General features: G+C 38.8%; 11 protein-coding genes and 2 long non-coding RNA genes across 24 annotated transcripts; 6 read left to right on the forward strand and 7 right to left on the reverse strand.

Annotated features, from left to right (window-relative positions):
- Positions 1-2,842: 2,842 nt before the first annotated feature.
- Positions 2,843-24,832, reverse strand: mamdc4 (MAM domain containing 4). Of its 2 annotated transcripts, none has more exons than XM_041810102.1 (29): positions 24,707-24,832; positions 22,233-22,322; positions 21,676-21,837; positions 20,217-20,342; positions 19,512-19,745; positions 19,226-19,351; positions 18,618-18,773; positions 16,702-16,805; positions 16,440-16,595; positions 14,696-14,786; positions 14,473-14,589; positions 14,139-14,231; positions 13,901-14,038; positions 13,668-13,807; positions 13,260-13,368; positions 13,067-13,171; positions 11,960-12,094; positions 11,588-11,715; positions 11,124-11,340; positions 10,910-11,047; positions 10,709-10,836; positions 10,316-10,406; positions 9,262-9,411; positions 8,605-8,730; positions 8,364-8,488; positions 8,097-8,202; positions 6,001-6,200; positions 5,493-5,555; positions 2,843-3,566 (listed from the first exon to the last, which is right to left on the reverse strand). In XM_041810102.1, exons 1-29 carry the CDS (start codon positions 24,756-24,758, stop codon positions 3,531-3,533), a joined length of 3,642 nt encoding a protein of 1,213 aa, XP_041666036.1. In that variant the 5' UTR covers positions 24,759-24,832; the 3' UTR covers positions 2,843-3,530. The 2 variants fall into 2 exon arrangements, with proteins under 2 accessions (XP_041666036.1, XP_041666034.1); XM_041810100.1 differs by having other exon boundaries at positions 5,493-5,558.
- Positions 24,833-25,997: 1,165 nt separating this feature from the next.
- Positions 25,998-29,065, reverse strand: phpt1 (phosphohistidine phosphatase 1). Its single transcript, XM_041810265.1, has 3 exons — positions 28,715-29,065; positions 27,331-27,458; positions 25,998-27,201 (listed from the first exon to the last, which is right to left on the reverse strand). The coding sequence occupies exons 1-3, from the start codon at positions 28,878-28,880 to the stop codon at positions 27,109-27,111; spliced, it is 387 nt and encodes a 128-aa protein (XP_041666199.1). The 5' UTR covers positions 28,881-29,065; the 3' UTR covers positions 25,998-27,108.
- A 12,033-nt stretch (positions 29,066-41,098) lies between these two features.
- On the forward strand, positions 41,099-44,402 carry LOC121525656. The gene is made up of 3 exons (XR_005993242.1): positions 41,099-41,304; positions 42,459-42,558; positions 44,286-44,402. It is a non-coding gene; the product is annotated as an uncharacterized LOC121525656 (long non-coding RNA).
- A 1,470-nt stretch (positions 44,403-45,872) lies between these two features.
- Positions 45,873-59,100, reverse strand: anxa4 (annexin A4). Of its 4 annotated transcripts, none has more exons than XM_041811237.1 (14): positions 58,974-59,075; positions 57,775-57,852; positions 56,016-56,069; positions 54,793-54,880; positions 52,523-52,617; positions 51,565-51,678; positions 50,296-50,386; positions 49,199-49,278; positions 48,759-48,815; positions 48,591-48,684; positions 48,309-48,404; positions 46,652-46,710; positions 46,281-46,403; positions 45,873-46,114 (listed from the first exon to the last, which is right to left on the reverse strand). In XM_041811237.1, the coding sequence occupies exons 3-14, from the start codon at positions 56,022-56,024 to the stop codon at positions 46,058-46,060; spliced, it is 963 nt and encodes a 320-aa protein (XP_041667171.1). In that variant the 5' UTR covers positions 56,025-56,069; positions 57,775-57,852; positions 58,974-59,075; the 3' UTR covers positions 45,873-46,057. The 4 variants fall into 4 exon arrangements, with proteins under 4 accessions (XP_041667171.1, XP_041667173.1, XP_041667172.1 ...); XM_041811239.1 differs by having other exon boundaries at positions 58,979-59,051; XM_041811238.1 differs by lacking the exon at positions 57,775-57,852 and having other exon boundaries at positions 58,974-59,100.
- A 1,602-nt stretch (positions 59,101-60,702) lies between these two features.
- Positions 60,703-101,470, forward strand: LOC121524701 (AP2-associated protein kinase 1-like). Of its 2 annotated transcripts, XM_041810173.1 has the most exons (22): positions 60,703-61,724; positions 65,478-65,596; positions 70,302-70,410; positions 70,554-70,696; positions 71,205-71,326; positions 71,686-71,767; positions 75,417-75,549; positions 75,665-75,768; positions 78,473-78,555; positions 78,719-78,879; positions 79,319-79,440; positions 80,683-81,000; positions 81,329-81,462; positions 81,560-81,735; positions 81,810-81,899; positions 82,764-82,859; positions 83,216-83,323; positions 83,740-83,907; positions 86,715-86,822; positions 87,124-87,220; positions 94,814-94,875; positions 97,631-101,470. In XM_041810173.1, the coding sequence occupies exons 1-22, from the start codon at positions 61,565-61,567 to the stop codon at positions 98,323-98,325; spliced, it is 3,390 nt and encodes a 1,129-aa protein (XP_041666107.1). In that variant the 5' UTR covers positions 60,703-61,564; the 3' UTR covers positions 98,326-101,470. The 2 variants fall into 2 exon arrangements, with proteins under 2 accessions (XP_041666107.1, XP_041666108.1); XM_041810174.1 differs by lacking the exons at positions 87,124-87,220; positions 94,814-94,875.
- Positions 101,471-105,339: 3,869 nt separating this feature from the next.
- LOC121525156 (anthrax toxin receptor 1-like) lies at positions 105,340-132,904 on the reverse strand. 3 transcript variants are annotated; one of them, XM_041810995.1, is made up of 20 exons: positions 132,783-132,904; positions 131,766-131,882; positions 129,876-130,018; positions 121,692-121,763; positions 121,532-121,603; positions 121,321-121,402; positions 121,170-121,203; positions 120,329-120,408; positions 119,957-120,025; positions 119,776-119,856; positions 119,624-119,684; positions 118,874-118,972; positions 117,660-117,729; positions 116,209-116,287; positions 114,657-114,752; positions 114,511-114,552; positions 114,330-114,422; positions 109,351-109,515; positions 108,688-108,768; positions 105,340-105,978 (listed from the first exon to the last, which is right to left on the reverse strand). In XM_041810995.1, exons 5-20 carry the CDS (start codon positions 121,588-121,590, stop codon positions 105,601-105,603), a joined length of 1,569 nt encoding a protein of 522 aa, XP_041666929.1. In that variant the 5' UTR covers positions 121,591-121,603; positions 121,692-121,763; positions 129,876-130,018; positions 131,766-131,882; positions 132,783-132,904; the 3' UTR covers positions 105,340-105,600. The 3 variants fall into 3 exon arrangements, with proteins under 3 accessions (XP_041666929.1, XP_041666928.1, XP_041666927.1); XM_041810994.1 differs by having other exon boundaries at positions 131,766-131,983; XM_041810993.1 differs by lacking the exon at positions 131,766-131,882.
- Positions 132,905-135,869: 2,965 nt separating this feature from the next.
- LOC121525241 (bone morphogenetic protein 1-like) lies at positions 135,870-158,125 on the forward strand. 2 transcript variants are annotated; one of them, XM_041811116.1, is made up of 20 exons: positions 135,870-136,199; positions 143,700-143,801; positions 143,903-144,040; positions 144,145-144,262; positions 144,883-145,061; positions 145,160-145,265; positions 149,404-149,528; positions 149,696-149,811; positions 150,197-150,299; positions 150,424-150,540; positions 150,692-150,837; positions 150,999-151,194; positions 151,282-151,407; positions 154,543-154,706; positions 154,799-154,979; positions 156,094-156,219; positions 156,646-156,773; positions 156,860-157,073; positions 157,253-157,503; positions 157,600-158,125. In XM_041811116.1, the coding sequence occupies exons 1-20, from the start codon at positions 136,067-136,069 to the stop codon at positions 157,732-157,734; spliced, it is 2,904 nt and encodes a 967-aa protein (XP_041667050.1). In that variant the 5' UTR covers positions 135,870-136,066; the 3' UTR covers positions 157,735-158,125. The 2 variants fall into 2 exon arrangements, with proteins under 2 accessions (XP_041667050.1, XP_041667051.1); XM_041811117.1 differs by having other exon boundaries at positions 154,546-154,706.
- Positions 158,126-160,350: 2,225 nt separating this feature from the next.
- Positions 160,351-169,571, reverse strand: trim69 (tripartite motif containing 69). The gene is made up of 6 exons (XM_041811449.1): positions 168,582-169,571; positions 165,403-165,498; positions 164,990-165,223; positions 164,314-164,336; positions 164,112-164,227; positions 160,351-161,649 (listed from the first exon to the last, which is right to left on the reverse strand). The coding sequence occupies exons 1-6, from the start codon at positions 169,218-169,220 to the stop codon at positions 161,105-161,107; spliced, it is 1,653 nt and encodes a 550-aa protein (XP_041667383.1). The 5' UTR covers positions 169,221-169,571; the 3' UTR covers positions 160,351-161,104.
- Positions 166,730-206,138, forward strand: LOC121525448 (calsenilin-like). 4 transcript variants are annotated; one of them, XM_041811452.1, is made up of 11 exons: positions 166,730-166,809; positions 180,385-180,472; positions 188,037-188,211; positions 189,053-189,055; positions 198,862-198,986; positions 202,694-202,763; positions 203,058-203,128; positions 203,198-203,305; positions 203,389-203,493; positions 205,480-205,542; positions 205,630-206,138. In XM_041811452.1, the coding sequence occupies exons 2-11, from the start codon at positions 180,467-180,469 to the stop codon at positions 205,675-205,677; spliced, it is 774 nt and encodes a 257-aa protein (XP_041667386.1). In that variant the 5' UTR covers positions 166,730-166,809; positions 180,385-180,466; the 3' UTR covers positions 205,678-206,138. The 4 variants fall into 4 exon arrangements, with proteins under 4 accessions (XP_041667386.1, XP_041667388.1, XP_041667384.1 ...); XM_041811450.1 differs by lacking the exon at positions 166,730-166,809 and adding an exon at positions 180,073-180,265; XM_041811453.1 differs by lacking the exon at positions 166,730-166,809 and adding an exon at positions 180,248-180,265 and having other exon boundaries at positions 180,391-180,472.
- A 14,911-nt stretch (positions 206,139-221,049) lies between these two features.
- On the reverse strand, positions 221,050-226,649 carry LOC121524762 (calcium-binding protein P-like). Its single transcript, XM_041810248.1, has 3 exons — positions 226,316-226,649; positions 225,508-225,800; positions 221,050-222,363 (listed from the first exon to the last, which is right to left on the reverse strand). Exons 2-3 carry the CDS (start codon positions 225,794-225,796, stop codon positions 221,204-221,206), a joined length of 1,449 nt encoding a protein of 482 aa, XP_041666182.1. The 5' UTR covers positions 225,797-225,800; positions 226,316-226,649; the 3' UTR covers positions 221,050-221,203.
- Positions 226,650-229,732: 3,083 nt separating this feature from the next.
- On the forward strand, positions 229,733-241,926 carry LOC121525123 (protein phosphatase PTC7 homolog). The gene is made up of 6 exons (XM_041810937.1): positions 229,733-230,270; positions 233,763-233,942; positions 234,987-235,185; positions 237,429-237,552; positions 237,675-237,804; positions 239,609-241,926. Exons 1-6 carry the CDS (start codon positions 230,069-230,071, stop codon positions 239,665-239,667), a joined length of 894 nt encoding a protein of 297 aa, XP_041666871.1. The 5' UTR covers positions 229,733-230,068; the 3' UTR covers positions 239,668-241,926.
- A 1,777-nt stretch (positions 241,927-243,703) lies between these two features.
- Positions 243,704-254,925, forward strand: LOC121525178 (TBC1 domain family member 10A-like). The gene is made up of 9 exons (XM_041811031.1): positions 243,704-244,305; positions 246,750-246,849; positions 247,176-247,283; positions 247,533-247,639; positions 247,727-247,841; positions 248,024-248,089; positions 249,035-249,224; positions 250,881-251,035; positions 251,207-254,925. Exons 1-9 carry the CDS (start codon positions 244,124-244,126, stop codon positions 251,600-251,602), a joined length of 1,419 nt encoding a protein of 472 aa, XP_041666965.1. The 5' UTR covers positions 243,704-244,123; the 3' UTR covers positions 251,603-254,925.
- A 14,238-nt stretch (positions 254,926-269,163) lies between these two features.
- On the reverse strand, positions 269,164-274,048 carry LOC121524641. Its single transcript, XR_005993159.1, has 3 exons — positions 273,843-274,048; positions 273,611-273,743; positions 269,164-269,263 (listed from the first exon to the last, which is right to left on the reverse strand). It is a non-coding gene; the product is annotated as an uncharacterized LOC121524641 (long non-coding RNA).
- Between the last annotated feature and the right edge of the window lie 3,719 nt (positions 274,049-277,767).

A 277,767-nucleotide genomic window follows, 5' to 3' on the forward strand; every position in this document is an offset into this window, starting at 1 on the left:
GAGATATTTTACCATTTCATGAAAAAATTTGAGCACATCTCAAAAAAGTAGGGACAGGGCCATTGTGTAGCATCCCCTCTTCTTGTAACAAAAGTATGTAAAGGAACAACAGTCTAAAATTTCTGTGATGCTTTTTAACTTAAATCAATTCTGTTGTTCTTTGCTGTAGTTTTATCCTCATGATGTTAAATGTTCTGTTTCATTCCCCTAAAGCACTATGAATGGCTGTGTATGAATGGTACTCTATAAATAAACTTGCTTTATTCAAGAAAGTCTTTTACACTAATAAAACTTTGTTACAGACAATCTGGTGTTTCTGATAAATCCTCTCTTATTTTAGCTATAGATCTGTTGCTTGGATTTTTCAGCAAAGTATCCTGTAGACAGTGAAATATAAATCAATAACTGTAAGTTGTGCAATCTAGCGTCACATCCTCCATCATGCCTTTGATGTTTTAACGCCCACACAGCATCAGACAGACTCACCTGGAGCACAGCAGGGGTCCAGCTGATCGTTTGTGGGGTTTGTTACTCTGTCTCTGGTACTGCATCCAGCCGCTGACCAGCTCGTGCGCGATCATCACGTAGAGAAGGAAGATGAGCACGGCGGGATCCATGAAGCTGCACGCGCCGCTGGATCAGAGCCGGCAGCTGCAGATTAAACCGTCCAGATGTGAAGAAACAACGCCGAGCTGCAGGCTGTCGTCCTTTCTCGATGAAGCCTGGTGAATATTGATGAGGAACAGAGGGTCCTCGTGTCCAAGTTGTTCTTAACTTAAGGCACTTCAGCTCTAACGGTGGCTGCTACGGGCGCTCGTGCTCCAATGATGACAACACGCTCTAAAATCCTCCGTGCATTCAGGAAAACGGTGGTTTTTCTCTCTGTTTCACTGACAACTGCTGAGAGTCGCGGTGACAACAGCAGAGAGGGGACATCGGAGGATGTTGCCGTAGAGACGCCACCGTTGCTAAGGACATGACGTCGTCATCCCCTCTTCCTAAAGATGAACGAGACATCCGACCGAGGAGGGCAGGGAGACACCAACCAATGTGCCCTTTACTGAGCGATAAGGCCACTAATCATTGTATTAGATGTATTATTCAGAGAGATATTGTTTCCAAACCTTCAGCAGTCTTCTATTAGAATAACTTGTATAATGATATAAATTGGAAAAACACATGGGTCTTGCCAAGAAAATTTATTATTACAAATAAGGTAAGAGAGGTTAGTTTTAAAAAACTTTATAGATGCTATCCAGTCAAGACCAATCTTACAAAATATAAAATAAATATTGACACACTTTGCTCTTTTTATGGCATTATAGATGAAACAATATCTCACTTATTTTGGGAATGTACTTACATTCATACTTTTTGGATTGACCATAATAATTTCTGTAATTCCAAAGTTGATTCTTCATTTAAATATTCAACATGTACTATTTGGTTCGTCGGAAAGTGAGAAAATAAACCCAGACAAAATGTTTAATCAACCTTCTTATAATTACAGCCACATTTATATTCACTGTTCCAAATTTGCTAACCAATGACCAAATATTATTGTTTTTCAAACCATATTATTATCTTATTTGGAAAATATTGAAAAAAGTTTAAACCCCAAAGCAACCAAGACAAAAAGTTTGTGTGAAAAATAGCTTTATTCAACCTCGAGCCCTTTTTACTTTGTTTTTCATTATTTGTTGTATTTCTGTTTTATTGCTATAAGGTTTGTAACTGCCTTTTATCCTGAACATTTCTGTACTTGTTTAGTATATATTTTGTTAATTAAAAAAAAGACACCAACCAATGTAAACAGAACTATTTTAAGCTATAATTCATCCACTGACACGTTAATATTTTCTCAAAAACAATTTAAAAAATGTCCAAATGTATGTTATGTCCCCAGATATGTACACAATGCTTTATTATCTCGTAGTCTTTGGGGCCAACCTAAAGTCCTTCTCCATAGCCCCCCGAACTCCACCCACACCCGACTTTTTAAGTTTTCCTTAATTTGCATGTAAATGAAAAAGCAGTTGGACTCAGGTATGTTAATAATTAATGCTTAATTAGATTTATCATTGGAGCTCACTTTGTCCCTCCAACACCAACAGACTTCTTGTACAGTCTTGTTCCAAACAGCAGCATTACATGGTGACTTAATCTATAACCTTTATTTTTCTGTTTGATGTCATGCTTCTTCTAATTCTCTTTCAACTGCTATTTCACTCATTTCAACAGAGTTTAGGACATATCAGGACAAGCTTTTCTGACATACACTATATTGCCAAAAGTATTTGCTCACCTGCCTTGACTCACATATGAACTTAAGTGATATCCCATTTTTAATCCATAGGGTCTAATATGATGTAAGTCCACTTGTGAGGTCACACACTGATGTTGGACGAGAAGGCCTGGCTCCCAGTCTCCTCCTCCGATGCTTTGTATTGCACTTGGTGATGTATGGCTTGGATGCAGCTGCTCGACCATGTAAACTCATTCCATGAAGCTCAGGGCGCACTGTTCTTGAGCTAATCTGAAGGCCACATGAAGTTTGGAGGTCTGTAGTGATTGACTCTGCAGAAAATTGGCGACCTCTGCGCACTATGTGCCTCAGCATCCGCTGACCCCGCTCCATCATTTTATGAGGCCTACCACTTCATGGCTGAGTTGGTGTTGTTCCCAATGGCTTCCACTTTGTTATAATACCACTGACAGTTGACTGTGTAATATTTAGGAGCGAGGAAATTTTGTTGCATCCTTTCACAGTACCACGCTGGAATTCACTGAGCTCCTGAGAGCGACCCATTCTTTCACAAATGTTTGTAGAAACAGTCTGCATACCTAGGTGCTTGATTTTATACACCTGTGGCCATGGAAGTGATTGGAACACCTGATTTCAATTATTTGGATGGGTGAGTGAATACTTTTGGCAATATAGTGTAGCTGTAATTTAAGATATAAATCCTAACAGTGTCTGTCAGTAGAGGTAGCAACTTTCAAGCACTGGAAGTAAATTCTTACTTTCTTATTCATCATGAGCCAGGCCCCAAGGTTTAAAGTGAATCATTTTCTCACACTTCACATGGCTCCTTCATAGCTACAACAAACTTGATCTAGAAGACTAACAAGCTGAGTGGTGCGCATATCATAAATTGACATATAATCAGAAGGGTGCCTCTTCTCTTAGAGATCAAAAATAGATCCTGAAAGTTTCTGCATTTATCTCACCCTTCAAGCCTGGTGGTCAAGTTAAAGATGGTTACACCAGTTCCTCTGTCTCCTGTCTGAGCATTCACAGGCAGAGAGCTTTGACCCTATAGGGTCCCACATGATCTGATGGACCCAGCAGGCCTTCAGCAGTGTTTCAGTGTATGGGCTGTGTTTGTAATTTATGTGTCTGTGTGTGTGTTTGTTTATGTGTGTATGTTTGATATGTACATCATGACAGGGTGACACAAGCAGTTCTTCTGCTGTGATATCCCCTTATTTTCACATAGCCACTCTCTGGTAGCAGAAATACTCCTGCTTCACGCCACCTCCATCTCTCTGACGTCATCATAGATCTGCAGAAACACAAGAAGAAGAGTCAATCTGTCTGGGAACGCTACTGTTATTTGTTCATGAACTGGAAGAGTAGGGCTTATATGAAAAACTTGGGCAAGTATTTTTGTGAGGTACTCTTTTTCGGTTGCTTTCTCATTAGACACGTTTATTTTTGGAACTTTTTGTCCAAAACTAATTGATATAAACATTTTTCTTATAAACATTAATGAGCTGGTTCAAATCCTTCTGGGAATCAACATTGCAATATGAATGAGTGTCTCACAGCTCACTGGATACAGAATGGAAAATCCTAATAGTCAGGGCTTGACATTTACGCCCGCCAACTAGCCAAATGCGGGTGGATTTCAGCTGGGGCAGTAGCAGCATGACTCTAACTAGCCACGATGGTGGGTTGAATTTATTAGTGTCACAACATATGCTTCACTCTAAAAGTACTTGTCTGTTAGCCCTTATGATTTAGGCTTGTTACAGAGAGGCTGTTCGGCACATAAAAGCTCAAATTTCCCTCCAAAATAACAGAAAAGCGGCTGGTCTCTTCATCCATTCATGCGTTTTTATGCAGCACCAAGGGCTTTGATGCTGTATGACACACATAAATGCGACACTCACAGACATATTCGGACACACACTCGCACTGACGTGTTGGTTAGACTGAAGGTTTCTATCTGTTTAGGAGAAATGTTTCAGAATTTGCAGGATAACCTCAGACCTGAACTTTCTCATTCTGCTTTAAAGCGCTTTTCTATCCATGGAGGATCAGCGTGTCAGCGTCATTTATGTGTATGTGTGTGTGTGCTCCAGCTGTGTGTCTCTGTTGCTAGTGCAAGCCAGGGCAGGCGGTGTGTCTAAATATTGTTTGATTTATACTCTATCTATATTCTTTGTTTGTTGAGGGCAATCTAAATGATAAAATCCCCTGCAAAGGTGTGCATACTCTAAATGTCATTGAAACCTTTAAACGTTTGTATATCCAGGGTTAATTATAAATTTGCCATAAATCGATAATTAATGGTTATAAAAGACGAGAGAAACTCTGAAACTTTAAATCAGTTCACTGAGGCAGTGAGAAACAGAGGCAGAAGGATAAAAGTCTGCAACTGATCACTTAGGAGTCAAAGATAATTCAACTAAACTTTCTTCTTATAATATACATCTGTTGTTTAATGTTCTCCAAATGTGAGCTTCACCACCAAATGTAAGCCATCTATTATTTGAAGAGATATTTTAACAAGTATTAGACACATGTATAAAAACATTTCCTCCATACAGTATAAAGCAGAGGACAGGAGAAGCTGGACACTTAATATTCTCTGGTAGAGATTTGTCAGAGAGAAAATTAGAGATGTTCTTGTAAACTGCTGTAGTGTTTTCTAATAAACAGCCGATTAACAGTATTTTAACTTTAGCATAAACTTGAGACCCATTAAGAAAATACAAATCTAAGAGTTTTGTCTCTAACAGTCTGACCCATATCTCAGTAGTGTGCTGTTTCATATGTACAGTGAGAAGTGCTTTATTAAAAGGAGAACTGATATTGATCATAATGGTGAGGGAAAGTAGAGCATGAGTGTAGTATCATACCCTTTGTACCAAATTTGGCATATAGCTCAGAGTTTCCAAGCACCAAAGTTATGGCTAGGAAACTGAAATACTGAGTGGCTAGTAAGTTTGCAGAACCACTAGCCACCGTGGCTGGTGAGCAAAAAAGTTAATGTCAAGCCCTGCTAATAGTGATGATAACATGTTTTAATAGTTGAAGGCATGAGGTTTTACGTCTGCTACAACTGCTGCCTTGTTTTTAGGTGTACTTTTCTGACCTCTAGTGTTCGGTGATGCAGCAGTGCACTGTGCCACCTTTACTCCACAGTACTTTCAGAGTACATGAGATGATAATGATAGTGACACCAACTGTAGAGTATACTCACATGGACATTATTGAAGCCAGCTTCCATTGGATGGTTTTGTGTAGGTGGGACAGCCACATGGTCCTGCTTAAGTAAGAACATAAGTGGTCAGTAACTGTTAGGACAATTGATGCCGTCTTCATCGTAGCTAAAATTAACATTTTTTGGGTTAAACATGATCTGCTGGACTGCAATTATACATTTTGCTGTTCTATTAATTTAGATTAATTTAGATTAAATTATTGAGGGCTTATTTTACAGTAACTGAATTTAGCGACAACCTTTCATGTACAAAATAATGTCTTTTAAATGTTTGATTAGCCTGCTAGTTGTTTATTTAGGGTTATATAAAACAACAATCCTTGTTATAGTATTGATCTCTATTTACAGATTTTACATAGAAGTACAGATTATGTAAATGGGGTCTGTGTTGTCAGCATGGGGAGTGCTTTGTTTTCTATTTATCCGTTGATACTCTCAACATTAATTTGAGAGGACTGTCGAGGGTTTAAATGTTAGCTTTACTCACTGTGAGGTCTGGTTCATATGACTCATTACTGAAACCAGCGCGATCTGATGATGATGGTGATGATGATGGACCATTCCCAGCTTCTGCACTCGGTTTGTTTCGCAGATAAAAAATCAGCAGGGCGATCAAGGTGGCGATCAGCAGCAGGACCACGATCACAGATGCTGCTATCCCTCCTGCGTTGTCTGCCTTTTTTGGAGCTGCAGGTAGGATAGAAAATGTTTCAGTTATAGCAGACTAGGTTTAAGACTGCAGGGTGATAAGACGAAGTCAGAGGAGCGTAAGATACAAAATATGGACAAAAGTATTGAGAAACCTGACCATTACACCAACAAGGACTGCAATGACATTTTATTCAAACTAATGTAGTTTGATTTATAGTTGGCCCCCGTTTTGCAGCCATAACAGCCTCCACTCTTCTGCACAGCAGTGGTTCTCAACTTTGGGGTTGAGACCCCCATTGGGGGTCGTGAGACACTGAGAGGGGGTCTCCAGATTCCTGAAAAAAAAAACTAAGAATATTTTTCAAAATTACACTTGCCACTTTATACCAATTTTGACCAATTTTGACCCCTTTTCATCATTTCCCCCACCAATTTTAACACATTTTTGCCATTTAACACCTATTTTTGTCAATTCTAAACCCTCTCCACCCCTTTTATTCTGCCTGTTTTTGCCACTTGTAAACCAGTTCATACCACTTAAAGCTGAAGTTGCCCCTGCTGACCCATTATTGTCACTATTAACCATTTTTACCACTTTTTACAACCAATTTTTCCCATTGTAACCACATTTCACTATCTGATATACCCATTTTTTGCTGGTTTAACCAATTTCTGCCAATATCTGCCTATTTTCCTTTCTCAGTTAACCCTTTTTTTGCCAGTAAATATCAATTTTCATCCCATTTCACCAAATTTCCACCAATTATTGCCAGTTTAAAGCAACTTCTGCTACTTTTAAAATCCAGGTTCACCACCTTTACCACTTTTTATGCCATTTTTGACCAGTTATAGCGATTTTAACCCATTGTTACTTATTTTTTTTAATGAATTTGCATTTTTTAAGAATGCTATTTATTACACAAATGGTTAAAACAGATGTTTATTTCTTTGCTAAGAGTGGTTATTTTTTCAGGTCAAATATAAAATATGGATATCACAGCTTAGCTTTACAATGGATCATGATTTTGCTGACTTCCATGGTCCCCCCAGTTTGGCTGGTCCCCAGAAAGCTCTCCCATTTAATCCCCCCCTTATGGGTGGCCTTGTCTGCACTATCTATTCTTATTTGTGCATGGCCTTGTTCAGTCACCTTCAGGTACAGTGGGGGTCCCCGGCCTCTGGCACCTTTATTTTGGGGGTCACTGGCTGAAAAGGTTGAGAATCCCTGCTCTACAGGACGTTTCAACTTCTTCACAGTCCAGTGTCAGTGTGCTTTACACTACTCCATCCAACATTTGGCATTGGACTTGGTTAATGTGAGGCTTTAATGAAGCTGCTCAGCCATGGAAACCCATTCCATAAAGCTCCCGCTGCACAGTTTTTGTGCTTACATTAATACCAGTGGGAGTTTAGAGCTCTTCAGCTATGGAATCAGTGTTGGCAACTTTTACAACCATGCATCTTAGCAGTCATTGACCTCATTCTGTGATTTTATGCGGTCTTCCTCTTTGTGGCTGAGTTGCTGTTGTTGCTAAATGCTTTCACTTTCTAATAGTGTCACTTAAAGTTGACTGGGGAATATCCATCAGGGATCAAATTTACAGAACCATCTTAATGTAAAGGTGTTATCCATCACAGTACCACACTTTAGGTCACCCAGCTCTTCAGAATTTTGTATCATAAATGTTTGCAAATGGAGACCGCATGGCTAGGTGCTTTAATTTTTTACACCTGTGGCAACAGGTCTGATTTAAACACATGAATTCAATAATTGTGGCCAAATACTTTTGTCCATATAATGTGCCAGACACACTGGTCACAACAACATACTGCACTAGGACATAGATCTTCATAGAAAACATTTTACATTTTTATTCCTTTTTTTCCTGATATGTAGGCTTAATAGCATCAATAAGCACTTGCACATCTTACTTGTCAGTGGATCTGTGACTTCTTTCGCACAGTTTATTCCAACAGTGTACTCAATGTCATCCAGAGCCACAACGCCTGATGTCCCTTTAATTCCTTCAAACACAATCTGTTTTAGAATAAAACAGAGATCAGGCTCGTTGAAGAAGATGAAATAAAAAAGTATCTGCATTTGTCTGACAATGAATCCCTGAATTAAAATGAAACTGTATGAGAAATAAACAAACAATAATGAAGTATATTTAGTGTCTTCTGACGTTAGAGTCTGACCTGGTACTCCTCAGTCGACGTGATGTTGACATCGAAGCGTCTCCACGGTCCTCCCAGTTCACCCACCACCAGCAGCTGATAAAGACGACCCTCAGAGAGCCTCCACACTTTCAGCTTGCAGTCAGCTGCATTCACACAGAACAGAGGACTGTCAGTAACATTCAAACAATAAAAAACTAACACATCCATGTCATTTTATTTTAAGATTAAGATGTGGTTCATGTAGAGCAGTGATACTTACATGATTGTGGTTTGTAGACCCAGAATTTCAGACAGGTGCCCTTAGTGGGTGGCAGGTGAGGGCTCAGCAACATAGCATTTTGATTGACTGCTGTTCGGTTGCTGCTTGGGAGGAACAAGAAGTGACCTGGAAGATAGTTAAGGATTCTTCATTTAATGAAGCATGTTTAATTATTAAGAAAAACCAAATACTCTTTATGAGTTATTTTTCTTTTTAAATCTATTTAAGTGGGGTTTTGGCACAAGCACTAACGCAAATGAACACCCATACAGAGAATAAACATTTGGATTTGTATGCTTAATTCAGTTAAGCTGTAGAGATACAAATCACAGAGGTTGAGCCCATTGTGTTACTATGGATGGATTGTGTTTATATGAATGTTTTGTTGTTTTTGGACAGTTATGATCTTTTTTGATGCTTTTAAATTCGCTCTTCAACACTTATGTGCATTAAAAATACAATTATTGAAAGTGACATCAGTCCTATACCTATATTTTAAGCCCACATAGAGACGACTAGGTTTTGATGACTCTTTGAGCATGGGGTTTCAGGCAATTGCCCACCTTTACGCAACAGTAAAACCACCACTGACTGCGTGTTATTTCCAAAATTTCTCCACAGCTCTAGCTCTGTCCTTGTTTTTCTTCTCTGGTTTACCTTTCTCTGTGCCCAGAGTGTGGTCTTCATGTGGGACGGTGTAGTGCTTCTCTGCCTCCTGACTCGTCAGCTCCCAGTCAAGTTTGTCCACATTCACGTTCTGAGTGTTGCTCCAGCTGCACATCCCTTTCTCCAAGCTGCACATAGAACCTGAGATATACAACAGGATAAGAAACAGACACCAAATACAAAATGGATAATACTTTGTGATCTTGTTCGAGAAAATCTAATGGTAAAAAACCCAGTTTAATGAAGTAATGGTCAAAACTTAAAGTGGCAGAAAGCCAAAAAAATGTAAGGAAAAGCTTTTGGGTCCCTCCATATATTTTATAATTGTAAATCAAATTGTTTGACCTGAAAGTGAGAGATTTTTAATGGACTATCCTAAAAGTAGCATTAAAAGGTGCTGCCCACTGGTGGATTTAGAAGAAGTGCCTTAATTTGGGAAAAAACATCACATAAGTGCTTTTTTGGATGGTCCTATGTTTGTAAAACATGATAAAGTTCAATCTCCAGTATCCTCCCTGTGGGAAATGCACAATAAAGTGCCCTTGAGGGTGCCCTTCCACTAGACAAAAGGTGATAAAGCACCCTCTAGAGTACCCCTATAATAGACAAAACATGATAAACTGCTATAGGGTGCCCTCCCAGAGGACAGAGTGTAACAAAGGGCCATATAAGGTGCCTCTACAGTGGACAAAACAAGTCCGCTTTAGGATGCGTAATGGGACATCCTAACTTGCAGAATTTTGTTGAATAAACAGCTGCATAGCTCATAATTCCACGTCTGTTTTCTGAAATGTAGGAGGTGTAATTACAGAATAAAGAAAGGTTTTAATTCTACCAAGATTTCTAACTGTTCCTCTATAAATGTCTGATGATTTTAGTGCTATAGTGCCCCACTGCATGCTGCAGATCCCTTTAATTGTTTTTTGCCCTGCCACTCAAACGTTCTGAGACCACCACTGGTGTGACCACTTATTTTTTCTAGACTTGCAGACTAGTATAACCGCCTTCTAGTATTGTCCTCAGTTCTGCTGAGGCTCATACAAACCTTGAACTTCACATGGATAAGCAGAAATGAAGATGTCATCAACTGCAATGTAAGTCTCTTTGCCTCCAGCTCCCACCACCTCAAACTCCAACTGCAGAGAGAGAGAAAAAAAAAGCTTTTCTTTTTCTTTTTTTCTGAAATAGATATTGGATGTTGGTGAATGTTTTAACATGTAAAATCCTACTGAAGTTTAAATCTTCTGATTAATGGAGTTTCAGTAACCTGAACCGAGTTGATCTGTGGTCTATTTTGAAATCCCCGACCATTTTAACCTCCAGGTTTTTCACAGGAGGTTTGAGGAAAGGTTCCAGCAGGGACAGGTCCATATTAGGGTGGCTGCACATAGAAAACCTAAAATTTCCCTTTTGTTCCTCCTCAGCATGTTTACCATACCTGCCAGTCCACCAAGTCACTTGAGATGTTGCCTCTACCGTGGCGCCAGACGTCACCCTGGTCCAGACTGTCAGAGAAGATCTTCACCCTCTCTCCCTTCACCGGCTTCATGTATAATGTCAGAGATCCTTCAGAGAACAACCAATTAGATTGTTAGTTTGATTTATTAATGTTTAGGTTAAGTGTGTGAAAGCATCCCACCTGGATTCTCTCCTCCTGTGTGATACCAGAAATGGACGCACTCAGTCTTTGTGGTTCCTGTACGAACAGGAGAGGTAAGGGCTGTCGTACCATCAGAGGGAAGGATGTCAGCTTCGGTGTTCACCATCATGTAGAAACCTGAGGATAAAAACCACATAAACCCACTGTTATGTTCTGCGTGTGTGTTAAACTATGACTTAAAGGTCTCTCTCACCATCTTCTGTCTCCAGAGTGTGATCTGTTTTGGGTCCGGTCATGCTGATGGTGGATCCACTGCGATGAAGCCACTGAACTTTACCAGAGGTGCTGTAACCACACTGCTGACCTTCAAAGGAGCACATCCTTGGCACGGTGCAGGAGCCTTTCACGAAAGTGACATCATCAATGGCAACACGGCCGTCAAAACCAGAGCGAACGGCTTCAAACATCAGCTGGTGGTGTGTCAAGAGGGGAAAGAATGGAGTATTTAATATAAAAGCATTCTATTTTGCATCATCTCTGTGTCTATCATGGTTTAACTTCTGGAGAAAACTTTCTTATAGCTGTAGTGATAATTTGTTTTACAACAGGAAGGCAGTAATCATATTTAGTTTAAAAGATGCATCAGGTTCTTTAAAGGTTGCATGAATTTGGAGGTGATGTTTGGTGATTTCAGGCTGAGTGCTTTTACATGCCTACCCTAAAGTCTGTGAGCTGATGCGGGACAGGACAATGAGCTTCATGCCACATGTTGCCATGAGCGCCACTGCGGGTCCAGAGGATCTTCTCATAACCATAATCATCCAACACCTTCACATTCAGAGCACCTGCAATAAACCAGTGAGTTTGATTAATCAATATGTAGATGACTTCCAGTAAAAATAAAATATTTTAATTCAAAACTGTCACAAATCATGTGATATTTTATGGTTACATTATATAAAAACAATGATATTTATAGAAAGATATGACTAAATTATAAATATTTGGCATTCTTCCCCATTAAAATGTATAAAGAAACAGAAGCGTCATTATAAATATTAAACTCAAGAGTACTTTATATTCTCTTACCAATGTTGGGCCCATAGAGTTTGTAGAAGAAGGACAGGCAGTAATCTGTAGAACCCGCCTGCTGGTTGTAAGACACTAGACGTCCAAATGCTCCCCGCAGAGACGGACTCCACATGTCAACAGTGAGGCTCCTGCCTGGATGCAAACAGAAGGAAGAGTAGGTATACAGTACCGTATACACAGATTTCATAAACATTTAGACACTTTGCCCTGCCAGTCTGTCACAAAGTTGATAACCCCACTGCATCCTATCAGGAGTGCTCCTTTTACCCAATCATGGTACTATCAGCTACTTCCAATTAACTTATGTACTAACTTAATTGTGGAATATTCCAGGTGTTTTTTTTTTTTTAGCATTCCACAGCTTTCCGAGTCTTTCCATGCCCCTGTCCCAACTTTTTTGAAACAAGTTGCATGTAAGGTGTCCATCTGTATCAACTAATGCCATTCATACAGATTCACAACATCGCAGTGAGAGTGAGAGCAGTGGGTTCAGTGTTTGCCCAAGGACACTTTCCAGTTAACAGGGTATCATCTCTACCACTGATGCACAGTGGTAGAGATGATACCTGCATCACAGTGCAGAATTTGCAGGCTGGGAGAAATGATAAATGATACCTGATGTTTTCTGGACTCTGCATATTATCTGCAATGTGTTTTTTAATCTGTTTCAAAATGTTTTGGTTGCTTGTAAGAAAACTGTCCATATACACAAAAGAGTTAGACTGTGAAGGTTACAACCTAAGGAAGATGGCATTTTATGAATCCCATAAAATCTCATATTGCTTATTAGGCTGTAAACTACTCTGAGCATGGATATCCTTAACTGCTAATCCAAGAAACACTTGCAAAGCTAGTGTCCTCACAGTTGCGTGATTTGGGATTTAATTCCTATTTTTTGTGTCTGGTCCTGAAACAAACCCAAGCTACTTTATAGACTGAAACACTGGAGCAGTGAATCACTAATAGAATCTATAATGTCTTAGATTAGGGGTAAAAAAAAATGGATCTTAAACACATGCCTCAATGTTTATAGACTAGCTTTCATATGAAGTGACTAACAGACATCCAGTAGGTAGCCTGCAGCCTTATCAGTTATGAGCCTACCAATGCTGATGGTGTGGTCCATCCCATCAAGCACTGTCCAGTCAAAGTTATCACTCTTGTCCTGAAACCAGCCACACATCCCATCTTCAAAGTTACAGGACAGTTCTGACCAAAAGAAACAAAAACAATCAAAGCATGAGGACATTCAGAGTTTAAGTAATAGCTTTGGTTCATATCATAAATGGTTTATTACCTGTGGGGGAAGATGGATAATAGTCAGCATGACAGCTGACAAAGCGAACGTTTTTTACTTTAATCTTGGCACATGGACAAAGTTTCACAGCACGAGCTTCAAACGCCAGCTAAGAACACAAACAGGGGCAGAGACAGGACTTTTAAAAACTTCCATATAAACAGAAAAAGGACACCCCCCCCCCCAGTTCTATAAGATGCTAAGATCACAACCTAAAGATGGAGTTGAGTTAATGGAAAATAGTTCTCATCTGTCCCATCTTAAAAAAAAACAATACATCCAAATGAACAAAATTCAAATTTATTGTTTTGAACTAGCAGGATGGAAAATGGAAAATGACCTGATCCACTCTGATCGTCACCTCAGACATTTAAGCAGTCTCTACGGGTCCTGAAAAAAAGAGCTGACCTGGAAGCGATGCCTCCTGGCTCCGATCGACACATTGGTGTGCTTCCATGCCTCCTCATCCGTCCCTGTCTTCCCACTGAATTCCCACAGCTTTGGCTGAATGCCCAGTAAGCTGTCAATCACCCTGACGGACAGCTCACCTGCAGCGCAAAGTCAACAGAATAATGGATAAAGATCTGAGTCAAGCAGACTAAATAACAAGGAAACTCTGAATAACACGGTATTTTAGTTACCAATGTGATCTGGATTTCCTGTTACTGCAAAATCAAAGCTCAGGGTGCAGGCAGGGCCAGAGGGGCCCAAAAGGGGGGTCCGTGTCTGGGCCTCGGTCAGCTGCTGGCCCTGGGCCTTGGCTACATACAGGTGCCTCTCTGGGAAAGTGAAGCGACAGATTGTGTTTTTCCTTTACAGTTTTAAAAGCTGGATATAGAGAATCATTCACTGGGAGTTGTGATGATGGAGAGTTTGTACCATTGGTTGTTGAGTTTTCATACAGCTGCCAACCCTGACTACCTATGCTGGCGTCAGTCCAGCCAGAGCTGCCATCAGTGTAAGAAAAATCCCCTACAAGAAGAAATTATTGAAACTTAGAGAATACAGACAATTTTATTATAAAAGACAGCTTTTCAAAAAAAGATATTCTTCTTGAATTTGGAGTTGCTCTAAAAATACCTCAAGTTTTTATCATTATATATCAGCATTTTCTATAAAGTGCCTCTTTTTGTCTTGATACATCACAGTGCCCCCTAGTGGCTTCAGGGGCCCTAAGCAGCTCTACTTGTGAACATCAGGAAGAAAATCTCACCACATTCAGCCTCATCTTCAGCTTCTGGACAGTCCTGATGAAAGTCACAAATCTTGTCTGGTGTAGTACACGGGTCTTTAGGAGGTTTCGGGAACTCATCTACCCAGGAGTCATTCACTGTTAATGTGGGACAGAACATTATGTATCAGCCCATTAAGTGTATTTACTTTAACTACTTGCAGATGTGGAGTCATTTCTTTAAAAAGAGGGTTAAAAGGAGTACCAGACGATACGCGACATCCAGGAGACAACACAATGCTGTCCACAGCGATGCCTCCATAAGCAAAGTCTCTGATTGCTGCCATAAAAAGAATCTATGAGAGGAAAAATTTAATAGAGTGGAGAAAAAGAGCAGGAAAAGTTTATGATAGTGGAAAATTTCATCCAAACACAAAATTAAAGCCCAACATTTTCTTCAGTTCCAAGCTGCTGTAGACTATCTCTGTGAAAGATGTGCTGTGGTCTGCCAAATCCACATTTTAAACGTTTTTTTTTTTTATATTAGCCTTCGAGTCCTCTTGCTAAAGAAGAAAAGGACCATCCTGATTGTTATCTACACAAAGTCTACACAAAGCCAGCATCTGTGACGGTGAGGGGATGTATTAGTGCCTATGTCCCTGCTTATTGCACCGAGACAACACCAAACAAGATTCTACACAGTTTACAACAGCATGGCTTCACAATGAAAGAATGAGGGTACTAGACTGGCCTGCATGAAGTCCAGATCTGTCTGCCATTGAAAATATTTATATTCTGTACATAAGTAGAAGTACAGACATTTGTGGGAAAAAGATTATAGTAGAAGTAAAACTGCTTGTGCATCTCCTTTACTCAAGCAAAAGTAAAAAAGTTCAGGCTAAGTACACAGGCAAAAATAACTTTTTACCATCAATGATCATTGAAAAATGAAAAAGCTCTAGGTACACAAAAGAGGATAGTTTACCTCTTTTGTTGACAACCTGCACAGTGCTGGGAAAGAGGAAAAAAATTCTCTGGACACAGTCTAGTTTTGCTACCAGGTAGATTTCAAACAGAATGATCAAGAACTGACCATAGGTCCAGCATGAGTACCTGGATCATTTCTAACAGTTTTGGTACTCTCTACGGCACTGGGTTGAAACAAGTGACAAACCTGTTTTGACAATGTAAGGAGTAGGAAGTACACATATTTGTGTTTAAATGTAGGTTAGCAAAAGTTAAAAGTTGTCAAAAAAATCTACTTTCTATTTCATTACTTAGGTAAACATGTAATGCGTTTGCAGTGGTAAACATGCTCCTTGGCCAATTTTTTGGAACATGTTGCAGGCATTAAATTCAGAATATTTGCATATTAAAAAAAAATAAAGGTCATCAATTTGAATATCAAATGTCATATAATTTTGCTTTATTCAATTAAGTTTAAGTTCAAAAGGATTTCCCTGTATTCTTTTTTTAATTCACTTTTACTCAATGTCCCAACATTTTTGGAATTTGACCATGTGCATTAATTTGAATTACAAGCCTTTTGAAAAGTTAATTGGCATGTGTAATAGTTAGAAGGTCATCATTATGCAGTCTTAGTGAATAAGAAAAAGGATGGACCAAGTCCTATCATAAAGTCAACCGTTATTCTTAATAGTTTTAATGTGGTTTATTTCTTATGCTGCAAATGAGAGCCAATCAATGGCTGGAAAAACACATATTTAAAGATTAGCTGACTATAGATAGATTCTAACTGATCAGATTCCATGATGTAATTATTTTACTGGGGACAGCCTGAAACATCCCCAGTAATGGTCTTGTAAATTCAAGTCAGACTGTTATACCAAGGTATGTAGAAACTTTCATGTTTTGTCACTTTGTGGACATAAAACTGTCCTTTCTTATGTCAAGTAATTTTCCACTCTCCCTTTCATTTTGAATCTTAGGTGAGAGCATCTGCGAATAAACAATGTACAAAGTGCAACAAATTGAGAGGAAGCACTCACTTGGAAAGTGTAATTGGTGACAATCTCCACCTCAGCCTTCACCCATACATCTCCAAGAGCTCCGCCCCTTTCCCACACAGGGTAGACTTTCTTATCTGCTACCAGCACGGTCAGACCACCAGACCTCGGCCCAAACTGGTGAGTGTACATCACCATCTACAAGGAAAAGGTATAAAACTTTTTTTTAAGTTTGTATAAATGTGTCTTTTTTTTTAATTATTTAGACATCAAAAGGAAGAATGAGCCTGGTGAAACTACTCACTTTGCATGGATGAGAACTGTTGGTGGGCTCCAGGCGAGGACTTTGGAAAGCAGCCCAGTCCGTTTTGATGCCACCATCAGGGACAGTGACATAGAGAAAGTAACCTGCAATGATCATAATTATGATTCACTGTTGATTTTGTACTTTATATATATACATATATATATATATATATATATATATATATATATATATATATATATATATACACAGTTGCTAGAAAAAGTATGTGAACTCTTTGAGATTTCTTGGATTTCTGCATAAATTGGTCATCAAATGTGTTCCGATCTTCATCTAATTCACAACAATAGACAAACACAGTCCGCTTAAACTAATACAGCACAAAAAATGATATGTTTCCATGTTTTTATTGAACAAAACATGCAAACATTCACAGTGCAGGGTGGAAAAAGTATGTGAACCAAACGTTTCCTGTAGTTACAGATCAGACCTGCACAACGGTCAGGAGGAATTTTGGTCCATTCCTCTTTATAAAACTAACTACAGTTCAGCAATATTGTTGGGATGTCTGGTCTGCATCGTTCTCTTGAGGTCATGCCACAGCATCTCAATTGAGTTGAGGTCAGGACTCTGACTGGATCACTCCAGAAGGTGTATTTTCTTCTGTTGAAGCCATTCTGTTGTTGATTTACTTCTATGCTTTGGGTCATTGTCCTGTTGCATCACCCATCCTCTGTTGAGCTTCAGTTGGTGGACAGATGGTCTTAAGTTTTCCTGCAAAATGTCTTGATAAAATTGGGAATTCATTTTTCCGTCAGTGACAGCAATCCATCCAGGCCCTGAGGCAGCAAAGCAGCCCCAAACCATGATGCCCCCTCCACCATATTTCACAGTTGGGATGAGGTTTTGATGTTGGTGTGCTGTGTCTTTTTTTCTCCACACATAGTGTTGTGTGTTCCTTCCAAACAACTCAATTTTGGTTTCATCTATGGACAGCATATTTTGCCAGTAGTGCTGTGGAACATCCAGGTGCTCTTTTGTAAACTTCAAATGTGCAGCAATGTGTTTTTTGGACAGCAGTGGCTTCCTCCGTGGTGTCCTCCCATGAACTCCATTCTTGTTTAATGTTTTACTTATTGTAGATTTGTCAACACAAATGTTGGCATGTGTCAGAGACTTCTGTAAGTCTTTAGCTGACACTCTAGGATTCTTCTTCACCTCATTGAACATTCTGTGCTGTGTTCTTGCAGTCATCTTTACAGGACGACCACGCCTAGGGAGAGTAGCAACAGTGCTGAACTTTCTCCATTTGTAGACAGTCTGTCTTACCGTGGACACATGAACATCAAGGCTTTTAGAGATACTTTTGTAACCCTTTCCAGCTTCATGCAAGTCAGCAATTCTTGATTGTAGGTCTTCTGAGAGCTCTTTTGTGCCAGGCATGGTTCACATCAGGCAATGCTTCTTGAGAACAGCAAATTCAACACTGGTGTGTGTTTTTTATAGGGCAGGGCAGCTTTTACCAACACATCCAATCTCATCACATTGATTGGACTCCAGGTTGGCTAACTAACTCCTGGCTCCAATTAGCTCTTGGAGAAGTCATTAGCCTAGGGGTTCACATACTTTTTCCACCCTGCACTGTGAGTGTTTAAATAGTTTGATCAATAAAACATGAAAACATATCATTTTTTGCACGGTATTAGTTTAAGCAGACTGTGTTTGTCTATTGTTGTGACTTAGATGGAGATCAGAACACATTTTATGACCAATTTATGCAGAAATCCAAGAAATCTCAAAGGGTTCACATACTTATATATATATATATATATACTTTATATATATATATATATATATATATATATATATATATATTCCCTTTTCCCTGTAAATTATGTTTGATTTGTGTAAATATTAGTAGAAGGTAAGGTCACAGTAAACTCAAAAAAATGTACCTGCTGCACTGTTATTGGAGTGATCTCTACCAGGTCCTTTCATAGGATCAATCATGGAGATGTTTTCCTGATTCATCCTTTTCCATTTCAGCGGAGACAGTGATTTCAGGCTCCAATCACACAGATCGTCCTCAAAGTCGCAGAGCCTGTAATCTCCTGGAAACCAAGTCAGTTCAAACAGCTAACAGTAACTGTTGATCCCTGGATGAATGTGCATGTTGGGCAATGTAGCACTTGAAATGTTTGTAATGTCAAGAATAGGGCTGTCAAAAGGTTACAATTTTTATTCTCACTTGTTGTGATTAATTGCAATTAATCACATTAAACTGGTTTTGTGTCATTTTGGATTTTTCTACTGTCTTATACTAATGGTAATCAACTTCCTGTTTGGATAAAGACCTGCATCAAAGATCAAAGATTATAACATAAACTCGACCATGGAAAAAGGAACTTGTTACGGATTGAAAAGGAAATAAGGGAATGGATTGGATTGTCTTGCCCTGTTGCCAAATGATCTTTTTTCTACATGAGCCAAACAATATCCGACATATTTATTGTAGAGAAGTGTCAGAGGAAGGGTCTCTGCTGTAGTTTAGATAAACTCTCACCACAGTTCTCCTCATCAGTCCCATCGCCACAGTCATCTGTACCATCACAGACCTGTCGCTGCTCCACACAGCCCTCATTCCTGCACTCCAACATCCCAGGAGAACATCCTTCACCAGAGTGTGGTGCTTTTGATGCAATTGGAGGAAACCACAATCAAATAGATTATTATGAACAGGCTTATCATGGAAATGCGATCTTACTTCAGCAGTGTATTGATCTTCAATGATGAACTGATGCAGTAAAAGGAAGGCACTGCACATTAACGGGATACTCTGAGTGACTTACAGGGCAGAGCACAGTCTAAAAACTCCAGCTGGTCTATCGCCACGTCTCCACTCTTTCCCTTAGAGCGCTGTGAGTTCAGACTGATCTGGAAAGTTGTTGGGATTCGGCCCAGAAAGACGGTGGCTTCCTTCCAGCCACGGATGCTGGTGGCCTCAGGACGCCACACTACAGCCTCACCAGAGTCCTGCCGAAGAATGGACGCCCAGAGAGGAGCAGAGCCAAGACCAGCGTGCCCTACAAATAACAGAACAAATATGTCATTATTAGAGCAACACAGGGGAAATCTAATCTTGTATAAAGTTTAATCACAATCATAATCATGATACTATGGATGCACTTCAAAATAAAAACCATGAGAAACAAATCCATGTTGTATTTATATTACTGCTTTGTTCTGGGTGCCAGATAGATAATGCAGATCTTAATGACAACTCTGCCACTGCTTTTCATTAGTTTGAATGGTATGCCCCAGACAGAAAAATGTATGTGAGTAAGGGTGTACACCCATCTAAACTTAAATAAAATGTGGCATTCCCTGGGGTTTAATTTCACACCTGATGCTTTTTAATCTTTGTTACTTCTAGAAAATGTCATCAGCAAACATGGCATTAACTGCACAGCAAGCAAGCAAGACAAACCTTTTACAGCTTAACCAGGCTTAAACTCATGTGCACTCACTGATGTGCCATGACTAGTGGTTGTTACCTGAATCCCATAGGAAATATCTGAGTCGAAGGCGGCAGGTTGGTGATGACTGCTTCATCTCTGGAGAGACTAAAACTGCTTTACTGAGTGAGTCCGACTTGATTTCAGTCACCCCCATAAACCAACCTGTGTGAGAGAAAATTACAGTTACAGTAAAGTTTACAGTTTATAATGGGGCAGGGATGCACAATTTTGGACTTTTGACAATATCCAACATGCTGAAATTTCCAAACATATTTTGGCAGGGAATGATAAATACGCTTGATTTTAATTGTGCAGAACACCAAGTCTCTTCTAATTGACCTGTTCCTCTTTTTGCAAAAGTCTGTTTGTTTTTGACACATACATAAAACAAGACAGACATTTGATTCTGCCATGAATGTCAGACATATTCTTTTTAAGTCATAAAAAACACAAAAGCAATAAAAAACTGTCTTTGGATTATGCAAATGTAAATTACATTTTAACAGTAATAGTCAAACCAAGCTTCATCTGACTTTCTGAGAGCTACAACCAGCACTGTAACAACCTGCTGACTGGCAGACTCCATTTAGACAATGCATTAACACAGATTTATATCTGATTTGGGCATTCAGATGAAAAGATGTAACCCTTCATTGATTGTGGATGCACCTCAGTGCGTACTGAAAACAGTCTGATCTCTGAAAGCTAAGACTGCAGTGTTTACTACAAATCGATAATACTTGGGTGGACCATATAAGTATAGTTAAAGCCACCCAGGTATATATTTGCTGGCTGTTTTTTTCTTTCTTGTTTTTGTTCATACAGTCACCATTGTAAGAGACTTCGGCTTGTACATCTACCCCATAAATGCTGTGGTTGAGGTCTCATTTTAAAGGTTAGGCTTCGTATGCATCTTAACATTTTTCATCATTTTTTCATCTTAATAATCCCATACTCCTGCACTCTAGGATGTTTGATCTGATACGCTACCTCAACTTAAATAAACCTTAAAACACACAGCTCACCTGCAATGATTATGGAGAAACGTGAAATATTTCAAAAAGGCGAGCGAGGTTATTTGAATGTTTTTGCATTACGTGCTCTTGATGGATAAAGTTGAAACAGCAGAAACAAAAAAATATCAACAGAAAGAGGCAGGATGGGATGGCCATCTCTACCACCAAATACAGCATCATTCTGACACCTTCATCCAGACTGGACTGGCTGTGAAGGTGGTATTCTGTGGTACTCCACTTGTGAACAAAATCATGGCTTTATTTATGTTCATCCAGTTTCACTCAGGAGTGATGAGTATTACTCTTTTTTGAGAACTGGCTCTTTTGTCTCGCCCAGGAACAAGAACCAATCTCTCAGCTCCCAGAGGTCTTCTTTGGATCCATTTTACTCTTTTTTATTCTTTTAAAACAAAAAAATAAAGAGAAAACCACCTCTCAAAAAAAGAGTAGCCTCCCTCAAACTATGTATTAAAGTCTACCTGTAGCCGTCCCGGAGGTGAAGTCAGAGGACGGTCCACTGTCGGGTAGTGTGGGTCCTCTCTGACGACGCTTCCAGCTGTACTGTTCATTGATGGACTGGTCGGTCCATCCACACATCCCTGCATCCTCAAAGTCACACTCAAAGCTTTTTCCTCTGTAGCCTGCAAGAGAAAAGTTATTTAACTGTTGGGCTGTGCTATTCACAAAAAATCAACATGCAGAGTCAAACAGGGAAAGGTTTAATGAATAATAACCAACTATTATCTCTGAAGTTCAGCATTTTATCCCAATACATTACTGGCTTTTTAAACTCTTACATGAAAACATTCAGATTACACCACAAATATGTAACTTTTGCTTACTATGTTATAATTTTTCCTACAATTCCCCCTTCATGAAAGCTGGGCTTTGAATATAGACTCAATTCAAGTGGTGAAAAGGTATACTTTAAGGTCAGGTGCAACCTTTTAGATACTTCTAGTATGCAAAGATGAGAACATGTAAAAGTTCTGATTAAAGCATGATCATTACACTTTACAGAGATCTCTAGACTCACCACAGTCCTGTTCATCACTGCATTCCTCACAGTCACACACAAAATCACATTTCAACTGAGTGTCACATCGCTGAGTCAGAGAAGCAGCAGCTGGAATAAGAGGAAAACTTAGAAGGTAATTCAAACTTGCATGCAACATTGATGAAGATAATGAAGACCTTGTGGGACTTAATTTGTGCAGTTAAGTTTATGTGTCAAAAGAGAAAATGCTGTTGGCAAACATAAACCAGGTGGTTTTAGGTGCTTTTGACCAAAAGTACCAAGAACTTTTAGTTCCAGGACCATCTTTTCTATGAACTAAACGGTTCCTGTAGCCCACTATTGTCTGTTTTTCCACCAGTCCTGGGAAGTTTATGCAAATCAGGCATCCTGACACAGCCAGGTTTCAGGGGGAGAAAGTAAATCAGTGAGCCTGTGTACATGGGTGCTGATAAACTGATAAGTGGAATCACTTTGATGCATTTTCATGCACTTCAATAATCCATTTTCTGTAAAAACCTGGAATACATGATTCTGACAATATTCAGCATTGTTTGATACACATAGATGAGATAAAACTCAAACCTGTTTTAAAAACTCTGATGGTGGAAATGAATATACTTGGAAGCTGACGGGGGTTTCTTTATATTCAGGAACACTCTCGCCACATATCGTACCATTTGACTGCAAAATGAATATACAGTTTTACTTGGCAGAGAAAGCTCTGCTCAAAAGATGCTCCCCGAGTTAGTCAAGCAGCATGCCTTAACTGTCCAGGAGCACATGGCTAGAAACCCCCATATGAATAGATACTTTTATGACAATTTGTAATGAATACAATAAAATTAGTTCAAAAGAAACTAACCCATAGGAGCGTGAGTCTGAATATGTGGGTACAAGCTTTATGCTGTAAAGGAGGAGGCTTGGATGGCAGCAGCAGCATGGTGCATCAGCATTAATGTAAGCAGGGATTAGTAATAATAATTAGGATCAACTGGCTGTTAGCTGATCACAGCTGGTTGTATAACTACTGTGTCTTGTGTGATCTAACACCAAGCCAATAAGAAACCAGATAACACTATTAACATGCACTAAATAGTCATATTACTGGGCAAAAGATAGGTTTTGTATACCTGAGTATACCTGATTACTACCTGAGTAATCAGGTTGCTCTACAAATGCCTTGATAATCGGTTTATTGGCGTGCATGTATATGCACTCAGTTTGACTTTGTGATATCATATCATTAACTAATAAAAGTAGATGCCAAGGATCTAATATCTAACTGACCCCATGTTATTGTCAGATTTTTGTTTAGCAAAAAATGCATTTTTAGTTTTAATAAGATTAGATTTTTTGTGATTTACACCTTTTTCTATACATTTTGATATACTGTAATGAAAGGTCTTGGTCCTGGGACAGACACAGTCTCTATGATCTATAATCTTATCAAATGTCTCTGAGGGTGTTCAGTCATCAAGGTAATGCGTATCCAAAGCTTGATCCAAACAGGGCAACATGACTTGGCAAAGGTTCTTGAAGAAGTTTTGTGTCCTCTCTAGGAGGCTCCATCAGATCTAGACCTGACTGGGGTCACAGAAATGTTTGGAACTTTTAAGAAGGTTAAGATCCAGATGGTGGCCTGAGAGGTGTTGGTGGAGCTGTTGACCTAGTAAGCAATCAAAGACATGACACACTGCAATGCCATTCCAAATACGTAGTTCCTGGGTCTTTTTAAAATAGTACCCACTGAGCAGAGACTTTTCAAGGGGTAGATTTTGTTACCCAGAGCAAAATTTAGTCCCTTGTTCCTGTGGTCGAAAAGCACCCTCTATCATTTATTTTGGAATACGAGTAAAACGATTTATCTGTTATCTGTTAATGATGTAAATGGATGGTGCAACACATTACGTCACCAAACAAAGTGAGGTAGTTTAAGTGACATTATTCTAGCTTTATTTTAAGAATATGGGTCAACATTTTTAATAATATAGGAGCACGCTTTATTGAAAAACATATAATCAAGTTTATGGAGTCTTTAAATAGCGGGAAAAGCTTTAAAGCTATAACCACCACACAGCAGGTTTTTTAGAATGTAAATTATTTGCCCACTTTACAAAATCAATTAAATTACCAGTAAAGTTAAACGGTTAAACTTCTGTTTCCTGAGCTTTAGGATCAAAGAGGAGCACAATCGCCACACACAGAGGAGTGTAAACTTTAACTGTTACGTAGCTTGAGTGAAGAAATCCATCCTTGACCTAGACATTTAGCATAATCTGTTTTTTTCACACTGCTAAATGTTGAGGCAAAAAAAAATCAAGACTTTATTTGTTAGTCCTTTGAAGCTCTTCTACTGTTTACATCACCACACCCTTCTGTGCCTTCTTGACAAGCTTGTTATTTCCTGGCTAGCATGAGCAGGATTATTTCCATGAACATTTTCCTTAAAAGCTGACCGCGTTTGAATGTAGTCTGGCTAAATGTGTTCTTACCAAAGTTCAGAGTCAGCAGCAGGATAAGACCTGAGCTCCTCAGGTGTAACATCTTCTTTCCTCTTCCAGCAGATCAGTCTGAAGGTATGAGCACAACCTGAAGAATCCCTGCTAGTCGACTCTGACCTCCTCTCTCTTTCTAAGAGATAAAACATGGACTTTAAGTTCTCCCAGAATGCACCTGCAGCAAACCATCATAAAGCAATTTCCTCCAGATGATTATTTACTGCAACGTGTGTGTATTGCACAATAACAGGAGATGATATAATTGGTGGAGAGTGTACTGGCTGTTTCTCAGAGGTAAAGGACGCTTTGATTAGCTCATGTATGTTCAGGATGGCATCCAATTGTAGTAATGTTATTTTAGATAAATATATTTTTCTTAAAGGCTGGTGTAATGCATTAATAAAAGAAAATCCCTTAAAGTGTTATTGAGATATCCTGTTCACAAGCAAGAGATGCATGAGCTCCATGGCCTTAACCTTTGACCTATGATCTCTAAAATCTAATCAAATCATCCTTGAGCCAGCAAGAACATTTGAGCAAAGTTTTAAGAATATTCCTTACAGTGTTTTAAGGATATTGTGTTCAAATGGAAAGCAAGGAATGAACATAAAGCCCAGGAAACTGACCAAAGTCTGATCAGGTCATCCTTGGGACAGGGTGAACATTTGTGCAAAGTCTGATGAAAATCTTTCAAAGCATTCTTGAGATATCACATTTACAAGTATGGCCCGGATGCACAGAGCTGATAACCCAAAACAGAATACCTCCGGTCTTGGCTGCCCTGGTGTAGAGCCATAATAAACAAATAAACCAAGATTAAATACATTTATATTTATATTTTATGGTTGGTTTTAATTTTCTCAGTGAACTCACTGACTCCTATAATAGCTGTTTGGTCAATGATTATATCACTGAGGCCTTTTGCCATTTCATTTGTCCATGCAAGATAACCCCGACATCTGTAAGAGGCAGCTGTAGCCTCCAAATACACCTGATGGATTCATTTTGATCAGGGGTGGGCGAATTGTGGCTTGGGGATCACATGCCCTTTTACTCTAATGCCATTTTCAAATATCATAAAATTGTAAATATCAAGAAAATACGCTACAATCTGAGAAATATAAACACTAAATAATTATTTTTGGTAACTGGCATACGTTTGGGTAATGTCATAGGGATGCTTTTAGCAGCCAACCCTGGAAGGCCCGTAAAGGTAAAGAGTAAAATTAACACAGCAAAATACTGGGAATCCTGCGAGTCAATCTTAATTGGTCTGCGAGAAAACTACGGCTTTGGAGAAGTTTATTTTCCAGCAAGACCTGAAGCATACAGCAAAAGCTACACAAAAATGATGTAAAGACAACAAGGTGGATGTTCTGGAGTGACCGAGTCAAAGCCCATAATGTATGAGATAGACAGAACAGCTTTGGTCATCCCAATTACCATCTATGGGCTGTTGCCCAGATGGATGTGACACCTGTCCTATACCATGGGTATGACAAAAAGTTGACCTGGCAATACATTAAAACTAAGGCTACAATCTCTCATATTAAAAGTTTTTGTGGCAGAAAGGTTAAAGCTAATATAGGCAAATTAAGATAAGCACTTTAATATTCCTTCCCTGTAGAAGAAGGTTCACAGTTAGTGGCATCAGCATATCAGCATAGTCACTATCATGCATAGTTACTAACAGCATAGTTTTAGGTAGCATGGGGCGGCGTGTATGAACGCAGCGGCCCGGCACTCCATCACTATCATCAAAACAAAGCCCTTCACTTACACCAGCATGCTCACAGAGTTTACATCTTTCCTGATGGCTAAGAGTGGCCCCACAAATATGCCCTACCAAGCATCTTTCTGGATGGATGACGTGAGGCTGCGGATATCTAACTACCACTTGGACCACTGTGTTTTGTTTGCTGCTACAGAGGAGACTGCCAAACATAATTTCGTTGCATTTTTACAATGCAGTGACAATAAACATCTATCTATCTATCTATCTAGTAAGCAAATAGTTTCGAAAAAATAAAGAGTCCAGACCAGGAATTTAATGTTCACCTTTCAACATATTTTAGTAAAAATTATAAATTTTAAAGACTCTAAAACAAGTCAGTAAATTTTTCAAAATATTGTCAGGACCACTTGTTTAATTAGGAGTTAAAGATGAGTAAAAAAAACTTCTGAAATTCCAGTTGTAAAGACAAAGACAGTGTTATAGTGTTCAAGATTAGGTCAAACTTGAATTTAACCCCTAAATAGATTTTTATTTTTTTTTACTAATCAGACTTTTTGCTGTCTATCAGTCTCAGTAAATTAATGTGGTGTCACTGTTGAGGTGTTTCAGATAAGTGTCATATCAGTCCAGGAGAAAGAGGGTCCATTAATGGTAATTCAGTTCAGTATCCTGCATTGTCCCAGGTCACCTCATAGTCTGGATACCGAGCCTTCAGCTTCTCAGTTGATACTGCATGATTTGCTCTTCCAAATCCCTGTTTAAGAAAAAAAACATTGACAACAAACTCATCAACAAGCAGAAGATGTAACCTCTTTTAGCTTGATTTATGTGTTTTTTAACATAATGTTTGAACATCTACATTTTTTTACAGCAGCATTCTCACCATGGAGTATCCATAAATGTGGATCTTCTTTGCCTGGGCATCGTGTTTGATCCTCCCTCCTCCGATACACTCACAATCCAGAACTCCGTCCTTTTCCAGCTCATCAGCGACCTTCTCATAGATATCAGCTATAGGACCAAATACAGAATATGAAAAATTAACCATGCATGGAACAAAAGAAAGTGGCACAAATGTCCCATTTCAACTTGAAGTACAATGGTTCATTTGATTTCTTATTGAAAAGTCTTCTTACAAGGTTCTAATAAGTTTTATTTAGGAACAAAAACTGCTCTGTCAGACAAAGAATGCGTGTTTGGTTTCAGAAACAAACACTAAAAGGTGAGGGTTAAGTAACTCAGTGCTGCCTTTTTATATCACATGGGCCTAGAAACACCAGCCTCCTGGGTAAAAGTCAAACTGTTTGATCCATCTGTGGCATAAACTCACAGACCTGAGAAGGTATTTAGAGAGGTGTGGGTCTAAATTTAAAGTCGTTTTGGAGGGAGTAGATGAAATAACAGACAACTCTGTCACAAATACTGACGATTTATAACCTTTCTGAGTCTTAACCCTATTCATATTTGCAAAAAAAAGCTCCAGTTTACAGAAAATTTCTTCAAAGTCTAGATGATAACAATAATGTGATGATTCTGGGCTAAAATCACATCCTTCCTGATTGCTCTTTCCAGTAAAAAGTAAGGACTTAAATATGAACTTAACCACAGATAAAGAAGCTTGTAATGAATTGAAAAGGAAATAAGTGGGCATTGAAAAGGTAAAATTCTGATAACACCAGGTGCAGATGACTTTTGATTTGTCCACTGAGCTGTCTGTGATTATTTTTCAATGTGAAATAACACATAATGAATAATGTAGCAGTGGTGAACTTCTTGTACATAACTCTCTGGCTACAATAATACACAGCAGTGGCTTTGCCAAAGTGTGTTGAAAGGGACAATAGGCATGTGATTAATTACTATTTAAAAGAGAAAACTAATGAACCGATTATGGACCTTAATTAATCAAAATTAATGCAAATGATATAACAGCCCTAATTTAAGCAATACACTCTCCATGGTTTTAAAGACCAATAGAATCCAAGAGCTGCAAAACCTAACACAATGTCAATTTGTGCTTTGAAGAGGAATACATAAGAAAGTGAAAGCAAACTGTCCATTATGCACAGATCATTTTGAACGTTGTTGTGCAATTTTAGACGTTATGCAGAAACTGTCTTTGATTTATGGCAAATGATTTTCATTAGTCCTCCTGCCATAAGGCCTCATACAGCCCATGTATGTTCAGTACAGGTGTTATGTATGTTAGCGTACTACCTAAAGGAGCTCTGCTACCGCCCTCCATATTTTTTATGCTTCTCACTCACCGTGATACTCAGCCCAGCCGTATCCTCGGACTATATCCACCTCTGAGTCGTCCCCCTCCTCTTTACTGTGAACTCTGATTAAAACATATTTGAACACACCGGACGGGTCGATGTCCGCCTGCGGTATGTTAGCCATCAGAGCAGCAGCTCGAGTCTGTGTGCACATGTCTAAACTTCTCAATAACACCCCACAGAGACACACAAACAGAAAAAATGCTCGTAATTTCTCTACAGACTCCGTGTCTGTCCACACAAATACCTACAGAGTCTTAAAGGATACAAAACACTGAGTTAAACATGAATGAAGGCTCGTGACAACAGAGGACGTATTTCTTCCGCCATGAAATAACAAGAAAGAAACTTCCGCTTTCAAAATAAAAGACGTACAACACGCATAGATACGTCATGAATCATCACGTTAACGTTTCCGTTTTAAAGCAAGCTTAAAAAGTTAAGATTTTCATTAATATACTTTGACCACTGATTTTAATTAAATATAAAATTTTATGTAAAAAATATAAATGCTCTGTGCTAATATTCGAGACAGTACCTTGTTCAGTGTACCTGACACGTTGATTTCTGATTATTTCATATAAACTGATGTATGTAGCATGTGTATTGACCTATTTCTGTAATTTTATTAGGGCCGAGCACCGAGTGGTGCGAGGACCTAATTGTTTTTGCTCGAGACGTGTAATTTTCCGTCATTGCGTGGACTTTTGAGGCCCTTAACATATCTGAATTTGCGGGACATTTTGCATGTACACCCGGTCTCGCGAAAATTTTGATATTTTTTGGGTCTCCAAATTTACGGTGGCCCTGAGAGCTCACAGCACTGCAACTTTTCTCACTCTTTTGCCCTTGCCAAGATGGCGGCCCCAAAGACGTACCATCAGATAGTGAACGCGTCATCTACATCTTGACATCTATGTTGTTGACGTGGATTTTGAGTTACAGTGGTGTTGGAAAATTAGATAGAAAGTGTTTTTGATTAATTTTAACATTGTGGTCGCATGATTCAGATATTAGCCTATTACAGTGATCTGCTGTTAAACTATCGTTAGCCTTTTGCTTTTAATTAGCCTGCCAATTCTCATAACCTGATGAAATAATACCCACGGTTAATTCACTGTAAAACCATAGACTGTATAAAGTGTGAAACCATGTCAGCAAAACCCACCGGTAGTTTAACTTACTTGTCGCCTATTAAGGGTTCTGATAGTAACTATAGCCAGCTAACAGCGTGTTTCACACTATATACTATATACACATATATATTTCATCAGGTTATGAGAATTGGCAGGCTAATTAAAAGCCAAAGGCTAACGATAGTTTAACAGCAGATCACTGCATTAGGCTAATATCTGAATCATACGATCACAATGTTAAAATTAATCAAAAACACTTACTTTTTATCTCATTTTCCAGCACCACTGTGACTTAAAATCCGCGTCGACAACATCAACAAGCGTGTCTGAACGTGTGCATCACTTTTGAGTGTCCTCTGGAAACACTTCCGTTGTGTTGCGGTCTATTTGCAGCGCGTTTTTCTAATGTGTTGGTCTTTGCAGCGCGTTTTCTAAATGCTGCGCATGTGTTGTCAAATTGATGAAAATGTTTGTGTGCATCACTTTTAAGTGTCCTCTGGAAACACTTCCGTTGTGTTGCGGTGTATTTGCAGCGCGTTTTTCTAATGTGTTGCGGTCTATTTGCAGCGCGTTTTTCTAATGTGTTGCGGTGTATTTGCAGCGTGTTTTTCTAATGTGTTGCGGTCTATTTGCAGCGCGTTTTTCTAATGTGTTGCGGTGTATTTGCAGCGCGTTTTTCTAATGTGTTGTGGTCTATTTGCAGCGTGTTTTTCTAATGTGTTGTGGTCTATTTGCAGCGCGTTTTTCTAATGTGTTGTGTTGGTCTTTGCAGCGCGTTTTCTAAATGCTGCGCATGTGTTGTCAAATTGATGAAGATGTTTGTGTGCATCACTTTTAAGTGTCCTCTGGAAACACTTCCGTTGTGTTGCGGTGTATTTGCAGCGCGTTTTTCTAATGTGTTGCGGTCTATTTGCAGCGCATGTTTCTAATGTGTTGCGGTGTATTTGCAGCGTGTTTTTCTAATGTGTTGCGGTCTATTTGCAGCGCGTTTTTCTAATGTGTTGCGGTGTATTTGCAGCGCGTTTTTCTAATGTGTTGTGGTCTATTTGCAGCGTGTTTTTCTAATGTGTTGTGGTCTATTTGCAGCGCGTTTTTCTAATGTGTTGTGTTGGTCTTTGCAGCATGTTTTCTAAATGCTGCGCATGTGTTGTCAAATTGATGAAGATGTTTTCTTAATTTGCTTGTGTTTTGTCTTTTTGCATGTGTTTTCTTAAGTTGCAGTGCTGTGAGCTCTCAGGGCCACCGTATCTCCAACAAAAAAAAAATACAGAAGAGTATTGGGGCAACTGAAAAAAAAAATTTAAGACGAAAATTTTTTTTTCACTTGTGAGAAAAAAGTCAGAATTCTGAGATTAAAGTCAGAATTCTGAGATTAAAGTCAGAATTCTGAGAAAAAAAGTCAGAATTCTGACTTTATTCTTCAAATGAAAAAAAAGTCTCAAAATTTTTTTTCTCAGACTTTTTTCTCAGAATTCTGACTTTAAACTCAGAATTCTGACTTTAATCTCAGAATTCTGACTTTTTTCTCACAAGTGAAAAAAAAAAAAAAAAATCGTCTCAAATTTTTTTTTCAGTGGCCCTAATACTCTTCCGTACCCCAACATGAAAATTCAGAATTGCAAAAACAGCGCCCCCTATCAGTTTTCAAAGTTGAAGCTTCCTCCTTTGACTTTGTTGTAGATTCATCAAATTTTGTGCGCAGAGTCGGCTTGGGGAGATCTACAAAAAAGCCTCTTGGGCCCACACTCTATCTCCAACAGGAAATCCACCATTTTTTATAAATTAGCGAAAATTGGGGTATTTTTGGCCTTTTCCAGGGGTTATATCTGGATTAACTCCGCTAAGGGATTTCATCTGATCGACTTGTACTTTGGCACAGAGGTAGATGAGACATGGATGATGAAAAGTTATTTATGGCGAGCCGTTTTAACATTAAAAAGTTAAGTTTGACTATCTGTAATTCAGTTTCGCCTAGTCAAAAAGAACATTTCGGATATCCGAAAATACATTTTGCCTATCCAAAATTGTCATTTAAGATATCTATAACGTCATTTTGACAAGGTGAAATGACGTCACTTTTGCCATTCATGTGAATGGGTTATGTCATTTCGGATATCCAAAATGTGAATTATGGATATCTGAAAATGAATTGTAGATGTCTGTAATTCTAATTCAAGATATCTTTAATTGCATTTTGACTAGGCAGAATTAGAATTACAGATATCTTTAATTGTATAGAATTGATGCGAATTAAAGATATCTGTAATTCTACTTCTGCCTAGTCAAAATGTAATTAGAGATATCTTGAATTAGAATTACAGATATCTACAATTCATTTGCAGATATCTGTAATTCACATTTTGGATATCCGAAATGACGTGGATATCCGAAATGACATACCCCATTCGTATGGCAAGCCGTTTTAACATTAAAAAGTTAAGTTTGACTATCCGGAATTCAAATTGTAGATATCCACAATGTCTTTTTGACTAGTCGTAATTCAATTTTGACTAGGCGAAATAACAATTAGAGATATCTAGGCGCCAGAAAAGAAGTGACTAAAGTAACACAAGGTAACTTGACTATGGTGAGAAAAGTTGACGGAGCAAGGTAAACAAAGAGAGCTATGGTAGAAAGTGTAGACCTAGCACCCCCTGTGCAGGCACTAAGCTCTTACAATGAATTTTTGTGCTTTTGTGACCTCTGCAACTACAATTCGTTTGATTTTGTCAAGTTAAAATAAACCAAAAAAATCATCAGTACGAGAGTCAACCGTTAATCACTCAGGAGGGATGCTACAGAGCCCCTTCCCACTATAAAAATAGCCATGATAGCCTGTAGGTATTGATTTCCGGTTGAAACAGCAACAGGTACATTAATGTTAAGCTTAAATCTTTACGAGGCCGGTGCATTAGGCCATCAGTAAATTATGCTGCAAATAACTTTACAGTAACTAAGCACGATACGTCAACCCAGCAAAACAAGCAAGGTTAAGTTATTTAATAGCTACCCCAGACTTCTGCTAGCACATTAGCAATGCTGATGTTAAAAAAGAAAACTTACCCTGAAGTCGTTGAACTTGTCAGTGAAATAGTCACCTTGTTGTGGAAAGTAACATTGAATCATCATTTCTAGCTGCCAACTTCTGTCTTGCACGGACCACAGCATTAGAAAGGCGGTTAAAAACTCCGTCAACCCCATGGTCAACCCCCGGCTCCTCAGACATGGTGCTAATCAATAGTTAAAAGTTCACGCATGTAGGCCTAGAACGTGCATGACAAACAGAGTTCCATAGATTTGAAGATTTGAACAACCTGTGCGCTCCCGCCTAAAGTGGGAGGCGGGCCAAATTTGTCGTAATTACAGATATCTGCAACGCCATTTCGCCTAGTCAAAATTCTAATTCAAGATATCTCTAATTACATTTTGACTAGGTGAAATTAAATTGTAGATATCTGTAAATGGAATTTCGCCTAGTCAAAATTCATTTCAAGATATCTATAATTCAATTGTAGATATCTACAATTTAATTTTGCCTTGTCAAAATTCCATTTACAGATATCTACCATTTAATTTCGCCTAGTCAAAATTCCATTTACAGATATCTACAATTTAATTTTGCCTAGTCAAAATTTAATTTTGGATATCCGAAAAGGGACATGTAGATATCTTGAATTGTATAGAATTGATGCGAATTAAAGATATCTGTAATTCTTATTCTGCCTAGTCAAAATGTAATTAGAGATATCTTGAATTAGAATTACAGATATCTACAATTCATTTACAGATATCCGTAATTCACATTTTGGATATCCGAAATCATATTAGTCAAAATGACGTGGTAGACATCTTAAATGACAATTTTGGATTGGCAGAATGTGTTTTTCAGATACCCGAAATGTTCTTTTTTACTCGGGGAAATTGAATTACATACTTCTTCAATTTGAATTCCGGATAGTCAAACTTAACTTTTTAATGTTAAAATGGCTTGCCATACATTCACATGAATGGCAAAAGCAACGTCATTTCGCCTTGTCAAAATGACGTTGTAGATATCTTAAATGACCATTTTGGATAGGCAGAATGTATTTTCGGATATCCAAAATGTTCTTTTTGACTAGGTGAAATTGAATAACATATATCTACAATTTGAATTCCGTAAGTCAAACGTAACTTTTTAATGTTAAAACAGCTTGCCACAGTTATTCGGGGTTTTCTCATTAGTTGAAAGGCGTGGCCATGGCGAACCCTCAAATTTGCATATTTTTTGAAAAACAGGAAATTGTTTATAACTCAGCCATGCATTGTCCGATCTGACTCAAACTTCTTGAATTTATGGACCGTCCCTTTCTGCACACATTCATGTGGTTATATTTTTTTTCTGTCATAGCGCCACCTAGTGCTGATAGGGAGTATCAAGGCTAATAGCAGAAGCAGCTGATTGAAGTCCTTTGAAGATATTTACATGAAATTTGTGTCAGGACAGCCTAGAGAAGTTGATTTATGTCTGTACAAAAATCTGTGACTTTTAGTCCGAGGGCGTGGCCTCTACAGGGCGATATACAAAAAAGTTGTTTTTTTGTCTCGCCATCAATTTTTAAACAGCCATAACTCTGGCATAAATTCTTGTATCTGAGACAAATTTCATGTGCTTGATAACAGTCGCACCCAGAACACATTCATATTTGAAATTTTGAAAAATTGCGCAGCGCCACCCTCTGGCAACAGAAAGTCACTACTCCGGAATTTTGCTTTATGATAGTTGGTCAAATCATGCCGAAATTTGCTCAGGCAGTTTCCAAGGAGTTGCCCTTACACATAATTGAAGGTCAAAGATCTAGGTCAAAAGGCGTGGCCATGCCAATTTTTTGTTCACCATGCAACAGGAAGTAGAATTTTCACGTTCTTAGGACACTTTTAGAGGAATGAAAATTGGCATAAAAATTCCCAGTGTCATTCTGAGATGATCGATATTCATTTTGAAGGTGGGCATGCTTGGCCTATTGGCTCAATGGCACCCCCTACAACCTTTCAAAAATTCAGCCATTTTGAATTCTTTGGTAAAATGAGGCATATTTTAGGGGTTGTATTCAAACGAACTCGTCCTAGGGCGTTCATCCAAACTATTTGATCTTTGGTGTAGAGCAAGAAGAGATGTCTTAGGTCAAAAGGTTTTCGGGGATTTCTCATTAGTCGAAAGGCGTGGCCATGGCAGCCCCTCAAAGTTAGCTATTTTGCCAATAAATCTGATTTTGCTGTCATGGAAACATGCAGGGCCAAAACACACCACATTTTGTCAAACATTACTGTTTTCCACATCTTATCATGTCAGCATGCCAGTATTAAAGATATGCAGATTTTCATCAAAGGGCGGGGGCGTGGCATCCTTGCAAATTTCGATTTTGACGATTAGGTCTCGCCATACAAACGCAATCTGTTATATCTCAGCTGTACATCATCATATCTTAACAAGATTTTGTGTGCTTATTGGAATTACATGGCTGAACAACTTCCGTACACAACATTTTTCTCTAAATCATAGCCTCCCGCTGGCAGCATGAAGTACTGTTTTTGTATAATTGCCTCTAATTCCTCCAAAATTGGAGATATTGCATTCAACTTTTATTAAATTTATGAAGTTTTACTGGGGTAATCAGATTTGTAAAACTCACATGTCTGCTTCTAACTGTTGGACAACAAAGGATCCTTCGCCATGAAACAGGAAGAACTTATTTGAAGAGCTTAAACTTCTTGTAGAGTCCTAAAACTTGGCACAAATATGCTCAGTGGAAAATTGAGATGATCAATATTAATGTTGTGGGTGGGCGTGGCTTTTTGGCTCAGTGGCACCCCCTAAAACATTTCAAAAATTCAGCCCCTGCAGCAGGTTTAACCTAAGATTTCGAAAAGTTTTGAGCTTGTACAACATCTCAAGATGCCGTAAAACAAACAGGAAGTCCACCATTTTAAATTTTGTGGGCAAAAAGCAGCATATTGCAGACATTACAATTTTCAAAATTCCTCTTGGGGAATTCTTCCAAACACCTCCATATTAAAGATATTGTAAGAAGACATGTCAAAGCTGAAAATTTAATTGGAACGCTTTCATTACTCAAAGGGGTGTGGCCATGGTGAATTTTTCTTCACCATGAACAGGAAGTATAATTATCCTGGGCTTAGAAAACTTGTGGAGACTTGAAACCTGGCACAAAAATTCACAGTGGGAATCTGAAATGACTGCCCTTTGTGTTTTGGGTGGGCTTTACTTTACTGGTTCAGTGACACCCCTTACAATATTTTAAAAAATCAGCCCCCAGGCACATATTACCTAGGCCTTCGAAAATGCTTAAGCATTCATGTTGTCGCAGAACCTACAATTAAGCCTCTTGGACGCATATTGTAAAACAACAGCAAGGCTATTTTTTTCCCTTCATTTTGCAAGTTGAAAGCTTCTAAAGTCCCTCTTCTCTTAATGGAACTACAATTAAGGCTATGCTGCTATCTTGTAATAATACAAAATGCTGCAACACTATTTAGGACAGGGTCCAAACAGCAAGCAACACATTAAAATGTTTGTATCTATTTATCCATGAAAATAAGAGAAAATGACGAACAGAGATGAGATAGTAAAGCATTGAAGAAAATAATAAAACATGTACACATCTGTATCTCTGTATTTACTCCTCTGCTCTATCTTCATCACCAATGATTGGAACATTCAGAAGACAATCAGTTAATGCTTTAGCCACTCATTTTTCTCCTGTGTGGTGAGCGTGCACACACAAGGGAGAGGGAGTGAGGCTGCAAGCATGCCAAAAAGAGAGAGAGAGAGCGAGAGAGAGAGAGAGAGCAGCTGAGCCAAGCAGAGCAGAAAGAGGAGCTATGAAGTTGACAATCCTGTGATTTTTTGCCATATTTTAGAGCTGCATTCCAAATTTTCAGGGCTCATACCTCCTGCCCATTTGTTTGACTACCAAATTAACTACAAGCTCTGGATATTAATGAAGGGTGTTATCTTCTGTTTCTGTGAAATTGTGGGTGTTGCAATCCCAATATACCCCATGGGTGCAGCGCACCGTGTTGCTGGCACTCAACGGTTGCCACACATTCGCGGTTGTGACACATCCCGACGTGCAACAGGTTGTGAGGGCCCGTCATCGCTGCTTGCAGCTTTAATTTGTGTTCTTTTTCCTTACTTATATTTGCAAGTTAATCCTTTTTATTCAAGCATGAATGGAGAGGGACCTGGACGCAGCCGAGCATAGACATGATAAATGAATATTCACCTGTCAGTGTATAAAAGCTTTACTGAGTCCTCCTTTCATTTAGGCAGAAACTAATCAAGGATCTGATTTCATATTTTAACAAATGTAATGTTTTATTGCTAGAAAAAAGGCTATCAAATGCTGATGTGGACCCCGGGAAAAAATTGCTGCTGCATTGTAAAAGTGATCTGTACAAACTACAAAGAAATTATTTTTATTATTCAACTTCTGTGTTAAATATTATGCTAAACTGTGGTGCCCATCACCTCCTTAGTTAGCGTTTTAAATTTGAATTAATTGCACATAAAATAGGAAAAGGTCGCTCATGAGTTGAAGTTATTTGTGGTTTTAATTTGAGTTCATAAAGAGTCAAGTAGTTTTGATCACAGGTGAGTCACTCAGACTCTCCCTCTCCTCTCTGTGTAGCTTTTACATCTGAACAGCAAACAACCAGACCTCTGAGGATACTGGGACCAGGAGGACAACAGAATCTAGCTACAGAATTAAGATAAGCTTCAATGTCGATTACAGAATTTCAGCAAAGTACAGGTGAAAATGGCCAGCTACAAGTTCTGATATTAGTTTGAATATTTATATTCTTGATTCTGATAAGGAAGAATAATTCATCAAGATCAATTTAGTCATAAAACTTTTGTCTTAAATTAAAGATAAATATTTATTCTGATGTGTTTTTTACATCTATGTGGTACCCTCTTCGTCTGTATCAAGAAGCTGTTCTCCTTCACTCATCCCCTCATCAGCATGACTCTGCTGCATGGAGAAAAGTTCCTTTTGATATCAGGGGATGCTGCAGCACCTACAGTAAAATTCATTTGGCTGTGCACCCCATGTTAAACAATGGCAAACTTTGAGCTGAACTCTTCTACTTTTCTGCACAATAACCTTCAGAGCATTCTGACAGAAAGGGAGTCTTCATCATCACCACCAAACTCATGATAACAGATGAATCTGTGAGGTGGTCTCTACTCTGGAGACTTTCCTGAGAGACTCACAGCTATCTAAAGGCTCAGGCTCTGTTCTTAATGGAGAACATTTATAAGACATTTCTGGCTTCAATGGGGGAGTCATTTGGAGGTTTGTCTCTCTTAAAGGAGGAAGGATCCCACTACAAACCAACCAAAAATCAGCTGATAGGAATGCATGCAGGATCTCTAAACACATCAGTTCTTGTTTTAGTTTTCGCCAGACTCATTTGTTCAGAACAGCTAAAATGAACTTAGTTTTATTTATTTTTTAAAGTAATTTTGTAAAGGGAATTGATATGATTTATGTATCTTGTTGATTGTATAGCCCATAGATTCAGGTGCTTTGCTGGATATTTTGCTGATCAAGCCTCAGGACAGGAAATCCGAATAAGCTATTAAAACTGAATGAGGGAGAGAGAGGACAGGGGATTGAGGTTGATGTATCTATGGAGCAGAGGAGGATGCAAATTCTTGATGGTAATTTTTTTCTTCCATTTATTTCAGGAAAATGTTCTCTGGTAGCAGATTGAGTTTTATTGGTAATCATATCAAGAGATTTTCTCATGGTGGACTTTAATTGTAGGTATTTCAAGGACTGGTTAATCCCAAAGGCGACCTTCTGGACCAAATGCTGGAAGCTAATACAATATGAATCTTGGATGATGGGGTGGAGGTGTGCAATTCCATGTTTCTTTCAGACGGGGAAGTTAAATTTTTTTTTAAATAGATGGTTAGGTCTTAGTCATTCCAAACTGGGGAGTTGGTGGATGGTGCTACTGTTGAACTTGGGATTCTTTTTACGTATCATGTTTCTTTTTATCAAACAGTAGTAATTGAAGTGGACTTGTCAAACAATCTTTTTTTCTGTGCTGCCTGTGGATCTCCTGCTCTGCTACGCTCATCTGGAATCTCTTTCATAAAATAGCAGGAAGGCCGTCTTACGCCTCTTGCGGCTCACTGCTTGTCTTGTAGTTTCACTGACTACACTGTCGTTGCAGGTCACCCAGGAGGCTCTCTTGTTTGCTGGTCCTTCCCGTCTGTATGCAGCATCGCAGATATAATGGCCGTGCTCTGCTCCTGAGCCCAGATGGCTTACCATGCCTACCAGAGAGTAACTAGCAACTGACTCTTGGTTGACGCATGATTTTGGGCTCACGAGCAGATTCTGCGATATTACAACAGAGCGTTCTACCTTCTCCAGACTGTAAGATTCAGTGAACCTAAATCTCTGCAGCTGCAGAATTAGTATTTTTGGCAACGACTTAAAAGACCACCTCTGGGCTGACTCTTCACTGCCACATTCACAGTGAAAGTCAATAGAGGTGTCTTTCAGGTAGGTTGACAGGCAGCCGCTCACAGAATATTCCTGAGACAGGTCCAGGGAGAGATTAATGAAGTCTTCCTCCCTCATGGATTGGATTCCACAACCCCTGCAGGTTCTTTTGCTCTGCATTTGGAAGACAATGTTAGTTTCTACTGGGCACGTATACTTCATGCCCATTCTCATTGCCTCTGCCTGAAGGTCCAATGCTGGCGACCTCATCTGTTCCAGTACACAGCTGAGGAACTCATGAGCATCCTTTTGTGCATCGTCCTGAAATTCTGAATTCTGCTCAGCCACAAGTGACTTGAACGTAGCCAGAATCTCTCTCTTTTCATCCTCCTTGTCCATAAACCGGCACAAATCCACTTGACTGAACACTCTGTAGAGCTGTGCCTTTGGGTGAGCGCTCCAAACATGTTCCTGTTTGTAGAGCTCATCCATAAAAGGCACCAGCGACCGCAGACCCTGCAGAGTTGAGTTCATATAGCAGGTCTGTGCCAGGTTTGGTAACCCGAGGCGGACTAGCTCCTCATTAGAGATGGGCTCTGTGACTGATTGTGGAGAGTCTGGTGGACTGACGGTGCCAGACTGAAAGCTTCCACCTTGGCCAGCTGGTTTGATATTTGGGGGGAGAGGGTTTATGTTCATCCAGCTGTTTGTTTGTTCATCCCCTTCCTTTTTCTCAGCCTCTTCACCCATGGGGTCCTCAATGATTTTTGGGCTCTGTGATGCCTCCTTGAATTCAATCTCTCCACCCTCAGACTCCAAAACAGGAGTTTTGGTAACTGGAGCTTCTCTGTCCTCAGACTTTGTTTCATCACTGAAGCAGATCAGCTCCCCACCAATGAATTCTACCCTTGATGGTAAACTCACTGATTGTGGTGGAGAGTCCAGCAGACTGAGTGTCTCACGCTGAAGAATTTCACTGGGACCTGCTGGGCTGACTTGTGCAGGCATTGGAGCACCAGATGAAAGAGAATCAATTATAATTTTGTAATTGGTGTGTTCCTGATTTTTCTTTTTCTCAGAGATTGTATCCTCCTTCTCTGAAGTCTTCTTGTCCAGATGTTCTGTTTTCTTAGTGCCCTCAGTGGCATCAGGAGTAGTTGATTTCCTCTCCATACACTCCTTGATGCTTTCATGGCTTTTTTTAGTGGCAGCAGGCGGCGCGGCAGTTTCCTGTGCTTTATTCTCCTGCACAGTGGTCTGTTGCACCTTCCTATTAAACCACTTTTTCCAAAATTTGATCTTTTTGCCCTTTGTTGAATTATTGATTTCCACAGAGGTGTTGGCCGGGTCCTGCTCCTCTGCGGCACTCAGATTTGGGCTGGGGACATAAAAATTTTCTTCCTCCTCCAGTTTTTGTCTTCTTTGATAACCGAAAAAGTTACCCATTGTCCTGATTTTTGTGGCAGTGGAAAGAATTTGAACTTAATTTGCTCTGAATTCTGTGACAAATTTTCCTTTTGCACAGTGAAATCTCCAGACCTTTATAAACCGGTGGAGCACTTTGGCCAGTTGAGATGGTTTTGAATGTTCAATATGGATATACCTTAATTCTTGGTAGGTATATGTGATATGATGCTTTGATCTATGACGTCACCAAGCGAAGTCAAATGACAGCAGTCCCACCTATCATAGAAGAAGGGGGCGGGGCTTCACTCGCGAGACTCGGCTAATGTGGCTAATGCTAACGTTGTCCTGTTTCCTACGCCAGTGCGGGATTTAAGCCTGTTCAGAAACAGGACTGGGAATGTGAAACACTCCTTAGAAAGGGAAGAAACATCACACACACACGGATAAGTCTGTGAAGTCAGCTGCCGAAGAGAAACACCGAGCCTGTCTCTATTAAAGCAGCCATCTGCAGGTAAATGAATTCACCTGTCAGTTAAGAGTAAATGAGCTACATCAGTAATGACAGTGTACAACAGACTTTCCTGAGAGACACACAGCTATCTAAACACTCAGGCTCTGTTCTTAATGGAGATTAAGAATCTCTACATTTAAAAGCTCTTTGATACATGCTATCATCACTTTATTTGTTAGCATTGGTAATAAAACCACATGTGCGTGCCTCTGACTGAATCTTCTCTAGATAATATATCCTGATGAGTTTCTTTTTAAGTGTTTTAACTGTTTCATGCTTTAATAAAATGATGTATATTAAAGTGAAAAGAAGAACAGTTGTTTTTATACTTTGACTTTTTTCACTGTAAATGACAGACTAAGTCAAATGCTGTAAGAATGCTCTCTGTGATAAATGCCTCACCTGTTACTCATATTTGACATAAATAATCTATTTACCATCCCAGTCAGCATCCTTGCAGTCTTTGCCAATCTTGCAACCATATTATCAATGCACACAGACATATACTAGAAATAACACCAACAAGAGCTAGTATATATTTAAATCTTAACTTTTAAACTTTTGTTCATTATTTATTTTTGTATCTAATGCTTAATTCCTGTACACTGAGAGCAAAGCTAACCAGAGTCAAATTCCCGGTTGCATAAGCATACTTGGCTAATAAAGCTGAATCTGATTCTGTAGTTGAATAGATGTAAAACAGCCCCACCTATGACGTTTTTCACTGGCCACCACTGTTAGTAAATGTCAAAGTGGTTCATACAGAAGTACAATTATTAACACCCGTTGAGCATTAGCCTGTAAGGATTGTGTCTGTGCACATAACCCTGACTTTAGCCTTTAGCGTTAAGCATCTTCTTTAGGTCAGTTGGTTTGAAAGCAAGAAAACGATTGTGCTTCAAGCCAAGTGTTTACATTTTAGTCTCTGAGCTGTGTCTGGTTTTGGCTTGAACACATCCCAGTGATCTAAACCTGCAGTGTGATAGAGAATTACTGAAGAGACTCTTTCAGTCTTCACTTTTTCTGGTAATTATCTATGACATGTCTTGTATTATCCTGCAGGTACAAAAACAGTAGAAATGCAGTTGCAGCTGGTATGAACAGGTTTAAACTGTGCTATATATCTCCTGCTTTAATTTCTTTGTTTTCTTTAGGGGAGCCTCTGGTCCAGAGGGATGATGACGCACCAGAGACAGTCACACATAGACTGAAGACCTATGAAACCCAGACAGAGCCAGTCTTAGAGTACTACAGGTACAATACTGCTGGCAAATACAAAATCTCCACTTTTTAATGTGTGTTTAATTCCCCTTTGACAATTAGAGAACTTTAGAGATATAATGGGGTAAGTTTTGCTTCTTACAGTCTTGAAGAGTGCTCATACATAAATGCAATAACATACAGTTAAAAGAGGTAAAAGACTACGACTCAGAGCGTCTGAACCTTGACCCTGTCCTCTCTGCACATCTCTCAGGGTTACTTGCACAACTGCATAACCGGCTAAGAAACACATTCCAATAATGCAAAGTTATGGGGCAAACATCTATTTTGTTCTTTTCACAGAAGCAAATGAAACATGCAGATTGCTTTTAAAAACAATCGTCTTCCGGGTTTACCAGAATTATTGCACCTTAATTTTTTAAATTGTTTTATATCATCATTTTTGGTGTTCTCTCTTCTACTCCTACTGCTATAGTACTGAATTGGAGAACGAAGTACAAAAATAATACATAAGAGAAAATATATTTGCAACCTAGCCATCTTTGTTAACCTCCTGAGACCTGTGCGTTTGTTTGGAATGCATTCTTAGCATCTCTGGGATAAACTGGGAGGGTTTAGAGAAGAGGAAGCTGAGTTGGAGGGACCTCTTGGAGTAAAGAGGATAGTTGAGTTAAATTCCTGTTAGGGGATACCAATGAAGTCCTACAATCAATCCAGAAAAACACTGGGTTGTTGAGGACCAATCATATTCGTGCTCAGAGACAGCAACTTTGAGACACAGTTTGATAGGGTGTAAGATGAGTTTGTCACAAGGTAGATAGACATGAAGACATGACAGGGTTTTGAAAAGTTTAGCAGCAGGAATTGAAAACAGAAGGCGACCAATTGAGCTGCGCAGTTAAATGTGCAGTTCATACTCAAAAACCCTCCAATATGGCTGAGTTAAAACAATCCTGCGAAGAAGAGAGGGCCAAAATTCCTCCACAGCGATGTGAAAGACTCATCACCAGTAATTACAAACACTTGATTTTAGTTATTGCTGCCAAAGGTGGCACAACCAGTTATTAGATTCAGGGGGCAATTACTTTTCACATAGGGCCAGATAGGTTTGGATTTTTCCCCCTTAAAAAATGAAATAATCATTAAAACACTGCATTTTCTATTTATTTGGGTTGTCTTTGGGAAAATATGAAAAATAGTTTGATGATCCAAAACATTTAAGTGTGATAAATATGCAAAAAAGTCAGGAATCAGAAAGGGGGCTAATACTTTTTTACGGCACTCTAAAAGCTTCTTTTCATTCACTAGATTTGGGTGACTTTTTGAGGTATTTGAAAATTAAATCCAAATCATTATATCTGCCATTGAACATGTATTTTTAGCCATTTTTAACCCATTTTCAATTTTACCTTTTAATATTTAAAGGAGCTGTTCCATTAAAATAATGAATTAGTAAACAGATCATTTTCTAGAAATTAGACATTTCTTTTTTCATCAGTTCTACCGAACTGAAATCAAAAGGTTGTTTCTGTTTTATCAAAATTTTTAAAACTAGTGCGCTGTGAAGACACAGTAGCTATATAGCCCATACAAAAACATACAAGAGTGCTTTTACATTGAAACATATATGATTACTGCATATATAAACCATGAAGTGCAACATTGTGACCATTAAGTGTAAAAGGTTTTACTTCGGTTCAAGCCTGACAGCATGAAGTGCAATACAAGACATACAAACACAATTTGTCCTTTCCCACCAGTTTTTTCAGCGATTCTGCAGCAGGCTGTGGACAAGCTCTCATCTTTAATAAAGGACCTCATGGCTAAGAAACAATATTGCAGCAACAGTGGAATTACAACAGTCTGCTGATGCTGAGGTATGCCCCTTCAGTGCTGCATCAGACTAATTATATAAAGGGTTTTTAGTTCCATCTAGTGGTCACTTTGGGTACAGCATATCATTACAGCTCTGAAGGAGCTGGAGTTTGCATGAAGTCAAGGACATCCATGTTTACAATAGACTTCACTGCCTCAAATCAAGCTCTCAGTCCAGTAATGTAATTGAGTTAACGATGGGAGGCTGACTCTACCAATGAGTGCTGCAGCTCATTGAACTAATGGAGCTCAGTGTCTGGACAGTGATGGAAATACTGGGCTGTAAGGAAACAAGGAGCTGTGGGGCAAAAACAATGAGTCTAATTCACTGATATCTTCCTAAGAATTTTCTTTTATCTGTTCGAAAGAAAATATGTAAGAGAAACCTACGTGGTAGTCATGGCCCATTCTTTAAGCGCTGAATAGTTTGCGCCTGTGTTCTGTAATTGATGAATGCCAGGTGCTAGTAAGTTGCAAGTATGCGCACGTTTCTCACAATTTGCAAAGACAAACGCCACTTTAACGCCTATATAAGGGCATACAACTGAAGGGTGGTGTGCAAAAACACAAGGCACACAGGAGTGAGAAGAGAAGAAGCAAGCAACATGTTAGCAATGTCCCAATTAAATAAAATAAATAAATAAAAATCAATAGCAAAACGTTAAAATATGTTAATAGTCCTAAAGTTACTATAGTGCCACTCCAAAGACACCTGAATTTAAAAATAGTTTAAAAATAGTTGGGGGGCTGAAGGGTATAATTTGATAAAAACATGCATGACTAAATCCTGATACTTTAAAATGATGGAACCTCTGTTAGACACATGTAGATGCCCATGTGCAAAGATAGGTTTGTATTATTTCTAAATGATAAAACTCCTACTGGTGCTAAATCTATTTTGAGAATTGTACATTTTTTCAGTTAAGATCAAATGTGCATGTTTAAATTAATGCTTGATCATATTTAAGTCATATATTTACATGTGTTATTTAATTATGCAAAAGTTTAAAATTGATAAAAATACAGTAGAATTGAATAAAACAATATGCCTGCCAACTCGATTCCATACTTGATTACCATTTTTAAATCTGTAAGCGCCACTTGGAAAAAAAGAATCCATTAATTAAAAAAAAAAAAACTCCCTACTTTCAAGTTTATAAATAATACATTTACAAAAAAAGATCCCCCAGGCCTTGTGGTGTAAGGCGCACCCCATATGCATGGACAGAAGGTTCAAATCTGGCCTGTGGATACCTATACGCATGTCTAAGGATCAAGGATATAAACTTTAATGAATGTCCACATCATCTTAAAGATTGTTTTGAGAACATATTTCCTCTTAATAATGGTTGGTGAATGAGGCCTATCTGTCTTTTATTGTTCTCAGAGTTGTTAGGGAGATACAGTCCACTCTCTCTAAATAATACCATTAATCCTTAACAAAGGATCAATAACACAAACACAGACAAGTGTAAAATGTCACTGCTCTTTGGTTTAATTTGTATTACAGTACAAACAGTAAAATAAGGCACCGTTGTTGGTCAGTGAAATATGAAGGCCATAGAAACAGAACAGGAAAAAAACAGGAATTAGTTGACAGAAAATCAATCTGGTAATGTGGTCGCTGCAGTAAAGACAGAGCTGCTGTGATGTCTCTCTACTCGCCTCCACACAGCTCCAGCAGGATTTTGCGGTAGTCACCAGACGTGTCTCCCTGAGCAGCAGAGAAAAAAGATCAGTGAGACTTCAAAAGGTCTGGTGGTCTAAAGAATACTTTAAGGTATAGCTGTAAGGTATTACATAACTTATTTCAGCTGATGTATTTCAAAGCTTTTGCTGACTGCTGCAGTCTTTCCCATCCTTGGTGTTTTCAGACTCACCTTGATAAAGGAGTGCAGAGTCTTGCCGTACATCTTCAGGAACTGAGCTTTGATATCCAACATGTCGATCTCCGCTCGGGCAACCATTATTCTAACGAGGATGGTATCTGTAGTGCCCAGCCCCTGACAGAGGAGAGAAAAAGTGATGTCTGCACTAGTCCGTCCTTGCTTGTTTTTACTTTACTCAGTATAAAACACGTCTATTATAGCACAAACTGTAGACTTGATGTTCATTCAAGATAGAAAGAGTTTCTGTTGACGTCTTAAATGATCATTTTAACTAAGAAGAATTTAACTGCAGATACTGTATCTCATGATACTTTTATCAAATATAGCCTTAAATATTAAAACATGAAGCATGAAAAGTTTACCTTCATTGATTTGTATAATCTCTCTGCAAAGAACGCTGGCTTGTTCCTGATGCATTTCACTGTAAAACAAAACAAGTTTTATTGCATTAGGTTCAAGATTATTGCAATTAATTCAATGAAAGAAACTCACTGTTTTTGAAGTCTCTGCTCTCTTTAAAGCCAGGGATATACTGCTTTTAGCTATGCATACATGGACACATGATGGCTGCCATGCCTCCTGTATTGTTTGAGTATACACATCCGGTAAAGCAATGGTTTTCAAACTTCATTTGCCCAAGGCACACCACATTCATATCCGTGCAAAATAACCTCTCTAACATGTGCTAAAGGACATTTAGCTGTTGTATGGCTGCAGTGATAATGGATGCATGTACAAATTCCCACGCCTCAAAGTACACCTTTGGAAACCAGTGTGGTAGAGGCAGTGCGAAAAAGGAGGAGGTGGGACAGTCAACACAGCTGCAGAGACAATAACGTGTGAAAGTTGTCTGTTTAGCAGACAAACTGATAAACAGAATCCACAATTCTCCACATTTTTATGATGTGTCTTTGTCACTGCACAGAGATGTTTGTCAAACTAGCTGGTGACAGATAAATTCAGATTTAAAAGTCAATGTTAAAACCTGAAAAATAAAGAAAACAAGATGATTTTGGTTTAGTCAGTGAATGTGTAAACATGTGGTTTTAGCTGTGTGCATCCATGACTGTTTATATTGTGGTAGTTTTTCAAAAAATATAGAACTGATGGAATATTGTGTTGCTGGATCAGCATCTAAGAGCATCACAAGTTAACACAGTCAATAAGAAAAAAAAAATTTAATTAATAGACAGAGTGAAATGTGTTGTTGCAGAGAAAATGTAAAAACACAGTGCAGATGGCATCTCCTGATCACCAGTCATTTATCTAGGATGATCTGGTTTTAGCATTGATTACTGATGTTATTATGCAAGTTCTGTTCCCAGAATTAAAATCGTAGTACCTCCCTCAGCTGCGCCATGCCTGTAGTTTACATCCATTAATCAATTTCTGGAAAAACTGCAGAATTTCACATATGTTGCAGTAAAATCAAAATCCCCAATGCATCTGCACTGTTTCTGTTTCCCTCAGAATACTGGGCAGATATCTCTGTCACGGTGGAAGGTACGCTCTTAGCTAGCTAATTCATCTATCAAGAGGTCAGCAAAGGAACTTTCTAATTATTTTGAAAGGGAGAGACAAGAAAAACATCTTGATGAAATCTATGTTTCATTGAAACAGCTGTATCTCGTACTATATTCCTCTGTCTAGTTTGTTGACAGATTGTTATCATATTACAGGGCTGTAAATGTTATACTGTATCCATCATTCCTATTGCTAGACTACAGATAAACAGATCTAGGGCTGTAAACTGGGCTGTAAAATGGCAGTAGAGTCACCACAGTCAAATACAGGCTTACAGTCAGCTACAAACCTTCTGGACAAAATCATCGTGTGAGACAAGCTGCAAAAGGGTGTTAACTTTTGGTAACACATAAGTACTTTGATTGCTTGCTTTTCTCAGTATGTAACTAATTTCTGTGCTTTTTAATGGCAGTAATCTCAACATAAGTTACTTTCAAAAGTAATGTTGCCCAACACTGTAAATATATAAATGAATATATCATGGCAGAGACAGACCTATGGCCAGAAAGACGTCCTCAAGATCGCCGGACATCTCCCTCTTAATGCTCTCTTCAATATCTTTTCCAGAAATCTTCTGATACTCTTCAAACACTGAGAAAATAAAGAAATATTAAAACATTTGTATACAGTGTAAATTTTCAGGGTTATCCAAAAATCTGTCACAGAAGGTCAGTAAAATCCCCTGCACTGTCACATGTCTAATGAGGTGAAGGCAATTGTAAGTAAAGGGAAGTTTCGTCATGTGAAAGATAATGATCAAGTATTCTGTATGAATACCTCTCAGCAGATGTTTACTGTTCCTTACACAAAGCACCGTGAGGAATTTAACCTCGTCTGTACCCCATCGAGCCTCCCCCGCCTCGTAGATTTCCTGTGATCATAAAAATTCAGTAAGGACGGACTTAAATTGAAACGTAATTATTTTTAATGGAGCTAAAGTCTTGCCTTAGCATCTTGAACAGCCTGAGCCTCGTCCACTTTGTCACTTTCATCTCGTCCAGCCTGCATAGAAGAAGACAGAGCCACGTATTATAAGAGTGAGTCGAGGATTGTGCAATGCTTAGGAGAGAAAAAGTCAAGACATGAAAATGTGTTTAAAAGGAAGATGTGTTGTTTCCTTCCTCTTTCCCAAAATAACTTTGACTAAGAAAGAAGTCACTATCTTGAGTTTACAGTGAGAATTTACACTTCTCTCAGGTGTCTACAAGTATTTTAAAACACTTCTGCTCTGACAATTTCTCCCTTAATTGGAGGGGGACATCATTTTTTCTATTTTACTTATTTTGCATTTTCATGAATAATAAATTGAATCAAATTTGTGTTAGTTTCACAAAAGTTTCACTTCTGTTAAAGCTAGAGGAGGTTAGGAGTTTTTAATTCCTTACCGTGAGTAAAGACACCAAAACCCTCTGAAACATGCCAGATGTGTCCCCACAAACAGCATCCTCCAAGCTCTTCCCATATTCTGTCATGAAAAACATAAAGAAATAATAAAAATGTACAGCATTTTATTCATATTTTTTCTGTTTTGGGCACTGATGCATAGAAAACAATACAAAGTGACATAAATACAGTAACCACTTAAAGGCCAGCTTTTTTATTAACAGATGCTTTCAAATCAACTATAATTACATAAATATTTTGGTCTTATTAACATTTTATTGTTTAAATGTTTTTTATTTTCTTCCAAGAAATTATTTACAGCTTTAAACTGTGAAATCAGCCCCAATCACCTTTACTACACTTTTGCACCTTTTAATAGTTTTTAACAGGACAATTGATCCCCAAGTTTTGCAAATTCTTAATTTTACGTTTTAGTAAGCAAAAAAACTCATGTCAAAAGATGACTGCATGTCAGATTACATGATTAGATGGAGAGAAAAAACATCCTTTCTTTAACAAATGGCAGAAAAAGCTACAAGTAATGATGCAATTGGTAGATTATCTGTTGAAATATACATTTTTAGGCCCTTGAACTGCCAGACATCAAATTTAAGCATTAGTAAAAGGCTGATTAAACCACTGTAGAAAAAGAAGTAAGAGTACACAATACAGAGATACAATATGTATTAAATGAAATTATTTAATAAAACGATTAACACGTGTGAGGTCTGATCCTGTAAATGCCCTGGTCAAATGTCCATGCTTTGGTAACAAAGCATGAACACAAAACATGTTTAAAAACCCAGTAAATATGCACAGTAAGCCAATGCTAAATGAAAACACTGGAAATACTTTCCAACCTGCGTTGTTGCTGGCACAGAGCAACAAATAGACAATAAACTGCTACATAAAGAGCAGCAAAGGCTTTATAAATATTTTATAGCACCTCTTGTTTTCTAATGAGGAAGGTCAATGAGCGTCCAAACAAAGAACACAGGGCGAGTAACTGATACACAATATCACATATCATACACAACCTATAGGCACAGAGGCGAACCGCAAGCAGATGTCAAAAAAACAAAACAAAACATTGATGTACCTTTCTTGTAGAAAGCAGTGATGGCTCTAATCTCAGCGTTTGACCTTGAAGCGAGAATATCGATGAGAGCAGCCTCCTCTGTTCCAGCCCCCTGTGATGAACGGACAAGTGTTAAAACTACACTAAAGACAAAAGTATCAGTCATGGCAGGATTCTAAATATTTTAATAGTCAATAATTCCTATAAAGAGAAAAATCAACAAATAAAAAACTCTTTCCTTCTCCTCTAGTCTGTCTTTAGCAATCAGTCAGAAGCAAGTTTTCATTTTAAAAGGCCAGTGATTTTCAAATCAATTTCACTACAGCATGATCCTGTAGCTGCTTGCAAATGTCACAAAAAAACTTAAGATACTGTTGGGAATTAGACCATAAGAATTAGAATTTAAGCAAATGTGTATGTCTGATTTCTTTTAATAATATCTAATTAGTATATTTTTTGTAAGCCTCAGTCACCTAGTAAGTCCTGTTTTTATGATTTGTTTTGGGTTTTTGTGCCTTTTCCCTAGATAGGACTATGGAAAAAGAAGGAACAGTGAGAAGCAGAGAGAGGAGAACAAAATGCTTGATAGAATCCTTGGGCTCCATTTAAACATGAGGTTCCCACTGCAGTCATCACCATTATCATCATGAAATACAACCTTTATTTAAACTTCAAAAATCATTAGGGTTTCTCTAATTTAATCAATGTTGAGTTAAAAAAAGTGCAGTTAAAACAACTCAAGCAAACCAAAATAAAAATACAACTTATGTCAGAAAAATGAGTGTTAAGAGTCTTCAGACTGTGTTGTAAAATATTCCACATATTTGGAGCATAAAAGCTGAAAGTGGATTTTCCTAATTCAGAGCAAACCCGCGAGACTTGAAGCATTAGACAGTCAGTAGAGCGAGTTTGGTAAGGTCCAGTGGACCACTTCAACATGTTATGTAAGACAGTGAATGTCCAATAAGGGATTTTTGGATAAAAAAGATACAGATGTTTATAACGCGTCTGTGCCAGAGAGGTCCAGCCAACTTTGTTATACAGAATAAAGTGATGAGGGTTATAAGGATCTCTAGTTATATAGCCATCATCTATCACTAACATAAGACTGCCTCATTTTCTGTGGTCAACAGGGAAGTTAGATCTGCTGCACAAGAAAGTATCAACAATGGAACATAAATACATAAATAAATTAGAAAGAAGCAGACCATATTTTCTGTGGCATGATTTCATGGTTGTTTGGGGTCTTTTTTCACTTAAATACAGAGCAAGTGAGATCTAAACTCTGACCTTCATTGCATTTTTCAGCTCGTAGGCATCGTAAACCGGCGCCAACATCAGCAGACCTAAAACAACGCTCCTGAAGTTCCCACTCAGCTCTGAAGACAGCTCATCGGCCAGGTCCTGCAGGAGAATGATGGCAGATTAAAAACATCCCGCTATCATCCTCAGTATTTAATAAGTCATTAAAATGGCATCTGTAATTAAAGTCAAGTATCTCTGATGTTTAAATAAGTGAAAGTGTTGCTTCATGCTCTGTTTTTGAGCTGCCAGCGTGGACATGACACATGACTTCACACATTCCTGCAACAGGACTCGGGTCCCCGCTAGAGGGTGTGGTTTCTGGACACAATTTTGTGTTTTCTGTTCCACACAGCTTGCCCTTGTGACCACATGTGGGCGTCGCCATGTGGAGCATGACTCACTCTTTCTACTGTGAGGATCCACACAGACTTTGCTTCTTCTGCTGCTCCCTCTGAGGAAACTTTCAGATAACTTTTTCAGCCATTAATGGAAATTTCTAATGATTATCTGATCATGTCAATACAATAAACACCCCATTAGTTCCCTTTTAGTTAATAATATTGATCCATAGCATCGTGAAACAAAGAGGCAGACTGTGGGATTATAGCTCTTTGTACTTGGGAACATTCCTATTTCCTACAGATAACAGGGCCCTCGCTGTCCTGGTGTTTGTTTACAGGTGGTACTCATTAATGGTTAACTTGGACACTATCAGTGCTTTGTTAGCACAGCACAACCCCACCTAAAGTACAAATGATGAGAGATAGCACAATGGAAAAAAAAAATACAACATCCACTCTTGCTTTTTAAACGTCTCTGGTTCTGCTCTAGCTGTCATTCATTTCCTTCCTTTGCTGTATGCATGCTGATTAATGTTTAAAAAAAACTCAATTCACATATCACACATTGTTTGCTGCCTTTGACAGCCCTATGAAGCCCCCACCTTCCCCACAGCTTGTTTGAAGGCCTCTTTGATGCGCTGCCTTTGGGCAATTGTACGGTGAGCTAGGACCTCGATGACAGCTGCCTCATCAGTGCCTGCAAGAAATAAAACAATAAAGAAGCTTTTAATCTTAAACAAATTATCTTTGTGTAAGGGTAGCACATTTCTATGCTTTGGGAAGAACTTCCTGTTCATTTATGGGCAAAAGGCTTCTCTTTTCTTTTAACCTCATACTTCCTAGCATCTTTATAAAAGGACATTACATTTTGGGTTCCCTGCACTATAACTTTTAATTTTCCTAAACTTAGACCTGTAAACAATCATCAGTGTCCATTCATGATGGCCGCCATTCTAACCAAAATGATCTACAGCCTCAACCCAAAACTGGTCAAGGTAGAAAAAGTTTTCAAATTTTATGATTGAGACTTGTTTGTTTATGCTTGGTTACGTTTGTAGTTTGATATGGCTGCAAGTAAACTAAAAGTAAAAAGCTACAACACTGCTCGACAGGAAGTATTCGTATGAGGACAGTGGGACTTTTTTCTGACGTGAAAAAAGGAAACATAGCTTGGGTAGCTTTTGGAAAGAAACCAACAGTTTACTGGTAAAATTGAGTATAAATGCTTACTGAATGTGGTAATAATTGGTGATTTTTATTAGTATGAAGTACATATCCAGAGCCTATTTCTCCATCAAGAGTAGAAAGATTGATGAATATAACTGAAGGAGGGAACTGAATTGGTAATTCAGGAGATACTTTATTAGGGATGAGTATCAAATTACAACACAGCTATCGATACTTCATTTCATTTCCCTGCCAGCAAAAATGAAAGGCAAGGCATGGAATTTGTGTGATTTCTTCTTTAAGTTACACTGCTTTCCTTTTCTTATCCCATATTCAACTGTCATCTTAAAAAGATACTCCTGTGAATCATTTTTAGTCTTCGGCTGAATTTCAACACACTTCTTTTCTCTCAAAAGCAATTCAGCGGCGTTGAGGCACCGACAATGTACAAAAAGTAAAGACTTGCACGGTTATTAGAAAAAAAATATATATACTCATCCCTATACTCTTGGGTTGTTTGCCATTTTATTTTTGCAGTTATGCTAAAAAAATGTTCCTGCAGACAAAAAGGATATTCAAGACATATGATGCATCATTTACTATTTATTTTGTGACACAGCCTTGTTTTGGTATTTGAATAAAGTTGGATGTGGGCCATTCTAAAGAAATGGTGCAATCCATGCAATCATAATCATAAAAAGTATAAAACAGGTTTAGTCCTGCAAATGTAGCAATATTTAACTATTACCTTGTGAAACAGAAATATATATTTCAGATAGTTACAGATAGCTACATTTAAATTTAGTACTCATGTATATGGTACTGGTAATTTGATCTAATAAGAATAATACTGCCACATTTTTTGCAAAATTTTCTGTTCCATTAAAAAACCTCTGATATATTTTAAAAACAATTAAGACAAAAATGCATTGAACTATTAGATTTTTTTTAAACATAACACTGCTGTCACTACCATAAAATTGCATTATTTCTCAAAAATTTAAAAAGAAAGACGCTCATTTTCAGTCATTACTCATTTCTAACTGAGCTTGAGGATCATTTTTGTGCCTCTTAGTCTCCCTTAACCTTTTTTCCAGCTGTTTTAACTATCAGTGGGGATTTTGCAGAGCACAATAAAGAAACAAGCTAACATAGAAACACTAGCCACCACTGCAGCCCTGGAGATGGTCTAGCTGTTTGTTTGTATTGGCATGGCAACCATCTGTTTAAACCAGGGCTCAAACTAGAGTCAGGAGGAGATGATTATGCTAGCAAATGCTAACAGCATTAAAGCTTTACATCACGAATGTGCTGAGAGAAAGACATGTTTGTTACATGCTCCTGAGTGTGTGCATGGATGCTCTTCTCTGAGAGAGGTAAATACCTGCCAACATAGTTTGAAAACAGTGCAAACCATAATGAGATTAGTTTATGACAGCTTGCTGCCTGCTCAGCAAATTCATGACTATCCTTAGTATAAAAAGAAGACATGAAGCATAGTGGTGAGGCAAAGTACAAGGATGCACTCAGGAGAAAGACTGACGAGGAAAATGAGAGTCTGAGATCATTTTAACTCAACTTTCCAAGAAAGAGGAGGAAGAGAACGGCATTAGAAAAGATTAATTATATTTTTTCCCATAGAGGCCCAGTCTTAATGACACAGCTCAGAATGTCTTTAGCTAATGACGGTTTCAGGATCACTCACCAGCTCCTTTCATGGCTCCTCTGAGTCGCTGGGCATCTGCCTCTGGGTCAAACCCGGCTGCCTCGGTCACTGTTCCTCTGTTTCCAACCTATCAAAGAAATACATAAATAAATAAGACTATAACAATCAATAATGTTCTACACAAAAGAGCAGCCACCATCAGAGTTCCCACTCATTTTCAGGACTTTTTCATTGGCATTTTAGCAGTATGACAGGAATGCATGTTGCTGCCCATACACCAGAACCAGAACTTTCTCCTTATTTTCACTGAAACAAATTGATTTAAAAATAGGGTACGAAGATGGTTAGATCTCAAAATCTTTTATCATGATTATAAAGACCTTACATATCACATTATAAGTATTATCGTGAGAGAAACATGAGAGAAAATGTGGGCGAAGTGATAAAATTATCAACAGTATCCGCTACCAGCTAAACTGTTCCTTTAACCGTCGATATCAGCCTTCATTTTCACTATCAGAGAATCTCCAACTTACTTTTTTATAATTCAAGAAGAAAGCAAGGGACAGAAAAAGCATCTCTGTTGAAGATATTCATAGCAAATTCGTTTATACATGACTTTAAGCAAAGATATTTTCTTATTTGGGTTTTAGTACAAAACAATCACAATGAGAGGGTTTTGGCACTAATTAATAGGCTGAAATGCATGAAATGTTAAAACTTTAAGGGACTATAGTTGGTGGTATCATTTAATGTCATTTAAAGAAATTTCATACCACAATTTGTGTCTCTGATTAGTTTTAAAACATGACAAGAGATATAAAATGCAACTCTGAATTCTAAATATAACCTAACAATTAATCATTATGACACTAATAAAAAAGGAAAATGTCTCTTTGGTGCAGAGACCTTTAAAAACCATGAACAAGTAAACAGATGAGTTCCTTCAGGTCATGCAAATTTATGTAAATTATGCAAATACTAAGAGTGGGAAAATACATTAGTATGAACACTGGACTGAATCAAGGAATTTGTATATTTTTCAATGCATGTCATAATAAAAGTTGGTAACTTAATCTACCTTTTTCAGTCATTTGATATGATTTAAATCAAAATAGTTTTGTTAGATTTTTCTACACACGTTTGTTTTAAGCATTCAATAAAAGAACATTTCTTGTTGACACTTAAACGTACGGCCTTTAAAACACAACTCTTGTGTCTTTTCACTGTGAAATAGTAAAGCAACAGCTACACAGACTTACTGCTGCCATTGTCAGGTGGAGATGAAGAGTGTGGATTTCTGGAGACAAAGAAAGCTGCAAAAGAGAAAGAAACATAATGTTAGGTACACAGCAAATTACACAATTAGCTGTTTTAACACAGAGATGTAATGAACTGCAGGTGATCAGGTTTCGAAACAGTAAGTGTTCTCTATTTTGAGTGTGACGCTCATTAACCTCTGATCTATATTTAATGTATTTCATCATCTCAGAGAGGGTTTCTGTCACACATCCTGGGTTGGGAGCCCTTTTGTGTCCCACACCTGTGCCGGTGTCCCGTGAGCTAATCTCATTACGCTCAAGTTTGTTTGGGAACACCTGTAATTACTCCGCTGAGGAAAGGCAGAGGGGTTTTCCTGTCAGGAAGGATCATGTTACCCATGACTAAGTCTTCATATATGTGTCAAAGTCCAGGAGAAAACCAAACTATTTATTGTGCAAGAATTAGGGATACACTATATCATCAGCATGATTTTTTATCTGCAGTTCTGAAAATTTCTGCTGAAATTTACAACCAAAATTCAATATATCCTCTATGAATATTGGCCGTATGTACAAATACAATTTTTGAGTTTCAGGCTGGACCAACAGATCTACATCAGCTCAAGTCTTTTTGTTCATCCTGAAACTTTAAAGTGTGACGTTTTAGATCCATCCTACATTTACATATGAGCACTGATACTGATATCAGTCAAAATGAATTTGTAAATATTAGCATATTAGATAGTGGCAGAAATCCAATATTGTGCACCACTAGAAGAAGAATTTCAGCCCATATATTCATTAATGCTAGGGATGCACAATATTATCAGAATGATATTGGTATCAGCACAAAAAAAAGACGAACAAGTACATTATTTTTATTGGCAGATTGGTGCACTGATGTGCATCTCAGAGAAATTAACTATTTTAAAGTCACTTACAAGCAAAGTTGAGGCATTTTTTTAAAGATTATTTCAGGCCATCTTGCCTTTAATTGATTGGACAGCTGAAGAGGGATAGGACATATGGAGAGAAAGAATGGGGGAAGACATGCACCAAACATGCAGAGAGACCAGGAATCGAGCCCCTGACCAGTACATTGAGGACTATAGCCTCTGCTTATTGGCGCCTGCTCTATCTTTTGAGCTACACCTGCACCCAAATTTAAGGATTCTAAGACTTGGACCAGGATGTATATCTGCATTTGTTAGCTTGAAGCTAACACATAATGGAAATTGCATTTTACAGGCTGACAGATTTAGCATTGCTTGGTGCTAATCTAAATTAGAGAAATGATCTATACAGTATCCTGTAAAAAATATTGTTTATTGAATTAAGACTAACTGAAGTTAGTTTCTTTGTTTCTTAGCCTGCACAATAAAGGAATAAAATGTGATTTCCTTGTTCAATGATGCAATGATGACACAAAACGTGATAAACACATTTATAGGCTATCTCAGTTTTCGTCTCCATCTCCTAGTCTTCATGCTAAGAGTTCAAATGTTTGCAACATGTTCTCCTAAACCCTAAACAAATCAAACAACATTAGTGACTGAAAGCTTGAGCTTCAGTTTACGACACCAAAATGAGTTTAAAGCACAGCTGTTGCACACAGACTTCTGTGATAAAACTGTAGCCATGCTGGGTGAGAAAAAACTACTTGAAAGGCTACATTCAACATGTTTTAGTACAAATTGCTATGTGTTTATTGCAAATATAAGAAATGATGATGAAGATGTGATTAATTTTGCAGCCCTACTTAGTTTTGTCACTGGACAGCAATGCTTTCTTCTTCTCTAGTTGTTTATTGGCGGTTGGCAAACAGCGTTCAGATGCACTATGGTAAAGAAAATAATGGAAAATATTGATTAGATTTAGGTAAAAGTCACAGGAAACTTTTTACAAGAAATAGTTACAAATTATTTGAAAAACACTGCCAATGTGTTGCTTAACCTTAAAAGAGAAGTATTAAGTTTGTGAAACTTTGGGCAGAACCTTGCATATGATAGTGGCAAAAATGAGTGCGGAAATGTCAGCATACTAGATAATGGGAAATATCCAATATTGTGCATCCCTAATAAATTCACAAGACTTCCTATTTAGACTGTAAAAGAAGAGTCTCATTAACTGATCAGACCAAAATCATGACTGCTGTGTTGGACTCTGACATTGGAGACATTAACTGATTAAAAAGTAGGACCTGTAGCCCCTGAGCTTGTGTGTAGGTCAACAGCCATGCCTGTGTGGTTTGTGATGTAAATACAGGGCAGGAAAGTCCTGCACAAACTTTATATCATCTGTTTGGACCAGAGCAAATACGACCCAGCTGCTAGAGAAAAGAGAAAACTGTATGACAGTCTCATAGCTCCAGGTATGAACCACAGGTGTATCAACAGAGTGAATTTGAATTTTAGTAAATATGTACACTGTGTATTATTGAGGTTAAAGGTCTTTCCCGTGGAATTGTCTTGCATGCATCTGTTAACTATCCTGGATGAATTTTAGTTCATATCAAATGCATTTCTGAGCATACTCATGCTTTTACTTTTTCTTTAGACAGCACGTGATTGGATCAAAATAATACAACGTCAGCAAACATTTGAATTGTGCAATAGTAGTAGGGGTACTCCTCTAAACGAAGCAAACAAAAGTTGAACAAACTGTATGCTAGAATTACATTTCAGCAGATACTGTCCATGTGGAAACTATTCAACAACGCAGCACAAACGTAGTTAGAATACTTTAAAAGAGCTGGAAAAAAGTTAGAAGAAAAATATCTAAAAGTGATTCAGGAAGCAGAGCACCCAGCTACTTAACAGTTCACTTGGCATGTAGTTGCTGGGCACACCCTGAAGACAGACAGACACAGTACCAACCGTTACTGTCAGAGTCCCGCTTTTTAAAAACAGTAAAAATATCTCGGTAAAATGTCTAACCGCTCTCTAAACAGCGTCTTACCTGACCTGGAGACACTTTACTCGGCGAGGATCTCGACAAGACGGCGAGACGTCACAAGACCGGGGAAATACGGCTAATAAGTACCAGCAGCGCAGACGTCCCGTCCCACCCACCGTGATGCAAAAATTATCATCAGGGTCCTCCCTTCGCGTGCGCGCTGCAACGAGCACGCGAGCTGCTGCGTTCAAGGAGTGTCGGTAGATGATGGGGAAACCTCTCTATGCCTTAATCAAATGTAATATATTTGCAAATGTATTGTGCTTATCATTTAAAGTAACTTTTATACAGTACTTAAGTCGGGTAAATGACGTCCCCCTGCTTCCAACTGTGCTACATTTAAGATAATTGTATGTTTTTATTGCACAGGTACCTTTGGATTTCTCATGGACGTCGGAACGTAAAAAGGTGGGTGGGACAATTTATTAGGTCATTAAGGGGTCCTCCCTTAGAAAAAAGAATGTGTCACTTGTATTTTACTACATTCAGGTGCATTTAAACATGTCTTAATGATATATTTTGTATGGAGCAATTACTCTTAAAGGTGTCTCATTTGTGATATTAAAGTATTTAGAGTGTTGTATTTGATTATTCACCATTGATATTAATGATTATATTACTTAATAACACATCTTTTATAATGCATGAGTCTTTCTTTAATGTCACTTGATAGGAATTGAGTTATGGCATTAAAAATTATGTTGCAGACTGGTAAGGTTATTATTTTGAAAGCATTTGTTGGATGACAGGGACCATTTCAGTCATTTATCTTTCTTCCCTCTTCTTTAAAATTACACATGTTCATGTTTCTGGGGAAGCAAACATCTCAGACAAGTCTACTGGTTTATTTGTAATCTAAATGTATTTTCTCACTTATTTTACATTGTACTAGTTTGTTGTAGCCTTCCTCTTCTTTATTCTTATACTGATGTTAGCTAACAGTAGACCTTTGCAGGGTGGAGAGACAGATATGCTGAGTTTGTGACATGAGAAAAGTAAGTGGATCTAAATGAATGATGAATGAAAAGTTTGCAAACAAAATGAGGGTCCTAAAGTAAACTGACCTCCTGTTTGGGTACAGACGCGTTTATTTTGACATTAAATAAAAAAAATATAGCATTAACTTAAATAACTTGTTATGGATTGAAAGGGAAAATAGGGAAACATAAAAAATCGAATTGTTTGATGACTTTTGACTTGTCAGCTGAGCTTTTAGTGATTTTTTTTTTTTTAATAAAATGAGGCATGGAAATGAAGTGGTGTGTTTATTTTACATCACTGTGGTTGAGGGGAGTTATTATTTTGGCTTACCCCAGTGTACTAATAGGGACAATAAAACATGTAATTTATGCAGTTGAAAAATTATGCACCAATAATGGCACTTAATCGTGTAGTGACTGATCAAACAGATGTATAATTTTTTTTATTTACTTCTGTTTTATTTATTAAGTCAGCAATTTCGTCACTATTTCTTGGTGTTTCTTGATTTATCAAAAAATCTGTACAGAGTAGGCTAAGTCATGAATTGGTCTGTCCCAGAGGAATCTAAATATATATATGTGTGTGTCCCGAAAAGGAAACTGGACTTTTGTGAACCAGTCTTTTCTATAATGTGCACTGTTTTTACACAGAAGCATTCTGTGCGGCATCACTTGAACTCATCATGACGATGAGGAAGGGAGGCTGCAGCTGCTCCTTGAACTACAATACCCACAATTCCGTCCGCGCGTCAACAGCAACAGCTAGGATGTTGCGATATCGCTGGCAGCCAAAGATTGCTGTGGTTGCAGAGATTCGGCTGCTTGGTTTTAACCTCTGACTAATGTTTTTCTAGATGTCAAAATCTGTGGTTTCTTATTTGGAGCTACAGTTACAGCATACGGAGGTTGTAGTTCCCTGTCGTCTCTGCGTTTGTTTGTGTTGACGAGGGGCTGGATCGCGCTAAAGCGTTAGCTTACTAAAATCATAGTTTAATCGTAAATGGGAGCAATTAAATAGCTTGACGGGCAGTTATGTGCCATGTAGGAGATGCTTCACTTGACTGAGGATGGAAAGATATTTTCGGGCAACGCTGCTAAACGAGTTACACGTCGGATACAACGCACTCAACACATTATCTACAGAGGATAACCTGGATAACCTTACACGAAATGTCATAGCGCGTAAGTAGCTAGCACTTAGCTAGCTCGGTTACGGCTGGACGAGATGGAGAAGGACCTAATGTTATCATCATCATCAGCCGACCGTGAGCAGCTGGATGGATAGCTTAAGAAATACTTTCTCCGGAGATGCTTTAGCCTCCTGGGTGGTGTAATTCACTTACATAACAGCTAGCCGCTCTAGCTATCACCAACTGGCTTGTGTTGGCAAGCAAATGGGAATATTGCCACCAAAAATCTGGGTTGTCTCAACATCATCATAAGTGGCAAATGCATCAGTGCATGTTTTGAGGCTGCAAATAGACTTAATTGAAGCTTTGGACCTGTAAGGTGTACAATCTGACCTGCGTTATCTCTCAGTGCAATAATTAAGTGCACAGGAAACAGGGAGCTGATCTGCGTGTCTGCGATTGATCCTCCTGTCACAGAGACAACATGAGGAAGTTCTTCGATTCCCGTCGGGAGTTGGTGAGCTCCGGGCCTGGTTCTGGAGGAGGTGGCAGCTCTGGGTCCAGCCATGCAGGCGCAAATTTCGTTGGCAAAACCTTCACCGTTGGGAAGCACCAAGTCACTGTGGAGGAGATCATAGCTGAAGGTGAGGAAGGGTTTGCACAGACCAAATGTTTCCTTGATTAATTTTCATGTATTTAGTTATGCAGGAGTGTGATTGATAATGTGGGATGATAGGTCACATGACAGACTAGGGATGAAACCTTATGCCATCCACCACAGGAATGATGGAGCCCTGCATCAGATTGCAAAATAGAGGCCTACTGCTTTTTTTCTCAGCTGGACTCTGACTAACAACAGTTTCCTGTTAGCTGTTTTATGATTCAGAAGTGTGATTCTGGAGACGTGGAACTACCCAGTTTGTGCAGTTATTTTTTTCCATTTAAAATGAATGAATGAGGCATTTGTGTGTATTTTGTATAGAAACATTTTAAACATGGAAGTACAGTATTTATGTCATTCATACATTTTGATTTCTAATTTTTTGTTTAACCTCTCAGGAGTTTTAGCTGCTTTTAAGACACTCTGAAACCAATACGTATGCCTCTGTACGATCTACAAAAACAAATAAGACCATCATTATAAAGATGACTATCTCTAATTGTTGTTTTAAATGCTTGAAATTGCTGTCTTGGAGTAGATGTCAGACAAATTATTAACAGCATGCTGCCAAAACAATCTTTTCCTACATTTTTCACTATAGTGATTCTCTCCAGAATGAGATTTTTCTCAAATATAGTTTCAGATATACAGGACAAAAGTTGTGAAAACATAGGAAATACAGCTTTGACTACAGGGGGCGCCAAAATTGACACAAACTTAAAGTTCCACACAGAAGCTTTAAGGTAAAAAAGATGTTCCCTAACAGAAGAGGTGACGTTTTTACTAGTGATTCACTTCAGTTCACATTTGTCTGTCATGTCCACAGTAGGGGACAGACTGTCTTTTTTTAGGGCTGGTACTGATACTAATAGTAAGTACTGTAGTTCATGAGACCTATAATCTGTGTTTAGAATCAATATGCATTTATTATGAGAAAATTAGAAAAGATTTATTCTGATCTCTATTGACATTAGGGAAGATATGCAGTAAAACAGTAGCATCATGAAAACAGGAAGAGGTGCCATACACTCACTATGTCAGTGGCACCCAGGGCAAAGGGACAGTGTTGATTTTCAAGTACTTGTGTGACATCTTGCCAATCAGATAGTGTTTTTGGTGGGACATCCTAGGGCATTGAAAATAGCACCAGAGGGTAAGACACACCTCACACTGCCACTTTTTAATGACTAATTTTTGAGATGCATGACATTATCAGTATGAGATCCGTATATTAGCCTAAAATGTTAAATATCTTTACAGTGGATGTATCAGTCATACAGACTGGTGACCAGTCAAGGGTGCACCCCCCCTTGCCCAATGACAGCTGGGATAGGCTCCAGCCCCTTCAACCCCAAACACCAAAGAAAATGGATGGATATGGACTATTAATATCAAAGTATATATTATATATCAGCTTTAAATATCTGCAAAATGTACAAACATACCCTCAGGTATAGGTGGTTTTCTAGGGTGCCATGCACTAGGAAAGAGTATCGAAATCCAGTACCAGTACAGTACCAGTATCGACACATCCAATACCTACTGGACCAAATTACCACACAGATAACGATGCTTAATTTCAATACACCCCACATGAAAGGCAAAAAAAATATGTAATGAATTCTGTATCATTTATTTGTTAAGTTCCACCAGTTCCCTTTTCTTATCCCATGTTCAAGTGGCATCTGGTTAAGAGACAGCTTTTATGCTCCTACTAACTTTCAGCACAATTTTTTTCTCTCAGAAGTATCGATTCAGGCCCCGTTTAGGCACTGGCACTATATAAAAACTATTGAGTTAGCACTGGTATCAGAAAATCCCAAACAATACCCAACCTTATCAAACAGTCAAGGGGGCTGGTGTTAGGGTATGCCGTGAACATCTTGAATGAAGACGCAAAAGAACTACCAGACTGTTTACGTCCCTGTTCCTCTCTCTGCTCTGCTTGACTCAGCCTCTCTTTGCACAGGACTCAGGAGACACTTAGTGTTTTTACAATAAAGAAGATGCGTATATCTGCATCAGCTAGAATGAGGAATATCAGCATTAGAAAACTGCAAAAATGAAGTATTGTGCATCCCTACTAATGTTATCAGCTATCAGTAAAATAAAATGCCAATACTCATAATGGTTAAATGCCAAATAGCAGCCTTGATATTTAACAAGATTAGTGATTGGTTGACCCCTAATACACACGTCACAATTTATTATTTATAATGAAATGTTTTTGGCATCTATTTAACCATGAGAAGTACAAGAGTTCTAAAATGAAACTAATGTTAATGCAAACACTCATTTCAAGATTACAAAAAAAAAAAAAAAAAAAAAACAGGTTGTACATTGAAATGTAAAGAGGTAATATAAAAAAGACAAGTTAAATGTTTTTGGTACTTTTCCAGTCAACAAATAAACAAGTCATGTACAGGGATACAAGAAAACCCCTCATGAATGCAATTTAAGTTTAAAAAATGTGAAGAAATCATTTTAAAAAAGAGTTCTTACATGTTCTTATGTAACTATCGAGTCAAGAGGTATACACAGTACACACATTAAACAAAGTAAAATACAGAAAACATCTCTGTAAAGAGCTTAAAGATAAACAATTTGTTTACAGAAGGTTAATTCAAAAATAGATTTGAAAAAAAGAGAACAAGACAAAAACCTAAAAATATAAAGATATAATGTAAGAAAAGAGGTTACATGTTTGATACCTTTCCAGCCAAGAGATTATACTTGATAAAAATCTTCAAGTTCCTAAAATAGCCCTAAAGAAGAAATGTAAAAGCAAACAGAATATATGAATATGTTAAGATGTTTTAGCAGCATTTACAGCCATGACTTATACACATTTTGAACATGAAATACATTTGAAATAGGGCAAAAACAACCTAAAGTGTAAAACTGAATTAAATAAAACATGCATCTATGATTTAATGTGCATATTTTACAAATTCATATGCAGAAGAAGAGTTACTAGATAATATTGCACTAATTTTCATTCTTTTAGTAAAAAAACACTGTTGTAGACTCTCTCCTGTAACTGTGTTACCACAGACGTTTCTGCTGTAATCATCTCTGCAGCTGAGTATTTTTATGTGTGCAAAGCCACTGGATTGGTGAGATTTACTAATCCAGAGTCTTGTCTGTATATTATAAGGGAAAACAGTCTTGTATATTTGATGAGTTCATTTTTTTGCTCTAGAAGCTGATTTAAACCTTCAGCCTGAACATATACCCATCTCCATTGGTATCTGTTTCAGATTTATAGAGCTACAGTGCAATACAACACCATTTAACACGTGTCACGTTGAGGTTGCAGCACGAGCCGCAGTGTCTGCCTGAAATTGATGATTCTGTCACAACTGAACTCGGCAAAGTGAATTTGCAGCCTGAGCTATACCAGATGGTTAGGCCTCAATGTAGGCCTCCACGTAAACCCTGCAGCAATGACATGACTAATACATGACACTATAAGGCTGCTCCATTTGGTCCCTTTTGATGTAAGACTCATGGAGACAACATTTGATGTAGTAATTTGGGGTAGAAACTAGCATCAACATTTCTGATGTCCCAAGAGAGTGGAGGGATGCTTGCAGGCTCGTTTTCTACATTTGTTGTATTTGTGAATAATCCTGAAATGTGTGTTCTGCCAAACAATCACAGTCAAGATTTTGATGATGTGCCTAGCATGTTTCTGAGGACTGACTGTTTGGACTTTTGTCTCTAATTCCTGCAGGTGGTTTTGCGATCGTGTTCCTTGTGAAAACAAATCAGGGGGTGCGTTGCGCCCTGAAGAGGATGTATGTCAACAATGAGCATGACCTGCAGGTGTGCGAGTGTGAGATTCAAATAATGGTGAGTCACTTGGATTAAATGTTTTTCTAACTGAGTTCATGTGGTTTTCAAAGGGAGCAAACCCCCCAATGCAAAGGCAATTTAAAAACTGTATGTGTGCCTATAAATTAAGAAAAAGAACTAATTCAATACTTCTCTTCTATCCAGGAAGAGCAGTTTGTACACTTACAGCCTGCAGCAGTGTTATGTTGATGCTTGTTCAGTATTTACTCAACTGGTTCTCATGTGCTCTTCTTTTGTTTCTAAAAGTGTCGTCTGGCATGTTTTGCTCTCCTCCTGAGACTTTCAGCAGAGACAGTCAAGAGGCCATCTGTATGAACATCAGCTCCCTTAAGGACTATCACGGTCTTGACAGTTTTTTTTTGTCTGGCATTAGTAATGAAAAGGGAATATATAACATGTAGTTCTAAAACTGTAGTTTTTCACAAAATTGTCTTTAACAAATATATCTTAGGGATGCATGATACCTATCAGCATTATATTAGTATCAGCATCATAATACCTAAAATGGTAAATATTGCTCACAGCAGATGTGAAAATTTCTGCCCATGTTAACAGCTGATATATCAGCTATACATATTGACAGGATAAATCAGGGCTATTCAATTACAAATTCAGCAGGGCCAAATTTTTGAATCAAGAAATGTAGCTGGGTTTGGCGCTGGATTTGTCATTTTAGGAGAACGAGGCAGTAGCTACGGGCAGGGTTAAGTTATACTGGAGCTAGCGTTTAGCTACAATGTAGCTATTGTGCCCGTTTCATCAGAACAGAAGTGCCAAGAGCAGCACTAAAAGCTTGTCATGATGGAAAAAAAATGTTTTCACTCTTCTTTCAACTTGCTTCAGCTTTAGTTTGCGATAGTAACAGGATGAGCCATTTACTCGCCAGTGTATGGTAGCATTTTTATCAGAACTGGGCCAGTCAGAGCCACACTGAAAGTTTGTCTTGGCAGAGAAGATGTTTTTGCTTTTTTCCCGACCAGCTTTGGCATGAGATTTATTCACAGACAAGCTCCACTGTTCATAAACTATGGCAGCGCCTGTCTGTCAAGCTCAGGTTAATAGCTGTGCATGCCTACGACCTCATTTTGTCTTGCTGCTCTGATTGGCCCGTCATGCATGTACCAGACAAAATGTTTGTCGAATCACCCTCTGAGAAGTTTTTGAAAAGTCCTGCCTTTCCAAAACGCTTTTCCAAATGGATATACCCCATACAATGTATATATAAAGCAGTTTATCTGGTGTGTTAGGTTATGTTGAAACAAGAGATGCTCCTGTTGTATAAGGTGGGGCCAATACCGATACCAATGTTGAAATTAACAATGTAGCTGTTTGATTTTAATATCAGTCTTATTTACATGACCTCTTCTAGTGTAAGACTCCAACATTTCCCTTGTGTTTCAACATGAAAACTGATCAGAGTTGGCCCAGCAGGTTATTTCTTCCGCCCAGTAAAGCATCTCTTCTTTGGTCAGCAGTCAGATTTTCCAGATGCCAACATTAAATTGATTAGACACAACAGATAAACATCTGCTGCTGACATCGATTGCCTCATTTTTTGCTGATGGCGGATGTTTGTCAACAAGATTAATATCAGCCAATACATGTTTAGAAATCCAATCAAACTGTTATGCTACAGTCTCTATTATAGTAATGATCAATTATATCTAGAAGTACCAAAGCTTTAAAAAACTTAGACTCTTAGTCATATTTTAAACCAAATAAGGATTGAAGTAGAGCAACAGTTCAAACTCACATATATGCTGTATGTTGGCAATATTTCAGCACTGATCCACAAATAAGTTGGCGTCAACTTGTGAGTTCAATTTAGAAAGTGTGTGGGAGTTTGTCTCAAATGTTTGGTGACTGAAATCACAAAATTACACAAGATTGGGTGCCTGGGGCTTTTTTCCTTAGTAGTATCAAATCAGTATCAATATCATTATTTCTACTAGTATCACATCTAAGTTTATCATTCTGGCAACTGCTGTGTATAACAGAAATGCAGTAATAGTGTTTTAAGGGTAGTTAAGAGTTAATTCTCTGCAATTTGTGGCTTGACTCGCATTCTTTGCATTCACACATGCATCATTTGTTTATTTGCCTCTCAAGGAAAACTCAGGAAGGAAGGATGCAGGGAAATTTCAAAGAATGGCTGATTGTATCACCATGCAGCTTAATTACAGAGTGAACACTTTGTAAAGTCAAGGTTTTCCTAGTATTCCTTCAACAACCACACTGATATACTTCACACTCTTACTGAAGATAAAACATTCTTTTATTTAATCTTCTGATATATGATATACTTTAACCCCTTCATTTTACACAAACAAGGACATGCATACAAATTTAGATAGTGCTTAACCCCCAGTTGCATACTTGATATTTATTATCACCTGCTTCTCATTAGAGCACACCGTGTCAGCTCCCTCTGCAGGTGGTGGCCTCATATTACACCAAAAAATCCTGACCAGATTACAGGGATGCAACAATACAGTTAGCCCATTAACGCACCTTGATTTATGGTTTTCGATCAGATCAATTCAGAAGAATTTCCCCTGGATTCTGAGAAATCAATGTAATACAGTGCTTAACAAATTTATTAGACCACCCTAACCCTAACCAAAGTAAGGTTTATGCCACAGCTGCCTAAATTAACAGCATTGGTAATTACCAAAATCATTTTTTATGTTTCTGCAATGGTTAATACACCAATATGTAGAAGCTCTTTAACCAAAATGATATTTTTAATGCTAAAATATAATTATTATTGTTATCCATGAATTTTTAAATTTACTGATTTACAAAAAAACTGAAAAAATAGTAAAGCACATTATTATTTCTTGATTAATATGTCCAATTATAGTTATTTACATGCATTCCTGAAGAGAAAAATTAGTTTTAGTGGTTGAATGTTATGCTTGATTAATTTCTGACTTCTCAGAGAAGCCCAGTGAGCCGGCTCAAATTTTGGTGAATTCAGTTTGAAATTCCTCATTCCTGTTCAAAATGGTAAAACGTGGAGAGCTCACTGAAAATAAAAGAGTCCGCATTAAAGCACTGCATGATGCTGGATGGTCTTTGAGACAAATATGACAGGTGGTCTAATAAATTTGTCAAGCACTGTATACTTAGAAAACAGAACAAATTTTAATATGCAATACTCTTTATCCAGGATAAAACCACTACACCAGCCACAATTATTGCATTTATCAGGCTAATTGTCAGAATTATTGCTATTTGTCAGGCTTAGCTTCTGATGCTGGGCAACCAGAGCAGTTTGCAGCAGGAAAAATGCATTCTTGAGTAGGGCTGGGTATTGTTAAGAACCTCACGATTCAATTCGTTTTCAATTCTTTAGGTTGCGATTTGATTCGATATCGATTCGATTCGATTTGATAGTGATTTAAATGTCAATTACATAAGAAGTAGAAATACACAAATTACCTGTTGACAATTTTTTAATAATTATTTTCATGCCCATGTGAACATATTTGGTAAGTCACCTCACATTTTTGAGCAATAAAACATCTGAAAATAAAAATGTGCACGGTAATAACTTATTTGTGCATATGGAGTACAAAAGTAAAAAACATGACAGTTCTGTGTAAACACTGAAAAAGTAAAGTACATGTAAACTTAAATAATATTTCTGTCCTCTTGGAAATTGTGATAAACCTCACATAACATGGTTATGGTTGGCTGGAGTGCGGCCTCTGTCCATACAACATGAATCACACGCACAGCGACCCCCACTGGCCAGGAGGTGAATTGATTCAGAGGATTTGCTGAATCGATATTGAATTGGGGTGGAGGGATATTGTGATGCATCGATTAATCGATGTTTTTACCCACCCCCTACTTTTGAGTTATATCTTGAAATTGTAGTGTTATTCGACAGTTAAGTTGACAGCATATGTTGAAATCTATGACAACAAGAAGATTGATCGTCCAGGACACCTTTGAACAAAAGAATGGGAAATTTCTATCAAGAAAAACACGAAAAGGATGAAAAGGAAGAAGTCACTCTCAGCTACAACTCCTGGCTATCTTAAAAGCTAACAACTGCCCGTAACTGCCATGAAACACTGCCTGATCAACAGGAGACTACTGAATGCTACCTGTTGAGGTAGCATGTGGTGATTTTCGATCCATCTACAAGCAAACAACCGATAATAAAAGTGACACTGCTCAGCTTTAGAAGCTCTCCTGTACTTTCCTGATCATAACATACCATCACAAACAGTCCTGCTGCATCAGAAGAGTCCACACAATCTATATCCAGTCAAATTTTTGGTCCAAAAACAGAAATACATGAGAAAGAGCCAAACTAGTGTTGTCTGATTTCAGATTTGCTTTTGTTGTTCTCAATAATTAAGTGGATTAGCTGTAATTAAGCATCTTTTCTAGGCAATTATTAGCAATCCAATCTCTGACCTTTAGACTGACACCTCGACTAGTTAACTGTAGCTGTTGACTGAAATACTGCTGTAGTTGGCTTCTGCATTGCTCCCCTCTCATCATCTGTGCCAGTGCTTGATTTAAAAACTAAGTTTTTGTCCATCACTTTTTCCATGTGGTGGCTAAAAAGGCCTTCTTTACATGCATTTTAGCAAATCTTGTTGCAGTTCATCAGTCATGTGTCTAATAAAAACTCTGCACATTTCGTCAATGCTCTCGAATTCTTGTGTATGTGTTTTTGCAGAAAGACCTCGTCGGTCACAAGAATATTGTCGGTTATTTGGACTCTAGTATCACAGCGATGGGGTCACGGGATGTATGGGAGGTTTTTATTCTTATGGACTACTGCAAGGGTGAGTTCTGACACACACAAGGGATGCTAGCATCTCCTTTCTGTATGTTTTACAGGAAAGGAAACAGTTAAAAGTTTGATTAGTATGGGTGCGTCATGCACCGTGTAAGTTAATTTCCTCTGATGTTCGTGTGTTATTTGCAGGAGGGCAGGTGGTCAACTTGATGAATCAGAGGCTGCAGACGGGCTTCACAGAGGCGGAGGTGCTGCAGATCTTCTGTGACACATGTGATGCTGTTTCTCGCCTGCACCAGCGCAAGACACCTATCATCCACAGAGACCTTAAGGTGACACATTTTGCCACCTTTGCCTGGTGTAATTCTCTTTTGTGCAGTGTGAAAGGAAAGGACAATCTGCTGGTGCTTTGCTAACGCAGAGGAGACACTAGCTGTAGAGAAATAAGCTGTGATGGATATGTGTGTGAGTGGAAGCTGTGTTAAATTATGGATAACTCTGAAATAAAAGGAGAGGAGATTGTCAGTTGTCAAAATACTTCAGAGCCTAGTCGACTGTCGCATTAATTTTAATACACTGTCAGTCATTAGATTTACCCCATGTAGAGATGTGACTCTAATGCAGTGCCGGGATCTTGATTGATAGCAAATGTTAAAAAAATGATGAGTAGGCATCAGAGTGCTTTGGAGCAACTTAAATCTACAATCATGATGTGAAGTTGGTCTCACGTTGATTTTCTTTGTTCATTTTAAAGTGCACATGTTGCAGGAGGCAAGAAACTCCCAGCATCCTACCAGCTCTACACTTTCGTGACTGCTTGTGTTTCGTTTCTGCCCTTAGGTGGAGAACATCCTCCTGCATGACAAGGGTCATTATGTGCTGTGTGACTTCGGCAGCGCAACCAACAAGTTCCAGAGCCCGCAGACTGAAGGAGTGGCCGCCGTGGAGGAGGAGATCAAAAAGTTTGTGTCTCTTCTCATGTACAATGGCGATATTTGCAGTTAAAAGCATCCGCTTTTAGGGAGGCAGTACATTTTCATCCATGAGCAGCTTTGTTATTTTCATGTGACTGATTGAATTCTCACCTCAAGAATTGGACTGGAGGTTTCTGGAGAGCAATAAATATTCTAATATGTGTGCAAGAAGAGATTTCCTCAATGTAATATTTCATTTTAATGGGCAAATAAATCTTGTTAATGCATGTTAACAAGCTCAAAAGGCTGTGTAGGCTGTTAAATTTCCGGGCCACATTCAGATCAGCTTGTTTTCTTTCTAATTCTGTTCTGTTTTTTTTTTTTTAATCATTTCTATTTTCACTCAGGTACACAACTTTATCATATCGTGCCCCTGAGATGGTGAACCTCTACAACAACAAGATTATCACAACAAAAGCAGATATATGGGTGAGTGAAGAGGATAAACAGGTCACACAAACTGCAGATATCTTGCCTAGCCAAAGCAGAGTTCCTCCATTGCTGTAGAAACACTTAAAAGGGAATATCCTCAGTTACAAAAAAGTTGGGACATTGTGTAAAACATTAAAAAATACAGAACACAGTGATTTTTCACCTGTATTCAGCCAAATACACTTCAGCGACATGCTATTTCATGCTAATGTTTTTGAAATGCACATACCCTTTGACTTTTATGCCTGCATCATGTTTCATAAAAGTTGTGACAGGAGCATGTTTACCGCAGTGTTGCATCACCTTTTTGTGTAGAGACTAAAGACACTAATTGTTCAAGTATGAAAGTTGAATTCTTTCGCATTCTTGCCTAATGTCCATCTTAAGTTGCTTAATGCTGCAGATTTTCTGTTGTATTTTGCGCTTCATTAAATGCCAAACATTCTCAATGGGAGACAGGGCTCGACTACATGCAGGCCAGTCTAGTACCTGCCCTTTAATACTGTGAAGCCATGCTGTTGTAACTCATGCAGACTGGAGCTTGGCCTTGTCTCTCTGGAAACAATAGGAAGATCCCCAGGGTTTTTCCTGGTACCTTTCTTATTATGCATACTTCATACTTTCTAGGGGGGGTCCAGGGGCATGTTCCCCTGGGAGACAAAGTTGTACATTTTAAAGGTAATAACATAAATCTGGTGCACTTTGAGAACAAAATGAAGACGTTAAATCTACGAAAAATGTTTTTCTCTTTAATCAACTTTCTGTTCTTGTACTACTTAATTAGGGATGAGTATCAAAAACCGATACCGACACATCTGATACCTGCTGGACCAAATTACAACATTAATATCGATACTTCATTTTATACCATGGTCTTGGAAAATACGTGATTCTGATTGGCTCTGGAAGTTCCATTGGTGTCCATTAACTTCTGATATATGGACACCTATGGAACTTCTCAAGTAGTACCAGTCGAGAAATCTTTACAATTTTTAAAATTGTTACACAGCAGCTGTTAGATGATAGGTGTAACCATAGCAACCTAAGGCAGTCATACTTCCTGAGCAGGGAGTACAGCGTCACCAGCCTAAGGAGCCTACGGGCCGGCATCAACCGTCACATAACTGACATAAATAAAATGTCACACTCCAAGTCTATGACCAGTAACACAAGGCTCTTATCTCCTTTTTCTGATGTATGACTTGTTTCCAGGCTCACCTTAACTGTGAGAAGCCACTATTTCTATGTAGAGCTAAAGGAAATGCTTCTGAATAACCAGCATGATAATATCTGATAAATATTGACATGCATTAACTTACAGGTTTATAGTCTGATCACAGATGGCTCTCTGTCTCCCTCATCTTCATGCCTTTTCATTGATAAATCCATCAAGAAAGTACAGCTGAGTGAACCCTTTTTGTATTCTGTTGTGGCTTCGTATCTATGGCCGTCCTATTTACTGGAGTACTGAATTACATTTTCATTCCCTGAGAACGTTATGAGATTGGAATGATGATTCTAGTTATTAGAGAAAGAAACCCAAGGACGCTTTACAGGAACACATAGACATGGACAAACTATGCTTTACTGGCTTTAGTAAAACTTTCTATTTTGATCGCGAAACGTATGAAATGATAAATTAGTAGTTTTATTAATTCTTTTCTTGGGGAAGTGACCATGGTATAAGCAGGTTAATGCCCTTCGAGGTGTCCAATTATCTGTTATTAATGGAAGTCCATTGATACCTTGCCACCCCATGAAAGGCCACCTGTTTCTTTTGCTCATAACATATTTGACTGGCACCTTATTGGTTTATTTCTGCAAATTATGTATGATACCCAGACCACTTTTATTCTCTTAAATACAAAAAAAATGTCTTAGCAGGGCACAAGGGTCAACACTATCAATACAGACACAGTATGAAAATAACTAACAATACTTTATAGTAATCCAACTCCATTCAAATAATGTCTTTCTCAAGATTTTATTCTTTCAATTTTTTTAATGAAAATTATGTACAAAGTTTGTTTGTTTTTTTTAAGGGGAAACCGGATAACCTAGGGAAAGCCCATACAGACACAGTAGACCATGTGGCAAGCTATTGCCCTCTGTTTATCAGGACTTCACATGGTTCTCTGTGCTGCCCAGGCCAGTTACAGCCAGTGGGAGGAGGCTGAGGGGGGCGACATTCTGCCGATCGTCCCTGGCTGCGTGTCTTCGCCGGAGTCCTCCTCCCTTGTTTTGTGCTGCTCCATCAGGCTCCTGTCAGCTGCCCTGAAAGCAGAAGTCTAACGCGCTTTAGTTCGTTGTACAGGGTGTCAGCCCTAAACCTTTCAGCCTAAAGAAGCATGTCCTAAGATTCATTATGCTCTCTCGCAACTTGCATCTTCTTTTGCAGGGTCTTAAAGGTGTCCTTCTTTATCCTCAGTTTATTTTCTAGCTCACAGCCACTTCTGGGCTGTACCTGCAGCTGATTTGTTAAGGTGTCAATCTGCAGAGTGGTATCAGTGTCTTTCTTGTAGGCTTCTCTCTGGAGGACCCATATCTTTTGCTTTAGAGAGCCTATCTCAGAAGTCAGCCCCTGTTGGACTTCCTGTGCTGCTGTCTGCAAGGAGTAAGTCCTGGACATCTCAGCGCTCAGTCTGTCATTTTGAGAGGAAATGACTTCTATGAGCTCTTGCATTTTCTCTCTTTGAAATGCCTGCTCCTCTTCTGCCTTGACCTCAGGAATTTATGCTTTGAGCTCTTCTATCTGCTTTTCCATCCCCTGTCGTGCCTCTTCCTGAGCACGTAGTTTGGCTGTCTGCTCCTTCAATTGTTTCTTTAAAGCTGCCATCTCCAACGTGGTGCTAGCTTCTTTCTTGGTGGTACTGGCTTCTTTTCTGGAAGCTTCTTCCCGCAGAGCCTTCATTTCCAGCTCCAGGGCTTCTTTTTCAGCTCTCAGGTTGTTGTACTGTTGTGAGCCATCTAAAGCTTTGTCCTTGAGCTTTTTATTTTGGGCTTCAATCCCCCCAATGAGCTCCTCTTTAGTTTTGTAGGGGTACAGGGCGATGTTTGGCTCAGGGTGAGATGGATTAAGATGCTTTAGCTGTTCTTTTATCATCTTAATCTGTTTTTCGCCTTCAATCCTCCTGTGGTTCTCAGTCTTCACCGTCTGAAGGAGCTCCTCGATCTTTGTCTCATTGGTGTCATTTTTGGTCTCGGCTTTTGATCTTAATGCTTTCTCCTCTTCCAGCTTGAGTGAAACATCCTCCATGAATGTTCCAGGTGTTTTAGAGGAACATGTTGCAGGCATGAAATTCAAAATGTGCCCATATTTCCTAACAAACAATGAAGTTTATTAGTTTGAGTATTAAAAATGTTGTCTTAGTATTGGTTTCAGCTGAATAAAGTTTGGAAAGGATTTGCAAACTACTGTATTCTGTTTTTTCAATTCACATTTTACACAATGTACTAACTATTTTATCACTGGGGTTTCTAATAATCTCAGCAAATGTGATAAATCAAAGTTTTTGTTTAAAGTGTGTCTGTATATGTTGTTAGTGTCACTGTGTGTTTTTTGATAATCTTTTCTTTCCTATCTTCCTCCCTCTATCTTTCTCTTTTTGTGCGGTGTGACGGGGCGTGCATACATGGTTTTCTCCAGGCGTTGGGCTGTTTGCTGTACAAGTTGTGCTTCTTCACTCTGCCCTTTGGTGAAAGCCAGGTGGCCATCTGTGATGGCAGTTTCACAATTCCTGACAACTCCCGCTACTCTTACGATCTTCACTGCCTCATTCGTCAGTCCTCCTTCATTTTATCAGACTCTAAAAATCAAATTTCTGTTTGTACTTGTTGAAGAACATCTGTGCTTCTCCATTTTCTGAGAACTATTTATTTTTGGTGATTCTGCAGGGTACATGCTGGAGCCAGACCCCGACAAAAGACCAGATATCTACCAGGTGTCCTACTTTGCTTTTAAACAAGCTCAGCGGACCTGCCCTGTTCAGAATGTGAAGGTCAGTTTCACTCAGCACCAGCATCAGCAGAAATATTTAGATTTTGCTTCGCTTTCTCTCATCAGGGATTGATTTTCACGTCGCATTAAGTAGAATCATGCTGGGTTCTCTGAGCTCTCATCCTGACCCACTAGTTGTCACACTGTGGGAGGAAAATCTGCTGTAGTACATTAGCTACATACAGAAAATGCTGATGAGATTGCCCATAATGAAGGCAAAGTATTGATGCAGCAATGTATTTTTGTTGTTTATATTACCTATAGTAAACAAAGGTAATATGACTTTTTGCCCCTTTTTATTTAACTTAAACTTTTTAGCTCCAATTTATGAATTTTTATCCTGATTATCACTCAACAAATTTGGCAAGCCAAACTGAAACTTATTAAAACCAAAGACAGCTTTGGCTCACTAGCCCCATGTTATAACCATATTAGGTATAATCACTGACATAAGAGATATGCCACACACATGATAATAGTATCGCCTACGACGTAACGTTAAATAATGCTGTGTAAAATCACCTTTGTGGCAGAGTTGCATAGGTGGTTGGACACATGACATCATTTATCACTGACACAACTGTGTCTTTGAACTCTTCAAGTTCAAACAGAGACTTGAACTTATGCGTTTAGCTAACTAGCAGTGCAGCCGTTAGCTTGTTTAACTTACTCACCATAACGTGCTTTCTTAGGTTTGACATGATATTTTTGAAGCTTTAGATTTCCACCGTTTTAGGCAGACACAGTAGGCAACGCATTATGTGGCTGTTGTTCCTCATCGTTTGAAAATCAGAGAGTCTTGATGTTAGACCAGGAATGAACATGCTCCTCTGAAGGAGACGCAGGTATTACATCTTCAGCTATTATCTCCAACTGTTGATACTTAAGGGGGAGGGGTCACTCCTCCGTTTACTCTGTGGTGCTGAGGATTTTACCTCACGCTGCTGCGAAAGCTCAGCTGAGTGTAAGAAGATACATAATGAAAATAAATTATAGACAAGTAAAAGTAGCGACCAGTGCATGGCCAGTGTAACAGAGTAGAAGTATGTTTTTTAATCACAAATGTAACAGAGTTGGACTAAAAAGTACTCTGCTCAAAAACTACTCTCAGAAGATAGAATTTTCAAAAAAAATACTCAAGTATACATAACGGAGAAAATGTAACGTGTTACTACCCACCTCTGAAAAAGACATGTTATCATCAGACAGCAGTGAAAAAATAGAGGATAAAGCTTTATAAGATGTGAAACTGACATCAAATTGCATAAATTTGAACAAATAGACTAATCCTGCAATTTCTCTTGCAAAGGACTTTTTATCCTCTTTAGTTTATCAGATATTGTCATGTATGATTATATAATTGTCTATGTGATTGTCTTTGATTGTATAATCATTGCAATGCTTTTGGCCTTACTGTGTCATATTGCATTGCATCATATGGTATGGTACCATGTCACATTGTGTCGCATCGCATCGTCACTTATCCTCACTTTCATGGTGGCTGCTTGTTAGGCAAGTCAACCCAAACATCCTTCTCCCAAGCGAAGTTTTCCAACTTCTCCTGGGAGGTCCCAAAAGCTCATGACCATACAGTTTGTAAAGGCTGGAACAAATATAGATCGACTGGTAAATTAAAAGCTTTTCCTTTGGGTCAGCACCCCTTTACCATGATGGTTCATTCAGTTTCATGTCTGCACCACTGCTGATGCACCTGTCACCTGTCTACCCTTAAAGACCCCGAAATTCTGGTTAAGTCCTTCCCTTGAGAGCAAAGACCCATTCCCTACCCCAAGAGAGCAATCCAATGTTTTCCAGCAGAGAACCATTACCTTCACCTGGAGATGCTGACTCTCTTCCCAACCACTTTGGGTTGAAAACTGCCCTAATGCCTGCTGGAGGTTAGGTCAGGGACTGATGAAACCAACTGAACCACATTATGTGCAAAAATGCAGAGATGCAGTTCTGAGGCTGTTAAATTAGAAACACTCCTACTCTTCACCCCAAGATCCCATATAAATGCATCACCTGTGTTGCATTTTTTATTGATGGTCCTAATTAAGTTAAAAGCTTTATGCACACACATCTTCATTACTCTTCCCTGTTAGGCCTGTGCTTAGTTTGAATGGTCACAACTATGTTAACCGTTAAACGATTTTGCCAACCTTTATATACAGGACCAATAACTACTACTATTTGCACCACATTAACTATAATATATTTTATTTACAAATTCTGGATTTATACCACACTGTAATGAATTCTGCTATGTCAGGTTGTGTGATTCTGCATGGCAACATATAATATCCTACAGCATCATATATTGTATCAAACACTGTCATACTAAATCCTGTTGTGTTGTGTCCTGTACCGTAGTGTGTCATACTGTATGGTATTGTATCACATCATACCGCATCATATCATACTTTAACATATCATACCGTATCAAATCCCACCATATTGTGTCCATTCACCCACTCTGTTATCCTAAATCCTAATGTGTTAATTCCTATACCATAGTGTATCGTATCATATTGTATCGTGTAATATTGCATCTTATCCTGTGGCATTGCATGATGCAGTATCATACACCTCTATGAATTAAGGCAGAAATTGCCCAAGAAATATATTTTAAAAAGAAAATTCTGTCTTTTGCAAATCCAGTATGCATTTCTATAACAGTCCTGCATATTTTCTCCATGTTGCAGAATTCTCCCATTCCTACTAAACTTCCCGAGCCAATCAAAGCGAGCGAGGCTGCAGCAGCAAAGAAGAGCCAGAATAAGCCCAGGCAAGCATGACCTGCTTACACTGTATTACTGTTGAAGCTGTAGGAGCACTACATTTAGTGGGAATCATTAGGTAGAGCTGGTACTCTGACACTCATTAAATAATTATGCTAACACTATTTGCACTGATTAACAAGAAGGCCAACATGCTCGCTTTGTTGCCAGACTGACAGATCCAATCCCCACCACTGAAACCTCCATCACCCCTCGCCAGAGGCCCAAAGCAGCCCATACTCAGCCTGCGGCTGGCATCCTACCCATCCAGCCTGCTGCTCTCACTCCTCGCAAGCGGGCTAATCTCCCTGGTGGTGCAGTTCAGCCTGTGGGTGAGTACAGAGCGCTGTCCTTACTATGCTATCTGTCACCAGGAAAAGAAAATGAGCTTTAGAATAAAGATGTGCATAAAGACAGGAATCCCTCTAATCCTTTGTGCACACAGCAAACGTGTTACACACTTCTCCACAGGAGCAGATCAAATGTGCAGGTTAAGACTCGAGCAAATTAATGTAATCAAACCAGAGACCCAAAGTGATTATGAAATTATCTACTCAGTCCAGACTTTGTACCTGTTACAGATCGCTTTATGTTTCTTGATTCACAGATTTATCATCTTCTTTGTTACACTGAAGATGTGCCACGTTTTAAGAGCTCTGATAAACATTTTTATGTCATATTTAGAATAATGTGTCTCTAATAATATTAAGATTGAACATTTCCCATGCTTATGAGTCACGTGCAGTGTATGCTCTTTGTGTTGTCCCACAGGAGTGAGCTTAGACCTCTCCCAGCCAGCTGCAGCTCTGCAGTCACAGAAGGCTCAGACTTCAGCTCTGCCTCTCACCCAGCCACAAAACAATCCAAGTCACGTAGCAGTGACGCAGAAGCAGGTATGCACTGACAAAATTCACCAAAATCAAAGCTGTGTTAAAGGTCAAATTTATCCCTGTATTAATGAATTGTGCAAAGACATGCTCGAACAGCATAAAGCATGTTTGACTGTTTTGTTGGCATTCACATTAAGGCAGAGATTGTCTGTTAAAACTATCTTTGGACTTAATAGTTTAAATACAAGTTATTTTCTTTTCAGTAATATTTTAGAAAATATTTTAGACCAGTGGTTACAAGTCTTTTAGAACTAAAGGTCCCCTAAAATGTCAACAGAGAAAGCTCAATCTATGCCCACCTAAATTTACTGAGAAAGTCAACAGATATTTACTTTTTCATTAATATAACTCAATTTTACTCTCACTGTCCACCAATCTGTTGTTACTCTTGAATGCATTGTCCTATATTCTTCAACATTCTCTGGCAACACAACAGGATGACACTGAATATATCTACATACAAAGATCTTATGGCCCCTTAATGGTAACAGGAAGTGACACAAATGGGTCATATCTTTATTCCTCTTGCTGTGCTTAACCTGTTCAGCTTTAAATTTGGATAACAGCCATGTTTCATTAAGGGATGTCTTGGTGGTGAAGGCATTATGATCTGTCACCAGTTACACAGGAAGTTGACATAACTCTCATGGGAATCACAGATTGCCTTCAAATTTCACATGTATGATCATTTGATTTAATGACAGTCCTGGGAGGATCTATATGGCTTTTCTGCTGTGCTTAAGCACACTGAATGGTTTACCAACAAAGGTATGCATTTATAGAAGGAGACAACTTAAGAATTTCAGCAGGAAATGAACACAGTCAAACTTTTTTTTTAAGAATGCCGTAAGTTGAAAGACACTTGGAACATAACACAAAACAAAACTCATGTTTTTCAAATGCTGATACCAGGGATGAAGGTAAATTAGTTTGAAGTTAGATGTAATGCACATTTAGTGTCAAAGATCAACTTGAGATAGCTCAAAGATCAACTAGTAGGTCACAGTCTACAGGTTGGTGACCCCCTGTTTTATAAAAAAATGGGCATGTTTTCAAAAAGATACAAGGAATATCTGTATGTATATTCTCAAAAAAGTTTAACTGTTAAAAATGGATTTGATGAAAATGAAAGAAACTATATCCATCAGTTCTAAAAAAAAAAAAAAAGTATATTTCTGGTTCACTGTTTTTCGACCGTAACCTCTTGTGTGACCACAAATTTGTCATATGATTTCTGTGTGACAGCCGGTGCAGCCAGCAGCAGCTCCTTTAGCAGAAACAGCAGCAGCAGCAGCAGTCGTGTCTCCAGTGGTCAAAGCTGATGTCCAACCACAAGCACAGCCAACTGTCCAGCAGCAGACCACACCTCCTGCTGCCCCCTCTCAGCAGCCTGATCAGACTCCATCAAGTCCCGCCCCCCCTCAGCGCCCAGCTAGACGTAAGCAGCCAGGTCCAGCTCAGGGCTCACCCAGCAAAACGGCCCCGAGTCAGCCACAGGTATCTCAGCAGCAGCAGATAACTCAGCCAACCTCTGCTGAGATCAGCCAAATAACAGCTGAGATGGTGAGTGGCTCTGTGCTTCAAATCCACCTTCAAAGGTGACTGTGTCTTCTTAATCATTGTGGATAAGATTCAGTCGTCTTTCTTCTGTTTTTTTGTCAATGACTGTGTTGTAAATATATTAATCAATTCAATTTTCTATATTTGTTATGAACTTTATCCATCAAATGACCTATAAATCACTTTTTTTCCCTTTAATCTGAGACTTTTTCCCCCAAAATGTGACCACAAGCACATCAAAACTTGCTTATAAAAATGTCATATCGATTTCCTACATTTAAACACATAACAGACTTGATTGAATTTGAAAACTCCATGTCTTTTTCATCAGACTCCACCTGCATCTCCAAAGACAACCCAAGAACGAAGCAACCAATCCACACCGAGTGACACCACACTGAGCAGCGTTTCTGCTGACACTGCACAGCAGCCACAGGGAACTAATGGAGAAGCTGCTCTGAACCAGTAAGTTGTAGAAGTGCACAAAAACTATCCTGAAGGGGAGGGTTAATGCTTCTTCTTTTTGTGTTTAGGATATTTGATCCTTTTTTTCTTCTTTTAGATCACTTACATCTCCACTGAGCACCGCCCAGCCTGCTGTAGGTGACGCAGCCCAGGATCAGAGCAAAGCTGGATCCACTAACACCCCAACACAGCCTGCATGGAACCCATTTGACGATGACAACTTCCCCAGCCTTGCTGGAGAGGAAGCTAGAGCTGATGAAGCAAAGCCTGCTGGTAAACTTTGTATTTGTATGAATAATGTATTTTTTTACATATGACAAAATGTTGACATCTGTCTTTTTTTGCAGAATTACCTGCAGAAGTTCAGACAGAACCGTCCGAGGAGCTGATTCCAGGCCTGCAGGCAGGGGCTGTGGACAGTACAGCCCAAGAAACTGGTATGCTGTAACATTGACCTTGCGTTCATTATTTTACAGGTTTAAACATTAACTCATACTGCTGAACATGCCATTTAAGAACGTGCATCAAACCAATGCAGGGGACATGTGGCAACCATGATGCATCTGCACACACATAGCTGTAAAAAGATTGTGTTAAAACCGGGCACTTGTGAATTTTTTGCTGAACCTTGATGTGGCAGGCACCACTGCAATTTTTGGTGGAGGCAAATCAGGCACAAAGATGGGCTTAAAACCATGTAGTGAGTAGCGATTCTTACTCATGACAGCACAAAATCAGGAAGTACCACTCTGTCCACAGGGGGTGCCAAAGTCAACACAAAGTGACATCTCCCCACAGAAGCTTTAAGATATTATAATTCCAGTTTGATGAAGCTTTAATAAAAGGCAATAGAATAAGGTAGTTTAATTTCAACACACTATTTAAGTCAGCTTTTGGACATATTGCTTACAGACATTTTCTCTAAAAAGCTTCTCTGAAACAGAAATAACAAAGCTGAAATGCACAATGAATTAATTCCTATTGAGGTAGTTCTTATTGACATGTACAGTAAAATGCTTTGATAAGTTGTTGCCATCTTCAATAAACCTCTGATGCTTCCATTCCAAGCAATGCATTATACTGAAGGAGTTTTAAAGGATATAATGAAACATCAGAACAAGAGTAAATGTCGGAAAGCACCTGATCCATTATTCTGATAGCTTTAAGAAGCTTTTAAAGCTCTGCTTACATGCCTCACATCAATAAAACAAAGAGTTTGTTCAGAATTAATAAGATGCTCACACATTGAACAGGATGACTGGATTAGAATTTTTTCTGTATGTCTATGTCCTGAAAAACAGCTGAAAAACCATCGGCTGTTGTTGATGTGGATTCAGGAGCTTCACTTTTGGCTGTGCCGGATACTCTCCGTACCCTTCAGCTGTCTGATACACCAGGTGAATAAATAAGTCTTATGTATCCACATGTTCACATGAAAATACCTTTCTATTGTCTTGTTTTCCTCTGTGATGACATTTAGTATCCAATACCTTAAAAAATCTACAGCAGATTGTCCTCATCTTTTAGGAACTTTTATTTTAATACGAATCAATATTAGTATGAATAAATAATGCTATGGAAATTCTTCTTGGCAGCCTGACTGGCTCCCAGCCAAATCACATCTCTTTAAAGTCTTTAATGATGATTAAGTTTTTAAGTTTGACAAGATTGTCAACCAGTCTGTTCCTCTGCTGTTACCAAAGTTTGATAATGCTTTGCTAATGTTTGTTGTTAATTGTTTATTCCACTTCAGAGAAGCTGATTGAAGGCCTCAAATCTCCAGAACCGTCTTCTCTCATGCTTCCCGACCTTTTGTCACTGTCTGATCCCTTTGGTGGATCAGTGGAAGAGTCGGCAAAAGGTGTGTGTATTTTATTGCTGGAGACTTGTTTTGGTTACCTTGCAAAGCCGGTGGCTTGACCAGATTTCATGTTTAACTTAAGGCTGATCCGTCTTGTAAAGGTTCAAGCTGATATGCTTGTATCCTGTCAGAGTATGGCTGGACTAATCTGCGTCATTTTAGTGTTAGTTTCATGTAACACAATTGTTTTGGTCCTTTAATGTGGTGAATAAACTTTTTATTAACCGAAAACCATAACTGTAGAAAGATTTGTTTCTTAGAGCTAATTTAGTCAATACCACAGCTTTGCAGCTTGCTATGAAGAATCCAAATCAAAGAGTTAGTGCATGGATCCAACAGTCTTTGTTATCGTTGAACCATAGCGGAAGTTTTCTCAATTTTTCTGTCCAATTTTGGCTTTTTTTTATGCTTTTCAGACCCTCTGACAGCAGACGATTCTCTGCTGGGCTGCTCTCTGATCTCTGCTCCGTCCGCTCCTCCAGCAGCAGGAAGCACCACCTCCTCCATCTCCTCTGCTCCCACCTCTGCTGCCTCCGCTTTGGATGATTTTAGTCTGTTGTCTGGAGACTCTGGACAGCCTAAAGGTAAAATGGAAGTATTCAATAAAGCCTTCATACAGTATTTGTGTTTTGAACCACAGTCATTTTTCAATATTTACAAAATGCTGCAATAGCATTCCATGTAACAGTTTACCTTATCTGATTGTATGAAATTTTTTTTAATGCATGGTGGATATGTGGAAGTCAATATTAGGGCATACCTGAGTTCATTTTGTCCTTATACTTTCAATGCGGTGAAATATCTTGTGTTCACTTAAAATGTTAAAGTCCCTGTAAAGTGAAATCCAAGATTTATGTCTAAACTCACTAGATATGTTGGTATAAGGTTGATTTCAACATGTGATAACACTGACATCTATATGTGACTGAATTTTGGATTTACACCATTAGAAAGTTTCTCACCTCTTTCGTAGCTAGGTTTCATTTGCCCCCCCTAATGCTACAACAATATAAAATCACTGAACAGCTTATCTTAATACAGTCCTTTGTTAACTGATGCCATTGCCTTTATTGAAAAATAACAGCCAGCTAAATCCTGTATTTTTGTTCATTGCCAGCTAAGTTTGCTTAATCTATCAGCCACAGTGGCCTACAGGTCATTAAAAGCATCATAACAGGAAGAATGGTGACAAAAAACACTCAGTCTCTGCTCAGGCACAGAGCCAGGCAGCTGAGCTCTGGCCATAGTTCCCCGTAAGGTCACGGGGCAGGCTAATTGCTAGACTGCTTGTCTATTTTTCACTTGAACCAGGCATAGCAGGAACAAACATCTTACCTGCTGAAAGTGTTTTTGAAGTTTTATTTAATTTGTCTTTAGTCCTGGATGATTAAAAGAAGCAGACTGGAGCTTTGTCTCTCTCAAAGCGGCAACAGTTTAATTCCTCATGTCTTTTAGCGTTGTAATAGTAAAGGTCGGTAAAGCACTGGAAAATAGAATGTTCTATTCCTGCCAAGTCTGTCGCAATAGGGTCTCTAATACTAATCATCGTTGAATAATTTTATTTTAAAGAGCAACATCAGGCACATCAGTGTTTCAGCAGCCACTTGACAACAAAAACATCTCATGAATTGGAGAGATTTTACTTCACATCACCCAAAAAATAGGATATTAGGAATCCTTGAAGTGTTAAATACAGGATAACAAAATGAAACTGAGACTTTATAGCTCTAACCCATCTGCCTGTCATGACGTAAAATTTGAGAGGATCATATTTCTCGTGAGTGGGCGTGGCGTTGGTGCATTGAACCGACACACCCAGACCATCCAGAGCAGACATTACTGCCTTATTTTTCATGATTTTGACGCTTTATTTTGCAACATAGAGATGTTTTTCATGACTGAAATTTGACCTGGTGGTTCATAACACACTGGCCTGTCATACAACAAACCTAAAATACAGATTTATTTTATAACTTTACAGGGACTTTAAGCATAGTCAATTATAAAGCATATATTAACCTACATTGGATTGGCTCAGCTAACCTTAATACTAAAGTTGCACTGGTTATAGAAATCAGGACCAACGCCAATGCTGATGTTTATTATTACAATTCAGCTGATGGCCGAAATCTGTACCCTTAATCGGCAGTTGGGTGTGCTAATTGCCAGTATTAAACTGATCAGACACAATATAATGCCCACATTGTTTGCCGATGGCTGATGTTTGTCAAAACAAAACAGCAACAAAACAACAATAACTAACTCTGAGCAAGAGCCCGAATAAGCTGTTGTGTAAAATATACTTGATTATGCTTGATCTCACCACTGTCATAGGGTAGCCACAGGGTGGCAGGAGAAGCACTTCCAGTAACAGCTTCCCATTTTTATCTGAACAAAATTCAGTCTTTAAAGACTGTGATTTGATTACCCTCACACTTCACTCAGTTTGAAAACTAACAGAAGGTAAAAGCAACTTTTATCTATAAAGGGTTTTGGTTTTCCTCAAAGATGATCAGTGTTGGATATTTGCCAATATCTGATATGTTGACATTTCCAAACTCATTTTGGCCAATACCAATACCAGTACACTCTACTTTTTTATTGTAAAGAACAGCAAGTCTCTCCTGTAAAGGAATTGACCTGTTAAGAAATTAATTCTTTTAACCAAACTGCTGTTTTGGATATCGATTCCCTGAACCAGTCATGACAAAGTTCTTGATATAAGACAAAAACACATTTTCTCATGGGCAAAAAAAACCAGACAAGCTAAACTAGACCTAAAACCTCGGTTCTTAGAATACAATTTAGAAGTTTAAGAAATGAGGGTAAAGGAAGGGGTAGATTATCTGTAAATATTGGCAGAAATTTTCGATACCATAAATGGAATTTTGAGCTATAATCTGCAGATACCGATATACCAAAAATATCGTACCTCCCTAATTATCTTTTGTATGAATGGCATTTGGTCTGCTTAAAAATTCTGTCAAATGACAACTGAGTCGAGTCATGATCTGAGAAGTGCTTCTTCTGAATTTGGAAATCTGTATTGTATGATTTGAAAGAAGAGCTCCACAGCTGTCTTTGGTTTTTGATTTCTTGGCTCTGCAGTGAAAGTATTTAACTGTAGCTGACAGCTCCAGCTCTGAATCTCAGCCTGACTGTGTGAGCCAGCTGCAGGATCATAATTACTACTGAGCTGTCCTCATAATATCTTATCTAACACACTTTGTACTGCTGGAGAGCATCAGCTGCACTAACTGATGATTTTTTGGAACATTTTGGATATATTTAGGAGTGGTTTTGTTGAAGAATATCTCCTCTAATTGACCCTGATGCTCTGTTTCTTATCTTTACGTGTTTACAATCCCTCACTTTATTCTCCTCTCTGCAGACTCATCTCTGTTGATCTCAGACTTTGAGCCCCAGCAGGCCACTGTAGAGGCCGGTGAAGAGGACGAGTTTGATCCCATCCCTGTCACAGGCAGAAAGAACTCTCAAGGTAAGCTTCTTGATTACCTAAGGAAGCTCAGGTGGGTCAAATTGGTCTCAAATCATAGGCTGTTTATTGGGTTTTCTTCCAGTTGCATGCTTTGATAACTAATGATTAATAGTTGTGAATGTTTTAAACCAGTAGAAGTAAACAGGTAAATTCTGCCCTCTCTTTCTCTCTCTCTTTCTCGACCTCTCTCCCCACCCTTAACTGCTCGTTGTGACCCCTCGCTCCTCTGCTTCTCCCCCCCTCTGTTTGCCTGTTTTTTTTTTCTTTTTTACCCCTCTTCCACCCTCTCTCTCCCGGCCAGTTTCAGGAGGCCACTCGCGCAGTAACAGTGGCGGCTCTGAATCCAGCCTGCCCAGCTTGGCTCGCTCCCTGATGCTGGTGGACCAGCTCATCGACTTGTAGGCGCCCACCCAGCCCCCTGCCCCCCCTCCCATAGAAGCTGTAACACTGGATTATAGACTGGCATAGCATAACAGCAATCAACACTGTTTGTCAGAGCTAGCTTCCTGCAAACGCTCCCAGCTGTCATCTCCATTCTAGCTGCCACAGTAGAAACAGCCTCTCAGTGCTTCTTCACCCCCCCATCCTCAATGCATTATCCGCTCCTCCTCACCTCTCATCTCTCAGCCTCTCACTCACATTTTCTCTTTGTTGTACTCATCATGTATCATCAGTAAAAGAGCGGCCAGTAGACTAACATCATCCTTTCTAAACATGGCATCTCTCCGTCAATCAGGATATGATATTGCTATCCCGTTTGTTTGAACAATATTGCATCATGTCTAATAGCAAACAATAGAAGATCATTGTTGTAATGTACAATAGGCATAGTTCTAAGTGGTCGTAGTTCTTATGGTGCACAAGTGAATTTGTTGTCTTTGCCTTTTTAAATTCTCCTCCCCCTGATTTATTTGCACATTTTGGAGTTGAACCATGACAAAGTGAAATGACCATTTCTTTAAATGAGATCCGTTTATTTCCTCTGTGAAAGTGAAGCTTTGTCATGTAGCCTGATTTGCACAGTAGCATAAATGTGACCTCTGTCAGGGCTGTTGGATGGCATATATTAAGCTGCTATAGACTAGACTGAAAGATTAAATGAAATGAACCTTATGATTGGAAATGAAACATAAGTATGTTCCTGCAAAATGAATTTAATGTGAGACAAAGAAGAGCAAAACATTAAGGGTGATGTCTTAAACGCACAGCGGCACGCATCGCAGCACAAGAATCTTTGCTAGTGAACAACAGATAGTGTTTTCCTGCCTGGTGCCAACAGTGTTCAAGTAGCAAATTTGTTCACAATCACATTTGCACCCATAGGCGAGTGTGGTCAGATGCACTGCTGGCATTTTGCCAAATACGAGACAGCAGAATGGGCAACAGACAGTTTGTCTAAAGTGGCTCTCAGTGTAATTTCCAGGTATTTAGACAGCGCATTGACAGATAGGTGGGTTCACAACTGGGTCTTTTCTTTCTGAAAATCTGCCATATTTAAAGCAATAGCTCCTGGCTGTTAAAGGAAATAAGTGATTGACACTCATTCCCTTTTGTAACATTAATTCAATGGCTATAAGACAGTGAGGAATAACAAAGGGATTGAATAAACCTGCTTGTGCTTTGCACCATAATTTGCGCTCAGATTGTGTACTGTTTAACTAGCAAAAAATAGTTGGACACACTCTTAATGCAGTTGCACCATGCACATAGTGTATCTATTTAGTAGTGCCCTGAATATTTTGATTAGTCTGATCAGTAGGGTCGTAACGGTTTCAGTGTTTATTCAGCATTCTTACTGTACATACAACACATTTCAGTGCATACAGTCGTAAGACAAATACGTCTGAGTGAAGAAAAAAGGCAGCCACAAATGCCTAATTTTATTTTTTGCCTTCAAAACTTTATTATAGGAGCCAACTTATTCAGCAAATGTCTGGCCCATAAATAAAATTATCAGGACAGGCAGGGTCGGGCTCAGATAGGGTCAGTCTGGATTTTTGGGACTGATCTAAGCCCACACATAGAAAACCACTGATCTAAAGGTACTAGATGGTACAAACTTTAATTTAGATTCACTACTGTCTGTTCAAAATCAATTATAGTAACCTAGAAGTCTGCATTAAAACTAAGGTACCAACTGAACCGTTACACCCCTACTAAGCAGTGATGTGCCATAGATATATTATAGAAAAATACTTGACACAAACTGCTGTGACGCAGAGCTCTTAAACCCTGAGTATATCAACAAAACAAATCATTCCCAAGCGTTCAACAAGGACCTGCTCTCATCTGCTGTCATTCTTAAGCAATAGTTTGTAATGACATTAAATGAGGGACTTAAATGGGTTTTATCAGTGTACAGGAGTGTGCCATATCAATAGAGAATGCATGAAATCATGAGAATGAATTAAATAATAAACAACAATAGGAAATAGAAATACAGTAGCTATTATATAGGGACTATTAGTGACTCTTCAGGTAATTTTTTGGCACAAACAGATTAATATGGCATTCAAAAAATGATTTTCACTCACTTATTTTTTCTTTCATCACCACAAGCATTCATCCCACATTGTGCAATCCTCCCTACATTCCTGTCATTTGTTTACTCCTTATTTATGTAAATAGATATCTGTCTGCGGCCTCTGCAGGCTCTTATGCAGACCATAGAAGTGGTTATTCCTCCCCTGTATATATGAAGTCATTGTCATAAAGCTTTACTTGTGGAAAACATATTGCTTTACTTGTGAAAACTCGTATATATATCTTTATATGTATACTCTGTATATAGATATATATATGACAGATAAATGACATGGTTCTCCTGTTAATAAATGTTAATATGAATAGAGTGTTAGAGAATGAATGTAAGAAATAAATATTAGTCTATAATAGAAAAAAATATCTATGATTCTTAACACCATAATCACATGAATAATATTGAAGAATATATACATATTTCATTCCTCTTTGTGGAATTGTGTGTTGAGAAAGTTTTTTCTTGGTTCTATCTGCTCTGTTATTGTCAGTACATTATAATGTATAGATGATAATCCTGGTCTTTGTTAAACCTGGAGATTAGGCCTGATCCCATGTCTTTCTCCCTGTCCTCTTTCTCTGTGAAAAGAAAAAGTGAGCCTGTGTTATGATGTGGACTAATGAAGGATTATATTTTTATTCTGAACATGTACAAGTTTTCTGGAAAAAGTGGGGGCTGAATCTCTAGTCCTGTTTAATTTCTTCGCTGAACTAGAACTTTATTTTGAAAATTTGTGCTCTGTAAAACTTCTTTTGCTTTACCGGTTGGTTTTAGTGATCACAGAGTTCATATCAAAAAGCATGGCAGTGTTGTTGAATGTTCTGTTCATGTGTGTTGGTATACAGTGTTAAGACGTGTGAGTGTGCGTGGAGTCCGAATCGTTGGGTGTGTTTTTTCCAGTAGCCTACTTGTGTTTGTTGTTTGCTGCAAAACATGACAACGGTCGTGGAACTTGTTGTCATTAAAATCTCTTCTTGAAAGCACAGACCCCTGTTCCCCCCCTCTCTAAATTTCTCTCAGGAAGTCAGAGCTACATCACTCTCTCTGAGATTGGCTTACTGCTCCTTAATGTCCGCCAGGACGTCTGCGCTCCGTGTTACAGTGTAGAGAATTTGTCTAATAGGTGATGTGTGAGGGGCTCTGTAATGTGTGAAAGGGTTAAAGGTGAAACACTGCTGTTGCAGCATCTAGTCAGCTGAACAGGGTTTAAAAAATCAGCTCCAATCAGCAATATAAATGTTTCTGTAGGATCAAACAAAGTTTATTTTCTTCCTATGAATCATAACAGTGGGAAGACTACCTCCATTTACTTCTGTTTAGCATTTTTTTCATGTCACCTTTATCGTACTGTATTCATTAAGGAGATCAACTTAAAGCTCCTGTGAGAAGATTTTGTTTGGTTATGAACCGGACTGGAATGAATGCTAATAATTATTTAAGAGCTACAAAAGCAAACAGTGAACAATTTGAGACAAGATTAAGTGATTCTGTTAAATCAACTTTAATTTCTTTTAAAGCTGCTGGGGGGTAGGTGTCAGACGAAATTCTCCCTTTTTTCTTCTTTTTATTTTGCAGTTTTCTCACCACTATTCAGGCTAGAGTGTTTTATGTTAGATACCACTGTTTACACGTGTACTGAACAAACTGGCAAAGTTGTAAATGGTACAATTTTGTCCACAGGGGCTGCCAAAATCAACACAAACCAAAAAGTCCTCACAGGAGCTTTAAAGTACCCCTTTCTGGGAGGAAAGTGAAAATAATCAGGGTGTTTTTGGCATTATAAATCTGAAATATGTTTGAATGATAAGCAGTAACAGTTTGGTTATATGCTGATAAGTAGACAAATCCTAGCAGGTTTACAGATGCTAGTTAGCTAGTTTAGCTACATCCAATTACTGTACATCAGGGGTTGACCGATATTGTTTTTTCAGTGCTGATACAGATTACCTGGTAGTTATCAGGAGTGATATGCATTTACAGAAAAAATGAGCCAACAGTAAATTGTAGGAGTTTAGATTTAGGACTCACACCAAGTGAAAAGGTGTGAACCTGTCATTAAAAAGCGAGGTTACTTCATAGATTCATATGTATAACAGCAATAAAAGTGATTTTCTATCTTTGAAAACTGTAAGCCAATTACAGTTTATGTTTGCATTAAGCAGTAGTACAAGTGTAGGATTTTTCGCTTAAGTAAAAGTGAAAGAGGTCTGGCTGCAGACTGTAGATCTCAGGCTCAGAGATGCTGCCTCTGTCAGAACAGAAGGGATGTAATTTGCTAGTACAACATATGTCCTGTTTTAAAGATTCTCTTTTTGAATTCAACTTTATTTGTAAACAAATCCATCTTATCAGAGATTGAATTATGGATAGACCTGCTTTAGAATAATTAAGTGAACAGAGGTTTGCTTTAGCTTTGTTTTCGTTTACTAAAGCTAACGTAGTTATGTCGTTAGCATAACAATGTAAGCCAATGTAGCTATGTTAGCTTTAGCAAAGTAAACTAATGCTAACATGGCTAAGCTAGCTATTTCAGTAACATAGCTGTGTAGCTATTGTTGTCTCTTTAGCAAATGTAGCTTATGATAACGTTACACCCCTGGATTATAACTGCAGATGTATTAATGCGTTCATCACTTCATTGTTCCAGACTGAGCTCATTTGGATTGATTCAGATAGAGACTGTGTAGAGTGAGACTGTGAGACACATCTCAAACTTAGCTTATTGGTGGAAAACTAAAATGCTGACACAGATAATGCCCAGGTCAATAATCGGTCGACCCCTTCTGTACATACTTGCAATATGCACAATTACTTCATAAATGACTGAATCAAGGCAGCAGCAAAATAGAAAAAAATCTCTTAAAGTTTAATCCTTAATTAGCATCTGAGTATTGCTGAAAGTTCAGAAAAAAGCTCAAAAGTGTTGTGACAGGTTTGTTTATGCCCAGTTTTTGTTACTGATCTCTGTAAATTCATTTACCACAATATTTTAGAAAAATTAGTACAACTTCAGTAACAGCCTCTAGCATCATAACAGCCTGCAAATGTTATGCAGATATGCAATTTAAATGTAATAATCCCACAGATTACTAAAACATTAGGAATAAATTCCTAAAAATATAATCTGAGAATGAAAAAGTTAAACACTTGTTAACATTTTTGTTTTTCATGTACTTACAAGCATACAAGATCTGTTTCTATAAAGATGCATGTACAGGAATATAAGGCGTGCACAAAATAAAAATTAAATTTGCCTTAAGTTTACTAAATTATAGACTTGTTTCACAAAATGTGCACAAATCATTATAAAGCATGTGGAATTTAAGAAATAGACACAGACTAGAAAGCCCACATGTGTTTGAAAAAAACATATTGATGTAATTTCACAGGCTTTGTAAGATGAGAGGAGAATGAGTTACAGATGTATAATTAAAGTTTTTCGGTCAGGGAAATTTTCAGTGGTTCAAAGGGGGAAGGTAGCAGATCACTACAAAAAACAGCTCTTACATTTGCAGGAAAAAACGTTTTACATGTGTGAGATTATTACAACGAAAACTGCAGATCTGTTTTGCATTTCTGGTTTATTACATTTGTAGGTGTTACAGCTCCTAATTTAAACTGAGAATTATATCATTTTATATTTCAGTAAGTTTAAAAATAAGGGGAGTGGCTAATATAGAAACACTCTCCTGAGTGTATATGTTCTGTAAGGATTGCATGTACTGGGTAAGATTTTTTATCATCCTCTTTTTGATCCTCTCATTAACATCCTCATTTTACAGTCACTGTTTGAACCTATGCAACTCCCGAGCTTTTTCCCTGTAGCTGCCAGTGTGCTGTCGTGACCAGTAAAGCCAAGCAACATGTGAGATTAGTCCTTGATGTGAAACAGAAGCCCTTCGTCTCCTCTGTTGTTTTGCCAAAAATGAACGCTGTCGATTATCTGAAACTATTGAGTGTTTTTGAGACGCCTCTTTGTCTTTATGGCCCAAACCTGCGTCAGAGCTGTGGTATCGTGTGCTCCTTCTATTTTTGTGAGATAATTAAAGAATTATAAAGGGATGGCAAATAAAATACAAATGTGAATGTCAATGTGTGGAGTAGTGATTCTAAGGTTTTAATGTGTCCTCTTACTAATACTGGGTGTTGTAACTGAACGATATCAGTGCAACATTACTGAGTACATTCTTCTCGGCATGCTTTTCAGTAAAATTCACATATTTCACCATTACTTGGGCAAAGTTCACTCATCTAAATGTTGCTATACTGCACCATTTGTAACCCAAGCAAATTTTAACATTATGTTTGTTAAAATGTGACAAAAGGTGTGTAAGTGTATAGCTGTTGATTGCTTTGGAAGGTTAGAACAGCTGTTTTAGAAATTTCTTTAAATGTTGCTGTATTAAAATAATGTCATAGTTTTGTATTTTTGAGGAGAAAAACAATTTCATTGTGATATAAAGATAAAGTTATTATCAGGGCCGTCAAAAAATAACATTTTTAATCACAATTAATCTAAAAAATTCTATTGTCAAACATGATTATGAGCATTCTTATTATCCCATTTGAAAAATTTCACTGTTTTGTATTTAAAACTTTTTGTGTCATTTTGGATTTTTCTACTAATGGTAATTGACTTCCTGTTTGGATACAGACCTTCTTTTATAGGAAGATGTAAGATTTTAGCTTGAACTCAACCACAGATGAAAGGAATTTGTTATAGATTGAAAAGAAGTAAAATGAGACCTTAAGGGACAGCTGTGGACTTATTTTACACACCTGTGGCTGTAGGGAGACGCTGATGTGGCTTAACCAAAGGGACAAAAACCGTGATTAATCGCAGTTAGAAAATATTTAATGCATTGATCTTGGATCTTAGTTAATTGTGATTAATGTAGTTAATCTCGACAGCCCTAGTTATTATGTAAACTGATGAAAACAGACCACCAATTTCCTGAGCTAGTGAGGATTCATCATAGTGTAGTGGCTTCTTTACTGTTCTATGGCTCAGTTCTGATTTTAATTTTACCACAACCCCTCGTTTTTGAGTTCCCCCCTCAGAGCAGGGTTACAAGGGGTAGTGGTGAAATATTCCCTATGAAATGGGACAACCCCTCAACACCCTGTTACATCACAAATGGCAACCTCAGTGGATCAAAAATAGACCAGTGTGAAAGTGCATAAACCTGTAGTTTCTTGAGTGTCCACTAGAGGCTGGCTGTGGAAACACTCGAAGCCACATCGACACCCCATGTTAAAATGCTGATTTTTATAGCAAAATGATCATTCATGTTAAGAATCGGTAGATATCAAGATAATATCAAGATGACTATATATATATATATATATATATATATATATATATATATACACACACACACACACACACTTGCGATGTGCTGTAAGCAAACGTAGAAACTGCTTGTAAGTACATCCATTCTCTGCTTCACAGTAGTGCTGCTTGCCATCCTCTGGATGAGAGAGTAATGGATGGACAAATCATCTGTAAAATAGGTGCGTCTCTTCATTTGTGTAATGCACTAATCCACTTCTTATTCTGATCAGACAGCAGGTTAATCTACTCAGGTAAGACCAAACATCAATTTCATGCCCCATTTAATTTCAATCCATTTTTCTTTTTTCACACCTTCTATTACAGCACAAGTGGATCACTTTAATTTTAGACCACTGAAAGTCAAACTGGAACAGCTAATGTTGCTGAACATGTGAAGATCCCCTAGGAATGTGTAGTCCATTTATGGGCTCAATAATATCTTAATGCAATCCTCTTGCAGAGAGTCTCATTAAAATAAGTTCACTTTTCACCTGTTTAAAGTTTTGTTCACTAAAGGCAATTTTCTAAAGCCAAACTGAGAAAGTTTAAAACCACAAAAAGTTGCCCATGTTTATTAAGAACAAATAAGCTCATATTTACCTTTATTTTATGAAGGACGTCAGTATAGGCCACATGTAAGTAATAGATGTATACCCAACGTGTTGACTGATGTATCATCATGGATTTTTCCTTGAACAGAATATTGATTTGCAGCTGAAATTCAGCATAGTGCAAATCACAAAAGTTGGGACTTCTTATAAAAATTCAACCAGAATACAGTGATTTCTAAATCTTTTTTAACCTATATTCAACTATATATATTCAAGATATTCATGGTTTAATATGATACACTTTTATTTTTAAAGAAATGTGCACACAATATACATTTGGTGCCGAGAACATGTTCCAAAAAAAAGTTGGGACAGGAGCATGTTTCACCACTGTTGTACATCACCGTTCCTTCTAACAACACTCTGTAAACATCGGAGGACTGAAGACGCTAATTGTTAAGGTATTGAAAGTTGAGTTCTATATAATTCTAGCTTGATTTATGTCTAAAGTTCCTCAACAGTGTGGAGTTCTTGTTGTACTTTGTGCTTCATAATGCCCCATATATTTTCAACTTAAGAGTCAGGTTTGGATGATATGCTGGCTATTCTAGTAGGCTCACTCTTACTGTGAAGCCATGCCATTGTAACTCATGCAGAATATGGCTCAGCATTGTCTTGCTGAAATCAGCAGGGATGTCCAAATAAAAGATGTCAGCTGTTTAGAAGCACATGTTGCTCCAAAACATGTATGTACCTCTCAGTATTAATGGTGCCTTCATGGATGTGCAAGTAACCCATGCCTTGGGTGTTAATACACCACCACTTCTTTTTCTCGTTAACCTGTAGGACTTGAAAGCCATTTTTTCCAAAAACAATTTGAAATGTGAATTTGTCAGACCAAGCACACTTTTCCACTTTAGATCTGTCCATCTCAGCTCAGGTTTAGAGAAGTCTGTGTTGCTTCTGGGCGTTTTTGGTATATGGCTTCAGCTTTGCATGGTAGAAATTTCTCCCTTTATTGGCAGTTATTAATTTGCTCTCTTTGCTGTTATTTATGTTTGGTGGTGTGGCTGTTCTGGGATCCCCCTGCCCTTCCACAAGCCTATGTGGAAAGCATCAAGCAGGACCAGCCCACGTTCCGGCGCTTCCTCTGCCTACAAGGAAAGCCTGACACAGGGAGAGAAGCAGCAATTAACCACAAGCAGAGCAGGCATCAGTGACACAGAATAACATTGATTAAGTCAGATGTAGCATAGAGGAGGAGCTGGGGTGGAGGATGGTTTCAGAAAGCAGCTTGCAGAGGGCAAAGCAGAGCATAGCAAGGCTAGAACGGTTTAAATATGGCAGCATGAGTGTGATTAGCCAATAGCGTGCTTAGAGCGAATCAGCTGGCCATCAGCTGATAAGGGCTTGCGAGAGATCAGATGATCTGGAATATATGGCAGCGCTCAACTCTGTGGTCTGCCTGAAGTAATGCTATATGCTTGATTTATAGATTGTAGATGTACTGTGTTAACTGACAATGGTTTGCTAAGGTGTTGCTGAGCCCACACTGTAATATCCATCACATGCTGGTTGTAATTCAGTGTCTGCTGAGGGATCAAAGGTTTTGCCCCTCATGTGCAGAGAGTTCTTAGGGTTCTTTAAATCTTTTGATGATGTTATGGACTATAGATGGTGACACAGTCATCAGCAAAGAGGATAACCTTGCACCATCATGGATTGCAAATGACTGATCCTTTTAAAAGTGCTCCTTTTATACCCAGTCATGACACTATTACCTGTTACCAATTACCCTACTTACCTGTGAAATGTTCCAGGTGTGTTTGGGCATTCTACAACTTTACCACTCTTTTCTTGCTCCTGTCCCAACTTTTTTGGATCATATTGCAGACATTAAATGTATGCATTGTCCACAAGAAAAAAAAGTTAGTTGGAACATGAAATATCTTGTCTTTGCGCTGTATTCTTTTAAATATAGATTGGAAAGGATTTGGAAATCCCTGTTTTCAGATTTTAGACAACATCACAACTTTTTTTGAAATTGGGTTTCTAAAACAGTGGAATAGGTTGCAGTTTACCACCACCATTCTTTATGAGTTAAGCACAGCATTTTCCCTTAGCCAGCCTCTGACATTAGCTTGAAACTGGTAGATACTGCCAGGAAAAAAGAAAAAACTTTTATTTCCTACCAAAGAACAAAAATGGATTTCAAAGGAAATTGCCCATACGACAAAGACCAACCTTGCTCTTTCTTTTTGTTCTGGTTTATTCACTCCTTTTTGCATATATCCATTAGATATTTGAACATGTCTGTGTTACCATAAAAAGTGTGATAAATTCAGACATTGTCTTACTGTCGTCCCTTCTCTCCCACTCACAGACCTGCAGAGGGAGCTCAGCAGTAACACACAGCGATCTGGTCGGACTGAGGTGTCTGTGCCATTCAGTGAAGAGAACAAAAGTCTGATGATCCAGCAGAGGATTCCTTCATGTGTCTATAATAAACACGTGCTGCCATCAGATGAAAGGAGCTTAAAATACCACACGTTACCAGCTGCTTCCACCGGCCTGCAGTTCATACCTGCTAACCCAGTATCCCAGCTCAGCTCTGTCACCTCTGATGTCTTCCAGCTGGCCCCCTTTAAAAAAGAAAGCAAGATGGCATCCTCCTTTTCTTCATCTCATAAACCTGCTGACACATCTGATGTTTTTCTCCAGGCGCCATTTAGAAAGAGGCAGGAAACCACCAAAGCTGTTTCGAGTAACACTCACATATTTAAGTCTGGATCACAGCAGCAGGTCAAACACTGTCACCTGGTCCGAGCGTCTTCTTCTAATGCTGCTGCTCCCCAGCCTCTGGGTGTTCACCCTCCTCATCCTCTGCACCCTGAGGCCCCTCTGCTCCAGCAGCCAGTGGCTGTTCACCGGGTGGTCTCCAGGATCGGCCAGCAGGCTGCCGTAGGTTCAGTGGCTGTGGGGCCGCTGCACGCCTGGACCATCGGGGGAAGAGGTTTGGATGACCCGTTTACTGCTGCACCTTTTCAGCCCAGATGCTCTCAGGGGAAACCCTCCTGATAAAATCATCGTATCAGGCACGCAAAGTCAAAGCTTCTATCAGAGCCAAAGCACATTTCAGGTTTAGTGCTACCCAAATTTCTCTCATAGTTTGTTCCTTTCACAATAATAGCAGTATTAAGACCAGTAAAAAAGTTCTACCTCAGTTATATGATCTGCCTTCAGTCTGAGCACCAGTAATGAGTCACTTTAGAACAATATACACAGTCTGAACTTGACTCTATATAAACTTTATCTAGGGTTTCATCAAATGCCCGATTTCTATCTTTTAAATAGACTTTTTATTTATTCAAGGATTAAAATGTATTGTGTATGGTTAAAAAGTAAGGTCTTTTGTACTCTGACCTTCATAAATGTCACTGTCATAGACAAATATTTATCAGAAATTAATATCTCATGTATTTCTCTCAAAGTCTTTTAAAGTATGTCGAGCAACATGGCAGCCATTGAAGGTCAAAACCATGTGAAATGTTTCAAATGTTTGTTTAAAACTACTGTAAATAACAGATTGTGCCTTAAATTTTGCAGGTTTCTCTACTGATCAGTGTTCACTGTCTATGCAGCAAAAGATCAGAAATATTTTACTGCAAGCCAAAGAAGTATTTTGAAATTTAAAGTAACGGTCAATTATTTTTCATCCAATATTATCACTGAGAATTTGTGGATTTAGGAAGGAGAAACAAGTTGCAATAAAATTCCCAAACCACTGGTTTTTCACTAGTTTTAAATAAAGCAGTTTAACGTAGAGATAATGACTTACAATGGTTATAAAAGTCTGCATATCCCTGTTAGAACGGAGATAGCCCACAACTCTTATATTCACTGCATTGTAAAAGTAGCTTGGATTTTATGTCTATTATTTGTTACACTCGTGAAATTGTCCATCTGTATTTGTCCCTGACATAAACAAGTCAGCTGAAAAACATCAAACCATTTAGGAGGAATTCATAATTGAAAAATACACCTGGTTGCATAAATTGTAGGGCTGTCAAAAGATCCACATTTGTTATTGCAATTAATCTTAGAAATTTGGTTGTTTAATGAAATTTATCTCATCCTTTTCATTACATTATAAAATTCCACTATTTTGCATTCAAATTTTTTTGTGTGTCATTTTTCTACCGTCTTATCTCTCAAATTACAGGTAGTTGACTTCCTGTCTGGATACAGACCTGCATTTATGGGTCAATTAAAGATTTTAACATGAACTTAACTGCAGAAAAAGGAACATGCAATGGATTGAAAAGGAAATAAGGGGACGGTGAAAAGGTAAATGTTTGATAACACAAGGTACAGATGACTTTTGACTTGTCCACTGAGTTGTGAGTACTTAGGGCTTGGGCTTGTCTCTGACGGTGACAGTTCAAAATGTTGATCTTGAAGCCATTCTTTTGTTGCGTTGGATGAGTGCTTTGGGCCATTGTCACACTGAAAGGTGAATTCTCTCTAAGCATGTCCCAAATGACTTTCTTCTGTTAGTATACTGTATTACAGTACACATAAATGCAGTGCAGAGATCTGTATCACAGCAGAGTGGTGTTGCCCCATATAGCACACTGCCGTTATGTATTTACAGGAAATTATGATGTCTGTTTTCTTTCTTTTTTCACAGAAAGATGTAACAGATGTAGGCGATTATTATCAAAATTTAACTGCTTTTTCGCTTAAAGAAAATTAACTTATTTGCCTTAAGTGTGTTTTTTGGGTTTGAAATGTGCTGCAGTTGCAAATTAGCAGCAGATGCTAATGTTAGCTAGCGAGCTAACATGCTAACTGTACAATATCTGCTATATCAGCAATATGGCATGCAAGTGTCCATTGTTCCTCCCTCTATTCATGAATGGTTGAGTGTGTGAGTAGTATATTGTATTTGAGTTTGTTTCTCAGTGTGAATGCACTTTGCACACTTATATACTCAAAGTATTTAGTACAGTAGAATGCACTATAGGACTAGCTAAATGCATCAACTTTCTATCAATTACTAGAGGGTTTTTTTTTTTGACTGGTATATGGAAGTGTTAATGCTTTCCTCCTACGTTAAAACTGCCGTTTCAGATAAAGAAAAGAAGCCTCAAAGCATGAAGCTGCCCTTACCATGCTTCAACAGGGGCATGTACTTCTTTGGCTGATGTGCATTATTATTTTTGTGTCAAACATTCCTTTTAGAATGATGGCCAAAAAGTTCAACTTTGGTCTCATCAGACTATCACACTTTTTCCAACGTGCTCTTGGGAGACTTGACAAAAGTTTTGCAAAGTCAAGATAGGTTGCAAGGATAGACTACTACTAAAAAAATAATCCTGTAATGCAATAAAAGGTACCTTAACACAGTATTAATGAAGGGGTGTGTATATCTATGCAACCAGGTTTTTGTTATTCTATTTTATGACTTTCTCCTAAAATATTTTGGTTGTTTTCCAGTTGATATTTCTGTGTTATTAGTTACATTACAGGTTTGGAAAAGTTCTGTCATTATATTTTGTCTTTATTTTCTACATCATAAAAATGTGGCATTTTAACAGTAGGGTGTAGACTTTATAGAGCCACTGTTAAGATTAATTTTGCTGCTTTAATGCTTCATAATTCTTCCCAGGTGGCTGCTGCAATCACCTAAAAATCTGTACTAGTTCTCTTGAAAGGATGATGTCAAAGTGCTAATGTTGTTTGTTGGAGTTGGTATTTTACATAAAACATATCATGTCTTTCTGTCAGAAGGAAGATTCTGTCAAATACAGAAAAACAAACATCTCCACAGGGTCAGTTTTTTAAAGTGGATATTAAAGTGAGATAAAATCTAATAATGCTTATAATTATCCTTAATACAGTATGATCATTCTGTTAACCATGCTGCCTTAGATAACAGTGTTTGATTATATCTGTATCATCTGGCTATAGAGTGCTGCAGTGATTTTGGAATTGCAGGCCAACCCTGAAGTTAACATCACGCAGGTTCTATCGACAAAAGCCATGTAGGTTTTTGGATTATCGCTGAAATTACACCATGTGGCAAAAACTCTTAAGGCCTTTTCATACTGAGTTACTGGTGACTGGTTACTGCACCACTCTATATAGACTGGACAAGGACAACTTGTAAAGTGATGCTTAAAATAGTATTTTAATAAAAGTTCAAAAATATTATCCTCTATATTGGCCTCTGCTGTCTTTCTTTGCTGAAGATAGTTAAGAAATCAATACCTCAAGGTTCAGGGCCTTTGGACTTCTTTCTACACCCAACATTTTCTTTTTGTTGTTTTTTTGTTTTTGTTTTTTACAGGATGTCTGATAAGCTTTAGTAAGAGTTAGATGCAAACGAACACAAGATATTTGTGCCCTAGAGACAGGATAAGGCTTCAATGAAGACATCTCTAATCTTCCTATCAGTGGCTATAAAAGTTTTCACCCCCTTCGGATGTCAATCAATCACAGTCAATATAGTCTGGCTTTTTTGATTAAAAAAAAATACTAAAATCTATTTCATGTTAAAGTGAAAACAGATTTCTACAAAGTTATGTCAATTAAATAAAAATATGTAAATTCAAATAAGTGACTGCTTAAAAATTCACCTCCTTCAAGTCATTATTTAGTAGATTCACCTTTCACCAACAGCACTGATTCTATGTGGATCTCAATCAGGCTTGCACATCTGGACACTGCAAATTTTAAAGACTTCTTTGCAACACTGCTCAAGCTCTGTCAGGGATTGGGCTATTGGATTGAGGTCTGGGCTTTGACTCAGCCTCTCCAGAACATTCACCTTGTTGTCTCTAAACCATTTCTGTGTAGCTTTTACTGTATGCTTTGGGTCATTGTCTTGCTGGAAAGTATATATTCTCTCAAGCTGTAGTTCTCTTGCATTTTACTGCATTCATCTTACCCTCTACCTTTACAAGCCTTCTAGGGCTGGCTGCTGAGAAGCATCCCCACAGCATAATGCTGCCACCACTGTGCTTCACAGTGAGGATGGTGTGTTTGTTACCTCCGCCAAGGAGGTTATGTGATCTGGTGGGTTTGTTTGTTTGTTTGTTTGTTTGTTTGTTAGCAACATAACTCAAAAAGTTGTGGACGGATTTTGATGAAATTTTCAGGAAATGGTATCTGGAAAAGTATCTGAGATCAAAATGATTGTCGATCAAGAAAAGTTTATATTTTTTCAGTCACAGATGCTTCTTATTAATCGCCTGGTAAAATGGAAAAACCGTGAAGCTCTGATAGACCAGCACTAAAGCTTGCATGTGCAGCAGCTTCAATCTGAACTTCAGCCAGACAAAGGGAGTAAGCTGAGCTGAAAGATGAGCTCCTTGTTCTTATTTGGAAAAAACACATAAAACATGAGTGAGCTATGGATAAGAAAAGACATTAATTTACTTAAAAGATCAAGTAGAAAAGGAGGAGAGGGATCACAGCCATAGGCTGATTTCATCACATGTCAGATTTGTGTACGTAAAAAGAAATAGATAAGTCTGTTGTTTTCCTTTTTATTAATCCAAGGCTTCATGTAAGCTACACCATGGTTCATAAACTTGCTCACACTGGTTCATGCTGTGATGATTGCGATTGTCTTAGTCTCTGCTGCCAAGGTAGACGTCCACAGGCCAAGTTGGGGCCACTGCTGAGAATTGATTTACAAACTTATCCATCAAGTTAAACATGTAAGAGATCAATAAATTACGCTGCCAAGGTAGGTGAACTGCTCTACAACTTCCACGCTCTCACCATTCACAGACAGAATTCAATGGCAGCATCCAAGGTGTCCCCGAATGCCTGAATCTTTGTTTTGGCCTAGGAGATGTGCATTCCCAGCACTCCAGCATCCTCACTCAGCAAGTTATGAGCTTGCACAAGGACATATATGTACAGTCTGCAAAGATCACAGCGTTGTCAGCAACGTCAACAAATAACAAATAACAAATATAGTCTTGCACTAACATGGCTGACCCACAATAAAATAGAATCACCCCTTAGGAGGGCCCTTTAACTGACTCCAGTAAGGAGTTTGTGCCACACAAGAACCGGTCTAAAGGCAATGGGACACCTATAGAAACCAAAAGAGTGGTGCTAGTGCTAGAATAGGCACTGAAGCAGCTCTGGAATTGGCCTGGTGGAAAACAGGTTTAATGGATATAAAAAATCAACGAGTTCCTAAATAAAGACAAACACTGTGCAAAATAACTAAATAAAAAGAATTAAATGACAATGGAGTCAAAAGAACTATAACTTGACTGATTCTTTTACAAAGAGACACAAAATGCCTCAAAACTTCAAATGTGTGACTCTTTGTTTCTTGTAAAATGGGTGTGGGACATTTAATATGTCTGTGCCAGGCGGTCTTTTGTCTAAAATCTGCCTCTTAAAATGACCTGTCTTCATAGATCTAATAATGCATAAATAAATAGGTATATTAGGGTATAGTTAAATAGTTCCCCTCATTATTTTGACTGCTTGCTGAGGATTTGGTAAAGCAGTGTAAAAGCTGTGCCAGATCTCCATGGCATCATAGCTGGATGTTATATTTTATAGTCTGCCTTCTATCCGACTGCCCCTGTTTCTGCCAGCTTTCTCAGACACGCCTCCATGATCTCACTGCCCACAGGACTGCAAGACGTCTGTATGCGTCTGTCTGTGAAATCTTTTCTAAATGAAGAAACAACAGAAACCTAAGCAGGCACATGGAAAAGATATAAAAGAATGTATTTTAGTGGACCCAGCTGGATTAAGACTCAGCTGCTCTTGGCTTCTTACATAATCCTGAAATCATATCAGGTTACATTTTGTATTAAAGGACGTTATGCACATTTTACCTTAAATGGAAACTATTTACCCAAACCATTGTGAGAACACTTATAAATTAAAAAAAAAGAATAATTCTACACCCTCCGTCCCTCCGTTAATGCAGCCACACTGTAGCAGTTTGCACATTTCCTGCAGTGACAGCCAGGAAATCCGAGCACAGCAGCCCAAATGTGCCTTTTTCCAGCACAGTTCTCCAGTTTTACATAAATCTGGTGGTACCCAGAATATTTTCATACAAAGACAAATGGGGGCGACAACCACATCAACTGCAGCTCAGTTTCTCTTGTCTTTAGCATGTCAAGATTTGAAACCAGTCATTTGAATCCACTTTTTCATCTCAGTGGATCAACCCTCAATTTCTCTTTTGAGTGACAGCTCACTTTAACTCTGTTGCAAAAATAACTCAGACTGTATACATTTATTTTTGGATATTTAAATGAACTAATACTCAAGTGTAAGGGGTAAGACAAAATATGACACAATATATATGATTGACTTGACTCATGAAACTCAGAAAATTGTTACTTCAATGAAAAAATATCCACTGTCTTGTGGTTATTCACCTCTGTAAGGTATTGATCTTTGGCATCAGACGTCACACGGTCTGTTCAATCTGGTCCTGCCGATACCTGAGTGGCTAAAGGGGCATGCCATTCAGTAGATGCTAGTGCGAAGGAAGAACTCCTGTCCCTATAGTAGTCAATGTAGTGCACATTTTGTCCAAAGAAAGTTGAAAATAAAAGAGTACTTGTAAATGCCTCTTTTTGAGTCTGATGAACGTATTTTGATTTCTAAATGAAACATTCAACAGATTTTTTCGTGTGGTCAGCTATGTAGGCATCAAGGCTTTTGTTGAAGGAGCATGGAGATTTGCTCATCTGGTCAATGAGTTTTGTGGACTTGGAGATGGCTCCCGACTAATTTCAAAGAAAATAATCAAATCAGAGCTGTTAACAATAGAAATCAGACATATAATGCTTGATAAATTTCTTTGATTTAATGTATTTTCATTCATAAAAATATACAGACTAGAATGTATAAAACACATGAGGAAGTTGCCCAGCCAAAGGACTTTGTGCTGTTTAAACTCTGAGTTGAATCAGAAGGTTTTACATCAGCCGGGGGCTAAAATGCAAGTTTATAAAACTTATTTGCACATCAAAACATTTTTATCAGTCAGTCTGATTGAATAAAGGAGAAAACAGAGAAAAGTGCATAAACTGCTGAGCTCCAATAGCATTTTAATTACCAAAGCTGTGCTTGCTACAATAAAAAAATCATTATCCAGACTGAAAAACAGTCGTAGTTCATAACAAACCATTTATGAGGCACTTGTTGAGGAAAACAGACTTAACTGCAGACTCATGAGTCAAAACAAAGCAGTCACTTTAACTCTCACTCTGCTCTGACACAGAAGGAAAGCTTTAATGTCTCCACCCTGAGCTTTTGTCCTCCATGTAATGTTTTACTTCCTGTAGGTCCTCATCAGTGGTTGTCCTGATTTGGGCGTGGAGGAGGGCGTGACGGAGGAGGAGCTCTACATGGAGCTGGACCCTGAGGTGGAGGCGGCAGGGAGACAGTTGGAGAGGAAGGTGCGTGGATTGGACTCGTGTTGGTTGGGGGCAGTGATCTGTTTGGAGGTGGAGTATACATGGGTGGGCTGGTGGAGGATGGTGGAGGAGTGGAGGGCAGAGGGGGGAGTGTTGAGGTTGGCGAAGGTGGTAGATTGTAGAGGTTGCTGTCATTTGATGGGCGGCGCTGGTAGCAGTGGGGTAAGGTGTAGACAGGTGTGGAGGGGTGGTTGTAGATGGGGTAGCGAGGGGTAGGGTAGGATTTACTTCGAGTGAAGGTTATACAACGGCCCTGTGGTAAAGAAAAGCACAGTGGTTTGATTCCAAAGTAGTTAGCACAGACAAAAAGAGAATGTTTTGAACATGAACCACTGCTTACTGTTTTCTCTTTTTCTGCCATTGTAGATATCTAACATGAAACCAGTTTGTCTTTGACGCACCAGAACAGCTGTTTTATGGCGCCATAATAAACTAACTCTGTAAAGGAAACTGCTCAGGAGGAAAAGAAACTCATTACTCCCCCATATTTTGTAGGAAATAAATTTTGCTCCAGGCTCCTGCCTTGGCTGGTGTATTTGTTGATACCATCATAATTCAGGCTTACCCGGAGGTATTTTAGAGACTGGTGTCCATACACTTCCTCTTGTTTATGAGGCTTGTTTCATGTATAAAAGATCTGTACAGGCAAGAAACTTGGGTGTATTTAATAAAACCTTTAGACCTAAACATTGATTGGCAGCTGTGGACGGTTGCAGCTCTTAACAGATGCAAAAAAGGAAATTCCTCTGTTAGGAAGAACTCCTGCCTGCCCAGCCGCTCTGACGCTGTGAGCTCAAGCAGACAGGCAGCATCCATGTCTAATGACTTCAGCAGACGTGAGCATTCCTCCAGACAATACTGAAGCTATTTGTACCTTTGTCTACTCTCTGTGCCTCTTGAGAGTTTCCTTAAAATCCTCTTTTCTAATGTTTGAATAAGTTTTTATATGTTGAAATAGTTGAAATAGTTGAAATAAATGTAGACTGATAAAAATCTTCAATATCTGCTGGTCAAACCTCAACATGTGCTGCATTTACACCAACCCTTTTGTTTCAGTTCGGTATAGGATGCATTTCTTTGCATTTCCACCATCAAAAGTTGGAAAAGGCACCAAAATAACCAATCCATGATGTCCAACTTTTTTGGCACCCCTCTGTTGGGGCAGCATGTATACAGATCCACCCATCAGACCCTAAAGGACCCCCCTTGACTGGTCAATAGAATCATCATGTCTCATGTGGTACAGGTAGAAAGACAATGTGCTAGTGCACATTGAAAAGAAGATCATTGGGATTAAACAGTTATTGGAAAACATGCCATGTGCTCGATTTTTAATGGGTTTTGTCATGTGCCATAAATGTTGCAGTGTCTCTCTGTGTTTTGGCAAAGAGTGTACATCACCAATACTTCATTGAAATGTTGTAAAATCAGCAAGTTTTGATAAATGTGATCTAAATATCAAGTAAAATAATTACTGTTATCATTTTTTGCCATAATCAAGCAACTCTACAATGCACTATTTTTATCCTATGAATTTCAAGAGAGAAATATCAGGGCTGTTTTTTGTAATTTGCAAACATGCCAGTTTGTAGTTCTGCACCATGCATGACCTCGGAAGTGCAGACTTTTCTAAGGATCACTGGCAAAGAGGAAGTCCAAAGAGAACTGGATGGCGCCATCAGGAAGGATAAAGTGTTCCAGCTTGTCACCAAATGTTAAAGCTCTGCACTGAGTAGCACATCAACAATCATTGCAGCTAGTATGGGATGAGAGCAATTTGCATTGATGTTGCCAGAAACTCTGCCTGGGACTTTGTGATATTATTACATTGCATGAATTATGTGTGATACCAAATATTTGGTTATTCCACTGTGCAATAGAATTTCATGAACTTTACCTGAAGTAAACTCATGCAGTTAAAAAAATATATAGATTTTTGGGTGATACCAGAATAAAGCGAATTACAATAATCGAGAATAGTCAAAATGCAAGCATGAAAAACTTTTTCGAGGTCTGGAAGGGAGAGAAAATGTTTGCATTGTTTTGGATCTGGAGAAAACAGGATTTGAGTGACCTTGATTATTTAAGTGTTGTAGTTGAGCTCTTAGTCAAAAAATACACCAGAATTGCAGGCAAGGTTTTTCAGACATGCTGACAAGTTGCTGAGATTATTTCTGAAGGTGGTGGTGAGAGAAGGGGGGCAAATAAAAGGACTTCTGATCGTGTTTCATTGAGCTGGAGGGAGTCTTCAGACATCAAACATTTAATGTCTGAGAGACAGGCCGTAACACAAGAAGACAATTCATAGGGTTAGCTACCAGTCAGGGGGACTTATAGTTGGGTGTCATCAACATAAAAATGAAATTTAACACTATAATTAAAAAAAAGGCAACCAGAAGAAGCATTTATAACTATAATATCAAGCCAAACTGGGAGGGGTCCTCTGTATAAATCCCTTTTTATTAAAAGTATTTGGCCCAGCATAGACAGCACCATACTGCTATGTTGCTGTCTGTGCTGGGCCAGACCGGCTTGCATGATAGTCACCTACAGAACAACAATTCAGCAACTACTAACATCAGAAATAGAAATTTAAAAACTTTATGACCACTCAGGAGTTCAGGAATCTTCCTTTAGTTCCTGATGGCCACCTCACCCCTGATCATGGAGTCAAGTTTTTGGAGTCGTTAAAGTGTTAGCTCTGAACTCTTACTACTGTCTCATTAGAGACTGAAATAGTTGTTAAATAACTTCTACAAAGCTCACGTGATCAATGCACAGCTTGTTTGTTTTGCAAAAAAGTTAGTTTTTCAAAGTTTTGTGATGACTTATTGTTGCATCGATTATTTCTTATATTCCATATCTGAAACATGATGCTGTTTAATGACTCCATAGATGATTTAATTGAATCACACCCTGCCCATTTCTTATTTTGCTATTCCAGCTTGTGGATATGTCTCACCTTGTCTCCAGGATGAGGTCGCATCACAGACACTCGGTCGTAGCCTTTTCTCAGAAATACACACAGAGCATCCAGTTTACCCTGAAGAAATATGAATAAAATGGTATCATATCCTCAGTAATATCCTCATAGATCCTGATGACAACCAGAACCCTGAAATAAATTTTGTGAACCACAGCAAAAACAATCAAGTTATCTAACGAGGAGATTTATTCAGCCTGGATTTGGTATGGAGTCAGACAAACAAAGAGAGTATTTTGTCAGTAATAACAGCCGCTCAGCAGATCCCATATTCAGAGGTTAGTTCAGTTCATGTCTGCTTCTTATTACCGCCGCTCCAGCTGACTTATGTGTTCAGATACTAATATTTATTAACTATTTCCTGGAAACATATCATTCTCTAGAACACTAAAAATGACACATTTTTTAAGCTATTGTTATGGACCCTGCTGTCAGGAAGAGGTTTTAAATGTCAGAGCATCTGGAATCAGCATCATACTGCTCATACGTAACACATGTTGAAATTATGTAAAATACAATTGATGACAGAAATACGTTCCCTTTACAGCTGGAATAAAGTGTGAATGAAATGAATGAAAGTGAAGTTATTTTAATAGAATCCAAAATCTGAAGTGAATTAACTTAAGAGGAATAAAAAATCACCTTAATAGGAGAGTACCACTTCTGTGGCCTGGCTGACTTGTGCATGTGGTAATAAGGCCGTGGTGGGTTGTATTCGAACTCCTCCGCTGGTATCACAACTCGAGCATTTTTAGCCTTTTCCAGTTTAGCTCCCTCCTCTGTTGAGCCTTTATCTCCCCATCGAACCTGAAACAGAAACAGAGGCCGTCAGTCCCTTGCTGCAATCAGTGACAAAAGGAGCCTTTCAGTTGTTTAGATTTAGTTACATTAGCTGCAGCTGTGTTTATGGTGTTTCTAGCCATGTTAGCATTGTGGAGCCAATGTTGATCTGTTGGCAGGTCCTTGGGATTCAACTGAAACAGCTCAATAAATGTTGGATCAATTGTGATGAAATTTAGTCTAAACCTTTATTGTTCCCAGAGGATTAATTTTAACTACATTCCTTTACTTTTACTGACAAGTTTTAAGCAGTGAAATATAAAACTCTGAACAATTCTTTGGTTTATGACAAAAACTTGCTGAAACAAATATATCATTTTCACCACACTCTGCTGCTTTTGTACTTTTTATAGGCACAAACAATATGTAGATTTTTTGCACTGAAATGTCTACCTTATGTATAAAAAACGACAACTCTTATGTTGTATATTTTTTTGGCTGGTTGTAAGATTCCATTTCTTGTCACAGTGGCCACCACTGTTTACATCTTTCAGCCCTTTGTCACAAAAACTTTATTTTAACATATCAGCAAAGTGGAGAAGGCTGAACAAACTCAATCAATATATGCCCATCTTTCATGAACAAAGGACAGACAAAGAAAGTTTTAGTTGGGAATTTTTGTAGTAATGCCATAATTTATTTAGATCTGATATGTAGATACATCTAAAGTTATTTTAGAATAAAATCCACAATGTTTAGAACAATCACAAAATCAGGCGTTTGCGGACTGTGAACAAAAGGGAGTAAGCAGACCCAAAATGGGCATGATTATATAGTAGTGTGATGCATAAGCAGATAAACATGTCAAACACTGCACATGTGTTATATCTGTACTATGTTACCATTGTCACAGCTGCTGTTAAAATGAGCCTGCTTAATTGGAGCATTTAGTTCAAAACTAAGAATGGTTAATTAGAGTTTCTATAAAGACTCTTAGACAAATTACACTCCTACTTTTTTGTAATCAGTAGGGGTGTGACGAAATCTTGTGAGATCAAAACGTTACGAGACATCTCGTGACATTGTATTCTCACATACTGTGCAGACATCAGGAACAGCACCTCTCCTGACAGAATGCAATACCAAACTGGAAGTTAAAAAATAAAAAAAAAATCACAAAGATGCCCTGGACACTTTAAAATTGTTGGTTTGACAGCTTATGAAGCCATGGAGCTGATCCGTGACGCGCACTGCTTGGGGCCGCACATGATCCACCATTGCGTAATAAGTTCATTATAACGCTGCAAAATGATGAAATGCTGCTGCTGGAAACCTGTGCAGTCTCTGTGAGGAGAATACAGCGTTTATTTAGTTCGTGTATGCGTGCAGATTACTCAAAGTGCCAGTATCTGTGACTTTGTAACTTTGATTCAGTCGCTGCTTCGTCATGTCTCCTTCTCATCTCACCGTCTGCCAGTCACACATCCATCCGCTCTTGGCTGTGCGTATCATCAACCAGAAACTTAACACGAGTAGTGCAACAGGCCGTTATATACAGCAGTGCTAAACTTAGCAAAACAAACTATGTTTGAGCACCACAGAGTCCACTGTTAGCTCCAAAAACCAAAGTTATAGTCCCAGTTAAACGCACTCTGGTAGTTGTCCGACAGCAGGCAGAGCAGAAACACACACTCGCTCACCAAAGCACACACATTAACACAAATGTCATATGAGAAAAAAAGGCCACAAAATGCTAAAACAATCGATTTCTCGAAATTATTGTAAAAACAAACATGTTTTTGACAGAAATATTTCTTTTGAGTATTTCAAATATGGATGTCCTTAAAGAGGATGAGAAATAGTTTGATTTTACTTACGCAGCTCTTTATATCACAGTCTGTTGTAAACTGATTTAAAGTACTTTCAAAATAATCTAAATGCTTTTATCATTATTGTGATTGTAGCAATGAGTGCATAATTTAAAGATGTGGTAGACTATTAAAATGAAAGGTCTGATCTGAAGAGCATTAAAATGTACAGTTTGAGTCAGAGTTTGACAAAACAAACTACTGTGCATAAGTATTGATAGCTTATTCAGAACAAGGCCGTTTTAGAGTTAGCTTAAACATTTAAGGATAGACTTTAAATGTTTTCTGCTCATGTATTATTTTTCCAAAACCTAAAATCTTGTCTCGTGAGCCCAAATCTCATCTCATCTCGTGAGATAACCTCTCACCAAACACCTCTAGTAATCAGCAGATGATTCCATCACCTTATTATGATCTTGTTTAAATTTGTACTCATGCCTCTGTATCTGCATAAAATGATTGTAACAGTTGTGAATCATGTCAACTTTGCTACGACTGTCTACACAATGAATGCATACAAAGTGTTAAATTTTCATCGTACAACCATGTTTGTAGCTTATCTACAGGGGGCATTCATTCAACCAAAATCATCTGAAATCCACAATAGAACAGTATTTGAAGCCATTACCTCAAAGTTGAGTTGTGTCAGTTTTTTCACAGAGCTTTAGATGTTTTTCTTCCTAAACCCCAGACAGTACTTTAGTAATTACTTCTGAACCTGTTCTTGATTTGGCTTGAAAAAAAAAAATCAAACTCAGCAAGGGACCCATTTCACCAATTTGTTTATCTCATGAAAGAGAAATATCTTAGTGGAAAAAACACAGTTTTTGTTGCTCAATGAGCCACTTGTATTGCTAAGCTAAACGTCAAAGACTATCCATCAGATCACAGAGCGTACCCGGCTCTGTCAAAACAACCATGAAAGTTCATTTCTTAGTTTTACTCCCTCACAGCTGCCTCAGACGAGCCATGAAGGCTTTAACTTGGCAGAGAAAGCACTTAAATGAGCTGTGCATATTTTCCACTGCTCTCTTTGGAAGCTGCACAGCTTTAATGCTTCGAGTTCAAACTGAACCGTCGGTCTGTGAAGCTCTTCACACTGAGAGGGGGACTTAAGTCTGCTTGACCTTATGGGTCTGAGATAACAAACAAATCTGGTCTCTCTTGACCTGCAGACGGTCACCTCTTAGTCTTGTTCTTCATGGCTTCCAGTGTAGCTAACAGTTAGCAGTAAAGTACTTCCTGCCGTGGCTCCTTTTAAGGTGACTGACCATTGCTTACATTGTTCACTACATTCTAAAAGACAGATTTTTAGCTGCTCTTACACGCAGATACCTTTCTTTAAGTAAACTAAATCACTGTTCTGTCAGGTGATTCTGGGGTTACATTACTGTTAATGCATTATTTTGCAAGATGTTCCCTCCACACCATTTTTCTGCAGATAATCAGTAACTTATTTTAAATTCTGCATGAAAATACAAATATCTGTAGGGATCACATTTTGGTTTTGGAAAGGTTCTGTTTTCCATTTTTAGTTGGAGTCATATTCTCCCCTGGAGTTTCAGCAGGCATTGGCTGCATGCAGGGAAACACCATGCCATTCACCCGAAACACTAACCATCACCAGTCATCACATGACAATTTTGCTCTTTTAAGCTTATTATTCCATATGAAGGATCCAGAAAACTAACAGAAAGTAATACAACAAAACCAGCCCACTTAACACAGATTAAATGAGGCGAAACTGAATGAGGCATTTCTCTCATAAACATGCTTTATAAGGGCCCAACAATATGCTATTTAGCAAAAATCTTTTGGGTTACTGGTTCATAAAAAATGGTAACTCAATTCAAGATGAAAAGTTGCGAAGGGGTTGTGATGAGTCATTCGTTCTAAGTGCTAGCTTTTGCGGGGCAGTTTCCTTTTTTCTATTTTTGGTTTTGAAGACATAAAAAAGGGGAAAATGATAACAAATGAAGAGTTGTGTGGGAGCTGAAAGATCAGCTCTTATTGAGCTGAGATAGAAAGTCTGAATCTCTAAAACAAGCTGCATACTAAAGCTGTGGTTTTGTTTACAGCAGGTAATGCCACTTGACTTGACAGCACAGTCTTTAATGTGCCCCAGCATGTGTCGACACAAATCCAGATGAAGGCACTCAAGACTACCTCTGTACACTGTTGGATATTAAATCGTTTTTAGTACGCATTGAGGTGGATCCATACACAGCGTGAAGGATTACCTCTTGGTAGATGAATGCCCATGACAGATATAAATCTCTGTTAATGCATTGTCTAAATGGGGTAATGGCATCTGTATGCAGAGTCAGTAAATGCAGTCAGCCTCTAATCAAACTTAAAGCTGCTCTCAAATAAAATATAACAAAAACTTAAACATATAAAACAGTTTAATCTTCAAGAGATCAACCTTATACCTTTATATCTGACATTTTTCTCCTCTTTTACAGCCACAAGGGCTAAAATCCAAGCTTTGGCCCAAATTAAAAAGAAAACCAGTCTTTTATGTAATCATAATAAACACGATCTCTCCTTGCATGACTCCACTGTGAACAAAGCAAACATCCTTGACTGAGTGTCTTCAAACAGTTTAAGTCCTGGCTCCTACCAAGCATTTGGTAAATCTGCTGTTCTTGCAGTTTACTGTCCAACTGGCCTCGTCTTAACTCTCACTGGCTCTCCAAACTAGTCACCACAACAAAGTGAGTCAGTGTCTTCCAGCAAAGACTTGCATACTCATCTCTTTTTAAGGAATGAGTCGTTTCCTGCTCTCCTTTGTTTTCCTGCTGTACTTGTGTTTGATCTAAATCCCATTTTTTGGCAAGTCCAGACAAAAGCTAGCCAAACGTTGGATTCTAGGATGCCACGTGTTTGAGTTATGTGTACAGTATCTCAATCCATCAAATCCTGTTTTTACAGTAATGTATATGATATCTGGCCACTATTTCTTCTCTCTACCTCCATTCTCTTGATGCCTCCTACTCCACGTCCTCCGTAGTATGAAGCATCCACTGTGGGCCAACGCTTCTTAGGAAAACCATCCTCATCATCCTGGGGCAAAAAGAAACAGTTCATGGCTAAAATGTGAAAGAAACTACTCAAAATTACAGCTTAAGTGCAGCCAAAGACTAAAACTTACAGAGATCTCCTCGTCTGGAGGCGGGGGTGGCTCATGAATGACCTGCAAACACAACTATAAGACTCAAAGGATTTCTGGCATTGTTGTTACATAACTTTAGACATTTATGTATATTACTATAAAAGAATCCAACACAGCTGTCGTACCACGGTGCAGCAGAGAGGCCAGAACCACCAGAGCAGGGCGATGGTGAGCAGGAGCAGCAAGATGAGCAGAGCGATGGCTACAAATTTCCCATCGGACTGCAGAGGGTAAAAGATAAGAAAGATAGGGAGGGTGATCTGTTACAATTACTTTCTTGATCTGTTTTCACTGAGTCATGTTTTTGCACAAAAGAATAAAAGCACCAAATTAAAAAAAACAAACACATTTAAACACTGATTTGAGTGAAGCAAATGCAAAAGTAATGCTGACTTTTAAGTGTGTTTGCATAGAGTTGATTTTGTTATCAACAGAACTCGACAAACTGCAGCATGTGTACAAATGACAACTTCCTGCGCATTGGCAGCCTCAGCCAGCGCTTTGATCTATTCCTAACTTATACCTCTACCTCTAAATTTTTCGAGTCCCCTTGCCTCTTGAAAAAGAGTTGAAAAGGTTGAAATCTTCACCTAAAAAATGGGATGACCCTTCAAGTTCCTGATTCATCATCAGTTGTCATCAGCAGCATTTATGTCAACAGACGTGATGACATTACCGGACAATTCTACTACAGGGGATTTTTGATAATGCTTGTTCAAAATAAAAGGACCATGATGCATTGAAACAACAATAAATAAAGATATTAAATTGTTTTCAAGTCTCATTTATAAGGAACGACTTAAATCTATACACTTCTTTTGATGCTTAAGCAGCCATTTTGCTAGTGATTCACAAAGAATTGTTGTAGATTTTCCATTAAGTGTCAGTCTGAGGGGCCATGTACCCCTAGCATTTCACCTTGCCCTCTATCCCACCAAGAATCTAGAAACCCTACCCCCTAGATGTGAACATATGAAATGTAGGGCAGTTTCAAGTCGATACAAGTCAGAGGTGAGAGCATAATCAAGATTTACCGTCACTCTTTTCTCCTGCGGCTGAAAATGAGGTGGATATACCGTATCTGTAATGTGAAGTTGGCATTTAATACTGGTAGCCTGTAAAGCCAGCAATTAGCCACTGTGGTCTCCTTTTTCCCAGATTGCTAAATTGCTGCAGTTTGTGTTTTAAAAAGGAAAAAAAGAAAAACATTTCAGGCACCAAATAAGATGCAGTTATCAAAAACTGGGCTACTGGGGCACCAGTATCCTGGTGGTTTTTGTGTTCGATGCACAGAGGCTGTTGTCCTCATCTTTTTCCCAACAAGAACAAACATAAATCTTAAATCTTAAACATAAATCTACAGAAACCCAGAAAACTTTATTATGTATACAGGGATATTAATAACCAGGGTAAGCAATAAAAGTCTCAAAAATATCCTGACTTTGACATTTTAGTGTTATATTAACTGAAAAAGCATCTTTTTCATTGCCTGAAAGGTGATTTTTGATATGCCTGACGCCAGTGAAAAGCTTTAAAAACAATTAATAGAATGCATCAAAATGAGCCTAAACTAGAAAACAATGCTAAAACATTTGGTTACATTTTAATGAACAGCTACACAATGTTTAAACAAAACCCTCAAATTTTAGGATAGCTGATGTCAGGATTTTTACTTACACAGCTGACGGCAGTGATTGTGACAGAGCTCGATATGAAGCTGAGGCCATTATTCATGCTGACGTGCAGAGTGGCAGTCCTGTAGAGAAGGTGTGAAGAGAAATAAGAATACATACATTTTGTTTATTTCATTATAAATACAACTTCTAATAGTTCCTGCATCAACATATGTTCCAACAGAAGAAATTAAGACTATATCTTTGGGTAAGTATAAAATGTGTTGAGCTCATTCAAACAGCGTGTTTTGATTTTAAATTGTGGTGCTGATCTGCAGCTCAGTAGCATAATGGAGACGTATGTCAACATGAGTTTATTTCAAAATCGTTTAGGTATGCCAATAACAAGCCAAAGTACTTAAAGTTGTACTCATAAAACATAGCAGATAATCTAATGTGTATTTTCAAAGCATGTTTGCTTCATACTATGTATGTAGTCAAAGTTGTCACCATTTCTGCAGTTTGTTGACATTTTAACATAAATAAGAATGGAAAAAGCAGAGGAGAATGAAAACTGTGCACTGATTAACTGTCATGGAGAGGGATGAAGACTATCTGATGAAAATGAAAAAGTTTCAGAATAATTTGAAGAACAGTTATGGTATTATTAAGTACTCATAACTGTAAAGGCATTGGTGAGTACCCAACTGTAAGTTCACATAATTTGTCTAGAAAAATGTGGCATTTATGCATCCCTAATCCTGTCATCAAACACTGAAAGAAGAGACAGAGCTGCTGTGCTGATGCCAGCTGCAAAGGAATCTTCACTTGGGGACAACTAAGTCTTTGAACACGTCTATATATCACTGTTTCTTTTAATGAAATACTAACATAGCAGCCTGCTGTCACCTGAGGATTCGAAACATACATAAATGTGCGGTGCAATAAAATATTCTGGTACTTTTACTCTTCAACACATCTGTGTTGTTAGCTGTGGCTTAAAGAGGAAAATGATTACAAAGAGCTTTAAAAATCAGTGGGTTGGTGTTGCAAGAGGTGTATTTGTTAGCACTGTCACCTCACATCCTACACAGACAGCCCATTTTGTGTGGCGATCTCCGGCTACTCCTGCTTCCTCCCACAGTCTAAAGTTCATTTGGCTGACTGGTGACTCTAAATTATTCCTGTGTGAATGTGAATGGGCCTGGTCGTCTCTGCATGTCAGCCTGTGATTGACTGGTGACCAGTCCAAGGTGTACCCTGCCTCTCGCCTAACGACATCAGGATAGTCTGCAGCCCAGAAAGCCCCAAACAAGACTAACAGTAAAGATGGACACCGACTCCTCAGGAACAGTAAGAATGTCATGTAGTCCTTTTCAGCTCTGGAGGTTTGTTAATCTGAATAAATCTGGAAGAGTTTCTTCCTAGAGCTGTTAATTTAGTCAGAATTTAGGTCAAAGTCTTTCAATCTCTTCAGTCATATATAATTGGGACAAAGCTAACAGTTTCACTTACGTTCCCTCTTTTTCCAGGATAGGAGCTGGGCACAAAAGGTAAACATCTCTCACCACCAGAGGTCTTTTCACTGTGGAAACAGAACCAACATGCACATTTATTTTGTGATACACTATAATTACGTGATTTGAGAAAATAGAGTCTGTTATTTTGTTGAGTTAGACCTTTTTCTACCAGAAATATCAGGAGTTTAAAGCCTCAAAATATTCTTTTCATTATTAAATTCCTGGACTTCCTCTCTTTATGGAAAATGAAGCAAATGAGGCAGGAATGTGGTTTATTTAGGCTGGCTGAGTGAGCGGCTAGCAAAGACAGTGCTGGTCCCTGATGAGATCCACATTCCCCTTCAGACATCTGAGAGGCGTTGAGCGTTAAAGCAGCTGAGTCAGAGCGGGCTGAGCTGCTGATGGGTTTTTGGAGGATGGGGAGTTAAATCGCTGTGAGCCACAAAGAGCAGATCCCCTCCACCCAAACCCGTTATGTCCAGCCAAACCAAACCTGGCACAGTGAAGTAAATGGCTACTGAGTCAAATACCAAAACACACTGCTTTTTTATTCTGTCTAATAATAGTTAGATGAGTTTTATGTAACTTTCAGTTTCACACACCTACACGTTTGTCTAGAGTTTTCAGTTTCACTATACAGTATGAATGACAGAATGACACACAGAGTATCTCACTCAGTGTGATTACATGCAGTTAGAAGAAATCATATTGTGTTAAACGACACAAAACTGGACTTTAAAGTTACTTCTCAACATGTAAGTCCAACTGAAATCAATCTAAATTAAGTTTCTCAAAGTTACACAAAAACAACAAGATAATGTGTTTGGAGATTGATTTATTCTTGCATGTTTACACCTCAGTCAGGCCAGACTGGAGTAAGTGTACTACAGAAGATCCACAGTCTCTATGTCATGCTTGTCCCAGAAACCAAACAGCATAAATGCTAGGCATAGCATTGTAGTCTATTAGTAATCAATAAACTGGAGGTATGGCATTCATCTCACATGTAACTGAAGTAAAGTGTAAGGCGCAAGTGTACTGTGTGTAATTTACAAAACAAACTAAAATGAAATAAAATCACTGACAAACATCATTCTTTTTTTAAATGTCTTTGTCTTTGATTTTAACTAGACAGATAGACTGTTTCATATATCCATGGATATATTCCATATAAAGCTTATGAATAAAAGCCATGAAGCATTTACTTACTGAAAGTCACAGTGTCATTGATGCGAAAGCTGCAGAGAACCTTCTGGACGTCCCGGGCATGATAGAAACCGTTTCCTTTGACGACCACCTGGAACGATTCTAAAAAATACAAATACAAATATCATTGACATCCCCTTTCTTGTGGTAAAAACTAGGAATTTTGGATTAATTCTTTTTTTTTCTGTGCAATTTGGTTGAACCAATGTGAATGTATGTAGTGCCAAATCCTGACAAAAGTAATCTCAGGTTACTTTACAGAAGGGCAGGGATAGATTTTGCTTGTTATGACCTCAATACTGTGTCCTAACTGGATGTGATGCCAGTGAGCATCAACGTCCCAATCAGCTTGTTAATATTGATTCATACTGAAGTGCCCTGACAGCATATCAGCAAAACATTTTTCCTCTGTCAGTGGGCAAAGAGGACAGAATATTTACTTGCTCTGAAGAGCTTGTTAGTTTGTTTTACAAAGTGGAGTTAGCTGTGTATTAATATTACCCATTTCTGTGTTTAAATGTATTGTGCTCTGACTTGTACCAGCACAGAGACAAAACCTTGAGGCTCAAAGCTGGTAAATGATCATCAACACTAAGCTAGTGCTAGTTTCATATCCTTTAGATGAGAACATCTCCCTAACTCACTGTATATAACACCCTTGTATGTAGCTTTTTAAAGCACTAGTAACTAAACCAACTTCCCCACTGTTAGGACCTTGTATCACAAATTAGACATTTCTTTTGGTCTCTTTACCTCCTTCACAGATGCTAGACGGCTCTACAGCCAGTATCTCAATGCACGATCTCTTCAGGATCTAAAACCACATATAAAAAATATTTTGAGTAAAAGCACTCTTGGTTAAATGATGACAGACATTTAATGATATCTAGATGTCATGCAGTTACCGAGTCTATGACCCCTTGCAGGGCCTGAAATCCATCATTCACAGGAAACACGTGGTCTTTACTGTCAGCGATGGTTGAGAGCTGTAAGGAAACATTACTCAGTGAATTTATGTCTCATAGTTCATACAGCTGATCCATAATCCACTGGTTCACTGTAGAATTAAATGACAGAATGGTTTACCTGGGTTTCATTGAAGTCTTTGACTCCCACACAGTACACTGTGGCTCCTAGCTGCCGCGCTCTGCTGGCCTGATTTCAGTGAAAGAATAATAGATATCACAAAAAGAAAACTTGTCTTTAAGGGTCAAAACTTTTAAGCTTCTTTCATCAGGGCTATTCTTTGTTCTCTGCAATATTTTGCTTGTAACAGTTGCCTGAACATCAGTCATATGGACTCGGGCACAACAAGCCTTTACCATGTTAAGATCTTTGATTTTCTAGCGCTTTTAAGCACAAAATGGCAAAAGACACAAAAAAGCGTTTCTGCTATTGGAAAATTATGAGTTTTGACTCATTAACAGTGCATTAAAACTCTCTCGGTTTTTACATCACCTCTCTTTGTGCCATGTCAAACTGATTTTCCCTCAGTTCCCCATCCGTCAGGGCGATGATTACACTCGCTGTCCGGTAACCTGAGCAGGAGATTTACAGTAAATAGCTGTTTAAGTCACATGTTAGGTCACTGTCAACCAGGCCCACCCACAGATTTTGAATGGACCCCTGAAAAATCCAGTAATTGGACCCTTCCAAGCTGTGATTAATTGATGATATCAATGGATGTGTGTTGGATCAGTAGCATTGGTGCTAGCACGCTGGTTAACAGTTACTTCATTTTGGAGCTGAGAAGTGTGTCGGGCTATTATTGGGTTCTTATGTTCAAATTATTTATTTGTGACACTTTTTAACGACTTTTCATCATCCTTTCCGCTCATTTTGCCACATTTTTTTTCCACATTTAACCCATTTTGCCCCTTTCAGCCAATTTTAGCTACTTTTTAATGGCTTTTCACCATTTTTACTGCCCATTTTCACCACTACATTCTGTTGTGCTGCTTTATCCAATTTTGCCTCTTTTAACCTAACATAAAATATGGTTGTATCGGATTAACTTTACAACAGATCATGATTTTCCTGACCTCCATGGCTCCCCCCATTTGACTAAGCCCCAGAGAGCTTTTCCCTTTATCCCCCCTTATGGGCAGCCTTGCTGTCAACCGTTAACATTAGAATTGCAATCAAGCCATTTATAAACAATTTCAAGCATATTAGTCACACTGAAGAAGGCATTTTGTATGAGGATTTTTCCACATGTTTAAGCGAGCTATGATGATGAATAAAGAATACATCCTTAGAAAACGAATGATGAAGTGTAAAAACTAAATAATGGACTCACCATCTCCGGTGGCGTAATAAATTTGCTCACTGGCCTGAAACAGAAGATTTTCGGCGTCAGCGGTTAAACATTGAAACGGACCTCATTATAAAAGGTTCAGATGCCATCCTGTTGCATAAGCGGCTTTTCATTGATTTAACAGATGGCTTACTCTTTTTAAACCTTTGTCCATGTAGGTGTCTCCACCCGGCTGCACCATACGGAGCTCCTCTAGTTTGTCCCGAATCTGCTCTCTATTCATAACCATTAAAATATACATTAATGAGAGGAAATGAGATTGTGCATATGCTTTATTCAAGAAAAATATACAAAGTTACAACAAAATCATTTAGGTATTTCATGGAGGCTGTGCATGTGTTTACCTGTTTTCTGTTAGTGCCATCAGAGTCCGGCCTTCAGTGGAAAACACAATAAAAGACATCCGCAGTTGAGGGCTGGAGAGAAAAGACGCAAGTCTTAGGTTTCACATTTTATTGTTTAATCACTTCTCCGTTAAAAACTGGAATTTCTATGTGGACCCACCTGATAAACTTGTGAGCCAGGTGATCAACAAAGTAGTAAATCTCATTCCAGTAATGTTGAACACTGCCAGACCTGAGGAAGATTCATGGAATGCCATTAAACTAAGTTGTTTTTCAAAGAAATTCTGTTTAAGATGGAAACAAACAATAAATCAAAACATTGAAAGGAGTGCTCAAGTTATTTAGAGTCACATTTTTATGAATTTGAAGGATTCCAACAGACACGAAGCTTAAATCCTCAGAATGGAACTTAGAAGATTTAAAGATAAAATGACCCTTAAAGTTTAAATTGGTGTTAAAGATTTTAATGACAAGGTAACTTAGGGTTGGAGAGGTTATTTGCAAAGAGTATTTTTTTAATCATAAATTAATCTGCTCAATCACTTGTTCTTTTAAGTATCAGACAATGGAGAAGGTAAGTTTTCATGCCTCAAAAGGGCGTTCTTCAAATCTTAACCAACCCTTCAAAACACAAACGACTTAACTTTACTACCAAATAAGTCACAAAATCCCTAAAACCTTTAACATTTTTCAGTCATGGACTATTATAGATTCTTTTTACTCTAATCTAAAAGTTTAAAACTTCAATGAGAGGATATTAAGTTTCATAAAGCATAATGAAGTTATCAACACTGGCTTCATGAGCGATGAAAGTAAACAAGACCATCAGCTACTAGAGTATTTTTGCTACAGTTGTTTTTAATGCCTGTGAATGCTGCTGCAGGGTAGGTGGTAGCTCTCTGTCATTATCATAAAACTCACCAGTAGTCTGGCTTTGACAACACATTATGACACATCGCAAGAAAATGATTTCCTTATTTCATCTAAAAATAGTTTTTGAACTTGCATTTGACTTTAGGTTAAGTCACACCTTATAATAACCAACCTAGTTAGAGATTCATTCCTTATTGCACATTTAGGAAAAGTCATATTTCACTATAAATTCCTTGGGTATGAAAAGGAGACTTTAAATGATCTACTTTTCACTTTTACTTGAGTGGATTTTAACCAAAGAAACTGAACTTTTTCTTGAGTAGAGTAGTCTTGTACTTCTTCCACCTCTGATGGAGTGCATTTTTGTTGAACAGAGAAAATTCACAGCAAGAATTAAGCAGTGGAAGTAGGTGGAGCATAGCTACGCATCTCTACTTATCATCTTTCTGAACTGTTTGATTAAAAGCCCCCTGGCAGCAGAATTTAAATACTGCTCTATCAAAACTATGCACCCATATACAGGACAAAACCAGCAATGACATTTAAAGTAACACATTGTCCACAGGGAGCACCAATCTCAAGAACTAGAGGCTTATCACAGGAGCTTTAACTGATCAAAATCATTGCCTTTTTATGCAAAATGAAGTAACCACCTATTTGTCTTTGCAGTAATCTCTAAGAATATTGAATAAAAAATTTGAGAGTGATCATAGTCCCTGCACATTTAGCCTTGGGTTAAGAACTGGCATGCTTTAATTTGCTAGTATGCAGTCCATTGCATTACAATACAAATTCATTTGTCTGGAGTCTCATCTGTTTATGGTAGAATTATATAGTCTTATTGCTGATGGTATGAAAGATCTTCTATATCTTTCTGTCTTTCTTTGGATATCAAATTCTTTTGTTTTGCTATAAGCATACCCTAAACATTTTGTATGTAATACAGCTTTATGTGGCTTTATGGGCCCATATTTCTCTTCATAACTGAGAAACTAGATCAAAAAGAGTCAGTGAGTTTTTCTCTTTCTCTTTCTGAGAGCTGATGCTTAATGTTTCCATTTATTTCCTGTGGCTCCACTGCTCTTATTAAAATACCAAAACAAAAGCAGAAGTGCCACGTCTCTGTCTCAGATGACTCCAGCTTCGTGTCGGCTCCTGATCTTGAAAACAGGTGCTGACTCGATCAAACAATTAGCAGACTGACGCAGATTTCAAAGCACTAATCACTACTTAAAGAGTCAAGTTTACTCAACCTGTGCAGCCCCCTTTCTGCCTCTCTCCCTCCCTCATGTTTTTGTTCATCCTGTGATGTGAGCCTTGGTGCACACACGTCAGGATCTGGGGATCTTTTGAACATCTGGCTCTAATGGAGAAAGGGTTCTGCAGTGTGGGGCAGAGTAATGAAAGTAGGACTAGATGAGGACTCCTGTCTGTGAGATGTGGCCACAGTTTGACAGGAGAAATGTCTGCAGTGTACTTTATCACATCAAAACATCCATCATCATGGAAACACATCATCAAGTCCTACCTTTAAGGTGCTCCTGCTGAATGTTTATTAGGAGTAGTATACTTGACATAAACACGTCTATATGACCTGTTCAGAAGCTTCACATTAGCTTCATGACAGTTTAATGGACGGTGTAATTTAACCCATTTGCCTGAGCTCACAGGACATTCTCTGCTGGCGTGTTTGCCCAATAAGAAACCACACACTGCAAACAGAGTTGAGCCACTAACTGAACTATTCTGATAAAAAGGCCAGTGCAGTTCTGAAGCAAATGTTCCTACTTTTATGCAAGCATTTTCTGTGGTTAGTAAACATCAAATCTTGAGTTTTAAATATTTGTTAGGAATCTTCTTCCAGCATATTTTAACCTCCTGAGTAATGTAAGATTTTGTTGATGTTGAAACCACCTGTCAACAAATCTTATCTCTTTCTTAATCATGCCCTATAAAGTGCATCAGCTGTCGGTAAAACAGCTGACTAGTAACACAATAATAGCCAGCTACTTTCTCCTCTTGTTTACCTAATAAGATAGTTTAACTATACATTTTTAGACAATGTATCAACTTTAAGTAATATTGTACTGTAATGTATGTAGTAAACATGTTTTGAAAATCTAATTTTTCAAAAAATCACTAATAAATGCTGTATTTGGCTGCTATGTAAGGTTTCTGATATAGATTTTAAACTTTCAGCATCTTGCTTTAACTGAAGTGCTTAAAGCAGTTAGCACTTGTGTCTCACAAGATTTGTCTTTTATAGTAAATCCCTTGTTTTTAGATCAACCATGTGAAAAATAAAAGCTCAAATCTTGCAACACTGGGCTGAGGAGACAAGCCCAGATTATACTTTTACAGACCATTACAGAAAGAAAACCCAGAGAGGAAAAATAGCAGACTAATATTGTTGGAAACTGCTGTTCTGTACAGTAACAAATGAAAAGACTTCTCCAAATCCCGACGTCAAATATTCAGTTAATTCGATCAAAGTCTGCCTTTTAACTAACGTTTCTGTCCCATAACACTGACTGAAAATGACAGCTATAAGCAGTCATCTAAATATGTCTAGCTCATTGGTTTCTAACTTTTTCACTCACACCTAAGATCAAGCCAAAATCTCAAGGCACACCATATTCATTTCCAAACAAAATAGCCTCTTTAACATGTTTCACTGAATCTTTACTTGTTGAATAGTTGCAATAATACTGTAAGGTTGAATGAATTCCCATGGCACACTTCGTCATGCCTCAAGGCACATCAGTACGCCTTAAGACACCATTTGAGAACCACTGGTCTAGTTTCCATGATTAAGCTAGTGCTAGCTATTTTGCACTCACATGTACTTGATAACAGATTTGCCCAACGGTGGCATTATCGACTCAAACACACCCTAAATGCATGTGTACATGCGTACTTTATAGACTTTCATCCTGGCAGCACTGTAAGGAGAAAGACTGCCATCTACTGCCATATGGGAGTACAAAACATCCCATAAGCGAAGTTCTGGCTCAGACTTTTCTGGTCAAAGTTATTTAAAACATGTTCTTGGTATTGCCTAAGGATCAAATGTGACAAAAATGTACAGTTTGAATGGGACTGTCAGCATTATTGCATTAATCCTGACTAATTAAGGTCCATAAGTGGTGCATTATCTTCTTTTAAAATCACCATTAATAACATTATTTCACTTTAAAACTCACAAACAGCTCAGCAGACAAGCCAAGAGTTACCTGCACCTTGAGTTATCAAACATGCCTTTGCAGCTCTTATGGAGACTTTTCTAGCAAGCCTGGAACTTGGGTGACTTTCCGGGACATTTAAAAATAAAATACACACCAGTAACTCTGATATTGAACACGTTTTTTAATATTTTTCAATCATTCCTGCAGTTAGCTTTAGCGTTAGCCACCATAATGTTTCCCCTGATGCATTGTGGCAGGCTGTTCCACTGTCACGCCATGCTTTGCCAAACTGCATGCTTCAACACTTTGAAACTGGATGAGAGGACCTGGGGAGTTTATAAGGGAGAGAGAGAGACAGAGAAGCTAAGATGTGGCCCTCTGTGTTCCTGCAGACAGGAACCGCTCGAATGATTCCAAAAAGCACTGGGCTTTTTAGTAAATATGAAAATATTTCAAAGACTTTTTGTCATAGACTGATTTTTTTTTTCACTTTTGTCTGTACAGTCACATAACTTTTTTTAAAAATTCCAGTGACATTGCTGCAGCACACACATTCTCAAAGTCCAGGTCTTCCTGAAAAAGGATGTTTAGAGCTTAAAGTCCAGGCGAGACAGACCGGTTAAAAATTAGCTTAGGTCAATTATTTACATCAAGAATCTAAATCAATATCTTAATTTTTCTGCAGTTGTTAGGTGATGTGAACATGTGTCATTTTTGAGATGGCGTATAAGATGCCAAGTGTTGCAGATCCACATAGTGTTCAATGGCAGCTGCCCTAAACTTTCTCTGCACCCCAGGGATCCATGCAGTCACGTGACAGCAGACGAGTTCCCACAACAATTACCTGCTTAATTTGTTACCATATTGCAGGGAATAAAGTGTTGGATGCTCAAAATCCTCCTAAAGGATGACTCCTCGATGCCTGGTATTACTTAAACTTCACTTTGCTTAATGAACTTAGGCTGTCTACTATTCACCACGAGCTGACTACTCAATAACTGCGCAGAAAGCCATACATGTTTATGCAGCAAAAAGCAGTTTTTGACCCCAAGAACTTCATCCTGTTGTTGGCAGTGTTTCCCTACCATTCTATTAGGGGGTGTCCCGGCTCCCCAACGGCATCCTCCGCCCCACTTGAACGTCAAGTCAATTTTATCTAATTGTATTTTCTATCTAGCGCCAGATCACAACAGAAGTCATTTAAGCACCTTCCCTATAGAGCAGGTCTCTACCCGGTCCCTTTATTACAGTTTTTCTCAGTCGCTTTGGTACATTTCTCAGATCAGAAATGAAATTCTCAAAACTACTTGTTCATCTTCACATCATTGTGTCACTTGTGCACATCAAAAAAGCAGTTTCTCATTTCTTTGAACAGTTGCAAATGCTTTGGTACATCCATGCAAATGATTATGCACAATTCTCTGCTGTTTCCTACATTATCAGTTGCTTAAGTCATGTTGATCAAAATGTATTATAATGGGTCTCTGTTGAATAGCCTCACCCCCCACAACATTTAGGCATTAGTTCATTGCATAAGTCTTTACATACAAAATGGTTGAACATGTTGTCATAATATGTCAAGCATATTTCTATACATTTCCATTAGACTTTTTTTCCTAAGTCTGTCCTGAATTGGTAAATGCTCCCAGGTGAATTTTGACTTTATCTAAAGAAGGGAAGTGTGTGAAGCATTAGATCAACCAATGATCAACAAATTTGATTGAGGAGCATCTGATGATTGAGGAATTTTCTCAGCATGGAGATGGAAAGTATATGATCATCAGCCACATACACAGATGACCCTTCTGGCTGCCATGGATGCAGCGTGTGATGACATCACAGCAGATACCTGCAGAGGCTGGATAAGACACTCGAAAAGATTCTTTCCACGCTGCATTGCAAGAGAAGATATTCGTTGTGATGTGGATGAGAATTTGTGCCCAACAGACAGGAATGTCAGGAGGTGTAGGAAGACTGCAATGTAATTCCTACAGTACTGCATGTACAGTTTTCCCCAAGACGACTGTCCCATGTTCACATTTCTACTTTTGTTGTTTTTGTTTTTTTCTTTGTGCTATGCAGTGCTGTCTTTTCCTTTCTGTATCGCAATGACATAGTCTGTCAACAAATTACAGAATAAACAGTGAAGGCGTAAATGTGAATCTTATCCAGTCTCTTGCAATCTCCCTCATACACTAAGGTGTAACTTACAATTTACAATAATTGTCATCAAAACTTTAGCCATAGTTTACATCAGAACATCCCTCCAGAGAACACTGTTACATTGACAGCATGACTAAGCAATCTGACTGTCTTATCCGTACACAATGACACAAGGACTTGTCATTCTGATGGCACTGACATGTTCATTGACACAGATATTTACTTTTGAGAGATGAACTAAGCATTTTCAGCAAGAGGCTGGCTTTTGCAGGTAATCCATGATGTTTTGCTATTTGTACGAAATGCTTTGAGAAATGCACTTACTGCTTTGCAAATGTCGAGGATGATTCGAGAAATGTACCAAAGCGACTGAGAAAAACTGTAAACAAACGAAATAACTTTGTTTTATTTATCTTGTTTACATGAATGTGTTTAATTTCTGAGTCCTGGTTTTCTGCTCGTTCCCTCTGACTCCATGACTAGTGCTGAGCAAACCCACAAGCTCGCTGACCAGAGAGCCCCGCCCCCTCCTCCTCGTGTCAGAGCTGGGGTCTGATGTTTGCTAGGATGCTTTGACTCAGTATCATGAGACAGAGTTCTCCAATGCAACTGATTTATCCTCTAAAGTTGTGTATGAACCGATGTGCTGCTTGTTTTACATCTGAGATAGTTGAACGAGCACTGGATTTCAGCGCGAGATTGCAGCAATTGTGCAGAATTTATTAAATTCTCACAACAAATCTGACAATTATAATGCAGGAAAATCCTGCAATCCCCCATATATCAAGCTGCAAACTGATAAACCGGTGGGAAATGTGGTTAAAATCAGCGACAGCCGGGCTCATGTCTGCACCAACTCCCTCTTGATCTTATCACCACAGCAGGCAGAAATATACACGGCCCTTCACGGATGTGTGTGGGCAGGTAAGTCGTGAATATCGGAGGGGATCAGTTCCTATACAGACTGAGCGGTCACCTGATGATCATTTTAACATTCAGTCATCAGGGACCAATAAACTGGTGGACGAACCCCTTTGTCTTGTTCCTGCTCGTGTCATACTCATGTCAGATGTCAGACTCATTTGCATGTGGGGAGGCCTTTTAGACAGCATAGGTAAACTTTACACTTAATATTGGTGTCATACAGTCCTAAAGTTACTCCTGTGTCAGGAAGGCAAATAATTAGATAGATAGATAGATAGATAGATAGATAGATAGATAGATAGATAGATAGATAGATAGATAGATAGATAGAATGTTATATTGACAGCTGGAATTTAAAGAATCAAAAGAACACCATGATTCCTTTAAGTGTTTGTGTTGGTGTCCCACTACCCCCCACCCCTGCAGCTGTAAACCTGGGGGAAACACTGAAAGACAGGGTGAAATTCATTGCCTCTATTAACACGTACGCTCAAGTAGCAGGCATAAAAACACTATATATAAATCAGCAAACTTGTTGCTGATGGTCTTGTTTGCTTTAATAGGTCATAAAGAAGCATCAGTTTTAACTTCAGTCTCATACTTGACCAGCCAAAAACTCATCACAGGAGCTTTAAATTGATAAATGAAAGAAATAACTAGCAATTACTCAAGCAGTCATTTGTTACTATCTGTGTTGGGGTCAAAGACAATGCAATCTAACACTACTATCTGGTCTACTCTGCAGTTTCAAACTTTGAAAAATGACTGATTTATAAATAATTAACTCCTTGTTGTGTAACTGAAGTAAGTGTTTCACATTTACACTACCATAAAGAGTTAGCAAACTTCTCCAATCTGCCTCCTTAAGCAGAGATACTCTGATGAGTATGCCCTTAATATAAACCTACATTTGGTGCACATGAGCTTTGATTTAGAAGGTATGACTCTACACTGGTAACTAATAAGAAACTTTATGTCCCTAAAAAGCCTACAACCTTCTCTAAAGACTGTAAAAGCTACATCAACAACAGAGCCAATAACAGGGGGTTTTTGTCCATCAGAAATATTTTCAAGCAAGCATCAGCTAATTGATTTCTCTGGATATCATCTTTAATGATGTTTGCACCAGTGTTAGTGTCTGAATTTAGTCATGCATTGAAAATGAAGAGCTTTTCATGTGTTATAATTAAAGTACTCACTTGTCCAAAACAAAGAAAAGGTCAAATCCTCCGTAGCATGATGACCCTGCCTCCCTCCTTTCATAGATCTGTCCTGCGGTGCCGGCCACCAGGACCAGCACCAGTATGACCAGCTCCACGCTGAGCAGGACCTGCCTGCAGCCCTGGGACATCACAGAGAGTTTAAAAGAAAAAATCAGCACAACCAGAGAAAAGGGGAAGATTTCAGTCTGCTTTCCCTCTCACAGCGCTGTGGTGTATTGAGCCATGCTGTGCAGTGATCTCTGAGGTTCCTCTCTGGATTAGTATCCCATCTCCCCAGCTGCATATGTGTGCTGGCAGAGGAGGACTGAAGCTGGACTGAGTCTCCCTCTACCTCTCTTCACACTTCATCATCTCAGCACACAGCACTATGAGATTACATATTCATGTAATAAGTCTTGCTAAGTGATATTCTGTTTTTAAGCCTTGTTTATCTCAATGACTCTTAAGTGTGTATCTGCAGACTTATTCTTGCTAAAACTTATTTCCATCAGCCATTCCTGCAAGTTTACTACATTTTATATCCTACCCACTAGTGCCACTCAGTGGTGACACAAGCAATGTGCATTTCCCTCCACTTAAACACTGAAGTCATTTATTTTTCTCTGCCATCTAAGACATATTTACTTCAGTGTGAACTTTAACCATGATATGCATTTTCTCCCCTTGAATAAGCAGGTGTATTATGCAGATCAGGCAACAGATGCTTAACATAAATGATAGAAAATAAGAGTTTCTCCATTAGGGGTGGGATGTTGAGGGTTTAAAGTACAATCTTTAAAGAAATTGCAGGAAAAACTGCTATACAGAAGCTTGCAGAATGTAGTTAAGAGTATGTCAGGCAAGGCAACTAAACCAAAACTGTGGATTTGGATGGAGATCACTCTAAACATTTTTTTACTCCAAAGGTGAATCCAGTCACGCATCACATCATAATATAACTGTCAGCATCTTTGCGCAGGAGCATGTGATTTGAAACATTTTGTAGGCTTTGCACTTTTAAAGTATAGCTTTTTCCTCTTTTGTGAGTTTTTTAATCAACCAATCACAACTTTTAAAAATATTTTCTATAAATTGCGTTGGGGTCCACATTAAGACACTTACTGTCCTCTCTGTTGCACATAAATTCTCTAAGAGTATTCCTTTTTCCTAGAAATTAAGCTTAGTTAGAAGCTCTCACAGTAGGCTTTTGCAATATTTGTGCATACAGACCCTGATGTTTAAACATGTCAGCAAGCCCTTAGAAATGTCCTTGAAAATAAACATATTTAAATGGAAAAGATGCTAAAGTAATGAATGCTTGTGATTTTTTGTACAATGTCCAAGGTGACTGAAAATCTCAAAAAAGAATTAAAAAAAAAAAATCAAAAATGAAAACTTAATGCTGCATATAATTGTGAGTGGAAAAACTCACACTAAGAAATTGTTAAATTAAATCAAGACATTATGCTGCATTAAACCAGCTTTCAAGAAAGTGGGAGGAAGAAAAGCAATGTGTTTTTATGAGTCAAACGTAGAAGTCCTGAGAGGGGAGATTTTATTACTTTTGGACAATGCCTGGCAAGCTTTTTCCAGTGTTTATGCTAAGCTTCACAAACCTCTGCAGACTCCAAAACACAGAGTTGGAAACACTAATCTCTTCTTACTATCAAGTAGAAAGTGTTAACCCTTTCACGAATTTGTTGAACCAATTGCACGCCCTTCTTTTAAGTGATCCACAATTAAAGTTCAGACCTTCCATCTTCGCAGCATTGTACTTGCCTCTATGACACACTTTGAAGTTTCAAACACATTAAAAACAGCTGTTCTACTCTCCCACCTCTTTCATGTCTCTCAGTTCTTCCACCTTTTTGAATTTTTTTTCCTCACCTGTCCACCAGGTGCCTTCTGTTTGGCAGTTTTTCACACCTTGGACTTGTTCCTGATCAGCTCCCTGCTCTCTTTAACATCTCCTGATCTCCATGCAGTTTCTTTCTTTCTTTTATCCTTGTAGATGAAATACAAAAAGACAGTCTTCTTTTTACTTCATCTACCATGATGCAGGCTTATGTTGATGGGCTGATTATACTGAAGAGACTGATTATTTCCTGTAAAGGATGCAGAAAGAGTTGGAGTCCATGTGTCAACATCAATAGTGAACTGTGCTTATATTAAGGGTAAAGCAATATCAAATATGTCAGGTCAGTGCAAACCACATGTTAAACATCTTTCACAGTTTACACGAGCTGCTTTTGTTTTGCAGAAGAAATTTATTCAAATGGTTCCAAATGTTAAATAAGAAGATTGTATTACTTTTACATGCCCTTTAAATCTGAGGCCACAGATGAGAGGCAGACAGATTTGCGTAAAAAAAAAAGAAGCTGTTCAGAAGCTAAAACACACTTGTTCTCCACTGAACAAGTAAGATAAAATGTGTTAAAATGAAGCAGTACGTTGGCTTTTATGCATATTCGTCAGCTGCAGACAGTTAGCTAACTTCACTTCTGTCTTTATGCCAAGCTAGTTTAACAGTTGTTTGCCGTCTTTTGTTGTAAAATGAAAATTAGCATAAATGATCACTTTTGTTGCCAGCAAGCCATTTATTCCGACAACAACAGAATCATAGGTCTCTCACAGCCACTATTGTTATTATAAGCTAAAAAGTGCTAAAATATAAAAAGAAATAATCTAACTAACCGTTAGTTAACAAGCCATACCACAAAAAGTGAAGCTATGAGTTAGCTAGCATAGCATGACTACCTGTGTTGAGTCTGAACTACTAATGCAAATTAATAGTCGGATAAATGTTCGGTATTGATTATGGAGATTTTCACAAGCATATGACATGAATATGTGGTACTTTTATCAAGACAAACTTTAAGCAGCACTCATTATGAATCCACTTACCACTGGGGACAGCATGAACACTGGCTAAAGAATGCAAGGTGAGTCAGATGATGGAAGACATTAGCGTGGGCACCGCTCAAGCATCGGTTTTATTAGAACTTGACATTTCTTCGTTAAAAGGCAATAAATAGCATTGGGTTGTTTTCTTTTTAAAAACCACAAAAGTCGTGTACTGACATGCCTACAGTCACCATGGTTCGCTTTATGCAGTTCTCTATGGATTTACACCTTTGATAGGGGTGCAGCTTGGTAGCGGCTACGTCAAGCATATCGTTGCTCTGATTGGCCCGTAAAGATGTGACACACAGAACGTTCATCCAATCACCCTCCAAATTTTTTTTCAAAGGCTCTGCCCTTTCCCAAACGCTGTCTATGAGTGGTTTTCCAGATAAATGTGTGAAACACATCCATCTGACGTGCCAGGTTACAAATGGGGGATTTCTCCACACAGTGGGGTTTATACTGTAATGCAAAATGTGCTTGTCGCCAGCAATGTACTGGGTTTTAAAGGATTTAAAACGACATCCTAGTTAGCACAATATCCACCACATCATTATTAACATTTTAAGACCATGATTCAGGTGAAAATTGATAAACTTACAAACTCAACAAAAGCCTCCTGGTACGAAGCCCTGATGGCTACTCTCAAAAATGTGACATATTTTAGCACATTGCTGAGGATATCTAATGTATATTTGGACATTTACCCTAATAAAAATGCGTGGAGCACACTTTAATGATCTTGAAGTGGTTGAGAACTTGATGTCTGGCTGTTGAACAGCTGATATCCACACCATCCATCTTCTTTTCGTCACTATATTTCCTAAAGTGTTCACTCACCAATCTAAATAATTGAAATCAAGTGTTCCAATCACTTCCATGGCCACAAACAAGCACCTAAGCATGCAGACTGTTTCTACAAACATTTATGAAAGAATGGGTCGCTCTCAGGAGCTCAGTGAATTCCAGGTTGGTACTGTGATAGGATGCCACCTGTGCACAAAGCAAGGTCCATAAAGACATGGATAAGAGATTTAGGTGTGGATGAACTTGACTGGCCTGCACAGAGTCCTGACCTCAACCTGATAGAACACCTTTGGGATGAATTAGAGAGGAGACTGAGAGCCAGGCCTAACCCTAACCCAACATCAGTGTGTGACCTCACAAATGCGCTTCTGGAAGAATGGTCAAAAATTCCCATAAACAAACTCCTAAACCTTGTGGAGAGCCTTTCCAGAAAAGTTGAGGGTGTTATAGCTGCAACGGGTGGACGGACATCATATTAAACCCTATGGATTATTAATGGGATGTCACTTAAGTTCATATGCGAGTCAAGGCAGGTGAGCCAATACCTTTGGCAATATGGTGTAGTTTCATTGGTTCTGCCTTCAGGCAGGTAAACTGTGAAAATTTACTCCATTTTTGTTTTCTCCCTCGTCTGTCATGTGTACGGACGTTACATCAAACCACACAGCAAGTCCTCCCTACCATCTCACAGCCCATCTCTTTAAAATAAGCTCCTAGGATGCTAAAAAAAAAATAGTTTGGTTAAGTGTTGGTTAAAATTGCAATATCTAATTTTGGCAAAGGTATCGTGATACTATATCGTGGGGCCACTAGTGATTCCCACACCTTTTAACAAGCTATGATAATGTGGTTAATCTTTTTAGTCAAACTCCACAATTTCCCAGTAAATATTTATTGATTAGCAGCTATTAATTAGCACTTATGCTACTATTTATATTTGGCTGTGCGGCTGCTCTGGGATCCCTCTGCCCTTCCACTAGCCTAAGCATTATAAGCAGGAAAAGCACACATTCCTGCTCTTCCTATGCCGATAAGGAAAGCCTGTGGCAGGGGAGAGACACAGCAAAACCCAGAGCACAGCAGTCATCAATGACAACAGAATGACACTGATTCAGTCAGAAGAAGAATGATAGAGGAGCTGGGGTGGAGGAGTGTTGCTAGAGCAGTTATCAGAGGGAGTGGCAGACCAGTTTAAATAGGGCAGCTTGGGGAAAAATGCATTAAGGTGTAATTCAGTTCTGCAACATTTGGTCCCTACTGTTTCCTGTATACACTATGTGCTAAATTAACCAGTGCCGAAATGCTAGCCAATACAAATGACAACGAAAATACAAAAAAGTTTGTCACTTGGAACTTCTTTACTCATGTACAGAATACTTTGGATTTACCAAGTAGAAAAAACTGCAGTCAATTAAACTTTTTCTTGTGTAAGAAAACTAAAATATCATGAAGTTTAGGTTAGATCTCATTTAACATGCACTGAGCTAAGACATGCCTAAAAACAGCTCCTTCACTCCTTGAAGTTACATATAATTTAAATGTACTCTATTTTAGATAATCTGTATATTGCATAAGCAGTGTTCCTTAAATTCAAGCAGCAAGGGCTGCTAATAGATGCTTTGACACTAAAATGACTAAGCTGGAGTGACAGTAGCTGGGCATTTCACCCAAAAACAGAGGAAAAAAATATGGCAGGTGTTCTTGGCCCTTGTGCCAACATGAAAAACAACCCATAAAGCAGTCTGAATCTTCTCTTGCCATCACTGCAAGGCAGCTGTGTATGAAACAGAGTAACCGGATTTAGCTTGTATATGAAACACTTTGCTAAATTTCAGAGTAATGTAAAGGGGGAAGTAATATATTTACAGCTTCTGTATGCAAGGATGTGCTTGGAGGCAGCAGAAGAAGGTTGGTAAGAAGATTGTTTTCTCTCTTAGTTTTAATATTGACCTCCTTTACTTGATTGTATGACGTGCATGTGTTATGGCTGGACCACATGTGGTTTAATAGGTAAACGGTGAATTACTGAATGGAGAGCTAGCATATTCATTTGATCATTTCTAATGAACGGCTGCCTTTTTCAAATGTGGTCTACTTTATTGATAACACGCCATGCGTAAATGGGTGCGTAAAAATCCCGCTCCATAGTGTTCTGAGGCTAAATGAAGCTCAAATGAAGCCAGATTGAATGAGGTCACGCATTATGTAAACGTGTGTAACCCCTGGTAGTGCAGGTGAAGTACCTCTCTGGCTGCAGATTCATGCATGTGTGAGCTCTGCTCTGACTGTGTGCGCTCTGCTCTCGCTGCTGGATGTCAGCGAGTCACTGCTGCAGAATGGAGACGTGAGAAAACAACCTTTTATTTTCATGAAATCACACCCAAGCTGTTCGAGGAACATTTGTCCCACCCTTTGCTTTGCCTCCACACATCATCTCGTCTTTCGCTTTACCTTTTCGAGGTGGCTGCTAACTAGTAATGGAAGTTCTATCCGCGTACCTGCTGATATGCGTCTGCCTGCGCCTTTCTCTAGCGGCTGATTGGGAGTTTGTGGAGACTAATTTTACTCTCCTCGGTGATGCAATCGACTACAAGGATCCCTGTAAAGCTGGTACTGTGCCTTTTACCTGGTTTTATCGATCTTTAGCATTACCTGTTGATTCGTAGGTTACAGTGTTTGTTTTGGGCTTTTGCCTGCCTATAGGCCACAGACACTTCAGTCACTGTGAGGTTGAAACATTCAACATGTTGCTCTTAACGGTTAAAATTAAAACTCACATGAGACAAAAGTAAATTTTACACTTCAAAACAACTGCAAAGACTAACTTACACATATTTATCTTGTGCCATTAATTAACACTCAAGTATGTGTTATTTTGTGGTAGGGTTATGCTGCTTTTCCTTTTATTTGTCATGTCTTTGCAACTGGTTGCTATCACAAAATAACAGCAAGGAATAGTAGCAATTACATCTGAAAGGTCAAAGAATCTGTGTCACATCACTGAAGAAGTCAACACAAGTCATTATAAGTGAAACCAGACGCCATTTTTTATTCATTTAGCTTTTATATCAGCCTCAAACAATCAATGAGGGCATAACAACACAGAGGAATGATGTCTGTGCAAACAGGGCCAATACAAAGAAAGGTAACAGCATAATTAGGATACATTATCAAGGTTGGACTTGTTTGTAATAGCTCTTGAGTCACCCCAAGTTCAGATGTGTGAGGTCTTGATGTAGTTCAGTTTATCTGACTGGGCCATTGCACATCAGCTGAGTCAGAGTTAGCTTCAAAACTTACACCTGTGATCCCTGGGCAGGAAGATGTAAAAACATACAAGATAAATGATTCAGACTAATATGCAAACAGTTCAAAGTAAAACAAGCGACACACCACATTAAAATTATCTTACAATTTTGTTTTTTTTATTTGGTTACATGCAAAGCTATCAGTGATTACATTAATTCACTTATACGATCATCAGACCATCTTAAAACACACTTTAAAGTTTAAGGATGACCCAAAAAATAAACACCAGTCCTTCAAACAACCTTTCCCCAGCTGATGTAGGTCTGTGGGTCCTGCCTTAAACTCCAACAACTTATATGAACAACACTTTCTCCAGCCCATATAGGCCAGTATTTACAGATGATTAATCAGTTGTAAGTACCAGCATACATCTTCATCTATGGATACTAATATTATGCCGTTTTATCTTCATCAGAATTTGAAAAAATGAGATTTTCCCCACTGAATAATGTCAGAAGAAGTCTGAGATTAATAACTATTATGCATTTTATTGTTTGATAGCCCATAGTATTAACTTTATTGGTCCCCAGTATGGAAATTCATAGTGCAGAGGTGGGGATCATGAAAAGATACGGCTGGCAAGATTGGTCGAGTTAATCACAATTAATTAAGGAACAATCAGAGTACTAATTATTTCAAAATGCATGCTTTATTGTCTCTTTCAACAAATTTTGGCTCAGCAACTACAGCGTCTCCCTGCAGCCACAGTGATGGGAAATAAGATCATCACTGCTCCTTGATTTCTTATTTCACTTTTCAAAGCTCAGTGGATAAATCAGACGTCATCTCAACTTTGTGTCATCAAAAATGTAACTTTTTACTGACCTCTTATTTCCTTTCAGATCCATAAGTTCATTTTTCTGTTGTTCATGTTAAAATCTTTGATCTTCGCTGCACAAACAGGAAATCAGTTACCCTCTTATTAAGTTATTAAAAAAACTAAAATGACAAAAAAAAGTTCTAAATGCATGAAAGTGGAATTTGAATATGCGATCAAAAGTGGATGATTATTCATGATTAACTGCAGAAATTATTGAGATTGATTAACAGCCCTTCAAAAAACACAAAACATATGGGAGCACATGAAAACATGTAAGAACACAAAAATACACAGTTTGAGTACAAAGTACATAAAACCTGTTTAATACAATAACAAGAATAGTCCTAAAGCTGTGGAGTGTAGGGAGTTTTGATTGATAGAAGGAAGTCTGAGATGGGAACCTGATTGAAGAAGCTCGAATTGTTGATCTAATAGATGAGAGCTGCTGACAGGATGGATTTAGCATTGTTGTACACCCTTTTGTTGTACAAATCATAATTGTATTAAATGGCACACAGCTGGAGGGAATCATTAGTATTTTCTAAAGAACTCAGGTTTTAGATATGTCTGCCTTCATTAAGGCATGATAGCTATCCAGATTCCACTCAGACAACTCACATTTCCATTTTCTCAAAAAACATGTATTGCAGCAGCAGCGCATGCTGGTGTTCGGCGTCAGACTCCGGCCTCATTCATCACTCCTCAGATTTGTTTACATGCAGAATTTGAGGAGTGATGAGGCGGCACCTTAAACCACCTTGACTGATGCTGGTGGATGCTGGGATAGTAGTGGTTCAAAAGCATGAATGCAGATTCAAAGTAGAGCTGGCGATAGCAGAGCAGATGGAGAGACTAGAAATCTTACAGTTCAAGCAGACCCTTGAATTGTGAGGAGGTTTGCCAGGTGATTGGATTATGATGCTTGTCAAGTGTGAAATCAGCACAGCTCGAGACAACTCCATTTATAGGGCACTGTTGATATTTCAATTATGCTAAACAAGTTGGAAACACCCATTTCATACCATCAAGCATTAGTAAATACTAGGGCGGTCGAGGGCTTCTTTTGATTTAACTGCATTAATCACATCATTTATTGCCCCTTTCAGGACTCTTTTTATAGGCCACTGCAGCCACAGTTATACAAAATAAGTCCACCACTGATCCCTAATGTCTCATTTCACTTTAAGATACTCACAAACGTGAGTATCTGACAAACAGAGGTTGATTGCCCTTAGTTTAAGATTGTTCAAAAATCCAAAATGAGACAAAAACGAGGGATGCAGGCTATTATCAGCATGTTATCAGTATCAGCAGATATTAGCTTGAAAAGTGAATTATGGCTACACACATATTTTGGCCAAAAAGATCTGCCTATATCAGCTGTAAATATTGGCCTTACAAACAAATATGTATATATGTGTGTAACAACAAAGAAACGAGACTGTGGCAGCCACGGCTATGACTCAGTGCTAAATGGCTAACAGCTTATATCACAGTGTTGCAACATCTGACCACTATTCTGCTATAATATTGTTCACTTCTCACACTCTGTGCTTCTTTTTCAGGCTTTTGTGTAGCGCACAGCTGTCACATTTTGTCACACAGCTGAAGGTGGCACAAACATGGAGTAAAGAATCAATGTGAAACTCCTGGTCATACTGGGGAAAGGCCCAGCCGAGCGTCCCAAACCTCTCCTGTGATGACCCGGCCAAGGAACCCAGGACCTTCCTTGATCTTCTCCGGCAAGTCTCGACAAACACTGACCTTCTGGTCGTCTGACAAAAAGACTGTGCATCATCTCAGCGCACATCTTCTGCATCCCCATCACCTGTTCATGCAGGGGTCCTCCACTATCATCCGCACCAACTGGTTCAATTTGTTAATGTTCTGTCTTCGTCATGTAGGCTGTCCTCAGCCACTCTTGAAGCATTTGTGCCACTCAAAGCCTTGCGGCCACGACATTGCGTCTTCTCCACAAGCCCCTTGCAGAAGTTTGAGATGCTTGGTTGGACCCTTTTCAACTTCGCCAGGAATTTCAATTTGGCTATTTATTCCATGTCTGTGCCACCTCCAGTTATAGTTATATGTTATAGCAGAATAGTGGCAGTATTTTGCACAATACTGTGAAATAAGCTGTGATGTTAGCCAATTGGCATTGAGTTATGAGCGTGGCTGTCACAGTCTCATTTATCAGTTGTCACGCCTCGAACATTAGTGGAGTTTTCAGCTGGACCAACAGACCAATATCAGCTTAAGTCTGTCTTTTTCAGCCTCATTCCTTACTCTTTAAAGTCTGTTTTAAGGACTGAAATGTATTAATTTGGTCATCCTGACATTTTAATTTAAGTGTTTTATGGGCTGAAGTTTTACATCTGAACTACATCTAAATAACTGTAATGTTATCAGTATCAGCTAGAATTAATTTGTAAATATTGGCATACCACATACCTGCAAAAAAAACATTTTTAAATGCAACACAGTGGAATTTCAAAATGCGACAAAAAGGGATATTAATCATGATTAACTACAGAAATGTTGAGATTAGTGGCAATTTTTAATAAATAATGAACAACTATAAATGTTCTATTGATACATAGTTAACATGCATGGTTAGGATAAGGGTAAGGGTTATGAATTCTTACTAATCCATCAATAAAACAATTTTTAGCTGTGTTTTTAAATGACATAAATAAATTATCAATACTTTTTAGATGATGAGTTAGGCTTTACTGATGCTTTACTAGTGCTTTAATAATGCTCAAAGTTTGTAGTTATTATAAAATGTTACCAGCAATTTATAAATATGTACCTAAGCTTTATTTAAATACTTCTACATAAGTACCTGACCTAAATACAAGCATTTATACATATAGCATATTTCCTAGTTTATACCTCTGTTAATCTTTCTTTATAAAAATGAACTTTTGCCTGCGTCATCTAACGTGCCAAACAATGACTTTGAATAGTTGGGGACCTCAGCTTGTTGGGGTCCCTTTCCACTTTTGACTTCTGAAACTTCTCAAACACAGCACTCGTCTCCCGTTGCTCGGAGACCAGAGGTCATTGAGGCCGTGCCAGCTCAGTCCTCCGCTGGACGCCGGTGAAATCCCTCTGGCTGCAGGGCATAGAGTGCACGCTGCAGGGCTGACAGTCATTTACAGTCACCCTTTGCATGAGTGAATTCACTTCAAAGGCTGATGCAGGACCCGCTACGTATTTTCATTTGGACTTTCAAAGAGTGTTACATCACACGGCCAAACGAGGTATTAAATAGGAAAAACCCCAGAGAGCCATTCTGCCTGAGTGAAACAACATGAGATCCCGATTTAAACAGGAAGTCAGGTCATAATGATGGAAACTAAATGTTAATCCCACAGAGGAGAGAAAAATGAGCCAGATGTGTTTGTGATGTCAGAAAGGAGGTTTTAAAGCACGGTTTACTAGTCAGTGACGTACTTCCAAATTTTGGCAAAGAATAAAATTCAGGCGTCATTTAAGCAAACAGGCATTTGAAGTACAGAAATTAAGTTGTTTTGTCTCTTTACCAACATTAAGTGAAGCCAGTAAACAATCTTTAGTACAATAATCTGTCACAGATCATCTCTAAGGTTGAATTTTGTGAACAGCATTAAGGTGACTCTGGTGACCAAATATCTGATGTGACTGAAAACTTGATCTGTCAGATACTTTACATGTTTCTGTTAAAGGTTGAGTGTCAGCAAAGTCAGAATATTACCCATCCTTTCACACTGCTATTGGTGGATAGAGCTTGATCTAACCAGAAATATGCCGTATGTATACCGTCTTTACTCAATAATAATCACAATCCAGATGTCTGGTTGAGTGCAAAGTCCAAACTGTAAAGGATTCAGGCCACATCTTCATTTGGTAAAATGACTCAGCAGTTGGACAGTCCTGTAGTTGAGAGGTGTGTTTACTGATCAAACAGACACATGGTTCCCAGCTCCGGCCTCTTTCAGGGCAGATATCTACCACAGACAGTAAAGCACGAACTGTGTTTTTGGTCCTATTAGCAATAGAGAACTAAAAAAAAACCTATCTGTAATTTCAAATCAGGTTTAAAGATTCAGTAATTTAGATAACCCAGCTGCAATATACTGCTGGAGAGAATGTGGAATGGTGGACGACCATTCGCACATATTTTGGGATTGCCCAATGATGCTTCTTTTTTGGAAAGGGGTAAAGAGCGAGATAGATAAAGTTCTGGGAATTGATTTACAATTAACTCCAAGTCAGTTTCTTTTCGATCTAACACCTGAACACATGTATACCAGAGACCAAAAGCACCTGTTACATATACTCTTGATGACTGCTAGGAAAATGGTGACGATAAAGTGGATGAATTCGCAGCAACCGACAGTGGCACAGTGGAAAGTGTTCTTCTCTATTAAGTTTGATGCTATCTCTTTATTATAGCATTGTTTACTTTGGGGGACACCCCTGATTGGAGTAAGGACTAATTAAAAGGACTAATTTCGCCACACTCATCTGCTGTTAGCAGAAACTTATCTTAGCTAGCAAGACAACAAATAACATCGGTGTAATGACAAGCTTGGATGTAGCTTTAGTAAATAGGCACTTTTTGTCAGAACTAGACATTGCTTTTAAAAAAGAAGAGCATAAAACCACACTAAACGCTTTTCTTGGCAGAAAAGACATTTTTGCTTCTGTCCTGACTGGCTTTGGCAAGTGAAACAGTCTCTTTAACAATAGTGCTAAACAGCATGCTTCCTGAAGTAGAATTCCAATCAATTTTTTCCATTAGACTTTATTGTTAGCCATAATTTCAGAAATATCACAGAAGTAAAAAGGCATAGTTAGATATCAACAGGTTAGTTAACATTCAGACAAACATTTCAATGGCTAAACTAGTTAGCTTAGCTTAGCTTAGTTTAGCTCACTTAGCAGTTTGTATGTATTGTTAAGTATATGCTACAACCCTGGCAGGCAGACATCTCCACATATTATGTGATATGTAACATTAGTCTCATTTCTATCCCTATAATTTACAGAGAAAGTGAAAACAGGAGCACCCTGCAAACAATAAACTCCTCAAGGTGCACAACAAAAAAGACTTACAAGACAAAGAGGTGACATTAAAAAATGTCCTTTCAGTTAGTTTTATTCAAGGCACAACGTGGCGTAACGGACACGTTTCGACTCAGTCTTCTTCAGCGTTGTGCCGCGTCTGTTGTGCCACATTGTGCCTTAATAAAACTACCTGAAATGACATTTTTTGAGTGCTGACATCTCTTTGTCTTGTCCCTATAATTTCCCTAACAACTGAATGAAAAAAATCACCCTCTCCTGGATGGCTACGGATTGTTTCTATCAGGTTTCTGTCCATCTGTAAAGGAGTGCTCGTCCTTTTATTGGACACTAGAAAGCATCATCTGTCTCTTTACGGCGACTTAAGTCACAAACTGAAGTAGAAACAAGGAGAAAACCTTATGTTGTACCATAGACTAGAAATACGTCAGAGTTCATTTTGCCTATCAAGTCCTCTTGAAGCTTCCAGTTACAGACTACATGTTACAATAGCACTGATAATGGTGTGGCAGAGTTGAGCAATGCAATCAATAGTTCAAGCCAGACCAGAAAAACAATAAAGAAGTATAATTTTGAAAATGGTTGAACTTCTTCAGACCCAAATATTGTGTGAGTTGTTCGAAAGTATAACCATGTATATGATGTTAGCTCGCCTGGACACATGGACAGATAACGACAAAGAATAGCTGGGCAGAGATCGGAGGGAGAGGACCCTAACATAACAAGTGCAAGTTTATTAAGAAAACATATGGATCTATTTTCATATTGAAAGGGAGCAAAGAGTCTTGTCTTCACAAAAGCATATATTTGTGAAGCACTATCAGGCATTGTTTTAACTCACTTTAAGTTTTGATTTTAACATTCTATTATCATGAATTTTAAATCTTTATTCATTTTCATGTTTGCCGTAGCTGCCTTTTGGGGAGACATTGCCCTTGATGAAGATGACCTCCGCATGTTTAAGGACGCACACAGTCAAGTCAGTTTAGAACCAACCAACCACACAGACTCAGGTACTAAAACAGAGATTGATTTACTAACCTGTTAATGATTCTAACTGTTCGGCGGCATAAAATAAAGGTTAACCTTATTTAGAAATATTTCTAATGTACAGGTAACAGCACTGCTTCCTCTAGTCCGAGAGCCGCAGACAGACGAACACTTCATCGTCTCCGGAGAGCTGCCACTTCCAGACCTGAACGAGTGTGGCCGGATGGCATCATCCCGTATGTCATCAGTGGGAATTTCAGTGGTGAGTTCTGGATGAAAACAAGAAATCTCTGTGAGCTTTAAATTGCAAGTTTGGTTTGTGCCATTTGAGGTTTTGACCAGCTGACCAGCTTTAATTTCTTTCAGGCAGTCAGCGGGCCATTTTCCGTCAGGCTATGCGTCACTGGGAGAAACACACCTGTGTAACATTCACTGAGAGGACGACTGAAGAAAGCTACATTGTTTTCACCTACAGACCTTGTGGGTGAGTTGGCAACTTAAGAAAGTAATATCAATGAATGAAATATTAAGTTTGCAAGAACTTAAGGTCCAAAAAACAGACAAATACTACAAAAAGTATCAGTAAGATTGATACAACTGATTTTGGATCTTAAAGACCAGAAAAATTCTTTTTTTTAGGTTTGTTGTATGACAGGCAACTGTGTTTATGAACCACCTGGCCAAATTTCAGTCATGAAAAACATCTCTAAGTTTATAAAACTAAGCTTAAAAATCGTAAAACAGAGGCAGTAAAATCTGCTCTAGGATGGTGTGTGAATGAGCCAAAGCCAGGCCAGCCAAGATGAATGACAGGCTTAAGCCTTGCCTCAGCTCTTCTTTTGCCTGGTTCTTGATAGAGGCGTCACTAAAATATTGCATTCAGCTTAAAAATACCTCTTATTTTCTGAAGTCACCGCAACTATTTACATGTTTTATACAGTCTCATGGCCAACATAGGAAATGTAAATATCCTGGATCTTGGCATTTCACATTTATTCACATCTGGCTAGTTATTAAAGAAGCCTGTGGTAAAGAATCAGGGTTTGTTCTGTTAAGAAGGTGCTGCAGGATGTTGATCTGTGGAAACTCTGTCACCTCCTTCAGGTGTTGCTCCTACGTGGGCAGGAGAGGTGGCGGCCCTCAAGCCATCTCTATAGGAAAGAACTGTGATAAGTTTGGCATCGTTGTGCATGAACTTGGTCATGTGATCGGCTTCTGGCACGAGCACACCCGACCGGACCGTGACCAGCATGTGAGCATCATCAGAGACAACATCCAACCAGGTGCAGTTCATTCATTTAGTGCACTGATGTGAATAACCGTGCAAACACACAAGGATGTTTGTCCTTGCATTTAGACTATTGATTGTGTGTTTGACTAGGGCAGGAGTATAACTTCCTGAAGATGGAGCCAGATGAGGTGGACTCTCTTGGGGAGGTGTACGACTTTGGCAGCATCATGCATTATGCAAGGAATACTTTTTCCAGGTTGGCATGTGCTTCCTTTTTTAAGTTGTCTTTTCAAAAGTTTAATTTGTGGAGGGATTTCATCACTTTTATTTGCTGGGTGAAAGTTCTCTAAACCCACTCACACACTTGTTTTCAACTCTGCTCTGGTTTACCTTAAGAGGCCATTGCACAGGTCCATTGGGGTCATCATGTGTTGCTCAGAGCCTTTTTGTTAAGCAGTAGTGATTCACTCTTTTCTTCCTGGCTGTATGTTTGAAAGTCAAAGTGCCATCTTTCAGAGCAGGCTATTACCCTTCTTCTGAATTCTTAATCAGTGACTAAACTCCTTCATGTTTCTGTAATTGTATGGATTTTTTTTTACAACAAAAATAAATCTCTCACCTGTTTTTTAAAATTAAAAGAACTACTGCATGGTAGTTACACATTTATGTATCAGCAAATTTTAAATTGCCGGACTGTGAAGCACAGTGGCTGATTGAGAAGTGGTGCGTGGGGGGGTTTCTCTGGATTCTTGGACCTTGCAAGAAAGAGATAAACATCCTTCATCAGTTCAGCCTTGTTTCAGAGTGCTTATGTGCGCAAAGCTTGAAGACAGTTCCTTAAAGAGCACTTGATGTACAGTTGCAAGAAAAAGTATGTGAACCCTTTGGGATTTCTTGGATTTCTGCATAAATTGCTCATAAAATGTGTTCTGATCTTCACCTAAGTCACAACAATGACAAACACAGTCTGCTTAAACTAATACTACACAAAAAATGATATATTTTCATGTTTTTATTGAACAAACCATGTAAACATTCACAGTGCAGGGTGGAAAAAGTATGTGAACCCCTAGGCTAATGACTTCTCCAAGAGCTAATTGGAGCCAGGAGTCAGCCAACCTGGAGTCCAATCAATGTAATGAGATTGGATGTGTTGGTAAAAGCTGCCCTGCCCTTTGAAAACACACACCAGTTCTGAGTTTGCTGTTCTCAAGAAGCATTGCCTGATGTGAACCATGCCTTGCACAAAAGAGCTCTCAGAAGACCTACGATCAAGAATTATTGACTTGCATGAAGCTGGAAAGGTTACAAAAGTATCTCTAAAAGCCTTGATGTTCATGTGTCCATGGTAAGACAGACTGTCTACAAATGGAGAAAGTTCAGCACTGTTGCTACTCTCCCTAGGCGTGGTCGTCCTGTGAAGATGACTGCAAGAGCACAGCACAGAATGCTCAATGAGGTGAAGAAGAATCTTAGAGTGTCAGCTAAAGACCAACAGAAATCTCTGGCACATGCTAACATTTGTGTTGACAAATCTACAATAAGTAAAACATTAAACAAGAATGGAGTTCATGGGAGGACACCACAGAGGAAGCCACTGCTGTCCAAAAAAACCATTGCTGCACATTTGAAGTTTCCAAAAGAATACCTGGATGTTCCACAGCACTACTGGCAAAATATTCTGTCCATAGATGAAACCAAAATTGAGCTGTTTGGAAGGAACACACAACGCTATGTGTGGAGAAAAAAAGGCACAGCACACCAACATCAAAACCTCATCCCAACTGTGAAATATGGTGGAGGGGCCATCATGGTTTGGGGCTGCTTTGCTGCCTCAGGGCCTGGATGGATTGCTGTCATTGACGGAAAAAGTGAATTCCCAAGTTTATCAAGACGTTTTGCAGGAAAACTTAAGACCATCTGTCCACCAACTGAAGCTCAGCAGAGGATGGGTGATGCAACAGGACAACGACCCAAAGCATAGAAGTAAAACAACAACAGAATGGCTTCAACAGAAGAAAATACGCCTTCTGGAGTGGCCCAGTCAGAGTCCTGACCTCAACTCGATTGAGATGCTGCTGTCATATTTGTCTCAGAGACATCCAGCATCATGAAGTGCTTTAATGCAGACTCTTTCATTTTCAGTGAGCTCTCCACGTTTTACCATTTTGAACAGGAATGAGGAATTTCAAACTGAATTCACCTTTTTATACCCAAATTTCAGCCAGCTCACTGGGCTCTTCTGAGAAGTCAAAAATTAATCAAGCATAACGTTCAAACACTAAAACTCATTTTTCTGTTCAGGAATGCAAGTAAATAACTATAATTTGACATATTTATCAAGAAATAATAATATTGTGCTTTACTGTTTTTTTTCAGTTTTTTTGTAAATCAGTAAATTTGAAAATTCATGGATAACAATAATAATTATATTTTAGCATTAAAAATATCATTTGAGTTAAAGAGCTTCTACATATTGGTGTATTAACCATTGCAGAAACATAGAAAATGATTTTGGTAATTACCAATACTGTTAATTTAGGGCAGCTGTGGCATAAACCTTACTTTGGGTGGTGGTCTAATAAATTTGTTTAGCACTGTAAATTTAAAGGCTCAAAATCTGAGAGAGAAAGTCAAACTTTTTATAGTTCAAAAGGTCAAAATATGAAATTAAGTTAAAATTATTTTTCAAAAGGCAAATATGTGAGATATAGAATTAAATCATGAGTTTCAAAGTTCAAAATATGAGATCAAATTCGAAATCACGAGTTTAAAAGGTCAAAACACAAGTTTAAATTCTAAATAGTGAGTCTAGAATGGCAAATTATGGGATTAAAAAGTAGAAGGTAGTTGAAAAGGTAAAAAACATGAGGTAGAATTCAAAAGCATGAATGTAAAAGGTCAAAAGAAGACTTCAAATTTAAAAATTGTGAATCCTCAAGGATAAAATGTAAAATAAAAATTCACAATGATAAGAATAAGTAATAATTGTGAGATGCAAAATTGAAAATATGAAATGAAAACACTCCTTACATTTTTCCCACATTCTTGACTTTTTATGTAATTATTTTCACTTTACTTTTTTTTACTTTTTTATGACTTAACTTGGATATTTTGAATATTCAAGGTTAAATTTACAATTTTATAGTGGATGAAATCTGCAGATCTCACACCAGTGGGCAAGTTATAATAAAAATGTGATATGATCTTGTTGGCCGGGTAAAACTGTACCACGGGCCAGATATGGCCCCCGGGCCTTGAGTTTGACACCCCTGACCTAGAAGGATGGATGGATGAATATACAGCCTGATCAGATCATCCATGAGTAAAAGTGGACATCTTTTGCAAGGTTTAAAGAAAATCCCTCAAGGTATACTTAGAAAAATTTATACAATTGAGACTTACTTATGACTTAATGATCTGTGACCTTCGACCTCCAGAAACGAATCAGTCTCTCTAAGTGTGTGTGAGTTATTCAAAAGAAAGAATAGGCTGAACATGAGGTCCAGTGACCTTGACCTTTGACCTCTAAAATCTACAATTAAATCTCGGCTCATAGTTGAGCCAGAGTGGACATTTGTGAAAAGTTTGAGATAATTCCTGAAGGGTGGCCCCCCACAATGCTAACACCGTGTCTGACATGTGCCGTATCATTTCTGATTACGGCATTAAAAATAACAGTAATGACTTAATTTGTTGATGATGATCCTTTCTGCTGTTTTAGCTCTGTTAATTTCTGTCTGTTTCACCAGTTAAAACTCCTCAGCAGCTTTAAATCATCCAGCATCATCAGATGAGCTTTTTCACTGACCTGTTATTCATCCTTTTATAAAGCTCCTCTCAACAGGCTCCATAGGAAACCTGATGGGATTTGATCCTTTATTGTCACAGAAATGGTTTTACTCTTGTCTCCTTTTCATTTGTGTCTCGTGCATGTTGTTTCCCTGTTGCTTTTTTCCCTATGCTTTTATTTTTTTGTACCTCCAAGGCCGCTTTACCGGTCTGGGTCATGGAGGCAGGCCAAGCTAAATAAAGGCCTGGCAGCCCGGGCTTTGTTGAACAATTTGGGCTAGAGTGGCCTTTTTCTCTGGCATTCAGGAGCGGGCTCCACTGAGCCGCCTGGCACCGGCGAAAGGCCCCATTCAGACCGCCCTGTTTGCACATGCCTGTCATTCATGGGTGCATCACCATGGGAACTGTGCGATAGGGAGTTCAAAACCCAGGGACAGATAATCAGAATCAATAAAGTATCAAGGTGATAAAAAGGAGGCAGATGTAAAAAGAAGTCTGTCCTCAGCATGGATTATTGATGTTGTACTGATCGTGTTGTTTCTGATCATTCTAACATGAAGAGCTCTGATTTTCTGCTCATGTTTGTGAATTTTCTGACGCAGAGGAATCTTCTTAGACACAATCTTGCCCCGTTATGATGTCAACGGAGTCAGGCCACCTATTGGACAGCGGACCAGGCTCAGCAAAGGGGACATCGCACAAGCACGCAAACTCTACAAGTGTGCAAGTAAGATGCATCATCTGTGCATAAAATTAAATCAATAGATAATCATGTCCTCAAGAGCAGCCTTAACAAAAAGCAAGAGCTTACATTTCCTGTGTTTCTAGAATTTCTAGTGGATTTTTCAGGTTTGAGTTCTAACCCTGTGTGTTTTGATGGTGTTGTTATTAAAGGGTGTGGGGACAGCCTGCAGGAGAGTTCTGGAAACTTCTCATCTCCTGGATTTCCAAACGGATACTCAGCGTATGCTCACTGTGTGTGGAGGATCTCTGTGACCCCCGGAGAGAAGGTGAGTGATAACAAAAGTGGAAGCAAATATTTTGAGTGAGAGTTCTTTGAATACCAATATTTACACATGCCAGAACTTTCTAAGAAACTGTGCCTTTAGCCGCAGTTTTTTTTTCCCAACGTACCCCTCAGATCAAACCAGAATCTTCTGGCACATCATATTCATAATCGACGAAAAATACCTTCTTAAACATGTCTTACAGTATCTGTAGTTGCTGTATAGTTGTGATAATAACGTATAGCTGTACAAATTCCTATGACTAGCCTCAGGCCAGTCCCATTTGGGAATGCTTTCGTTTAGTTATCAAGGTGAATGGTTTACCTGGAAGGCATTTTGCTTATCTTGACACAAACCTTGCTCTCCTCCTCTTTCGTCTGTCTCTTAGATTGTATTAAACTTCACGTCCTTGGACCTCTTCAGGAGCCACCTGTGTTGGTACGACCACGTGGAGGTCCGAGACGGGTTCTGGAGGAAAGCTCCTTTAAAAGGTCTTTGACGTCATTCTCTATAATGCCACTCTCAACCATCATCCAAGAGCAGCACCCCGCAGAAACTGGTGAATAATTTTGTTACCAATCTGTGCCACCCAAATATTTTGTGTTGCTTTTCCAGGACGTTTTTGTGGAGACACACTTCCAGATTCGATCACGTCCACCGACAGTCAGCTGTGGGTTGAATTTAGAAGCAGCAGCAGCTGGGTGGGAAAAGGCTTTTCAGCAGTCTACGAAGGTACAACACTGATCATACCTGGGATTTTCGTATGCATTTTACATGCTTTATTCTCATACCAGTCATCAGCAGTTGCAGCTACTTTTGACGATCTGTTGTTTTCACTCCAGTTATGTTGAAAAATCAGTTCCACTTCTAACTTCTTCTGCAGCGATCTGTGGGGGAGAGGTAAAGCGTGACAGTGGACAAATCCAGTCGCCTAATTATCCCGATGACTACCAGTCGAACAAGATGTGTGTGTGGAAAATCACTGTAGAGGAGGGCTTCAATGTCGGCCTTTCCTTTCAGTCATTTGAAGTAAGTTCACTGTAAAGTTAAAGAGAAAACTAAGAAAATGGGAAAATGTCTTCAATACATCTTAAAGCTTTTAGTTACACATGCCTTAGTTATTTACAGCAAAAATCCACCTGTATAAACATTTCATCATTAGCTGTAGTGAATCTTTGCTCTGACTGCAGGTTGAGAGACATGACAGCTGTGCGTACGACTACGTAGAGGTGAGGGACGGAGGCTCAGAGAGCAGCCCGCTGCTCGGACGATTCTGTGGCTTCGACAAACCCAACGACATCAAGAGCAGCTCCAACCAGCTGTGGCTGAAGTTTGTATCAGATGGATCCGTCAACAAGGCCGGATTTGCAGCCAACTTCTTTAAAGGTCAGAAAGTTGTGTCAGCTATGAACAGCCAGAAAGTAAAGAAACTTCTGATTTAGAAACTGAATCTGCGTGTTTTTCATCTTCCAGAGGTGGACGAGTGCTCCAGACCTGACAACGGCCACTGCCAGCAGCGCTGTCTGAACACGCTGGGCAGCTACAGATGTGCCTGCAACCCCGGGTTTGAGCTGGCAGCAGACAGACGCAGCTGTGAGAGTGAGTGTATGACTTTACACAATCATGACGTCACATTATTCAAACTAAAGAAGAGCCAGCAAAATAGCTTGAAATGTGTGAAATAACCCTTTAATCTTTCCTGTGTCATATCCTTTATTACAGTATTTACAACTGCAAACCAAGGTTATAATAGTTTGTATTTTTAATTACTTTTTATTTTATTTTGTTTTCATTTTCTGTGTTCATTTTCAGTTTAGTTTTAATTAGTTTTTACTGCTGGTTTGTTAGTTTAGCTTTTATTTTGCAAAAACACTTCATTTTAGTTTAGTTTTTATTAGATTTAGTTTTAGGGTTTTTTCAGATAGATGTCAGGGCTAAGTGAACGTCATAGATTTTTAACAATTTCCACCACCCTCCCCCAGCCGGCTTCTACTTCAATCTAGCTGGGCATTACATGCACTGGAGGAAAATACTGTAAGCCAGCTATCCCTGTCATATTGACTGAAGCTATGCTGAACCATATTAGTAGCTAGCTCCAATAGCTACAGTAATGTTAGGACTTACATTGCGTTTTTCTTCCTGTAAACGATGATAAATATGAATAATTTTCAGCTTAATACAAACCTGATTATTGCGTCCCTGGTCTTGAGACGTCACGGAAAAGACGCCAGCTCCACTCAGTTCTTCTTCTACTTGTATTTTCGACAGTCCCGCTTATGGAAGTAGATGACGTAAACGGTGTGCCACGCTAACTGAAATTGAACTGAATGAACCGAATTTTTTATTTTTGAATTTAAGGAATATATAGAGTTGAATGCTCAAGTGATTAAAATACAATTTCAAAGCAAACAAATTAAATTTCAAAGCAAAAAATAATTAAATTTCAAAGCAAATAAATTCCTTTTCAAAACATGAAATTCAAATTCAAATCATGCTATTCAAATGCAATATCATTATTCAAATTCAGTTTCTAGTGGCACAAATCTCAGCCCATAGACTCTGCTTCATTGTTTTGTCATTTGTAGAAGTGTTATAGACTTTGTAATTTTGTGCTGCACTTCTAGGCCACCGTACAGTACACACTTAATGACAAAAGAGAAACACAGCGGTCAGAGATCGGACAGAAATATTTGCAGAGTTGGACAGATGCAGGAGAGAAGTCATCATCAAAACCAAAAAAACCAAAGCACACTGTTGTCTGTTGCATTAATCTGATTGGAAACAGCGTAATGAAGGTCTAAGTAGCCATTTGTTTTTTTAATCTGGCATGTTCACTTCAGAAAGTTCTAAGGTGCGCACATCCCATAGGGTTGAGTACTGAGTGCTGAACCAAAAAGTGTATCAGGCACAACAGAAAAAGTCTGCACACAAGAAGCTGCTCCAAAGGCTTTTTTAATGAAGATTATCACTGCATGTGACATTTTGGACCCTAGCCCTTCATCAGACATAAGCAGACACAGGGAGTACATCTCCATATATGTATAGTCTGAAACACCTGACAAGTCATGTGACATTATTATGCCAATGTGAAGATAAGACATACTAAGAATTATATAAACATGTACACTGCAAGTCACATTTTGAGGAAAATATACATTATTAAATACACAATCTTTAAACAAAATTCCAAATGAGTCAGAGATACATCAATAAAATGGACGAAAACCATCATAGTGACATGCAATGACGAGCAAAAAAATATTAGGTCTGAGGCTTGAGACTGGTAGTCTGCATCTGTGCTGCAGATGCGACGGATGCGGCTAAACTGAGAGATGGGAAGACTCTTCTTGAGGGAGATGGAGTGAAATGATTGTCCATGCAGAATGGAATTTCTGTCTGTACTTTTGCAGTACAGGTTGGTTTCCAGTCTGTTAGAATTTTTATAGACGAGAATTTCCAAGAAGTTCATTTCATGTGCATCAAAGTCCATAGAAAATCTCAGGTGATGATTATTTGTGTCAGTAAAGTAACAAAACTCCTTCAGTTGGGCCTCAGTACCTGTCCAGATGAAGAAGATGTCATTAATGTATCGTTTCCAGTTAGAGATGAAGGGGAGGTAAGGATTGCAATGAGGGTTCATGATGAGATCCTTTTCAAACAGTCCACAGTAGAAGAAGAAAAGAAAGAAGTTTGATGTAAGCACAATCTCAATAAGATCCACTAAACATTGAGTGCTTGGGGTGCAGTCAGGACGTAGATTAAGAAAAAACTCCATTAAATGTAACCCTCCCTCAAAAGGAATATTAGTGTAGAGTGATTCAATGTCCATAGTCACCAAAAAACAGTTGTCATTCAACAAAATGTTCTCTGTGAGAGAACCAATGGCTGCAACAATAGGGCAACCAGGGGGTGTATGAGTAAATCTTTAATGGATTTTATGGAGAATGTAAAGGACAGGAGTGACTGGACATTGTCACACGACTTGTCAGGTGGTTCAGACTATACATACATGGTGGTGTACCCCCTGTGTCTGTTTATGTCTGATGAAGGGCTAGGGCCTGAAACGTCACATGCAGTGATAACCTTCATTAAATAAGCCTTTGGAGCAGCTTCTGGTGCGTGGACTTTTTCTGTTTTGCCTAGTTTCAACTTCAGGACATTGTCAGGACCATGTCAGTACCCCTAAATGCATTGGTTTCTGCATTGCGATTGGCTGATTAGATATATGGGTAGATGAGTAGATGATTAGATATACCCATTAAAGTGACTGGTAAGTGAACTGTGTCTAATGTGAGGCCAGTAAGTTTCTTTTTTACCACAAGAGGGCAGCACTTCATTGCTGCACCTTCTTTAAATTCACTATGAGCTGTAAACTGATAAAACTTGAAAAGTGGCTCTTAAAATGAGCCTTAGAGACCTTTAGGAGATTATTTTTCTGTATCATAACATTTAAATAACAAAGAAGATAAAGAAAACCTCTGATATGGGGTAACCAAGTGTTATATAGTGGTATTTGGTTTAATGTATGTTCAGCTTTTTTTTTACCTTTGATGTAAAAAAAAAGAGCATCATTTCCCTAGACATAAAGAAGGAACCTTAAATCACTTAATGATGTTTATTGCTGTTCAGTTTTTTTTTAACTTGGATGTCTAAGTAAGTCTCAACTCTAACAACAACATTGCATCATCTATGTTAGCTAACACTTCTACTAAAGTCTACACTCTCCTCTATCAGCAGCTGCCTGTGGTGGGTTCATCACCAAGCTGAACGGTTCCCTCAGCACCCCAGGGTGGCCCAAAGAATATCCCCCAAACAAGAACTGTGTGTGGCAGCTGGTGGCGCCGATTCAGTACCGAATCACTCTAGTATTTGATGTCTTTGAGACGGAAGGAAACGATGTGAGTCAGAGAAAGTATTTGTCTTTTGAGAATGTTAAACACGGTCTCATTGTCCTGTGAAACAAGTTAAATGTTTCAATGCTTTCCATCAGGTCTGTAAATACGATTATGTGGAGGTGCGCAGCGGACTGGACTCAGACTCGAAGCTTCATGGGAAATTCTGTGGAGCAGAGAAACCTGAGGTCATCACTTCACAACAAAACAACATGAGAATAGAGTTCAAGTCTGACAACACGGTGTCCAAGAGGGGCTTCAAGGCTCACTTCTTCTCTGGTGAGTCGTGATGAGGGAAGGACTTAATGAGAATAAACGTAAAACACTGATATTTCCATATATTTTGCTGCATTCATTTTACCCTCTACCTTTACGAGTCTTTCATGGTCTGCTGCCGAGAAGGATCCCCACACTGTGATGCTGCCACCAATGTGCTTCAGGGTGGGGGTGGTGTGTTTGTGGTGCTGTGCAGTGTTTGGTGTCCGCCAAGCATAGCGTCTTGTCTAATGGTCAAAAAGCACCATTTTGGTCTCATCAGACCAAAGAACTTTCTTCCACTTGACCATGGAGTCTCCTACATGCCTTCTGGCGAGCTCTAGTCGAGATTTAATTTGAGTTTTCTACAACAGTGACTTTCTCTTTGCCTCTCTCCCATAAAGCTTTGACTGGTGAAGATCCAGGGCAACAGTTGCTGCATTCAGAGTCTCTCCCATCTCAGTTGCTGAAGCTTGTAACTCCTTCAGAGTAGTCATAGGAGTCTTGATGGCCTCTCTCACTAGTCTCTTTCTTGCATGGTCACTCAGTTTGTGAGGACGGCCTGATCTAGATGTGTTCAGTGCCTTTTGATTTTTTTCTATCCATCCCCTGACCTGTACTTTTCAATAACATTTTCTCTGAGTTGCTTGGAGTGTTCTTTTGTCTTTTTGGTGTAATGGTAGCCAGGAATACTGATTAACAGTGACTAGACCTTCCAAAACAGGTGTCTTTACTATCAAACCAACATTGGAAGATACACCTTATCCATATCTGTATAAAAAGCCTCTTTAACACATTTCAATATCTTTAGTTGTTGTATGGTTGTAGTAATGGTTTAAAATTCTCATGTTGTGCCTAGACTTACCTCGCATCTTGGAAGTAAAAGTCATAACATAGGTGAACCTGCTGAAGGATCATGTGGAAATGTAAATTGTGGAAAAAATCTGGCTGACTGAGTTTTAACATAAAGTATGCACAAAGTATTTAAATCAGTCATAATCCATGATGGTCTTGACATTTGTGTCTGTACTCAGCAGCAGATCAGTCTGTATATTTAGTCTCTGTTCTATTTCTGCAGCCTGTGTTACATCTTACATTACTGAAAGGAATTCTGCTTGTCTTTTTAACATTTGCACAGATATTGATGAATGCTCTAAAGAAAACGGAGGATGCCAGCATGAGTGTGTGAACACCTTTGGGAGCTACAGCTGTCAGTGCCGCAGCGGCTTCATGCTGCACGATAACAAACACGACTGCAAGGAAGGTACAGTGTGTTTCTGAGTGTTTCTTCTGTTCTCTTTCTTTGTCCATTCTAAGCGCTAACGTGTTATTTTGATTTCAGGGTTGATTTGTAATGAGTCATTTGAGCCAACATTCTTCTGTCGACACTTGTTTTTGTGATCATTAACAGTTAAATTTGATTTTTACATGCCTGTAAAAACAAACCACAGACCAAAGCGTGGGCATCTTTCAACTAAACTACTTAAAGCCACTTACAGACTCTTCAGAAATGGGAAATCCCCGCAGTGTTTGAGTGTGGAAAAATGTAGTTTTGCTTTCATTTTCTTTCACTTTTAATGGATGTCTGTTCAGAGTAAAACACCCCGGAGGGAACTTGTGTTAAAGAACAGGAAATTATGTGATGCAGCTTTCATTGTTGGGCTCTGAAATGCTCTTTTATGTTTTTCAGCCGGCTGTGATCACGTTGTAAACACAGTGTCAGGCACAATAAGCAGCCCTAACTGGCCTGATAGATATCCCAGCAAGAAGGCCTGTACGTGGTCTCTGTCCACGACCCCAGGCCATCGTATTAAACTGGTATGGACATGATCTCTTTCTCTTACATAAGCCCAAATAATAAACCTGAAAGGAAAAGTTTGCTCATAAATTTCTATGTGTCCCAGGTTTTCAATGAAATCGACATGGAGGCTCATCTGGAGTGTGCATACGATCACCTGGAGATCTACGACGGACGAGACACGCATGCACCAAGTCTTGGACGCTTCTGTGGCGCCAAAAAACCCTCTCCTGTCATCTCCAGTGGAAACAAAATGTACTTGCGTTTTTTCTCAGACAACTCAGTGCAGAAAAGAGGCTTTGAGGTCTCATACAGAGCAGGTGGGCAAGGCAACAATAAAGACTGTTTACATCCAAAAAGCTTGGACTTGAGAGAAAAACTAAAGCTCCAAAAATGTGTCATTTCTTCCAAGCTGTGTTTATCGAGCAGCTTTTTCCCCCACACGTTTACGAGCTACTCCTCTTTTTGACCCTTTAATTTTGTGGTTGTGAATTCCCAGAATGCGGAGGAAGCCTGAAAGCCGAGGTCAAGACAAAAGATCTGTACTCTCACGCCCAGTTCGGAGATAACAACTATCCCAGTGGCTTGGACTGCCTGTGGGTGGTCACTGCAGAGAAGGGGTACGGGGTGGAGATCATCTTCCAAGTGTTTGAGATCGAAGAGGAGGCGGACTGCGGCTACGATTACGTGGAGCTGTATGACGGCGCTGACGTCAAATCTCCAAGGCTTGGGCGATATTGCGGCTCTGGGGTAAGGTTTAAAATACTCTGGCTTAAAAAAAAAAAAAAAAACTCCATCTTTCTTTAAGAACGTCTCATCCTCTGCATGTTTTCACTCTTTTCTCAGGCCCCAGAGGAGGTGTACTCTGCAGGGGATGCCATCATCTTAAAGTTTCACTCAGACGACAGCATCAATAAAAAAGGTTTCCATGTACGCTACACGAGCACAAAGTTTCAGGACACGTTACATGAAAGCAAGTGACTCTTTACAAATATATAAATAAATATATATCCCAAAGCTAAAAGAAGAGCAGCCCTAACATTTAGAGGGACACACCCCATATCCAGGCGAGGAGTGAATGCATGCATCGACACCACAAACACCCACCCACATACTTCACATACACATGAGGTAGAGTGGAGCCCTGCAGAGAAAACTGCAGCTTTACTCTGCTTTATTTTAGAGCTTTATAGAATGAAAGGAGAGGAGTAGTTTGCAGTGATTATTTGAGTAATTTCAGTGGCAGATTATGTCATAGTGCTGTGTTGAAGATATAAAATGTATATATTGTGATATTGTTTGCTTTGTTTTTTTTTTAAATCATGTCAGATGTTTCACTTTTTACCATCTGAGATTAAAAGTTTGAACACTTCTTAAGAATTCAATGCATTTTGTTGCATAATATCACTAAAGAAGGGCATTTGATTATAATAATGTCCAATCAAAGCTGATGTTTTTGTGGTAAATAAACATTTCCTCACTTCACCTCACAGCAGCATATGACAGTGAACAAAATCAGTACCTGATTCTTTAACTAAAGCAATGTTTAATATTCATCAGCTCACAATACCTATACCCATAAAGCTTTGACTGGTGAAGATACAGGGCAACAGTTGCTGTATTTAGAGTCTCTCCCATCTCAGTTGCTGAAGCTTGTAACTCCTTCAGAGTAGTCATAGGAGTCTTGATGGCCTCTCTCACTAGTCTCTTTCTTGCATGGTCACTCAGTTTGTGAGGACGGCCTGATCTAGATGTGTTCAGTGCCTTTTGATTTCTTTGTATCCATCCCCTGACCTGTACTTTTCAATAACATTTTCTCTGAGTTGCTTGGAGTGTTCTTTTGTCCTTGTGGTATAATGGTAGCCAGGAATTCTGATTAACAGTGACTGGACCTTCCAAAACAGGTGTCTTTACTATCAAACCAACATTGGAAGATACACCTTATCCATATCTGTACAAAAAGGCCTCTTTAACACATTTCAATATCTTTAGTTGTTGAATGGTTGTAGTAATTTATTATTTATTTTATTTACATTAAAGGTGTAATAAGAAAGCTGCATTAATGCAGCTGATATCAAAGAGCCTAACAAACAGATCAAATACAAGTAGATTGATTTTGGGAGCAACCCACTCCTAAGCTAAGGGAAACAAAAGCTTAAGGTTAGAAAAGAGGAGGCTGGGGTGATGATGGTGTAATCAGTATTGATGAATAAGTAGGAAGATCAATGAGAAGACATCCTATACAAGAGGAGGCTGGGGTGATGATGGTGTAATCAGTATTGATGAATAAGTAGGAAGATCAATGAGAAGACATCCTATACAAGCGGAGCATCTTGTTGAAAGAATGTGCTGGGATTGACTGTGAGGGGTAGGAGACAGCTCATTTCAGCTGGGTATATGACTTCTGTGTCCTGTGTGAACTGATGCTAAGCTTTATGAAGTCGAACTCCATCTGCATTTGTTGTTCTCAGCTCTGTGTTTACACTGATGGTCCAACACTTCTTTAAGCTTATTAAAGTTTTGTTTTATAGGCTCAAACATTTTTCATACATGTTGATCCTGGCCCTGCAGTTGTCAGAGGCGCTGTATGTAGAGGTACAATGGCAACAAGTTTTTAAGAAGTATAATCCAAGGAGACTGTGGTCTAACAGTTCAAAACAAGTCAATGCTAGGATACACTTGGAAGTGTGATATCTAACAGGCATCTGCTCAAAAAGCAACATATTATACCTTTGAACAGCATAAGCAGCAACTTCACAGCAATTTGAAGCCCTTATTTTTTTTTTGAATTCTTGATAGAATTTCTCCAATATGCACTAACTATGCAATAAGGGCTAAGAGGTAAAGTACAATGATAATACTTCAGGGTTCATCAAGCAGACAGCTGGCAATATCTACTTGTCACTCAAAACAATACAGCCACAAATATTCAAAACTCTTAGAAATACTCAAATCATTGAGTTATAATTGTAAGAAAATGAACTAAGCAGACAAAAATGTTTAATAAAACATTGTGAGCATGGATTCTTGAATCATTGTGTGCAAAAGATTTGTGGTAATAACTAGACATATAACGAATGACCTGAAAACATAACACCCTCAGCCTTATCACTGACTTTGTGTATGGTATGGTTTGTGTTGTAGGCCATCACCACAAATACACACCAGCTTGCAGAGATGCGGAGCCATTATGCAGTTTTTTGGGGTGAAACACACCTTTCCATGCAAATTGATCTCATTGCAATAAGCATCTAATGATGATGAAGGTAACAGGACGGCATAAACAGAGTAAAAGATAGCCTATTGCCAGGCCATAATTATCAGTTATATCCGTCTGTGGCTCCCAGCTGCTTTTTTATCCATGTGTGGCACCGTTATGCATGATCAGAATGTGAGTGTTGTGGTTGTTTGGAGGTAACTTTGTCAAGTTAGTGTTTAAGTGAACAGATAAATATTGCCATTCCTTCAGTTAAACACACTATTTGTTATTCTGAATATTAAACATGGATTGTCAGAATCCCTGTGGAGTGCAGGCAGGATTGGACCTACCTGTACCCTGGACTGGGTGTTATGCTGAAATAAGCAGACTGTAAGAAAAATGTTTAAAGAAAAGCTTTTATTAAAATGTTACCCGTATAATCCTGCATTATACTGGTCACTTCATAACTTGAATCAGTTAAACTGGTTATGTTAAAGGCATCTAGCACCTCAAGTCAAATATAATTCACTTTAGTTCACATAAGAATCCTCCTGATTCTTATTTCCCTGCATCTCCCAAGGTCCCCAACAATACAAAAGTATGATTTGATACCATAAATTCATTAGCATGAACATAATGCACATTTTTATAGAGAAACAGATTTATAAAAGTTTAAAATGCAGAAGAAAGATGATTGAATTGTAAAAAACAACAATTATAGCATACTGCACAAGTCAATTAGACAGTTTCAGTTTCTTCATTGAAGCCCAGCTTCTCAGAAATAAAATCTGCAGTATAAGATCCAGCCTAATAAGTGCTGTAAAAATGTAAATTAAAGTTCCCATGCTGAGTGTCTGACCTCAAGTTTCCTGTGGAGCTTTTATTTATGAGATGCAGCTCCTGTTTGAAGAAATATACACTTCACTATGTTTCTCTGAGCAACAGGTTATGCTAAGATATTCTACAATGCCAACAAAGTAGAGGACGAAGACTAACGTAACCTGCACACTGTACGTGAGTTGATGCCCTTTTCTGTTGCTACCCAAAGTTCTGATAACGTACATTGCACATGTGTTTTACAAAATTTTTGCTATTTTTTCATTGTTTTTTTTGTTTTTTTTGACATTTTAACTTTATTTCTGTCCCAGTTTTTTAAATCTTTGGTAAGAAAACTTTGAGTGGCTCGTTCTCGTGCACTTTGTCCAGAAAGCCCAGGTTGAAGTACGGGTACAGTGTCTCAGTGAAGGTCTCCCTGAAAGTGTACAAGTGAGTCATGCACTCTGCGTTGTAGAAGGACACTAGGCCCCTCTTGTAGTCCAGGTACACCCCGATCCGGGCCAGAGGCTCCTCCAGGGACAGGACAGTCGGGGGAGAGGTTCCAGCCATGTACTGTATCCCATAAGAGAGGGAGAGAGTCCAGAAGCCGTTTGCAGGGAGAGCTTTGATGACACCCTTTCTGGGCACAGACTCCCGGGCCACGCCAACGGTCCACACGGTGCTGCTGTAGACTTCGATCTCCCAGTAGTGGCGTCCGTGGGTGAAGCCCTGGCTTCCGAGCAGGGACAGGGCGGCGTTGAACCTGTAGGGGTTGTCCTGCACGGTGTGGTTGAAGGTTTGGTAGCGGACACAGGTGAGGGAGGAGGTGAGGCTTAGCCAGGGGTTGGCTGTGCTGGAGTTAAAGGTGATGGCTGCGGGGACTGAAAGGAGAGAAATAGAAAATTTAATTGATCTGTGTGTTTTTTCTTTTTGTTGTTGTTTTTTTTAGGTTGTGGAAATTTGTCATTTAAGCTTAGTACCACATGTGGGTAGGTATTTTTAAAGGCAGAGGTTTTCCATTTTCAAAAATAATCCCGCCGACACACACTACATTCTCAAAAACATCTGCATCCACACACACACACAAAAAAAAAGTACAGTAGCGTGCTGGAAAGAGCACGCCATGTCAACAATAGCCTGTGTGGGCAAAGCAGCTTACTCACAGAGAGCAACCATGTCTATTATATGCAAACCTTTTTGTATCTTTCCTCTAAAGTGACTATTTCAGAGTTCATCAAACCAAACCGAGTCTCATCCAAAACCACAGATGTTTACAGAAGGGATTGTGTCTTTGGAATTTTTTTTATGAAGCAGCAGTGACCTCTGTACGCTCTTTTAATCAACATAGTTCAAGTGAACCTGTATGTGCATGTGTAAGCAGTTCTAAAGTCTTTTTAGCAACATAACCACCAACACAGAGTTTGTTGTGTCTGCTGTTGCCATTTAAACAAAAGTGATAATGCTGCACACCACTAGTGACATCAAACAGAGAAAAAAGGCATACATAATGACATCTGGCTCAAAACATTTACTCAAAGACAGAGTTTCTAAAAATCTTTACCCCAGAAGTTCTCTAAATGCATGTTTTCAGTGACCTAAAACACTGTTTGCATGTGTACAGCACCAATACACACAGAAAAACTACCATTTTCATAGGCTACCCACCTGTTTGTGGTCTAGGCCTTAGTTTGAAAGCGTTGATCATATTGATCAATTGATTCCAAGGCAAATAATTCCCCATCCAATTAAACGCAAATCATAATCTGATGAGTCTAAAGTCAAATAACCAACTTCAAGTAAACCAACTTCACACTGCAAAAGTACAACAGTATCACGCCATAACATTCTAATGTTGGTTTATGAATGTGGCTAATGTTAGCAGTGCTAGCAGCACCAGTCCCTGATCCTTTCTTAGGTTAACATCCACATTTCTGTGCTGAATATCATCACTCAGTGCTTCAGTTATATGTTAGTATAACCTGCCACTGTGTCTGGACAACTTTATCCCCATTCTCTAGATCAAAATAATGGTAAACAGCGCTGCTCCCACAAGCTCCCACGTAATTGATTACGACAAAGAGCACTGTAGCAGCAAAGCAATGTCATTTAGAACGAATACACTGCTGAGCATTTGCATTACAGTGTGTTTGACTTGTGGGCTTGAAATGATACATAGTGCTGACAACAAAGGGATCAGACTTTAACCTTTAAACAGCTAATTGTTAGCATCCCCAACTGCTTTTTGGGGATCCCTTTTTTTGAGGTGGTATTGCATGAGGTTAAAGTTTATTAGCCATATCAGATGCTGGTCAGTGTGGACCAGTGAGAGTGCCAGTATGCAAATTGGGCTGAATGGCTACAGAGATGGGATTGTTAATGCCATGTAACTTCCAATTTTTAAGAAGCTGAAAAACAACATTTACTGTCGGTATATGTAGACTTTATTGAAAAAAAATACAAAGCTTTAATTTGCCTGCACACATAATTGTTCTTCCTCTGCTGCTTTATCTATCATTGTAGATTATCTGTAAGCAAATTTAAAAAAGAAAATGAAATACAGGTGCTTGTTTAGCTCAGTGAGTGCAGAGGGTGCCCTGTCTAAATGAAGGCAGAAAAGCCCCAAAATATAATCTTTAAAAAATAAATATATTGAATATAGTCTACATTGGAACATGCAGCTTGTGTTAGGCTATGCTGTTCTTCTTTCTTTCACCACAGGGCTGCTGTGTTAATTCTGTAAACAAACATTTTGACGAGAAGAAGTTGTCAATGTTCATTTTTTTACAACCAAAATAAGACATCATTATAAATGGTATACATATTGACAACCTTAATAACAATATCTTGACTCATAATGCCATGATAAATAAAGATGAAAAGATTACAACAGCAAGTCTGCTCCGGCTCAAGGTCTGATCAAGGCATATCATGCTAAGTACATACACTGCTATAGTCTGGTAGCTTTGTGCAGTTGTTCTTGTTTTGTATCTGAATGTGGAGATGAGCTGTCAACATCTCTCTTAGAGTGCCATTCCCTCCTGAAATCTGATTGGCCACCCAAAAATCCTCAATAATCATATGGTATTTGCCTTGTTATCCACTGATGTAGGCTGCTTTTCCTTTAAGCATATTCAAGTTTGTTTAAACCTGCATTGGATTGGTTTTACTGATTTTGATAGACTTCAGATGAGGTATATCAAAGTGGCCCAGTTACCCTGCTGATCTGTAGTGTAGACCCACCTTGAATTTCGCCGAGCACTCTGATATTTTATTGTAAACTCTGAACCACACAGCCAGTACTTTAATTAATAAAGTTAAATGAGGCAAAAAGCACCCAAAGTACCTGGATAAATGCTTCCTTTCATGGATTTCCACACTCTGTACTGCAGAGGCCCTGCAAACCGACCCTCACACAGACTTGGAGGCATAAATGCTGGTTTCTCAAACTTCAAGGAAGGCCTGCCATTGAAAACACAATCAGTCAGGAAAGAGAAGAAAAACCAAATAGATCCTGTGGAGAATAGCTCAGACTCTTCCCAACTCACCTCTGGAGCAGGACTTTGATGCTCTGAAATGAGACAAAAGAATAAACACAGGAGATGCAGTGATTAGTTTTGTTGGATCTGAAAGACGATAGAGCTTTTTCCACATTACATCAATGTCTGAGCTCACACGATCCCACCCTTTGGGATCTCCCCGCGGCTGGGGGAAAGTCCCGCAGCTGTGGCCCTGAAGCTTGGCCCTGTGCCTCCGCTAAACTCCTTATCCTCCAGATCAGCGACTGAGATTATTGGCCTACATCCTGTCTGCACACACTGTTAAAAGTCTTTGTTATTCGAAATGTAGAAACAGTGCAAAAATGTCTACCAGTAGGTCAGCGTTTCCTCTTCAAATACATGCAAAGATGTTTTTAAGGTTTTTTAGGAATGCTGCATAAACTAAAACAGGAAAGCCAAAGTAGGCACACCCTGCAAGCTGAAATCTTGGCTGCTGGTTTTGAAGCATTGTTATTTATTCTTGGCACAAAAATGTATGCAAGAAATGCTGCTGAAACTCATTTTTATCCCTCCTTTTTCTTAATAGATGTAAATGCTTTTGGAAAGGAATACATTTTTAATCTAACAGCTCAGCATTTCCTGTAAATCCATCCCCTTAGCTGACTCATCATGCTCTTTAATAACTTCCATGTGCTGTTTTACTCATATATTAAGCTCATAATACCCGCAGCAGAGAGAAAGGGTCCTGCTCCTTGAGCTTTTCCTCGATCTCCTGCACGGCCCTCTGCAGACGGGAGATCTCCACGCACAGCAGGGCCTTGTGTTCGTCCAGGCGGATCAGCTCCCGGCGCTCCTCTGTTTTCAGCTTCACCTGCAGCAGCTTCTCCTCCTGGTACAGGAACTGGTGCAGGTCACTGAACTGGGCCTCGATGCGCTGCTTCAGGTCAGCCGTATGCTCCTGATGTCAGGATCAGAAAAGACAAAAGCATGAAATCCATCCATCCCTAAAAAGTATTTCTTTCTAATAACATATAGGCAGATTTTCCCTTAGCTGAATTCACGTTGATGTAAGGGATGCAATTTAAGTTGTTTTGTAAGTATGTTCTCACTGTGCAGGTTTTACAATGTGACACTCACCTTCAGCTTTCTAACCTCTTCCTCGGCTTCTCTGTCACACTGCAGTGCTGTGTTGAGCTCAGCTTTGAGGGAGTCCATGGAGCTGTTCAGAGACGCCTGACAGGACAGAGGCACAGCATCACTGTAGACCTACAGGTTTCTCTTCAAATACAACTTCACATCTACTTTACTTATAATGCTTTTACTTTTCCCTGCAATAATCATCTACTATGGGGGTGGGCAACTGGTGGCCCAGGAGCAACATGTTACTTATTGGCAAGAACAATAAAAGAACAAATCTCCAAACAGGTTGGAGGTAAAGGTAAAGGCAAACCACCATAAAAAAAAAGTTAAATATACAGCCCAACTGATTATAAGTGTTAACTGAACTCATATAGAGTAAAATTTAACACTTTAAAAGTGTCTATACCACATATAGCTACTATTGAAAGTGTTAAACATTTTACAATATGTAAGAGCTGCCATAACTCTTAAAATATGTGACAATGTTGGTCTCCTCTGGTAAGAACAAAACAGAGTCAACCTCATAGAAAAACAATGCATACTGCTGCATCCTGTGTCCCATTCTGGCTGTGAAATCCAATGGGCTTAAGAAAAACAGGACCATCCAAATTATTATCAACACAAAGTTTATAAGCCAGTGGTGTGTGGGTGTATTAGTGTCAGTGGCATGGGTAACTCGCACATCTGCCAAGGCACCATTATTACTGAGAGGTACTTATATAATCATGCTGCCATTCAGACAGTGTCCTTTTCAGGGACATCCCTGCTTATTTCAGCCAGACAATGCCAAGACACATTCTGCATGAGTTACAACAGCATGGCTTCACAGTGAAAGAATGCATACTACTGTCCCAGCTTTTTTGGTCCCTATTGCAGGCATCAAACTCAGAATATGTGTGTATTTCCCAAAAATCTGCATTCCAGTCACTCAAAATGCCATTCAAAGCCTCCACTGAAAGTGGTTTGTTAAGTTTCAGGTCTTCCTTCTTTAATGGTCCAAAGAAAAGGGAGAAGCAAACTTCAACACATTTTTCCCTCTTAAGTTTTGACCTTAAGAATGACAAAAGATCCTAACAGTAAAACGATCTTCTGAAGCAGCTTTTCCCAATCCTAAGAATACTGTCCCCCTATAAAATCCTCAAATATTCTGTGGTGCACTCAAACCTCTAATCACACAACATTTATCAACACTTAAGACTAAGAAGTGTTTCCAAAGACATTTTGTACCATAAATACAAAAATTCTTGGTGAAAGTGGGCTGTAGCCACATCCATCCATTATCAATATTGCTTTTCCCGTCAGGGCCTGGACTGGAGCTGATCCCAGATGTCATTGGACAAGAGGCTGGGACCACCTTGGACTGGCGATCAGTAAATCATAGAGCTGACATACAGACACAAACAGGTAATTCTGCTCAAACTCATATCTACGGGCATTTTGGAGTCACCAGTTAAGCTAACAAGCGTGTAACGAGAAAGTCCACACACATGAGGAGAGCACAGGAAGGCCCTGTCTGATTCATACCAGTAATCTACTTGCATCACCCTGCAGCCCCTGACACCATGAGAGCAGCAATGTGCAACACTACAAAGCTCTTGAAGCATGAGTAGATCCTGCTACAACAGATTCAGATCCCAGTCTTATTACTGATCCAATTCCCTCTCTCCTGAGACAAAGAAGACCCTTTACAGTTCCAGATCCCTGTCTAAATCAACGTTCAGTGTCTGGAGGTGCAGTTTTCAGGTAAAAACTTAATATGTCCCAGACCAAAATTCACTTCAAGCATCCGTGTCCTGCTGAATAAGGTTTTTATTTTGTCTTTTAAAGGATTTGTTGAAGTCGAAACTGCTAGAAATCACATCCCACTCTCAGGAATTGCTGTACTTTAATCTTAAAGCTGGTGTTTTATCACCAGCTAAAAGTTTAGCTGGTGATAAAACAGACTGGAATGAATAATAAAGACTCTTTTATGGGCTACAAAAGCAACCAAGATCATCAGCATACAGACTGATCAAAGTTATTTTCAATGTCTAACACAGCTACCAAGGGGTAGGTGTCAGACTAAACAGCACATTCCAGTTATTTCCCTTTTAGTTTATTTTTTGCTTTACTTTAAAGGCCAGGATTGGGATTTGAATCTGCAACTGTTGGGTCGCCCTCATTATATGGACATCTGCCTTACAGCTAAACATTTCCGCTACCAAAGATTTGCAAAGGGTGATACATGTGGCTTTCAGCCCAGTTCAGACCAAAGATTTGCATCGTGAGTCTATTTTGGACTTTCGAAAAGTCGCAGACAGATGGTTTCAGGACATTGCAAGCAGATAAATGTGAATGGATACATTTATGACAATGTGTACTGAGTACAATAAAATTAGTTTGAAAGAAACTAATCCATAGTAGGATGAATCTGAATATGAGGGTGAAACAAGCTTTATGCTATAAAGGAGGATGCTGGGGTGGAGGAGGTTAAGCTTTGCCAGAAGCAGCAGAGATAAGTGAGAAGTATGTCACATTTAAATGCACTGCTGTGTTGAGAGAAAGAGCTGTGATTGACTGTGGGAGCTGGGAAGTGATAATTAAGATCAACTGGCCGTCAGCTGATCACAGCTGGGCATTTGACTACTGTGTCCTGCTACCGTGTCCTGCATAAACTAATCCTAGGCTTCATTTAATGAGCAGTCCCCTTTTAAAGAGACAAATTTCTAGCACAGTAATTTCAGGAATAATTCTCTTTAGATTGATGGACAGTGAGAATCGAGGGTCTCCTTCAGTCACAGCGGAGTGAACTGACGGAAACGTCTCAAAATAGCCCAGCGCAAGAAAGTGTGAGATTCAATTTGTCTCATCAGGAATCTTTGGTCTCTATTGGAGGGAAACAGAGCCAGATTGTTTGACAGAAAACACAACTTTGGATTTGCAGGACAGAATCAGCAATTGAATACAGGGTACAGGTTTGTCCACAGGGGGCGCCGAAGATGGCACAAAGCAAAAGTTAATTACAGAAGCTTAAAAAAAGGGTATTTAAACCTTCATCTTGGAGGCAGAAAATGTATAACTAGCCTTACAGCCCTAAAAATAGTAATGCGAACATGCATGCCTCTTAAAATTTGTAGATGTTTTAAAATAATGTCAAAGGTGTTGATATTGCACTGTGTATTTAAAGTTTTACTCACTCTGTATTTCTGTTCGGCCTCCTGCACACAAACCATGGTGTGATTCCTGTGCTCCTGAGAAAGACCACACACCAGACACACCAGCTCCTGGTCCTCCTCACAGTACAGCTTTAGCTCCTCTCTGTGTCTGCTGCAGCGGGGTACTGGGGGCGTAGGTACCCTCTCCGGCACCCCTACATCTGGCAGGCATGCTGCGCCCCCGCTCTCCTCCAGACCCTGACAGTAGCTCTCCACGATGTTTGCCACGATGCGGTTTGGCCTGTAGCTCTGCCCCGGGTATACCTTCCTGCACTGAGGGCAGGAGCCTGTGCCCCCTTGCCCGGGGCCCCTGGGACCCGACCAGTAGCCTTCGATGCAGCCCTGACAAAAGGTGTGATCACAGGGAAGAGACACAGGCTGCTTAAAGAGATCCAGGCAGATGGAGCAGGTCAGATCTCTGCTGATTCTTTGAGCTGAGCTTTTGGTGACTTTTCCAGCTATGGGAGGTTGTCGCAGCTTTTCCATTGCTGCCTGCACAATAAACTCTCCCTCCTTTGGCTTCCAACTTTTCTTCTCTGGCTTTATCCCCTGGTTCAGTTTCTCCAAGTTCTGCAGATAAGCTGACTGGATTTTCTTCACTTCTTTCTGATTCTTGCTCATTCCTTTGCCTTGATTCTTTCCCTTCTTTTGTTCTTAAAGTACAGTTGGACCTTGAAGTCCTTCCTCTCCTGCAGAAAGTGGCTGCTCTCTCCAGCCTCCAGTCTTCCTGTTGATTGTGGGCAAATGAAGGGGGTGGTGCAGAGGCAGACACAGCCTCTCACATCCTCAGCAGAAAGAGAGGGGATCTCAATGGGCCCCCCTTTTTTTTTCCCTCCAGGCTGACATCACAACTCAGTTGGGAAACCGAGGCGGATCACGGTTATTCTATCCCTGCCGTGTTTGTTTTGTGAAGTCTAGCCTGTAGCCTGCCTGACTAAACTCTTAATCTGCTGTACAGTAACAACCAAAAAATGTAAATCCATTTGCAGTAACTTCCAGTGTGTGTTTGTGTGCAAAAAAATCTGTGAGCAGGAGCAGATTTCCTGTTTCTTTTTATGGAAAGCCCAGAGAGTTAGCATCACTGCTCGAGAGTAAACAAGATCATTAAGATTTACACAAAGAGGGAAAACGTCCTGCTGGAGGAAAGCTCCACCAAGCACAAACAAAAAAAAACTGCACACATCCTGTCAGTGTGTCTTTACCCATGACCTCATTATTACATATATTTACAGCTTGTGCCCTGAGGGCTGAAACATCTGTTCAGTAAAACACAGAGCTTCTTTTTTAGCAGGAAAAACTGAGTTTTATGTGACTTATGTTGTGGACAACTGATCAAAGTTACTTAAATCAACTCTATTTTCCACTCTGATGCTCAATTTGAAGTTCAGCACATTATCTTGACCATGTCTACATGTTTAAATGCATTGGTTGCAGCAATATAATTGGCTGATTAGATATTTTCTGAATGACCAGTTGAACAGGTGTACCTAATAAAGTGATCAGTGATTATATGTCAGTTTGTATTCACTTTACATGTTCAGAGGAGTTTCACAACACAACTGAAAACACAGCAATGACTTACTGCAATAAAATGCTAAATTCGAGAAACACCCCCACAGCATGATGCTGCCAAAACTCTCCCATAAAGCTTTGGTTGTTGTATGCAGAGTCTCATCTCAGCTGCTGAAGCTTGTAACTCCTTCAAAGTAGTCATAGGCCTCTCTTACTAGTCTCTTTCTTGCACTGTCAGTCTGTGAGAATAGCCTGATCTAGGCAGACTAATGCATGTGCCATATTCCTTTCATTTTTTGATGTTTCATATAACTGAACAAAAGGGGATGTTCAGTACCTTGGATTTTTTGTTATCCATCCCCTGACCTGTACTGTTGAATAACCCTTTCTCTGAGTTGCCTGAATTGTTTTCTTGTCTTCATGGTGTAATGGTAGCTAGGAATACTGATTAACCAGTGACTGGACCTTCCAGACACAGGTGTCTTTATACTACGATAAGTTGAGACACATTCAATGCACTCAGGTGATCTCCATTTCACTAATTGTGAGACTACTAGCACCAGTTGGCTGGACCTCTGCTGAACTAGGTGAGTCACTTTAAAGGGGGTGAATAGTTTTACAGTCACTTAATTTACCTCACATATTTCTATTTAATTGGCATTTCTCTGTAGAAATCTGTTTTCATTATGAAATTACAGAGGTTTTTTTTTATTTTAATTTTTTTTATATATACATTGACCATGATTGTTTTATTTTTGTTTAATGTTTGTTCTCCTTCTGAAGGTTATGGCACAGCAATGAAGTCTGAAACTGCTAGACAAATGGCGTGATGAGAAAGATAGTCTTTATTTTTGAAACAGGGTCAAGTTTGCTAAACACATAAATTGTGGATTTCTGTTTCTTGGCTTATATGACAAGTGGTTCTTGCAGCTTAACTTTATAATGGATCGGGTTTTTGAAGACCTCAATGGGCCCCTATGGAGCTGGGCTTTAGAAAGTTTTCCCCTTTTCCCCCTTTATTGGGCAGCCTTGTGTGTGAGAGAGAGAACACAAGCCCTTTGAAATCATATCTGCTGAGTAAAGCGTCCTCATTTGTTTTGACTTCTTTGTTAAACAGAGAACTTGTATTCTTAGTAACATTATGCAGTTCAGCAGTTTCCTACAGTTTAGTCAAAGACAATAGTGACATCTGGTGTATGGAACTGAAACTCAGGAGGATGTCATGGCCAGTACTGTTAAGAAGGAGAAGACAATATTTAAGCATCTGGTCATTTCTGCAAAGTAATACAAAGTAGTAGTGTGAAAAGTTTACCAAGCTTTACTGAAAATCAAGTGAAGTACATAGACTAAAAACTGTGATTGTTCTTTAATCAGCCAGGATAAACAGTAGGTTTTTATATGCTTTGTTAACATTATGAAGCACCCACATTTTTAATCAAAATACAGAATACTCTAATTTATTTTGTAACTTTGAGGTTAAGGTAGACAATTTGCCTGAGGCGTCCTGATAGAAATGTAGGTGTACAACAAATCTAAGGTATACCTTCAAAATGATTTTTCAAAGATAAGACATGTACTCTGAATGTAAATAAGGGGGCAAGAGTGAATAAAGTAGTAACGAGCCTTTGTGGAGGACCCCTGGCCCCAACAACACCTCAAAAAATCCCAAACTGTCTTTATATTAGCCAGATTATAGTTGGTAGATCCCCTTTGGACATATTGAACCAACAAATTGATTAAAATGGCATGCAATAGAAATAAAAAAGTATGATCTGTGGCAGAATAGCAGATAATTTGGTATTAATTTTGACCATATATACTAAATGATTAATTTTTATGTGTTCCATCTGGCCTAGAGATGTGTTATGAGTTTGAGTTATAACGCTCACAGAGGAGATTTGGGTATTTCTGTATTTTTATTTCATACTTGAGTATGTCCTTTAGGTCTCTGGCTCTGTACTGTAAATAAATGCTTCAGAATATTTGTCCACTATAGTTAAATGAAAACAGGCCTCATATTGAACTTTGCCTGGGCCCTAAAAATTATTAAAACCACCCCAGCTTATGACGCCCATGCTATCCCTCCCTGCTGCACAGATTGATTATCTTAATTTTGTACCACATGGCCATCACACCTTCAACAGACCCAGCCTCCCTTAGATGCAAGCCACAATGCTGCTACTCCTTACCCTAACATATGGCCCCTTAATGCCCACACAAACAGGACAAATATTTATAGGGCCAACACTAAAGTCACGTTTGGAGCATATGCCGGTCCCATCAACATTGGCCCTGTACTGCTCAGGTCTCCTGATGGCCATCATCCAAGCCTGCACCATGCCCATCCCCCGTTTCTCCAGGTGTCCTCCCAGGTGACCCCTCCACAATGCATGCACCCAGACCCAGTGGTCTGGTCTAACCCACTGGGCCTCAGGCATCCAGTATGGGTGAGCGGGATCAGGCCTGGGGAAGTGCACCAGCTGTCTGTAGGGACGAACACTATGCATGAAAATAACTGCAAAGAGAACAGGAGAAAAAATAAAGATGCGTACAAACTGCACGTCTTTAGCCCTCTACTGATGAAGATAAAGAGGATCAACATTACCAATGTTTGTATTTTCCTGTATAACACATGTACAAACTGTATCCTACATGTGCTGCACCATAAATGGACATGCTAATATGGACTCATGTCACATACTGTTCAGTATACCATCCAATCCAGCTAAGCTGCCATAAATCATGTCAGACATGTTGCATTAGTGATGATGTGCAGTGACTGGAACATGTAGGACTGACGAGAAGCAAAATGATATAAAACTTTTATCTTCTTTATTCCACATTCACTCTGGATTTTGCTGGAAATGAAGTTAATTGATGGCAGACAGCGTAATTAACTTGTAACCTTCAGTGGTCCCCTGTAAAATACGACTGCTCAGGGCTGCACAAACTTAATTAACCCAGGAGACAGATTAGCATTGTTGAGTTAATTAAACTGTTGAAATTCTTTGGTGTAAAGATTCCTGTAAACCTCAGGGGTCAGGAAAAATGGAGGATGGTGCAGTGGAGGGTAAATGAAGTGCATGTGTTTTATTACATATTCAACAGCTCTGAATCCTCAGTGAAAAGTAGAATGGAAGCTGTCTGGATGCTATAAAGTCAAGAATGTAGACACCATTTCATGACGGTTTTTTGGTGCTCAGCATTAAACAACTTGGAGCAAAGTCACATAGGGAAAACTTCCTGAGTAGAACTTGACTCGTGTTCAGCAGCCATTTGCTGAAGCTGTGTTGGGTTATAAAGGGATAGAGATTCAGAAAGAGAGAAGAAGGGGATGCAGAAAACATATTCTAGAGGAGGTTTGTGACCCTGTTGAAACCAGCTCTAAACAGCCTTTCTCAGAACAGTTCATTTTGGTGTGTGTGTGAGTATCTTTAAATGCAAATGAGCTCCTTTTCTCCCCCAGCCCATTTCTTTCATGGTACGTATCAGCATGAACGCAGCAGTACGTTTCCAAGGCTGTGGGTGGAGATCTATAACTTTGCAGAGCAGATGGACTGGCCAAATTACATGTCAGTAATCAAGCAAATCCATCTTTAAAAGCTCCAATGCAAAATGACTTTGACAGGTCTGACCAATCAGTGTGGTTTAAGGGGAATGAGGAGCTAGCTACAGGGAGTTTAGTTGTACTGTTAGCTGGTAGTAATGGCTGCAGCCAGTGTAGCGTTTAGCTTAGATGTAGCTATAGTATTGCAGCAGTTTCATCAGAACTGGACTACATGTCCACATTGAAAGTTTTTCATGACATAAAAGCTGTAATGGTGATGTGATCAGACAGTTAAAGGTACTGATCTGTCCCTGTGGGAGGAAGGATAAACATGCCAAACACTGACGATGCCAACCAACGATGATGAACAACCGCGTAATACATTAAAAAATGTACACATTTTGTGGGCCGAAAAACATGTTGTTTATTTAAATACCTCCGCCAAGGAGGTTATGTGATCGGATGGGTTTGTTCGTTCGTTAGTTAGTTTCTTTGTTAGTTTTCGAATTTTCATGAAATTTTCAGGAAATGCCAGAAATGGTATAATGAAGAACTGATTAGTTTTTGGGAGTGATCCAGATCACTGTCTGGATCCAGGAATTTTTTAAAGGATTCTGGACTATTGGGAGATAGGGTTAATGGCAGAGGTCTGCGCTGTTACCACTTTACACCAGGAGATGGTGGACATGAGTAACTTAGTCAAAGTTTTGAAGTGTATAGACTTTGTAAGACACGCCCGGTCGAGGAGACGAGTCAGAGCGTAACACAAAGAAAGACAGCAAATTGTAGCGACAATACTCACAATGCTGGGAGGAATAGAGGAATATTCACCATCTGCCATGACTTTCAGTCATCCGGTGAGACCATTGGTGCTTCCGCCATGACAGTCCACACGTAGTGTGGCCAATGCTTTCCCACCCCACCGGGGAGGGAGTAATCGGCGAATTAGATTTTGGGAGTCATCCGGATCACCGTCTGAATCCAGGAATGTTTTTAAAGGATTCTTCACGATTGGAAAGTTGGGCTGATGGCGGAGTTCTGTGTTCTCTGAGTGTTTTTCTAGTTAATGATGCACTTGTTCAGTGCTATCTGTGTTTGGCCAGTGGACTCAAAAATGTCCACGGGTCTGTGGGAGCTAAGCACCTCTAGAGTTTTTGTTGTGAAATTGCCCCTGGGTTGGTAGATTCCCTGTATACCCAAACTGATGGGGAAAAAAAAAATACTAAAAAGGTTTTTTTTCTGTTATTTGTCACCTTTCAAACACAATAAGATGTTCAATTTGCAAGTTAACCTTTACCACAAAACATCTTAGAAGAACACTGCAACACAGCCTAATCACTCGATGTAAGTCTTGGCTCTGACAAGGCCAGGAGCCAATCAGAGATTACATTTCGAAGGTGGCAAATTGGATTTCAAGAAGAGCCCATGTTACCCCTTGCACACTCCTGCAACTGAAGTGACAACCTCTGAGATGAAATGTGAAATTGTTATAAGTGCAGTTCCATCAGTGTCCACTTGAGACAAGCTCCGAAAACCAACTAATCCCCTTTGGCACCCATGTTAAAAAGCCCATTTTTATACCTGAAATGGACATGTGTATAGTCTGTTGTGAAATGTTTTCTAGGTTTGAATGCCAGAGGGTGAATTTTGTTTAGGTAGTCTCTTTTGATCATATAAAAGCTAAGGGTAAAGCTGTTTGCCAGCTGTTGGCCTTTGCTGAAGGCCGTAAAGCTCTACTTTTGCTGTTGTCTTAGATTTATTTGATTTTTTTCTTTATTTTATAGGATGGTGGATATCTTAAAAATCAGAGAGTTTAAACTGACAAGTGGGAAAGTAGCTGCAGCCCAGACTTGGACCTGAGTTACCTGATTGCATTGTGAAACAACCTGACTGCCAGGACTGTATTTCTGCCTGAGGGCATTTCCAATAAGGTGACCACCATCAATAGGCTTAAAAAGTCCACAAACCAATGGGTAAAATAGTCTTTCCGGGAACTAACCTGGAATACCAGATGGATTTGTTTCAAACATCCATCTGGAAAACCGTCCATAGACAGTGATTGGGAAAGGACAGAGCCTTTGAAAAAAAACTTGGAGGGTGATTGGATAAACGTTCTGTCTATCACATCTTTACGGGCCAATCACAGCAACAACACACGAGACATAGCCGCTCCCGAGTAGCACTCACACGAAGTAGGAAACTCCATACAGAACTGCATAATGTCAACCATGGCGACTGTAGACATGTAAGTACACGACTTTTGTCGTTTTTGAAAAGAAAACAACTCACTGCTGTTCTTTATTCTTCTTTTAACGAAGAAATGTCGTCAAGTTCTGATAGAGCTGACACTTAAGCAGCATTCACGCTGATGCCCTTGCCATAGTTGCACCGCCCTCTTGCTGCTGCTTGCTCACGTCACAACTCCGCCGTGCCCAAAAGTACTGCCCCTCGTCGCTGATTGGTCCTGTCACTTTCTAACCGGTCCCAGCCCTGGGTTCAGATGGGAGCTTTGCAAGATGGATTCGCTGGTGAGAAACACGGAAACGGGCAAATCCATCTGATTTTCAAGGTTCCATAAGATCTGGGAACTACAATATGATATATCCTAGCTACTGGCTGACTGTGGCTTTCATCTTCATTTTTTGTGTAAACGGGCAAAATAAGTATGGTAACATGCTATTTTAGGGTGGTTAATTTATGAAATTAGCTTTTGAAAATGAGAAAATGTAGGTGTTGACAATAACCTCAAGGCTGAGGCTTTTGGCTAAATCCATTGATTATATCCTTTTTAACGTATCTTTTATCAGAAATGCTGATAGGGATTATTTTCTGTTGTCTTTTATTGACAGCCTTGGCACGTTTTCAGATCCCTTCCACTGCTCCATAAGCCTCTTTAAGAAAACCTGCCCAACTGCTTTACATGCTAATAGCTACTTTGATTGTAAATGTTAGACTTTGAGGTGAATTTTCATGCCTCAGATCTCTAAAAGGATGAGAATCAGAGGTTATTTGTGGCACAGCTGCAGATAAAGTGTGAATATGCTCTCAAATGTGTGCACCCATGCATGTGAGTGTTTGTGGCCAATTCTGAAAATGTAACATTTATGAGGATAGGAAAAAAATAAATAAAAGACTCTCACCACATACATATGCATGGACAGACACACAAGAGGTATCTGCACAGAACACACACCCTCAATTAAACTCTGTGCTGATGCGTAAGGCACTAGGGAAGCTGACGGCTCTCTGGAAGTTGTGTTTCCAAAAATAACCACAGAGTCTGCAGGAGTGAGACAGACCTGTGGGAAGATAAGAGGCACAAGGACAGAGAGTACTAAAATATTGAATTTCCACCGTTTGGATAATTGTAGGTACGTGATAGTACAGATAATATTCAAAGTTATTATTTCAAATGAGAATTTTTTAGAGGGAAATGAAGTATTATAAGGTATAATGGATAACGTTATATGTTGATGATAACATTCTGTCTGTTTCAAATATCTATACATTTTTGCTAGCTTGCGAGTTTAGCCCTGATGATAGCCCAGCTGTTATTTTCATAGAAAATCAAAGGAATACACTCACACCCTTAATGGGTGCTGGACCCAACACAAACAATCACACAGAAGCAAGAGGAAGAGCATGTTGGCTGGAAAGTCACAGTTAATTACATCTTGTAACTGGAGCTTGGCATGTATGGACCTTTTTTCACTTCGAAACAACTTTTTTTGCCTCTAATCTTCAGGGGTTTTTTTAGTTTATGAGTAAATACCAGTAAAACTAATTAAATTTCCATAACCTACATTTGTTGAAAACATCAGAAGCAGTATTAGATTGCTAAAAGGCTCAAGAACAAAACCCTAATAAACCATTTTAAAAACATCAACTCCTAGTAACTGCATATTAGCATTATTAATATAAAAAAATTAAGAAATACATGCTAAAGTTAAAACAAGCTAAATGTTAAAATTAGCTTGCTAACTTCTACTGTGTATTCCAAATACATCTGTTAGCATAGTGTACTGCAGTATACATAAATGTGTGGTGCACAGCACTCTCTAACTGACAAGGTTATTTTGTCCTAAATTTCACACTGCCATTTTGTACTTACCTCTTCTTGTCCTTCCTTCTTTTTGATGGTTTATTGTCACTGGCATCAGTTATCCGACGTACTGGAGCTAATACTAACTGCTGCATTTTTACAAATACTTTCAACTGTTAAATTATCTGTCCTGAAGAACGTACTACAGTAAAGCTGACAAAATATCAAACAGAAATCAACAAACACCATAACATTAATACCTGATTAAAATGTGCTGCCAGTGCTAGTAGCACATTAATTACATAGCGGATAGTAACATGTAACCAACATGGTGCCCTTTTTTTGCATTCTTCTCAGTGTGAACACACTTTGCACACTTATACGCTCAAATTATTAAGCATTTACGACTGAAGTACGCAATTTGCAACACATCACATGATTCGAGATATAAATAGGTTAAAGCATTTACCTCTGAAGGCAGCTAGCATGCTAATATTGTTGTTAGCTCGTTTTGTGTTGTTTATCACTGTAACTTTTTATGTTTTTGACAGTTGGAGATGGGTACCATAAAAGAGTTTGGATGTTTTGATAATCCAGCACATTCTGCAGTGGTCGCTAAATGGATTTGAGGGTGCAATTTTCCAACATGTCTAATAAAAATAAAGAAGTAAAACAGCTAGTTTCATATCTAACTACATTGTCTTTTGCTGCTGGATGACATGAGATTATAACAGAGATTTTTTTTGTTGTTTTGGGTAACTTACAAATTTACCCCAGTAATTCACCCCAATACATCAACTACCCAAATTCCAGATTCAACTCACCTTAATACAGATGTAAAACATTTTCTGTAGTGACAAATGCATATAAGTATGAGTGGGCTCCTAAACTGTTATGTAAAAGTCTTTGACTTTTACAGCAACCAGGCCCCATTCTTTTTACAACTGTGTTCAGTTACCACAGATGTTTTTAATACATATCTAAAAGTAAGAAATGTTTGATTTTGCATCATCCATTTCATCCTTCTATCCCTTCCCCCCTCTTCTCAGCTCTTCATCTCTTTATTTTTTGTCAAATTCCCCCATGACGATGAAAAGTCCCCCCTCTCCCCCTCCTCTTCATCCTCATGACTTTCATAGAATTTGAGAGGAGGCACTTAAACTAATGCAGAGGCAATGTCAGAGCATATTTTGGGAACAGGAGGCAGCTTCCTGCTCTTGTATTCATTTTCCTTTCAAGTTATGTGACACTGTGGATAGGAGAAGGTGCACAGAACAGAATAGTGATGACTGTTTGGGTTGTAATGTCACATTACAAGGTCTAAATAAAGGAGTTAAGCGGCTCTACATAATTATGACACAATTATTTAATGCATGAATTTTGTTTGTTTAAAGTACAAAGATATACTTGTGTTTTTCTGTGTTTTGTGAAAATTTGATAAGAAAAAATAACATTTAGTCTATTCTTATATAAAGTAAGCATTAAAATACAGTTTTGCATGAATTTATTAGTGTCTTTTTGAAATGTTGTTATTTTTATCTTGCAATTTTTGTAACCATATGGATACATACATATATACCTTTGTTTTTTTTTTTTCTTTTTTTCGCTAGAATAGAGACTCTCTATGTAACAGTAAAAACTGTGGCCAATTTAAACTGACTAAACAAAAATTTGTATTTTAACCGGCAGAAAGTGCAATCTGCTTTTGGCGTCTTTTCTTCTTTATCAGAAGGTTGAAGAAGAGACCTCCAAATTAAAAGTATAACTTCGGCCATGTCCAAAACTGCTTAGCTTTACACTAAATGTGACATCACAAAGAGCAGTGGTCAGTGGTAATCATTAAAAATCAGGACTCCAGTTTCTCACATTCCAACCAATTCTCTGACTGGGAGCAAAACTTCAGCTTGAAGCTTGCAAGATGCAACCTCCAGACGCATGGAATTTGGCCTGTCCATTGGCTTTTGCAAGGTTGCCTGTAAGCATGCTTGGTTTTTAGTCTCAGCGGGCCCTGTGATCTGGCTGCAAGTCCAGGATGCACACTGCCTTTCCCCCAAGACAGATGGAGTCAACCCCAGGCCTTTGTGACCCCAAACAGGACAAGTGGTAGACATAATGGATAATAGATGACATTAGTTTATCATATCAAGAGTAAATGTATCATATCATCATAACATCCCTAACAGAGACACATTACAGGTGCATTTATAGCAAAATCGGGTGAAAATGTGTAAAATCTAATGAAGTAAAACTTGTTATTTTTATTGGCCTATCTGAGCAGAAAACCAAAGCTTACAGAGCTGAAAAACTCTTCATGGACTTTATGAAACACAGCCAATCCTGTTTAATTTCCTCAGAGACTCACTCTGTTGTTGCTGTCTGAATCTGGAGCCACACAGCATCACAGCAGGTTTTAATATGTCTGGCACTTCTAATAATATTTGTCACGATGTAAGGACCTCCAGCACTCCTTCTGTTGTTCTATAAATTGTTTCTCTCCTCTTCACTTGTTGAGAGGACTGCTGCTCTTTTCTCTGCTCCACTGACTCGATCATCCACGCTCTTCAGGTGGGCTTTTATCCTACAGCTGTAATGATGATAGTTTAATAGTGCTAATCCTTTTGTCGGTGCTCCTCCTTCATAAGGTGCTGCTCTCTCTCTCTCTCTCTCTCTCTCTCCTCTTGCAGCTGCAGATCAGTGGAGGAGCGCGAGCGCAGCAGGACTCGTTGCAGCGACATTTCTGCAAACAGGGACTCACACCGAGACGCAATGCAGGTGCAGTAACATGTTTTATTACATGTTTTAATTACTAGTTGCCACGGTAGGCTAGCATGCACGATAGCGTAAATCATGCTAATATGCTGCATGGCATTGGTAACCTGTGTTTGTGCAGCGAACTTGAACATAGTTTCCAATATGTCAGCACCTGAGAGTCATTAAACTTAATTAGTATAAAAAACGTAGTTTTTCCGGTATCTCCAGTGTTTAACGTAGCTACTCGGTTCTTTTTGTATATTTGTTCAAAAGCTCGAGTGCAATAAAACATTTTGTTCAAGTTGGCTACTAAACCTGTGGAGTTCGTGTATGTGTCTGTAAAGATGTTTTATCTGTGAAATTAAGGGTTATAGTGACAGTATGAGAAAGAAAAGTATGCAGACTGTGCCATTAACCTTAAATATCGAGATTTTGTCGTTATTATTGCAGCTTCTATGCTGCTACTTTGATTTTGTGTAGTCATCTACAACTCAACGTAGCGTACTTTTGGATAGTTCCGTTTAGAAATTGTAATTTATTTAATTTGTTGTAATTTTTAAAATCACGTGACCTATATCAAAAATGGGGTGTAGCTGTATGAAAAGAATGTGTTCATATCTTTTTTAATACAAGCATTAAGGATGTGATTGGAAAAAAGACAAATAGCTTTATTAGTAAAATAGATAATAGTAATACAAGTAAAGACTGGATGGAGATTCCTAGCAGGGTATTGTTGATCATATGGAAACATTTTCTAAAATTAATTTCTCTAGTTTCATTACAACAACCTAAATCAGTTTAACTGGATCCATGAGAGGGTTTTGCAGTCTTAAAAAACAAAGTTTTAATGATGGCGATGCACAGATTGTGAAAATTAAGACTGATTCCAAAATTTTAATTTAATAAATTGTTGATACGCATACTGAAGCCTGGGCAATAACATGTCACAGTATTTTTCTTGCTCTTTACAGTAACTGGGTTATATCCCAGTATTACAAAATTAAAAGAGATAACACACTTACATAAATGTATTCAGGCATCACAACTAGGGGTCAACTGATACTAGTTTTTCAGGGCTGATACTGGTCCCGATTATTAGTAGTTCATGAGACTGATAACCGATTTTTGGATCCGATATGCATTCATTATGTAAAAAATGTACTTAATATGGAAAACATAAAATTGCATGATCCAAAAAATCTATGAAAAATAAACATCTGAATGACAAACTTTGCAGGGGAGCTAAAATAGTACACTTTAAGAGGAAGTGATTTTGGCCGAAACTCGAAATGCCAAATATGAGATAAGAAAGATGACATACTCGTCTCATGTCTGATTATGGGATCATAGAAAAATGATGTAAGTCTCTCTGTGTTTACTTCTTTGTAACTGCACCTGTGGTTTTAAGTTTCATTCATCTAATGCTGAGGTGTGTCAAGCTGTAGAAACACCATATTTCCTGATGTGGGCATTTCCAGTTAAAACAACCCCAACAACTACAGACTTGATTGTTAAGAACTTGCTGGAAATAGTGTGTTCATCATAACTTAACTTATGTGACGTTCCCACTGGAGCTGATCGAAGGCGAGCCGATAAAGACTGGTGTCCATTGCAGGGTCAGTCGACATGGTTCTGAATGCCGGTTAGAGCCTTTCCCACTGCCGACAGGAGCAGATTGTTGACGTGTTTTAACAGGTTTTTTGGCCAGTGGGAAAGGGGTATTAGCTTTGTACCGGCGAGTTTACACGGTAACAAAGTTTTAAGCTTCTGTGGCCTCTTTTAACACCACTTCTTTGATTTTTCATGGACTCAAAACAAGGAAGTTATGAGTTAACACACACCTTTAAACAGCTGTTTGAGCTGTTACTGATAGAATTCTGCCGCCCTGTGTTAAAGAGGGCCACATCAATCTAATACGGTATGAAGCCAGGCTGACAGAGACGCTCTGCAAAGTTAACATTGCTGTCATACAGACATCAAACTTGGAGAGGAAAGAATACGTTTTTCCTGTTTACTACCTGCACATTAATTACAGAGGCACAGGTGGGTAACGCTCGTTTAGTTACCCAACTGCTCTTAATGCCAGAGCGAGACACACTGATGACTGGGCTCTCGCTGCTGTTTGTCACACATCACTCTGCTACACTAATGGCAGCATTAGTTATGACTCTAGTGGGCTCTACAACTCAACCAGTGTATTTAAAGCAGTGATGATGATGTTGCAAAAATTAATTCTGTGCCATAAATTTTACCGGTGGCGTTACTGATAATGGTTTACCACCCACCACTGATATCACTGCTTTTTTTTTTTTAATCACTTCTACTCATGTAACAACGCAAACGTTTTGTCTCATGTTTGACCATGAAAACAGATCAGAGTCTGTCAGCAGACATCACCTGCCAACATAAAAACTCATTTTGATTCAGAAGTTTAGTGTGCTAGATGCAAGCATTAAGTTGCTATGACACAAAAGATGAACACTGGGAACTCCTGACATGAGAATAGTGTCAACTGATGTATAACATTATGATCACCAAAATGCACACACACTTTTGCCTGACTAGGAGGCTTCACACATGCTTTTTGCTGAGTGCTGTTAAACAGAGCAAGACATTTTAACTCAACTTTTCCCAACGTCTATCTTTTATTTTGGATGTGAACATTATTTTTACTTTGCACACAGACACAAAATGATTCCACAAAAAACAAAAACTACCAGGGTCAAAATTATTAGCCCCCCTGGCGTTAATAGTCAGTAGTGTCTCCTTTTTGCTGGATAACAGCTGTAGTTGTTTGCTGCAGTTTTCAACAAGTCTCAGACACACCTCCTGAGGAATCCCAGCCCATTCTTCTTTGGCCAATGGCCTTTGGCGGCTAATAATTTCTTCCTCATTAGTAGATAGATCAGTTGACTATCTGATTAATTAATTAATCAATTAATTTATGTATTAATTTTGACTGCAACCACCCCTTGGTAGCATAGAAGTGAATTTGAGGCCCAATGTCTATTCAGTATCAGACTGAATGCTAATGGGAGTGTGTGTGTCTGTTTGTGTGCTCCTAAAGTTAACATATGTGGTGATGAGTGGAGGATTATCTCCCACAGTGATGACTTCAGTGATCAAAAGGAGCATCACACGACTCTGCGCACTTGGCTTCTGTATTTTTAATAATGCAGTGCTCTGATGTTAGGACCAAAAAGACGATTTTCTCCTCACATCTTTAAAGCCACTTCAGTTTTAGACTCTTTCTGCTGTCTCACCTGATTTTCAGACTGAATCTTGTTTGAGTAAAACAGAGTGACTGGATGTGTCTTTAAGTCAGATTTTTATGTGGTTTTTAAATGATGATCCTCCAGTATTGGGGTTTTACTTCATCTTTAACCTCAGCCTGGCAGCCAGCTCTGATCTTTTATTGATGCTGTTTTAAGGAGTGTGAATTATTGAGCGACATCCTCTATGCTCTGTATGCTTTGGCATCTCTTCATATTCAAATAGGGGACCAGGGGGACCGAGACGCTCCCCAGATAGTCCTTCTGTCTATGTTCTCTACAAACTCTTTACATCACGTTCTTATGGAGCTCTTATATGAAGCTGTTTTATTTATACAGCCTTTTAACACAAGCGGGGGGAAGACTGCAGAGACAAAGAAAAGGGGACAAGAGCATCAAGAAAACAGGATGCAACATACAAACAAGAAATAAAGAACCCTTGCACAGATCTAAAACCACAAGACAAAGTGTAAAGCTGAAAATAAAAACACAAGTTTGCTACCTGAGAGAATATTCAAATAGGAAAGAGGAGCAGCCCCTGAAAGTGTCACTGTCATCACCATATCATCCTTGGATTATTTTACAGCACACCAGCAGGGCTATTTAAATCCACCAACACAGAAATGTAAGTCTGTATTATAGCTGAAATATTAATCTGGACAGAGAAACGGCGACTGTGCTTCCAGTGTGAGACGAGAAGATGATGTAAAAATAACCAGAAAGAAGAGAGCAGGCTCGTCCCTGCTCTCATCATGTAACAACAAAATTAGATGTTTTTCTCTCTCTCTGTGTCCTGAAACTTCACACGTTTAACCTTAAAGACTTTCAGTCTTGAGGCTGATCTTGGTATGGGTATCACTGGAATGGGCCACATGCATTCCTTCATTAATACTGTATGCTTCTTTTTTACTGGAGTTGTCTTTTCAGCATTTTAAGCTGCTTGTTCCTTCATGTGGAAGACATCTCGGACCTCCATGACCTACAGAGCAAAACTGATTTAACCTTGTAAAGAGGATGGCTTGGCCAGATTCTATGTCTGATATCAGGCAAATCCATCCTGCAAAGCTCCAATCTGGAATGATAGTGCCAGATCTGAAAATTGACCTGACCAATCAGCATCGATTGAGGAGAAGCTACATGCGGGGTATAGTTGTACTGTACTGGTAGCAATGTTTGGTAGGTTATTTCTTTGTTGTAACAATGCTTCTTGGCAAAAAATCTTATACCATTGGAAAGCCTGTTTATTACCCTTTAAAATGCTGCCACATTTGTAAGGATCATGCATTTGTGAAATGAGCAGCAGAGCTGAGTATGTGGGTTGCTCCCTGCCCAGACAATCTGGAACAGACTGCACACAGCCAATCTCCGGTCTCATCGGGTGGCCAGGAGGCCTACCATGACTGCCCTTCACCATCAGGCCTGTTTGTGCTATTGTCAGCAACACGTGCACTTGAACCTGAACGTGTGGAGGAATGTTATGTTCAGCAGTTGGATTGGTCAAAGTATGGAGAAGACGCGGAGAACACTACGCTGATTGCTAACATCTTTTGGTGGAGGCAGTGTAATGCTGTGGGGCGGCATCTCCCTAACTGGAAAACGAGGCTTGTCATCATTGGAGGCAATCTCAATGCAGAAAGATATCGAGATGTGATTCTGCAACCAGTGGCAATCCCATAACTCCACAGTCTAGGACTGAACTTATCCTCCAAGATGACAACACTCGCCCCCACAGAGCGGGCTTTATCAGAGACTACCTCCAGAATTTGGGAGTGGAGAGGATGGAATGGCCTGCCAGCAGTCCTGACCTCAACCCCATTGAACACTTGTGGGATCAGCTCGGGTGTGCTGTTCGTGCCAGAGTGACCAACACAACCACGTTGGCTGACCTGTGACAAATAATGGTTGAACAATGGGATGCCATCCCACAGCAGTGTGTGACCAGGCTGGTGACCAGCATGAGGAGAAGGAGCCAGGCTGTTGTGACTGTGTATGGTTCTTCCACACACTACTGAGGCTCCTGTTTGTTAAATGAATAAATTGTTAAATTGCCAATATGTCTTGTTTCTTCAGACTTCAATCATCCAATCCACCAAACACCAAACAAGAGTCAATGGCAGAATCATCTGTTTGGCATTGGCAGAGAAGATTTGGCAAATATTTCCTGGGCACAACCCACATACTCAGCTCTGCTGCTCATCCCACAAATGCATGTTCCTTACAAATGTGGCATTATTTAAAAAGGTAATAAACAGACTTTCCAGCGGTATAAATTTGTTGCTAAGAAGCATTGTTACAACAAAGACATAATGTACCAAACACAAATTTCGTTACTTTTTGTGCTAAGTTTATATCTATGTAATGGATATACAAAACAATCTATCTGGTGTGTCAGGTTGATAAATTGCAATTTTTTTGTCATATTATGTGAGCTTTCAAGTGTGCAATATGGCTTGCAGAATTTCAGATTCATTTCATTTTGTCTGCCTCCTTTGTTTGTTTAAACTTGTGGTTAAACTACCAGAACTCACAACAAAAGTTTTGCACATATTACTGAAGTTTTAGATGAAATAAGCATGAAATACTTCCAAACTGCTTAGTCTTTGTTGGCCGCTTCCCCCATGTTATGTTGGCTCTGCTAAGCAAATGCACAGGCTGTTTGTGCACTAAGAAGTGACAAAGTGCATGCATGTCCTAGCTTTAAATACAGGATAGCACATCCCTCCTGTTGGCAATTTATTTAGTGTATAGTTTGCATTCTGCTCTACTTTTGTCATCCTTACTTTTGTGAAAATACCACCAAACTGCACACATGGCTCTAACTTTGACTACATGCTCAGATAATGAGAGGCTGACATGCTTTTAAATGACACCCAGTACCGAGTATCTGCAAAGTTTTCTAGGTATGAGTACTTAGGCTTTATATCTGCGCTGATATTGGTATCAGTGCATTCCTAGTATAGATCAGCCTGAAGGATCAGCCTCAAGTCCCAATACACAGTCCAGCTGTCTGAGTCGGGATTAGGCCAATCAAATCAGTGTGTTCTTAATCAGAAATAACTCCTGCTGCTAATCCAGCTATCACAGTTACAAATCAAAAAAGCAAACCTAGGTCCAACCCCAACATGATTGAATAATAATACAAATACATGCAACTCCTTCAAGAAGTGAGAAGTCATACCAGTTTGGGATTTAGAGAGATAGTAAGATAGGGCAAGTTAGATGGTAGATGCTAGTTTTTAAATCAAGTTTAAAGGCTTGCGAGATCTTCTCGTTGACAGGACAGGGTGAATCTTACAATTGCAATGCAGAGGAATTTTATTTTCTGTATGTCATACCAGTTTGAGGTGGTGTAAAGATCCATAAAGGGGGAGAGATAAGGGAACAGAGTGTAGCGATTGCCAAAATGAGCTAAACTCAAGATGGTGGAAAATGCTCACGCTTGGTTGGCATCATAAATAAGAGTCAGCAGGGCAGCTTAATGTGATTTCTTTGTACGTCTGTTTATATATGAGGCTGAAGACTCAAAGTCAGGAGTGTCCAAACTTTTTCCACTGCCAGCCACATACATAAAATTACAATGATGTTGGAGCCACTTTCACAACCCTCACCTTTACTATATTTAAGTCAGTAAATCCAAACCAGTGTAGGTTAAGATATGCTTATTGATTGGATATGCTTTAATGGTAAATTAATGGCTGACAAGGCAAATAATCAGTTATTTTGGGGATTCTGGGGAGGCGATTATCAGTGTTTTCTCAACTGAGTCACAAAAAAACACTTTAATAAATTCTTCTTGACAAAATGTTTGTTTACAGAATTAGCATGGTAGCACCCCCTGGAGCTTCATCACAGTCAGTCACAAGTTTCATGTGTTTATGAGGGCCATAATTAATTTTTAGAGTTTTCTGCAGGCCAATGAAAAATGGACCAAGGGCCACATTTTAGCCCAAGGCCATAGCTTCGACACGCTTGCTCAAAATGTTTTACTAGACATTTAAATACATATTTTCACACATACAAACACAAGAATCATAATTGACAGCTACATGTTGATGCCTAGGTATTTCCAACAGCTAAGGACAATTTAACACCTTCCTCAAAGTCCGTTTAAAAGACTTAGAGCCCTCCCTACTGATTAACTAGCTTCAGTATGGGGCTTAGGCTCCGCCTCCCACATGTCAACAGATGGGACACGGGGCAAACTTTGAAATGAAAATAAAAGGAGGGAGGAGGAGGAAGCTGAACCCTTTAGTTTGGACTTTTTTAATCTTCCTATAACCTACTCTTTACTCTACTTCTTATCCCTTCCTCAGGGGAACGAAAAGGCTGTGGATGGCGGTCTGCTTCCTGACGCCAATGGAAAAGACCCAAACCCACCAGGGCAGACAGAGGGCTCCAAGTGGCAGAAACCTCGGCTTACGCGTAAATCTCTGATGAAATGCTGCCTTGTCAAGTGGATTATCGCCAGTACCACGCAACAAGGGCCAGGTAGAGGCACATAAACACAGACAACACAGTAAACTGAACATCTGCATGATTGTGTGTGACAGCAGGGCAGGAGGGACTCTCCTTCAATCTCCAGCTCTACAGAATACATGAATTTTAAAGCTCCTGCTCCATCTACTGCATATATCTGCTGTATGTTCTCGCCCTTTTTTTCCTCTGTTCAGCGTGCAAAGTGCAGACGTCTCTTTTCACCAAACGCCAGTTTGTTTCAGCGGCTAATCAGTCATCGGATGATCCACTGTCAGTTCTTCTCTGACCTCTTATTCTGTTTCATGGAAGTCAGTTTGATCCTCTACATCTTATCCTCCCTGTTTAATGCTTACTCACCCTCTGTGCTCTCTCTCTCATACAGAGCTGTTTTTGTTTTTGTCCGCCCACTTTACCTCTGAGAAATAAGAAGAAATGGTTTATCTTTACCTACACCATTCAAATAACTTGCTTTAGGAGAAAATAATCAAAAAGACCATGAAAAAGATATTATTTTGCATGTTTTTAAGATGAAGAGCAGTGTCTTCTTCCATGCCCCGATTTTCTGGCTTTCTCTAAATTATTGACATTATCCTGCTGTGGGGCACTCGACTGTGAGCGTGCACTCGACAAGCAGCACTGCAATCTGTCCAAGCAACATCACACATCCTCCTGTAAGAGCAGGAACAAAGTCTTTGAAGAGTCAGATTAATTTCCCCCCTCAGATTCTTTCATCTGCACGGTTAATAAACACGGTGATGAGCAGACAGACGCTCCTGTGCTGCTTCCAGAAATGACTCACTGCCGTCGTCCAGGCCTGTCTCTACTGCTGACTTCTGTCTCTGCCAGCAGACAGATGGTCATGTTGATGAAAACAGTAACAGAACAAATGCTCTCATGGCTGACATCACACCAAAATATTTTTCTCTGCATGACAGTTACAGAGCAGCCCTGCTCTAATTTGGACTCCAGCAAAAGAAATGGTTTCATAAGAGAAGCTTTTAAGGGCATCAACATTTGGACTGATTTAGCACAACATCCTACAAGCTTAAAAACACAATTTCATTAGTGTTTTTATTTATGAAGATGTTAAATGTCTGGAAATAAATGAAAGTGTAAGCAAACAACTTGACTGCCATCTGCTGGTCTATTTATTTATAACATCTTTATGTATCTTAGACCAGTTTCTTTACACTAATAAGTCGTTTCCACCGAGTGGTCTGGTTCAGTTTGGTACAGCTCGGTACACATTTATTTTCTTTTCCTTTTTGTAACACTTATGAAATATGAATAATTATGGGCTTTTATGTCAAACATATAACACAAGGTTAGACTCAGGCTAGTGGTTCGGCTCTGGAGCTGGGTGAAAATTAATAGACGGAAACCAAAATGTAATTTATGCCAACTATATTAAAATTCAACACAAAACACTTGATACAAAATCAAGGAAAACCAGACAAAATAAAACACAATTACAAACTAAATAAAATAAATATTTCTTTTAAATTCCAATTTCCATATAACCAAATATCAAAATTTTTCCTTTTAAATTAAAATAGTTACCATTTTTAAACACCGTCAAACAACTTCACATCCAACTAATAATTTTAATTTAAGGCATATAAATGAGGAAAAAAAATAAGGGTCCATAAACTTCCTTTTCAAATGTTTCAAAAAAAAAAAAAAATCTTAAATCAAATAAATCTCTATTTATTTTCCACGATAACTGATTAAATAAAGGGCTATAATGTTAATTCACAGGGGTTCTTAACTAAGGTAAAGGCTGAGGGTTAGGCCTACCACACCAGGAAAAGTGGGGGGCTCAGGCTGGGGGCTTGAGGCCTAGTGTGAGAGGGGAAGCCTTTGAAAGTCTTCTTGGTTAGCTCACCATCCAGATTTTTCCAGGGGTGGGAAAAAAAGCCTGACCATTCTTTAGCAGGTTCTCACTCAATATAGCTGCATTAGTTCATCCAGGGCAATCCACATATTCAGGTCCAAGGGTAAGTAGTGAGTTTCCTAGATCCAGGTTCCAGTTTCCTTTTTGTTCACTTTTTGCTTTTTTCCAAAGTTGGGAAAAGTTGTGGCGGAAGGTTGAGTGAGATTTTTCTGCTGGGTTTTGCTGCTCCTGCTGCTCCTCTCAGAATGAGTTGATGTGTGTGGCTGAGATCAATGAGGTGATTTAGAACAGGTGAGCTGCACAGAGGGGAGGGGGATGGTCAACTGTTGAGAGATTATGATTTGTGCTCTAGGGGTTTGACTGGCAGGTAGGGTATCCAGTGGTTGATGAAGGGGTATGAACCAGGAGAAAGTAGAGGAGAGGTGGACGGAGTAAAGATTCTTGGGTGAGTCATTTTAACCTGGGTTACATTTTCATAAATTAGAAAGGGGCCCAAAGAATTGACCTGTACCATCCAACTTTTTGGCACCCTTCTGTGTGGGTGCCAAGTTTACCCCTGTCCAATAAGGGTGGAGCTAAAGAATAGAGGATTTGTACTGACTTTCACGTCAGGATTATTTAGCCTTTATACATCTGTAGCTTAACCTGGCATGCCAGATGGATTTGTTTCACACATCCAGCTGGGAAAGCTTCAATAGGAAACGTTTGAGAAAAGGCAGAGGCTTTGAAAAAAACTCAGAGTGTGATTGGGTGAATGTTCTGTCTGTCACATCTCTACGGGCCAATCAGAGCAACAAAACACGTGACGTAGCCGCTATTGAGCTGCACGTGCACAGCTACTGAGGAATAACGCGAAACATGGCGACTATAGACATGTAAGTACTCGCCTTTGTCGTTTTTGAAAAGAAAACAACTCACTGCTGCTCTTTGTTCTTCTTTTAACGAAGAAATGTTGTCAAGGTGTGATAAATCTGGCGCTTTAGCAGCATTCACGCTAATCTCTTCTTCCATAACTGCACCAGCTCTTGCTGCTGCTTGTTTATGTCACAACACTGCTGCACCTGAAAGTACTGCCCCTCGTTGCTGATTGGTCCTGTCACTTTCTAACCGGGCCCAAACAGTTCAGATGGGAGCTTTGCAAGATGGATTCACCAGTGAGAAAAAAGGAAACGGGCGTATCCATCTGCTTTGCAAGGTTATCTGTAGCTGGTCTTACATCAGGATTATTTAGCCTTAATATGTGTGAAGCTGTTTTTTTATCAGGATTATTAGCCTTTTTACACCTGCTGGTCTTACATCAGGATTATTTAGCTGTTTACACCTGTAGCTGTTTTTTTATCAGGATTATTTAGCCTTTTTGCACCTGCAATTGGTCTTACATCAGGATTATTATGCATTTTTCACCTGTAGCTGGTCTTAGATCAGGATTATTTAGCCTATTTTTTTCTTTACACCTGCAGCTGGTCTTATATCAGGATTATATAGATCCCTCTCTGACTTAAACATGCATAACTTTTATTTTAACCATGCAGTGTTTGACCTGAATGGAAAATGTAACATTTAGATTGAGAATAATTTATGAAACACTTACTTGAAACAACAAAAAACGACCTTCACACGAGTATTTTAATGTGTTTAATTGCTTTGCCAGCATTCAACGGCATTGGTTTTTAGAATAAATCCTGGTAAACTCAACCAAAAGCCTACATCCTTCCCCCAAATTTAACTTTTACTAAAAAAATGTCTGGAAAATATTTGTTTTTTTGTAACATATACTTAATTATCACTACTGGTGCTTCCTATTAAATCATCCTTTTTTGGTTTCATTTGAGGCAGCACTACATCCTTTTTAACTATGTATTTCTTATGCTTGAACTCCAGTGTTTTATTGTTTTAATGGTTTTATTTTAAATCAGGCGTTACTGACATCTTGTCGCTCTCTTCTCACTCCTGTGTGCTTTCTGTGTTTGCACAATGCCCTTCAGCGTCATGCCCTTATATGGGCAATTAAAGGGTGTATGTCTTTGCTTGTTTGGAAACATATGTAGCACCACCAGCTTTATGAACTGTACGTAGATGTCACTTTGAAGGACAAAATTTAAGGGAACATCTTGAGAAGATATCGGTAAATCAGCCCAGGATTATTGAAGCACTGCTTTACTGCTGTCGTTTGATTGAACCGTCTCTGCAGAGAAACATTGTTTGCACAGACAATTCAGTCCATATTTGACACTGCATATTGACTATTAGACGGTAACAGACAATGATTCCCTCTGGGTTCAGGGACTGTAAATACTACAAAAACTGAACTAAAGAATTTCTATAACAAGCAGATATTGTGTTTGATATTTCTATGAAAGTTGGACTTTAATTGTATGATAAAGCAGGTCAAATCCCAGCATTCTCTTTGATCAATTGAAGCGTTTTTGTGGTTAAACCTCTCCATGAAAGCATTTTTTACAAAATATTAAAATCCTCAAATTCAATGAAAGGACTGAAGGAGTGCACTCAAAAAAAGGGCTGAGAAAGCAAGAGCAAAGTTCAGGGCGTTTAACTGTTTGACGAGAACTCCTGTGACAGTTAATGATGGATGGGCTTGGACTCTGAGCTGTAATGTGGCTCTTACTGCAGCATTAAACCCTGCTGTTAAGACTGATGGCTGCACTGTCTGCATCTCCGCATGCTTAAGCCACCTCACTCTCATCTGTATTTAATAGAAGAACAGGGATAGATCAGCACTTAAGGTGCATTAAACAGTATTATGCTGCATTATTGTTTATGGCAGCCCAGTTCCCACATGAGCTCATGCATCTTGCATATTGGTTTAATGGCTAAGTGTGTTTCTGTTTGCTGAGGTAGGACTAAAACAAATGTCAAAATACTAGAAAAAGACATTTGTCCTCAAAAAGCAACTGTTGTTCACATGTTGCCGTCAAGTCGTCTTTACTCTCCCAGTTTAGGAAATTCACAAGTTCAGGTGGTGGCTGGCTTGTTGGCTGGGAGGTTGTTTTCATATACAACAGCCACAGTTAGACACATCTTGGATGAGATGAAACTAAAATAAGCTCTTCCTCAATAAAGCACTCTTCCCTGCACAGTGCACACATTAAACAATGCTGCAGAGAACTCTCACTTTGCTGTTCGAGATATTCACTGAGATATCAGAGTTAGTATCCTTGCCGTGTGTCGATTGTAGGTGCAAGTGCTGCACAAAAGTTGTTTTTGAAAATGGATTGTCTGTCAGCTCTGCTGAGTCCAAACGGTCTATTTTGTCATAGCTGAGGGCTTAATTCATCAAAGGTTTGCACGTCCACTAACACTGTGAGTTAAAAAGATAACATCTAATTCAGAAAACACACCCTGCTCTACAGAGCAAACAGCATCTCAGCAAAGACCAATCACATAACTGTGTGCATGTGCATGTCTATGAATGATTTGGCTTTTTGACAACTAAAACAAAAAACCTTTTTAATGTAAATGTGAAAACAGATTTCTACTAAGCAATTTCTACAAAGTGCAATAAATAACTGCATAAATATTAACTCCCTTCAAGTTAGTCTTCAGGAGAGGCAGCTTTGGCTGCAGTCACAGCACTGAGTCTTTGGACAGGTCTCAATCAGGATTGCACATCTGGACACTGCAATTTTACTCCATTCTTCTTTGCAAAACTACTCAAGCTCTGTCAGGTTGCACAGGGATCAGGCACGATCAGCCCCTTTCAATACAGCCACAAATTCTCTCTTGGATTGAGGACTGGGCTTTGACTCAGCCACTCCAGAACATTTACCTTGTTGCCTTTAAACCCTTTATGTGTAGCTTTCGCTGTATGCTTCAGGTCATTGTCTTGCTGGAAAATAAATCTTCTCCCAAGCTGTAGTTCTCTTGCAGACTGAATAAGATTGTCCTCCAGGATTTTCCTATAAATGATGCATTCATTTTACCCTCTACCTTTACGAGCCTTCTGGGGTGAGAGGCATCCCCACAGCAGGATGCTACCACCACTGTGCTTCTCAGAGGGGATTGTGTGTGTGTGGTGATGTTGCCTGCCAAACATAGCATCTTGACTGGCAACAAAGCAACATTTTAGCCTCATCAGACCAAAGAACTTTCTTCCATTTGACTATGGAGTCTCCCACATGCCTTTTTGCAAATCTAGTTGGGATTTAATGAGTTTTCTTCAACATTGGCTTTCTCTTTCCCATTCTCCCATAAAGCTTTCTGGTGAAGAACAGGCAACAGCTGTTGTGTGCAGAGTCTCTCCCATCTCAGCTGCTGAAGCTTGTAACTCCTTCAGATTACTCCATCCCCTGACTTGGACTTTTCAATAACCTTTTCTCTGAGTTGCTTGGAGTGTTCTTTTGTTTTCATGGTGTAATGGTAGCCAGGAATACTGGTTAATGTGACAGTGACTGGACCTTCCAGGCAAAAGAATCACTATACTACAGTCACTTGAGACCTCTGTTGAATTAGGTCAGTCACTTTAAAGGGGGCGAACATTTATGCGGTCACTTATTGCATAATTTAAAAAAAAACAAAAAGCCAAATTATATTGATCATGATTGATTTAAAAATCAACTAAAAGGAAAAACATGCAAGGGGGTGAACACTTTTCTGGACAGTTTAACTGGTTAGAACCTAAAGCTACAATGGGATCTTGACATACTTTGAGAGGGTCTTGAAAATGTCTTAAAAAGTATTGAATTTAATGTCCGATTTTTTCCTTATCGATCTTGTTAAGAACAAAGCCAATTCACAACGCCCATTTATTAAATGTCAACCCTGCTAATGACTGCGCTATAGACTTACTGAGAATTGTTTGTGTTTTTACAGTGGCACTGTCTCAGTTTATTTCTGAAGCTGATTAAGATATTCAGACACTAAGGATGAGTCCATTTCCATAAACCCTCCCTTGGTATCTAAATGCATTTCTGGCCCACTTTCTCTGCCTGTCCTAAGACCAGTATTTTAACTCTGGACAATTGATTTGCACTCCACCCTCCTATCCTGCTCAAACTGGGTCCATTATGCTGTGCAGAGTCATCAGATATGAACTACAGTCTTTTACTTCTTTACTCTTACAGCTAATAAAGTTGTACAGAGACCGGTACAGGCTTTAAAAACTTTTCAGGCCACCAAAACTCTCTGAGCGCAGCATGTGGTGGATTTTCTTGAGCTTAAATCTGACCTCTGTGGTGTTAAAGTTGCTTTAAAGCAAAAATAAAATACTTACACTTAAATATTCTTAACTACATCTTAAACAAAGCACCAGTTTTACAATCACAATGTTCACATTGTGTTCCAGCTCTGAGTGAATCCCTTACAGTTATTGATCGCGTGCCTTGCTGAATGACCTGGTAGACACAGGCAGCGCCACACAGGGCAGGGCCGGCTCCTCCATCCTAAGTGCTGTTCATATCCCAGCCATCAGCAAACGCGGATCAATGCCTGGTTTTTACAGCTTTACATACTTGAAATGACTGAGCAAATAAAAGACGGCGTGGTCTGTCAATCAGAGACTATTAGTAAAGAAATTCCTTCAGTGATAACCTCAAACACACAGCTCTGGGCAGTGAGTGGAGAACGAGTGAGCGGGGGGGGTGGAACCCCTGGAGTCGATGGAGTTGTGGGACGGACCCCAAGACTTGAAATGCCGGTAGATAGAAACAGAGATGGGTCATCTGCGAATGGAGCTAGCTTCGGATCATTCTGGGAGATTAAAACTCTGTAAATTTGATTTTTTTAAAAGCACATGATGGACTTTAATTCTGTTTGCATAAAGAGGGACGCTCTAAAGTTGTTTTATTAGCTTTTCCCCGCTGAATGGTCGGTAGTTTTGGTCAGAGATTTCTTTTAAGTGACTGTAAGAGCTGATGTCTGTGCAAAATACTAAAAAAAAGGATGTTGCTAGTGGAAGAAGATGACTGGACACAGATGATATTTGTGGATACAAGCTGCTCTATCAGATAAAGTCTCAGTTTCAAGTTATTTTTGGACCAAAGTTTTTGAAAAAAGGTGATTTCTAATGCAATGCAACAATGGGAGTGGATGGCATGGAAGTAATTGCCATTGTTGTTGTTATCGGTCTGTTTGTTGTCGTGCTCAAACAGTTTGGGATTTGGGAGCCTTTATCACTGGAAGGTAAGACATAAAATGCACCTTTTGGAGGATAAAATGAAGATGCCTTGTTTTGAAACCTTCTGTGTAGCATTAGAGTTTTAGATTTGAACAATTAATGCAGCACTTACAAATAAACATAGGACATTTTTTTTTCTTGAATCATTTGCCTCATTGGCCTGAATGTTCCTAGCGTGATGCATTATTTCAGATATATTTCAAGAACAGCGTCTCCTTATTATGATTCATCCAACATTGTTTTCTTGCAGGAGCATTTTGTTCTATAAAAAGAGAATTTCCCTCAGTGTTTTACAGTGTTTCCCAAATAGTGTTAGGCAGGTCTAAGTGTGCCTTGGGAATCTGTGCAATCATAGGTTATTAATTCAACTACATGAAAACTTGAGCTACTTTAACTTGAGCAAAATAGACTGTTTTCCATGAATGTGAATATGATGTGCCTTGAGAGTTTGGGTTGATCTTAGGAGTCTCCAGAGCAAAAAAAGTCTGGAAAAGAAGTCTGGAATATTTATGTAAATCTGTCCTTTGCCAGTGTGATTGTTCATATATGTGAAAACTGCCTTTATTTAACCAGATATTGAACTTTCTTCCTCCCCTTTCATTTCTTCATTATCTTCATCCATTTCTTCTTCATTCCCCATCCCATTTGTGCTTTGTTCTTGTAAAGATGGTATGTTTCTCTGCAAGTGATCATTTCCAGACTGTTTCTGTAAACCTTTCACTCCTCATCTTGTTCACATAGCTGTTGTCCCTTTTGCATCTATAATAACCAGATTTTTATACTGGAAATACAGAACTGTGCAAAACTTTATGGCATGTTTGGGCCAAAATTTGCGGCTACAAAAAGGCGTACATGTGGCAAGTAGGATGTCTAAGGGAACCACTGGGCAGGAAGGAGGATTGACATAATCCCAATAGTGCTCTGGATGCCCTTGCTCCTTACAGGAGTGTGGGAAAATAATCTTCTGAAAAATAACAATGTCCACACCTTTAGGGCAGAGAAAGGGGTTGATGTGGCAAGTTAACATGGCCCAGGGCTGTGGTTCCCAACCGTTTTTTTCCTTTGAGCCCCCTTACTTGTAACTTAAGGCCAGCTCAGACTACACGATTTTTTTGGTCATTCACGATGGCACCATGTCAGACTATGTGACCAAAATCTTGTCCCATCCTCGCTGACAGCCTGTCCACACTACAAGAGCGATCCACACTGCTCAGGGTATGCTGACGTCACCGTCTCCGCAACTGAGTGCAAGTTCACAGGTTGTCGGGGGGCGGGCCAAAGAGTGTCAATCACTCTACAACAGGAGTGCTCCGTGTGATTGTAGCAGTCTTTTGCTCAAAAAAGGAAAATAAGGAGCAATGATGGATTGGATTATGGATAATAAGTATGGATGTATCAAATGGAGGACAATATAGACTGGCTGTCCTTCAGATAGAACTTAAGGTATGCATGTGATAACGTAAATAAAATAAAATGTACACATTAGTTTAGGAATAAAAGGGGATAAAAGTGATAAATCTTGTAAATGATGATGCAAAGATAAGGAGCAAATGTTCTCCTGTTGTTAGACGTCAGGATTCATGTCATTAATGTCAGGTCAGGGTGTCAAACTAGACGGCGATGTACGAAAAATTCTGACATGCTAGTCTTGTTGAATCGTGGTCGTGAGGAATCGTAAGGAGTCTTGGGCGCGTCGTTAATTATGTCACACTACAAGACTGTTTGTCATTCCCGACTCCTAAAATCGGGCTCGAGTTTTGACGACGAGCTGCGACGTCACAGTCGGGCTTAAATCTGGCTGAATTCATGTAGTCTGAGCCGGCCTTTAGGAAACTTAAACCTTGACTTGGGTAATGTATCTCATTTCCCAATCCATAGTCAAGGTTGCCCCGCTGTAGAGGTCTACAACAGATGAGGCAAAAAATGCTCAGACACCTACAGCTAGATCCTCTTGGGATGGATCACAAGTTTGGAAAGGACAAACATACAAACAACATGCTATGTTGCCTGTCCAAGTGTGATTTGCTGTTCATTTGACAAAATGTTGATATAGGAAAGAAAAATGATAAGCAGTCTGTACATGGTGTTTTATTTTTTTTTAAATTGACAGAATGGACTGTGCATTCCTGTTTTTGTCTTCCTGTTGGGTTAATCTGCTCTGTTTGAAGTGTGCTGAAAGACAGACTCGCCCTGGCTCAATGGGCCTTTTTATCAACAATATTATTCTTCATTGTTTTGTCCTCTGATTATCAACCATTTCCATCTATTTTAGTGCCTTTTTCCATCTAAAGGATCTCCATCAGTTCCTTCATTTCATCTTTTATGTTAATTTAATGATGTACTCTTACAATCCTGTATCTCCCACCCATTCCTTGTCTCACCTTCCTTCTTTGTCCTCTCCATTTTCAACCTCTTATTATTTCTATCTTAAGATGGTGAGCATTTTCTGTTAAATACTGTAGTTTTACTTTTCAGCCTGCCATCTACTTTTATTTTGTAGTATTTTCAACTCCTTCCCGACCCTACCTTCCTTTTTTTCTTTCCTGTCTTACCGCTCTTTCCTCCCTCCTTCCTCTCTTTCTTCCTCCTTCTCTGTCCTGTTCCCTCCCCTGTTTTCTTTGTTTCCCGCTGACAGACAGCAGTGACAGCGACCTTGAGCTCTCTATGGTGCGGCACCAACCTGAAGGCCTTGATCAGCTCCAAGCCCAGACTCAGTTCACCAGGAAGGAGCTCCAGTCCCTCTACAGAGGCTTCAAAAATGTAGGTTCAGTCAGGAACACTTGTCATACATTTAACCATTCTACTGCAAAATGGATGTACAGACAAGGCTTTGCTCAAAAGCTGTTCCCTGGGTTAGTCAAGCAGCATGCTTTGACTCTCCAGAGAGCGTATAGCTAAAACCCCCCATATGGATCAATACATTTATGACAATGCCATATTGAATACAGTTAAATTAGTTCAAAAGCAATTCATCCATAGTAGCATGAATCTTAATATGAGGGTGCAACAAGCTTTATGCTATGAAGGAGGAGGCTGAGGTGGAGCAGGGTAAGCTTTGCCAGCAGCAGCATAGTGCATCAGCATTAATGAAGGCAGGGATTAGTGAGAAGTATGTCATATTTAGATACACCTCTGTGTTGACAGAAAGAGTTGTGATTGGCTGTAGGAGCTGAGAGGTGATAAATAGGATCAGCTGTCTGTCAGCTGATCACAGCTGGGCGTATGACTACAATGTCCTGCATGAACTAACACTTGGTTTCCCAAAGGCAGTAATCCTTTGTTTTACCCACATGTGACTGTTGAACATCTTTATTTTAAAGCACTGGCATTAATCTGCTGCTTTAAAACCTCATCTGTAAAGGTCATAGTTAGGTGTAGACAATGGTAAAACAAACAAACAAACAGGACCTGTCTGTGTGGAATTTGCAAGTTCTACTTGTGCATTCATGAGGACTTTGGTGCCCCCTCAGTGGGTCCCGGACCCCAGGTTGGGAACCATTGACATAACCAGTCAGAATTTTTGGGTGGTCATGGTGAACTCTGGCTTCCTCCTGGATACGCCTTTGTGAATGCCAGCCCTGCGATTGGTTGATGACTAGTTCAGGGTGCCTCTTGTTCAGTGACAGTGGGGATTGGCTTCTCTTTCCACAACCTCAAATGGGACAAGCGCTGAAATACAGGGACTGATTAATTTTTGGAGCCTTCAACCTTTGTTCAATTGAAAATAACACACACACAAAATATTTAGTGTTCAAACTAATCAACTTTGTTTTCCTGTCAATATGTACACATTCTGAATTTGATGCCTGGAGCATGTTCCAAAAAAGATGGAACAGTAGCATGTTTACCACTGTTTCACGTCACCTTTTCCTCTAACAACACTCTGTTAGTATCTGGAGACTGAAGACATTTATTGCTGAAGTGCTGAAAGTAGTTTTCTTTCCCACTCTTAGTTGATGGACATCTTAAGTTGCTTAATAGTGCAGGGCTTCTGCTGAAGTATTTTGAACTTCGTAATGCGCCATATATTCTCAACAGGGGACAAAGTCTGGACATGCAGGCCGGTCGAGTACCCACTAGGGCTGAACAATCGGGGAAAATAATCTAACCCCCCTTTTATACATAGACCTACGTATGTGTAAAAGTTATATTCTGCTCTCTGACTCTATCCACCAACCAATGTAATAGTTAAAGTCTGTAGTTTGATGCTTTCTAGTCAAAGCGACTGTTTTTGATGTATTTTTGTGCTGTAGAGCAAAGTTTTGATGATCCAGGTTTTTATATTTTAGGATATGCAGAGTAGTTGAGTGAGATAATGCATTATTTGGTCTACCATAGATGCTGGTAATGCATATAGACAGTCAGTGACTGTAATGTGCCATTAGGGGTTGTAAAGTGCCATTAAAGAGGAGGGGATGAAGGCCAAATGCTGATGTAAACAAAGCAGGTCTAACAGTCTTTAAAACACAGCCTGCTGCTGTTTTATGAGGTTTCTGTGACCTCAAGATTTCACATTATGAGTTGCGGTGAGAAAAAGTAAACAAAACTGTAATAAAATCTTCACATGGAACCTTTAAATAACCAAACTAAACTTTTTCATCACAGACAGTAGGATTTAACCGAGCAATTATAGAAGTGGATTTTATAACATCAATAATAATGGCTGCATATGATTCTGTTCAACCTTCTAAGTACTATAAAAGATTTTTCTACAAGCACAAGTCTTACAACATTAAAAATATTGGGATTATTAACAAATTATGCTAGTGTTTTTAGGTAATGAAGAACTGTTATACCAATAAATTTTGGTTCTACTTACAACAAACTGGCAACCCTAGCCTGGAGGATAAAGATATAGCCTAGCCCATTGGATTGTGACATGAGAAATGTTCCTGCTTCTCCTGGTTAGAGGCAGCTCTGCAGAAAAACGTGCCTTTTGAAACAGATAATGATTTTAAAATCTTCATGTCTGTTGCTTGTTTTTGACCTTTAAACTGTTTCATTTTCATTGCAGCAGCAACATTTTTCTTCCAACACAAGCAGAAAGTCAAAAATCACCTACTTACATAACATTTGTCATTGTTGTTCTGTGGGTCAACAGCATAGTGATGACTAGTAAACAGCACAGACAGCTCTATCATGATGATCCCTGTGAAATTAGACATGCAGCTATGCTGCCCTCTAGTGGCAAAATAACAACACTGCAGTCATGTACAGCATCTACAGAGCAATAAGCACAACTCTAAAATGCAGATATACCTTCAAATTGTTTTGTTAGACACCTAAGTAGTGATATTTACAAGATGGGTTTACTTTTCCAAAAAAAGTGTGGAGTCATTGGACTGATAGAAGTAATTCCTAGGCTGAAATATGTCATTCTACATCAGGCACGTTCACTAGACAAGTCCAGATAACCTTCTGATTTCATGGTAGAATTTACCAAAAATAAGGCCCAAATTTCTTTTAACAAGTAAAGATATCAGCCAGTGAGATCAGTAGGCTTTATCAGTTGAGTGTCTAAAAATAGCATGAACTAGCCAGTAAGCTCATTAATGCAGTGGCACTATTGAAAACTTAAAGGCCTTTCTGCAGGCATTTTGTTAACCTTTTAGTACAGGAATAATTGCAGCCTTTTATTGCACTTATGTTATTTCACAGCCTGGCATTGCAATTGTGATTAGATTAATAATGCTGCTCTGCTGTTTACTTCTGGTCATGTCTGGCTGTCTATATCTAACACTGTCATGTTTTTATAAGTTTGCATTATGTGTGAGTGATTGTTTGAATTTACCATTCCTGACACAGATACTGCAAATGGTAAAAAAAAACATTATCTTGAACAATAAGTATACAGCACATTCAGAAAGTATTCAGACCCCCCTCACTTTTTTCAGTTTTATTATGTTTATTTCTTGTTCACCCAGGATAATTCTCTGCCATTGGTTTCAAGTTCAGTCGCCCAAGCCCCCCCCCCCGACCTCACACACACATACACACACACACATGTAATGCAGACCTCCATCCCCTACCCATAAGACTGTGGCCCCATAGCATTGGCCCCCAAGCATTCTAGAGACCAATCATTGATACATAGGTTGGGTTTATGGATGAATTTCACATAATGAGGGAGAAAAGCTGTTAAAAGTGCACTTCTTGGTTCAAGCTACAAGTAATCTCAGAATGCTTTGTGAGTAGCTTGCAGCATTTACTACCTCTTTATTCCAAGGTAATTGCAAACATCAATGAGAAATAAGATTTCTTCCAATCAGGCCAACCTCAGGAACCACCTTGGCTCTTCTTGACCCACCACTGGACTTAAACTGTCTAGCAATCCTTTACCTTGCAAAGACATACAACAGCCAGGTGGTAATTCTAGTCTGACTCTGTCATGTATTTGAGAGGTTTTTGAGAAAGAAATACTTACAGTTGCTCAGTTACAAATGAGCTGAATATTTTTGTCTCAACAGGAATGTCCCAGTGGGCTCGTGGACGAGGAAACTTTCAAGACTATTTACTCACAGTTCTTCCCTCAAGGAGGTACAAAATGTTATGAATATGTACTGTTGTTTTAAAAGCACATAAAACATCAATTGATGCATTTTCTTGGTAAATCTGTGTGAATATTAGTCGGGATTTTATTTGTTTGTTTGGTTTTTGTGAATGTAGATGGTTAATCCTTATCCAATTTTTAAGCCAATCAGTACTAAGAACCTGTAAATATTAAATATAAGTTCAATTTTAAAGGCAGACAAAAATCTTGAGTCTTACAAGTTCTATAATACCAACACTAATGTCTTTGAAATTCCCCTTCCAACATTTTTTCGTTCTCAGATGCAACCATGTATGCACATTTCTTGTTCAACGCCTTTGACATTGACAGAAGTGGATCCATCCGGTTCGAGGTGAGTTAAACTTCATATTCATGGTGGATGATGGAAAAGCTTGTAGCTAATTATTTATTGCCTCTTCAGGACTTTGTGATAGGATTGTCTGTGCTGCTCAGAGGTTCAGTCACAGAGAAGCTACGATGGGCGTTCAACCTGTATGACATCAACAAAGACGGCTACATCACCAAAGAGGTACGATCTCACTTCTGTTAGTGATGCTTTTAAATGCTGCATCCGTCTTATTTCTCTGCTGAATGTGCCTTTACTTCCTGCAGGAAATGATGGCAATAATGACGTCCATTTATGACATGATGGGCAGGTACACTTTACCCAGCGTACGAGAGGATTCACCATCTGAGCACGTGGAGAGATTCTTCCAGGTATTTGACCGTTTGCGTGACGTAACTTTGTTCCGCCTCAGCAAAAGTTACATCTAGATAACAGTGCTAAAGAGATACATTTGTGCAACAAGCCTTAAATTCACATTTTCTATTGCTTTATGGAGATTTGAATGAAAACATAAACAATGAGGGATTTATGTGAGCAACTATGTAGACATTAAGGCTTTTGTATGCTCTCCCTGCTTGTGGAGACACACCTCTTTTATTCTGTTCTTTGCATGCCTCTCTGCATGTGAGCACCCTTAAGGTGACTCAGTTCATTGAACAGACTCACTGACATTTGTGTTAGGAAGAGGAAGGCTAATCCTATTATGTTACTCTCTGTCACTAACAGGGCTCCCAAATACACCTAGAATGCAATTATCCTCTGAAATGCACAGTAGCTTAATATCAACACTGCTAGAGCAGCCATACCATGACTACCACTCACTGTAGTGAGTGGTAGTCATGGTAGTCACATGTCTGCAAGGCTCAGAGGCCTAAAGCCTCCAAAAGCTATTGCTTATTTCACTGAGCTTCCAGCTGGCCTGCAATATGAGATTCCTTTTGAATGCATTGCAATTAGGGTTGTAACAACAAATAAGCAAAAGTGTTTGTAACAAATTTGTTTTTAATGGAAATTTAAGGGAATTTGTTTTGATTCTGGGGGATATTTGCTTTGAAACTTTCCAAGTATTTTTCATAAAAATTTGAGGGATGTGTTTTGATGTTTGGGGGAATTTGTTGGGAAATTTTAAAAGTATTTTCATGGAAATTTGGGAAATGAATTTGTAAGTTCTGGGAATTTTGTTGAACTTTTGGGGGTGAATTTGCTTTGAATTTTTTAGCTATCATCATGATTATTTGGGGAATATACTGTAAATTTTGGGGAGTTTGGGGAGGTGGTGTCTTTTTAGGAATTTTCATGGAAATTTTAGGGCATTGTTCCGGATATTTTGAGGACTTTTTCTCCTGGGAACATTTCGGGAAATGCATTCTCAACTTTTTAGGAATTTGATAAGAAGTCAGGGGAAATTGCTTTATAAATTCTTGGACTTTCTGGGAAGTTTTTAGTTAATTACATGGATGTTTTGGGGTCATTTTTATTAGTGTGTTTTAGGCTTCATGACACAGTTTAAAGTTAAAGTTAAAAATAAAGCTTCACCAGAACATTTTGGGGTAATAATGGGTATTTTGAAACATTTTTAAGAATTTTCACAGAAAAATTTTGTTCATGCTTGGTCTTAACAAGTCCTTGTGGTCCATCATCAAAACAAGAAAAATGACTCCACTGTATCTCTCTTAGTGACTGACACAGTTCCTTACTGAGCACAGACCCCCAACAAATGACCAACTGGCCAACACACAGCCAAAACAGAAACTGTAAGACTTTTCCAGTGCTGTATTTTCAGGAAATCATTCCTGGTAAAACTACTTCCTGTTCAAAGAAAAGCTGAGATTTTAAAATGATCAGGCTCAACTTGTGCCTATAAAGTGGGAAAAAGAAAAAATACATTCCAAACAAGTCAGTGAGTCAAAGAAACAAAGAATCGATTATTAAAAATAATTGTTTGTTTGGACCCTAATTGCTATTATTTACTGTCCAAAACAGCATCTAAGAGTGGAGTGTTATTTCTACTTTTATACACCTATATGCTTAAAGACATTAAATAGGACAACATGCATGTATGACTGCTGCTGGGTTTGATTATTGTGTTTGGGTGGGTGGCATGGTGTTTTCCTGCATTCAACCAGTGCCAGCTGGCTGAATGCTCCAAATAAAAATAAAATACAGAGCCCTTAAATCAGTGATAGAAATCATATGAAGGAAAACAGTCCATGTGGAGAGCACATCACACAAGATAACCCAGTCAGAGTCTGCTGCATTTAGATGTGATCATGTTTGACAACCAGACCCTCATTAAAAGAGCAGAAGTTCAGTTTAATGTCAGCAAGAGTAATCCTTAATGTCTACGTGTATTTCAGAAGATGGATCGGAACAGAGACGGAGTGGTGACTATTGATGAATTCATAGAAACATGCCAAAAGGTAAACCATGATAACAATCATTTAATTCATATTTTCAGTGCATCTTTGTTATTAATAACAGATTTTCTTGCCTTTTTTTTTCAAAAGGATGAAAACATAATGGCCTCCATGCAGCTTTTTGAAAACGTCATCTAGTTCCTGCCGAGGGAAGTGGATCTGTATTTCAGCTGAAAGCTTCCAGGCCTGAAATAACCCGAATGAGGAAAATCTGGGTCATGCCACACATTTGACACATTTAACTTCTAACAGGCAACCACTAATTTTGTTTCCACAAAGCTGGTCTATGCAGAGAGAGTTCAACAAATCACTTGAAGACGTTTCTTTGCATGACGGTCTATCTTTTGTTTTTGCACATGAAGAAAATGTGAAATGAAGATGTCATCATTGCCAGATGAGCATGAGTATTTGCACAACATTTAAAAGCACGTGATGCAAACCACTCTGAACATTGTTGACATCTTGGACAGATGTTGTTTGTTACTGTATCATAATGTAAAGAAAAGGTTTATGTTTCTATGTTCATTAGATTTTTGTGTAAATGTGATGCCAAGTCATTGTCATGACCTGAAATATACTGAAATAAATATCAACCTTCACATACTGGTAACTCAAGTATCTTCTTTTTTATAACACCATTTTCCCACAAAGAGCAGCACAAGGTCTGAATATAAAGTCGATTATAATGGGCTCACTGTAACAAAGTCTTATCACATGCAGATTTTTATCACTTGTTTTTGTCTTTGGAAAAAAAAAAATGTGACCAAACTGAGATGCCCATTTTTTTAAATGAAGCACCAAACAATTTTAATGTATTACATGTGATAACATCAGCTGTGCTGCCTTCTGTCGGAACTTTCTTTAAATATAAAGCTTTAAAACAGCTCAATACCACTGCATTCATGGCTAGATGGAAAAAACAATGTATTAAGCCTTTGTATGATACTGAGCAGACAGACAATTCCCCACACTGTGCCCTGAAAATACTCTCATGTAACATGTCAGCATCAGCAAGCAAAAATGTACAGTTCTTGGGCTCCCTTAAGGCCATGTCCCCCTCAATTATCAGTTAATCATTCTGTTTTTTATGAACAATGTTCCCTCTTGTTCCATATCTGCCATCATGCAGCATCATTGTCTTGGTATTTCACATGAAAAGCTTTAAAGTCAAAAGGCAGTCTTTGACTGGTTTAGTTCAATTTATTCTCTGTGTTCTTCGAACAGAAGATCTTCACTGGTAAATATTTCAGTATGAACTTGTTCCAATGGACCTAATATCTCTGTTGCATTTTGGCACATAAAGTATGGTACAAAATTTTTATAAACTTCTCTTTTATCATGACCACACTAATGACACTCAGGACTGATTTCATTCAAAGCTTTCAAGCTACATCAAAACTCGAGGAATCTCCTGGCAATAAAGAAAGCTGTTCTTCTGCTGTACATTCAGAGAAGTTGTCTTGTTTGCCAATTTTTTTCTATTTATTCATTTTTAATCAAACACAATTGTTCCTCAGCTGCTTGTTTTAAACTACGAGGAAACAAGCCTGGGTTTGACAACTGTGACGTGGGAGAATCCACAGTCAAGTTAAAGAAAATTCTTTGGCCTGATTAAACTAAAATGTTGCTCTTTGGCCATCAGATGAAATGCTATGTTTGGCAGATACCAAATATTACACATCACCACAAACACACCATCCCCACTGTGAAGCACGGTGGTGGCAGCATCATGCTGTGAAGATGCTTCTCAGCAGCCTGCCCTTGAATGCATCTAAAGGCAGAGGGTAAAATGAATGCAGCAAAACAGGAGAAGTCCGGAGGACAATCTTAATCAGTCTGCAAGAGAACTACGGCTTGGGAGAAGATTTATTTTCCAGCAAGACCTGAAGCATACAGCAAAGGCTACACAGAAATGATTTAAAGACAACAAGGAGAATGTTCTGGAGTGGTCGAGTCAAAGCCCAGACTTCAGTCCAATAAAGAATTTGTGGCTGCACTTGAAAGGGGCTGATCACGCCTGATCCCCGTGCAGCCTGACAGAGCTTGAGTAGTTTTGTAATTAAGAATGGAGTAAAATTGCAGTGTCCAGATGCAAAAGCGTTGTTTGAGACCTATCCACACAGACTCAGTGTTGAGGTTACGCCAAAAATCAATCTTAAACACATGGTTACTACATAGAATTGTCTGCACTTCTGCAGCCAGTATCTCCTTTTTCTGCACTTGTCAGATGATTTAAACATGCAGCACATTAAGATGATGAAAAATAAATTGTGCCTCAGTGCAACGCAGCTGTTAATGGAACAAAACCACACTGAAAGCTTTTCTCCCTACCAGCTCCGGGTTGGGCTGTGCACGCCCACTACATCATATTTTGTAGTTCTTATTGGCCCACTAAACACACTATTACAGAAAGTTGTCCAGGTGGATGGGATACTCAGGTGTGTCAGGTTAAACACCTGCTGTATTTGTAATTATTCCGACCCATGTGTTTCCACTCACTTGTTGCCAAATTGTCATCGCCATCCTTGTTTGTTCATAATGTCCTGTATTGTTTGCCTTCAGTTAGCGCATCTGTTTTTTAATTTGCGTGGTTTTGTTTTCATGGATTTGCCTCCAGCAACATGTAGGGAGCAGGTTTGGTGAGCTTTGGTGCCAACTGTGATTAAGCACACAGTGGCACAGCTGCTACAGAACTACAGAACACACTGCCAATGTCTATTTAAACGCTGGAAGTTACTGAAGGCACAGATTATACCTTGTTTATTTTTTTTTTAAACAGATGAAGACACACTTTTGTGTTTTTTGTTTTTTTTTCCATGTAAGATATACTTGCCACAATGTACATTATATGGACAAAAGTAGTTGGCCACATCTGTTATTATTGAATTCAGGTTTTTCAATCAGTATTGTTACCACCATGTGTATAAAATCAAGCACCTAGCCATGCAGTCTCCATTTGCAAACATTTGTAATGTGAAATGGGTCATTCTGAAGAGCTCAGTGACTCAAGTGTGGTACTGTGATGGATGGCACTTTTGCAATAAGATGGTTCATTAAATTTCATCCCTGCTGGACATTTCACAGTCAACTGTAAGGGATATTTTTTGAACGTGGAAGCATTTAGGAACAACAGCAACTCAGCCACAAAGTGGAAGACAATGCAAAATCACTGAGCAAGGTCAATGGCTGCCAGGATGCATGGTAAGGTTATAATAATTTTTGATTTTTTTTCAATTTGTATTTTGTTTTATTTTCTGTCGTCAATTTCAGTTTCATTTTAATTTGTTTTTACTGTTGGTTTTTCAGTTTAGTTTATTTTTTTTTATTATTTTGCACAACCGCTTCATTTTAGTTATTTTATTTATTTATTTTTTTTAGTGTTTTTTGGATGCATGTTGGGGCTGTGGGAACGTCATACATTTTTAAAAACATACGCAAACAAGCTACTCTTCACCTATCATTTATGTATTTAACCCTGTTACTCCTAGCGTGTCGTCGACGACACCCTGTTGAAGCACACTTTACATGGCCATAATTGCATGACTGTTTGTGCTATCAGAAAAATACAAACAGTTTCTGAAAGCTAAGAAACTGTGCTTTACAGCAAGCATGCAGTTATTTCTGTAATTTCCACTTTTCCCACTAAGATTCTAGCATAAATTTCCTCCGTTTTCACTTAACATGCAGTAATATGTAAATAACTGCCATATATTAAAAGTTCTAAGTATTATGGAAAAATGGGCAAAAGCACATACTCACAGGACATTTTCTGGGCCTTTTATGATTAACATAAGAAAAGAGCCCAGAAACTCAGTTTTAATTTAAACAGTTAAAAAAAAACACTTTTTAAACATGTGGTACATTGTACACAACTTCCAAATATTAAAGTACTCTAGAATAATGGGCAAAAGCACTTACAAGACATCTTCTGTGCCATTTATAGTTAAAATAATGTGTCCAGAGGCTCAGGAGTTAAAGGGTTAAAGATGATGTTTGAATACAACTACAGACATAAAACTACCACTATGTGAAGTCTTAACCAATCATTGGTAAAGCTTATTTTTTATTTAGATTCAGTTAGCTAAAATGATTTTTGAATTTTACTTTTAGTAAGTACTTTAAGTTAACTATAATAACCTTGGTGCATGATGCATAAAAGTTGCCAACACTGCTGATTCCATTTCTGAACAGTTCTGAACTTCCACTAATGTAAGCACAAAAACGGTGTGGTGGGAGCTACAGGGAATGGGTTTCCACAACCAGTGTAGGTTTGTTAAAGCCATAAGTTGCAGTACACTAACACAATGCTTTTCTACTGTGTTTCCTGGTGTTATCTAACCACCAGCATCCTCATATGAGGACATTACATTTTGGGTTTCCTGCACCATTACACTCATTTTTCAACTTTGCACCGTTAGCCTTATTCACAGACACTTTGTCTACAATCTTGTGATCATAAATGTCCATTCTTTTTTTTGTTGTCGTTTTTTTTTTTTTGTTTGTTTTTTTCTGACATGTTTTTCATTTATTAATTTCCTTTGGATTTATTGCATTTGTGAGGCATTTGAAAGGTAATTTCACATGTCCACCCTGTCATGTCATTGTCCACCCTGTCATTTTTTTTTTTTAATTTTTAAATTCTTTTTAAACAGAAACAGGTGTACATCCTCATGTATCAATACGTTTTTCTAAATTCACAATTACAATCAACAGACGTAGACAAAACTTAAGATTACAAACTTGCAACTATCTTTTCATCTTAGTTTTAAGAAAATAAAAGTGTGTATAAATGCCTATTGAATGTGGTATAAATGAGTGTACATTGATTTTAATAGGTATGGGCTACATTTTCAGGGCATATTTCTTTGTGAACAGCAGGAACATATATTCTGTTTGTAAATTTAAACAAAATCTAGGAAGCTTTTAAGATAATTTCTCATAAAATGTTTTCATTTCAGTAGTGACAAGTTTGGAAGTCAAAAAATATTAGGAAGATTTGAAATCAAAAAGTCAGATTTCAGCTGTAAATATTTTTGTGGAACTTGATTATTAGCAATATGCAGGTATAACATTTTTCTTCTATCGGGATATTCCCAAATCTGTTTTTGCACCATTGTGTTACACAATGGTGTCATTTCTGTGTTATACAGTAAAGTAGACCCACTGTCCTCATATGAGGACAACCATTGCTGTCTTAGAATGTTAAGTTGTAATTATGAGGTCCTGTTAATCCCTAATAGGTAGGAAATCTCAAAAATCAATAACAAATGTCTCAGGAGGTTAAGTTATTATTATTATTATTTTTAATTAAAGTCCCTGTAAAGTGAAATCCAAACTTTGTGTCTTAGAGGTCACATATTATGCAAAAATCACTTGTTCAGGCCTGTCCACAATCCCCCCGACAATCAGAACCCCCCCCCCAACACACACGCTCACACACACACACACACACACACACCCACACACCTTTCAGAAAATGTGCGATGAAACAAGTCATTCTCAGATTTTCCCCTCATGATGTCATGTGGGGAGTTAGCACTGCCCCCAAGTTCGGTTGGCCCTCCATATTTTATACAAAGTTCCACCCCCCTCTACTGGATCAGTCAGCCACATCCATTTATCCACATCAATTTCCTGAGAGGGGTAGAGTCAGACAGCTCAGTAACATTTAAAGCCACAGAAACAGCTTGTTCTGAGCAGGACTGAAACAGAGGGCTTTTTAGACATACAAAAATCCAATTCTGGAGGGTTTCTTCAGCAACAAACTTCACAGGCATGTTTTGGGGACCTCTGAGACCAATATTAACTTGTTTTGAAGGGGTCAAATATATCCCCTTTAACACACTAAATATGTTGGAATATTGTTTTGTTCAGTGTGAGGTAGATTTCCAAAATCTATCACCTACAGTGGACTATGGGTTATTCAAAGTACTATACTGGAGAGATTTGTGCCAGAAAACAGTAAATTCAATCCCCAACTTCTGTCTCTCTGCTCTGTCTTTTTTTTGTTGTTGTTGTTTGTTTTAATCTGAGAGGATCATGTTTCTCTTGAGTCGGTGTGTCTTCAGCTCATTGAAGGACACACCCACACCAATGATTTTACTGATTTTACTGCCTCATTTTTATAATATAAACAATTGATTTTATAAATTCAGAAATGTTTTTCATGACTGAAATTTGTCCTGCAGTTCATAACACAGTGGCCTGTCTTACAAAAACCTAAAATACAGATTTATCATCACTTTACATGGACTTTTAGTTTTATTTGATCTTAGGACACATGATTTTTCATCTTTTCATTATTTTCAAAGGTGCACTGATGAAAAATCTCATTGTACCATGAGCTCATACTTACACGTGTCCCAATTTGGAGGGTTGAAAATATGGTCCCCCTACCCAAGATGAGAAAGACAATAATGTTTCTTTAAGTTAAAAAGTGTTTTCTTGCTGTTTTTTATGCTCTAAATTTTCCTCTCTGTTTGAGTTTGACTTGGTAACGGTACAGGCCTGTGGATTCTATGAACAATGGGACAAACCTGAGTGTCTAAACTGTATGATATGCCTCCATCAGCTAAAATCATTCAACCTGTACTGTATTATTGATTTCAGCCAATAGCAGAGCAGGGTTTCTGTTTAGGGGTGGGGCTGTGGTGTTTCTGATGCGTGGATGTTGTTGGTGTGTTGATGATTTGGATGCTAAAATGCTGCTGAGCTGCACTGAAAAGGTTGAGATTTGAACAAAGGATTGACACTCCTGCATCAGTGTGACCAAGGTAAAAATAACAACTTTAGTCCTTAACTTTTAGCCTTTTATTTAGTATATTCCAATTCATATTTATTAATGCAAAAAATTAATTTTAAGTTGTTGATTCTGTGACTTTTAGCTGCCTTATTTTCCTCTACTATCAATGGTACGTATTTGTAGAATGTATAACTGCAAATATTTTATCCCACATTTTTATACAGCTGCTGGAAATGAATGAAACAAAAGCATTATGTGACAGTAGGGAAAAATATGCATCACACATAATGCCCAACTAATCCCAGTGTTGACAGACAATGTGGAAAGCTCTGGATGGCTCTTGTGTTGGTGCTGGTAGTCATGGGATAGTAGATGTTCAGTGAGCAGAACCAAAACATTTAAAGGCAGTTTGAATGACAGCCAACTGACACTGCAGTCTTATTTATCTCTCAGCTAAAAACATACAAAAACAGATCATGTCCTTTAACCCTGCAGGATCAGATGTGCGGTAATGACGGGCCGGCAGAAGCTTGTCTCTCTCTGGGTCTGCCTAATGCTCATGGCAGCTTTATGCCCCACTGCACACGGTAAACGAAAAGGTAACACCAACAAAGGGTCTCCATCCCAGGGCCGCGGCCTCTCCAAGCAGGGCCTGAAGTGGGCAGGGGTCGGGGCGGCAGCAGCCGGGGTGCTAGGGGGCACGGGCACCGGATACGGTCTGGGGCTCTTTGGTCGGACCAAGCATGGATCCACGGGCCATCATAAGACCCAGCAAGATCAACGGCTCCATTACGAAGAGCGCCAGGGCCTAAAGAACCAGACTCTGTCTCTGTGGAGAGGGTTTGTAAGAGCGGTGGCTCCTCCTCCTATCAGCTTAGTTTCACTGGGATATGTGGTATCTGTTCTTATAGCAGCATGGATCAGAGGCATCTGATCATCAGAACATCTAATCAGTGGGTTCTGACAGCAAATCAAATTAAATAAAAGCTTCTTTGAACACATTATTCTTATCCATTCATAGCACGGTGTTCTTTTTTATGTCTGTCCTAGTTTGAGATTTCAAGCTGTTAAATTACCAACTGTGTCAAGTCTTTACTTTGTACTTTCTTCAAAGAGCATGTCAGTCAATCCTAATTTGTATAGCACCAGGAGGCGTCTACAGCAATGATCCAGGGGAAGCTATGAGACAAGAGGGCTCAGGAACTCCAGAGAAGACATGATCACTAGGTTACATGGTATATGAAGATTTAAATTCAGTAACATGAGTCTCCATATAACAAAATGATATAAAAACTCACAGACTGAGAGAGAACATAACTGAATATGTCAGGTTTTCAGGCTGTCTAAGCCTATAGCAGCATAACTATGGGCCTGTCCATCCCTTAGCCAGCTCTGACTACATATGTTGTTAAAAAGGAAAGTTTTAATCCTGCTATGAAAGGTAGAGAGAGGATGTGTGCCTCCCAGACCCTGACTGGAAGATGATTCCAAAGGAGAGGGGTCTAAAAATCATATCTACCTCCTGTACTACTTTTAATGAATTTTGCTAAGGTCTCTATGTAAAGAGTGTACACCCGTTTTCTTATTTTATCCCTTGTCCTATTGGCATCTGGCAAGATATTCCTCTAAACTCATCTTAAGGTTAACAAAGAAATAAACTTAAATCCTTTAAACTAAAAATCCACAAACGAATTCTTAATTACACCCAATAGCTACAGTCAATATATTGGTTGTAAATTGGCAGGAAATGTGATATCTGCTGATACAAATAATCAAATTTTTAAGCCAAAATCTGCTGATACCAATATCATGCCTATGATATTGGGCATCCCTGGAAAAAGGTAAGACAATCAACATTCTTTCCATGGAAAACAAAATTAAAAGGAATAAAAAATGAAGAGCTGGGTGAGTACATATAAACTTAAAGGTAATTGTCATGATATCAATATTCAGTTTGGACCAAAAAAAAACTTAAAAAAAAAAAAAAAATCTACGTACAGTTTATTCATTTAATATTATGGCAGTATTCATGTGCAGATCACATTTTAGTCCAACAGTTGTTCAAGGCTGAGCTCAATTTATGAGCCAACATCTTACTACTGTCATTGGTATTGTGTTTTTGTGTGTGTCTGTCTTGATTTACACGCCACACAGTTGCTCCAATTGTCCTTCACTCCTCTCAGAAGAAGTCTTGGCTGTACTGGTTTGAAACCGGTGTCATAAAAAAAAATCAGAAAGATGTACAGATTTTCTAACCTTGCAAAGCAGATGGATACACCCGTTTCCGTGTTTCTCACTGGCGAATCCATCTTGCAAAGCTCTCGTCTGAACTGTTTGGACCCAGTTAGAAAGTGACAGGGCCAATCAGCGATGAGGGGCAGTACTTCCGGGCACGGTGGAGTCGTGACGTAAGCAAGCAGCATCAAGAGGTCGGTGCAATTATTGTGGAAGACATTAGCATGGATGCTGCTTAAGCCTCAGTTTTGTCAGAACTTGATGACATTTCTTTGTTAAAAGAACCAAGAACAGCATTGAGTTGTTTTCTTTTCAACAACGACAAAGTCATGTACTGACATGTCCACTGTTGCCATGGTTCGTGTTATGCAGTTCTATATGGAGTTTACTCCTTCGGTAGGGGTGCAGCTCGGTAGCAGCTACATCACATGTTTTGTTGCTCTGATTGGCCCGTAAAGATGTGACAGACAGAACATTTATCCAATCACCCTCCGAGTTTTTTTTTTCAAAGGCTCTGCACTTCCCCAAACACTGTGTATAAGTAGTTTACTAGATGGGTGTGTGAAACACATCCATCTGGCGTGCCAGGTTACAGATTTTCTATAAAAGCCAAACTTGTTGTCCCTTTTACTTCAGTTTGCACCACCTCCCCATCCCAGTCCCCTATTACATCACTTCCCCTGTATAACATGTGCTATCTCCCCCACAATGCTAAAGAGTCCAGTTTTTCTTTAAAATTGAGAGAAAGTGACAGAGCTGGAAAACAACTGGACTTTGTTGAAAAACGCCGTGCTCATGTTAAACCATGACACAGGAGATGTTTAACACATTGGTGATTAAAAATCACAGTTTATTTGCAATACTGCAAACATGAACCAGCAAGCAGAGATGCTGAGCCATTATGCAGTTATTTGGGGGAAAAACACCCCTTTGCATTCATATTGGCCTCATTTCATCAAGTATTGAATGATGAGGTTGGTAACAGCACAGCGGTTAATAGTATATAGCAGTGATCAACTGGAGGCCTGGGGGCCACATCAGGCCCCCCATGGCTTCCCATCCAGCCCCCAGGGGGATAATCAGAATATGGCATGCTATTGTTTAACTTTATTTCTCAAAATTTAAATAAAACCTTCAACTTAGCGACGTTTCAAACAAGAAGCAAATAGGTATTGTAAGTCTGTAATTTGGCATGGCAAAAAAATACTTCTGATTCCTTTTTTTGATTTTGAATAAAGTTGCAGTTTTTAAGGCTCTTTGAAAGTGCAATTCTCCTTTTTGAGAATCAACACAAAAGATCTGTGTCCTGCATGAGCATTTGACCAATCACGACTCAGCTTACTAAATAAGGTTGGTAAATATACTTTGACATTGCTATTACTAAGGCATAAACAGGAGTTAAATTAGTCTGAGGCTCTCAATTGTTTTTTAAGCATGTGTGGCACCATTACACACGACAAGGACGTGAGTGTTGTGGGGTTTTTTCCCTTCATTCGGGGAGGGACTTTGTCAAAGTGGTGCTTTAGGGAACACATTAATATTACGATTCCTTAATCAAACACACCGTGTGTTACTTTGAATATTTAACATGGATTGTAAGAATCCGTGCAGGATGCAGGGGATTGTACACACTTGTTGCATATGCAACAAGTTATTTATTAGATCTGTATGAACATATATCTAGTGGTGCTGTCTTATAGGAAGACCTTTCATCTAAAAGTCCACTAATTGCCCTAAAGAGCCACGCCTCTGTTCCAGCTTTATTCCATGCTCTTACAACCGGATATAAATTATGTTGAAAGAAACTTGAAACCAAAGCTTTCAGCTAAAGTAGTCCAGAGTGTCAGATAATGGAATCACTTCACTGCTCTGGTAAGTACTCTGGTTAGGAAACGACTGTGACACTCCTTATTTCATGCACTGATGTTTTTAATGAAGATTTTGATGAGACTATGTGACAGTATTGAAAGACAGAGAAGCCACTGTTAGTTCATTACTTTATTGAACATCCATGACAAACCAAATGAGTCAGAGTGTTTGATGACAAGTGGAAGTGTTTACATTTGAAGGTGAAGACCAGAAGATTCACACAGATGATCCTTCTCAGCGTAGTACCAGAATATCTACTCCTGAAGGGGAATAAGTGCACTTTTACAGATATCCTAAAGCCTACAGGGTATAAAGATGTCCAAATCTAATTAAAAATCAGTTAAAATGAAAACCCTTCTGTGTAGCATTGACTGTGAGGAGAATCACAGAGAAAAACAGTTTTACTTTAAAATGATTCCAAATACACAGTACAACATAGAAATATTTCAACAGTACCACAATGGACTTATCCCAAATGTACCACCCTTCTTCAAATTTGTACCTTTAATTCAACCTGAACGTTAAATTCTGGATGAAAATGCCTTGAAATTGTTCTCATTTAAGCCTGTAAAGCTCATTTTGTTATACGCATGTGTACCATTTTTCAAACATAAAAGAAAGTGCTTTACAAAATCAAGAGGGAAATTTAAAAAATACAACCAAAAATAATAAATGAATCTATAATTTACAGATAGACAACACTATACATAACTGTATGACTCAGAGTGCAAAAGTCCATTACACTGAAGTAAAACAGAGTATTCTTGCCGTGAGGGCCAGGGGAGAGTAGACCAGGCAAAGAAAGCCCAGATATTTATAGACTCACCAACCACTGCACTATGCTGCCTGTCTTATTGTGGATAAAGACTCAAGTGATGAGAGCAAGGCGGAAACCAGCTGAAACCTGGAAAATCTGACTGTAATGACTAGGATTTTATAACAAGAATTTCCAGGGCTGGAAGACAGATTGGAACAAATCTCTCAAACATTACATAAGAGAGACAACGCTCTAAGTAACCTCCTTCAAACTAGAGGCTCTACTTCTAGTTTCAGTTTGAATCTTGTAAGAAATTACATGAAAAACTGTGTTATGAAAAAGGGAGTACACATATAAAATAGGGCTTGGATGCCAGAATGTGAGATAAAAGTACGAAGATTGGTGTGGACATTATCAATTCAAAACTTAAAATTAATTCCAGTTTTGACCAAAGTTGCACTACACAGGTTAAAAGCTTCAAGTTAACAAAAGTACGGCTTTTTTGACGATAGCTGCAGGCGAGAAAGCAACACCAGAACTCCACTAACGACGGCAAATGCTGCACATCAAAGGACTTTACTGAGGCCACTTAACTGTCAAGGGCCGTAACGTGCAACCCAGTATTAAACGGCTAAAACATGACATGAAATCAGAATACCTGAGAAGGAGCAGAGCTATTTACTCAGTTTGGCATGCTTGTGTTTCACTTTTTACTGGGAAGTATTTGAAAAATCGATGTGAAAGAATGTTGTCAAATATTTCCTACCATGGTTTAATTTTTGGATATTCTGCACCCATAAAGGAAGTGGAAAAATTCCAATTCCAAAAAAGATGGGACAGTGTTTAAAATGATAAAAACAGAATAGAGTAATTTGCAAATCATTTTCAAACTTCAATAAAGCACAGAGACAAGATGATGAATGTTCAAATTGATAAACTTTGTTATTTTGGAAATATGCACACAAATTTAGAATGTTTCAAAAAAGTTGGGACAGGAGCAAGAAGACTGGGAAAGTAAGTGAATGTTAAAAAATCAGCTGGATATTCCCACAGGTGTGAGGTTAATTGGTGACAGGTGATAGTACCATGATTAGGTTTATAAGGAGCACTCCTGAAAAGCTCAATCATTCACAATCAACAATGATGTAAGGTTCTCCATTTTGTGAAACACTGTGGGCCAACAGCTTATGAACAACGCTCCTCAAAACCAGCATCATTCTGTGATAGATATCACTGGCATCGAGCCAAAACCTTTTATCTCCATTTTTCAGGATTTAGATTTTTTAATCAATCAGTGCAAATGGTCACCATATACATATGTCAGTGGGTTTTTAAACTTTAAAGCAATATAAAGTGTCAAAAAATGCTGACCATCACCATTCAGTGTAAAACTATTGAAAAAATATTACATTTTTTTTCATTCCCTGAAAAGTGCAAAAAGCCATAGGCCTATATCAACAACTTTGAGAGGTGACATCGACTTCTTTAAGCCTGAGCTCATCTGAGAAAGACTGACCTAAAGTGGACAAGTGTGCTGTGGTCTGACGAGTCCACATTTCAAATTGTTTTTGGAAATACTCTCCATAGAGTCCTCTGGACTACAGAGGAACAGGGCTATCCACATTGTTATCATCAAAGTTTAAAAAAGCATCTGTGATGGTGTATTAGTGCCCATGGCTTGGGTTACTTGCACATCTGTAAAGACACCATTAAAACTGAGAGGTACATACAGGTTTTGGCACAACATAAATGCTGCCATTTTAGGGACATCCCAACTTATTCATAAAGACGATGCCAAGCCACATTCTGGATGAGTTACAACATCATGGCTTCACAGTAAAAGCATGCAAGGTACAAGACTGGCCTGCATGCTGTGCAGTCCTGTCTTCCTTTTAAAATGCATGACACTTTATGAAGCTTGAAATACAACAGCTGAAACCCTACTCTGCTAAAAAAAATTTTTAGATGTGCATCAAGCAACAATGGGAAAGAATTCAACTTCTAATACCTCAACAATTAGAGCTTCAGTCTTCAAATGCTTACAGAATGATGTTGTAAAAAACGGTGATGTAACAGTGCTCCTGTCTCAACTTTATTGGAAGGTGTTGCAGGCATCAATTTCAGATGTGTGTATCTTTCCAGAAAAGCAATAAAGTTAATCACTTAAAATATTTCGTCCATGTGCTGCTTTCAATTATGTTGAAAACGATTTACAAATTTGATTCACATTTTACCCAACTTCTTTAGAACTGGCATTTATTATATTTGTGTTTCACAAAAAATTTGTCAGGGAGTCATTAATTGTCATTAGGCACAGATGCTGGAACACAAATATTTACATGCCTAAGCCTTGGAACATTAGTCTCAGTCTCAAACAGCCAAACAACACTGCATGTTGAGCTAGCCACTGGTGAACCACATTGTATTTCTCCTTTCTCAGTTTGTTCCAAAGAATTTACTGTTTGCATTTGGTCTTCATCTAATATGGCTCATTTGTATATGTATGTTCACATTTAACCAAATGTATAGAGTGACCCTGGCTTTGACATGCAATAACATATATATGTTAAAATAGAAAATAATGACCAATAGAATCACAACTGAAATATTCTGTTGAATTATCTGGTGTAGTTGAAAAGATGGAGTGATTGTTGTAGGAGTGTTATTTGGATGTTATTGTACATAAATCTTTTAACATTACATTCCTATTTAACTGCAGTGTCAAACTAAACTTTCACATAAAATGCAACTAAAATTACGGTGGCCGAGAGGTCTCACACGAATGCAAAACGCTTTGCAAAAAGAAAAAAACACGACGACATTTGAGAAAAACACAAAAACAAAAGCTCACGACACAAATACAAAAACTTGCTGCAGAGCATGAATACAAACACTCAGCGCCGCGCATGGATACATAAACTCGGCACAGCGCGGAGGCAAACAGATTCCACAACAGCACAAAAATACAATAACTTGGCGCAGCAGATGCAAATAAAAAGTCACAACACAACGGAAGTGGGGCCGTTATTAGGGACGGACCTGCTAGCCTGCTAATGGCTCCATTAGCAATAAACCTACGTACAACACTGCTACTCAAAATAATTTCTGTACTCACAGTATGTAATTTGTAGTGTGTTTTTCATGATTTTTAATAACTGTAACCTCCTGTATAGTTTAATATGTAAACAACTATCTAAATCAAATTGATTGAGTCCATTCATTCATCTGACAGCTTACGTCAGACTTACCGAATGTAGCTGTCCGTGCTGTTTGTTGGTTAAAATTACTTCTAAAACTTATAGATTACAAAATAAAATGTGCAAGAAGTGGAGCTGACGAACGAACAGTGTTAACTTTCTTTAATTACTCGATCCAAGCGTGTCTTCAGTTAGTCTGCATTGTGGTACGTAGCTTGATTACTAACGGAGCAGTTAGCAGCTTAGCAGGTCCATCCCTAATAACGGCCCCACTTCCGTTGTGTTGTGACTTCTTATTTGCATCTGCTGCCCAAGTTGTTGTATTTTTGTGCTGTTGTGGAATCTGTTTGCCTCCGCGAGTTTATGTATCCATGCGCGGCGCTGAGTGTTTGTATTCATGCGCTGCAGCAAGTTTTTGTATTTGTGTTGTGAACTTTTGTTTTTGTGTTTTTCTCAAATGTCTTCGGGTTTTTCTTTTTGCAAAGCGTTTTGGATTTGCATTCGTGTGAGACCTCTCGGCCACCGTATAAAATAACCTGAATATCTATGCATTTAGTGCACACAAAGATGAGGTAAAAAGTGCAAAGTAAGTGAGATGAAAAATTAGCGAAACAATATCTAAGTGCAGCTTGTACCTCACAAAATGATGCTCTGACAGTAACATTTGGACTCTTTTTGTTACTATATACACATGATTTGTTATACTTTGTTAGTATAGCAAATGACTGACTGACCATAAGCGCTTGCAAGTGTACTGCTATCATTTACCATGGGAATAATATACCTTAGCACTATGCAGACGTGCAGATATAATGGAGGAGGAAGAAATCCATTTGGGGTCTGGCAGAAGGAGGATAATTGTTTTTACTGGAGGATGAGCATGCTAGACAGAAGCACACAGATGGAAGAGAAGAGCTGCATCATGCTGTAGCTCGAGGGGCTCCTCCCTTGAGCTGGCGGCATGTATTGTGGTTCAGCTTTTCGTTCCTCCAGAAAGCGCGAAGAGTAATCCATGTACTTTTCAACACAGCGCCTGGCCTTCACTTGCTCAACTAGGGCTGGGTATCCAATCTCCTCGATGCTGACGGTGTCGTCATCTTCCTCCTTAGGAGCAGGAGTGGAGCTGCTCTGATCTTTAACAGGGCCGGTCTTATTCATGCATTTGTCCATGAAGCTCTCATAAGTCTCCGCTCGAGGTGGGGGCTTGTAAACGTAATCCCGTCCGTAGTCTTTCTGGTCTGTGGACTGGGTGCCGTAGCGGCGGTACATGTAGTTGTTGTAGTACTGCTCTTCTTCGGGGTTGCGGAAGTTGAAATGTGGTCGTGGGAAACGGCCGAGTCCGTAGCCAACAGCCATTCCAGCAACAGCCCCAACGCCTGCAGCTAACATGGCTTTTTTGGCAAATCCTGATGACTTAGGTTGGTATCCCATACTCTGAACTGAACGAGAGAAAGGAGAGCCCCCCCCTCCCATCCCATACCCTCCGTACCCATAACCACCACCATAGCGGGGACTCAGGATCTTATTATTTGGGTTCCAGTTGGGGTAACCACCTGGATACCCACCACCATATCCGCCCCCATACCCACCACCATATCCACCCCCGTAACTAGGGTATCCTCCTGGATTCACACCACCCTGACCCCAACCCTGTCCAGTGTTCCCCCCTCTGACTGGGTAACCACCTGCAGGGTACTGGTTAGGATAGCCACCTGCTCCTGGATACTGATTGGGATAATTCCTTCCTGGATACTGGTTGGGGTAACTACCACCTCCTGGGTAACTTCCAGCACCTGGATACTGATTTGGATAGTTCCCTCTTCCTGGGTTCTGGTTGGGATAGCCGCCTGCTGGATAACCTCCAGCAGGGTTCTGGTTTGGATAGCCTGCAGGATTGGCTCGACCAGGATACTGGTTGGGGTAGCTACCAGCTCCAGGATAGCTTCCTGGATTCTGCCTTGGATATCCTCCAGGATTGCTGCCAACTCCTGGATAACTTGGTGGGTTTTGTCTAGGATATCCTCCTGGATTCGTGAAAGAGTACAAGAATGTTTTACTCAAGTAAAAGAACAATCACATTGATTAAAATTTACTGGGGTGAAAGTAAAACAGTCGTCTATAAATTTTCTGGAGTAAAATTAAGAAACTAATACATTTAAAGTTTACTTAAAGTACTGAGTAAGGTATTAAGGCTGGGTTGAAAAGTAAATAAAGTCAGACAGGCAAACACTACAAGATTATCATGCTGATTTTCGGCCTGATTTCCTCCTCTCGGCCGAAGTCAGCAAAGCCTCATAATCAGATGGAACTAAAGATTATGTTTGTACATCTTCCTCTAGAGTGTTAAGATGGGTTTTTTTTCTTATCTGATCTGCTCAGAAGACAATCAGAGCCATAAAATTAAACATATTCAATATTTCAAAATCAGAAATTCTGTTGTATGTGGAGAATACTGAGGATAGAAAAGCAGGCACGAGCAAGACTGTTATGAGCCAATCAGGAGGCCAACCAGCCAATCAGGAAGCAAGCTGTCCGCAAGAGGAAACACAACAAACAAAGCCATATTATATTATATTTTAGATTTGTGCTTTAATAGTGTGTACAAAAAAACCCTGAAATGTAAATTTGTACATGAAGCTTTGTGCAACATCAAATGCTTGAATCGCCTCCAGGGATGATGGGGTTCCCTGGTCTCTTGTGCTTTTATTTTGGGAACCACGGGGTGAAAAGTTTGGGAAGCAAACTTGATTTTATCTATAGAAATATTCTACACTTAAGCATTTATCTGCATTTGTGGCTTATCAAAACTTCCATTTCAAATGTATCTACTTGCAATGTCCAAAAAACAGCTATTGGCCATTTGACAAACTGAATCACAGGCAACATCATCAGACAGACTGATTCAAGCTTTGACGGTTCTGTTCACAGAGCTTCAGCTGTCCCCTGCAATGTTCTAACAGACTCAGAATCTGTGGTCTGGACTGGGCTTAATGGCATGTATCTGTGTTTGCGCAGTTTAGACTTTCAGTCACTTGGTTGCTTTCTCTTGCATCAGCATTTGGTTAAAAACATGATTGAGGGCTGTCTTTTTTGAAGCTTCAGTTCTTTTCATAACCACACAGCAAAATCTGTGTAGTCAAATAAACACTTAGAGAGTTAACACTGACATGGATCCACACCGAAGAGTGCTGATTCAACTCTTTTTGGAAAGTTGGCACCGTAATACTTATCAAGTGTGATAGTCGACTCTCTGTAGAGTTAAAAATTGACTCCTCTTAACTATCCAGTGTTACTTTAGCTGAACACGTCTTTGTTCTTTGTAGTGTTAGAAATGTACTCTCTCAAGTGTTATCATTTTATTAACACTGTAAGACATCATTATCTATGTAATTTTTACAAAACAAAAAAGGAAATATTGCTAAAATATAGATTTGAACTCAACAGTGTGTCATTTTGTTTCACTTCGGGTGTAAAATTTAATTTTTTAGAATTCTAATTATTGACACATTGCAATTCATTTTTCATAATTATAAGGATCGCCATTTTGTTTGGGACACCTGTGTGAGAGTACGATGTCTGGTGAGGATTGAGCAAAGAGATTCATGCAGAGTTGTGAAACACATTTTGATGAGAATCAGCACACTACTCTTCCCTGTAGACCACCCATTGCCACAGGTGGGAAGTTACTAACTCAGTGGATAACTTCACTTACATCAAAAATAACAACGATCTACCAGAAACATGAGCACAGAAATTCCAGCAGTGATCATTATACATCAGGCAGCAACTAAACACAAATAAATACACCTAAAAACATTGAATACACATCTAAACACTTTGCTCAAGGGTATAATGGGATAACTCCATCCCCCAGATTTAAAATGGCAAATGACTCTCTACAGAGTTTAGACTTAAAAGACGTAAAATGAGGACAAACTTGGGTTATTTATCTGGGGTGGAGCTAAATTAAAAAGAAAATGTAATTTTCCCAGCATGCTCTGCATGCTTTGTCCTTGAGTTTAAAATGCTAAATTTGTGTGTGTGCATGTGCTTCTACAGGGACTAGTCCTTCCTTTCTGCCTGAGTCTTCTGTTTAAAGCGGTCCCTGAATGCCCATGTGCGCTGTGGAGGCAATGCTAGAGTACATACGCATCCTGGGACCAATTCCAGGAAGACTTTTTGTGAATTAAAAACAAAATGTTGGTTTTCTGTTTTGTAAATTAGCCTTATGAAGTACCATTCTGGTCCACAATTCCAAACAAGAAGTGGTACTGAGAAGGAGGCAGCGGAGTAGGGTGGTGCTGAGCAGTGCTGGTCTCGACTCACTGGAAATGCCAAGTGTTTCAGTGATTAAGCTTGCAATCTATGGCAGCCTCCATAAAAATGACGCATCCCCCCAGCTATAAATATTTTCTCTCCCTTTGAAAATCTTAAATATTTTACATACTGTAAGACCTCAATTAAAAAGGTATAAACAACATTGGAATGTCACTATTTAAGTTAATATAGATATTGCACTGCAGAAATTCTGCATACTTTATCTTTACAATATATGGGGCTTATGAGAGAACATTCAGGGCTTAAGTCCTGTAAGCCACCCCCTGGCTCTGCCAGTGTCCCACAAACAGACTACTCTGTCTGTCTGTGGAAAGCCCTGCCCTGCTACACTAAGACCAAACAGCAGAGGGTTGATATAAAAATGAGTAGTATTAGCATGAAAATTCAAATGACTGAACTGTTTACTTACACATTTATAGTTGTAAGTAAACAGTAATCAATCACTCTAAGTATTTCTTTTCATTGTACTTGAATTATTTGACAACCATCCCAAGTAGCTTTACAAAAAGTACTTAAACATGCTAGTTTGAGCTGGATTTAGACAGGGTTTTTAAGTATAGCAAAATTTCCAGTGTAGTTTATCTTGAAAGGGTCAAGTTACCCCAACATATATTCATTAGTAATGATTACTCAAAGAATGTATTTCCATTTCTTAAAAACTTTGACATAATCTGTTTCAACCAATATTTTGAGTATTTTAAACTAGTTTGGTTATTCTCACCCAAAAACAAGCTTAAGAAGAAGTAAAAATACATTTTCTATTAAACTACACCAAAAGTACAAAAATAGGCTACTTAACAACAGTAACAAGAGGAAGAGGAATTATTTACCTCCAGTCCCTGCTTGTGGATAACTTCCTCCGCCTGGGTAGGGGTTGGTGTTTCGGTTGGGGCTCTGTGGCTGCCGTGGGTAGTTTCCTGGCTGAGAGCTGGATGGTTTAGAGTGTGTCCCACCCCTGTTGCTGGAGGATGAGGAGGATGATGATGATGATGATGATGATGATGATTTTCCTCTACTGCCACCACTGCTGCCACCTCTCTTAGCCCATGTTGTCTCAGTGTTTAAGAGGAATAAAATAAGGATGGAAACGAGTGTGAACTCACACGGCCTCCCCATCATAGCCCTGAAGAGAGAAATGTTGATGATCAAACACAAACATGGCTCTTCCTGTTGTTACCAAGCCTGATCGATACAGAGTGACAAGCCCAATAACATTGTTACTTCACTTCAAATAATGATTAAGAGCAAAAATACAAAACATTTCACAAATCTCACGCTTCTACGGTCAAGAAAACAGCAGCTATTACTAATATTAACTCGTTCAGGAGGGTTTTTTAATTGAGATTTAAAGATGGACACGCGGAGCACCCACATCCATCTCTCATCACTGAGATAATCTAAAATAAATTAATTGGCGTAAAGAAAAAGAGCCACAGACTCGCCCTAACCTAGAAAAAAATAAAGCCTTTAAGATTTCAACGCTGCGGGGTGAAACGTTGCACCATCATTCGTTAGGATTTAACTGCTGCGTTAAACATTACCGCAAACGCTTGATTTTGAGCCCTGATGTTCTCCTGCCGAGATTAACCACAAACACTTAAATAAATAATTACCAATTATTATCGAACTATGCCTTACCGTTAACGGACGCCTTTTATCTGGATGTTTCGGTGATAATTCGTTTATAATGGTGCGTTGTCGTCCTCTCCCTCTCCTAGCACCGTTATGGTTGTGGGCTCCTTCTCCCTGTGGACTCGCCGTAATGAGGCGCGCTTGTTTTGTTGTACTGCCAGTGCTGCAGGGAGAGGGACTGGGCGGTGACCGGTGATGGGAATAACGGCGTTAACATAAATGGCGTTACTACTATATTTTTTCAGTAACGGTAATCTAACTGATTACTATTTCCACCGTTACAACGCCGTTACCGTTACCGACGGTTAAATGGGTCGCGTTGTAAACTAAAGCTACTCATTAAAGCTCTTGTCATCCGACTTTGCTCTCAGCCACAGAAGCTGCAAACTGTTTATATTTTTCTTTGGTGAGGGAGGAGGGCGGGACGAGCCAAGCGCATAGGTGAGGATGATTGGCTAAGGTAGAGTAAGCCTTCATGGTAAGCTAATCAGAAGCAGTGTTCAATTTACACACGAACCAAACACGCACACACCCAAACTATCAGATGTGAACTGCAGCAATGGCGAGTCTGGAGAGAAAGTTGGCGTTTTCAAAGTGGAAATACAGACGCTACTTTATTCTTCTTGAGGTAAAAGGCAAGAACGTACAAGTGAAGTGTAGGCTACATTATGTCCCGGAGTGAAGAGTAGCTGAAATTGCGTTAAAGTGGCAAAAATAGGTGGAAAAAAAGTGGTGGAAAGGGTTTACAATTGACAAAAAAAGGGTTTTAAGTTGCAAAAGTATGTTAAAATTGGTGGGAAAAAAGTGATGAAAATGGGTTCAAATTTGACAAAATTGATGTAAGTGGCAACAGTGTCATTTAAAATATGTTCATAGTTTTTTAAGGCATCTGGAGACCCCCTCTTAGTGTCTTGTGACCCCAAATGGGATCCCGACCCCAGTGTTGAGAACCCCTGCTCTGTGCAACTAGCCTGTGAAACCTGCTTTGAAAAAAACTAAATTCTTAGACATACTTAAACTAAAAAAAAAAAGTAAGGCAATAGTTACTTTCCCTGGTAACTAGTTACTTTAATAGTGGAGTAATTCAGTTACTAACTCGGTAACTTTTTGGGAGAAGTAACTAGTAACTATAACTAATTACTTTTTTAAAGTAACGCCCCCAACACTGGCGGTGACACATAATGTGTACCAAGCTTGTGATATATTTTTGATCAATTGTCTTTAAAAACATAGAGTTTATTATTTCATTATGTAGTAGAAATTAGCATACTAGAAGCTAGACCAGCCTCAGCTAGCACAGGTGATGTTTTACACCATCACAAGCTAACTTAAAAACATGGCTGCACTGATGACTGTAGCTCATTCAAAATGGTGAAACACCTTTAACATAGGCCAACAAATTGCTAACCTTGCAAAGCAGATGGATGCGCCCGTTTCCTTGTTGAAACAAATCCATCTGGTGTGTCAGGTTAACAAATTGCTGCTTGGGGCTGAGAAATGTATCTTTTGGTTTGCTCTTTTGGCTCCCAAAGAGCTCTTCATTTGAGTTCCAGCTATGTTTGTTTCATCTGCCAATTTTATCAGTGTCATGACAACATTGATATTTGTGCTGGTATTTAAGTCCAACTGTGCTCAATTTTTTGAGTCGATGACAGTATGATATTGATATGATATTATTTTGTAAAATATACTGCCGCCTGCTGAAAACACCTTGCGGATCATATGAGATCTGCTCACTGGCTGGGCTGTATGACACACCTGATATAACACATTAATGTTATACCATCAAGCTTGTGCCCCTAATGTGAGATGTGCCTGCGGAAGTGTGCATAAAAGATCATTCCTGCTAATCAATCACATAACACACAAGCAACATACATAAAAATAATAAGAGTAATAGTTATAATATTAAACAGCTCTCAATCGGGATCTGGCTTTTCTTGTTCACATAAAAGAGTCAACTCTTTGAACCGGCTCGTTCATGAACGACCCATCACCACCATGCAGTCCCTTTAACTGGGTTGTATTGGGTGGCGTTAAGATTAAAGTATATGGAAAGAAGGGGACATCGCAGTGGATGAAGAACATGTAGTTATACAAAAAAAGTACGTAAACATTTTATTTTGAGTTGTATGTGAACCGAATTTTTAAATGTAAAGGTTTTATCAGTGCAGTTTAACTAAAAGTAAAGTTCACCCAACATAAATCTACCAGTAATGATTACTTAAAAAAAACTTTTCCACTACTTTGACCTAAACAGTTTCAACAAAAAAAAAAAAAAAACTGAGCAGTTTCAATTTCTCTGTTTTTAGAGGGTGCCAATCACAGTGAATGATATTGAATTGTTTGCTTGAACCCTTTTAGAAACGGTAATCAACAGTACTTTTTCTTGGTCTGAGGTTGCTGTGGTGGCCAGGGCTGAGTGGTACATGAAGTCAGGGAAGAAAAGTACTGAAACATGGTCATGGCAAAACTAAAAACTAATAAAAGGGATAGAGATTTTGGAAGGATTACCAATAAAGTAATTTTTATGACCAATTATTTGACAAATTAATAGGTTAGTTTAATAAATAGTTAATAGGTCTGAATATGTGGAATGAGTTGCAGACATTACAGCAGGACAGACAGTACTGGAACAAGAGAAAAGGAACTGGTAAAAGACAGCGAAAGAGAGGCAAATTAACATACTAGTGCAGAAAGAACAGAATGACAAGATGATGAAACCATGAGATAACAAAGAGAGGGCTGACACCAAATCTTTGTTTGTCTTTTTTTTTTTTCAACAAAAAATTAAATCAAAGACTGGTTTGCAAAGGCACATCAATTGCAAAGTTGTTGTCTCAGCTTATTTTTGTATTTTGAATTTTTTGAGATTGTAAAGAAATATTTTGACAATGTTACTCATAAATGAGTATATATGCATGTACAATCCTGCACATGACAGAAACAGCCAGCGGATGGACACATGAACAGTGTAATACACTTTTAAAATCTAGTTCTTGGTGTAATATCTGTTTGAGCATTTAATGTCAATTTCCTGTTTTAAGTTATGTTTTATTATAAGACAAATGGAGAAGGGCTGCATGCTGGTTTATGCCTGACACCTCCAAATTACTATAACTGCCCATGAAAATGAAGTGTCTAGGACTGCTATTTTTGTATTCTAAGTATCAAAAAGGTTTTAGTATTGTCTGAATTTTGCTAGAAGAATCATATCAACGTTAAGGTTAAAATAATAATAACAATTGTTTTATAAGGAAAAAACCATCGTGATATTAATTGAGTGTCATATCCGGTCGGTCCTGTGATACAAAACGAACATTCAACCGAAGCCTGCGCAGTTCAATCATCGCACCGAGCTCGCGGCAGGTCTGAGAACTGCAGCCGTGACGTCACGATTGTAAACGGTAAAGAGCCCGTATGTACTCGCAGCTCTGTCCGGTGCACAGTGGAAACATGTCGGGGAGGAGAGAGCCCAGCGGAGGAACTGCGTTCGTGAAATGCTCACCTGAGTCTTAAACCGCTTTTCAACCAGGCAGGGCGGACAGTGACTTTTTTATGCGAGTAAGCAACTGCTTGAGCCTCGTTATTATTTCACGGCTACGGGACAGTGGGGAACGAATGGACGGATAAAGAAACAGCCGGTGCTTGATCTGAAGAAGCAGCCTAACAGGCAGGCGGCCGGGGCCGGGTACGGAGGGAGAAAGTGGGGGACAGCGTGTGTGCTCTAAACAAGACGGGGTAGCTCCTTGAAAGGGGATGTTATCCGTATTGTCTTATGGCAGACTGGTAGCCAGGGCTGTCCTGGGTGGACTCTCTCAGACGGACGGTCGGGACTACAGCCTCATCAGCGCCAGTTATGGTTTCGGTAAGGACTTTCGTAAGGGGATCCTGAAGAAAGGGATGTGCTATGGAGATGATGCCTGCTTCATTGCGCGGCACAGGGCAGCAGATGTTTTGGGTAAGCTCACAGGAATATAAAACACTGTAACTGTCTTATACATGTATAATGGACATATATGTGCTGAGATGACCTTCAGTTTGCTGGCCTGCACGTGCAGGGACCCCTCAGATGACAACACAACACCCCCACCCCCATCTAAACAGAGCCTCAACTTTCCTCGCCCTGCTGCTATCACTTTATCCCAGGTTGATTCCCTTAAACTAGGGAAACAGCTTTGGTCAGTCAGTACTTTGAGTTCAGCTGCAACCGTGTCATTTTGTGATTATAGTGCGATTATGAACCCGCAGCGGGTAGATTTGAGGTGAGACGCCGAACGACCTTTCACCTAGATGGGCTCCAACTGAACAATACATGGCGCTAATGCTAAATATCACCCAAACCACATACTGAGATATAAATACGATTGCTTGTAGGTGGGAGGACCATACAAAGCTGCTATTACAACGTCTCAGACTCGTTACTACAATGTCTTGCAAAGGTCAGAATGGTTGAGCATGGAGGCAGCCATGTTGCTAACAGCGTCAGTAGCCTGTTAGCTTAGCGAGTAATAATTGCTTTGTCCTCCTCATTGCTCATGATACAATAGGGTTGTCTGAATAATCGTATGGCTTGACATCGGGACGTTGTCTTTCGTTCCCTTTTTGTAATTTGCGGTCTTAAATGATTATACTAACGATATGAAGTAAAAATAGACAGGTCAATGAAACAAAATCTGCGAAAGCTTCACGTGTTGTCACACATGACAACTAGAATTAGGGAGGCAGAGAAGTCTGCACGAATGAATTTAACATAAGGTTCGGCTAATTTCAGGGGACTTCTGCGCTTCATTTCTTTTATTTTAGTTTCTATTAGAGGGAACTTCAACTCAGTTGAAGTTTTCTCGTGGAGAAAATTAAACGCAAGTTAGAGCATGGCAACAATGCCAAGTGAAAAGTACTTACTATTCCATAAGCATATTTTGTTGTCTATTGATTAAGGTGAAGCATACATAAGACAGCCATTGAAGAAATGTGCATATATTCTAACAAAGTGACGTTTATGAACATTGAATGACTGAGCTAATACTGTAGAGCTGCACTATTATCTCAACCATATTGTGTCTTTGTTACTTGGTTTTAATGGCCAGTATGGAAAATGTAACTGGGTAATTTACTGTTTTTCTACCTTAGAAATAAAATCCATGAGAAGAGATGCACCCATAGTGAAAATTAGTGCCATTACTTAAGTTTCAAATAACATTTTAGCTGATAATGATGCTTTTGATCTATTATTTTGCTGTAACATTACAATATTAGGTATGCAGCATGTTTTTTTCCTTTTATCAAATTTGCTGATATTCACAAACTAATTTTAACTGATACCGATATTTCAACGTAGTTCATATCACAAAATTCAGTCCTTGAAATGCACAATTTAAAGTTTTAGGATGAACAAATAGTCAGTCATTAAAACACACTTTCAATGGTAAAGTTCCCCAGACTACCAGGGGCCCCATGAGCACCCAATAAACATTATGATAGGCTTAGGTTTTTGCCCAACATTTAATAATCCTGTAATTATAAAAATCTATTCTACAATGGCCTCACAATACATACGGTTCTTGTAGCCTGTGAGGGATCCTGCTACAAAACTGTGGTAATTTATGACAGATACGTTGAAAAGAAAGTCGATATTTTTAACAGAGATTATTTTGTTTATACAAGATTAATAATACATAATTTTCTAGTGTTTTAAAGTGTTGTTTATATGTTTTATTGTTTTTTCTGTGGACTTTCTTACATAAATAAGGTGAGAACAGCAGATGTAGAGGGTCCCTTGCCTGGGTTTGCCTCGGGCCCCAAAATCCGAAAGTCTGCCACTCTCTGTTGGACCAGCCAAAAACTCAAGTTATTCGTTCATACAGACAGTGTTTGCAGCTGATATAGGCAGACTTTTATTGCATCTCCCTATACAATACCAACATTTTCTCTCATATTTAACATGAAAATAACCACAGGTGACTTCCTCTGTCTTGTAAAAATCTCTTACTTGATAAAGCAGTTAGGTCTACCAGATGCCAGCATTTATCTGATTGGACAGAACAAACTAACACTGGATACTGACATCTGTTAGGCTGGTACTGATAGTGATTAGCTGTAGTTGAGACCAATAACCGATATTTGCAACTCAGAAGCATTTGCAGCTAAATTGAGCTGTAAGTATGTTATTGTTACAGCATGTCATAGGTTGTAAACCTGTCATTCAGAAAAACTAGACTGCTTCATAAGTAATAACTAAAAACTAATGTGCCAATCAGTTTGTATGGCGTCTAGCCCCTCAGAGAGTATTATAGGCGGACATTAGGGAGACTTTGGAGTGAGAACAGAACAAGATGGAGAGACAATGTAGCACACTTTTTCACTGAGTAATTTTCTCAGCCATTTTTAAAATGAAGCCCTGGTACAGATAATCAATCAAATACTGGCCTCAATAATTGATCAACCCTTAATGCTTGTTCATAACACGTTAATTGCACACCTGAGAAATTTGTGACTTAAGTTGGATGATTTATTATTCTGTAGCTTTAATCATTTCCTTTCCACATTGTCAACCATTAAGTCAAACCACTCTGTTTGACAAATTAAACTTTGTTTCTGAAATTTCTCTGCACTAGTGTGTTTGAAAAATGGAAGTGATAGGGGAGTATTAGACAACACTGACATGGACATATGAAACCGTAAGACCTCTTTCAGAATCAAAATCTTGTTGCATTGCCAAATGCATTTACACATACAAGGAATATGACTTGGAGTTTTGGTGCAATAATTAACAGCGTTGAAGAATTAATAGGTAACAGGTTTAACAAGAGCAGCTCTTCCTCTGACAGACACTCTAAAAGAACTAGATAAAATATAAATTCAACATGGCCTCTAGAAAAATTAAAGTGGTCAGCATTAATCCATCAATTGTGATTAATTAAGAGTCAAAATTTGTACATTGTTTTTTATTAATTGCATGCTTTATTGTCACCTTCAACAAAGTTTCATTTATTGAAAAAGAATGACTAAAATAAACACAATGTTACCTGCAACTTTGTCCTGATAGATATAGCAGCAGAAATATTTAGAGGTATAGCTCACAGATAATGGTATTATAAGTAGGTATGCACTGTATCTCTAATTATTTGTTTATATGCACCATGTTATAGGTGACGTGTTATTTTATTAGGTGTTTTTAAAGCTATTTTTCACTCAAACAGATATCAGGTTTGATATAGCTAACATCAGACTTCTTGTGTGCAAATCTGGACCCTGAAAGTGTTTGTCATTATGCCTTGAAAAGTGTTAGAAATGATGAATAAATCAATAGCAAAGATGCTTATTAATTCTCTGTTCATTCCTCAATTATTGCACCTCAATAATCGCTTAATACTTGTAATAACCATGTATGGAAATGTCATTAGCAGATGTAAAAAACAATCTTAAAGCTGTTTTCGGTTTAAACCACCAGGTGTTGCGGACGGCGTTGGTGGTTGGCGTGACTATGGCGTCGACCCATCTCAGTTCTCGGCCACCTTAATGAGAACCTGTGAGCGTCTGGTGAAGGAGGGACGCTTCACTCCCAGTAATCCAGTCGGTATTCTGACCTCTGGCTACTACGAGCTTCTGCAAAACAAAGTTCCCCTGCTAGGTGAGTACAGACACTGATGAAGCACTGAGCTGCACATGCACTTAGTTATGGAATGAGTCATGTTTCCCATGCGAACAGCCATACTCTGAGAAATAAACACATAGCTGCAGGATGAGTCAGACTCGAGTAGTGACTTTGCTAAGCTGGATCCACAACATAAATTATTACTGTAACCTGTCTCTGTTTAATCTCAAGTTTATTGTTGTCAAACATGGCAGTAAGGTGCATGTAAGGATGGAGGAGTTCAGTAAGACAATAGTCCTATTTTAATCCTTTAAACATGCCCTGAACATTGGCTTCACCTGGTGTATCATTTTGTGTGTGGGCTGTTAGTAACCACTGATTTAGGCTTTGACCTGCATCCCACTTCGTGATGTAATGCCTGTGAGGTAACTAACTAACTGAATAAGGCTGAGTTTTGCTATGGCACTTGAAAGTTGAGCTTCTGTGACCTTGTGAGACTAAACATGCTGGATGAACATTTTAACCTCATACCAAACTGCAGAAAGGTCAAGAGTCCATCTTTAGCCACCACTGTAGACAAGCTTAAAAGTTTTTTTAAAAGTGTGCACATGACATACATGTGACCAGGGTCGCATATCTTCAGGGTCTCGGTATCCCTGACACGCAGCCAGCACGGCTTCTAAATGCTAACCTCCACCCTCCTGTCATGATGTTTGTCAAATGGCCTACTTTTTTTTGGAATGCTGTGATGAGGTCTGTATTTGACCTTCACCACTGAAGGTTACTCAGACTGATAGCACTTAGAGCTGCCAGCACTGACGATCTGGGACAAACACTGGCTGTGACCTCTGGGTTTGTTTTCACTTGCTTTTCTTCTGCGAGGCCACAGAAAACTTGCATAATAATGTCACACACCTTTTGTGGAAGGTGCACACACTGATGTACTGGTTAAGCAACATTCTTTAGAAGGTGAAATGAAGCAGGAATTAAACTTGACCTCCTTTTCATTTTTTTTATTTGTCATTTCTCTGGTTTCCCCCTCTACATATGCCCTTAACTTGATATTTTCTCTGTTCATAGGGAGCAGCACAGCCTGTATCGTGGTCCTGGATCGACGGAGTCACCGACTACACACATGCAATCTCGGGGACTCCGGCTTCCTGGTGGTTCGAGGAGGAGAGGTGGTTCATCGCTCAGACGAGCAGCAGCACTATTTTAATACGCCCTTCCAGCTGTCGATCGCTCCTCCGGGAGCTGAAGGGGTAGTGCTCAGTGACAGGTCAGTATTCCTTGGCATAAGAAGGAATTATTTCATTCCTCACACTAAAAGAGGTTTCATGTTAGCTTTACAACACAAAACAATGAAAAATTTAAAATAAATAGACTTTTAAAAGTACAAAGGTGTATTCTGACATCTCTTAAAGGTAAAAAAGTAGAAATTATATGTTAATTTTCAATTAAAAAAAGTCAAATTATAGGGCTTATTAAGTGATAAATAGACAAAAAATTAAACCAAAACTTGTGGAATTTAAAAAATGGTGAGTTTTGAATTCATAAACCAAAAATTTCAAGTTTACAAGGAACAAAAATCAAACAGTAGTTGCTTTAGAGCCATCTCTTTGATGATGTGTGTTGTTTTCTGCTAAGCAGCCCCAGTAATATTGTGATGACACTGGAATAAAATCTGCGGTATTTCTTATTGCTTAGTCTCAGGTAAAAAGCAACATTTAAAAAGGTGTTCACTTGCAGTACTTGTGCAAAAGCTAGTCTTCAACAGATACGTTTATTGACCATGCACTAGAACATACAGAGATAGTGAGCACTTTAACATTTTTATTTCAGCTGTACACTGAGGTATTTGACTGAACTATGATAAACCACATCAGTGATGGTGTAATTTCTAACATTTGCACCAAACTGATAAAAAAATCTGCATTTTATGACTTAGCTAGCTCAAACGGACATCTGCTTTGAAAAATCTTCCCTGAAAAGGTGGTGCTTAGAATGTTACTGCTCCTAACTGACCTTACCATTCAGAGACCACTCCCATCCTCTCCTACCTTAGCCTGCACTGCTTCGGCTCTGAGAGCTCCGGTTTTAGTAACACCGATGCTGGAGCCAACGGCCCAAACAGGCAGTGCTCAGGACCACCACGGTCCGCCACTACTCCACAGCCTGCTTCAGGGGAAAAATTCTCAAACCTCAAAAGATCGCTCTGCAGCAGCAGTGCCGCAGGACTCTGTGTCACTTTCTGGCAAGGGGAGACACTGTAACTTCCGCATCATTTGGAAAACCCGGCTCTTTAAAAAGTACCAAACTGCTCACTTTCTGTGCATTATTTTGAAATCTTGAAGTGGCAGAGTTAGCTCTGAGCTGGTGGTTCACTTAGACTTTAAAGACAGTATTTGCAGAATAAACAAAACATGCTTTGGTGTCACACTTATGACTAAACTTGGCAACATCTTCACCGAGCTGCCTTTACCTGACCTCTTCAGAAGTCGCCCACAGAGAAGATGCTCATATTTTTGTTTGCAGATTTGGTTGATCGATTCAACATTTCTGTAATGAAAAAGGTCTCATCACATCTTTTCCGATAATGGGGGCAAAGACTACTGAAAGCATTTAGCCATTAAACAAAATATTTTAAAGCAATTAACACAGCCCCAGAGCTATATCTTAACTCAAACTCACCACATCTAAAGAGTTGAACATGTCTTAAGGCCAGGTGGAACTTAAAAATCTAACAACATTATTATGCAAGTAAATCTCTATATAGATGTGCCTTATATAGACTGTTAAGAGTTCTTTAGAACTCTAGCTCCAATTCCTAGCTGTAATGATAGAGTTATTCTAATCTGTGGGACAACCGGAAGCACTTAACTTTATTAATATTGCCTATTAAACTTAAGTCATCCTCCTTCCTACACACATAAATGTGTGACGGATTACTCCCCTATGATGCAACAGTTCAAACACAGGACATACAATTTACCAGCATGCACTGCATACAGGTCAGCCGGGCAACCCTGATAGGTGTCACAATGTGATTCTCACAATGGCAGCCTGATTAACAAGATAAACCTTTATAATCCATTCAAAGCCGTCTGGAAGTCCTGTTTTGAATTGAATCTTGTCTGGTGCAAAGCAAAGTTTAATAGTTAGCCCCTAAACCACCACATGCTCCCTTCAGAGAAACATTAAACGCTTTTTAATGCCCCCTAAAAATAAAACCTTCTAGAGAAGCTGCAGGTCTAGAGTTAAAGGCTCCCAGGAAATAAACATGAGTTTGAGGTATGGTGCCAAAGAAACAGCCGGTCTTTTCTGCGTCTGGCAAGGACACAGAGGGCAGGTTGCTTCCTGGTCAGCCGTCAGATTTAACGCCCACGCCACGTCCACCCTCAACACTTGGCAGAGTGACCGTTGGCCTTCTAAATTCCATAATGGAAACTGTTGACAGCAGCTCAGGCGCTGCGTGCTCCTGCGTGTGACTGATCCTGATGTGCCCATGTGTTTTTCCTTCAGTCCTGAAGCTGCAGACAGCTCCTCCTTCGACGTACAACTTGGTGACATTATCCTGACAGCGACTGATGGCCTCTTTGACAACATGCCAGACTACATGATCCTGCAGGAGCTGCAAAAACTAAAGGTGTCACATCTGGATATGAGCTCATTTGTGCTATAGTCTAACTGTATATTTTTATAAAGTAATCATGTGTGCAGAAAATATACACTTTTCTTTTAAAATTATTTCTGTTTTGCTCATTTCAGACTGCAAACTACGACAGCATCCTGCAAACTGCACAGAGTATTGCGAAGCAAGCTCACGACCTTGCCTATGATCCCAACTATATGTCCCCTTTTGCACAGTTTGCCTGTGACAATGGCCTGAATGTAAGAGGTATGTATTAAGGATTTTTGAATGCTGTATTGACACTTTTAAACTGCTTAAAAGGTGTTTTAAAAGAAGAAGTCAAGATGGCACACATCAATAGTTTTTTTTTCTTCATAGCTAGATTTTTATAATCTCTTGGTAATTTAAACAGCAATTCCTCAAGTTTTAGTAGAATTTTTTACCTAAAGCACAATACTATTGGCATGGTATCAGTATTGATAGATATAAGCTTAAAAAGTAAAATAACTGTATTAGCAGATATGAACATTTCTGCTGATATTTACAACCATCATGTTGGCTAAAAAAATCTGCCTGTGTCATCTGTAAATATTGGCTGTAAATCAAATATATCAGTGAATTTTTAGGCTGGACCAACAGACCTATGTCAGGTGAAGTCTTAATTCATCATCATTCACACTTAAACTGTGTTTTATGGACTAAAATGTGCTAATTTGTTCGTTCTTAAACTTCGTTATTGGCTAAAATTGATTTGCAAATATCAGCATTTTGGATATCAGCAAAAATCTAATATCACTTATCCCTTTAAATTGGTAAAATGTACAACTGTAACATTAGTATAGGTGGTTTTCTAGGGTGCCACTTACTCAAGGAGGCCCACTGTGAGCCATATACATTTTGAATTAACTCAGAAACTTGAAACAACTACCAGGCTGTCTACTTCCCCACTCCTCTCTCAGCTTGGCTTGACTCAGATTCTCTTTGCACAAGAGAAATTCTTTTGTTTTTATTTTTATTAACAATAACAGTTTAAAAATGGTGTGTATATTGGTATTTGTATGGGCTTACATGAGTTTGGAAATATCAGCATATCAGATATCTGAAAAACTATATTGTGTATTCCTTGAAAAAAAGTGGTCTGAGGATTTAGTTTGTCAGTACTGTCAACTTTAAAAATAAAATATGTTATATTGCAGGGGTGTCAAACTCACTCATAGCAGGGGCCGGATTCTAAATTAGGTCTAACCTGAAAGCCAAACAGTGCCAACATTTAACCACAAACCTAACAACCCCATTTCATCAGTAATGAATTAGAGAGGGAAAAAAACTTAGCCATGATGAGAAATTATTTTGAATTATTTAATAGAGTCAAAATGACAAAATTAAAGGCTTAAAAATCTGTGATAAAAAGTCAAACTTATTAGTTCAAATGGTAAAACTGTGAATCTAAAAGGTCAAATTATGAAATAAAGTCAAAATCATATGTTTAAGTTATTGTGAGATGCAAGATTGAAAATATTAAATGAAAACAGGACTTTTTATCTAATTATTTTTACTTTTTCGATATATTATGTCTTAAAAAGACTATTTTGAATCATCAAGGTAAAGTTTACATTTTTATACTGGAGGAAATCTGCAAACTTCATACTGGTGGGCCAGTAATTTTAAAAAATATGATATGATCTTGTGGGCTGGGTACAGCTATACCATGAGCCAAATTTGGCCCCTACTGGCCTTGAATTTGACACCTCTATTGTATTGTCCTAAAGCATCAGTATATTTTGATATAAAAGCTTTTGACAACCCTATTACAGACAATATATAACTGTTGGTTTGTTAGTGGCACAAAGAGACAAAGGGTATTAGCAAACACAGTGTTGATTTGGGCTAAAGGACCTGTATGAAGAATAACAGGTTATTTTTCTGGGTTGGAGCTAAATAAATAAGAAAATCTTATTGTCCCAGCATGCTTTGCCACTGAATTTCAAATGCAAAATGCCCAGACCTACTTTACATGACCTGCTGCCAAGTTTTGGCAAAGTTAGTCACACTCTTGTCTTCTTTTCTGCAGGAGGGAAACCTGACGACATCACGGTGCTGCTGTCCATTGTGGCCGAATACACAGACTAAAAAAATGTGTGCAAGAGTGTGTGTGTGTATGTGTGCGTGCTTCTCTAGGGGCTGGTCCTTCCTTCCCACCTGCCTGAGTCTTCCACCTGCAGCCCTCACCTTCCCATCCCCGCTCCACAAACCACCCCCTTCAAAAAAAATGCACTGTATCCTGTGGGCTGGCAGGGAAGGCCCCGTCAAGACAAGGCTGACGTCTACCCTCTTGGATTTTCTTCCTCTGTTTTGCTTCGGTGCTCAGTTGGTTGAGAGGAAGCAGGCAGCTAGGACCTTTTTTCATGTTGATCATGATGTGGGAGGAGAACAGCGCTCCGAGGGATGCCTTTCAGTCTCATTGCATTGGTTTTAACATCTTTTCTGTGATGGGGCTGTTTGGTCTGACTGAGGGCTTTAAAACCTGGGAGCCTCTCTGTGTAAAAGTGAAATAATAAGAGGAGTAAGCCATGGTGTGGATCCTTCAGAGAGTAGTTGACTCTGAACCCAGCAATCTGTCTTCGTTGCTCCAATCTGTTCCTTGTTGTAAATGTGGGCTTATAGGTGGGCTGTGGAAGCTGATGTTGGAGAAATGGGGTGTTGAAAGAAAATCAGAGTTAGGTTTGGGAATGTGATGGTAGAGCTTAAATTGTCTGAGCTTACACATGAAGGTTGATCGTCACTTTGCTGGGGGATCTGTCATGCACACATCCTGATGAGTTGTAAATATTTTTGTGTTTTTAGGGCTACGTTCCGGCCTTTCTGTTGTCTTTGCTTTGGTTGTTAAAGCAAACATATTTGGTTACAGTTGTGGAAGGTGGTCACATGCATTCATAAATATATTTTCTTGTATAGATGTTAAAATTGGAGTGAGCTTTTTCTATACCACACTTCCACTCACTGAAATGAACAAGAAAATGTGAGACTGATCGCTGCAGTGTCTACAGGAAGGATGTTTAATGCGTGCATGTGGTGTACATGTGAGAAGCTATTGTTGGAGTGCGTGGTGTATTTAATGTTAATATTTTCTCACAAAGCTAAAGCTAGCATCTGGGAATGCTCACAATTGCAATGATAGGTCAGGCATGAATTTTAAAGGAAGAGATGTATTTTTTTAACGTTATTTAGTTTTTAAAGTTAGAGTTTGAATCGTATGTGTGATGGATGATAAAAAGATCCTGCTATCTTAAGAGTTGGGTGCATGCGTGGATGTTTTTTGTTCCTTCTCTCCCTTTACATTGTTTGCTGCTCCCAGTGCAGATGTCTGTACTACATGATTTATGTAAACACAATCACCATGATTGTAACACATGCTGCATCACATTACATTAATCAAAGATGATGAAAATGCTTGTAATAGTCCGTCCCTTTGTCTAACAGCTCACCCAGGTGGTTTGGACACTGTCTTCATGGTGGAAAAAAAAAGTCGGTGCACCAAAGACACATTTTCTGTGTGCGTGATTGTTGTTTCAAACATCAAAAACAGCAATACTGTAAACTCCTTGTGCTCTGAGTTGTGTGTGATGGCCAGAAGAGTGGGTGGACATGTTCAGAGGGACATTGAAATATATTTTCTATGCTTACAGTGGTTTTATCAGAAAATAAAGTGTATCATATTTAAGTTATACGCGACTGGTTGCAACAAAGTACAAGACAGGTTTTTGAAACCAAAGAAGGAAAGCCATATTTAAACATGACTGCTCTGTGAGCCCTGCTGTAAAAACATGTTTTCTCATATACTTTATGAAGACAATTATCTTATCTGTCCTTCTGTCTCCACTGTTCTTTATGCATGATTTCTGCAACACCATTTAACATTTGCTCCTGTTGTTAGAACGGTTTAATAATGCTGTATTAAGGTTCTGAACTTGTATTTTCAACTAAAGCCCTATATTTAGACAGAAACATGGATCCCACATGCAGAAAGAAGCAGTGGCCTGATAGTTAACGGTGCTGTGAACTTCATGTGTGAGGGCGAGCACAGTTTCAGCCTTAACAAATAGCTAGACCTGTAATCAAGAGGCCTTTCCTGTCATTGCAAGCTTGTTTCATCCTGGTCATGTTGTTCAGCAATCGATGTAAATGAAGTCTGCCCGTCTCTTTCTGTAAAGCCGTTCTCAAAGGTGCTTCTGCAGTCTGTATGGTATGTTTGTCCTCTTTCAGCAAGCGATGTTTGTGTGTACGAAAGATACACTTATGTCTACTGTGTAACAATGCAGGTCTAATTTCTGTAAATATGTTTTAAAATATGTACAATATTTAAATAAAGAATCTAGTATTTATACTAAATATGCTTAAGTATTTTCATTTTGGAACTTTTTTTGTTTGATCTCCAGAAATAGATGTGCTGTCACAAAAATTTGGAGTAGAAGCAAGATACTTGTTCCTGTCTGCAACAGTGAAGAAATTCCTAAACTGAATCCAAAATCCCTTCACTTGACTGGTGAAGTCAAGTGAAAGCTGTATGCAGAGTATTTCTCATCTCAACTGTTGAAGCTTGTAACTCCTTCAGAGTAGTCATAGGAGTCTTGGTGGCCTATCTCACCTGTCTCCTTCTTGCATGGTCACAGTTTGTGAGGACGACCTGATTAAGGCAGAGTTACACATGTGCCACATTCCTTCAATTTCTTGATGATGGACTAAACTGAACTCCAGGGCACATTCAGTACCTTCAGTTTTTTTTATGTCTATCCCCCAATTTATACTTCACAAGAACCTTTTCACAGTGGAGTGTTCTTTTGTCTTCATGGTGTAATGGTAACCAGGAATACTGATTAACCAGTGACTGGACCTTCCAAACACAGGTGTATTTCTACTAAATTCACTTGGGACTAATTTACTGAACTCAGATGATCCCCATTCACTAATTGTAAGACTACAAGCACCAATTATGCAATCACTTCTTTTATCTAACATATTTCTATTAATTTACATTACTTTATAGAAATCTGTTTTCACTTTGACGTGTTTTTTCTTGTATTTTTTTTAGTCAAAAAAAAGTCAAATTATATTGACCATGATTGATTTATATATCAAAAAGGTTAAACATTCAAGCGGGTGCATATTTTTTATATGCACTGTATGTCTATTGATCCTACCTAAAACTCCAAAAACTTATTTGTACTTATGGCTGATAATTACAGCTGATATAGCAGCTGTAAATATTGGCAGACATGCCAATATGTTTCTGTTGATAGATATAATTAACCCTAATTCTTCCTTATCCACTTATTGGGTTGAGCTGCTTCATTTGACATCTTCTGAACCATCTTTCTAAGACATCAAGTTTTGGAAACATTATTATTGTGGCATCAAGAAAAATAAAGATTTTATGATCATTCTCACATGGTGACAGAAATCTGACCATTCTAATGAGCTGCATCAATCTGATCTCTGAGTCGAATTAGAAGTTAATAGGTTGCGAAATTCAGATATTTTCAACCAGTCCTTGATTATTATTTTTCAATAGTTGAATATGCAGGTCTGGTCAGGGCATTTTTTTAACTGACAAAATTCCAAGTTGAATAATCTGTTATTCTCCCTTTTTATTTCAGGATTATTGTCACATTACGTTGATTTATATTAACTCAATTTCAATATTTGATTTAACATTTCTACCCTTTAAATCAATAATTTCCGAATTTTACTCAAAATTTAAACTTCTCAGAATTATATTTTGCTATCTTTTTTCTATTCTCTTTTTTATTTTGTCCTTTTAATGTATAATTTCGTCCTTTTATTTTATTTTTTTAATCTAGTATTTCCTATTTAGAATCTATTTTACCATACCTTCTTTTTAGCATTGTCTTGATATTTTTGGTTTTTCAATTTTTACGTTCTTTTTTTTTTTTTTTTTTTAATTGGCCTCCATACAATATGTTTCAAAGGTTTTTTTTTTTTAATTATTATTTTTTAGGTAGACCCTATGGGTAGACCAGACAACATAACTGATTTACCAGGCATGGGGAATGCACCTGAATGAGTGGTACTGAGCAGTAGGTGGCAGAAGAGAGCCAGAAGATGCCATGGTTGTTTTGTTTACTAATCTGCCCCAGTCTCTCTTCCTCGTAGCCACCAGCTAACCTACATTCCTGCTGACAGCAGAGAATCTGCTTTAATAGGTGTGTGTCAGCTGACAGTTGTATGATGCTAGCATGTTAGCTTCAGTTTGAACCAGATACAGCGCTGATTAACCGCTGTAGCTGCCTTTGCGCTTTTGTAGTCTGACCCTTTGGTGCTTGCGTATTTTGCTGACATTATGTGAAAAGGGCGAACGAGTGTATCGTTTAGAAACGACCTCGGGCTAAGTGTGTTTTATAGCACCAACGAGCTAACAGCTAGGAAGCCAATCCTCCTAGCAACAGTGGCTAACTGTAACAGTTGGCTAGCTCTCACGCGCGCGTCTTCATGGAGAGCTTTAACGTGCTTTCGGGAATAAATGTAAGGGTAAGCCTGTAGACTTTATGTTGAGGTAAATGTTGACTAAATGGCAAAAACCGAGCAGGGAAATGGACTTGAAATGCGGGGTAGCACCGAGAAGCTGACAGATAATGGGACTGCCAGCTTTCATGGGTCCGACCCAGAGGTAAACGGTAATGGCATCACCGAGGAGATTGTGGTGGACAAGTACGGCTTCACAGGAGGAGCCCAGCAGTCCTCCAGAGCCACGTAAGTAGTGCTTCATAACGTTGTAACCTCCATAAATACTACCAACAATGACTCAGTATGGCGTTCATTAATAGTTCACCTGACTGGCTCAGATATGTGGTCTTTCTGTTGAGCTTATAGTCAGATATGGGAAAAAAAGACCCCACAAACTGACAATAAACCTTTCTAGTGGCTTGTTATATAAGACACCTTTCTGTCCAACGGGTAACTTGCCTTACTTCACACTCTACAGTGTAATGTGCTGTATTGTATGAACCTTTTTTGTAGAAGGGTTTGAATAAATATCAGCTAAAAACCCTAATTTAGAGTTTTAAGTCAAGTCACCTGGTGCAGAAGTTCCTAACCTATTGGCCTATTACCATTTAAAGCAAAGCTATGTCTTTCCCATGTTTGTCACTGGTGTCACTGGCTTGTCACACATAAGTTAGCCTAATAAGTTGACAAAGAATGATAGTCCCCTCTGTCAATCTTAGCAGTATGCAATTATAAGTAAATGAAAGCGAAATAGAGGCAAGCACAGGTTTAGTTTCTTATCTGTATTTAGTTTCTATCCAACCTGTCAGTCAACTCTTTATAGAAGAGATTCACTCTTCCTAGGTTAGTAACCTCTAGACGACTAGTTTTCCAAAGAAATGTATTGTTACAAGTAGAGCTAAATTTAAAATACATCTTTTTTTTTTACACTAGTGCTCAACTCAGAACAAAAAGGTTTTGAGGTGTGACTTCCAAAATAACTTACAATTCTCCTGTTCAGAAATTGGTGAAATCTGTTCTGATTGAAATCATTAAAAAAAAAAAATCCTTAAAATGTAAGTCTGCCCGTGTTTTTTAAATGTGCACAGCTGTGTTCAAATATGTATCAACCACCTTCAGGTACATTATGGGCCCCTGGTCTCTGGCACCTTTATTTTGGGGATCATAGTAATAAAATTAGCGCGAGGAGTGATATTGTGTCTTATTGTATAATACATCAATATTAAATATAAAGTTTACCTTTGTCATTTGTATGAACTCTGTCTTCATACAAACCACAGAGAAATTCAACAAATAAAATAGAACTGAAACAATTATCTTCAAAATAGGTTATTTCATTTTCACCCTATTTTTAATAGTCAAGGTTATTTGTTTTGTTAAATGGGTTTGATTCTGAAGATTGTTTTGGTGTTTTTTTACAAATGACTTGAACCTGCTCAGCAAACCGGTGTGCAAATATCCAAATGTTTCTCATTCTGATGCAGTGTGTTTCTGAGCAGACCATTCTGTACTCAACTGAGCAAAGCCCAAGGGGGAGTTTATGAAAAAATCCAGACTTTCATGTTTTAAAGTCTAGATTTTCTACAAACACAATTTGTCAAAAAAAGAAAAAGAAATCTAGCCTATTGGTTACCCAGGCCTTGTTACAAATCATAATGAAGGTTGTCAAGTACTTACTTTTTAACTCTTTTATACTTAATGTTTTAAGATAATACAATATCTGTTATGAAATTATTTATAGCATAAAAACTACCAAAGAACAGAGTTGCAGTCATATTTTAACAAGAGTAGCCTTGGCCAAAAGAGAAATAGCCTAGACAGAGAGAGCACTGTCTAAACTGTACATTATCGCTGGCTAAGTTTTGGTACTTAATCACTGCCAAATCATATTCTTGCTTTAAACAACAGTTAACACATTATAGGTTGCCTTGGACTTTCACTTAAGTCGACATGATCTCAAAACAAATATCTACTTAGTGCAGTTTTTACTGGAAACATATCAGAGTTTAAAAACTGATCATGTGACACATGTCAGAATTATTTGCCACTTCATTTTGTGTTCATGTTACATCAGTAAGAGGGACAGCGTAGAGTAGAGTGCACAATATATGATTTTTGTTCCTAAGAGACTCTTTTAGGTAACTATACAGCTAGAGGCAATCATCTGCTATAGTTATTGGTTGTGTTTGGACACATTAAAGCAACCATTCCGATCTTAAACCTTAAGATTTTTTAATTCAGCTTTGTCATTGTAGGATATTTACATATGGATCAGTTGACGATGACTTGTAAACTTTCTGAAGCTATTGTTTGTGCAGACACATCATTTAGCTCTTTAAGTGTGATGACAGAGATATGTGTGTGCAATATTATGACAGCAGTGCAGTGATGTTAGGTTTTTTGTGAGATTAAACAGTGAACAGAACAAGGGGAAAGTTCTCCCACAGTTTCCTGTTTTCCCTGTACTTTGCTGCCATTGGCAAGTGCTCCACTGTTTTGTCTGAGGTTATGTTTCCTGTGCGGACAAGGAAGAGATGAGCCCCCTCATCCCGCCCCTCTGATGGCCGGATCCCTCTGTCATAAGGATGAGGAAGTGACACTGACTGTACAGTGTACTTATGAAAACATTGCACTTCTGTGAACCGTTGCTTTGCATGAAAGTAATTTGTTTCTTTTTTAAATTTCCCTAGTGCGGAAGAAGTCCCACATGAGGTGCTGAGGCATCGAGAGTCAAAATGGTTGGAGATGCTCAACAGCTGGGACAAGTGGATGGCCAAAAAACACAAGAAGGTCTGCTGTATAAGCTGCATGTCACATCTGAACTCTCTTCTTTCTGAGTAAAGGAAATCTGAAACTTGCAGGATTTTATCTCATGTGCCCTGGGCTGTTTTTAAAGCATGAACATTCTGATGTTTTCATAGTGTTTTTAAAATAAAAGAACAAAGTAGCTACATTCCAAGTACTGATCAGGGATGACCTGTTTTCAGCCTTTTATCAGGCCAGACTTTAGAGATAGAAATTTTGATAATCAGAAACAATGACATTGCTCCTCTCTCATGTTCTTCCTTTCTCCTGCTCTCTTTAGGCTCTTGAGTAACTTTTAATGTGTTTTACAGGTTAAAGAGCGCTGTCAGAAGGGAATCCCTCCCTCTCTGCGTGGCCGGGCCTGGCTCTACCTCACAGGAGGAAAAGTAAGAAGGGAACAAAATCAGGGCAAATTCCAGGTCAGTCTAACATTTGTGATTCCTGTTTTACTTTTTGAAATGTGCTGGTGTGACGTTTTGGCCAGATCATAGATATTCAAAATGCTGCTGAGTGTTTTGCAAAAACAAGAATAACTCAAAGTGAGGTTTGAAGGATTGCCTGTGCTTTGAGGTTGTTTTATTTTTCTATTGTTTTAACCAGCTTGTGAAAAGTGACTTTAAATGTGAATGAATATTTTGGAAGAACTAATAAATTTCTTTTATTTTAAGGCACTGGATGATCAGCCTGGGGATCCTAAATGGGTTGATATCATAGAACGGGACCTTCATCGACAGTTTCCTTTTCATGAAATGTTTGCAGCCAGAGGAGGTCATGGGTAAGCTCCGCCTCCTATCTTGGCACTCATCACTGCTTTTGTTAGACTGAATATAGCTGAATGAATTGTAAACCTTTAAATATTCAGGCAGCAGGATCTTCTGCGCGTGCTGAAGGCGTATACTCTTCATCGTCCTGAGGAGGGTTACTGTCAGGCTCAAGCTCCCATTGCTGCTTTACTTCTGATGCATATGCCTGCAGAGGTGATGACATCCCAATAGTTTTACTCATATTTAGCAATATTATACTGCTTAATGATAGAGTTAAGAGGAAGAAATCGTTTAAGAAACATCTACAATATTCAATGTATGCACCATTTCTCTGCCCAAGTTTACACTTGTTTACAGTGGTGATTTCCCAATCGTGCTTTCTTTCTGTACCCTAGGATGCATTCTGGGTCCTAGTGCAGATCTGTGAGAAATACCTGCCGGGATATTACAGTACAGGCCTGGTAAGGGTTCACTTGCAAATTATCCTCAGACATACAGTGCCGTGAAAAAGTATTTGCCCCCTCTTTGATTCCTGATGTTTTTGCGTATTTATGTTTCACATCATCAAACCAATTTTTATATTTCACAAAGACAAACACAAAGTCATTTGGGGCGCAGGTGGCCGTGGTTAAGGCGCGCCCCATGTATGCGGACGGCTGGGGTTCGAATCCAACCTGAGGCCCTTTACCGCATGACTCTCCCCCGCTCTCATCCCTGTTTCTGACTCTATCCACCATCCTCCTCTATCAAATAAAGGGACAAAAATGCCCAAAAATAAACCTTAAAAAAAAGTACAGTCATTTGTCATGAAGAGCTGTGCCATTTTCTGTGATAGTCAGATTTATGGAAATATTAAAGGCAAGGGTTGACCATGTGGCCCAGTGAGCCTCTAAAATCTAATCAGTTCATCCTTGAGGCAGAATCAAAATTTTTCCAAAGTTTGATGGAAATCCCTCAGAGAATTCTTGCTATATCATCTTCACTAGAATAGCCTGGAAAGCAGCAGATAAACATGAAGCCCAAAGTCCTAGACCCTACAATCCTGGACCAAAGACTTCCAAAAACCTAACAATTCATCCTTGAGTAAGGGTGAACATTTGTGCCAAGTTTGAAGAAAATCTGTCAGAATGTTCCTGAGATATTTTTTTTTTACAAGAACAGCCCTGATTGAAGGACGATCCAAAAACATAAAGCCTCCGACCTCAGCATAGAAATACAGATACACTGCAGCACAGCCTAAGAAACCATTGTATCTACAGACTGCATTTCATACCAGCTCCCAACATGAGGTGTTGACTGGGTCACATAGTCAGGATAATCAGACAATCAGATTAAGCCGATAGAAAGCTGTCTGTTCCCTCTCTACCCTTCCCTCCACTGATTGATGTCCCATGGCTCTCCTACAGGAGGCGATCCAGCTGGATGGGGAGATCCTCAACGCTCTGCTGCGTCGGGTGTCTCCAGTGGCCCACCGTCACCTGAAGAAGCACAAGTTGGAGCCCATCCTGTACATGACTGAGTGGTTCATGTGTGCCTTCTCTCGGACACTGCCATGGGCCTCGGTGCTGCGTGTGTGGGACATGTTCCTCTGTGAGGGTATGATATATCATGTACATTATGTTGTGAATGAAAAGGTGGTTCCACCTGTTGTGTGCTAAACCTCTGCTGTTCTACTGATAAAGGACAAGAGTTAAATACACAACGGTAGTATTTGGTTTCCCTCGAAGCTACATCATATGCTTTTTATCCTTCTGTTTAGCTTGAAATTTAATACACCAAAGCATTAAGGTAACAGGAACTGACAAACACACACAGCCTACCTATTATTTAAGTTATAAGGAAGAATAAGCAGAACATCATCCAGTGTGGGTGGCAGCCCTGTATAATGACCAGCTCTCATGGTCATGTTCCTTATTTGTTTAATCCTTTTGTAAAGTAGATGATTCATTTGAGATTAGGTTCGTTTTTTTCTAGACAGGTCTGTGTATAAACAAGACTAGGTTAAAACCCAGTATATGGCTGACCGCAACTATCTGGGATGCGTCTCTGTCAGAATAAACCATAAACACAACTGTACCTTCATTCCAGCCGGGATTTCATCCTGAGTCGTTCCCTTGTTTTATGATTTTTGCTACACCTGTAACATGTTGTGGAGAGACAGTAAGAAGGTGTATCGACCGACAAACGTGGATTTTTTTTTTTCTGAAGTCATGTGATCATGCGAGGTCAGAGGCAGGCCGGCAGGTGTGTGTGTGCGTTCAGAAGATTAAAGATGAAAAATCGTTTGAAACTGTCCTCATGTCTGTGGTCTCCCACGGTTTTAAAATAACTTAAGATTTTAAAATTGTGTAGTGTGTCCGACTTAAACTTTTGTTTCGGGTAGGGGTAACGGTTAAGGTCATGGTTAGGATAAGTTAAAAGTTAAGAACCTGACCTTCAAAACCTGATTGCAAAACGTTTGATAAAGCCAACTTAATAGTCTGCTTACAGGAAAAAAGCTTGTCCTCCATGAAACATTCTGCTGCAGCAACCTAAGTTTGCATAGTTTTGTTAGATGTGTAAGTTATGTAGATAAGGTAGCTACGTAGCTAAAGCTAAGCTCGCAAAGCAGCTATGTAATCTATGCTGCATTTTCCAAAGCTCATGTTGCTAAACCTTACTTAGCCTATGGGCTTATACTACTTCTAAAATATATACATAAATGAATCCCCGATCAGATCTCTAATCTTTTTGTGTTTTAGTCATGAAATGTTTCTTAGTCTGTAGTGTTTGCAAAGTGGTTATTTCACGAATGTAACTGCCAGACTTTTTATGCGTAAAATTGAATTAAAGTTATTCGATCATCAAAAAATAACTAGAACATTCAGCAAGTCAGTAGGTCAATGTCAATAATAACAGGTGAAAGTAATGTTAATGGGATAAAAGGAGGACATCATATATCATATTCTGTATGATATTGTGAGTTACTTTTGATTCAAACCCCAAAGTAATGTTCTGTATTAATATATAAGAGTAAAGAGATTATCGGTTTCCTTTTTGGAGCTAATTTAATTTGTGTTCAAAAATTTAATCCCTTTCCTTCAAGCTTAATTTTAGCAGGAGATAATGTCAATGTATAAGTATCCCATGGCCTGATCTTTTAAGTGCTGTGTTAAAAATGCTTACAAGTATTTATTTAAGGATGTTTCTGTATAAAGATACAAAGACCAGCAGCTGCTGTAAGTACGTTTTGTGATTTCATGTTCTCCTCAGGAGTCAAAATTCTCTTCAAAGTCGGCCTCGTTCTCCTGAAATGCATGTTGGGATCTCAAGAAAAGCTAAAAACCTGTCAAGGTCTTTATGAAACAATGGAGCTGCTCCGAGCCATACAGCCGCAGTACATGCAGGAGAGCTTCCTGGTGCGCGAGGTACAGTTAAACTCTATCAGTCTTGCATTTTATTGTTGTGGCTCAGCCATTTACTGCATGCTTAGCTGTCTTCTTCTTTGACTTTGCCCTCCTGTTGCAGAAAAAGACTTAACCTGTTATGTGCTGCATCACTCCCATGTGATTCACCCTCACTCTCCACTTGTGCTTCAGGTTATTGAGTTAGACGTGTCAGAGAGAGACATTGAGAAGGAGCACCACGCTCAGCTGAAGCGCTGGAAGGAGTCTCGTGGAGAACTCCACTGCAAGTCTCCTCCCAGGATGCATGGTGCGAAGGCCATCATGGCTGCAGAGCCGCCCAGTAGACAGGACCTGAGGCAGAGGCCCACCATCATCGTGGAGTCTCCTCTGGCATCTGAAACAGACAGGGGGAGAGTAGAGGACTCCAAGGAGAACAGAAAGACTAAAGAGGAGACAGAGAAGAAAACATCACAGGAGATTGTTAATCCTTACCTTCCTCCTGCTGACCCCTCACCTCTCCTCAATCACGTGAGCATACAAGGGTCCAAAGAGAGTCTGAGCAGTGCAGAGCATGACACTTACCTGTAACAGGGTGAGTGTGACAAGTTTACACACAGTCATTCCTTAGAGACTTAATAAAAGTTCATGCTCATGTGACTGTTGTAGTCTAGACTGTGACAAATTTAGTAACAAAGCTATTTTTATAATCACAACACCCTTGGAAAAGTGTTGGAAATGATTCTGCATTCTTAAAAAATGGGCAAAAATGCCTTTTCTTAGACTACTAAGCAGTCGCTTTAACTTTTAAGTGTCTTTTTTCACAGGCTGTTGTTTTTAACAGCTCTTTAAAGAAGAAGTGAAGACATGGAAATTTATCCTGAAATATTTGTTTATTTTTTAAAATTAAATGAATTAAATAAATGTCTTACTACCAGAAAGAAAGAATAGGTGGCAACAATGTGCCCTTTGCACATCCATGAGATTTTAGCCTTTGAGAGAGGGGAGCAGTTTACTAAGACTGAATATGTGGGGATATACTGTAGGTTGTTAATAGATGAGGTGACGTCACAGTGAATACCTTCAGATGGGGCACAGGAAGTGATTTCTGCTTAGAGAAGTGCTGTCAAAATGCTGTTAACGGCAATGCTAACTTTTTAAAGCAGGAAAAAAAAACAGTCTTAAAACCCCCGTTCTAAACTCTGGTTTGGTTCAGTACAGTTTGTCATGGTTTGCCACAGTAAATTCTCGATCTTGCTTGTGTTTCCACAGCCAAGGTCCATCCATCCTCATTCATTGCGACAGGAAATCCATCTTTTTAAAGAGATCTGGATCATATGGCTCAGCTCAGTAAGAAGAGCTGATCTTTTAGCCACTTAATGGCTCTTCATTTGTTAACAGTTTGACCTTTCAGTGTGGTTTAAATAATATCAAAATGGGAAAAAGGAGACTGGCTGTCAAACAGGAGCCAGCTCCTGTCATTCACATAATAGAGCTGTGAACAGCACATCATTACTCGGTCTCTTATGCCGATGTTTGAAATAAGAATTTAGCCAATGGCCAATATCATTGTTTTTTTTTTTTCATTACATTTGGTGTAAAAATCCCACAATGCCAACATTTTCTGTCATGTTTGGCCATGAAAACAGATCAGAGTTTGTCCATCAGGTCACATCTTAGTAATAAATCTCTTGTCTGAATCAGCTGTTAGGTGTTCTCAACAACACCATTAATTTAAAACACATCAGATAAACTTCCGCATCTGTTATCTGTCCATGGCACATTATTTGACAATGGCAGATGTTTGTCAAAAGTGCCAATATTGGCCAATACTGAGGCTTATGTGCATCCCTAGTTTCCACTAAAACCATTTTATGATAAAACAAGGGTGAAAAGCTGTTAAAAGAGCACAGTTAGCTTCGAAGACTCCTCTATACTCTTGTCCCTCTTGATCTGACTAGAGATGTAGTAGGAGGTTTGCAAGACTGAGTAATATGTGATATTTACCACCTCCACCACTAAATCACTCTTTGTAAAGTGTAGGGATTGTACCCAATGAATGCTGACATTTTCTGACTTTAACTGTAATGTGGAGGTCCATTTAGAGCTTTAATGGACTCGCTTTCTTCCATTCGCACTTATTCCTAACCAGTGTTCTTCACTTTCTGCCCCTATCTGATATTAACATGACATTATGATCACATAACTGCAAACAACCTATATGCTTTATTTTGATATGTTTGAGTTATTTACTCTCAACAGCAGCTGCTGCTGTTTACCACATAAAATCAGAGCTCTGTCTTTTGTCTCTTTAAAAATGAAGTCAGTTTCATCTGAAGTCTTTTTAAGAGCTCTTTGCCTCCCCAGCCCTCCTTTACACCAGCATTAGTCAGTAGTTGCCAACAGAGAGATTAGTATTTATCTTGCTTTAACAGATGTACTCACAGTAATTTGCAGGGATAAACAGTGCATCTCTCCAGGACAATGTTTTACATTTATGCTGAACTCATGAGCTTGTCTTTGCTCTTATTGAACACTGGGGGGCGTCGCCACATCATCTCTTAGCCTGACCAAAGTGCAGCAGCGTGATCTGTCCCCCTGCTCTGAGGCTCTCACATGAAGGAAGGAGTGTGTTGGGAATATTTGTGCAACTTAGCCAAAGATTTGTTAAATGTATTTGTTGTCAAATAAGCTTTGAATCCTGTTGTGATAATGTATTTACTGTTGTCAGTTTGGGAGAGTATCATGGGGTTTTTAATTTATGTTGTGAATGAGTCATAGTGAAAGTCATTCAAATACAAAGATTTAATTTTAAAAGGCGCAGGGGCACTGCTGCTTTATGATAATTAAAAAAACATTAATGGGAGATATTGCACTTCTAAATAACTCTAACTCAGTAAATAAATACCTTTTTAGTTTGATTCTTACATCCTAAAGAAGGAGATGCACAGAAAAGTGCTGAAGTATGATGATTGTGTTATGTGTTAACCAGGCTGCTTCTAATAAGCTTTTAAAAACTTGAATTACTGGCTTAAAATGAAAAATGTGTAATTTGAAATGTTCTTTCCTGATTGTTTTTGCACTTAAGCGGAATGCTTTAGTTTAGGTGCCAGACTAAAGTTTTAAAAAGGATTTTAGCTGCAAAAAGTATTTAAAGTCTAGGGAGTAATCAACCTTGGTTAATGACCAACTTTATGCGTAATTGTTGTTATATCTCAGGTGATTTTTTAATAAGGAATTACTCTCTGAAACCCCAAGATTCAACACTCCACACAGACTGGACTTTATCAACAGTGAAATGGTTTATCTGAGAAATTATTTTCATCGTGATAAATATCATTGGATGTTTTTTTTCTATGACTCCAGTTTATTTGAAGTATGTGCGCCAGTTTTGTCGTCTGTCTGTCAGAGGAGCACTGCCTAACAGCTATTGTAAAAACTGTTCTAATCTGTAGCAAGAACACAAATCCTGTTTTTTATGTGCTGTTCATCAGTTGATTTTCTAAGTTTTCTACTTTGCATACTGTCATGTAGATGGCGCTGTCGAGTTTCATCAGGGATTCATATCAGTACTGATTCAGTCTGAAGAAATTAGCCTGTGCAAGATGTTCTTGCCAGCTTAAAAATATGTCTATACGGTTAGATGGAAATTCCAGTTTTAAAACAAACAAGAATCAAGAACACTCCATGAGGAGAGTGAGATATTCATCTTTAATAATCTTTGAAAATTTTATAAGAGAACATTGATTTAGCCCAGGGCTAAAGTGTGCATCTTACTTATCTGTTTCCACCTGTGTATTTAATCTTTATTTCTGATCTTTTCACCTGTTTGATTCGAACTTGCCATATCTACAAACTGTTTTATACCAAAGTACATTGAAATCAATAAAATGTGAAACTCTTGGCTTTCACAGATCCAAGTTTCAAGACTCGAGTCATCTTTCTTGATCTACACAGAAGCTGAATAAAGTGTTTCTTTTCAAAGGCCAGGGTCTTAGAAATATATTTCACAAAAAAACATTAAAAAAAAGCATAGAAAAACAAACAAAACAGCAGTAGCAGGTGTGCTGTTATATGATTATATTGCAGCTGGTGTGAAAAAATAAAACAGGATGCTAAGCGGTGAGTTTGACTGGTCAAGTATCGATTGGGGCACTTTTTTTCATTCATTCAACCTTTATTTAAATCTTGAGGAATCATTGAGTCTGCTTTCATTTTCAATGATGTCGAGAGTTAAAAACAAGATGAACATCACAAAAGGGTGATACAAAGTTCAAGGTAAAACACGGTTCTTTATTTTTATTTCATTTTTCAACCTTTATTCTCAAAAGGACTTGGGGGTTTCCTTCATTTCCAGTGCCACAACAGTAAGAAGAACTGTTATCTTTACAGTTTGATGGGGGTCGGGGATCCATGAGCGGGGGGGGGGGGGGGCTTCAAAGGAAAACACAGTTTTACTGAGTTCAGTGCAAGCTCAAGGGACTTTAAGAAGTAACATGTCAGCAGAATAAGCCTTTTTTCTCCAGTTAACCACTTAAAGTGGCTCCACAGCCCACTTTCTGGTCCCGACCCACCAGTCACTGCTATGGAAAGCAGTGTACCTTGTGGTACTCCTCTGTTCCTAACAAAATTCAGATATGGCGTTACCTGATACCTGATATGATTTGTTTAAGATTATCTTAAATTATCAAAAACTTGAGTCAGATCCAAAAATGTGCTACAGAATGGAGCTTCTTTTCTGTGTGGACAGAATGTCGTCTGCAAAAGGGGTGGACAATATTTTTTACTCAATATCAAATCAGCAGAAATCAGCTTTAAAGTGTATTATCATATTGGCAAATACTTACATTTCTGCCGGTATTCAAATCTGACACAGTGACTGTAAATATCAGTCTATATTGGCTGTAAAAGTGTAAAAGTGATCTGAAGTAGATATTAACCTATAAGGACTGAAAATATCGGCCTATATCAGCTGTAAATATTGGCAAATATTTTTAGTTAATATTGGCCCATGCTGGCTGTAAATATCAGCCTTTATCGTTAGTAGATTTCAGCCTTTATCAGCTGTAAATATTGGCCCATTTTGGTAGTAAATATCTTCCTATATTGGCTTTTGATATTAGCGTATATCAGCTGTAGATATCAGCCTATATTGGTTGTAAATATTGGTCTTTAGTGACTGTTAATATTGGCTTTATGACGATAAATATCTGCCATTTGTTCAAATAGGTTTGTGTAGTTCTGGCAAGGCCAACAGACCAATGTCAGCTAGGTGCTTTTATTCTGTTCATCTTCATCTGTTGGACTTCAGAGTTTGTTTAAGGGCTGGAGTTTTAGGACTGAACTACATTTTTGTACATATACCCATATCAGTTTTGACTAAAATAAATTTGTAAACACTGGCATAAATTCCATAAATTAGGAAACCTCTGCTGTAGTGTAATATTAAACTAAGAAAAGGAGACACGAAAACAGTGGCACACAGACTGCACTGAACGATTAGGACTTGAATACAGCCTGTGTTATCATTCAGCACCCTCACACCTGCCCTCACTCACCCACACAGCAGCAGCAGCAGCAGCAGCACACTTCCTCGGACACCTGTTTCTCCGGCTCTTTCAGCTCTTGGAGGAATTTGCATCTCAAATGGGCAAATTCCCACAGCAGCGTCCAAAGAGCCTCATGCAGACATTTGTTTCTGAATAGTGTACAAGACTCCTCCTTCTTCTTCTATTTTAAAAACATTTATTCTTATTATGAGCACAAAACAGTATTAATATTGAAACTATTCACTGAACCCTGCTGGTTTCCATACTTCCACCTCAGAAATATGTTCAGCTGCATGTGATTGGCTTTTTTAATTTCATACACAACAATCAGACAAGATGACTGAGATTTTTTCCACATTCCTGACTCCCCCTCTGCCTTTTACTGTTCCTTAAATTATATCAATTGTCTGTTGGTGTCTGTCATTACAGCTTTTCTTTTCTGCCTGCCTCCTCTCATCATCATCCATTGTGCCTTCACAATACCAGATTCCCAGCTCAACTCCACCCGTCACCTCAATCCAGACCCCACCCTACCCTTACCCCCCACCTGTCTGGCTCCCCTGGCATTCACGACACCCCAGCCTGGGCTGTAGAGGGTGTAATGGGAGACTGGTTTTATGGAGGCGTGACCCAGACATGCCCCCATAATCTCACTCTCAGAGAGCCGAGCACAGTTTGATGCCTTTGTTGTACAATAATATATTTCACAGGATGAGTTGCACAGAGCCCCAAACATTTGTATTATTAAAAGAATACCAGAAACAATAATGCAATCATAATGAGGGGACTGGTGATTTTGTCCATTTTTTAACCAATTTGGAGAGGCTTTCTCTCTAAATCTTTGTTCCTGCTAAAGCCAGATGTAAAATTAGCCTCTTTTAAAATCATAAAGGTCTATGTTGGTGCGAACATGTTGTTACATGTAGTGGTGAGAAGATGAAATATGATCCTGGAGGTCCAGTTTGAATAACACACTACATCCACGGCTTTAAGACTCAGCAGACACGGAAACACTACACAGTAGTTCTTAAATTTGAGATGAGTTTTTATGACTCAAGGAAAAGCAATCATTTCAACCTCATTTTTGTCTTCATCATGTGAAAGAACAATCAACAGGGGAAGATCTTTAATGTTTTTTTTTATATTGCAGCAATTGAGTTGACAAATAATAGACCTAGCTTTAGCCTTAAAGACTTTTGCTTCCTTTTCAGCAAAGTAGGCTATCATAAAAAGAACAAGAAGTGCAGCCAGTTCATCTTTTCCTTCTTCACAGATCTGGAAGGATTGCATGGGCAAATGCATTTTGTAATCTTAGTCATTATGATGATCCATAGTAAGAAGGGCTAATGCAGAAAATACTTTACTGAAAAAGAGAAGAGGGAGACCCAGAGAGTAAAAGAGGGAGATTTAAGAATAGAGAAAAAGAGGATGCAGAAAAAGAGAAGAGCAAGAACCAGAAAAAGAAAAGAGGGAGATAAAGCAAAAATAGAAAGAAGTAGCAATAGAGAAGAGGGAGGTGCAGAAAAAGAAGTTAGGGTGATTCTGAAAGAGGAGAAGGATGTACAGGATGTGGGAAATTAAGATGCGTATGCAGACAAAAGATTCAGGTTCAGAAAGAGAGAGGAGAAAAAATAAACAAAGAGGAGGAGAAAAAAGGAGATGCAGGGGGAAAGAGGAGAAGGATGCAGGAAAAGAGGAGATGCAGAAAGAAGAGGACAAGATGGAGATGCAGAAACAGATGAGGGAAATACAGAAAGAAGAGGAAAACTGCAGAAAAAGAGGAAAGGTAGATGCAGAAGGAAAGAAGAGGGAGAAGCAAGAAGAAACAAAAGAGGGAGATCAAGAAAAAGGAGGGAGATTCAAGAAGAGAGTGGAAGGAAATGCAGATAAAAAGTAAGGGGTAGATCAAGAAAAAACTGGGGAGATTAAGAAAAGAGAAAAAGGAGATGCAGAAAGAGAATATCATCATCTCAGCTGGCTAAAAGTAAAGGACAGGATAATGCTAACCCTTGCAAAATAAAGAAGTTTCCATTTAAAACGATTTTACATCAGTTGTCAGTTCAAACAGAATTCACAACCATAATTAAATAATACCAACAAACAACTAAAAGACGGTTTTCCCTATAGGAAAACTAACTTCCTTGTATGTACAATGAAGGAATTTAATTCCTTACTAGTGCTTTTGGCTAAAACAATGCAAAAATCTATTTTAAAAATACAACTGAAAAATCTTTTGGGTGTCATATTTGTAAGGTACTTGTATGTTAGGATGTTTTTTTTGTATCCAGTCCACCAATTAGCTTATAAAACTGTGTAAAAAGGAAGATTCTATGCGGTACATGTGTGAATTTTCCTGTAAATATAATTAATCAAGAGTAATCAAATGTGTGAAAGCGTTTATTGATCAGGTGATATCTGTTTATATGCTGTTTGTAGATGTATACTGGGGTTTGTGGGGTAAATTGAGGTGGTAATCTGATGAGAACATATGTGTGAAGCGTCTGGGAGATTAAAGTCTGGCCCCAGGAGCTGAAAAGCTCCTCTAAAGCTTTTTGGTAACGAGGACCCTTATCCCCAGCCTGCCATCCCCAATCATGCCCAAAGGAGGGGATTAGACGGGGTAGAGGTCAGGGTCACACACCCCAACTGTGACCAGTCAATAATAGTTTGAATTAGAGTGCAGCTGGGAAGTCTTATGTGGAGTTTGAGTTCATATGCATGGTGGGATTTTTGTCTAGGTTACGTTTGTTTTGTCCGTACTGCAAATGTGTCTGCAAATACTATTAAGGCCTCACTGTTGATATAATTTAGGACTTTTGGCTTGTTTTGTAGGGAAGCTCTTTGATATGAAATTACAAGTAGCCGAGCTGCACGTGTTGGACAGGAAGCAGAGTCAGAGTGGACGGTGTCAGGGGTCGGACAAATGCTGGTTCGGTAGACAGTAGGCAGGATGTGAGTGAGCCTGTTAGAGTCCTTTTATAGTTTTCCTCAGGATAACAGTAGCTGGGCACAGAGCCTCAATGATCTCAGAGCCATCAGGTTTTTTTGACACTGGGTTATGATTCGTGGGAGGAAATGATAAGGCACACCTGTTAAGTTTGAGAAGGGGATCCCCTGATCTCCTCCACTGAACGTCTTATGAATCATCCCAAGACTGATTTATGCTGCAGTGTACTCACTTTACATCCACATCCAAGTCACTGTTCCTTTCTTAGGTCCTTGAATGGGTCAGTTTCTGCAAAAGAAAAGTTTATTATAGCATAGCTTCAGTCAGGACTTTATAAAAATGATCCATCCACTGACGTATACAGGAAAAAAGATCAATTTAGTGATTAGTGCAAAGATACTTTACTCCTGAATCACCATGTTTTGCTTCACGGCTCCTCCCATTAGTGCCTGAAATATGAAAGAGAGAAAAAAACACAAACATTAATGTCAAAAAAGAAGATGAAGGTGGGATAAAAGAAAAATATTTTTAAGTACATTTTATATTCTTAAATAGATATCATCATGCATCATGAAATTGTCTAACAATACATCATTTACAGCAGAATTGCTGCATCCTGATATTATTGCAACCTGGAGCCATGTTTTGTATTTTTTGTCAAATCTGTGTACAAAAGTGGTTTCAGTTGTTAAAAAGGTTTAGGAAATTCAGCTTGTATAAAACAATCTTTCTTGTATTAAAATCTGAAAATAATGTTGCAGGAAGAGAAAACGTCAGCAAGAAAAGTAGAGATGAAGACTAAAAAAGTGAAAATTGCTGAGGGTTTTTAAGAAGCTCAATGAACATGCTCATTTCACACGCACAGGCAAATTGCTGGGTATAACCACATCTGTTTCATAGGTGAGGCTTATTAAATTGCATCATATCGCAGCCTATTGCATCATTGTTGTGGTATCATATTATATCATAGTATGGTAATCAATTTGTAGTGCATTGCATCACATCGCATTGTATCATAACTATCCTACTGGATCATGTGATGTAGTCATATCATATCCTATCCTATCATATCCTGTAATTTTGCATCGAATCATATCGTATCATATCATACTGTATCAGAGCATAATGTTACGTAATGTATTGCAACGCATCCTATTGCATCGTATTATTATGCCATATTGTATCCTCTACTATCTTATCATATTACATCATATCCTATCACATTGTATCCTATACTGTTGTATCTTATCATAACGTACCTTTGTGTCTTTTTCTGGCACATAGTATAGTACTGTATCCTATTGTATTTTATACTGTAATGGATCCAGGACTATTATACTGTTGTGTATCCAATTGGATCTTATTGTATCATATTGTATCGTTTTGTTATGTATCATATTTTATTTTATTGTGATGTATCGTATGGTGATGTAGTGTTACATAATGCAAAATAACATATCGTAACGTAATGTTATGATACAATACCTCACATAACGCAACGTATCATAACATAACAGTTATAATACGATGCGATACATAATGTAACGTAATGTAACTTGACGTACAATACGATACAATACATAACGTAACATAATGTAACATATGGTATCTTCATGATGGACTATATTGCCAAAAGTATTCGCTCACCTGCCTTCACTCACATATGAATGTAAGTGACATCCCATTCTTAATCCATAGGGTTTAATATGATGTCAATCCACCCTTTGCAGTTATAACAGCTTCAGCTCTTCTGGGAAGGCTTTCCACTAGGTTTAGGAGCATATTTTAGGAATTTTTGACCAATCCTCCAGGAACGCATTTGTGAGGTCACACACTGATGTTGGAGGAGAAGGCCTGGCTCTCAGTCTCAGCTCTAATTCATCCCAACGGTGTTCTATCGGGTTGAGGTTAGGACTCTGTGCAGACCAGTCAAGTTCATCCACACCAAACTCTCTCATCCATGTCTTTATGGACCTTGCTTTGTGCACTGGTGCACAGTCATGTCGGAACAGGAAGGGGCCATCCCCAAACTGTTCCCGCAAAGTTGGGAGCATGGAATTGTCCAAAATCTCTTGATATGCTGAAGCATTCAGAGTTCCTTTCACTGGAACTAAGAGGCCAAGCCCAGCTCCTGAGAAACAACCCCACACCATAATCCCCCTCCACCAAACTTTACACTTGGCACAATGCAGTCAGAGAAGTACCATTCTACTGGCAACTGCAAAACCCATGTGGCCTACCACTTTGTGGCTGAGTTGCTGTTGTTCCCAGTTGCTTCCACTTTGTTATAATACCACTGACAGTTGACTGTGGAATATTTAGGAGCGAGGAAATTTCACAACTGGACTTGTTGCATCCTATCACAGTACCACGCTAGAATTCACTGAGCTCCTGAGAGTGACCCATTCTTTCACAAATGCTTGTAGCAACAGTCTGCAGGCCTAGGTGCTTGATTTTATACACCTATGACCATGGAAGTGATTGGAACCCCTGTTTTCAGTTATTTGGATGGGTGAGTGAATACTTTTGGCAATATAGTGTACGTAATTTAATGTCTCATATCATATCGTATTATATTGTAACGTTATGTAACACATTGTATTGTATCATATCGTATCCTTACATAACATAATAAATATATCGTAACGTACAATTTTGATTAATATTGTTTTATCCTATTGTATCATTTCTTATCGTATCATCTCTTGACAAACTGCACACACTGCATCAAATCTTGTAATGTTGTGTCTTTTCCTAACCTATCTTGTCTTATTGTATTTTATTATACTGTATCCAGTACTATTGTTTCTTATTATATTGAATAATATCCTACACTGTTGTATCTTGTACTATCCTATCATATCATATGGTATGGTATCCTAATGTATCATAATGTATTGTAATATATTGCAATGTATCAGGTACTATTGTATTGTACCATATCCTGTTGTATTATATGGTATCAGATCCTGTACTATCGTATTGTATCTTATCATATCCTGCACTACTGTATTGTATTATATCGTTTTGCATCCTGTACTGTCATCTTGTATTGTATACTCCTGTGCTGTGCAATAAGTAAACCTACAATTACTTCCCCTATTGTTCAAGTGTGATTGCAGATAGATTTTGTGCATTAACCTCTCATTTAAATCTGGACACATTTATCCTTTTTAAAATGTTAGCACTGTTACTTGAACTCTCTTGGTGTTGTTAAACATCATACGTCATCATAATAGTGTTCCTTTCAGTTTGATTTTAGTTTGTTTGAAGTCACAGGCTCCTGAGTTCACATTTTAAACCTACAGCCCTATCAGGTTTTCTGTTTAAGGGACCTCGCAGTGACCTCTGAACTGCTGCTCCCCTCCACACAACTGAGCCCAGTGTTGACTCTTTCAGGTTCCTGCAAACAACCTGCTTCATTGATTTGTATAAGTTTCTATGGATTTTTTTTTTTGTTTGTTTTTGCAGCTGTTGTTTGGCATGGTACCTAATATTTTAATGCTTTTTAAATGGGTTGCATTTAGCTTTGAACTTTATCAAGTATGCAACAAATACAAACATTGGATTCAGAAGTCTCAGTCTGCATATTTGAAAAAGAAATCATTGCAACACAATGTATTAAAATAACCCCAGTAGCAAATGTTTGTGGTTAAACCCTTTTGGATGAGATGATTACTGTAATTAAGGGTATTTAGGAGGTCCATGTTTAATGTTTGTGTAATTAAACTGTAAATCAGACACCCAAAGCATACTCCTAAGAAAAATTAACCACATTTTTCAGCTAATGAGAAGGACGAGATGTCCTTGAACACATTCTGAGTGTAGTTGTCTCTCTGTCTCTGATGGTTTTATTCCTGGCTGTGTATTTGTCCCTGTTTGTGCTGCATGTTTAGCTCCTCACTGGAGATGTTTGTTACCTCGCTGCCTCTGTGTTCTAATCTGTATCGATCTGAAGTCACTTCCTGCCATTGTTGTGTCACATCCCTACTGTCTCCTCTCTTCCCGTCCATCTAGTCCCCTCTTTCCCCATCAAGGAAGCCTGGGGCTGGCAGAGGATACACAGAGGGGGGGAGGGCCGTGCTGCTAGCCTGTATGCTGCAGCGTGACAGTGAGAAATAGAGCTCTGGCCCTGATAAACCCCGGCTAGACTTAACTGGGACAAACTGATACCGATGGTCAGCAGAAGAAGCACGAGCAGACGTGATAAGAAGAGCAACAAAGCAGAGACTCAGAGGTTTTTAGTATAAAAGATAAAATGAGTGGCCTGTTAGGAAATATTGAGCTTGAATCAGCAATCTTGTGCATGCCTGTAGAGATACTGAGCTCAAAGTTTTCCTATAAAATAAAGTGAGATATTACCTTGTGGATCTTAGCTTGTTTCTCTGCAGAATAACTTACTCACCAGTGCAGGCTAGAATGTATCATAGGCTTTTAAATGGTCAAGAACTGAAGAGAAAAATGAACAAACAGTGAAATTATTACACATATCATTTATTATAAACATTTAGCGCAGACTGACAGAAACAAGCAAAATCTAACTTCCTGGTTTTAATCTATTGTGCATGTTGTTGCTGTGCATGCAGTTTTCCTGTAAAATAAATGGATTAAGGCGCGCCGGTGGTCGAGTGGTTAAGGCGCACGCCATATACGCAGGCGACCCGGGTTCAAATCCGGCCCGTGGCACTATTTCCTGCATGTCTCTCCTCACTCTCCTCCCTGTTTCCAACTCTATCGACTGTCCTATCTAAAAAAGGCCAAAAATAAATCTTTAAAAAAAAAAAAAATAAAATAAATGGATTAACACTGCAACTAAATTGAACATTTCTTGAATTTAGGTGTTGTATTGTTTTAAACCTGTTTTATCTTGTGGTTTCTACAGCTGTTGGATTCATTGTTATGGATTTCAGCTCAGTGATCAATGATTCGGTGAATTAAACACAGTCTTTTTTTAACCTCCTAAAACCCTGCATGTGTGTATGAAGACATTACATCTTGTCTTTCCTACAACATAATTTCTGTTATAGAAAGATAGTTGTTCAGAGAGTCCATTAAAGTTTTAGTAATTTGGTTGAAATATTGGAAAATTTGATTTGTTTTTTTTGGGGGGGGGGGAATTGGCTTGGAAATTTTTGAGTATTTTCATGAAAATGAACAGGATATGTTTGTTTATTTTGGAGAGTTTCATTGTAGGTTTTGAGAAGATATTCTGTGAATTTATGTTGGCATTTTCATGGGAATTTGGGAAATTTGACGGAATGTTTGGGGACTTTTGTTTGTAAGTTTTCAGGCATTTTAATGGAAATTTGGGAAATGTATTTGTAATTTTAGGTTTGAGAGTTTGGGGAGCGTGGGTGCCCTTTGAAATTTTAATTAATTTAAATAGAAATTAAATTTACTTCCTTGAATTTTGGGGATTGTATTTGCAAATGTTTGTGAATTTGTGAATCAATTTAGGGGAGAATTTGCATTTAAATTTTTTTTTTTTTTTTAAGTGTTAAGGCCTTATGATGAAGTTTTACTGTAACATTTAGGGAATATTAAGACATTTTGGGGTACTTTTTTTTTGGATACTTTAAAAATATGTTTAAGAATTTTCACAGAAATTTAAAGTAATTTCTTTGAAATTCTAGGGAATTTCTGTGGATTTAGGAAAGGAAAATTTCTAAGAAATTCATGTCCAAAGACAAGGAGGATGTTTCAACTAATCAAGTCCTACTAATCCCAAATAAGTGGAAGAAACTAAAAATGCGTTCCATTAAAAAGCTCAGGTCTCAGGAGATTAAGATTGATTTTTGGGGTTTTATGCCTTCTTTTGATTGACAGGACATTAGATTCAGAAATCAGGGATAGGGAATGACTTCTGGAAAGGAGCCAAAGACAAGACCTGAACCTGATCCAAGACCACCCACAGATACAATCACTAAGCCACTAAAAGGCCTGGGAAGAGCACTTTTAACAGCTTTTCTCCCTCATTATGTAACTCCTTAATTTAGAATAACAAGTGAACAGCAGAGGTGGGTGGAGCTTAGCAGAGTGCCTTTGTCTGTTATTTTTTTGATTGAGATCCCCCTGGTGGTGGGGGCTGAAAGCCATGAAAGCCCACCCAGAGTTTGCAAAACCTGGGCTGAGGAGAGGCTCCCGTCTAGCCACTCTGCCATAAGCCGAGATCGGTAGAGGGCTGCAGTGATGGTTGTCCTTCTGGAACTTTGTCCCATCTCCACACAGGATCTCTGGAGCTCAGTCAGAGTGACCAACAGGTTCCTGGTCACCTCTCTTATTAAGGCTGTTCCCCCTGATTGCTCAGTTTGGCTGAGAGACTCTTGGAGGAGTCCTGGTTGTATTTGCAAAGTACTGATCCAGCAGCACATTGAAATGGTGGTAAAGACAGTTTAAGGCCACAACAGAAGCTTATTGTTGCATCAGTGTTTGCTTTGTGTGTGCATGTGTGTATACATGAGAGAAGGGGATGTATGTGTTTGCACTGACCTCATACTCTGTTATAATTGAGACTAATGACAAAAGCATATGGGCGTCAGACCTTGGTTTGAGGTTACAATAGCTTATTGTGTTGCGTCCAGTGTTGTCATGGCTGTTACACACACAGGACTGTGCCTGGTGTTCTGTGCGTGTGCTTGTACATTTGTCCACCCTGAAACCAAACTGGAGGCTTGAGTTTCTAAACTGTGTGAAGTTCAGACAGCCATAAAAATCTATGAAACAGTTCATGTTACATGTAGAGGATAAATGACTTCAAAGCTTCATAAATCCTGCAGTGCTTTTGGAGTAATTCACTCAGAAGACTGCCTGTTCTCTGGACCTTGGCAGTTTCACACAATGATGAGAACGATATTGTCTTATATCCAGGAGAGAAGCAGAGGAAAGTTTCTTGCTTGCTGGATGTTCCCCACAGGAAGAGGGGACAGTTAATGTGGCTGATACAGGTCTTATAAATGCTGTTTCCTCCAGTCTGGACGGCAGGGGGCTCGATTTTATCTCTGTTCCTCAATGCTGACGTTTGTTTATCTCAGGACATCACTTTGATGTGATCTAAAAGCTGAAAGTTGAAAACTTTTGTAAACTATTAAATAGGTTTAGGCTGCATTTGTCTCATTTATAATCATGTGGTCTCTCTTCCTAGTCTGGCACAGTCACTCAGTTTATCAGGACGATCTGATCTAGGTAGATTTACACGTCTTATTCCTTCCATTTCTTGATGGATTTAACTGAACTCCAGGGGATGTTCAGTGCCTTGGACATTTTTGTGTATCCATCCCTTGACTTACACTTTTCAATAACATTTTCTCTGAGTTGCCTGGAGTGTTCTTTTGTCTGCATGGTGTAATGGTAGCCAGGAATACTGATTTACAACTGACTGGATCTTAGACACACATGTGTCTTTATACTACAATCACTTGAGACACATTCACTGCACTCAGGTGATCCCTGTTTCACTAACTGTGAGAGTACTGGCACCAATGACCTCTGCTGAATGAGGTCATTCACTTTAAAGGGGGTGAATATTTATGCATTCCTGTATTTTACCTCACATATTTACTTGATGGATTGTACTTTGTAGAAATCTTTTTTTTTCCCAAAAAGTCATATTGACAATGATTAATCTATAAAATCAATAAAAGAGTAAAAGATCCAATGTGATAAATACTTTTTATAGGCCCTGTAAATACAGTTAAAGCTGTCAGTATTTGGACAACAACACAATTTTAATCTTATACTTCTTTTCACCACCAAAAAAAACAAACTAAAATAATACAATCAAGATGTGGCTGAAGGGCAGAACTGCAGCTTTAGTTTTATTATAATATGGCATTTACCCATTTAGGAATTACATTTATTTTATTAAATGTACCTAAATGGCTCAAAAGTATTTGGACAAACACTGTTGTTAAAAATATAACCACAGTTTTTAATACTTGGATGAAAATCCGTCACAGTCAATGACTGCTTGATATCTGGGGCCCAAAAACGTCACCAAAGTGTTGAGCCTCTTATCTCTCAAACGTGCAGACAGCTTTAAGTTTTCTTCCTGGGGATGATTAATCAGGCCTTTACTGAAGCTGCCTTCAGTTGCTGCTTGCTTGTGGGTCTTTCTGCCTTCTGTTGCCAACTAAACTGAGGTAGAGCATAGCAGGTCATTTGTGGTTGTCTATGATCTCCAGTAACATGAACCAAGCCGGTGGTGCTACTTTCTATCAGCTTGCTTCCCTCCTGAAAATCCCAAAATGATCTTAAAGTCAAGCAGCAGAAGTTAGGGGTTAATGTGCAAACACAAAAAGCCTGCTTTGAGGTGAATGTCATTTGTGGGAGCAGTTGATAGCACGCCGGTTCTCCTTTGCTATGGGGCCTAAATAAAGAGTATTCAAGCACCATCACACCATTGCACATGTCGAATGTGTAACTATCACTGCTCCAGTGTTTTGTGTTTTTTTGGAAAGGTCAGGTAGTACCATAAATGCAGCTGTTTTCTGAGTTTGTATCTAAAAGATTACAGTGTTATGCTTTTTTACATCCGTCACAGTAGCGACAGTTTTTCTGACAGAGGTGTAAACCCACACATGGATGTCCAAATTATGCTTTCTGCTGTAGGTCAGCTGACCGGGAGAATCTGTTGACACTAATCTTCTTTCATTCCAACATATTGTCTTCCCTGCCTGCAGCAACCGACCAGAAATATTTATCATCTATAAACTCAAGGACAGAAGAGGGAAATCCCACGCAGCTTTCACAAAAAGGTATAAATAGCTCACACACTTGCACTTGTGAAAATATAACAGAGGAAAGTGGATGAGGCGCTTAGTCTGTGACGCAGGACAGCTAAGGATTGTTAAAACTCAAAGGAACAAAAAGCAGAGGCTCATTTGTCATTTACAGTGCCTTTAAATAATATTCACACTCTTGGATGTTTTACCATTTTATTGATTTTTATAACTCAATCACGGACAGTATAAGTTGCCTTTTTTGACAAAAAAAAAAAACAAAAAAAAACAACAAAAACAAAGCATACCTCTTAAATGCCAAAGTGAAACTAGATTTTTTACAAAGTAACGTCAATCCAACAAAAATAATATTTACCCCATTTAAGGAGACTGACCTCATTCAACAGAATTGAATTAAATTGGTGTTAGTAGTCTCACAACTAGTGAAACAGGGAGCACCTGAGTGCAGTGAATGTGTCTCAAGAGATTGTAGTATAAAGACACATGTGTGTCTAAGATCCAGTCACTTGTAAATCAGTATTCCTTGCCACCATTACACCGTGAAGACAAAAGAACACTCCAAGCAACTCAGACAAAAGGTTTGAAAAGTGTAAGTCAGGGGATGGATCCACAAAAAATTTCCAAGGCACTGAACATCAGTGAACAAGAAGGATACTAGTGAGAGAGCACCAAGACACCTGTGACTACTTTGAAGGAGTTACAAGCTCCAGCAGCTGAGATGGGAGAGACTCTGCATACAAAAATTGTAGCTCTGGTTCTTCACCAGTCAAAGCTTAATGGGAGATTGGCAAAGAGAAAACCACTGTTAAAAAAAAAGTCAGATTAAATTTTGACAAGAGTTCACAAAAGCATGAAGGAGAAAGGCCTTTAGTCTAATATTAGACCAAATTGGTGCGTTTTGGCCATCAGACAAGAAGCTATTCTTGGTGGGTACCAATTACTGCACATCCCCACTGTGAAGCACAGTGGTGGCAGCATCATGTCGTGGGGATGCTTCTCTGCAGCAGGCCGTGGAAGGCTTGTAAAGGTAAAAGGAAAAATAAACTCAGTAACATATAGGAAAATCATGGAGGGCAACTTAATTAGCCTGCAAGAGAACTACAGCTTGGGAGAAGATTTATTTTCTAGCAAGACAATGACTAGAGAACGCTACACAGAAATGGTTTAAAGACAACAAGGTGAATGCTCCAGAGTGGTCGAGTCATTTTGTACATGCATTTTTGCATATTTCTTGATGTATAACCATTAGGAGGAAATTGTGCTACATCAGTAAGTAAATCTGACAGGAGATAAATTACACTTTTTTCACTAGCCTCTCAGGATACCTCATGCTCTACCCTACACCCATAGTTTGACCTTTTTCAGAGTTGATACTGCATTAGTTTGAATAAAACTGCATGTGTGCATGCCCGAGATTGCAATGAAGAATATCAAGTTTAGTTTCTCCTCATGTCCTTGATGCAGCCTGACATCCAGGTAAACAGCTTTGAAGCTTAACTGGAGCCCCATTAGTCCTCACTGGGACAGTAAAAGTTGTAAACCTCTCCAATCTTCGTGGCCTTTGTCTCTGACAAGCTGGTGTCAATCACCTCAACGTCTCTGCTGAAAGGACTAAATGGAGAAATGTGAAGTGAAGCAGGCGATAATAAGACCAAATGTTGAAGCTATCCATCCATGCTGCAAGTGTTAACTCTGACAGCATTCAGGTAATTAAAATTGCATATCAGACCGCTGAAGTGAGTGGCGGTGTAATGTAATGTAATGGTGCTGATGGCTCAGTATTCGCCCAGGGGTCTGTTTATCATCAGAGCTGTCAGGCTGCGTTCAGGTAAGACGTGTGATATCATGACTAGTCAGAGGAGCTCCATGACTAAGAGTTTGTCACATTGGAGGAAAAGCCTTGAAGGAACCAGCTGTCTCAGCTCAGGGGGGGCCGCACGCATGTGGTCCGGGACAGCTTAACACACACATCAAACAACTGTCGGACCCCTGCCAACCCTCACACACACCCAAACAAAAAGAACACACACTTTGGGCTCGTTTGGTGCTTTTAGTCTCACTGGAAAAGGCTCATAAATGTACAAGGTCACGCTACAAGATGAAATAGAGCTAGTCCTGCAGACAAACTGTCACTGTTGTGAGTTTCTGCCATTGCGTAACTTATGAAAAGCTCCTACTTGCTTTACTCAATAATTGACTCATTGCTGATACATGTCAGCTGATGAGGGACGGCTGACAAGTTTGTGGCTGTTAAATAAGAGCAGCAAACATGAGGAATGTCTTCATGGTGTGTGGTTTACAGCACAAGGCCACACATGAGAGGGCACTTGCAACAGTAACAACAATCAATATGAGGCACAGGTGGGCAATTTAGAGGGAAAACAAGAGCTAACATCGTGGAAACGGGCTCTCTGGTATGCTGAGTGAAGTGATGGATGCTCTACAAGGACATTTAATCCTTTTCTCTCTGGGAACTTGTCACTCTGGAAGGTTAAAAGCAGGGCAAAAGTCAGATTTTTTTGCCTTGCAAACATGCCATTTGATTCCCATCAGTCTAAATGCAGAAGACTTGTCATGTTTCATTTCCTGTGAAACTGCTCCTCAAATGCTGATTAGTGGATTCTTGGAAATCAAGTGAGTGGATTTTTTCATAAAGGCCTGTTTTTTTCTTTCGCTGTTTTTTCTTATCTTCACATTTCTGTCATTAATGCTAATCCTCCCTGGTTGGATGATTATGAAAAACTTAAAGCAAAATGTACAACCCAAACCCCAAAACTGGGGCACTTTTTAAAATGTAAATAAAAAACGAATACAATGACATGCAAATCTCATAAACCCATGTTTCATTCACAATAGAACATAAATAACATATCAGATGTTGAAACTGAGACATTTTACCATTAGATGACGATATTAGCCCATTTTGAATTTGATGGCAGCAACACATCTCAGAAAAGTTGGGACAGGGACAAATTTGAGGAGGCCAGTTGTTGGAGTTTTGTAGGAGGAATGTTGTCCCATTCTCATCTGATGTGGTATGCTAGCTGCTCAACAGTCCTGGTCTTTGTTGATTTCTCGTTTTAAGATGTACTTAATGTTTTCTATTGGTAAAAGGTCTGGACTGAAGGCAGGCCAGTTCAGCACTGGACTTCAATGTCATGCTGTTATGGATGTGGTATGTGGTTTAGATTTGTTTCACTGTACATATGCAAGGCCTTGCCTGACAGAGACGTTGTCTGGATGGGAGCATATGTCCAGACAGTCTGGCTGAAGACCATACATCTCTGATGCCCCCTCTCACAGACCATTAATGTGAGACGGGGTCTCTGTCAAAAAGGAAATACATGCTAGCAAATGTAGCTTACATAGCTCTGTTAGCTGTGTAAGCTTAGTAGATAGCATAGTACATGGTAAAGTATATAAACTCACAAAGCACATGGATATTTATACAAATCTACAAAACTAACATTAGCTACCTGAACTATATATCTATGGTATCTACTTAGCTACATTAGCTGTGTAAGCTTGGTATATAACATAGTTACATAGCTAACATAGCTAAAGCTAAGCTCACAAAGCACATGGATTTACTATACATACAAAGCTATGAAGGTCAGTTAGCTATGTAAACGGTATAGCTATATACCTAGCGACTTTAGCTGCGTAAGCTTAGTAGATACTTAGTAGATACTTAGTAGCTAAGCTAACAAAGCACACCGATTTTTACATGAACAAAGCTACAAAGCTAACGTTAGTTATGTAAGCTATATAGCTAGGTTATCTACATAGCTTCATTAGCTGCGTAAGCTTAGTAGATAAGGTAGCTATGTAGATAAAGCTAACCTCACAAAGCATATGGATATTAATAAGAACAACGCTAAGAAGCTAAGGTTAGTTACGTACCCTATATAGCTGTTATCTATAGGGCTACATTAGTTGCATAAGCTTAGAAGATAACATTGCTACATAGCCTAATAAGCTAAAGCTAAGCTCATTAAGCTCATGGGTATCTATATGAATAAAGCTATGAAGCTAACGTTTGCTGTGTGAGCTATATAGCTAAGTTATCTACATAGCTACATTAGCTGCGGGAGATTAGTAGATAACGTAGCTTACACAGCTAAAGCTAAGTTCATAAAGCACATATATATCTAAACAGAGTTATGAAGTTAAGATTAGCTATGTAAGCTACATAGCTATGTCATCTACGTAGCTATATTAGCTTTAGCAATGTTTGCTAGAGCTCACATTGCAAAAGCAAACTTTGCTGCAGTGGCTTATGAAGTAGTAACGTAACTACGTAGCTAGCAAAGCTATTTCTGTTTAAGCTAAACCTATCAAAGCCAAAGCAAGCCGACTTTATGCTTGTCTTCTTCTAAAATGAGTCTATAAATAATGTAACTCAGGTTAAAGCTTCTAACCTTTTTCTATTTTTTTATTTCTGAAGTGTTTCATTGTCTGCAATGTTTGCAATGTTGTTATTTCATAAATGTAGCTGCCAGATTTGTTATGAACTGCATTCAGTTAAAAAAAAAAAAAAACAACTAAAACCTGAAATACACTGGGTGAGCAAATTATGGCACTTTCGTTCTGATAGAAAAGGCGTCTCACACTAATGGTTTGTGAACAGAACAGTTTTCTTTGTTGCTTCAGTTCATTCTAATGAGCTTTGGTCCATAAAAGTGTCTAGATTGTGTTCTTCTTCTTTGCATGATACATTTTACACAGCACTGCAACTTTTGTTGAATTGGGGTTGTACTATTTAGTACTGAGCTGTAAAGGAACATAAAACTTTGTAATGGCTTGTCATGAAATGATTTGTTGGTGTCTTATATAACACTATTATATAAATTACAGACAATTATGAACCCATGAAGGGTGGGCCCTTTTTTCTCGATGACAAGTAAGTACAGTACAATCCATTCATCAATGTTCATAGGAATCTATGTACAGTACATTTTTGTAAAAAATACTTAAGAGTTATGCAGTAAAAACATATATTTTCATCTCTTTAGTTCCCTATATGAGGCAGCTGACGCAGCTGACATCATTGAGATGGGGGCTCTGGTATGCTGAGTGAAGGGATGGACACTCTACAAGGATATTTAAGCTTTTTTATTGGAACTTGTCCCTCTTGAAGGCTCAAAGATTTTTGCCTCAAGACGTGCAAACATGACGTTTGATTCACATCAGTATAATTGCAGAAGACTAAAATTTTTGTCATGTTTCATTTCCTGTTAACCTGCTTCTTAATGGCTGATTAGGGGATTTTTGGGAAAGCGAGTGGGTGTATTTTGTTTATCATGGCCTGATGTTTTATTTAGCTGTATTTTCACATCCTCACATTTACTAAAAACAGACTCACCAGAGTGCAGATAGGAAGCTTGCTTTGATTCACTTCACTTTGCTTTTTTCCTGTTCTGCCGGAAGGACATGGAGCTGCTGGATGGACATCTTGGCAGAGCGAAGAGAGAGGACGCTGTTCAGGTGGAGGCACACTAAAACACAATCAGATCACTTGGATTATCAAATACCATAAGCTTGCATCACAATAAATTTGGCAACAACAAACAAGTTGCAGAGAGTAAATGACGTACACAGAAGCAGAGGAGACGGGAACCAGTTCTCATCTTCATAATCAGAGGAAGGAGGAGATGAGCGGGGAGGGCGGAGGAGGCAGAAGAGGAGGGGTGGAGGAAGGGATCAGCGGAGGAAAAAGATTGTTGAGTGAAACAGTAGTTGTGTCTAAAGGTCGGTGCCCTGGCGCCACTGCTGCTGCTCTGCTGAGAGACGAGGAGGACTGAAGACTGAGTCGTCCCACCTGGACTGACAAATACACCCAAGAGACAACAGAGAGAAGAGTGGTTGAACTTCAACATAACTCAGTTTGTTTCCCCTGTTCTATAACTACGGAAGTTTAAAGTGGGCATGCATCTATATTTTATTTTCTCCATTTTCCCCATTATAATCTCTGGCTGTTTCCTAGAGATCCCATCTTGTTTATTTTATATCCCTAGAGTTGCAAAAGCACAAAATAAACATAAAAATCAGGTTAATCTACCTTATTTATGGGACTGATTGCATAATGAGATGTCATGTGTGAGGGAGATCATACAGGGCACTATCTGAGTGTGATCAGTCAGTGCAGTGCCAGGTGTGTGTGAGCTGATTGCTCCTGATTGTGGCCAGGTGTGGTGAGCTTACTTATACTCCTGGGTTTTGGCTCTCAGTGCTGATTCATTACCTCACCATCAGAGCTATAGTGCATCTCCTTGTGTTTTCGTGTTTCTGAGTGAGCGTTTGGACAAACATTCCTGACAACTTCCTTGAGAATATTCTCTGTGATTTACCTGTTGAAGTGGATTAGTGCTGACGACCTTTGCCCGGGCCTTTTGTTTAATTTTACACTGGTCTGGTGGCCTTAGTGTTTCATTTAAGGAAAGCTTTTCTTTCCCCTTAGAGTTTTGTTTCTAGTCAGCTGCAAGGCAGCGGTGATATTGTTCTCTTTTCTCATTATTAACAAGTTGGGGAGATTCTTAGTTCTGGTTTGCTACAAGTTAGCTTTGAGTTCTTTTTTTTTCCCTTTCCCAAATATCGCTTGCGATTTTAGTGGTTATCCTTCTGGGATAACTTTAAGAAACCCGGGTCTGCAATTGCATCCCACTTCCCCTTTCTTTCTGACAGTCGTGGTCTGGCCTTTCACCACATTTGGACCATTGTCTTGATTTCTAGACTGACAAAAGATGATCTGTTATCATGAGAAATAAATTTATTGTCTTGATATAGTGAGATAAATTAATCAGTAACTATTGGAAAACCAGCTTTGTTGTGTTGGGATAACTAGGTCGACAGAAATGAAATTTATGGACTCATGTCTGCTTAGGTCTTCCATAGAGATCTACAGATGAAACCCCCAGGTCATTGAGTTGAAATGTTTCATTTCAGGGAGATGTCATTCAGTTTTAAAAATGTGTTTTTGGTGATATTAAAGAGATTAAAGGTACTATGTTTCTTACAGGTGAAGAAAAAGTTAAAAACAGTTACGCTCAGGAACTTTAAGCTCTAGAAACTGGCAGGTATAATGACCCTCAGATGATGACAGAGTTTGTTAAATAACTTTACGGAAACAAGGAACAAGGTTCATTTTTTTGTAATATTGTTTCGTTTATGATGACTTAAGGGATATACTTTTTATCTTCCATTTGTGATGACTTTTTTCTGGTTGGATGATTATGAAACACTTTAGTTGTGTTTGACAAAAAGAACCTTTTGTCTAGCAGATTTTGTCTGTACGCCTGGCAGAAAAGGAAGAGTGTACTATTGAATAATGAGCTGTAAACAGGACATGAAACTTTGTAATGGCTTATGAAATTATTTTTTAGAACACTGGAGTGGTAACTCTGGAGTCTTATGTAATACTATAATATCTATCATAGTTATACAATTACAAACCCATGATGGCTGGGCCCTTTTTGTGCATGACACAGAAATGTACAATCAATCCCTTTTCATAGGAATCCACCTATTTTTTAATTGAATCATTGAATATCACCTCTTTAGTCTCTAATGAGGCATCTAAAAAGCCTCTGGTCCTCTATGACGGACTTACTTACTGTTCCCAGAAACAGAATCTGAAGAAAAAACTACCAGAGAGGGAGGCTGTCTAGATCTGTTTGCTCATTTAAAGCAGGCCTTAAAACTTTTTATATACACCTGCAATACCATGAGTAAATCTCCTGTTATTTTCTTTAAAAAATCTTTTAATTCAGTTAATATTGGAGTAAAAAGATTAAAGATTTTAATGAGAATTAATCTCAGATTTGCTGTAGTTAATTGTGATTAATTACACCCTTTTTTCACATTTAAAAATTCCAGTATTTTGCATTTTCAACTGTTTTAACATAAATTGACTTCCTTTTTTTTTTAAAGATTTATTTTTGGCCTTTATTAGATAGGACAGTGGATAGAGTCGGAAACAGGGAGGAGAGCGGGGAGAGATATGCAGGAAATAGTGCCATGGGCCGGATTCGAACCCGGGTCGCCTGCGCATATGGCGTGCGCCCTAACCACTCGACTACCGGCGTGCTAAATTGACTTCCTTTTTAAATAAAAACCTGCTTTCATTGGTAGATTGAGGATTATAATACAAACCTGACCACAGAAAAAGGAATTTGTTATGGATTTAGGATATAAGGAGACAGCAAAAGAAGGTAAATATTTGATAACACGATGTTCAGAAGATGTCTGAGCTGTCTGTGAGGGTTTTTTTTAAGTAAAATAAAATATTAAGGATCAGTGGTGGACTTATTTTCCATCACTGTAGCTGCAGTGAGACACTGATGTGACCTAACAAAAGTTAAGGGAAAATAAAACATGCGATTAATCACAATTTTAAAAAATAGTGCATTGATTGTGGACCTTCATTAATCGCAATTAACCGTAATTCATTTGAATGATTTAATGGATTCTGCTTTTTTTTTTTTTTAATCAGTTTCAACATCAACATTAATGATTTTCCTGAGCTTGTATTTTGATGTTTCAATCCATAACACATTTCTTTTCTGTGGTTAAGTTTGTATTATGATCTCCAATCAACCTATGATGGCAGGTTTGTATTTAAAAAGTCAATTAACTTTAAACTGGTTTAAAATGAAAACTATTGGAATTTTAAAACGTGATTAAAAAGGGTGCGATTTATTTGGATTAACCACAGAAATTCAGATATTTCTTGTGATTAAATTCCTTTTATACAATACACACCACAAGTTTCAGTTGAATCTCAGTCAGGTGAACTGTGCGATATAAAACATTTATAGACCTTGATGATCTACTTTGGTCTGCATTGTTTCCTAGTGTAAACTGGGAAAGAAATCTGAAGCTTGCACTGCATTAAGCACATTCATGCAGCCCATTGAAATTTTATTTAGACTTTACTGCAAGTATTATTCCTTTATTAACAGTATAAAAGTTTAAATAGTCAAGCTGATGTTGGAACTTTAATTGAAAAACAAATTTGAAAAATCCTACTTATTATCAAGGTTTATTTTTGTCCTGTATTATATGTATGCTATTCCTTCTCTGAGTCAAAGCTAAATTTGTATACCACACTGGTACATTTATATATTAAATGTATGATGTAGGCTGCTGTGTGTTGTCAGTCTGTCCTGTAAAGTTGAAATGACCTTTGGCTGAAGGATATTTGACAGTAATGCTTGTAATCTCTGTGTATATTCAGTTAAAGTCAACAGGTTAAAGTTTTGTTTATGTCACCTTCAGTTCAATTAAATAAACCACATCTTTGTTTTGCCTTCATGTTGTGGTTCTACTTGTTAGAGCATGTAGAGACATGACACAAACTCACATACAAATGTAAATGGAGCTGCCTATTACAGCTCAACAAGGGGCTACTTTCCTTAAAGACTCCCAATTGGTATTGAAATTGAGTACTTCATGAAAGTTGTCATGTCCAGGCTTGACTTGCTGGCTACTGTCAAAACAAGTCTGGTAATTCCCTAAAATAGA

This window comes from Cheilinus undulatus, linkage group 17, assembly GCF_018320785.1.
Source record: "Cheilinus undulatus linkage group 17, ASM1832078v1, whole genome shotgun sequence".
NCBI lineage: Eukaryota > Metazoa > Chordata > Actinopteri > Labriformes > Labridae > Cheilinus > Cheilinus undulatus.

Coding starts and splice junctions, on each gene's coding strand:
- mamdc4 (XM_041810100.1), bottom strand. CDS start 24,758: ATGTTACACCTGAGGAGCTCAGGTCTTATCCTGCTGCTGACTCTGAAC. Junction 14,232..14,472: donor TGAAGATGAGGCTGAATGTG/GTGAGATTTTCT, acceptor TTCTTCTTGTAG/GGGATTTTTCTTACACTGAT. Junction 3,567..5,492: donor CTGGCTTCAATAATGTCCAT/GTGAGTATACTC, acceptor GTGTTTCTGCAG/ATCTATGATGACGTCAGAGA.
- phpt1 (XM_041810265.1), bottom strand. CDS start 28,880: ATGTGCACACAGACTCGAGCTGCTGCTCTGATGGCTAACATACCGCAG. Junction 27,459..28,714: donor CGGCTGGGCTGAGTATCACG/GTGAGTGAGAAG, acceptor TTGGTCCTATAG/CTGATATCTATGAGAAGGTC. Junction 27,202..27,330: donor ACATTTATGGATACTCCATG/GTGAGAATGCTG, acceptor TTTCTTAAACAG/GGATTTGGAAGAGCAAATCA.
- anxa4 (XM_041811238.1), bottom strand. Junction 48,685..48,758: donor AGGCTGTTCAAGATGCTAAG/GCAAGACTTTAG, acceptor TTATGATCACAG/GAAATCTACGAGGCGGGGGA. Junction 46,115..46,280: donor CTCTGCACTCCTTTATCAAG/GTGAGTCTGAAA, acceptor TCTGCTGCTCAG/GGAGACACGTCTGGTGACTA.
- LOC121524701 (XM_041810173.1), top strand. CDS start 61,565: ATGAGGAAGTTCTTCGATTCCCGTCGGGAGTTGGTGAGCTCCGGGCCT. Junction 81,736..81,809: donor TGATGAAGCAAAGCCTGCTG/GTAAACTTTGTA, acceptor CTTTTTTTGCAG/AATTACCTGCAGAAGTTCAG. Junction 81,900..82,763: donor CAGTACAGCCCAAGAAACTG/GTATGCTGTAAC, acceptor CCTGAAAAACAG/CTGAAAAACCATCGGCTGTT.
- LOC121525156 (XM_041810993.1), bottom strand. Junction 121,604..121,691: donor CTGGCTCACAAGTTTATCAG/GTGGGTCCACAT, acceptor TTTTCTCTCCAG/CCCTCAACTGCGGATGTCTT. Junction 121,204..121,320: donor TGGACAAAGGTTTAAAAAGA/GTAAGCCATCTG, acceptor CTTCTGTTTCAG/GCCAGTGAGCAAATTTATTA.
- LOC121525241 (XM_041811116.1), top strand. CDS start 136,067: ATGGAAGTTCTATCCGCGTACCTGCTGATATGCGTCTGCCTGCGCCTT. Junction 150,541..150,691: donor CTTTTCAGCAGTCTACGAAG/GTACAACACTGA, acceptor CTTCTTCTGCAG/CGATCTGTGGGGGAGAGGTA. Junction 156,774..156,859: donor CAGGCCATCGTATTAAACTG/GTATGGACATGA, acceptor TATGTGTCCCAG/GTTTTCAATGAAATCGACAT.
- trim69 (XM_041811449.1), bottom strand. CDS start 169,220: ATGAGCAAGAATCAGAAAGAAGTGAAGAAAATCCAGTCAGCTTATCTG. Junction 164,337..164,989: donor ACCCTTTCTCTCTGCTGCGG/GTATTATGAGCT, acceptor GTCTCATTTCAG/AGCATCAAAGTCCTGCTCCA. Junction 164,228..164,313: donor ATCAAAGTCCTGCTCCAGAG/GTGAGTTGGGAA, acceptor TTTCAATGGCAG/GCCTTCCTTGAAGTTTGAGA.
- LOC121525448 (XM_041811452.1), top strand. Junction 203,129..203,197: donor GTGGATCCATCCGGTTCGAG/GTGAGTTAAACT, acceptor TTGCCTCTTCAG/GACTTTGTGATAGGATTGTC. Junction 205,543..205,629: donor TCATAGAAACATGCCAAAAG/GTAAACCATGAT, acceptor TTTTTTCAAAAG/GATGAAAACATAATGGCCTC.
- LOC121524762 (XM_041810248.1), bottom strand. CDS start 225,796: ATGATGGGGAGGCCGTGTGAGTTCACACTCGTTTCCATCCTTATTTTA. Junction 222,364..225,507: donor TCCACAAGCAGGGACTGGAG/GTAAATAATTCC, acceptor TCACGAATCCAG/GAGGATATCCTAGACAAAAC.
- LOC121525123 (XM_041810937.1), top strand. CDS start 230,069: ATGTTATCCGTATTGTCTTATGGCAGACTGGTAGCCAGGGCTGTCCTG. Junction 230,271..233,762: donor CAGGGCAGCAGATGTTTTGG/GTAAGCTCACAG, acceptor TTAAACCACCAG/GTGTTGCGGACGGCGTTGGT. Junction 235,186..237,428: donor GGGGTAGTGCTCAGTGACAG/GTCAGTATTCCT, acceptor TTTTTCCTTCAG/TCCTGAAGCTGCAGACAGCT.
- LOC121525178 (XM_041811031.1), top strand. CDS start 244,124: ATGGCAAAAACCGAGCAGGGAAATGGACTTGAAATGCGGGGTAGCACC. Junction 247,284..247,532: donor AAAATCAGGGCAAATTCCAG/GTCAGTCTAACA, acceptor TTTTATTTTAAG/GCACTGGATGATCAGCCTGG. Junction 247,640..247,726: donor GCAGCCAGAGGAGGTCATGG/GTAAGCTCCGCC, acceptor TTAAATATTCAG/GCAGCAGGATCTTCTGCGCG.